Below are 288,358 nucleotides of genomic sequence, written 5' to 3'. Positions count from 1 at the left end.
AATGTAGAGAAAACCTTCTCGCATATCATCTATATCATATTTAATTTTTTTTATTTTTTGTGGACTGGCTACTTTCTGCATAATTATGTCCAATTGAGTTTTGAATAATTTTAATGTTTTATTTTTTCAGACGATAATCTATACTAAGTACTTACATACTTAACTTAACTGTATAATATTTTGTCTAACCCAGTTCCTTCCAAATATATATAAAAATAAGATGTTAATGGTCAAGAAAGGCTATGTTTTTGAGCTAGTAATATTAAATTACTTTTACTTAGCAACATGGCCCCCACATCCTGAAGCGGGCCCCCAGGCTAGGATCTTTGGCGGCCCCTTATCTGTCTATCTATCTAGGGTAAAGTCAGTGTGACGCTTTAGAGTAGTGTTTTCTAAATGGTGTCCTCAGTAAAATTAATGTGTATTTTTAATACAACCACAGACACACAATTAAAAATTGTACAACAAACCAAATATTTTAAAATAATAACACTATTGAAGTAAAATAGCACCGCAGGAGACTTTTTTACCATTGGAGCGAATTCGTGCTATGTGTTTATCTCAATTATCTGGTCGACTCGCCACGACGGGCCCCTTTTGAGCCCGGGCTCCCCCCCTTGTGGGAGCCATGCTTAGCAATATCACTACAGCGCCACAAAAGATGCATATTGCTAGAGTTGTCGCAGTATATATTCTTATTCGAATGCCTTCTACTGCAATCATAATTATTGGTTCTTCAATGTTGTTGCTGGTTTCTTTCCTCAACATAGTTTCATTGCCGTAATGCCGAGTCCACAATGGCAACAAGTTGCTGGCAACTTCATTAAATTTTACGATAATTATCATAATTATCGTAAACTCTAACGAGGTTGCCAGCAACTTTTTGCCAGTGTGGACCCGGCATAACGTTGTTATAATATCATGAATTATCGATTTTCACTAAACCGGTTTACCGGTAAATATATCTAAAACCCAAAACCGAATAACCGAAAAAATACTTACAATAACTAACAAAAAAATACTTAAAATAAGAAAAATAAAAAAGTTATATTTTTTAATTGCATACTAGATGTGTTTAGAAAATATTTGAAATCGTTACGATTTGCTTCGTACATTGGCACAGACAGGGATGCGCCAAGGGTCTACTTAAAACTGCCACCCCAAAAGTCAAAGAAAAATTGGTAAAAATAATTTTATTTTCATAAAGATGTTAATATTTTACATATCAAATACTATAACATTCTGAATTATAATGCATGGTGATTTGAAACGATCCAACGACAAATTTATAGAATAATCTTTAACGGCACGGGAAAAAAATTGCACTGCAGGTGACTTTATTACTATCCATGAAACAATCTCATGAGACATGTAATTTTTTCTTCAAATGTTGTATCATTATGACACATTTTCTGGTTACTGGTTATTGGGACCTTTTCAACGTATTAAATATTGCCATCCGAGTGTTTTGCGACCTTAACAGCCCTATTTGGCGCATCTCTATAAATTATTGCTCATTGGAATGGATAAAAGAAAATGTATTGGTAAATGAAGAACATTATATATATTATGTATATTGTTTTCTGTGCAGAGAGAGTTAAAGGGTTTCCTTAAAATTATCTAACTAAAAATTCCATCCAGAATACAAGTCGAGATTTTTATGTAACTGTCCAAAAATTTACTTTCTGACTAAGGAGGTTTTTCTGACGAAAATAATTTCCGTTTAAAATTCAATTCGGCCCCTTTTTATCCCTCCAAATTCTAGCTTGTTTTAGCTTTTAAACAAATATTTTTTTTCTGTTCGAACGGTTGTCTTCTCATTTTTTTCCTATCCAAAATCAAGAACAGCAAACTACAGTCGGTTACGGAATTAAGGAATCATACGTCATTTCTGGCGAAGCAAAGTCGATACATTGTATTCTAATGTCGCAATTTACTTTTCAATGTCATGTGGGTTGTCATTAACAGCGAACCAATTGAACGTGTGACCAATTATAAATATTCAGGAACATGGGTCAATGAGAAATGGGCACAGTTTCTGGAAATAAAAACTAGAATTGAGATCACAAGGAGTGCCTTTCTCAAAATGAGACGCCTCCATAGCAATTGAGACCCAAGTAACCTAGATCTGAAACTGTGTATCCGTATGGTACGTTGTTATGTTCTCTCAATTCTTTTATATGTTTGGAAGTATGGACGCTTAGCCAAAAGATGTCACGGAGAGTTGAAGCTTTCGAGTTATGGCTGTATAGACGCATCCTCAAAATTCATTGGACTGATCGAGTGTCAAATGTTGAAGTTATCAGTCGAATTTCTGCGTAGTATGAAAACCGGAAAACTACAGTACCTATGCTTCATTATGAGAGGACAAAACTACAGTATTCTCCAACATGTCATTCAAGGAAATATCAACGGTAAGCTAAGTAGAGGACGACGCCACATTCCGTGTTGGGTACGAGTGTAAACTCTACTGAACTGTTCCGGGTAGCAGATGACAAGTCTACGATCACCCTGATGGTAGCGGACCTTCGCTAGGGGATGGAACAATAAGAAGACGATTATTTGTGAATAATATGTAGGTACGTGCGGTCAATTTAATTAAGGCATGAATAACAAGTTGTGAAACACAATAAACTTTTTTTGAGCTGTACAAATTATTTTATTCACAGATACGCTAAGTTCAGTATTGACAAAAAATAGATCGGATTCTGCAGTACATTACATTTGCTATACCTATTTAAATGTCGGCGACTATACTGTTTATTGCATTACACGTCGCATTCTAGAGCAGACGAATCAGATTTTTTAAAACCTGAAACTCATTTAATATTATCAAGTTAACAAAACGGTTAAATGGCCCTTTTAAATAATCTAGTTATCTGGTAACGGACTTCTTAATGACTACAATATATTTAACGTAAGACATAAGAACTGACAACGTATAAACGAAAATGATTTGAATTCGATGATTGGATTGTAACAAAAAAATACATTTTTTCTTCAAAACCGTGTATCGTAATTGGTTACAGGTAAATTGTACGTATTACATTTTACCGTATCACAGTAACGAACTGTTCGCCGTAAGCTTTCTTATCGGATAGCACCGAGATGAAAAAATTACGCGTTGTTCTGTATTTCTAATTTAATTACATACCTATTTTCTACTATCTTTCCATTGTATTTCGGTAGTTTTTATTACGTATTTTTAAGTGTTTTAGGTACAAATCGGTTTACAAGAAGCCACGCGGGAACCGCACCAATTTTCATGGCCGATTTTGGCAAAATTCATGAATTCAAGAATGAAAACCTAACCTAACCTAACTTAATCTAACATAACCTAACAATTAATCCAGTATATCGGCTATTTTCAAAATTTGTTTGCCGCTGGCTTCCTGTAAACCGACAAGAACCGTGTTTTATTTAGACATGAATTTTATCTCAATGACCCAAAGAGATTGGACGGTCTTTAATATACGACCATATATTTGAAATACAACATTTCACGGTGAAGTGTGATGCGGCGAACTATATATTACGTACAAAGTTCCCGACACGATCGCAATTTTGTCCGCTCCCATTGCCAGTGATATATACCAGTGCTCCGTAACCAGTGTGTCGCGAGACGATGCTAGGTGTGCCGCGGAGCATTGCTTAAAAAAACACAAATAATTTTGTATATTATAATATAATACTTACTTAATAGCCAAATTTGCGTACATGGCTCGTAATACATTTGAGCAGCTGCATGAACTTAATAAAACAATGCAAGGTAAGAATGAAAATATATTGACGTGATCTGATACATTAGGAGTTAAGACAAGGATCTCTTCAAAATGTACCAAAGGACCTACCAGGAGGTCGATTCCCGACTGAAGCATTATGAAGCACAAGTGACCAGTTGCGCAAACATTTACACAACATACTTCAACTGTAGCATATTAAAAGTCAACCGCTGGGTGTCACTAGGCCAGGCTTTGGTAGTACACATACTTTGACGGTAGGGGCGCTCGCAACTCTCCGTTTGACATAATAAACGTCAGATTTCGTATCGTACGTAATATTGGAGAAACCTGTTGATCTATTGTTTTACATTTACCATTTATTACCACATATTACCGCTAAAATTATTATTTCGTGTTTCAATTCTCATTTAAGGATGTATTTATTGTGATTTTGTAATACAGAAACACACATGTTTGTTTGCAAAATATAACGGAAATTCCGTGTTGTAATCTTGTTGTAATATTGTTATATTGGAGACGTAACTAGCGTGCTTAAAGATTAATTGGTTACGTACTTCAACAATGAATGATTTAATCATGCAACGTTAACGGTAAGTACTGATTAAATATGAAGTCATTACCAAAATGGATAAAAATGTTATTTAATTTCATGACATTGACAATAATGCCGTCTTGACATGTTTACTTTCTATCTTACTCTAACGCATGGACATGAGGTATAAGCATGTTGAATGCTTTCTCACTCGCACTTATATGCCGTTTACCCGTTTCACTCGAAGCTCTGTACACATAATATCTCCTGTAAAACTAAAAATTTTACGAGCTTCAGTTGAAGCAGTTCGGTGACGTTTTTTGCACTGCTTCATTCAGGAATCGCCGTCCCGGAGGTCAATTCTCGACTGAAGCATTTTGAAGCACAAGTGACCAGTTGCGCAAACTTTACACAACTTGCTTCAACTGTAGCATATTAAAAGTCAACCGCTGGGTGTCACTAGGCTTTGGTAGTACACATGCTTTGATGGTAGGGGCGCTCGCAACTCTCCGTTTGACATAATTAAAACGTCAGATTTCGTATCGTACGTAATATTGGAGAAAGCTGTTGATCTATTGTTTTACATTTACCACTTATTACCACTATTACCGCTAAAATTATTATTATATATTTCAATTCTCATTTAAGGATGTATTTATTGTGATTTTGTAATACAGAAACACACATGTTTGTTTGCAAAATACAACGGAAATTCCGTGTTGTAATCTTGTTGTAATATTGTTATATTGGAGACGTAACTAGCGTGTTTAAAGATTAATTGGTTGCGTACTTCAACAATGAATGATTTAATCATGCAACGTTAACGGTAAGTACTGATTAAATATGAAATCATTACCAAAATGGATAAAAATGTTATTTAATTTCCATGACATTGACAATAGTTCCGTCTTGACATGTTTACTTTCTATCTTACTCTAACGCATGGACATGAGGTATAAGCATGTTGAATGCTTTCTCACTCGCACTTATATGCCGTTTATCCGTTTCACTCGAAGCTCTGTACACACAATATCTCCTGTAACCGTAAACGTCCAAGCCAATTAATTTTGGATTCGCCTCAAAAACATTTAACTCTGCTGCAAAAGAAATTTCATCTTTCATCATTACTTTCATACAATCAATACGACTGGATTCGAAACCCTTTTGCAACCAATGCCGAAAATGCTATAGAAGCGCTTTCCCTATAAATTCGAAAGTAATTTTTTGAATTGAGAAACAACGGAACGCTAAAACTGAACTTCGCCGATGTTCCATTGGCTATTTTCTGGATTTCGGTTAATAAAGAATATCCTCGTATTTCTGACAAGGCTATCGCAGTTCAGATCCCATTTTCTACGACATAATATCTAGGTTAGCAAAGTTTTTTAACTCAAGTTATAATTAAAAATAATAAGCAGTCTTGCTTGAAGGATCTTGACCGAGAATTTCGTATTGCTGTTTCACGTATCAAGTCAAAATATATAAAACTTTTACGTTCATTGAAACAAGCTCAGGTACCACATTAATTAGTTATTTTATTGATAATACAAAAATACATGGAAATATGTACATATTTGTTTCTTCGTCGTGTGCTATGTATATTTATTTATTTATCAAATAAAAAAATATAAAGCATGTAATGTAATTTTGGTGCATGTCCCCCACAAGGTGGGGGGCTCTAGCCTGAGTGCCCAGGCTCAGGTGGCAGGTCAAGCAGATAAGTGAGATAAACACAAATTACAAATTTGCTCCAATAGAAAAAAAGGCGCCTTAATTCGCTGACGTTAAATATTTTAAAACATACGATTGTGGGATACAATTTATTATTATTATATACTCGACAAATAATTATTCTTAACCCGACAACTAATCATAATTCAAGTAGATGTATTAATAAATACAAAAAATTGCTAAACATACAACCAGTACCATTAATTTTACCTCGAACACCATTTAAAAACGCTATTTTAAAGAATCACGCTGTCTTTAACCATAGCGATAGGTATGGGGGGGCCAAGATTCTGGCCTGAGGTCCATGTTTTGGTATATAAATTGTTTTACGTGTGGTGTTCCACGGAATTCTGGGAAGACCTTTAGTGTGCCGCGGGTGAGAGAAGGTTGCGGAGCACTGTCATATACGAGTACATTGACATTATATCTACAAGGGAATATTGAATAGCGATATTCGTTAAAGAGATAGCTATATCTTACTATGCTTTTCTGTCTTTGCACTGTTCTCAATTGACAATTGTATAGTCCAAGTTAATATAGCAGTGGTTATACAACGATAATATAAGGTTTCCTATACTATAATTGGTTTGCAATACACATCCGAAGAGGTAATGCAGTCGCTGTTTTGGGTACTCTTGGGTACCAGAGGAGATGTTTCATAGAGTTGGGCCCAGGTATATAAAATATCGCAATCACAGATATTATATAAATGCATTTTATGCAGCGTGGTTCCTAGGTATATTTATGGAATGAATAGTTTATTGCATATTTATGCAGATAACTGTACATGCTGAGAGCAATTAATATAAAAATATTATCTCACCCAGAAATTTCATAGTCTTTAATATTTTTATAAGAAAACAGATATGTATTTAAGATATGGGAAAGAAGAAATGATAAATGTCTTCCGTTTAAGTTGATGATGATTAATACATCTCTCGAAACGAATTTGTATGCTTAATTATGATTTTTAGATAAATAAATAACAAATATGGCATTGCGGCATCTATTAATTTACATACTCGTTTCCATTACCAACACAGCGCATGCAGATGGGTTCAATTTTATTGAACTTCCCAATAAATTATTATTTTATTTATTATATTACAACTTACACTAAAATATAATACGTAACGCCCACGATTGGCTAGCGGCTACCGCTGCGGCTTATAGTATCGTGAGTAACGGGTTAAAATCATGAGTCTAACCCAGAGTATGGGCCTAATATGTTCACTAAAGCTAACATCCATTTCTTGTAAAAAAAACTAAAATCTGTTACTACATCACCCACTCTCTAGACTCTAGAGCAGTGTTTCGCAACCTTATTTGTGCCATGCCCCACTTCAATGTTTCAAAAATCTCCATGTCCCCGTATCAAAATTATATAGTTGAGTAAGTACCTAATAAATTCTGAAAAGAAATGAATTGCTTCAAATAAAAAATGCACATAGGCAATACTATTTTAATTTAACTTTCGTAAATAAATATGTGTATTATGACGTACAACACTTAATTATCAAAATTAGTGCGATCCTTGTGCTTGATGTGACTGCAAAGAGTTTTTTGTGAGGTACTAATTTGGTCTACTATAACCTCAATATTTTAAAGTTGACATTTGCGCTAGTGTTGCCATCTTTTACTAAAAATAACACGGAACAGTACAAATATAACAGTGCTGCAATATTTTTCTCAGAAAGTCAGGGCTTCAATATAAAAAAAATATTTTCGAAAATGCCTAACTAATACTAATAATTCGTCCATTGCCCCCCAAAACACTCAAATTGCCCCCCGACTACTGACTTGGACTACAGCATGGATGACTATGCCACCAGGTATTTTGCGAATGCCCTGAATGGTGGGAAGAGAAGCTGGACGACCGAGACTTTGATAGTCTGGTGATCGGGTTCACTGATTCCAGTAGGTATGATAACAATAACAGTTGTGTTTACTGGCATTTCTCAACAGTGGTACTGAACAATTTGACAAGCTCGTGTCACCTTGTCGGACTCCCTTACTAATAGAGACCTGCGAGTTAGAGTTGCCACACTATTATATTTTTATATATATACGTAATATACTTATATAAGTATATGTATATTGAACATACATAATTTTGAAAACACTTCTGAGAAAATATGTTATAACCAATAGAAAAAATCTTTTTGAAAAAAGTAAGACACCACGCAGGAATCGAACCTGCATCTCGTAGTTGTTTGTTATTATGGTACTAGTATTTTGGGTTGTCATCGCGTGGTTCTCCTCCTTCTTTCTTCGACGTTTTGCACTCGTTGCAAACTCTATTCACAACAGATAATGTATTGAAGTGTACACAATAAAGCAGTGGCGAGAGGTGGAGGTAGGCTGTTAAGATTTACATACATGGTACACACTACACTTGGTCAGTCATACTTATTTGTTTTCGTTGAACTAAGAATACAATTTGCAGATGGTGCTAGTTGGTTTTTAAAATTCAATAAATATTATTTATTTAAGAATACAAAACATTGTGGACATAACAAATCTAAATTCAAGACGTACACAACATGAGCTTTACATTATAATAAAAATGTTACAATATATAATATTATAATAATAATAATAATAACAGAAAAACGAATTAAATCAAAACATACTTAAGTACAATTTAACAGAAAAATAAAATTTTGAAAACAAAAAACATACAATTTTACACAGAAAAATAAAGTTTCAAAAACAAAATGCAAAGTACATCACTGAACATGTCTATGTCTTTAGGGAGCGCATTTACTAATCTTGCACCCCTCGCCAATGAATTAAGCCCTGCCTAAACCAAGCCATAGTAGTTTAGGTATGCTATGGACGGTCCGACAAAAATAGTGCACACTTTTTCAGTCATACATATTTGTTTTCGTATAATTAAAATACATAATTACAGTGGTTAGTTTTTTTATAATTCATTGAACCCTGTCTACACAAAATCATAATTGTTATTTTTTCTTCTATCTATAAAATGTCCAAAATTATGTATGTTGTAATGCTGTAATGGGATAATATTATAGATAAAGGAATATTTTTTGACTATTATCTACTATGTCTTGGATTAGGCAGGGTTTAATTAAACACTATCTACACATTATTTGTAGTCTCAGTTCAATGAAAGCAAACACGTTTGACTCACAGAGTTTAATGTGCACTATTCATGGCGGATCTTAACAGTCTACCTAAACCCTTCGCCACTACTGTAAACTAGAGATGAGTTGGAAATACTGTCACCAGTTTGTGTACTCAAGTTTCGGACGAAACTACCCATGCTAAGTATTTGTGGCCCAATAAACTTATTCCAAAAAACTTGTGATGATATCATCGCGAGTCGCTGTTCTGTGCACTCGCCAGTTGGTAGACATTCAACATTATTGACATTAAATGCGCACGAACGAAATAGCACCTGAATATAGGTATATTTTAATTTATTAGTCTATTGCGTTCGAATGTATGAATAATAATAGGTCATAAATTTTGTGTCGCAGCACAGTGGTGAGATGACGCACAGGCTTGATACCGCTAAAAACATATTTAAAATTAAAAAAAAAATACTGTTATTCATTTCTATTAACAATAATATTGTAGCCTAACAGAAAAACAACTTATAAATTTAAAATTTTATAATAAATGGGACTTTTCGACAAGCGGATCTCAACGTATTTTTAGCAATTATATTGAAGCCGATACACAGTCTGAGTTACCTGAGCCGATACGTATTTTAAAATACTAATAATACGGAGTTGGTTTTAGTTTCAGTTGAGTATAAAACTTTTGTCGCATACGCACGCCAAACGATATATATAGTATTCCAAATACTAGTAAGTATTTTGGAACAAGTTTATATACTAAGTATTTTTTTATACTGGTAGTAAGTATACTTATAGGCCTTCCATGGACTGAAACCGTATGCGGTTTAGATCCGTGTGCCATACTAAACTTGTGATTTTCGTTCATGAAAATATATTTTCACTACATTTGTAAGTGTAAGTGTATGGTATAAACGGATACGATCAGATGCTTATAATATACTTTGTGGAAATATATTTCTATGACCAGAAAAGATAAACTTAGTATTGCACACGGTTCGAAACCGCATACGGTTTCAGTCCATGGATGGCCTATAAGTCTTCAAAATCGACCAGTTTTCCCATCTCTACTGTAAACAGTATAGTAAATAAATGCGAACAGCGCTCTACGTATGTCAAAGGACAAAAGAAGTACATAATAAATAACACGCAGTGACAATCCAAAATTGTAATTCCTTATTGTTTGTTGATTATTATTATAAAATACTGACAATCTTGATTGATAAAGTACGTATTTAATATAAATAATTAACAGCTGCCACATTGGATTGCAGTTAAATATAGGCATGTTTAAATATATATGGCAACAATAACTCAGATTGAAATAATCACATTGTTGTGCGATCCTAGCATTCGTACCACCATTTTAATAATATTAATGAATTATTTACTTTCAACTTTTTCCATCGTAACCTAGACCTCCCAAATTATTGAACGTAAGCTACAAAGCGGTCGTTTGACCTTTACTGATATTATTTTTTTTCGTTTCATTAATGACTGGTTGTTTATTTACATTATAATACTATGATCCCATCAATAGAGACACATTGGATTCGTATAGTGGTTATATAGAAAGTTAATTTCACCGCAGTGAATAAGGTGACCATCAATTAATACGTGTAAGGAAATCCTCTCTACAAGACGGAGCCTAAAAAATGAAACTGCGTCGTTGTAAAATTGTAAAAATTAATAAAATAAACTCATGTACTAACCTACTTAAATTTGCTGCAATTTCTGCATTGCGGATTCATTTGTATCATACTTTTATCCGCTTCTGACAAAAACCACAAGCATTTCAACCAAGGCCAGCGCATCTATTCTATACAAACGACTGCTTTCGGCCGCTACAGCAGCTATCTAGGGTAGGTTTTTATCGAAGTATTAGCACTTATTGTTACAATTACAATAAATTAGTTGTAATTGTTACAATAACTTCTATGTTTTAACAGCACCTCTTTTGGATGTGGTAAATTTTAGAGCGAGATAGACAGTTTTATTTTATTATCTTATTGTAATTGTTACAATAAGTGCTAATACATCGATACAAACCTACTCTAGATAGCTGCCGTAGCGGCCTGAAGCAGTCTTTTGTATAGAATAGCTGATGAGCTGAACAAAAACGAACCATAAGTATGAAAAGAAACCATTCGGCATGCTTATCTCCGCAATATGCATTAGAGTTAGATAGAACGTCTACGGCTGAATTAAATATTTTTTAGAAACGTCGCCGGTAAATATTGATTTGAATTAATAAATTCGTTTAAAAACTGCGAGAACGTGTTGCTGAAATGTATTGTTTTGTGTTAAATATAAAGTTAGTGGTAAGTATTTTTAGTTAATTTGGTATGTAGAAAATATATTTAACTAGATTGTGTTTAAATTTGGTAGCCGTACTAAGAAGTAACAAGACGGTATAACGTTTCATAGTTAAGTTAATAATAATAAAATTGAGTTTCTACTGTGACACACGGTTTCATTTTAGCGAACAATAGCCACTCTCTTTATATTATTACTTAACGCAATTTTTTATTTACTAAAACAATAAATTACATAATATACATTGTGCACCTATTGCCAAGATAAGCATTTTAACTTTAATTTGCTACGAACATATGTACTGTTTTATTAGTAATTGCTTCATATGTACACCGTCGTTTACCGTAAAAAGACTAATCAAATAGAATTCTTCGTCTCATGTCGCTACATCGAGAATTTTAGTGTTAAAAAATCGGACTTATTTTTTTCAGCCAAACTGTTTGAGAAGTTTATTACGATATGTTTTAATTCCAGGATATATTGTTTAATGTGTCTAATTACTTTATCATTGCTGCATTATTTATGATAAAAAATCTGGAGCTATTTTTATTAACTAAAAATATATGATTAGGTAATACCGACTATATTTTTATTCATAATAATAAAAATATCACAGAACAGATAATAAATATAATTCCGATAGGCCATATACCAATACAGTAAAATTTGACGCAGGGTTTTGAATGTGTGAGTGTCCTACAAAAATGAACCACGCATTATTGACGTGCAATAGTGTGTGTAATACACCAATATTAAATGAGCGTCAATGCATAAACAGAGAGCAGTTGCCAGTATTCGACGTATGACGCATTATTGACACATGTTAAAATTAATCCCGCATTCTTCCTTACTCGAAATCGTTTGCTTGCGTCTCCTTAACCGTTAGGTATTTCAGTTTCCATTATTTCTGAGTTCCCTGACAAATATATTATGTAAATAATGAATAACTAACTCAGAATATTTTTCGTTTTAAATAAATACAACTGACTTTTAAACCAATTATTAATAACAAAAAGATAAGACCACCACCGGCAGATAATTATGTTCATACATTTCGTTAAATTTACAAACATACAATTTCTTGTGTTTTATAGATATTTTTTTCGCTAGACCTTTAGTTTTCCAAAAGAACTGGATTTTTCATCGTTGAATTCCAAGCATATTTAGAATGTCATACTCACAATATATGCTTGAAATTAACCAAATTACAGTGAAATCATAAATAGATTTCACTGTGTGTACCTAATTTAAATATGCCTATCAATAACTTATGACTTGCATTAATTATTGCAGTAAACATTTTTTTACAAGTCAATTTTAACATTAAGAAATAACCGTTTGTTATCGAGTATTTACCTCTGATTGTAACCGTACAGTGCTAAGTTTTATTTTCCTTGTAAAAATAATGGTCACCCTAGTAAATACATCGAGATGCCTTTGGGAGAAAACAAAACATGAGTAGGTACGAAAAAAAACGTAACCGCTGTCTGATTGAAATGTCATCCATTTGATGAATGGTTAACACGAGTGGCAATAAAATAAAACCAAAATAAAATAATTGGCAACACTGCCATATTAAAAACTTCTAAAAGAAAGTTCGCGGTCTATGGAACTAGATTTATTGATAATTTAAATTATACCTAGTCTTCTTTGAACGATGAGAAATTAAGATACCAAAAGCAGACAATACAGACAAGTAGATAATAATATGTTCGGTTCCAGTAGAAAATTCAAATAGTGTTCGATTCAGGGGGTTCAGTTCTATCAAATTCAAAATCGGAACTCTGGTATTGGGGCTTGGCTCTGGTTTATAAAAAAAGTAATGCACTTACATACTAGTGCCTAGTTATAGGTACGAGCTATATTATGGACATTTTATTTTTTTACCACGTTTTTCTTAGCTCGTATTCTTGTTTGTCCGGTGGTTGTTTATCCAGTACAAAAATCTTGCAATCGATGTTTAACTAACTTCCCGACTAGCTAGACATTTGAAACTTTTAGAATATATCAGAACACGATGCCAATGCATTCTTTTAATACTTTTGGCCATCTTTAAGTAGAATTGAATTCATTTTCACTATTTTCAGTTAATTCTGTTTTGTATGAAAAGTTATTTCGGAAGAAATCCGTAATGCAATCCACTATCCACCTAGCAACTAAATTATTAATATATACGTACGTTACTATGAAAATCAAAATGACATTTCAGTACCTATTCAAAATTTGTTTGTTTGTTTCAAAATAGCAAAAGAATGTTTAGTTGACAATTGCCTTATTTGTCCTAAATTATTAATACATAGAATTGTCAAGTTTATAATATGATTCAACAGAAAATTTAAAAACATGGTATATAAAAAGTTCTTTTTATCTTGTAATTATTATGTATTAAGTACTCAAAAATTAGGTGTCGGTAATATTTTTCAAGATATCTTTACTTCTCTTTCTAGTTCGTGTATCCAGGGAAAACTAATTTCAACTAAGATCTACTTTGGAGAAAAAAATCCTCCGCGATCTAGTTTTCCTGAAATTGAGGACATATAATAAATATATATATATATTATATAAGTATAGTTTTTAATAGATTTAAACCTAAATAGAATCTTACTAAGAAAGTTAAATAAAGCGTTATATAAACATAGAATTTTTGAAGTTATACTTCTTTTGGCGCGTTTGGGAAATCAGATCAGAATGTATTTTTGGCGTGTGACATGTAACACATAATTTATTTTTTCACACGAAAAAAAACGCACTCAATTGGATTCGAACCACCGATTGTTCGGTTATTAGCCGAACGCACTACCTTTACGCCACAGTATGATACTGCAATCGTGACGATTATACAGTATAATATTATAGTTTAGAATTGTTCCGTTGCCTAGGCAGCGGATTTATTATTGTCGGCCATTTCTGACAAACGTCAGAGTAACAGTTGGTACTTTAAAAATAAATACAACGAGAAACCATTATATAATTTAGTAATATAAGTGTATAGAAATAAACCAACGGCGTTCCAATAAGCGGTCCTATTTCTTGAGTGTCTAATTTAACAAGATAATAATTAAGAGCTAGTCAAAGAATCTAGTTTATCACAAGTTTTGTTTTTGTTTTGTTACACCAAAGAAGTATAACTTCTAAGGCGCGTACATAAGTACACACACCGTTTTTTTTTAAATTTATATAACTGGAGTTATATTTTGAATACATCAATTTTCTTTGAGCTTCCGGATGCTATAGATCTTGAATTACTTATCCTACATTGTAAGGTGTCTACAATTTTTGATTAGTCTTATTGAAGCTTTTAAAACTGGTTAATAAATCTTCACCTCGTATTTTTTCCATTTATCGAAATGAGTGTTGATAGAAATAGATATTTAAAAATTTGAGCACGATATAAAAATCGAAGATTCTTATATTATTATGTAGGGCAAGTGATTTAGAATTAGACACACACATGGAAAACTTAAGGTGACGCATCAGTGAAACGCCAAATAATTTTCAACTGTACGCGCGACGAAATTTTGGACTCGCTGCCATTCAGTGAGAGAATGTTGACCCAGGAACACGTCACTTTGCTGCGTGATGGCGACGGGTCAATTAATTCTAAAATCGTGTAAAGATGACTAAAAACGTTACCCATTTACTTTAAAAAGAAAACATGTCAATGAATATATTATTATTGTTACTAATAGAACAATAAACAGAACATAAAATGGACGTATGTTGGATTTATATGACAAATAATATTTCGTTTGACAGGTGTCATTTTCACCCGCCACCCGCAATCCGCGCATCGCCTAGCAACGATCTTTTTAGACCGTGCCTCAACTAATGCATGGCCTTAATAATAAACATTGGTGCGGAGTTGGAAGACAGCGATGATTATTATTTTCAGAACAGAACAGAACAGATGAGATGTCATGAGAGTAATGAGCGATTTATATTGTAAGTAATTTAATAATTCATATTGAAAGTAATTACTACGTGTAATACGGGCTGACGTTTTCGTTATCATCATCAGCCTGAATCTATCCACTGCTGGATGAAGGCCTCTTCAAGCTGCTTCCGCTTCTCTCGGTCCTGTGCGTTGCGTTGCCACGTACTTCCCCAGAACTTTATCGTTTCATCGATCCAGCGGCCTCTAGGTATACCTTGCGGACGTTTTGTACCTCTTGGATACCACTGGATGACTAAATTTGTCCAACGATTGTCTCTTTTATATTTGATGAAATTGTTCGCAAAGTAAAGCTAGGCTGGAGTGCTTTTGGCCGCCTGAATAATGTCTTCCGAAAAAAAACCTTCCACTGAAAATTGACCTTCCACTGTGCCTAAAGCGCAAAGTGTTCAACCAGTATGTGCTTCCCGTAATCACATATGCGTGTGAAACATGGAACCTAAATAAAAGAGAGATCCAGAAACTTAGAGTAGCACAACGCGGTATGGAGAGGTGCATGCTGGGCATAACGCGAAAAGACAAAAAGAGGAATTATTGGATAAGGAAGCAGACAAGGGTTTGCGATGTGATAGAGTTCATTAAAAGCCTCAAATGGATATGGGCTGGACACATTGCTAGAAGTCGTTTTCGTAATTGACCCAAAACTTGCGAACCCACCCAAAACTTGCGAACCCACCCAAACTTCAAAAATGCCATGCTTATGTTGTGTAGTTATAAATCAAGGATCAATCTTATCATCAGGTAAATCAAGGTTCCAAAATCTTCAGAGATCAGAGAAGAGAGAAAGATCTAAGAGTTCCATTGTTCGGTTGAGGTTTTATTCCCATCTCGTGTAATATGTATGATTTAAAAGTTGATTGGGGTAAGTAAATCGAATTGTTAGAAATATATATTTGTCTTGCAATGCTTTAAAAGTTTAAAAGTAATATTATAATTGTGTCATATATAATATTAACAAATGTAAAAGTAGCATATTATACTTTATAATAATTATTGCAAAAAATGTGTTAGTTCATAACATTTTGTAAGCTGTAGAGTTTAACGACAACATGACATTAAAGTTGTCACTTTTTGATTCTTGATCTGTCAGTCACGATTTGATGTGTCAGATAAAAAATATGAATTAAGTAATCCTTTCAATAAAAAAAATCGCTTACAAAATGGTAACCTGTCTACGTTGCATTTTGAAACGAAAGAGAAAATATAAACTAATCTAGATTATAGATAGGTACAATAAAATATTTCACAATATTATAAAATGCATTATAGCAGTTGTACCTAATTGTAAATAATATGTTGTATTATTTCAATCAAATCGGTTTGGCTTCATTGTTTATTAAATAAAATTAAACACAATAATATGTGGTACTTATTCCTGGCCGACCCGACCCTCCCTCAATCTGCAGCGATGCTACAAAATCGATCTATGCTTCAATGGGACATTCTCAACTGATTTTTCATTTTTCAAAATGTCATACGACCTACATGCTGTAGTATTGTGTTTTATTTTATTTAATACAATTACACCATGAATTGACACTGAAGATAACAAAAACAATAATACAAGTTTATTTAAAATAAAAAAATATTATATTGACAATATACCTATAATAAAATTCACAAACATTCCGAGATTCTATCAATTGCTACTATAAATGTGTTTGTATTAAATTCAATGAGGAAATTAAAACATACATTCGTAAAATTCGGCGTAGAAACAAGTGCGGGCCTCCACGTTCATAGCACTGGCAGTTAGACGCCGTTCGCGTGCTAGCACGTCAGTGGCATCTATCTGGTTTTAAATAAACGAATTTATTATTTTTGTGATGTTATAACGATTGCGTATGGCAGCAAAAAATGATTATTTAATATCCGTGAGCATCCGGCGATTCCCCCTGTGAAGTATGCAGGTACATCGTCACTAACATAATGATTTTGTTCACATACTAATTAATTGTAATTGATAAAAAAAATCTATTATGTTTACTAATCCCGGGATTCATAGGTATCGAAAATTGTCCGGGATCCCGGGATTGGATTCCCTAGTCCGGTGGCTTATATCGATATAAATTTTATCTCAATGCTATATTATGGTCATCGGTTTCCGATACAATATCTCACGGTAAACTGTGATACGGCTAATTGTCAAAGCAGCGGCGCGTTTCATTGACACAGGTCGCAGATATTATTACAATTTCCCTGGCGTTTGAATTATAAACGAAAAGGGTCGTGATTCGCGATTTCGAGAGGTGAAGGGACATTATAATAATGCAATGAAAAGTTCGAGGATTTATTTTACTTATTCACAAATCCGCCATGTCGAAATTGTTAAGTCGTGATGTTAATTTATTTGTTGGCTGCACAATTTTGTTTCAAAGTCGCAACTCACGACGGTAAAGCATTACTTCACAATGGGGTTGCACCAGCTAAGCTAATAAAGAGGTGCGGATATGTTTAAAATAAGATATTATTAATATTATACTTTACTTACTTACTTCAGAATGTTAAACCCCGTTCACACGTGCATGGATTGACTGTTGACAGTACAGTGACGTCCCTAGATAAAATGCCACCCCTAGGCAGCGCCAAAATGCCACCCCATTTTTTAATAATCCTTTCATGACTCCAATATCTCACTTTTAACAGTGACGTCTCTAGATAAAATGCCGCCCCTAGGCAGCACCAAAAAGCCGCCTCATTTTTTATACAGTATTTTTATCATCCTTTCATGAGTCCATGAATATCTAAGAAATGAGTTGTATGGACACATTACTAATAAAATATCAGACCAATTATTCTCAAATCTGCACGTGTCATTTCTGGTCACCAATTACGTTGAAGGGCAACGGAAGTAAACTAGATATCGCGAACCCGATAAAACCAGTGAGCTGATTTTTTTAATGGAAAGATATTTTCGTTATTACTAAGTTTAGGTAGCTATTTCTATATATTCCAAATAATTCTCCTCGATTCGCCGCCCTTCAAGTAACTGCCGCCCCCAAGCGACGCTCAATCTGCCTACCCCCACGGGACGTCACTGACTTTTAATCATAAATACACTATTTTAATAGTCTCAACACTCAACCATTAAAATAAAAAAAAAAACTTTCCTGGCCCTTTTTGTTGCACAGTCAGTAAATATGTCATCCACATCTAATTTAAATGCCATCTTTGCTTCAATAGACAATATTGCGATTTCACGGTTTCAGATATAAAATACACTTGATAACTTCTAAAACTCACGAGTGACTGCCAAAAATATTTGGATAAATTTTATATTAGGTAAGTACGTTCCTAGGTACCTACAATTCAAATATAATTCTCAAATTTGCACGTGTCATTTCTGGTCACCAAGGACTTGACGTTCAAGGCAAACGGAAGTAAACTAGACATCGTGAACCCAACAAAAAATATAGTCCTGTTAAACCTTTTATGTTAATTCATACATTTTGTTTCCAACCAGTGAGCTGTTTTTTTAATGGAAAGATATTTCCGTTATTACTAAGTTTAGGTAGCCATTTCTATATATACCTAATGATTCTCCTCGATTTGCCGTCCTTCGAGTAACTGCCGCCCCTAAGCCTACCCCCACGGGACGTCACTGTGACAGTAAGTTTTATGCATGCATGCATGCATGAATCAAAAAAGTTTGGAGGCTTCTGAATCTTCATGCGACAGTAGGGATTTATTCAATCTGCGCCTACGCAGTAGAACGATAGTGGCGAACCTGCCGGCAAAAAAACGAACTATACTCGTTTTTAGGTTAACCGATTTTCACTACCTGTCAAATAGTACCATAAAATGACAACATCGCGTCTCGCTTACTCTTGAAGAACGTGAAATGTTGTATCGGAAATAAATGGTCGTATATTAAAGACCGTCCAACCTCTTTGGGTCGTATAAGTACTGAAATACAATTCATGTCTAAATAAAACACGGTTCTTGTCGGTTTACACTGTTTATAGGTAGCTAGCGGCAAACAAATTTTGGAAATAGCCGATATACTGGATTATTTGTTAGGTTAGGTTAGGTTAGGCCAGATTAGGATAATGCTCACTGGTCATGGATGCTTCTCCAACTACCTTCACAGGATAGGGAAAGAAGTGACCCGCGAATGCCATCACTGTGTAGGCCATGACGATAACCCTGCGCACACGCTGTTTGACTGCCCAGCTTGGGAGGAAGCCAGAAACACCCTGAAAGGGATTGTCAGCGAGGAAGCAATGTCGCTGACGAACATGGTTTCCTCAATGCTGGAAAGCACAGCTGCATGGTCAGCATGGGCAGAATTCGCATCGTGCGTCCTCAAGACCAAAGAAGAAGACGAAAGATCTCGGCGAGGAGAACAGGTAGAAGTGGCCTAACAAAAGGCAAGGACATAGCTGCCTCCCTGAAGTAATGCATAAAAGCGGATTCCGGGGGGGCAGCTGAGAAGAGGAGGGGGGTTTTAGTGGGTAAGAATCCCACACTACCATCAGTCAGTCGCCGCTGACTGCTGGTGGTGTCTTAAGAAGATTTCCCCCCGCCGAAAAAAAAAAAAAAAAAAGGATAGTATAGGTTAGGTTTTCAATCTTAAATTCTTGAGTTTCGCAAAAATCGGCATGAAAATTGAATTAATGTTCATATTGAATCTAATAAAATAGGAGACCATATAGTAAACATACGGTCATCTCTTTGCGATAGGAAGCTAACGGCGAACTGTGCTGCTACGTTGAAATGTTTTACGTACAATTTACATGTAACCGTTTGGCGGCCCCCCAACCTATCGCTAAGGTTAAGGGTAGTGTAGCTAATGCTAAACAGAAGTGTTCCCCAAACGATATTCCGCGGAACTCTAGGATGCCGTGTAAAATAAAGGATATTCCGCGTATTTTTAGCGATTTTTGGTATTTCATATAAGTACCATGATCGCCATATTGATTAATTGTCATTTTTCAAATATTCTATTTAATTATTCAAAACACCGATTGGGTACTAAGACACTTAACTAGTGTCATAAACGTAATCTGATCCCGGCGGCATCCTGCCCGGTCGGATTTTATTGTTTAGGGTCGAAAATGTTGTTTCTAAACGATCGACACATTAACAGTTTTAAGAAAATTTTTGACGATATTTTTTCTCGGTATACCCGATAAGTAGCTCGTTATAAAAGTGAATAAATGGATGGAGAAAATCATAAACTAAAATTTCAACGAATGTTTCCTCATTACAGTCATTACATTCGAGATCTCGCTATATCCGTGATCGTAATAACCGAGTTCGACTGTACTTATTTTATTTTGACTGTGCCCCCTTTCACACGTTCTGTGCCCCGGTTGAAAAACATCAGATAGAACGAATAGATTAATAGAACCTACTGTATATTCATTGCTATCAATGAATTTCACTTTATTTCGTGTATATTGATACAGGTATAGTAAACAATGCCATAATCTTATGGAAATATGTATTATTATATTGTATTCCACATATGTACCTACTTTTATCTTGGTATCTACTTAGCTACCTATTAATAATAAATACTATAGCTTGTGCGTTTAAATACCTACCAGTTCAGCCAGGTGTGACAGTGCGAGAGAGACGGGAATGCAACAGCAGTCGCAAATGCATTTTTAAACGGGCGAGAGAGTGACGGCTGCGGGAACAGCTGCGCACGCGCCCTTATGAAAAAAGCCCGCGTGTGTTCATTGTCCAAGTTGGTAGTCGTTAAAATTATTTATATTTTTATAATCCAGTGCGGCTCGTGGCTATTTAATTAAAATATTTATTTATCAACCACCGTTAGTAGTTAAGTAGGTACCTTTTACCAAAGGCTTCTTTTAATTCCCTCAGTATTACTGCATACCCACAGAACAGATTAATAAAACATAAATGAGAAGTCAAATCGCTATGGAGCAAGGCTTTGAAGCTTAGACAATATATCTTTGAAGTTAATATCAGTTCCAGAGCTCGAAATGGACCGGATCACACCGGAGCGCCGTACCGGTTCGTAAAATCTCCAAAATTATCGCTCCGTCTCGTGGACATATTAATTTGACCGTCTAAGCTAGATTTGCCATATAGTGTAACACATTTATTTTTATAATATACACAATATGCAATTAGATAACTAAGTATTCGAGCGCTATTCAGTTCACGACTTCTTAATGATAGTCAACACAGAATGAATACAAACCCAGCCTGAATGTTCTCATATAGGTATTACAAAAATGTTGAATGCGCGTTTCGGTGACAAGTTTGAATGCTTATTATGATACAGCCGCAACTATTCAAAATAACATAGGTACTCTTTAACATGTGTTTAAAGTTATGATTAAATCTTCTTACAGCCTCACCCAGAAGGCAACTCACTTTTTGGATGTTCCCTCTGCATACCATACTCTTTTACGTTCAAATCGAAATAGTAAACTGAACACATTAGCAGAATACGCTAAAGGCATGAACGGAAATCAGCAATAATCACCATTATTGCAATGTAGGTAGAATTCGTTTGTTAACTGCATATATCCCAATACAATATGCGGACAGCTGAATATGCTTTAGCCGAATAGGACAACAATTTTGTAAATACATGAATACAGATTTGCTACAATGACCCTGATTGCCACATTCATAATGCACCTACTTACAACAAAACACATTACGTCTTAGGGGTCGCCAAGCTGCTGACATTGCAATGGGCTGGACATGTAACTCGGTGAGTGAACGACTACTGGACAAATACGGTTATCCAATGTATGTCATCAACGGACATGAAACGGCCAAAATGCGCGGGATCGACGAACCTACCAAGTTTAGCAAATGCTAGTGGCAGTAAAAAACTACGGAATTGGATGGAGCTATAGAGGTCTTCATCCAGCAGTGGATAGACTCGATGATTCTGTCGAGTAGTAAAGACTCCTATAGGCAATAATTCATAGGGATATCTTAAGAAAGTGCAGACATGGTTTAAAAAATCCGCTGAAATCTCCAGTTATCTTGCACAGTAAGGAGGTTTTATGACGGGTATAGTCAAGAATCAAGATGAACACCATCCTACGAATTAGAAAAATGTATCAGTAGGCGGTGACGGTTTATATTGAAGTGCAGGAGATGTTCACTCCTCAGATAGTTTTGTTTACAATATATTTGTTTTAATACATATAAGAAAAGCTTTGTAACACAAATTTGTATATTCTTGACACTAAAGCGACAGTCTATTGTAGTCTATATTTCTCGATAAATGTCATAAAATATGACAAAAGTACATGAAACAGCTAATATTATGTAGATGAATCAGTTTATGAAAATAAATTTGATAATAATAATTAAGTAAGTACAATATTATATGTCTATTGGTTTAATCTATATGGTAGGAGAACTCAAAATCAGTCAGTAACTGGGGTTACATTTAGTTATATTAAAATTAAGAAGAAAAATAATTAAATTTAGAAATTATGGTTCTTGTCGGTTTGGCTTATTTGTTAGGTTGGGTTAGGTTTTTATTCGTGAATTTTGCCAAAATTGGCTATGAAAATTATTGCGGTTCCCGCCTAGCTTCCCATAAGCCGACTTGTACCGAAATTATTAGTTATTATTAATTGCCAGACATTATAAACATCTTGCACGCCGCCCTTGTACTTCCGATTCCCCTATTTTTACATTTTGCCGCCAGTATAGCATTCGTATCCCTTCTTCATTTCAAATATTGGCCGTTACGAAACCGGCAACATACACACACGTTTACGCAACACGTCTAAAAACTCAAAAAACAAAGAATTTAAACCAAAAATAACTAATTAAGAATACCAAAAAATAAACCAAGTGAACAACAGTGATCGTAGATTTAAAACAAAAGTAGAAATCTTAGTGAAAACAGTGATGAAAAACGGTTACAAAAACAAAGAAAAACCAGTTAAACTAATAATCAATTAATAGTATAATCAAAACAAACCTAATGTGACTATACAATGCTTATTTTAAATCAGGCAATTCAATTATGATTATTTTTAATTTAAACTGTTGTCTAACTCCTGTAATTATTAATTATTAGGTAACTAGTTATAATAAAAAGTGTCAGTGGTAAAAAGTAACCTATCAATTTGTACTTAGAAATAAAGGTTTATTTTGCTATTTTACAATATAATATATCTACAATAAATTGCGAATAATGTGTCACGTACATAGTGACTGGTGATTCCGATATACTGTGTTTATATTGAACTTGAAACTGTCATAAAATTAGAGAAATTAGTGAGTTTCTATCTTAGAAAGTGTAAGTGGTTTAAAAATGTTGACAAAAAAACGACTAACAAATAAGTTTATGTTAATCAAGAATATTTGAAAACGCTTCTGAGTTGTTTTTAACTTGAAAAAACTCCTAGGATTGGTGATTACCTAAGAACATTATAAAATTCGTGAGTATACAACAATATATTTATTTAATAAAACTATTATTATAATATTTTTCGTTTCAATGCAAATGGAAAACTTTCTGTTGTAAGTATATTGAAATACCTTTTAACGACAAAATAATGATTGTTAGCAATGTAAATAACTAATAATTATTGTAATATAGTACAAATCAAACTTAATCCACACAATTAATAACGCTTTCGGTTTTCGGAAAAATATGAACATTGTATTCTATGACTTGTAATGATCTATCTATAACTTTTAAAACATTAAATTTGGCGGGTTTTATTTTTATATAAACAATGACTGAGGTGGCACAATAGGTAACAATAGTGGCTTATTTTTTATATACTTACAAGTTTAGTATCTACATAATATTTATATTTGAGTATTTATGTTATGGACCCCATTTTATATTATTTGCACGAATTTTGTTTTGCTTTGTGTATTAGTTTATAGGTACTCAATATATTGTGAGAAATACGCATATAATTTATAATTTAATAATTGTATGACTGCATGCACTGTTTTGAGGCCCCCTTTTAAATCTACTGACGAATCTATCGCGTCATCTGCGACAAAGAAACTAGCGGCAATGTAACTAAGCATAGATCTAACCAACCATAAGTCAACACATTTCTGTCAAACTAAAATAAACGCGATTGTTTTTTTACTATTTCCATTATTAAAACAGAGTGTATTTTACATACGTTTTCACGTTAATTTCTAAATTTTTTCCAATTGTTGATTTTTTTTATACAATTATACTTACCATCAAAGTGTTGGTAGGGATATATACAGTAATGCTAAAATATGCTAATTCAAACAGATTACGTAAAAATCAAATTAAATCAGTTTTAATTAGGTACTTACTAAATAATTTATTTATAACAGTTAAAACAACGCTTTTACGGTGTGTGAATTTAATGGAATCATTTTCTTTTTGGCGATTAAGTAACAAGTCAATAAACCGACATTTTAGATTCTAAGATGGATCACACATCTAAACTCGTCTCGGCTGCAACACGAGTACACGACGAATTCGTTAAATTTTACATGCAATTTAATGAACCTCCTCTGCACAAAAAAACAGCTGAAAGCAACAACCTTCACCCTATACCAAAATGTCGCATCACCACATGCACAGAAGCTGCTTTTCATTCGTTTTGGCTAGCCGCGTCACGTCATTGTCTTGGCTTGTCCTTGCTTGTGCGAGTTAGTACCTAGTTGCAATATTGCACACAATTTTGATTTATGACCATGTCTAGTCGAGACGATTTTCAATGTGCGATCAGGCTAAGACGAAGCTGTATCATCATTTACCAGATCATAACTTCATCTGCTATTTCACTTTCAGTCATGATGTCAGTGGCGCACCCGGGGGGGGGGGGGGCAAGGGACCCTGGCACCCCCCAAAAATGAAAATTATCAGAATGATTTTAAACATTGAAATTGAAAGCCAATAAACTATACATTAGGGCTTAGACAAATAAAGACACGGCAAAAAAATGATTTGTAATAATTCTCCAGTACCCTTTTTAGAAAAATTTCTTAGACTTTTATTTCTAACACAAAAATTTCGAAACACTAATGCCAGGTTTTTTTAGAAACACAATCCCTAATGGAAATGTCAAAAAATTCTCGGTGTCCACCCGAATTCCGGAGTGGTGTAGGTCATGGCTGGGGAGGGCTGACAGAGCTCTAGCCTGGGGGCCTGGGCTGTGGGGGGCCCGGCGTGTCGGGTTGACTAGATAAGTGAGATAAACACACATCATAAATTAGCTTTAATAGTAAAAAAAGTCGCCTGCGGTGCTATTATACTTCATGGCCATGAAAATTTTCAATTACTTATATAATTGTATAATATATTTTTTGATTATTATGTGTCGATACTCGACAGCTACATTATTAAAGTAGATGTATTAAAAATCGCCAATAATTCACTGTATAAGTACCCTTAATTTGAACTGAAACACAATTTGAAGAACGTTAATGTAGTGTTTCACACTGCCTTCTTAGCGGTAGGTAGGGGGCCCGTTTCAGGATGTGGGGACCATGGTGTAGGTACACCGAGTGCAATAGACAAAAGACCGATAAACGAGAAATTAGGCTGTGAAGAAGAAAAAGATCCTATGGGACTAATTTACATTCTCCGCCTTGGGCCCCCCCCCCAATATTAAATCCTGGGTGCGCCACTGCATGATGTGATACCCAGGGCCACCTTCATCTACTTATAACACTCAAACACTTATTTAAAAAACAAAACATAATACGTAAAATTTTCCAGGCATGGGATTCAAACAGGTCTCAAACTAATTATTGAATTTAAGTCTTCTTACTTGTTAATACAATTATTCAGGTTGCTACGAAATGTTGACTGGTAAAAAACACGGATACCAAATCTGGTATAAAAATATAGTGTTTACGTTTACGATTACGGTTTGAAAACTTAACACGGCGCCGTATGCTCCATCTGAAATTGGACTGGAGTAAATCAAAAAGTAGATATTAAAATATTAGGTCTCGTCTTTCTTTGACTGTCTTCTTGCTATCTTCGGGCTTCTTTGTAAGACAAACATTATAATGTCTGTTCTGTTCCGGTCTAAGTAACACCCCAAGTAAAATAATAAAATTGTTACCAATTTGACGGAAACAAAACTTGTTCCACCGGATGTTGACAGGAGAAATGTATATTATACCTAAGGACTTGTTCGCAGTATTTGAGTATTTATCACAAATCTAAAATACCGGTATTTTTTGGTATTAAGAAAGCATACACGTATATGAATTTATTGTTATTTTTTCATTACTTACTACCAACGTTCCAGCGCTCGGAATGGAGCGGAACGCCCCGGAGCGCCGTTCCTGTTCGTGGGATTCTTAAGGATGGCGTTCCTGTTCGTTAAAACCTCGAAAATGGCGTACCGGTTCGTTAAATATCCGACGGACAGCGAGTCGTCTAGTAAAATCCTCAAGCGTCATACTTAATATTATTACGTTCCGGGTTAGATTTAAAATTTACGAAAATGAATTGATATGTACAAAGGTACAAAAACATAAATATTTTTTTTATTAAAAAATAATTTTACTGGTTTAGAACCACTGGATTTTCTATGACCCGTACATAATTTACTTAAGTTTTTTTGAAATAGTGATAGAGTAAGTGTAAGACAGCGTATTTGAGAAATAACCTTTTTTCAAGACAATACTTTTTTCAACGAATTTGGCCTTGAATGCACCAATAGACATATTACTCTTTTGCGTCAATGGTGATAAAACAATAAAATTGTATACAAAGAAATGCACTGGGGTAAGTAAGATTTATTGCATTGTCGTATGGGACAATAATGTATTTTGAAAAAAAAGGTTTTTATGATTGTAAGGAAATGTTGGAAGCTATTTTACATTGGAATGTAGATTTTCTGTATTATTAATTTATAAAACGAGACACTTACTTTTTTGCAATTTCAAACATATTATTTTAATACAGTTAAGGTTAAGTAACATGCCTAAATATCAGTGGCGAAGGGTGACTTTTAGAAAGAGGTAGGCTGTGGCAGTGTTGCCATATTTTTAAAGTGGAATTATAGTACAGTGCCTTCAAAATTATAGTATTTCGGCAAAAAATATAGTACGCATTGGGTGACCAATAATTTTCAGCATTTAAAAAAAATTAAACATGGGGTAATTAACGTCTTGTTTTTTTAGACAAAATATCCATGAAGGGTAATTAACGTCTCGTTTTTTAGACAAAATTCAAATGTTAAGTCAGTGGTTTCCAAACTTTATGTTACTACGCCCACTTAAAAAAAATCTAATTTAGCCGCCTCCCCCCCGTATTTCATTAAATAATATAGACACCTTTTTAAATAGTCAACAATGTACCTACTTATGAATACAAAAATGAAAAAAAATATACAAGATTTTACTACGTATATAACATTAATCTTTGACGAATGTGCTTGTTTATTAGCACAATCAATTTCAATAGTAGTCAATCCAAATTCATCTTCGTTCATTGACAAATGTATTCTATCAAGGACCCCACATCCTGAAGCAGACCCTCCGGGTCAGAATTTTTCAACCATATATTAAAAAAAAAATAGCTCCGATACAAAGCAGCCCCGCAGGTAACTTTTTTTTGCTATTAATAAAATAATGTGAAAAATATATTAGCAAACTAACCAAGAACTCAGTAAATAGATTTTTGTTTGCTTCAGTATATCTGGCGTAAAAATCATTTAAAAGTGGAGATAAGGCGAACTTTTTTTTTGTCATTTTGATTTTCTAAGCTCCAATATTTTTATGAATTGAACTGACTTAAAACGACAAAGTGAAGCGAAATCAATTCAACGACCACTAATATTAGTGGTCCTTGAATTGATTTATCCACTTAATTTTTTTTAAATTTCAACCAATATTGCCTCAAATTTCAACATTATGATTAATTTGACCCTTTTATTCCATTTTTTTTACGAGATAGCCATTGCTCTTCACAATAGTATAGAAGTGAGGGATTATAAAATTAGTCTCCATATTTTCAGAAAGGTTTGCAAACAACCTTTTATAGGACTGTTTTTTTTGTAGTTTATAACTAGCGGCCGTTTTATAAACTATGCATTTGCAAACTGCAAACCTGTGGCTACATTAATTGTCTCCCTTTGCAACACTCCCCGCCTCCTAGTTTGGAAATCGCCGTCACCTCTTTTTAGACAGAGGGTTTTTTTTGCTTCTAACGGATTATTTTGGCGTTGTTTTTCTTTGTTTAACTTTTTTTCCTATTTCTCAAAATTATAGTATTTTGGGCGTACTATACCTGTTTTATATCGTACATAGTACGCAGACGAAAATTATAGTACAAATACTATAATTATAGTACGGTTGGCAACACTGGGCTGTGGAGATATGATAAAAAGAGCACACTTGTCAGGTATACTTACGAGAATAGTACGATATTTACTACTAATGAATAGGCACACACTAATAAATGATAACGACACACTAATTCAATGAAACTTCAAAAACTCATTGACGACATAAAAATGAGCGATGTGTTTAAATTACGTATTTTTCAAAACATGTATACCCATCAAAAATCATTAGATAAAATTTATTTTTATTTTTAAAAACAATCTATACCTACTTACTTATTTATTAATATTCGATTAAACGCCGTTGAAATTATTATTTTAATTATCTAATTATTAATGATTTTGGACAAAGTGCGCAGTCGTGACAACAATATTATGCGCGAATGTTTTAGGCTCTGCGAAAGGAGCTTGCCTCATTTCGTACAAATCAGCAGACTTGCTGAGGTTACGAGACGTAAAGTCCATACGAAAAAAACTCAGAATTATTCCAAACATAATCGGAAATTTATTTACGTCGAGAAGTCGCGGCGCTGCGTTTATTATTTAATTTACGGCGCGGCGCGCTGTGGTTTTTTTAATACCTTTGCAGTTGTTTTGTAAACTGTGTAATACTGTAATACATTCCTACATATGCGATCTCGTTGGCAAAATAAATTATTTTTATATAACATAAAATAATGAAGTGATTAAGTATATAAATATGTCAATATGCAATTAAAAAATATTTTTCTTAAGAAGGTAGGCTTTAAATAATCGCCTAGTATGGAGTCTTCGCCACTGCTAAATATAGTGAGTTAATAACGTAATAGTTATAATGCACACTGGAACTTTTAAATTTTTAAATGAAACACATTCAATACATATATTATCTTTACTGCAGTGGTAGGCAATTGTTTTTTGTAATGAAACTTTAAATTTTGTATCGAGACAACCATAATTGGCCGAATTGTCCATTTATCATATTATTATGTTAGCGAAATTTACATGAGTTTGACGCGTTCATAGTTTTTGTATTTCATAATGCAATCGAGGTCGTTCATTGGTCGTTTATCAATATTAAGTTGTATGCAGCCAATGATAAGCGTTTTCATCAGAGGAAGCGACAAAATTAGACTCCTTATTTTTCCAAATTTAATAATTTTAAGTTGTGTTTTTTATCTTCTATCATATATTTTTATTGTTTTAATTTTATATGGATATTTTTCGGGTTGAATGAACTGTGTTTTTGATGGATAAACTAATATTATAATAGATTTAATAACTTAAATCAAATAATTCCATAATTAATATAGATACATATTCGTGAACATCGTATGCATGTTAAAAAAAATGTATTGTTTAAGGTACAATACGAAATAAAAATATTAAAATAAATCAATCAGAATCCAATAGGATAAATATATGAAAAATTTCCCTGTATATAACAATTTCTATAACATTGGAAACCTATTAGAATAAATTATCCTACATGTCCACATGATGTAAATATTTTTTTTCTAATAATATGTACCTACACTTCTGAGGTTGTTTAAAATGATTCATATTTAATAAATAATGCTACATTTGTAAATCTTGCGTATTACATACTTTTTTAATTAATTTATTAAAAACCATGCCCTTGCTTTTTCGTATACGATGGATTTTGATTTGATTAAAAAATAGTTTACCATAATCAAAATATTTCGAATTTACGAAAAATCAGAGCTTTGAAACAAGCGGCATGTATTTTGTTTAAACCGAAGTATCTTCACTCATATTTCTATCCACTCTTAGTTGCATATTTTTATTCAAACTACTAACGAAACCAATGGGAAATTGTAATTAGTTTGTCTATTGTTTCGTGTATTTTAATAATGTTTCCCACTCCAATTAGATTCATATACGTTTAGTTATTTATATTTGTATAATTATTAATGTATTTTTTAGAAAACGATTTCGTAAACTAAAATGACTCTATATTTGTATGTTACCGCTAATTGTTATAGCCGATAGCGTATTGGGCGAAGATGATGATAAAAAAAGTACATCATGTAAAAGTAAAAGATATTTTTATATTACAGATATTATTATATCTAATATCACACATTTTTGGAAAATTGTCGAGCGTTCCTGTTCGTGAAATTTTCCATTTCGAGCACTGCAACGTTCCCTCTAATTTTTGTATTATGTGTGCGGATCATCGACACTTCTGAGCAGTGGCGTAACTAGGGTTAGTTTCAGCCGGGGCAGTAAATTTACACCCCCCCCCCCCCCCACAAACACACACATATAATTTTTCATTCGAGAAATGAGTCGAAAAATTTTGCATGAGATGGTTTCGTGCAATCGAGCAAAATTGAAATTTGGCAAAGGAAACTTTCTTTTACAATATTTTTGTGTGAAAACTGTGCGGGGGATGAAAACAAGTGTGCAGACACATTCTGGTAGGTGTGCGCGTGTGCAGAACATTGCTTACTACCTACTATATACGATACCTATTGTAATATTTATTGTATACGTTTTATGCTGCCAAAACGCAAATATATTGACTGAAACAAACAAAAGGTAAATAATATTAAAACAAAATCCTTCAAAATATACTTATAGAATTGTCGCGGTAAATTAACATACAGATTCCGAAAAAGAGAATATTCGTGGCAAATATTTCCAATTATTCTATAACTAGGCATTGATCCAACATTGATCATCCAACAAACGTTGAATTTGAGAGAGATTTTCCTGTACCCAGACTTATATTATTATTTGTAAAAACTAGCAGTTCTAAAATATTATGATATATAAATATTTATAAAGGTCAACATAATAAATGTAGGTAGGTACTTTAGGTTGCCAAAAAATAGTATTTTAAATATACTATACTAGTTATATTTATTGATAGGTACCTACTTATTTTTTTCTATAAGTAATATGTTTTGATTGTTTGTTTGCATTGACATATTATTCATTCGGTATTGCAATCCCTACTAAAAACTATGTCATTACGTGATAAAATCCCGAAGTATAGGAAAATCATTCTTGAGTGGCATCATTGACGATTCGCAGATGTATTTGTATTATTTTCTATAATGCCTATTTCAATACTAGCAAGCAATACAAATATATCTGTGAATCGCTTTGCCATACCTATGGTACCACTGTTGAATCATTTACCGGGAATGGGACAACTGGGCGCTAAGACAATTGGGCGCCGTACTCTCGAATGGAATAAATATACGTTCGTTACAATGTTATACAAAAAGTAGACGAGGAATTTTAAACAGTTTCTATCTACTACATAGTTTAAATTCATTTAACTCTTAACATAATGTTTTTTTTATTGTGGATTGAGAATTGTCATGTCTGAGGATTTATATAAAAATAAAAGAATTCTCGTCTTGTTGAAACTTAAACATATGCACAATTAAATCAATATTTACGAGTGCCTATTTAAATTCTCACCACGCACTTATTAATAATATATTAATTTTAATGTAAATAATACTCGTAACATTAAATATATAATTTAAAAGTACCTATAATTCACAAACGTCTATTTATTTTCGAATTCTATTCGATTGTGTGGCGCCCAGTTAACGACGCCTAATCGTCCTAGACCCGATTTACCTATATCAGCCGACGCGGAACTTCCACCAAGCCATCAGCTTGTTTGTTGGATGGTCGATCTCATATTTTGTGAAATATATGAAAATAATATTCATCAAGATAGTCAGGGGTAGTCAACCTTTTTATACCTACCGCCCACTTTTGTATCTGTTAGTAATAAAAAATATTAACCGCCCACCGGTTCCACAGTAATGGTGATTAATAAAGTAGAGAAGTAACTTTACTTTATGAAATTTATAAAGCAGAGTTACAAAAAGTTAAAGCATATAATAATAATGACCTACTTACCAAATATTTTATGTCAGACTTTCGCTAAGTTTGGCAGAATAAATCTTTATAAAACAACTTACTGTAGTTAAATCTATCATATTATTTATACTTTGCATACATAGAAGCATGACATTATTTTCCACATATTTGGATATAAGACAGGCATTTTTTTATTTTGCCATAGGTTTTAATATCCACCACTATCAAATTAATGTTTTCTTTCTTCATCATATCATAATTTCTAACAGTTTTTCTTGGTTAACAAACTCTTCTTAGTTAACAAACCCCTACCGCCCACCATGGAAGCTGGAGCGCCCACTAGTGGGCGGTAGAGACCAGGTTGACTACCCCTGAGATAGATTCTCACTACAGCGCGATCACTCATTCTACCTAGTGGTCACACAATACCATCGTTTATCATATTCTGTCATCAAAATATCAAATTTAAAATATGGCTACTGAATTATTAACAATATGTATGTTTAGAAAGTGTAGAGATAAAATAAAACTCACCGGTCACTTTGCTTTTAATAAAACAATACATAAACATTATGTAACATGTGAAGTGTGATTTACGGTCGAGTTTGTAGCTTCGTCATTACAGTAGCGTTCTAATTTGATACATAATTGCATGGTGAGTTTCTATATTTTTTTTTTCTTCCTGATTTCGATCGATGACGCAGTTTATATTAAGGGGGGACATGCTCAGCGTAGGTCAAAATGGAGCTTTTATTCTATTTTCAAAGCATGATCCTGGACATTCCTTAAACGTTGTAGATAATCTATTTATATAATGTACCGTTTAAAAAAAAGATTTTTTATTCGGTTAGGTACATGTTCAAACACGCGCGTTAACATGTTCTTACTCACAACTTCAGTTTTAGTTTGTCAATTTATGGCTACGGCCGTATGTTGTAGCTTAACCACTGGGAAATGCCAAAAGAAATGGCGTATTTCAAAAAAACACTACCTTATTCTTAGGTCAATAATTATTATAAAGCAATCATTATTCGTATGATTTTTATCACACTTGAATGATCAAAGACATAGCTTATAATTAGTATCTTTAGAATTATCTTCATTATTGTTAATCTTGCCCATTATTTGAATAATAAAATGCCTAATTCTTGTCAAATTTGGGATCACAGAGATTATCAATATATTTTTTTATCGTAAATATTTCACTATAATAATGTCGACATAAATTATACTGATGGTTTTATAAATGCGTTTAAAAATTAATAAATGTAAAAAATCTTAACACCACTGCACATTTATGTACTGAAATATGACTATATTCTAAAACATTAGAGCGAGAGGTTTAAAATAATACTATTTTATGTAATAAAAATACTTTATGCAGTCATCAAATGTTTAAAATAAATATAAAGGATAATTAGGCTTCAAAATTATATAAATAGATTATCTACAACGTTTAAGGAAAATTCGATATGTCAATATAATGACAAAAGAATTATAATAAATAAACTTATTAACACAGATATTCATTACGAAAAATGCAAAAAAAAACATTTTAAATTTAATTTTATTAAAAAAGAATCAATACAATTATTAAATTAATATGAATTCTACGTCGACATAGAGGTGCATACAAGATTAATTACAGGTAACAGAAAGATTATCAGTGTGACCTTCTATTATCCAGGTATTTCCGTGTCTGGGATCCTCTTCCTTTGGATAATTACGATAGAAAGAGTCAGTGAGCGACTGTAAGTGCTGTCGAACAAGATTTATTACCTGTCGGTTGACATCTTCCTGTTTCACATAATCATCAAAATTAGGGAAAATTTGCAGATCTTCTTCAGCCAACCGCGTTTGCCTCAGCAATATCTTCCTTTGAAAAGCATCATTTTTGTGAAATACATCAATCAAACACGCCCGTGTGCAGTCCTTGCGAAAAATGTCTGCCAGGTATGCAAGCTTCGCCAAACCAATTAATTGTCGTCAGACAAGAGATCTTGGAACTTCAAATATATTCAAATTACTCTGCGGACCACCAAAATTCTCTCACGGACCACCGATTGGAAACCGTTGCATTAGACGGCCGGTGGCTGAGTAGGTATAACCACACGTAGTCCATGTAGATTGGTGTCCCTCTGACACCGCCATCGAGAGTGGAGGGCGTGAGCTACAGAAAGACTGTATCTGAGCTGGTCTACAAAACCGCATATGCGGCATGGCAGGCGAGATGGGTGGCCTCCTCTAAGGGCCGCCAGACTTTTCTATACTTTCCAGATGTCTCGGTGAGACACATGACGAGGAGACTGGTGCCGACCCACTGGACAAGTCAATTCATGACTGGCCATGGAAACTTTGCGGCCAAACTGCGGGGGTTTGGTTTGGCAGGACATGGGTCGGGTTGCTCATGTGGACACGACCAGCAGGACGCAGAGCACGTCCTGTGGGACTGTCCACTTATGGGCCCCGAACGAGCGGAGTTGTTTGCCCGGGTCCGACCCCATTCGGGCCCAATAGGACACGCGGACATGGTGGCAACCGAGGCCAATTTTTGCGGCCTTTACTAAATTCGCCAGAGCGTACGGGGAGCGGGACACTCTCGACTCCCCTTGCGACTCTTCAAATTAAAGTCACTCTGATAGTTGCCATATAAATTAACATCATGCATTCGCACTTCGGTGCAAGGTTGCATCACCAGTCCCGTGCGGCTCTGCTCGGGACAAAATGAGGGCTTAAATTCTTTGATCTGGCACACGTAAGGGTTATGTTAGCCGGTCGCGTATGACGTGGCTGCATATACATAACGGGAGCGGAGGTGGGAGTTTTACACACCAGTCCATGTAGATTGTGCACCTACTGTCTAGGTATGGAGAGAGATAAAGTGCAGTAAAGCGGAAATACCACGGCGGGAGTAATAAGGCAAGGTAAGGTATGTATGAGGCTAAGAGGAGATCACTGTGCGTCGACAACGTCTGGTGGTTATCCCACCGACATTGATAGGCGATGCATTGCTCGGTTATATCAGGTGCGACAATTAGCTACAACTTTATTAGATATTCACAGTAGTTTCGTAGGGATGGGTCGATTTGCCTTCGTCGTTAATTAAATAAAACAGATTGCCGATCTCCTCCCCTCCTCGAGAGCCTACGGCCCGAAGTGGAAACAAAATGACCAAATATTATTGCACGTAAATATATAATATAGGTATATAATATATATATATATATCATATAATATGGTATAGATACAATAAACCAACCTAATGAATACATTTCTTCTTCTTGAATTATTATATAATATTATGCTCTCGCGTTTCCAATTTTTTCGTTTTGACTGACTGATTAGGCACTAAATCAGACCGCTCGTAACACCTGATTTGGTCAGGCTGAATGTCGGTCTGACCTAATCAGAGCGTCTGTAGGAGGCTTTATGTACTTGTAGGAACACACGCAGATTCGTGCTATGCGGACGCAGGATTCACTGGAGATGTATAGTTAGGATATTTTTAAACGATTATAAACACTAAGCAATAATAAAACACTAGATGTATTTAGACCAGTGGTTCTCATGTGCGGCCACCAGCATCATTTTCAGTATTTAATTTAATTAACTGGGCTAACGTTAAATAAGCGTTATTGGAAATGAGTCATGACCAAGTACTTAAAAACCATTTTAATAGTAGGTACCACGGTTAAAAAAATTTGGTCGAAGTTATACGTTGACCAAAAATCAAGTGAATTCAAAGAATTGGCAACAATTGCTTTATTAATATTGTCGATTTTTCCTACTACTATATACTGTGAAAGATCATTCAGTGTAATGCACTTCATAAAAAAAACAAATATCGAAGCCAGTTGACAGAATTCGTCGCTACAGGATTGGTTTGTCGAATATCCGTTTTTGTCGAAATCGACCTTTTAATACAGAATGTTTTTTTTTAATCTAAATGGACCAGAACCATCCTTTTCTTTAAATTGCTTTGTAATGGTAATGAATACATCATTCGTATGCTGTAAAAATAACAATTTAAATATCTCCATGTATTTAAATATAAGATTATGAAATTTGTTTTTCGTCTCCTGAACATTTGGTCTATTCGGGAAACCAATCTACAGCGACGAGATGTAAACTTAGAAGCAGCCGTGCAGCTCGCATTGGAAAAAAGGAGTATTGAAGAATTTCTATTTGCATTATTTTTAAATAAATAGCTATGTACTAAAATGTTCAAATGTCTTTTATTAAGGGGGGACATGCTCGTCGAAGGTCAAAATTGAGTTTTTATTGTATTTTCAATCCATGATCCTGGACACTCCTTAAACGTTGTAGATAATCTATTTATATAATTTTGAAGCCTTATTATTCTTTATAGTTGTTTTACACATTTGATGACTGCATGAAGTATTTTTGTTACATAAAATAGTATTCTTTTAAACCTCTCGCTCTAATGTTTTAGAATATAGTCATATTTCGGTACAGAACTGTGCAGTGGTGTTAAGATTTTTTACATTTATTAATTTTTAAACGCATTTATAAAACCATTAGTATAATTTATTACGAGATAATTTTTGTAAAATATTCACGATAAAAAATTATTTTGATAATCTCTGTGATCCCAAATTTGACAAGAATTAGGCATTTTATTATTCAAAAAATCGGCAAGATTAACACATTTGAAGATGATTCTAAAGATACTTATTATAAGCTATGTCTTTGACCATTTAAGTGTGATAAAAATCTTATGAATAATGATTGCTTTATAATAATTATTGACCTAAGAATAAGGTAGTGTTTTTTTAAAATACGCCATTTCTTTTGTCATTCCCTAGTGGTTAAGCTACAACATACGGCCGTAGCCATAAAATGACAAACTATAATTAAAGTAGGGAGTAAAATTATGTTAACGCGCGTGTTTGAACATGTACCTAACCGAATTTTTTTTTATTTTTTTTTAAACGGTACATGTTCAAATACGCGTGTTAATATCATTTTACTCCCTACTTCAATTATAGTTTGTCAATTTATGGCTACGGCCAACAAACACGCGCGTTAACATGTTCTTACTCACAACTTCAGTTTTAGTTTGTCAATTTATGGCTACGGCCGTATGTTGTAGCTTAACCACTGGGGAATGACAAAAGAAATGGCGTATTTCAAAAAAACACTACCTTATTCTTAGGTCAATAATTATTATAAAGCAATCATTATTCATAAGACGTTTATCACACTTGAATGGTCAAAGACATAGCTTATAATAAATATCTTTAGAATCATCTTGAAATGTGTTAATCTTGCCGATTTTTTGAATAATAAAATGCCTAATTCTCGTCAAATTTGGGATCACAGAGATTATCAATATAATTTTTTATCGTGAATATTTTACAAAAATTATCTCGTAATAAATTATGCTAATGGTTTTATAAATGCGTTTAAAAATTAATAAATGTAAAAAATCTTAACACCACTGCACAGTTATGTACCGAAATATGACTATATTCTAAAACATTAGAGCGAGAGGTTTAAAAGAATACTATTTTAAGTAACAAAAATACTTTATGCAGTCATCAAATGTTTAAAATAACTATAAAGGATAATAAGGCTTCAAAATTGTATAAATAGATTATCTACAACGTTTAAGGAGTGTCCAGGATCATGGTTTGAAAATACAATAAAAACTCAATTTTGACCTTCGACGAGCATGTCCCCCCTTAAATGGACATGTCTATAAATAAATTGATCCATTTTGTTAGTAAATAAAATTTAGCTTTAATTTTTTCTAGCACTACATAAGTGAAATTTGGCGCAGCCACCAGACGTTTCCATAGAACTATCAATGTCGATAATAATTGTGCAGCCATAGTTAATTTTCACATGAGGACCACTGATTTAAACTTTTGAACGCCACTGATCACCATATTATACATTGAATAATTTATCATCAGCATTAACGCTTTTTCGTGAGTGTTTTAATGTCTTTTCACTTTCATTAGATCATAATAAATTATATAATGTTGATATTATTATGAATTTATTACTAATCAATACAAATACATTTTGATTGATTGTACCTATCTATAGAAGTACCAATACAATTTAACAGTACAGGCAGATTCTTTTCTTTTCAGTTTGGCCAATCAGTAATCAGGTAATTAGGAAGATAAAAATAATTTGCAATTTCAGATTAATTTGTTACATATTCGTATTTAGGTGGGTGTTCCTGCGTGTGGTTCGCTGAAATGTTCTCCCAATCCTTTTCTATTTTAAGGGCCCACGTGCGCCGCGTAGGTCAAAATGGAGCTTTTATTGTATTTTCAGAGCATGATCCTGGACATTCCTTAAACGTTGTAGATAATCTATTTATACAATTTTGTAGCCTTATTATCCTTTAAACATTTGACGACTGCATAAAGTATTTTTATTATGTAAAATAGTATTCTTTTAAACCTCTCGATCTAATGTTTTAGAATATAGTCATATTTCAGTACATCCATGTGCAGTGGTGTTAAGATTTTTTACATTTATTAATTTTTAAACGCATTTATAAAACCATTCGTATAATTTATGTCTACATTATTATAGTGAAATATTTACGATAAAAAAATATATTGATAATCTCTGTGATCCCAAATTTGACAAGAATTAGGCATTTTATTATTCAAAAAATGGGCACGGTTAACAAATTTGAAGATAATTCTAAAGATACTGATTATAAGCTATGACTCTGACCATTAAAAAAAACGAACACACTTATTTTTATAGAATACACATTTAATTAAGTAAATTAAATTTATCAGGCGCTCCGGTTTGAAAAGGTATCCATTTCCAGCGGTGAATATAGGTATAGGCGATCTAGGCTGTTATAGCCCGTCACATGCTACGCAGCTGGTGCAAATTAGTATTATAATATTATTACTATTAAGTGGAACCCCCCCCACATGTAAATATCCTGTGTACGTCTGTCGATTATTGTCGAATATCTCACTTCAAAAGTCTAGAAGTGTCAATATTGAATTTACTCTAAATACCTGTGTTTTTCTTTTTGTTTCAGAAATTTGACACCTGTATCCGAACCACCAATCGAGATAATTTTCTCACCGTTGAAGAAATAATCAAATGACTGAGATATACCTAACTGTCAAGAAATAATAAGTGTACCATTGACTGAAATTGATGTACCACGGAAATATGGATTCCCCAAAAATAACATACAAGTATTACTCGAATCCAGCATTTTGCGCTCAGAGTGAAGTGGTCTACACACAGCAGGCTCCATGCGTATCACCAAGAATCACCACATCACCAAAATCTAAATTCATTTCATCAGGAGTTCAGCGTATTCCACCATTAGGTGCAAAGTCACCCAAGAAATTGCTACCACAATTCGAAATAAGCAACCAAAGAGTTAGGACTGATATTTCTGATAATCATTTGAGGAACGTTAAAGGAGAGGGACCTTTAAGATATGTATCTTCAGGACCAAATTCTATTGAATTACCCCCCAAGCCGGGACCTAAACCGAGTAGATATGCTGTCATTTCACCGGAAGAACCAGAATTTAGGAAAACAGTTCTAAGAAACTCCAAAAGGACAAATCAAGGAATGGTTAGAGATCCTTTTATAAGAAGAGGTTCAAAAGGTAATAATGTTAATGCGAAAAAAGGAAAGGAAGAAGAAGTTGAAATGTTTCAAGTTGTCAATATTAATGGAACAGAATTTGAAGACGTCGAAGCAGAAGAAGAAACAGAACTGATAACACACAATTTAAGTCCTAGAGTTTTAAAGCATAGGTATGCAGAAATTCCTGATGATTTCGAATATTCTCCAACGAAAAAAAGAATAGTAGAAACAGAACCAGAAGAATACAATGTAGATGGGCCGAGTGAAGATGAATACAAGGAAGTACCCGCTGAGATTGTCAGATCAGTCAATGGCAAAGTACACCGATATGCAAGAATACCGACATCAGATGACGATGATGACATTACAGTTTATCAGGCACAACCGGAAAACTTGAGTCCTCCCACATTTTATTTAAAATCACCAGGAATGACAAGAAAGAATTTAGAAGCAACACAAAAACTGCATGTTTTATTGGCATCACCGATTAAGCATGTACGAAAAACTGTAATTGAAAGTCCAATGAAAAGTTGCACTAGCTCACCGTCAATTAGAAATCAAGTTAATAGCTTTCCTAACAGAGCCATATCTCCTGACAGAAGAGGCGGATTTCCTATATCGCCATCGAAGAGAATTATTTCCAGTACCCCTAAACAAATAATGACTCCTTCCAAGAGTTGTGTAAACCTGACATCACCTCCTCTACCTAGAAGAAACTCAAATTTAACATCCCCAATTAGTCCTCGAGCTCAGAAAAAATTGAATTACGGCTATCCAAATTCTGATGGTATGAATTTAAGCCCTGGCAAACGGGATGGAAACATTCCTGATTTTTGTGTGAAGGAATCCACTCACGACAGAAGCAGAGATCATGATAGAAGTTTTGATTTGGATAGAAGTAGGGACTTTGATAGAAGTCGGGATTTTGAGAGAAGTAGAGACTTTGAAAGGAGTAGGGAGTATGACAGAGAAATAAGAAGAGACGATGGAAAACAAATAGTTTTCAACAATAGAAGTACAGCAATCATTTCTCCAAGGTAACAAATAAATAATATATCATTCTCTAATAATATTTTAATATTTGTATAAATTGTTTCAAAAAAAGATAGATCAATCATTATCTATGATCAATCAGAGTTAGTTAGTGGGTTCAGGAATTACCTTTAATCCTTTCAATAACTTGAAACCATAATTTAACGCTCAATGCATTATAATCGGTATATCATATTATTAGAAACATGAAGCATTCTGGGAGCATTATGCATTAGTCTACGAGGACTGCGTCATTTTTATTTCTCTAGACATTTTCTCTGAGATATGTATTATTATCTTTGATATACTGTTACGACTAGGGAGCGGATTTATATGCAACAATAAATATGAGTATATACATGCACGTATGCACTTAAAATCAATAAAATATGCACTAAAACGAAAGAAATATGCAGTTAAAAGTTGACATTTTTTGTGGGAAAAAAATTTAAATACCCACTTTACCCAATATTATCTACTGACAAAAATTGCATAACTAGTTAATAATTTTTCAACCCATAAATGTATTTCATGTTAATTAAAAAACATATTAAAATGAGTTATTCAAAAAAATAGCCTGCACTTCACTTCACGTCACACTAAAAACTGAATTTCCAATAACAATAAGTTTATTGTTAGTTAATAGGTAGTCAATGGATTCCTTTTAATTTTAGATTGGTAACTCGTGGGGGAGGTGTCATCTACGCCGAAGAATCAACACTTCCCGAGAAAGGATGGCGAGCAACTCCTGGTTGCGCCACACTGGCACTGGCTGCCATCATGATGGCGCTCTGTGGCACCCTCACTGCAGCTCTTTCTTTCTACATCATGTATATTGTGAGTATCATGTACATTATTTTTTTACTTTGTAACAATCAAATTTTACATGAACTTTCCTTCAAAAATGCATGGTACCTTTGTATTAATTTGTAAGAATTTAGCATGTTGTCAATGCCAGACCACAGTCGATTTTAATCGAGAGATTGTTTAATATGCCCGTTTATGTAGTCGCTTGGTCAGTTGGTCACTTATGTTACTCAGCTAGTAAGTCAATATAATAAAAATTCAGCGATAGAAGACGACACCAAAAGATGAAGTTATTGTTAAATTTATGTAAAAATAAAGTAATAATAATTCCAAATACAACAGACTAGTGCCATCTATTAATCATACGATCAATTAACTTTGGCTACAGCAATGATGTTATTTCCAGATTTCAGTCATAGAGGCCTACTCGTATTTAATTTTTTTAATTTACCTCCACTGGAATATTTGATTCAATAATATTTCTGTGTCCATCTGTTATTGGGACCGTCAATTTTATTTTGTATCTTATATTCATCAATATTGTATATTTCTGTGATTGATCCTCTTGATTGACCAAAAATGATAACAATTAATTAATGAGGCATTCAATAAAAAAACCCATTAATTAATTTAAAGTGATATAGGTAAATAGATGTTTACAAATAGATGTTGTAGACATTCATGGATTTATTGCAAATAGGGGTTAAGGCTATACCTCAGTTGAGGCATGGTCTAAAAATATCGTGGCTAGGCGATGCGCGGATTGCGGGTCGCGGGTGCAAATGACGCATGCCGAACGAAATATAATTTGTCATATAAATCCAACATGTCTGTTTATTGTTCTATTAGTAACAATAATAATATATTCATTGACATGTTTTCTTTTTCAAGTAAATGGGTAACGTTTTTAGTCATCTTTACACGATTTAAGAATTAATACCCCTGTCGCCATCACGAAACAAATTGACGTATTCACACCTCAACGTTCGCTCTCCGACTGCCAGCGAGTCCAAAATTTCGTCGCGCCTATAGTTGAAAATTATTTGCCGTTTCACTGAAGTATCGTCTTAATCAGCTAATTCAAACATGCATATTGTTCTAGTTTGAAAATAAAATATGATGAAAACCAATTATTATTTACGCCTGACACTCAAAAACATAATTTCCCACTAGTAATATTTAATTGTGGACAATCCGGTCTTGTTATTAGACGCCTCAAATAAAATATGCATAGTAAATTAATGTAATAAAATATTTTTTCTTTGTTTTGCAGTTTGGGAGAAAATACTATTTGGACATTGGAGTATTATCAGGTTTCACCTGCCTCATCCTGGGGTTACTAGGGTTCCGAACCCGTACAAACCGTCTGTTACCCAATAGAAATTACGTTTCAGGTAGGTACACCAACCTCTTAAAACAGTTTAAACTTCTCATAAAAAAAGTTGGAATATTAGAACATTACACCCAACTTATATCTTATCGAGATCTTACCAATAAAGTAAATGTTACATACAATATTTTCCTAATGACCAAATTTCATAGATGTATTCATTTTCAATTATGACTTATAAATATCTTGTGAAGCAATGTATTCGTCTTAAATCTATGTTCTTCTGAATACAATTGTTGTTACTAGACATTTTTTATTACGGGCGATGCTCATACCAGCAGAGGCACTCAGCGGAAAAATACAAAGCTTGCAATTTGAGACATTTTTTTGATAATTTACAATTTCAACTGTATTAATTAATAAATATGTATCTGAAACAATGACATTAATATGGACGAATCATCTGGAAAAGAAAATGACACTCACTTTATTGTCGGGTCTGCCGAATGGCATAATCTGTTCTAACGCCATTACAATAAAGGTGATATTGCTATAAATTCCTGATGCTTTTTGTTGGGTCTGCCGAATGGTTCGGTTCGAACGGGTTCGCTCAAATGAACATTGACATTAGAAACACTGCTCTAACGCCATTACAATAAAGGTCATATTGCTATAAATTCCCCATGCGTGATATCGCATAATGGAAATTGCGTGATGTCTACCTATACATGCGAATTTACTTGCTAGCTACTGTATTGAGTGCGTCATCCATTAATAATGTCATTGATCTGAAAACATTAAAAAGATTTTTTTTGTCAAATTCAATATTGGGACCATACCTAAAATAAAATTTGATATAAACTAAAAGCATTTCAAGTTATACACATTTATATTTTTATAAAAATCGATGTTTTTTAAAGTAAATATAAAAAATATTAAAACAATGAATTAGTCAAAAATCTAAACGTCAAAAAATTTAAAACTTGATAACTAAATTTTAATAATAAATCTGACCATAAAATATAATGTAATAATAACGTAACTGTTGACATAAATATGTAACAAATTCACATTTTTTTTACATTTGTATAGTATATCTTTGACTTTTTCAGAAACATATTAATTAATACAGTTGAAATTATAAATTATCAAAAAAATGTTTCAAATTGCAAGCTTCGCATTTTTCCGCTAGGTGCCTCTGCTGGTATAAGGATCCCCCTTAAATCTAGCATTTGTTTTCTGCCATCTAGCTTATTTTGTTTCCCATCTGTCATATTTTTGTGAATGAATAATATTGATTTATTTAGAAATAAATGATTCATTATATAGCATTTCACTTTACAATCAAATTTTCATGAACGTATTATGGCCGCAAAGTGTATTGAATCAAAAATAGTTATATAAAAGAAATATCCCCTAAACAATGCTTTTCATTTCAGGCTACATACTCCTCTCGGTATTCTCTCTTCTTTCGTGTACCGCACTGCTGACCCTCATAATTGGAAGCGGTGGAAGAGTGGGTCAACAAGGCCCCTTGGGAGACGTCGTAGGCGGCGCCGTCAGCTGCCTTGGTGCTATTTGTCTCTTCCTCGCTGCGACTGGCACCATGGCATCCTGTTGCTGTAAAAAAGCACCTCCAGATAACAGAGTTGCTGATGTATAGTCATTTAATAATAATATTGAAAAGCAAAACTAAGATGGCATCGTATTAAAAACATTCAACTGTCAAAATAAATTTTTGGCTTTAGATTTTGCATTATCTATTAAATTAAAAATATAGATAATATATAAGAAATCATGTTTTTGCTTTTACAATGTTTTGCTTTTATTCTCATTTGTCAAGCAGTGTTAATGTTATAATATTTTACGAATAACTTCGATGATAAATGATGCAAAATCGCCATCTTTGACTTCACTCTTGTCGTTGTGCGCTGTTTGCTTAATTATGTTAAAGGTAGTTCTTCCGTTCACTGTCATATTGAAAAGTAACACGACAGATTGGTGATTGAAGTTTCGTAAATCGAGCTACTCTTTAGTGATTGAAATCATAAACTATCAAACTGGAACATCGGCTGTTTTACAGAGCTGCCTATACAGGTCGATTCCGGGGGATATGTTTTGAAAATAGTGAAATTTCGCAATCAATGGGGAATTTGAAATACAAAACTATTGTTTAACTAAGTGTTGCAAAAACGAATCTATATAGTATACCCTGCTTGGCCCGTCTGCACTTATTATGTCAAATTTGTCGATAACACTGTCAAATATTCTGACCGCACACGCGTGTGCCCACTCCTTATGACGATTCCTGGCATGTGGGATAAAAAATATTAAAAACCGATCGAAATAATAATATAATGAATTCGCAATCACCGGGGTCGCGATGGACGATTGTTTTGTCCCGTTTTCTTTAAGTCACTCTATCACCGGCCTTCTGCACGCTCTGAAGCGGAGATAGCAGGCCGTATTAACGTTAAGGCCAAAGCGGGGGTGGGAGACAGAAACGCACGGTGTATGGTGTTGAGGCTGGTATATTTTATATTGTCGCAGATACAGGGTATTGTCGTTGGCGGTCGGTTGGTAATTGGCGCTTTGGCGGGCTGCAAACGTGGTGTGCTGGCTGGGCTGCTGATGCTTGGCATCCGAGGCGAGAGTCAGTGCTTGCTGGTCGACGTCCGATACGAGAGAGAGCTTTTGCGGTCGATGCTGTTGGTTCGGCGTCAGATGTAAGAGAGCTGCTGGCTGGTCGACGTCTGATGTAAGAGACAGATTTTTCGCGTGCTTTCACTGTCAGGCGGCGTCATGTTCGTCCGTCGGTCGGGAACCTCCCTGTTATACCGACGGATTGACTAGTGGCGGCGCGAGCGGCTGTTTTCGACAGACCGCGTCTGTTTTGGCGGGAGCGCTGACGAATTTGAATTTCGGATTTTTGAGGCGGGCTCTAATCGGCCGAGGGTTGCGAGAACCGCGAAGAGTGGACGTAGGCTGTGGTGTAAGGGAAAGTTGATGGTTCGGTCCGTCCTTTGAGGTGGTCTCCTGTGGTGTTGTGTGTCAACTCCGTGGACGGAAGGAATGCCTTACTCATCATGTTTTGAATTTTTAAACAAAACTAAATGTGCTGTGGATTTCTTTTATACAAATTCACAGTGATATAATATTGTTTTAATGTATTGCTGTTGTATTTATTTATTAGTAAATTTACCTACCTATTTAAGAAAAGTTAAAATATTAATATTATCATAAATTATGTGTACAATCGTATGTTAGATTTTGACCATAATCATGTGGATTTTTCAGAAACAAATATGTATTAGGTTTGAGAAAATTCATTTTCTGCATTTTTACATAATAAATATAAAAACCAAATCAATGATTATTGATATTATCCTGCTTATGTACTTACACAATATATAGTAAAATTAAATGTTAACATACATTGCAATTGTTGTGAATAGTATTTATGATATTTAAATAAGTTATTCAAGTTTTTATTAACTAGCTCACAAAGGGAAATACTTTAAATATATTTAAATATACAACCGTTTGTCATAAAGATCTGATACTATAGCCTCTACTCTGTGGAGACCCATACCCTCTGCAAGAATGGTAATTTACTTCCGTAATAATAATATGGCAAGTAATTAATTATCTCATTATCGGGGATCTAGCAACTGAACATATAAGATGCAATTTGTAACCATATCAAAGTTCGATTTGATATAAATGAGAAAGAATTCAAGACAGTTATCCACATTTTTATTTTACAGAAAAATTTATGTTTTTTTTTTTATTTAAGTTATTACCTAACTAAAAAAATACATTATAACTATCAATTATTATTGAAAAATCTCACTATCAAAAATTTATTTTATAATGTTTGAATGTGGTTGAGACCCAAATCAATTTATTTACATAATAATCATCTTCACAAATTTCAAATAAATAAATATAAAAATAATAAGATGTAAGAGTGTTCATCGATCGCTCATTTTTTAACGTAAGCTTATCTTTGAATTTTAAAAAAAATACCTTTCATATGCCATTGCTAGATGCCTAAAATTATTATGGTCTTACTTACCAGTATATCATGGCTGCGGACATCTTAGCAGTGGAACTACAGACTACCCCGCATTTTCCGGTATATTTATATGCTTACGAGCCCCGTTCAAGTCTTTACCGCTGCATACAGCGCTGAAGATTGCAGCTAAGATATAGTGGTTCTAGAATAATCAAGAGTAGTACTGAACTTTGATTTCAAAACTATACTAATGATTTTTTACAGTTCCTTGAGATAATAATATTATGGTTTATTCACATCCCGACTAACCAAAAAATATGTTACAAACTAGGAATATTTTATTTTTAGAAATGATTAATATATTACCTATTATAGTTCTAATATTAATTACCCATAATGAAATAAATAATAAATTTACTGAAAAAATTCATTCAACAGTGATTCTTTTATTTGTTTGTCCAAATCGGTTGGTAGGTAATACAGATACCTTGAGTCTATCTTCTATAAGCTGGCGTGCGGTTTCCCCCTGCTTCAGCATCTTAACACTGCTTTCCCTCTCGTTCCCTCCCATTGAAAACTGGTAACAGTCAAACGTGATGGCACAATGCTATCCGTCGTAAAACAACCTGCTCTACATAATTATATTATTGACATTATTTCTATAGAATAAAGTATAATAATTAAATATATTAATTTAATTATAATATTAATTTATGATGTGGGAGGGCTGGTAATGACATCTAATGTACAAAATAAAAAGTTTGAACGTTCAAATTATTTAAAAATAGAAAACTGCAATAATTGTTCGTATTTATTTAAAAAATATATATAATATTTACATAACTATGTAGGTACCTAATTTATTTAAAAAAATAATGGTATGTTTGTGCTTTACCCGGACATAAAATAAATAATTATAGTACCGTTCCTTAAATTTTAATAATAGAGTCTGTACTGTTGAATAGTGTATATGTACTTTAAAATATTATGTATTTACTGTGAATGTTCAAGGAAAACCAGACGAAAATATAATAATTATATAGCCAATTGTTTTAGCTATGTTGTCAATATAAATTGTTATCCACGGTTTCTAAAGCAACAAGAATTTGGGCGTGTTGCTATGTTGGTGTTTCAATGAAGTAGATAGATTTCCGGATATTTTTTTAAAACTAATATTATTATATTTCATGTTCATGGCAATACCCAAATCATCTGCTCGGGTGCTGGGTCCTCTGATCTTTCGATTTCAAAGAGACCTTTTTCGTATTCCATCTCTCTCTGCTGGCGCATGCAGCTTGTAAATCAAGTCAATATTTCCAGAGGTGGTTAATGGTCACTTCGGAATATAGTTATTTCCGCATCAAATATTATATTACATGGTTTTTTTTTTCTGGATGCCTTTATGGATACTTCGCATTTACTATCGAGGTTTCTTAAGGACTTTGGCACGCAAACTACTCTACTTGATGCTAGTCAAATGAAAATTGTGCCGGCTGAGAGAATATGCCTTATTGAAAACTATTCTTCTACCCGCATCGGGTATTGCTAATTTGAATTCGGCAAGGGCCTATGAAACCGCCTTGCAAAAACCCTGGAAAATTCTTAGTAGCGCAAGGCGGAGGTGATTCTGATGAATATTTTGTCGTATTCATTGGGAACTGAGGACTGCGATTTGTAGTCGAGTTTTTTCCCGTGGTAAAAGAAATGTCGCTTAGGACTGATATTCTGAGCATATACTTATCCTATCTTATATGATTGCAGTCACTGGATCTGAAAGGCATGAATCATCATTGCATGTCACCATTTATTAATAAATGTTAATAAAGAATATTGAAATCTATCGGTTAATTATGAAACAGGACAAGTCTATCAAGAGTATCATGATATGATCGGTCTTTCAATAATTTTGACAGATTGACTTTTCTGGCGTCCATAATTACTTTTCCCAATAAAAGTAGTACATAATCAATTCATTTACTTGGAGTTGCATGTATGGGATAATTTAAACTAATAATCAACATTGTTTTGCGTAACGAAAAGATATAAGAATAATATAATCTTAATACGAGAGTTATGGAGCACCAAATTTAAAAGCGAGTCAACAACTCGTTGCTGCGACCGGTGGCATCCACTCTCTGTGGACTGCATTTACACACTGTTTACATTTGAACATTAGCACACACTGCGTCGGACATGTGCGATCTACTACAGCAATTCTTGGGCCCACATGTTGTTATTGTAAACGCCAATCAGTATGCTCTCGATCACATATTATCTAAAAGCTCGTCGGTGTGATGTGAAGGTGAATACCTGGGCTACAGCTGCAAGTACTTATATAGACATGCCACTTATGTCAGCAACTGATGGGTACTTCTACCACTGGCTGATTCTACTGATATTACCGAGGAATCTCTACGTTCACATGTATAGGTAATATTATTATGTACAACATTTATTATTTGCGTTTACTCGTAGAGTGTGGTAAGATGTTTGCTTTGTAATAATGCGATTAGATTAGAAAATACATGTGGATATTGTAACATACGATGATATGATTAAATAAAGAAGTAGAGATAGCCAGACAATACTTTTATCATCGATAGAGTAATACTTTGGTGCGACCCTTATAATCCAAAAGTACATAGGTAAGTAGGTACGAGAAATAAAAAAAATCACGGGTCGTTTTGGAGAGTAAAGTACGTACGTACAGTAAAAACGAAACAATGATGCGGTTCGTCGATTGTATATGTACGTATACATACGAATACGCGGTCATAGGCTGCCAGGCATTTATCACAGCTTCCCATACGCACGCACACTATCGACCGACCGCATTATTGTTTCGTTTTTACTGTACGTATCAACGATCGAGAAGAATGACTGAAGGTGGAGAATCCTGCATCTAGCAGTGCATTAAAACAGAGGAAGGAGAAAGCGTAATGTACCAATAAATAAATTTGCATTTTTTTACCATGTCCGATCCTAATATGATCATATGGGCTATATATAGTGGTAGCCTGTCTGCTTCTGAAGCAATTGGGGGTTCGAATCCACGTCTAGTAAATTCACATATTGTTTTGTTCAATGTGTGTTTGGATTCAAAGCATAGGTTGAACAAATGGTTAAGAACCAATTATATTAGGTATATTTTTTAAATCTGTCGCCTTGATCTACACCGGATTGTAGTTGATCTAAGAAATTAAATTAAATATGTGCAAGAAACAATACTATTAAAAGTTAAATTAAATTAATGCTTTCATTTGGGCCGCGACCCTTACGTTTATTTCCGACATTCTAATGCTCTGGTCATTTACTCAACCTGGAACAACCAAAAAAACAAGAAAAAATCTTCTCATCCCAAACAATGAAAAGTAATACAAATCTAACATTACAATAGCGACTGAATTTCATTACCTTATGTCGATACTTACAACTCTTTGGTATACTAAATCTAAAACTTTATTGCAGATAAAAAAATGATTTGGGGTAATGTTTATACCGCATGATTTTCTATATGAAATTGAAGCGACTTGTAGCATTCTGTTTCTGAGCGTCTACATATACATACTCGGAGGCAGGTAGCCTTCTCGTAGGTTTTGAACTGTCTTGAAACTTGAAAGGAGTTCGATTTCATTCGAAGCCGACTTCACGTTGTTCAATGTTGATACAGTTTTAAATGTTTCTCGTGTAAAAGTGTTTCCTTTCAAATTACTAATAAAAACCTGAAATTCGGTAACATTCTACTACAACTGGCAGTTTTTAATTGTTGGTATGCTAATAATAATTAGTCAGTAAGAACTTTCTTTAAACGCAACGTCGGCAAAATAAGTTACGAGAATAAAGACAGTGTAGTTTTGAAACTTTTCAATACTTCAAGCAAGCCGGATACAGTGTTATTATCTTATTGTGTTTCTCGATAATATAATATTTTGCTGACATTATATTATTTTGATTCATTATTCGACACGTTAATTGATTCCCGAGGTATCAAGATAGTTATCTTATTTTATCTATCAGTGATTTACCGTTGTAATTTACCGAGAATTTGCCGTAAAAACAATTTTACAACAGAACCTTGTGTGCCTTCCGTCAATCGATGAACTTTCAACTTATTGATATTTTGTAATATTGAAAAGTTATCTATCTGCCGAATTAAGAAGTGTTCAGTGCAGTGAATATAATATTATAATACACATAGTGAGTGTTTTATTTTCTGACTGGATTACAAGGAAATACAAAAAAAACTATATCAATATAACAGGTTCGTTTACACACTTACGGTTTTTCATGTTTCTATCTCCAAGTTTTTAGTATTTTAGAAATAACTAAAATAACTACCTACTGCTTAATTTCTATTCATGGTACCTATTTTGTATTTAAAATCACAATATCTCCGTAAATAGGTACCCTAATTTAAATTTGAGTTATTGTCTTGCGATAATTGATTTTTTACATAACAATAATACCTATCTTGATTTTTATGGCTATATAATATTATTTAGGTACCAATGTGACGTGTAATCGAATAATAATATTGTTTGTGGATAATTGAAGATTCGTTTTGGACGAAACCGGTCCGAGTAAAATAAATAAAATAATGTAGACGAAAAACACATTGTACCTACTTATGTGTTTAAGTTTAAAATTATTTTTACGTTTTTTTAAATTTCACAATGGAAAATGTTTATAAAGGTTTACCCTGCCGCCATACGGGTGAATGAATGAATTAATTAATTAATTAGTAAATAAAAACACATCTTTTTACCTACGTAAATGTGAAATATGCATACATTTTTTGATTAAGTAGGTAGGTACCTAGTTAGGTACCTATCTTATCTTTTGAACCTATACAGGTAGATATAATTAAATTTCAATTGTAGTTTTTTGGCAACAGGTAAGTAGGTAACTTGCAAGGTGGAATTTGCCCTTAATGGGACCATGGGCTAATCCGCTAATACATTCATCCCTCTAAAGATATTAAAACGTATTTTTGTAAATGGCACATTTATTTTTTATTATTACGAAAAATTACTAAAACCTAGGCCAGACCAAGAAGTATCTAAAATATATTCTATAATCTATCTATACTATTCTATATGAACAATGTTTTCCATCTAAGTCGGAAAACAAAAATAAATCGACTGTCAGTGTTTATTTGCCTTCTGGTGAGTGTACGTACACAGTGCTTGAAGATGCCGAAAGGCGAAACCCGGGTCGCAAAAAACGACTTAAAATTTTATAGTACAATACTTAAATCCATTAGGATTTATTGGTTTTCATTGATCAACTAACAATATAAACTGCAGATGGTAACGGTTCGTTTTCAATTAAACCCTACCTAAAGCAAACCAAAATAGATAGGTTAGATTAAAAAAAAGTTCTTGTACCCAGTGGCGCACCCAGGGGGGGAGCCAAGGGGCCTTGGCCCCCCCCAAAAACATTGGAATTGAAAGCCAATAGTTTAGACAAATAAAAACACGGCAAAAAATGATTTGAAATTCTCCAGCACCCTCTTTAAAAAAAATTCTTAGATTTTAATTTCTAACACAAAAATTTCGAAACACTAATGTCGGGTTTTTTTAGAAACTCAACCTCTAATGGAAATGTCAAAAAATTCTCGGTGTCCACCCGAATTCCGGAGTGGTGTAGGTCATGGCTGGGGAGGGCTGACAGGGCTCTATCCTGGGGGCCCGGGCTGTGGGGGGCCCGGCGTGTCGGGTTGACCAGATAAGTGAGATAAACACACATAAATTAGCTTTAATAGTAAATTACTATTAATAGCGCTATTACACTACATGGCCATGAACATTTTCAATTACTTATATAATTATGCAATATATTTTTTAATTATTATGTGTCGATACTCGACAGCTCTATTATTAAAGTAGATGTATTAAAAATCGCCAATAATTCACTGTATAAGTACCCTTAATTTGAACTTAAACACAATTTGAAAAACGTTAATGTAGTGTTTTACACTGCATTTAATCTCCTAATATCCTAGCCTAAGGGCCCGTTTCAGGATGTGGGGACCATGGTATAGGTACACCGAGTGCAATAGACAAAAGACCGATAAACGAGAAATTAAGCTGTGAAGAAGAAAAAGAGTCTATGGGACTAATTGACATTCTCCTCCTTGGGCCCCCCCAATATTAAATCCTGGGTGCGCCACTGCTTGTACCTATCTATAAAATATCTAAAATTATGCCATCAAATCATAGATAATGTTAGACGTTTTATAGATAGAAGAATGTTTGTTTCTTCTCGGTAAGGGAAGCCAGCGGCAAATAAATTTTGAAAATAGCGGATATACCTACTTACTGGATTATTTTTTAGGTTAGATTAGGTTTTCGTTCTTGAATTCACGAATTTTGCCAAAATCGGCTATGAAAATTGGCGCGGTTCCCGCCTGGTAAACTGTCTTGTACCTACCTACGGAATATTTTTTATCTATAATAGGTAAGTAGGTACCTAGTTTGGTTTCATGGTTTGAACGATTTAAAAAAATATCTGCAATTTGTATTCTTAGTATTCGTAGTAGTAACGCATATAGAAAGGAAAAAGGGCGTAATCCACACGAATCAAATTTTACAGGAGGCACAAAAACGTTTCTGTTATGTATGGTTTTCGGTCAAAGTTAAAATACAATATATAGTGCGAAAACATCTTCTTGGCTACGTGTTAGAACTGTGAACTAACATGCTCCGCCCATTTTTAACCGCACTTATTATAAACTAACAAGCTCCTCCCATTTAGTAAACAACAGCGCCTAGAAGCGTAGCCAAGAAGATGTTTTCGCACAGTAGACACAACCTTGAAGTGCGTGATAATTAATAATTTAGTTTTTACATCCCTAATCTGATATTAATTATTGAGTTAATTAAAGAAAACCCAACAAAAATGATGGTTAAGTCGTTTTCCACAATTCACTTCCTTCTTTTTATTTGTTAAATTGTCAGCTAAATTTAGACAGTAAATCGGCATTTGCAGCTTACATTATTCGGAGACAACGTGTATTTAATAAAACCTATTTAAAAAAAAAAAATGAGGGTTACGTCCTTTTTCTTTTCTACATTTGAATGCGAATCGTCCATGGTGCCACAGTGTAACGATTTACTTACAACTCTTATTGGTTCTAAATGCCTTTTTGCATTGTTGTGAATCGTACTGATTCTTTCGGTAAATTTGTGAAAATTGTATCTCAGAAGTCACCGGAGGCAGGTCTTGTCTACTATATTATACCTATCACTAGATACTTACTTAATTTTGTTTTTGTCAACGTAATTTATCGCACGTATGTCTCAATATTCAGTAAGTATCTACTATGCCACTATGGTATCTTTAATAAGTCTGGAATGCAAACCTGGTAGGTACAACCAATTAAAACAAATTGGAGAGATGGGAAGAAATGTAGACACATTATTTAATCCATTAATGTTTTTTTAATGTCTGTCCCGAATAGTCTAAAATACATTAATACGTTAGTAGGTATATTGCACTTATTCTTATGGTTATGACCATGGCCCCCACAAGGGGGGGGGTGACAGGGCTCTAGCCTAGGGGCCCGGGCAGAGGGGGCCTGGCGTGGCGGTCGACCAGATAAACGAGATAAACACACATCTTAAATTTGCTCTAATACGTAGTAAAAAAGTCGCCTGCGGGAATATTTTATTATTTTATAAAATATATGGTTGTGCGACACAATTTTTGGTTTTTGTGTGTTAAAAAATTTGACCTCGAAAACCATTTGGAAAACGCCACTGTAGAGCATCAGGCTGCCGTTAACATTAGCAATAGGTAGGGCCAATGATCCTGGCTTGGGGGCCCGCTTCAGGATGTGGGGCCCATGGTTATGACAGTTTATAGTTTTTGTTTAGTAGGTCTAAAAGCATTGTCTATTATATTGGTATCTCCTACTGTCATGTTTGCCAAATCACTGGATTCAGATCGAATCACGTGGAAGCCGTTCCTCATCTCTTTAGGAAGTGAAGAAGTTTCCAAGATGGTCTGACTCTTAATTGGCCCGTTTCCGGGATCCCACTCGATTACATGACCGAAAATTATTTAACAATATAATGGTTTTTGACTAATAAAGTTAAGTACATAATATGTGATTGTTGCCACATGTAAGAGGGGATGAACACTTGGAAAACTCGTCGTAGGTTTTTGGCCAGTTGGAAGGTTGAAGAGAACAACACAAACGTATAACCCTCCAAACCAACCCCATATGACACCCGGTCTTAATCGGCATATCGCGTAGCCCTATTGATGTGAAGCATTGCCAGTTGTTTACGTCTGAAAATATCTCAGGAGCAGTTACCCAAGACTGAGGCCGCTAACGCATTCAAGTGTGCTTTGACTGAGTTTACGTGGCTTTAATAAGTTAACACGGAGAACAGAATATTAAAATATAAATCAAAAGCAAATAATAAAACTGCCAAATGATTTGAGTGAAGATATCACAGAATAGATAATTAAATATAAATGTAAAAGCCATCGCCATGGGGCAATATTTTGAAGCAGGATACTTTATGGCGGTTAGGTTGTAAAACCCATCTACCTGTAACAAAGCGTGCTGACGACTGCCCTCAATATTGCATGCACGTTACATTTACGTGACAAACTTTAATGCATAGTATTATCATACAGACGTAACTATTGCAAATAACATTTTTTTAACATGTGTTTAAGTTTATCCCATATTTTTCCACACTCGACATCGACATCGGTAGCCTGTTTTACTACACCAGCTAGGGAAATCAGTTCCCTAGAAGAGATATAATCGTTTTTAGTATCACTGGCGCTTCAATTTTTGAATTTACACGTCAGTTTAACTGAAACGGAGACTGAACGGACAACTAAACTGATCGTTTAAAACCACCTTAAGTGATTCAATTCATCGCCGAATCAATCTCGCCAACAGATATTATTTTGGTCTCCAAAAGCTTCTGAAAAACAATGCCATCTCAAAGAAAGCAGTATATCCATGCACATGTAAACAAGGTATAATTGTTTACTTATCCACAGGTATTATTTAAGCCGAGTTCTCATTAGCGATTCGTAACTGTAACCGTTCCAGTGGGTCTATTCTATACTTATCGAACACTAAATTGATAAATAGTATCAAACTTAGGGTAGGTTTGTATCAAAATATTAGCACTTATTGTAACAATTACACGAAGCCGGTTTTTATTGTTGCAATAAGTGCGATATTTTAACAGCAGCAAGATAGGTGCTGTTAAAATATAGCACTTATTGCAACAATAAAAACCGGCTTCGTGTAATTGTTACAATAAGTGCTAATATTTTGATACAAACCTACCCTAAGTTTGATAATATTTTTCACTTTATCACTTTAGCGGTCGATAAGCATAGAATAGACCCACAGATACTGTAACCAACTCTAGATGCGAACTAATTATTTGGCGTCCATACTAGGTAGTTACTAGAGATGGGAAAACTGGTCGATTTTGAAGACTAAGTATACTTACTACCAGTATAAAAAAATACTTCGTATAGAAACTTGTTCCAAAAGACTTACTAGTATTTGGAATACTATATAGAGCAGCGATAGTCAACCTGCGGCCCTTTAAGCTTTTATGTGCGCCCCGAAACACATTTATTATCAGGAATTTCGTATATCTTGAGATTCGTTTCGACTTTGACGCACAGATAGTGACACCCGAAGAGGATTGTCATTATGGTCCACATCTGATCTGGTGTAAGAGTGTTGCTATTGCACACGATTAATTTAAAAAAACAGGCATAATTTTTAAAATCTCAAAAATGTTTTGTAAAAAAGGGGGGTTTCATGATTTTTTTCGTCACACCAGTAAGTAGTGATGGGACTGGGAACTCAGACTGTGTATCGGCTTCAATAGAATCGCTAAAAATACGCTGAGCTCCGCTTGTCGAATAGTCCCATTTATTATAAAATTTTAAACACATTTTAAATTTACAAGTTGTTTTTCTGTTATGTTACAATATTCTTGTTACAAAAATGAATAACAGTGATTTTTTAAAATTTTAAACATGTTTTGAGCGGTCATATAACAAGCCTAAGCCTGTGCGTCATCTCACCACTGTGCTGCAACAAAATTGTATGACCTATTACATATACATTCGAACGCAATAGACTAATAAATTAAAATATACCTTGTTGTTTTTATTTCATAAAACGCAATTTTTTATAGTACTTATTCCACTTTTAATTAATATATTAGGACCGGTTTCGTCCGCTTCAGTGGGACATGTTCGACTGTCCCACTTTCAGTCGAAAATGTCCCACTGAAGCGGACGAAACCGGTCCTAATATATTAATTAAAAGTGGAATAAGTACTATAAAAAATTGCGTTTTATTAAATAAAAACAACAATACAATGCAGTTCCACCATGAATTGACAGTTTACAAAATAAAGGAAATTAAAATATACTTATATTCAAGTGCTATCTCGTTCGCGCTTTTTAATGTCAATAGTGTTGAAAGTCTACCAACTGGCGACTGCACGGAACAGCGACTCGCGATGATATCATCACAAGTTTTTTGGAATAATTTTATTGGGCTACACATACTGAGTATGGGTAGTTTCATCCGAAACTTGAGTACACAAACTCAGTACAGTATTTCCAACTCACCTCTAGTAGTTACTGTATCCGCAACGGTCACAGTTACAACTCGCTAATGACTACCCGACTTTATATTTACAAATTTTGTTGTTATAATTTTATCCATCTTTTTTTTCTATCGTAGTTTCAAATAGGAATGTAGGTATCGCAAAAGGTGTATGAATTTTATACCTGCCCTTTGTTGTTCCGCCAAACACTTGCGCGTTACCTACATTCAGTAATTTATTTGCCATTCCTGAGTTACACCTAGGCAAAAAAAAAAATGGGTAGACCTCGGCGAATTAATGTATGCGTGTGAAATTCAATGGCGCTTGCTTTTGTGTGTTCGAATTATTGCATAATATTTTTTATCGTTTTTACTCGAATACCTTACTAATTTGATGATACGGCCATATTTATATACTTTAGTAAGTATGTAACACCGAAAGCTTACCTAAATAATGATGCTTATTATAGTAACACAGTCGCGAAGCGTAGATGTAGGCTGTTAAGATCCCCCATAAATAGTGCACACTAAACTTTGTCAGTCATACGTATTTGTTTTCATTGATCTAAGTCAACAATTTGATAGTTTTTTAAAATTCAATTTAAATACTGCGAAAATTAAGCCTATCAGAAATATAATAGTCATAAAATAATCGTCTATCTATAAAATATCTAAAATACATCATTTTGCATATTGTATAGATAGAAGAATATTTTTTATTTACTATGGTTTGGTTTAGGCAGGGCTTAATGAATTTAAAAAACTAACCAACGACATGTGTAATAATTATGTATTCTTAATTCAATGAAAACAAATACGTATGAATAAAAAAGTGTGCACTATTTTGCCGAATCGCCCATAAAACTATTATGGTTTGCTTGAGGCAAGGTTTAATTGATTTTTAAAAACTAACCAATACCATCTGTAAATTATTGTAGTCTTAGTTGAATATAAACAAATACGAATGGCTGACAAAGTTTAATCTGCACTATTTATGTCGGATCTTAACAGCCTACCTCCATCCTTCGACACTGTAACCTTTTAACTCAATAAGGCATGCTAGAAAAAGTATTTTTTATTATTATTGTTTTTACACAATTTGTAAAAATGGTTTGTGTCAAGGACAGAAAAAACTGATGACCCCAGGGACTGTGATATTTTTTCGTATAAGACTTTACGTCACGTAACCTCGGTCAGTCTATCAAATTCTATGAAATATGGTAGGCTCCTATCGCAAAGCCTAAAATCTTCGCGCATAATATTGTTGTTATGATTGCACCTTGTCAAAAATTATTGAGAATTAGATAATTTAAAAAAAATATTGGGCGTTTAATCGCATACCTACTAATAATTAATAAAGTTTGTTTTGAAAAATACGTAATTTAAACTCATCGCTCAATTTTATGCCGTCAGTGAGTTTTTGAAGTTTCATTGAATTAGTGTGTCATTGTCATTAGTGTGTACCTATTCATTAGTAGTAATATCTTATTATTTCTCGTAAGTACATATATCTGATAAGTGTGCTCTTTTTCTCAGATCTCCACAGCCTACCTCTTTCCAAAAGTCATCCTTTGCCACTGGCATGCACTAACACTGTTACGTTACTTGGTTTTTGCACACTGATACTATTCTATTACGTTTCGTGGAGTGTTGATTTGTCATAACAGAATAATATATCTACTATCTCTAACACTATTGAGAGAAATTAAAAACTTTCTCTGTTTCTCCTCCTCACAATATGTCCACATTCGCATTGATGCTCTTTGTCTGCTTCCGCAAAAATTTAGGCATTTTAATAAAACTCCGTTAATGCGTTACAAGGCAGCTCTCGTGGTGCAGTGCGTAAGGCGTTTGCCCTCCACCCGAGAGTTCCTGGGATCGATTTCCGGTCAGGACAACACAATATTTATGTGTTTTTCTCAAAGCCTGGGTGTTTGTGATTGTTCAAAATTACTAACAACCACCTTGTACAAAAAGCAAGGACATGGTTATTAATAATTCTAAAAAAAAATGCGTTAGAATAAAGAGTTTAATTGAATTTTAAAACCTAACCAGCACCATCTGCAAATTGTATTCTCAGTTCAATGAAAACAAATACGTTTGACTGATAAAGTTTAGTGTGCACTATTTATGTCGAATCTTAACAGCCCCCCTCCACCCTTCGCCACTGGTGGTTTATCTCAGTTATCCCACTGTTGCTTTGAAGTTACAGGACATTTTTAATAAATGCAACATTGACAAGTTACACGTTTCTTGTATATGGGGTATTATAGTTTAAAAAAGAACTCAATGATTCATTATGTACTTAGTTATAGCTTTCAGCGCATCTATTCTATATACAACGCTGCTATCGGCGGCTATCGAGAGTAGTTTATCATATTTATGTAATGAGGTATTATAATTGTTACAATACGCCGTCTAAACTGTCAAAACTGTCTGTCTCGCTCTAAAAGTTAATACAGCCAAGAGAGGTGCTGTTAAAACATAGCACTTTTTGACAGTTCAGACGGTTAACGTATTGTAACAGTTAACCACCTCAATTCATAAATATGTTAAACAACCCCAGTATCAGTGGCGAAGGGTGGAGGTAGGCTGTTAATATCCGAGATAAATAGTGCATACTAAACTTTGTCAGTAAAACGTATTTGTTTTCATTGAACTAAGACTGCAATGTGTAGATAGAGTTTGTTGGTTTTTAACATTCAATTAAACCTTACCTGATCCAAGCCATAGTGGATAATAGTAAAAAAAGATTCTCTTATCTATAAAATATCTAAGATTAAGCCATCAAACCATACATAATTTAAGTTATTTTATGGACGGAGGAATGTTTTTTTACCGATTATAGTTTGGTGTAGGTAGAGCTTAATGAATTTTAAAAAACTAATCAACATCATCAATAATATGTATTCTTAATTCAACGAAAACGAATAAGTGTGACTGAAAAACTGTGCACTATTTTTGTCGGATCGCCCATACCTTCTATTATGATTTGGTTAGGCGGGGCTTAATTTAATTTTAAAAACTAAAATCTGCAAATTATATTATAAATTCAATGAAAACAAATAAGTATGGTTGACAAAGTTTAGTGTGCACTATTTGTGTCGAATCTTAACAGCCTACCTCCACCCCTCTCCACTGCCCGATAGCTGCTGATAGCAGCCTTGTGTATAGAATAGATGGGCAGAAATCGATTGGCATAATTATCTAAAAATCGACTTTTCTTTCTTTTTATCTCACTGTTAGTTTCAGGTACTTAAGTAGGGATATATTGTATACAAAGTTTATTATTCTGTTCGTAATCGCCAAGTCCAATAGTTGCAGGAACTTTATATTATTCTATTGACTATTTTTTAATGAAACTATTTTTTACTGAATAAACATGATTTACTTTTTAATAATAATAATTCATAGTTGCATATTTTAAAATCATAAATTATTTCGGTGCTTAGATTGCAACAAAATAAATAACAATCCTGTGTCAAGACAAAAATCCTGAGTCATATGAAAAATGTTACTTATAATCTAAATTCTCAACAGAGATGCCAGTTATCGTAATCCACTAAAAATGTCCCGTATTCACATTCTCCGAATCTAGCTACCATACCTATAACAGGTAACTACTCGTTTTAATTTTAAAGGTAGATATATTGGTAACCTTTCTTGGTTTCTATGAAGTTATTCTCTCATTCGAAGTATTGAGGATAATACACACTGTTTATTACAGCACCTACCTTGACTAACCTGCCCTCTCTCACCTGTTCACAAAAATACTTTCGACTACGGAATACAGTGCTTTTGACGGTCTCATTGTTTATTATTTACTCTGAAATCTGTACAGGTAGTATTGTATTATATACGCCAGGTGATTTGCCAAAGTTCTATAATAAAACTGGTCCTTTACCTATTACCTACCCACTTATGGTTCCCATGAACTAGAATAGATCGGCAAACTTTTGGCATAGAAGAGCTAAAATATGAGTGCCATAGATAAGTATATTTAAAAATGTTTCATTAACAGCGTAAAATTGGAAGAATATAAATAAATAAGTTATGTCTGCATTCTCTAGTTCTTTTATAGCAGGCAACTTCTACTGTAACATCTGATTACTTTTTGCTTTCTCCAGATTTTTATATATTTTAGTACTACGTATAAAACGTAGGTATACTTATATTATGAGCTCTTTCCTCGTTAAGTAGAGACAATTGCATCTCCATAGTGCAATTGTCAATATCAAATGAAGAAGAAAATAATTACAACTTTTTATATACCACGTTTTAAAATTTTCTGTTGAATCATATAAACTTGACAATTCTATGTATTAATAATTTTGGACAAATAAGACAATTGTTAACAAATCATTTTTTTGCTATTTTGCAACAAACAAATATAGAATACTGAAATGCCATTTTGATTTCCATAGTAATGCACGTATATATTAATAATTTAGTTGCTAGGACCACCCCCTTAGCAACCAATAATAGTGGATTGGATTACGGATTTCTTCCGAAATAACTTTTCATACAAAACAGAATGAACTGAAAATGAATTCAATTCTACTTAAAGATGGCTAAAAGTATTAAAAAATGCATTGGCATCGTATTCTGATATATTTTAAAAGTTTAAAATGTATAGCTAGTCGGGAAGTTAGTTAAAAATCGATTGCAAGATTTGTACTGGATAAACAACCACTGGATTAATAAGAATACGAGCTAAGAAAAACGTGGTAAAAAATGGTTGTCATTTGCATTGGGAGAATTTATAACATTTACTAGAATCGCTTTACTATTCATGATTTCTTGAAACCTTCACAGAAAAGATTCCCTCAGTCTTAAATCAACTATCCTGAAATAATGTTCATCGAGGCATTATTTTCTCGGAAAATTTTGGAAATACTTGATACTCGTAAGTAGATAATATTATGTTAGTTTTATTTTGACATTTTTGAAGAATAAAAAGTAAAAAAATGTCGATATCCCATTAAAAAAAAAAAAAAAAAAAAAATATATATATTTCGACAAAAATAAGTATATTGAGATTTTCAATAATAACGCCATTGAAGAGAGCCTTCGGAAGACCGAGCCTCTACCATAATGTAAGAAAGTGAATCTGAACAAAGACTAGTACCAGTGACGAAGGGTGGGGGTAGGCTGTTAAGATCCGCCATAAATAGTGCACACTCTTTGTCAGTCATACGTATTTGTTTTCATTGATATAACACTACAATTTACAGACGGTGTTGGTTAGTTTTTAAAATTCAATTAAACCATGCGAAACCAAGCCATAATAAATAATAGTCAAAAATACTCGTCTATCTATAAAACATCTAAAATTATGCAATTAATTGAAACATAACTTTGGATATTTTATAGATAGAATAATATTTTTCATCTATTTAGGCAGGGCTTAATGAATAAAAATGAACCAACAATATGTGTAATATTATGTATTCTTAATCAAACGAAAACAAATAAGTATTAATTAAAAAGTGTACACAATTTTGTTATATTGCCCAAAGTATACCAAAACTATTAAGGCTTGATTTTCTTCTTCTTCGATGGCGCTACAGCTCAAGTAGAGCCCTGGCCTCTTCCACCGCTGTCCTCCAGCCGGAACGGTCCTCCGCACGTATTTTCCAGTTCCTGATTTTTAGTATCTGGTTGGCATCTTTTGTAACATTATCACCCCATCGTGTGCGTGGCTTTCCCACTGGCCTTTTCCCTCCTGGGTTTCCTTCGAGGATCTTCTTCGGTATCCGTGACTCAGGCATGCGCTGGACATGGCCTGCCCAGTTTAGCCTCTGGAGTTTTATGAAGTTGGAGAGTTTTGAATCTTGGTATAAGCGGTATAGTTCCATGTTGTACCTAATTCTCCACTCCCCACCATCATTCATGGGTCCGTATATCCGCCTAAGGATCTTTCTCTCAGAGCAATCCACCATTTCAGCTGCTTTCACATTTAGCGTCCATGACTCGCACCCGTATGCAACGACTGTGCGTATGACGGTTTTATAGAGCCGCGTCTTAGTTTTTCTGTGGACATTTCTGGATTTGAATATGGGCAGCAATGAGAAGTACGATTTATTTGCAGCGGTTATTCGGGCTTTTATTTCTTCCAGTTCCTCGTTCTCTTTTGTAATATTGGAACCCAGGTATGTGAACCGGTTGACAACCTCAAATTGATGGTTTCCAAAACTGGAACTTTGGCCCAGCCTACTCTGATTTTGTCGGCTTTGTACCACGACTTTAGTTTTGTTTTCATTTACTCTTAAGCCAATCTCTAGTGCGGCCCTTTGGAGGCGGTCAAATTCTTTCTTCACAATCTGTATGGCTCTACCCATCATGTCGAGGTCGTCTGCGTAGCCAACCAATTGGCTAGGTCTGCTTAATATAGTGCCGCTCCTGTTCACTTGAGACTTTCTGATAGCGGATTCGAGGGCTAAGTTGAACAGCATGGGATCCAATCCGTCTCCTTGCTTAAGACCCCGAGATACTTCAAAGCCCTCCGTCCGTTGGCCATTCACCTTCACCTGGGAGAGTGTATTCTGCAGTGTGATTCTAACAAGCCTGACTAGTTTTGGTGGGATTTCAAAGTCCAGAAGGACAGTGAATAGTTTTTCCCGGTCGATGCTGTCATATGCCTGCTTAAATTCAATAAAGAGCTGATAAATGTCTACATCGAATTCCCAGCATTTTTCCAGTATTTGGCGAACTGTGAAGAGGTGATCCGTTGTAGACCTTCCTGCCCTGAAGCCAGCTTGATATTCACTTACTATGTTTTCCGCGTAACCTTCCAGTTTTGTCTTCAGGATCATTGTGAATACCTTATAACTTGTGCTAAGGCTTGATTTAGGCAAGGTTTAATTATTTTTTAAAAACTAACCTACACCACCTGTAAATTGTAGTTTTAGTTTAATAAAAACAAATACGTATGACTAAGGCAAGGTTTAATTATTTTTTAAAAACTAACCTACACCACCTGTAAATTGTAGTTTTAGTTTAATAAAAACAAATACGTATGACTAACAAAGTTTAATGTGCAGTATTTATGGCGGATTTTAACAGCCTACCTCCACCCTTCGCTACTGGGTCGGACAGACTTAGTAGTTATTCCTTTTCACTCGACTTATTGGTAAACTTTCGGATATCCTGCGATTAGCCACATAAGCATATTATTATTGTGTGGGTGTCCAAACACATTAAAGCGAACAACCGTTAGTGAACGATCCATAATAATAATTCTAATATATCTTCTTTTCTTTCAGACAAACGAATCGAATGTCGCGCCGAACATGACGACAAATGCACTCTTCAAAACGGCGCAGACCAGCTCGCTCAGATGCCGGTGACGTAGCCTCGTCCGTCACGCTGTTATCGCCGGCCGCGGGAGACTCTTCGTCTTCCTATTCAGGGGGCATGGCTTCGAGGAACGCCTCATGCGCGGACTGCGACCCATCCACCACCGCTTCGACGGCCTCCGTCTCCAGCGATCTGCACAAGGTATGATCATGTAACACACATAATAATATCGCTTTTCAATTACATAATATAGACGGGACTAGGGAATCCAATCCTGAGACAAAATTTTGATCTCGGGATTTCGGGATTACAATTCGACGATCCCGGGATTGGCGTCTTTTTCGATAGTTAATATTTTTTTTATTTCTACAAATAGCATTGATAAAATCGGTCAAAACTGTCTAGTATAATTTATACTATTTAAGACATTTAATGTTAATATTGTGTACATTCAATCATGGAAATACATGGGTTTAATGGAGTAAATAATATTGTAATATAGATATAAATGTGAAAGTAAAACAGTTTTTTTTAAATTTATTTATAAGAAAAGATAACATTCATAAAATTCGGCGTGGAAACAAGTGCCTGCATGCACGTTCGTGGCACTGGCATGGCGGTTAGACGCCGTTCGCGTGCCAGAACATCAGTGACGTCTAGCTGGTTAAATGAACGAATTTATCATTTTTCTTATGTTTTTACGATTGCGTATGTCGTATGACAACAAAAAAATGGTTATTTATTATCAGTGAGCATCCGGCGATTCCCCCTGTGACGTGTGTAGGTACATACACTTCACTAACATAAATTTATACAAAAAAGCGATCCCGAAGTTTTCTGTATTATGTTTACTAATCCCGGGATTCAGAGGTATCGAAAATTGTCCGGGATCCCGGGATTGGATTCCCTAGACTCCCATGGAGAAAATAATTGATATATTTTTTAATATGATATTATTGTTTACTTTTGTCATCCAGTATCACGTGGCATGCTCCTGCGGGGGATCCCAGTATGCTGAGTGCACAGGGGGTGGCGGTGGGTCGGTCGGTGACAGAGTCAAGAGCGAGAGACCACCTGCCCTGCCCCCGAGGCCTCCGCCTAGAAACGCCACTGGTAAGTCACCACATCATTATTTTATCTATTATAATACGCACTTTTATGATATGTATCATCGAGTTAACAACTTACAGGAAACCGCATTTAGGCTCTAATGATAATGCAATACCTAATAAGTCTAGACCAACTGTCGTATGCATGAGATTCCCAAAAACCTTATAGGCTATATACTGCACGTTTGTATGCATGAGTAAAAACGTAATTAGCTGTTAAGTGACGTCACGAATGTGACATATCATGTGTCATGGTGTTCGTATTATAAAATTTCATTCCCCGATAAATAATTCAAAATTTTGAAATTGTAAATGTGTCTGAAAGTGTGCGAACGGTACCATATGAATTTAATAATTATACATGAATAATTATTATGAACTTTAAATAATTTATCAGCTATTTTATCACATGTATTTTATAATTATTCTACTGTACGAAAGGTTGTATTGCCAGTAAACTTTTCCATTTGGTGGCAACACTGAATACATTTGGTGGCAACACTGAATATTATTATGACTAACTTCACTTCAATTATTGAGATGTCAAAAGAGAATAAGAATAAATGACAGAAAATGCAAATGATTTAAGACAATAATATGTAATGATCTCTGTATAATATTATCATTTATACCAATCACCGTATGATACTATTGATGTTTCCAGTGTATTTGAGAGTTGTGCCTTGTTTATTACAGTTATCTTACAATAATTAACTAGGTAGGTAGGTGGTACCGTAATATTTTGAAGAACGCAGAATGCTTACAATTGTATATTTTAATGCCAGATACAGCAGTAGATACATATTTTTGCGGTGGTTTAGCGGAGATATTTTATCGTAATCTTACGAAAGTCCATCTTATGTCTCCATGAGAAATATTGCAAGCGAAATAAGCGAGGCATTTTATCAGTTACCTACTATCTAGATTATAGACTAGGGATCAAAATTATACGTATTTTGTAAACAGCACGACTAGGAACTGTTTTTAAAGTTCGCAAATGTTTTACAGAATCTACAAAACGAATAAGGGCCTCAACCAAATGTTTGTTGCAATGAATGCAAAATTAAAATGACATTTGAAAGTGACAGCTGAGGCAGCCATTTTTAATGGCGCGTGACGTCAGATCGCTTACGTCACAAAGAGTGTAATAAGCTATTCGATGGAAAATCGGTTAAATAGCTTATAAAGAATTTGGGAATCTCATACATACGGCCCCAAGATACATCTGTCCATAAAAGAATAAACATTGTATATAAACTGTCTTAAAAACGTTGTACCTATACCTATACATTGAAATCTTTTTCGGTTCTTTACGGTTTATACAAATAAAAGAATTAATTACCTAATCAAAATATTTTACCTGTGACATGACCAATACTGGTGATTCTAAACATCCTTAAATGGTTCTATATTCCTGTTTTAAATTTGTTAAAAATGTTCTAAATTTCTTTTTTATCGTCATTTGAATTCATTATGGTATCTATAAATAAAGTATAAATGATTATCTATTCTGGATAATAGATATTTGTTTAAGGGGGGACAAAGCTTATAATGAGTATCTTTAGAATTATCTTCAAATGTGTTAATATTGCCCATTTTTTGAATAATAAAACGCCTAATTCTTGTCAAATTTGGGATCACAGAGATTATCAATATAATTTTTTTATCGTAAACATTTCACTACAATAATGTCGATATAAATAAAATTATACTGATGGTTTTATAAATGCGTTTAAAAATTAATAAATGTAAAAAATCTTAACACCACTGCACATTTATGTACTGAAATATGACTAAGTATATTCTAAAGCGAGAGGTTTCAAAGAATACTATTTTATGTAATAAAAATACTTTATGCTGTCACCAAATGTTTAAAATAAATATAAAGGATAATAAGGCTTCAAAATTATATTAACGGTACATATTTAAACACGCGCGTTACCATGATCTTACTCCCTACTTCATTTATCGTTTGTCAATTTATGGCTACGGCCGTATGTTGTAGCTTAGCCACTGGGAAATGCCAATAGAAATGGCGTATTTCAAAAAAATACTACCTTATTCTTAGGTCAATAATTATTATAAAGCAAACATTATTCGTAGAATGTTTATCACAATTGAATGGTCAAAGACATAGATTATAATCAGTATCTTTAAAAGTATCTTTAAATGTGTAAATCTTGCCCATTTTTTGAATAATAAAATGCCTAATTCTTGTCAAATTTGGGATCACAGAGCAATATAATTTTTGATTGTAAATATTTCACTATAATAATGTCGACATTAATTTTACTAATGGTTTTATAAATGCTTTTAAAAATTAATAAATATAAAAAATCTTAACACCACTTCACATGGACGTACTGAAATATGACTATATTCTAAAACAATTAGTGCGAGAGGTTTAAAAGAATACTATTTTATGTAATAAAAATACTTTATGCGGTCATCAAATGCTTTTTTTTTTAATATTTATTAAGGAAACATATTGATTACAAAAATTTTAAATATAATAATGATAAGTTATTGCAACCAGCAAAGTTTCCATTAAAATAAATATAAAGGATAATAAGGCTACAAAATTATGTAAATAGATTATCTACAACGTTTAAGGAATGTCCAGGATCTTGCTTTGAAAATAGCATAAAAGCTCCATTTTGACGTACGCTGAGCATGTGGGCCGTTAAATATTTTATCATCGTACATCACATTTCCCATGTATCCAATGGCGGGTTTAAGGACGTGGATGCCCGATGCATTGACTGATTTTGTGGCCACCTGTAATTTTAGTTGCAGGAATGTGTTATGTTTTGTGTAAAATGTTATAGGTACTCAATTTGTGAGAAATGCGCACCTTTTTAAGATTCTGATTTATCTATTTTCTTATTCATATGAGTCTTGAACTGTTTCGAAGCCCCCTTTTACATCTTTTGACGAGTGTATCATCCGCGTCCAAGAAAATCGCCAATGCAAGTATGAGAAAATAAGCACAATTGTTTATTTTTTGTCTTATGCACTGATAAATAATTTTGCATATTACAATATAAGCTTAAAGAAAATCCGTCTCAGATGACTACAGTAAGTAATATAAATTTGCATTGCAGTATGCAAATAAGAGAGTGTCTACACTATGCTAATATATATTTTTCTCCCTTTTCGCGGGTGCATTTTACTATATGCGAGAGAGGAATGCAAGTTGTAAGCTAGCTCACGGAACATCATTTTGAAGACTTTAAAATTTTCCCCTATCCCCTTTTCCTATTTTCTTAAATATTGGCTTCTAGAAAGGGATGGGTATACGGGAGGTGCAGAATCAAAAGCGGCATTCGTAGTATGAGATGTATACATTGATTTGTAGAGTTGCGATGCAATATTGATGTTTTTGCCTGACTGAAAAGGAAATTTTTCAGTTCAGTTCGTTCGTGTACAAGTAGAGTCGTACAGTGCTGTATTTTTTGTATTTTTTTTTCCTCGATCTAAAATGGTCATAGTCTAATGAAATTTTTGGTTGTTACAAAAATCTTATACCAAATAAAAACAGATCCAAGAAAATCACGTACATACTTATATTATTAGACTTTCCAAGCCAGGATAAAAGAATCTATTGAATAAAAAAATACGAATTGGAAATTGGAAACAATTATGAATGGTCTTAAACGGGCCCAGTAAGAAAACAAATATGTTTATTTTACACAACAACATACCTTTGACTGGTGAACTTTGGTGCAGCCATTCTACCTCTATTTGCAAACCAAACATCATTCATGATTTTAAACACATTATCGGCCGTAGCAGAAGTGCCTGGTAGACAAAAGATAATATTATGTACTCCAATAATGCGTAAATTTGGAATGAAATACTTTTTATGCTCAAAATTCTTGAAGAGTTGAATCCATTTTCTTCACAGTGGTTCTCCATAGTATGTCATTGTTGGAAGACCAGAATTCCTCCACATACACGACCTTATAACAACATTTTCAAAAGCATTTTTATATTATTCTGCACCTTTCTATCCCTCATTCTTCATCCACATGTATAACAATATAAAAAGGGACAAAACGACAAACCGCCTGGACTTCGGGACCCAATCCCTGTCAAATCGGGATGTATGGCAAATTACCCATGTATACAAAAAATAATGAGCTTTTGCGTTATTTTCCTGTTTTAGTCCCTTATAGGTATGCGTATTAAGCCTCAATTACATTGAGCTTCTTTACGAGCTGTTTATTGGCGAATTTAAAAGCGGGCGATTCAGCTACTGCGATTTGATGATTACACACAAAACTTTTCATTCGCTGAGAAGCCACAAACCAGCGACTATTTTGACGGAACGTAGTTCATTTTTTTACCGGAAGGTTGGTACTGCGCTCTACTGCGCAGACGCAGTAGGCCCACACGCCGGCGTATAGCGTGTAAAGTTGACCGGCTTTCAACTTTTCTCGGTAGAATGTTTACAACCTGCTTATTAGCTTATTCGATGATTACACTGGGCGACTTTACAGACAGATTGTAAATTCGCCGGCTCGTAGCTTGAACTTAGCAAGCAATAAACAGCTCGTAAAGAAGCTCAATGTAATTGAGGCTTTAGCAATGTTTATGGGTAGCAGATAAGGGGAAACAAGAGAATAATTACAACGTTTCTCAAACAATCCAGTCAACTCGACAGTAGGTACTGTGTATATTTTATAGAACTGAGATTTTTAAGGCGCTGAAAAGTTTTGCCTGGTCAAATCTTGAGTAGATATGGGTATTAGAAGTTTAAATTGTATTATTGCATTTGTGCTTCTTAGGTAGGTATATAACAAAAAAATCGAGCATTCTTGCGGTAAAATATCGAACTCCGGTTCGTAAAATTTTCTACCTTGCGTGCTAGTCATTGTTGTTTATAATGCTAATGAGTAATTTACAAAAACCTGAATTCTGAAAACTAAATTTGATAATTAATTTGCATGTACCACGTACGATGTATTTAAGTGTGTCAAACGATTAAAGCCCGCCGGCGTTTTAAATGTCAGAGTTCGCCTCTGGCGTCCACTGAACTGAGAAGGGTCGGTAGTCGGTAGAGGTTGTCGCCCTCTTTCCCTTATTATTTACGTTTTGAGGTTATGTTGTCATAAATATTATGTTTGCAAATTTCACACTATTAGACAGTTCTAATCAATCGAAATCACGTGTTTCAAAATTGCGTGACAGTGTTCAGTGTTAAAGAGTCGTGCTTTACTCATTTTCGCAAGTTAATTATTATTGTTTGTGTGTGAAAATAACAATGTTTTTTTTAGCTGATTGGTTAATTATTTTGCACTAAGGTATCATAATTGATAGGCCGGAATAGGTGTTTTTAAATTTCCATGTTTGAAGGTCCTGAATGATCGTTTATTATACATACTAGCTAAAAGCTTGTTACTACTTATTTTTTTGTTGTTTTAAATACACAAACACAGGTAACCTGTAACCATTTCGTATATTATTTTCTGTCAATCAATATGTCACTCGTGGATGGTTTAAAATAATTTACAGGTAACTTAACTTTGCTTTAAATTAAAATATTATTAGGTACCTACGTATTTTTAAAACTCTTTATTACGCAATAATAATATAACCAAATAATAAGTTTAATTCATCTTTTTATATTTAATTAAATAAATACTTACGTACGCATTTGCAATCTTATATTATATTAGGTCACCTAGTATTAAAAAAAGTTTGCAATGATGCCAAAAAACTTTTTTTCAAAGTTTAATCCAAGATAATATCATGATGAATATATTTTCCATTATTTTCAAAGATTCTGTCCATATATTTTCAATTCCCTTTGCAATAGAATTCTCTTAGTTTTGAGCTGAAGACTGAATCAAATTTGGACATCATCGTTTGTACTAAACCGTTTCCAATTCATAATATTTTTTAATAGTTTTGTAGACTGCGATAAATATGATAAAAGGTGGATGCAGTTTGCACCATGATTTTCCAATTAAACTGCCACCGTTTTTGGAGGTTCTTTTGTACCTTATGAGATCTGGCGTTATTGTGATGGCAAATGATACCTCTTCTATTGCACAGGGTTAGCTTTTTCTCAATTTGTATTTTACGATGAAGAAATTATGGTAGATTACTAGCCATTCGTCCATTCAGCTCAATTCTACCCATTTTTTTGACCATACCCGATCTTAAGAAAATCAGTGTGGAGGTTTGTATTAATTAACTTCACTTGCTCAATCTATTAGGTCCAGCTCTGATTCCAAACACACATTGAAAAACAATATGTATGTTTGCCAGACCCAGGATTCGAAGTATAAATTTACACAGTAATAATTCTCGTTTTTTTCAATATAAATTAATTCAAGACGTTCACAGCAAGCTGTTAGGCAGGTACAGAAAATAGTCAGATATAAAAATTACCTTCATGAATATACAAACATGGTGACCCGTGGGGACAGTAAAATTATTGAGGTTCGCGTGGTTAACTTGGAGAAAAACTATCGAATTGAGTGGAATAGTGTTATGAATTAGACATTGACGACCGAAGTAATGCTGGGAGGATGCAGTTTCATCCAATTGATGAACCACCGACGACTTGACATCGTAAGCCCTTTGGGTGTATGTCCCCCACCACCGTACTCGCCACCTGCATATTCAGATGTCTTTGGTGAGCTTAACTTTACTACTACACTGTCATATTATTCACCGCACAAGGGGAGGGGGGGGGGCAAAGCTCTAGTCTGGGGCCCGGCGTGGCGGGTCAACCAGTTAAGTTAAAAAACAACAAACACAAATTTGCTCTTATATAAAAAAAACACATGCGGCGCTATTTTCCTTAATAATAATTATTAAAATTAAAATATATGTGGTTGTCCGATGTAATTTCAGGTGACGTCATGATTGGCAATTTAATTTTATAATTATTTTAACTGTGTTTCCTAACTTATAAAATGGCTTTTTATCTAATATGCAGAAGGTTTACAATGGTTACATGTTACTTGGCTACCACAAAAGGAAGTCGCGATCAATGCTTCATAATATATAAGTGCTGACAACTCAATAAATCAACTGGATTTATTTAAAAATCGCTAAAAATACACGGAATACCCTTAACCCTGGGGTTACGTGGAAACCACTTGGGGAACACTACTTATAAATATCACACTGTCATTAACCTTAGCGATAGGTAGGGAGCCCGCTATAGATCCAGGCCTGTGTGCCCACTTCAGTATATGGGGGCCATGCTTCTTATGAACACTATGAACTGATGTCGCTTGATTTAAATTTAATTAAAATTCTAATTGAAAGAGTTTTGTACTGTCCTGAGCTGCTCAAGTCAGTCCGACCCTCAGTTGTACCAGTTGGTTACATGTAAATTGTACGTAAAAAATTTCACCGTGGCGCAGTTCGCCGTGAGCTTTCTATCGGAAAGCGATGACCGTAGGTATTCTATACTGTCTCCAATTGTAGATATTGGTTTCAATATGAACATTAATTCAATTTTTACAGCTGATTTTGGCAAAATTTATGAATTCAAGACTGAAAACCTAACCTAACAAATAATCTAATATATTGGCTATTTTCAAAATTTGTTTGCCGCTGGCTTCTTGTAAAGTAAAGGGTAAACCGACAAGAAATGTGTTTTATTTAGACATGAATTTTATGTCAGTACTATACGACCCAAAGAGGTTGGACTGTCTTTAATATACGGCCATATATTTCTGATACAACATTTCACGGTGAAGTGTAATACGGCGAACTGCATACGTACAAGTTATCCATTGCGACTAGTTATCCGCGAGGGAAAATTTCTCATTTTTTTTAAATTTCTCAGCACCACCGTATAAGCACGCAGACGTGTGTTGGGACGTGTCGGGTGTTGGAGAGAAAAAAGCAACTGGTGTAGATACTATTTATAGTATTGGGCTTTTAGCGGCTAGGGTTTCGCCGTTCGGTAACACGCGATATACCTACCTACAGGTAATTTAACTCGACACGACATGAAACATAATATAAAGAGAAATACGTAAAACAATGAATAAGACGCTAAAATAAATTTTAAAAATGTACACCTAGGTAAATAGGTACACCGAATATGTTGAGAAACAGTTGGTATTTAGACAAATTATTACAAAACAATGTCCACCTAAATTCATCTCACGCGAGTGGTTTTTTTCGATGTCCGAACCGATTTTGCTGAACACAGTTATTGCACTCCCAATTGGAATCACCAATGGCAGGTTAAATCTGCATATTGGGAGAACAAACACCTGATACTCCCGATTTCTTACATCCGTCTACACGTCATATCAATGCCAGCAATAATATCAGAGTTCACGTTTACACAACGTAAAAGTAGTAAACAATACATGGCCGAATAAAGATAAGTATCATATCTTAGTACTAGTTATACTTTGGCCTGTTAAGACATTTCAAGTCCCGCATACTATCTCGCTGAACTAAAAGCACTCTTTACAAGACACTTGTAAACTCACCTACGGATCGGAAACCTGGAAATTAACTCTGCGAAATGAACGAGCCCTGAACATCTTTGAAAGAAAAATTCTTCGTCGTATATATGGACCGATCAGGGACGGCACCAATTGGAGGAGAAGATATAATGCTGAGCTCTACGGGCTGTACGAAGATTGCAGCGCAGTTCAATAGATTGAGATTGGGAGATTGCGATGGCTAGGTCATGTGCATCGTATGAATGACAATGAACCGGCAAAGAGAGTGATGTCCAGCAATCCAATAGGGCGTAGAAGAAGAGGCAGGTCAAAGATTCGCTAGTTGGATGGAGCTGCCAGTGATTGCCGTATTCTGGGGGTCGCAATCGGGGGCCGAATTGGAAAGCGGTCACACTGGATAGGGACAGGTGGAGGGAGCTGTTGGAGGAGGCCAGGACCCACACCGGGTTGTCGCGCCTCTGATGATGATCATATCTTTTAAACTACAATATGTCTGTAAGCAGAAAGTCAGTTGGACATGTGTCGGGTATATTTACGTGCTTTGTTGTATCTGAAATAGATAGTCGTATAGTATTGACATCAAATGAATGTCACAATAAAACACTTAAAAATACATAAAAACCACCGTAATACAAGGGAAGAAGAAGAAGACAATCATTTCATATATATTTATATAAACTTCTGGTATTTGCTCGTTAGTCGTTGGTATCAAATCGTACCAATCAATATCAAATTAATGTTCTTATTGAATTGGAAAATACTCCATATTAGAAAATACTAATAACCTCTCATTTTTCTCTTTCCGGTAAAACAGCTCATTGTGAACTGTCATAATTAGGGACCGGATTTATATGCTAGTGCATGTTTTGTTAGGGTGTATGAACAGCTATGAGAGTTGCACAGAAATCCGTTTTGAAAGACGCGGAATCCAAAAGTAAATTTTATTATGCATATAAATGCATTATATGAGTCGTTAGTGCATATTTCATAACTAAATGCATATTTTAGGGCTTTTGCATTTATAATTTCATGGAAACTTCATCGAAATATAACTAAATTAGTTAGGTAAGTAGATAGTTTAGAATTTAGATGCACTTGCATTTTTAATGGAATAACCGAGCTGTAGATTTATCAGAAAAGGTGACGTCATCTCTGGCACCTTTATTTAAATTTTGCGCAATTGCCTCTATACACGTTGAAAGGTCATTTTCCACAGAAAACAAAAATAAGTAGGTACTGAGAGATATGCGGAAAAATTTAATGCCAGAGCTCGATATTGAAAAAAAATATTGTAAATAATTTTTCTGACAAAGAAAAAGCAAATAGTATTTAGGAATAGTTATGTGTGTCGTTTTTGTTTTTTAAAGTTGTGTTTAGTTTACATTGCATTTCTTGTTCAATTATTAGTACTTGTAAACAAACTATTTTAAAAATTGTAATTGATTAACTTTACGAGTATCTGTATTGATTATTTGTATGTTTTTTGTAATTGTATTATATTGATTGAGATTATTAATTTGTTATTCGATTTTTTATCAGTTGTTTTGGATGAAGTGGGAATTTACATTTTTTTCATTAAAAAAATGACGATTTTTAACTGCATATTTCTTTGGTTTTCTGCATATTTTAATGATTTTAAGTGCATATTATGTGCATGCATGTAATCATGTTTTTTGTTGAATATACATCCGCTCCCTAGTCATAATATGACAGCCATATTATGGCAAAATGTAATACGTACAAATTAGATGTAATCAGTGTTAAATATTGTAATATTTACCTACGATGTATTGAAAATTAATTTCACCCTGTCAAAATTATTACCAATCAAAGGATATTTAAAAGCTTCTCTTATGTAAACTTTTGTTAATTATTACATTTGGTCGACTTTAACTCTGAGCACTGCATTTTACTGTGTAAATATAGAAAGCAGTGCTTTGATCTTTTCATATAAGTAAAAAGAAAATTATCGGTGTGAAATAATGTGGACACGACAGACTTAATTGTATCTTACGTCTCATAGTTATTATGTATGAGAAAATAAATGCTTATTCAAATTAACAAGCATGTTTTAGAAGTTTATTATTTTGCATTAAATCAACCTGAAGCTTTCGTTGCTTACCTACAATTTATACATAATATGTTATTAATGAAATCATTGATTTATGAAATATATGTAGGTATAGATTTTTTTCGTGGTAGTACTCTATTGTCATGGGCATTGTTTCTGTGAAAATTCTCACCATATTAAATTGCTTTCTAAATTATTCAAGGTGTTTTTGGGTCGATGCTCTACCTTATGTAAAGTGAAACATGTCTGACAAGCACTATTATAGATTGGCTATTAAAAAAAATGTACATTTTTTTGTATTTGTAAAATTTGTGGTATAGTGACCTACCACCATTGTGACTACAATCCAATGTGGGTCTTAACCGCCTCCAGGATACGTCTCCGGTAGCGTGTCTTTATAATCTATACAGTCCAACAATAAAATTAGGCTAGGTTAGATATTTTGCTTACCGGATGGTGGTTCGTATCCGGAAATTTGTACGTATGCAGTTCGCCGTATCACACATGACCGTGAAATGTTGTATCGGAAATATAAATGGTCGTAATATATTAAATACCGACCTCTTTGGGTCGCATCCACAGAAGAGTTCCCTGGTCGAATCGTACTGAGATAAAATTCATGTAAAAAAACACGGTTCTTGTCGGTTTACTTTAGTCTTTACACTTTACAGAAAGCCTGGAAGATATACTGGATTATTTGTTAGGTTAGGTTAGGTTTTCATTCTTAAATTCATGAATTTTGCCAAAATCAGCTATAAAAATTGAATTAATGTTCATATTGAAACTAATACAATTGGAGATAGTATAGTATACGGTCATCTCTTTCCGATAGAAAGCTCACGGCGAACTGCGCCACGGTGAAATGTTTTACGTACAATTTACATGTAACCATCTGGTACAACTGAGGGTCGGACTGACTTGAGCAGCTCAGGACAGAACAAAACTCTTTCAATTAGAATTTGAATTAAATTTAAATCAAGTGACATCAGTTGATAGTTTTCATAAGATGCATGGCTCCCACATCCTTGCCAAAATCAGCTATGACAATTGGCGCGGCTCCCGCCTGGCTTCCTGTAAACCAACTTGTACCTAACACACTTTCAAAATACGTAATAAAAACTACCTAAATTCAAGGGCAAGACAGTAGAAAGTATGTAATTAAATTAGAAATACAGAACAACGCGTATTTTTTTCATCTCGGTGCTGTATAATACGGCCATCTCTTTCCGATAAGAAAGCTCATGGCGAACTGTGCTACGGTGAAATGTAATACGTACACTTTACAATCTTTACATGTAACAAACAATCCATGGTGGCTTAGTAGATTGTCAGAAAGGGCGTGTACTGTATCACTGTGCGCCAATGCTTTTCTTAAAAAATATTGTCATTCATGTCGAAGCTTCTTGAAGCTTTCAATTCGGAATGAGTTTTAACTTCGTAATTCATTCGTTGGGAGCAAAGTAGAGTTAAATTATAGTGATGTAATATCTACTTTATTTTTTATTACAAACGTTAATAATATTATAACTTATTCCTGATTATACGTTGGGAAGCTATTACCCCCATGCTATTCTTGTTTGATTTGAAGGCATTTCCTTTCCAAGCTATTTTTTATTCCAGTAAGCAAGGAGCCTTATTTTCTTAATATGCGCCGAATTTCAAACTGTGGTTCGTTGTTTCGTTGTGTTTTATTTTTGTTTAACCTTTTAAAATTATACTGTGATTACTCTATCCCCTATGTACAATCTGCAGATAGATAAAATATTATGGGAAAGGCGAAAAAGTCTATTACTTCCCTAGAAAGGAAAACAATACAATATAATAGGTATGTAGTAAAATTTTAATTCAATTATCGACTGTGTGTAAGCTTAATATAATATTTTTTTCAAATTACGAGTCAATTAAACTCAAATGAAAAGTTTACCAAAATATAAACTTTAAATTCTTCATTTCCGAACTTGCAGTCATGTAACTACAGTTAAAACTGTACAATAAACATTTACAGTTTTTTTTCACCATTCTAATGAGTTATACAGATAATGAGCAAATTGGTCAGGTAAAAATTTGGAATGAACTGCCTAAATATGTTTATTTAACTATTCTGTTACAAGTTACAAGGAAGACTGTTGCATGTAGATCATGGGTGGCCAATCTTTTCAGCAGCCGGGCCAGATTCTAAAAAAATGAGATTTCCTACCGGGCCGCACAACCATTTTTTTATTATACAAAACAAAAAAGAAATATGTATTAATAAAATAAAACAAAAATGAGAATCAATCATATTTATTAGATTAGACTTTTTTTAAATAATAAAAAAAAAACAAAATAATACAAAAATAATAAATTTTAGTGAGAAGTTTGATTTTGTGTGGCAGAACTAAGTGCATTAACATCGATATCGAGTGAGGTTCTTCCTACACGCAGTTTTCCAAATGCACATCAGTGATTCGTGTTCTCACTCGGAATTTGATATGCTTCATCCGACTAAAAAGCTGTTCACACGTGTGTTTCCAAATAGCGAAGTCATCATTAGAGCATGTTTGTAAAATGCAAGATATTTCTCCTTGTTTTGTAAAACTCTTCCAAACCAACCTGATGGAATTTCTCCTTTAACTGTTCATCGCAACATATTTCACAATGTTCCATTATTTGTAAATTTTCCGGTAATAAATTCACGTCTACGGAGAATGGCGTTGCAAATGCAGCAAAAAGCACACGGTGCTTTTTAAAATCTTGAGCCAAAATCGAATCTCAATTTGCGAAATTATCACATCTAGCGGCAGCATTTGATATTATTTTTATGTTGTCACTGCTCCACGGGCCACAAGTTGATACCCAGCGGGCCTCGGGTTGGCCACCCATGATGTAGATAAACTAACTTCTGTATCAAGTCTTCCACGTCACTGTTACGTCACGTGATTTTTACGTGTTTGACTTGTCATAACAGATCCTCTATCTCTGGCACTATTGAGGGTTTTAAAAGCTTTCTTTTCTGTTTCTCTTCCTCACAATACTTCTACATTCGCAATAATAATGCTCTTCGTCTGATTCCGAAAAAGTTTATGCATTTTAATGTTAATAAAACTCCACAGATAGTTTTAGTTCCAGAAACGACCGTGATGACTTGATATGCACTATAGTTTTACCGAACTTATATCATTCGTGATGAAGGCGACATAGATGATTATTCTAAAAAATGTTTGAGAACGTCTGACCAAAGCTCGTTGCGTGTTGACTGGTCTGCAAGTGGATGGTTGTTTTTATATTATTCTTTATGGATGTTCCGAATAATTTTACGGCCTGTTGACTTTTAATGCAAAAGAAAATATTATTACCACAGCGTATGTAGTTACTTACATCTCTATTGATTATTATCATTTATTTACCCCTATTAGATACACACTCTGGATAAATATAATGTTTATTATGCAGGTATTTCGCAACCATTTTAAACAGTCGTTGCAGGTGTTTCATTGCATTGGAACATTGCCAATCTCTAGTACCTACCTATAAGCCAGTGGCGCACCCAGGATTTAATATTGGGGGGGCCCAAGGAGGAGAATGTAAATTAGTCCCATAGGCTCTTTTTCTTCTTCACAGCCTAATTTATCGTTGTTTATTCCACTCGGTGTACCTACACCATGGTCCCCACATCCTGAAACGGGCCCTCAGGCTAGGATATTTGGCGGCCCCCCTACCTACCGCTAATATTAAAGGCAGTGTGAAACACTACATTAACGTTTTTCAAATTGTGTTTTAGTTCAAATTAAGGGTACTTATACAGTGAATTATTGGCGATTTTCAATACATTCACTTTAATAATGGAGCTGTCGAGTATCGACATATAATAATCAAAAAATATATTGCACAATTATATAAGTAATTGAAAAAGTTCATGGCCATGAAGTATAATAGCGGCGCAGGCGACTTTTTTTTACTAGTAAAGTTAATTTATGATGTGTGTTTATCTCACTTATCTGGTCAACCCGACACGCCGGGCCCCCAGGCTAGAGCCCTGTCAGCCCTCCCCAGTCATGACCTACACCACTCCGGAATTCGAGTGGACACCGAGAATTTTTTGACAGTTCCATTAGGGATTGGGTTTCTAAAAAAACGTGAGATTAGTGTTTCGAAATTTTTGTGTTAGAAATTAAAATCTAAGAATTTTTTCTAGAGGGTGCTGGAGAGTTTCAAATCATTTTTTTGCCGTGTTTTTATTTGTCTAATCTATTGGCTTTCAATTTCAATGTTTTTGGGGAGGGCCAAGGCCCCTTGCCCCCCCCCTGGGTGCGCCACTGCTATAAGCCATGCACAAAGTTTGGCGCGAAAACTCATCACACAAAATGGTAACTAGATTTTTTTTATATTGATGAGAGTTTTGTAATATTTCATAGGAATCGGTTTTAGCGATCTGTTTCGTAAAGCGGTGTCCACATTGGCAACAAGTTGCTGGCAACCTCATTAAATTTCGATTAAAATAATTTATGGTCATATAAAATATGATAATTATCGTGAAATTTAATGAGGTTGCCAGCAACTTGTTGCCAATGTGGACACGGCATAAGGGACAAAATATTGTTGACTGATTCTGTCTCAGTTTTCGCTGATTACGAATCTGCCGGCCACTAATTTAGAATCGTTAGGAAATTGCCGCCATCTTGGAAAATGGCGGAATATTACGACTTTTACGACAATGTGAGAAATTACTGTCTTCTCATTTTTTCGACTTATGTGACATAAGTCGATATAAAGCATACTAATGTAAGCAGGGAACACATAATTACTGGGAACTGAAATACCTAACGGATGTGTAGTAACAGGCAACCGATCTCGAGTGTGGAAGAATATAGAATAAACTTGAACACGTGTCAAGAATACGTCATTCTAAGCTTGTTCTTCGTTCTGACAACTACTCTCGGTGTATTATGTACTGACATTCATTCAATATTGGTGTATTTGAAGGTTGCAACACACTATTACATGTCTATAATGTGTGTTTTATTTTCGTAGAACACACACATTCAAAACCCTGCTTCAAAATGTAGTGTAACCATCTGAATTCTATTTATTAATCTATTCTGTGAATGTAAGTTAAAATAATCTTGTTTTTTCTCTATATAACCTCTTCTAAAATATCATTTGTAATAATATATCCTGGTAAATATAATACTGATGAAGATTATGGTTTCTTTGCCCTCTGTGGGGCTGTCCGGAGGCCGAATGCCTACTGGAGTTCCTTCATAAACCATAATAATATGAAGAGAAGAGCTCTAGGTAGTTTCTGTCTCTAAAAACCCTTTACTAAACTCATTATTAGCTTCACTTATCTATGTAAAAGCTTCATCTACCTAGAAGGTGTCGTTTCAATAACTTTAAGGTGTCATGGATAATGTATATTAAATTATGATCAAAATTAGAAAATTGAATTGAATTTATTTTCAGGTTCTCCATCAACCCGCAACAACAGTGACACTGTCCAATCGCAGCGAGCTCAACCTAATGCATCAGCGACCAACACCGGGGCGCCTGGCACCGCCAACAGCAATAACCTAAACAATGGGGGACCGCGGAAGTATGTATGGTGGTGCACCGGCATGGGCGCTGCGTCTTGCCTGCTCGGCGCTCTGCTGCTGGCCGCTGCCTTACTCCTGAGGACGCGCACCGCTAGTCTACACCACTTGGAGACTATACCAACACCAGTGCCTGCTACCATGGTTAGATTTTTTTTTTAATCATCTTTACTGCTTGAAGATGGAGCATAGTATATGAATCTTTAGTGTCGATATAATATATTAATAGACTTTTTACTAGGATTCGTTGTGAGCTCATGATTCAACACATTGGATCCGTATCCTATTTTCAAACAAACAATATTTAAGAGCAGTATGTAGATTTTACCCAATCGACACATTCATTATTAACCCAATGTTTACGGGCCTAATTACTTTTCAAATGCAAATTAACACGTTAATTACAAAATTAATAAAAGGGCCCGTAAGCATTGGGTTAATTTTTAATCCATAGCTTTCCAACTTCTGCTCCACCACCAAACATGGGGTTTTTTCATTTTTCCATTTAATCGGCTCTGAATAAGTTTCCCAAACTTTTGACTTGACTTTGGGTAATAGACTTTTTGGACTACCACCCTCTTTTAAAGCATAAAATATATATATTACCAGAGTCCTAAGAACATAAATGCATTCAAAACTGATAATTAGGTGTATTGAACGTTAAATTTGAATGAAATGCAGTTCTTATAACGTAACACTACTTTAAAATACATAAAATGACACGCACTGGTGAAAAAAACTGTTTTTTAATTGATTTATAGTATCTAATGTGAATCTTAGTGGAAAAGGTTTTTTAACTGATTTTTATATAAGAATTTGCTACTTTCTCAACTTATCAGGTTCACATTTTGAGTCCAAACATATTGAAAAACAAATTGAATGTCAGTTCCGGGACTCGAACCCAAGAGTGCAGTGTTTCCCAAACTTTCGACATCTGTGTACCCCTTCTACAATAAATTTTCGTAACACTGAGTACCCCTCGTCAAAAAAAATGCATATTATACTTTAATAACAATCAAAATATTTTTTTTTCCTTTCTTAGTAGGTACATTAACAAAATAATAATAAACAAAAACTAAAATTTGTTCATAATAAAATATTATACTTACGTAAATAAAAGTTATATTATAAATAACATTCATTTTATCAATGAGAAGAATGAAATTGTTTATGTTGAGACAGATCATCATAATTTGGTTCCCAGGTTGGTAATTTTAATCTGAGATGCGGTTCCACATCCAAAAGCTTGTTCCTTTTTTTGACTTAATGTCTACAAATGCTGAAAAAGCAACTTCACATAGATATGAAGTTGGAAAAGGCAAAATGTATTTCAGGACTTTTTTTGTTAAAACTGGATACACATGTTGCATTTGCAACCAGAATGATGTTAAAGTACACTTCTTATATTTATTTTTCAAGAATCCGTCTGAAGCTAATTCCAACAATTATTGCTCTTCTTCCGCATGCGATAAACCTTCTAGCATGGGCGCAGCCAAAGCCCGGTGCAACGTGTACCCCCACCAAACTCTTCCTGTACCCCAAGAGGTACGCGTACCACACTTTGGGAAACACTGCATTAGTGGAATCACTCGTCCATTGCACATACCTGAAAAACACCTAAAAACGCATAACATGATACATATAGAGAAAACCATTTTAATGCAATGTTTGTTCTTTTCATACACAAGACTAGAACCTATTAATTTATATTTCTACAATTTATTAATTGATGTCTTTGTTTTCTTGTCTTTCAGTTGGTGTTGACTGGAATCTGTGTTATGAGCTTAGCGAGAAGGAGAAATCGTTACAGCTATTTGGTAAGCATCCCGTTTGATTTTCCTGTTTAAGAATTGGGTATTTCCAAAGCCATTATTAATTGTTATTAAATAATCAGTGTTATTTTGTGAATATGTATATTTATTCATACATTCATACATTTGTGTTGGTACAGAAACCTATACCGACCAGAGACCGGTACGAAAGAATACTATATAGATCGTTTGGCGACAAAAGTTTCATACTCAACTGAAACTAAAACCAACTCCATATTATTAGTATTTTAAAATACATATCGGCTCAGGGAACTCAGACTGTCTATCGGCTTCAATATAATCGCTAAAAATACGCTGAGCTCTGCTTGTCGAAAAGTCCCATTAATTATAAAATTTTAAACACATTTTAAATTTATGAGTTGTTTTTCTGTTAGGTTACAATATTATTGTTAACAAAAATGAATAACAGTGATTTTTTTAAATGTTAAACATGTTTTGAGTGGTATATAAAAAGCCTAAGCCTGTGCGTCATCTTACTACTGTGCTGTGACACAAAATTTATGACCTATTATTCATACATTCGAACGCAATAGACTAATAAATTAATATATACCTATATGCAAGTGCTATTTCGTTTGTGCGCATTTAATGTCAATAGTGTTGAAAGTCTACCAACTGGCGACTGCACAGAACAGCGACTCGCGATGATATCATCACAAGTTTTTTGGAATAAGTTTATTGGGCCACAAATACTTAGTATGGGTAGTATCACTTAGCTCCATTTTGTGTGTGAATTTCTCAACTGTCACTTTTATTTTTAGTTTCTGGTTTATCGTCTGCGTTTTAGGATTTGGAGGTAGATAATTGACACACCGGAATTATGATGGAAAACGGCGAGTTTATTTACGTTAATATTATAATCGTTACATTTTTATAATTTAATTTTGCGGAGGACGCAATCGACGTGTCCGCGATTTGCCCAGCAGGAAGCTTCTCCCGCTCAAACAAAAACGGTTACCTTTCTGAGCCGTGCCAAATGCGACGCTGCCATTCGTATTTTTTTTTTGGACAATGTTGCCGGTCAGATATTTATTAGTGGTATTAAACATTGTTCAATTATTTTCGCAATCAGCCGTTATTATTTGTTGGCTTCGATACCGATTCGGGCCTCTCAAGATACACAAAGACATCCCCAAATGGGGACCATACGGGGTTGTCACAGTAGTTTGATCCGAAACTTGAGTACACAAACTGGTGACAGTATTTCCAACTCACCTCTACTACAGACCCTTTGATTTGGTTGGACTTACAGTCAGCCTGATATCACTTCTAATCTGACCGAATCAGACTCTCTTTTGGCCATTAGTAATGATTGTATTTATTCCAGATAAAGGTGGCAGGTGGGTGCTGCCTTATTTGTGCATTTACCTGCGTCTTAGTGACAATAACAACTACCGTCATTCACATGAACAGGTTAGTAAATTTGCTACATTTATAAATAGACTTTTGGCAACATTTTAAATTAGATGCTTTATTATATACATTTTGACAGCTTGCATTGATAGTGGTGCCCTGCCCTCACTATCTGTCAATTTGTATTGTGTAACAAGTAGCTTTGTATGTATTTGCTTTGTAGTTTTGTTGTATTTTTTTGTGCAGAATTCTTATTGATCAAAAACATCTTTACAGGTTACAAACTTTACGGGAGTGTGTCTACACTAAACAAACAATGACCTGCACGTGTTTTTCAGTCTTGTTGGACAGCCAGAATACATCTGAGGATGAAGGTATGAGACTGAAATATATAATTTCATTATAGCTCTGTATGAAAGTAAAAAAAGCAGATCGTTTTTGTTGTCAATGGACAGACCTAACTTGCATTGACATTGGCAAAGTCTGTTTTACATACTTTCATATTATTGTTAAAAATGTCATTAGGGTCATTACATAAAAAAACATGATTTGTGGAATGAAATTAAAAATTCAAGATATTTACAATGTGACATGAAACATATAAATATACATTTGAAGAAGTACACTATTTTAAGAATTTATATATCAATGACCTAAACTCACCTCACGCAGGTGGAATATATCTATATTTGAAGCGATTTGATTGATCACAGTTATTACCCTCCCAATTACTCTGCACCTTCCTACATCTCTAATGCCCAAGTGATGATTAAATTTGATTAATCGTTTGTTTAAATAAATAAAACACAATTTTATACATAGTACTCATTCCACTTTGTTAATTATATTTTGTACCGGTTTCGTCCTCTTCAAAGGGAATGTCCCTTCAAGGGAACTGTTGAGTTGAGCAGTCAAATCAATCAAATGCAGTTCCACCATGAATTGACAGCTAACACTATAAAATAGATTAAATTTGAGTTACTGGTACAAGACAATTTTTTTTGGATAATTGCAGGTGTGAAGTGTGTATTTGAGGCAGTCGCGGATTGTGCAGCAGTCCATGGAGACCTCTACCGATGTCTTCGTGCGGTCTTTGGACTCTCCGTTGCAGGGGTCTTAGTCTGTATTTGCTCTGCCATGCTGGCTTATCAACTGCTCAGGTAAATATACATCTTTCATTTATCAATTTCGATGGCTTTGACTGAGGTAGGTAAGATAAGTAACAGCACTATCATCGTAATTCGCAACTCAGTGCCTCGGCTTGAATATGAATATAATTAGCACTGAAAGAAACCTATTGAAAGATCTTTTTTGTAAATTATCTTTTTGCTCAGGATAAGGATTGTAATTTGGTTGTAGACCTTTGAAAAGACAGAAGTTTCCCCAATCTATATGAGATGTAGACCACCTTCATAAGTGTTGTTATAATTTCAGTCATGAGCGAAAGAAGATGTACTGGGAACAGTTGGAGCTGAGATGCAGATCTCTCTACCGACCCGCCGGCGCTGGGCAAACCACTGCTAGACCACATCCTCAGCAGCCACAGGTTATTTCATTATTCAATCTATTCATTCATCCATATGGCAGTAGAGAAAGATAAAGATTACGTCACCAATGAGGGGATTTTAAGATTTTCAGATTTAAGACCTGTGTTCCTAATCCCCCAATTTGGTCATGATTTTTCGATAGAAGACAGCATTAATTTTCTGAGTGAAAATGTGTATTTCAGGCTTGCGGAGAATGTTGTTCACAGTGCAGAGCTGCTGCTGCAGTGTCATGGGATCTTCAGCATCGCTTCTGGGCTTCAGGTGATAAAATTTTCTATTTTAAAACGTTTTTATTAGCTCGTATTCTTATTTGTCCGGTGGTTGTTTATCCAGTACAAATCTTGCAATCGATTTTTAACTAACTTCCCGACTAGCTAGATATTTGAAACTTTTAGAATATATCAGAACACGATGCCAATGCATTCTTTTAATACGTTTAGCCATCTTTAAGTAGAATTGAATTCATTTTCAGTTAATTCTGTTTTCTATGAAAAGTTATTTCGGAAGAAATCCGTAATCCAATCCATTATTATTGGTTACTAAGTGGGTGGTCCTAGCAACTAAATTATCAATATATACGAGGTGCGTTACTATGGAAATCAAAATGACATTTCAGTGTTCTGTATTTGTTTGTTTGTTTTTTATTTACTTCATCTCAAGTACAAGTTTGAGCATATTGAACATAATAATTCGTGTCATAATAACGTGGTACATAAAAAGTTCTTTTTATCTTGTAATTATTATTTGTTAATATGCCTTTAAAATACATCCCAATTTCAAAGAATGCATGTCTCGGAAGGTTATAGGTTTGTCCTCGCTTCTCCATACATTATATTTTGTTTTTTTTGTCGTTTGATCCAGAGCATGGACCCAGTGGAAGCCCATATTTATGAACGAAAATGGTAATTTATTCAGACAACATGACACATAGAAGGTTAACTATAATTAAGTAGGTAATTAATGTATGTAATTTTTGTATGTTTATTTCTGAAGGTCGAGTGGGTAATTTGTATTCACCGAATCCTGGTACCGGTAGAAGGGTCTCTCCTTGGAGCTGGTTTCCATGGCCTAGAAACTCCAACCAAAGGTAAGCAAAAAACATGAAAATTATTTTATTTTAAACTGAATGCATACTTGAAAAGTGTGGTCTCTCAAATAATCTAGCAACTGTTGGACAATGCAGAAAGCATTCTTTTGAAAGATGTTGTCTCAAATCTATTATTTCTATAGAGGGGTCTACAAATCGTCAGTGTTTTGTAAAAAGGGCGAATTTACCAAAATGCTACTTTACAGGAGGATTTTTAACTTTTGACATTTATTTGTTTTTCACAAGTAGATGATTATAAATATCTAACAAGTTTATAATAAAGCTTAGAAAGAATACTGTCATTATTAGGGAATGGGACGACTGGCCTCCGGACAATTGGACGCCGCACTGTCATAGACACGTGTAGACGAGGTATTTTAATCAGTTTCTATCTACTTCTTAGTAGTTTCCAGTTGTCCGGTGCCAAATCGTCCTAGACCCCATTATAATAGGTATTATTGTATAATATTTTAAAAGGCCTAATATGTCACATTTGCTTTTTATTTCGTAATTTTAATTAATTTAATTTTAGTCGATTATCGTTTTAAGTACTTTCCTGTGCTAGTGGGGTACTTTTCGCCAAAATGGTTGATTCACCCTTTTTACAAAACACCGACGATATATGAAACCAAAGCAAAAAAAGTCCCCATGTATAATTCTTTTTGCATAGAAAAATAGTATTTATGATAAACTGGAACAGGGTGTGAAGTATCTCAGATTAAACATAGTTATTGGAAAAAAATCTTAAGAATTATAGTCGATCAAAAGGCTATTAGAGCACTCATCCGAAAAGTGATAGATGTGAGTTTGAGTCTGTTCTCGGTCAAGCCTTTTTTCTGAAGTTTTTTAAAATTACATATTTTCGGTAACAAACATTTTGATTTACTTTAAATGTGAGAAGGCACTGCTTGAAACCGAAGAATACTGGATTCTCACCAACTCAAGCAAAGGCATGTATGATTCATGTCTGAAATTGTCTTTAAATATTCGTACCAATGTCACTTTAACATTTTTTCTGCCGTACCCCATCTGGTATATTTTTGTAAACAAAACAATCCTGTCTGTGCAGATTTACTAGTCTGATAAGTATTTATAGTGATACACAATAAAGGACAAATGTTATGGTTCATGATGCTGTGTATCGTGCGATTAACTTATTTAATGGCACAATAAAGGTTGATTTATTTTTTATTAACTATATAATGTTTGTGGACGTGTTAAATAGGTCCAATTTATAATTGTATATATCGTCGCCCTCAAGGAAGAACTCACCAAATACAGTTTTTGCTCAAAATGAGTTATTTATACAGAAAATCTTGCAATTTTTAACTCTATCTTAGAAAAAATCACCAAAATTCTATCTATACGTTTTATGTTAAAAATTACAAAAACAAAAAATTCACCAACTACATAGAAAAGATATTTGTGTTATGGAAAAAGTCAGGAAAAGGGTTACATGTTTTAAATGTAATGTACATAAACATAAAAATAACCAATCAAACAAAAAAAACCGTTTCCTTCTATGTATTTTCGTTTTCTAATGAGAGCAATTTAAAATTTTCAAAAAGTTTAAAAGTCGATTATCTCAGGATTTTACTTTTGTTGGTTGGTGAGTTCTTTGTTCGTTGAGGGCGACGATATTATCATGTTTCTTTAATATTTACATAAACACATGCTGTCTTTTCTACTTTCTTGTTATATTAGTTGTTATTTGTAATTCAGATATTTTTATAATTTTGTATTTATTATGTATTATGGCGCATTGGCCAATCGCTGTAATGCCGTAATACTCTTTTTCTAAATAAGTAAATAAATAGATAAAGGCGAGAAGAATTAATTCCTAATGAATGTAAATTAACTAAACCAATTGACAAAATTTTGATGTTACGTTACTCTCATTTCAGGGTTGGAGGAAGTTCATCTGGAGACAGTGCTTATGGTTTTGGTGCCAATTCTCCCGGAGGTTATTGGCAATTAGGACCTCCACCTCCATACACACCTCATCACAGGTAATATGTTGTTCAGTATCAGTATTAATTAGTTTTGGACATTTGTAATTGATTTTGAAATTTCGAATATAGGAATTGGGGCCATCAATTGGTATTAGATGACGATGGACAGCCAATGAGATTGTGGAGATAAAGTCGTAGTCGCTTGGAAGTTTCGAGGAGAGGGTTTATTTATCGATACAAGAATAAATATATACAATGATAAAGATGACAGTAATGTTGTAATTGCGGGTACGGATGTACTGATGAGATTGATGTTATCGAGAGATTGATTGTACTGTGAGACTGGACTCGAGTGAATGACGGTCGACTGTGTCGAGTAACCGGACTCGTGATGAGTGACGAGTTATGGATCGTCCTTGCTATTTATACAAATGCAGTCCATACCTTACAAGAGACATTGTCGCAATTAATTAAATCATAATAGACACCATTGATCTAGGTTATGATTGAGGAAATGCTGACATTCCCTTCCACCACTATGGTTTGTTTTGACAAGTTTGTCACACTTGTAATGCTAAGTGGTATGATTGGTATCAGATTGAATGACTAAGCTCTCAGTGGTATATGTAAGCAATGTAGCAATAACAAAATAGAAGACATAATAATTATAAAAGGGCAACAAAACCTGAAAATAATTAAAATTTTAAAGAATATTTTTAGTTTTAGTCCAAAGACTACATCTTCTTGGTCTTATTACTAATGACAGAGAACCATTGATCTTTCAGGACGTTCTGTTGTGATGATTAATTGTGAAATATGTATAACGACAATATTATCATTAAAAATTTACCATACAGACACCTTCATCAAAGAAATGGCGCTGGTGCTCCGAATGAAGCGGGCCGCAGTCCGCCGCATCGCCACACTCTTCTACAGTCACACCTAGCCCACCAGCTGTCGCCACACATGGAAGGTTGTGTCTCCACCCTGCCTGACACTCATCACAGAAGGGTTATCCAACATCACGCTTTGCACTGTGATGCTGTCAGGTATAATTCTATATGTTATCATCTTTGATTGCATTTTCTTAACGGAGGTAGGCAATCTACACACCTTTGTAGGTATTGATCAGTGGCGAGGGGTGGAGGTAGGCTGTTAAGACTCGATATAAATAGTGCACACTATTTCAGTCAGTCATACTTATTTGGTTTCATTGAACTAAGAATACAATTTGCAGATGGTGATGGTTAGTTTTTAAAATTCAATTAGACCCTTCCTAACCAAACCACAATAGCTTAGGTATGCTATGGGCGATCTGCAATAGTGCAGACTTTTTCAGTCATACTTATTAATTGTTTTCGTTGAATTAAGAATACATGTTACAGGTGGTGTTGGTTAGTTTTTTTTTTTAAATTCATTAAGCCCTGCCTGAACTAAACCATCATCGATAATAAATATTCTTTTGCCTATAAAATATTTTTTGACTATTATCTACTTTGGCTTGGATTAGGCAGGGTTTCATTGAATATTAAAAACTAACAAACATTATCTGCATATTCTAGGCTTAATTCAATGAAAACAATGTACATTTCATTGATAAAGTTTAGTGTGCATTATTTATGTTGGATCATACCAGCCTACCCCCTCCACTGGTATTCATTGATCAAATGACAGTAGTTAGTAGTCTAATTTCAATATCTTCATGTCCCCCACTTTTGAAAATCCTCACTCTGTTTAAATGTCCTAGTTATGTATCTCCAGTGATCCTTGCATTCTGCCATCCGTATATTTGCAGGTATTGAGGGCCCCAATGTACCCATGTGGTTTATAAAATTCAATAATTTTTGTGATATATCAGAAATTTAAATATGAAACCAAAATCAAGAAGTATGTATCTCTTCGTTGCAGATGTGAACACGCCACTCGAACGTCATCTTCAAGCCCTTCAAACAGTAATGTAATGATGATGATGATGAACGGATCGCCTTCCCAAATGATGACCCTCATGATGGAAGGAAACACTGGTCACAGCGGCAACAGCCTCGGCCACACTGGCAACATGAACACTGCGGCCCTCGGAGTGGCCGGATTAACCGGAGTCGACGGAAGAAGAGATTCCGAAGCTTCTACTGTGCACCGGGTGGAATGCCATCATCAGAATAATTTGGAGAGTAATAGAGGTAAGATTTTGTCTATTTCTTATTATGTCAAGAATTTATCATATGTGACTCTATAAGGCACATAGTCGTTACTTACTTTGTTCCAACTACATCCGTTATTCGTTTGATATCATATAGGTTGCTCGTGTGTGGGACATGCGTTTGGGCAGAGTTGAATAATACACGAGTTGGTGTTTTATATTGTTTATATTATGGCAAATAATATGGTGTTAAATTATCGCTAAGGTGTAACATGAATCATTTAACTTGATTATTCATTGAAGGACTGGAGCATCCTTATAATCTCTACACAGGAACTAGGTCTCTAGACCAATGTTTCTTAACCTTTTTACATCCGCGGACCACAAAAAAATCAAAAAATGTTTTGCGGACCATCAACATTGGAATAAAATAATAAATATTTATATTTACACTATTTTTGAAACAATTGTCGAAATATAATACAACCCCACTTCAAATGTTGGGTTTCCTCGTAACTATTTTTGAACTGCAGAAAATTTTTGCGGACCACTGGTTAAGAAACTATGCTCTAGACAACTGTCAGGTTCTTATTTCCTCTTCGCCACTGTCTATATCCCAAACATGAGCATAGACATAGACAATGGCGTTGCAGTTATACAGTTGGGTAAAACCTCTACAACTCAACACATTGGCCAATGGGATGGGGTTGGTGGCCAACAACGAATCCTCACAAAAAAAATTAAATACATCTGCACTGTGTCCTTCTATTGCGCTGTATTGGTGTGGAAATCATTATCTAATTTTTATTTATAATGCAAGAGGTGTTATGTACTAATTTTGTATTTTATTTTGAATTTTATAGATAGCTTTGCTGAGGAATTAGAAGACATCCATCAGCATTCTTGCCAAAAACATGGACAGAGATCAGGTAAAAACATGATTAACCACACCATTATTAATGACTGTGCATATAGTAATACCTTGTTTTATGGGTGAGGTACACTTCTAGAAAGTTTAGTACAACGAATCATCTAAATACCTGGATCGAATTACCATAGGGTTGATTCCAATTTAAAAAAAAAAATGAGTTCTCAGTTGAAATTGTATTTATTTTTAATTTCAAATCGTATTTCTATTACAAGAATAAATAATTTCTTCATAGGATCAATTTGAAGTAGATTGTTGATTTATTATTCAAAACGAGACGTGCATATGACAAATCTTACGTACTTGACTATCAACCAAATTCATGGTTGTTGTCACACGTCGTTTATCAAATTTTGTTTGTGTTCACAATTTGTTTATTTGATTCACCATCCCCTAGCTTTAACCCTTGAAAGTGCAAGGTACCATTACAGAATATATTCTAATTTCTGACAAATTATTATTTATATTTTTCCATAGATGCTGAAATCGAGGCCGCCATTATGCAGGGTGAAGAGAATCTCGGATTCCAATGCGAGAAACAAGCACAGCAAAGGTATATAATATATATTATACTTACCATTAAAATCAGATCATTATTGACATTTAACTGTAAAGTGTCCTCTTTTCTTAGTTAATGTTCGCGTCTTACTTAGAGCATATGGACATCACGCAGTGCCTCCGAAAATCCCTATCACTTGCCAGTCGTTTTGTGTCTTCCACTCTGTGGATGGGATTTAGTGGCCTTCCAGAACGCCGGAATTGGGTTGGCTTCAAGAATGGGTGGGTGTCATCCAATATCGCTTCTTCTCTTTGACATGAAAGGCTACATGGTCCATCCTCTTATCTACTGCACATCCAATATCCGCCACAAGCATTTGTTTTATAAACTCAGCATACGGTTGTTTTGAGCCTTCGTAAGCTGATATGACTCTGTACCTGTAATGTTTCTCCTGCCATTCCCATTCGGATAGTGAGCTTGTACCATCTTTTATGATGTGCACCCCTCGGTGACGAAGGGTGGAGGTAGGCTGTTAAGATTCAACATAAATAGTGAACACTAAACTTTGTCAGTCATACTTATTTGTTTTAGTTGAACGAAGACTGCAATTTATAGATGGTGTTGGTTAGTTTTTAAAAATCAATTAAACCCTGCCTAAACCAAACCATAATAGTTTTGGTAACCTGTGGGCGATCTGACAAAAATATTGCACACTTTTTCAGTCATAATTATTTGTTTTCGTTGAATTAAGAATACATAATATTACAGATGGTATTGGTTAGTTTTTTTAAATTCATTAAGCCCTGCCTGACCAAACCATAATCGATATACCTAAATATACCTACTATAATATAAATACGTAAAGTTATGTATGGTTTAATGTAGTAATTATGGAAAAATGAATATTTTTTTAACTATTATCTACTATCGTTTGGATTAGGCAGTGTGTAATTGGATTTTAAAAACTAACCAACACTCTCTACACACTGTAGTCTTAATTCAATGAAAATAGGTACGTTTAACGGACAAAGCTTAGTGTGTATAGTTATGACGGATCTTAACAGCCTACCTCCACTCTTCGCCACTGGCACCCCCAGGTATTTAAAGCTGACAACACACGATGTTCTACCCATCACAAATCATGGAAAATTGTTATCGTGACAGGTGCTATTGCACAAAATGTTGGTTTTCTACATGTTGATTTTCAAACCAACACAATATGAATTATTGTTATAGTACAGCCTGTTAATTGTCTCTTGAATGGCCCCAATACAGTTGAATAATGATTTTTATTTATTTTGTTACAGACAAGCGAGAGGTGGTGAGTCCGAGTTGTATTTTGCAGATGTATCCAGCTGTTGCAACGTCTCTCTGAAGGTAAGCAAAAACTTTTTGTAGGGAGAGGCGGGGCTTGTTGTTACAAAAAAAATTGTAAGATTGTAATCTGGAAGAATAAAAATAGATGGTATAAGTACCTACCTATTGCAAATAAAGAAGATAACAAAGAATTTGTAGTAAAGTGGTAGTGAGTGGAGTTAATTCTTACAGTAACAACCTGCCCACACCTCACTGTAACAACTAGCCCCTTTGACCCAAATAAAATTGAAATTGTTATAATAATAACACGGGAATTGTATTTACTTCGATAAATAATCAAAATATGAGCATAAATATGTAGATCTTTAATAGCATACTTTAAAAAAACTTACCTCTTATAGTTTGGTAACAATCAAACTTCAAATTCGGCCAACAAAAGTTGCTGTGAGACACGAAATTCACTCAAAATGGTTTTATTTCAACTGCATACAATCAATGCAGGCGACCTTTCGTCAGCGACTGCGGACAGGACGTTTACGTCTCCTATGTGACACGTACGCCACAGGACCTTATAGCGGGAGAGTTATCTAGGATGTAACAACATGCCCCCGTAACAACTAGCCCCGCCTCCCCCTATACCAGAATGATTTTACACAACACGATTTTATTCTTATCCTCACAATAAAGATTTTATTTTCTTATTTAATGTTTTTTCAGGCTGTGGATTACTGCGGTGGTGGCTTGGTCGGTACAATAGAAACTCAACCGGATACGTGGTCGGGTTGCGACTCTGACAACAATCAAAACACAAAACCTTTAAAGAACACCTCCAGAAAAAACCACAAGTTTCATCATTCTTCAAACAACGCTGACAGCAAACAAAAGAACTCCATTCCGTCATGCTCCAATGACAAAGCGGATGAGATTAATCTACCGCCTAGAAATCACCGTCGGATAATTTCATCATCGCCTAATGATACTCCAAATAGACTTCAAAATCATTGCGAAGAAGTCTTAAATCAATCACATAGAAATCAAGACGTGGGGATGCTAAGTCCTGGAAATAATCGACATAGGAGTCCAGAATTGCAGTGTAATGGATCTAGAGAATCAAGTTTAGTGATGTGTCACGATGATTCGTCACTGAACGATTCGATGCCTTGCGTTATGTCGCAGGGTTTCATGTGCCGTTCGAATCACGCGCGGTCCAGTCTTCACTTTAGAGACGACGGCCGCGAAGACGGATGTCGTTTCGTCAGCAGATGTCAACATCACTGCATCGACGAAGCCGAAGAAGCTACCAACGGATGTCAGGAGTACTTGAACACTTGTCACCGATTAAATCGTGACGATGACAATAATCGAGAACATCTACAATGTATTAATAATGCTAACAATCAAATTAATACAGTCTGCCAAGGTAATAACCCGAATATGCACGGTTTAGTGCATTGCCAGGATAGAAATAGTATGAGAATTAAATCAAGTCCGAATCGATTAAGTATGCATCGTAAAAACACTGATACTTTTAATTCTGTCGGGTTGCCAGTTGTTAATTCGCAAAACTCACGTAGAAACGATGAGTATATAAATGAGTCTATATTGAATAACAGTATTCCGCAATTCAGGAGGACGAATAATGATATTTTAGAAGACGAAGTACAATTACGACGTATGGCTATTGAAGAGTGTGTTTTAGGAGATGATATATCGAGTTTAGCTCAATATAAACGAGCGAATATCGAAGAGGCTTTAACTTCAGACGGTAATAACATTGTAAATAATTTATTACAATACCGAATGAATAATATGGACGAATCTATATTGACCGATGCTCATTTAATGGGTAGGGACGATGAGATAGATTTTGTCGTTTCACAACTGCGTAGAAAGGCTATTGAAGAATCACTGAACGCTGATCCGAATAATATGTTTGTAAATTCGCCGCAGCGTAATTTTGTGCGGAAAAGTATTATGGACGAAGCCGGAGCGTTGTGTAATGATAAACATTCGCCCAGGCGTAAATTTGACGATGGGAATTCACCGTTAAATCAAAGTAACATGCGTAATTCAAATAACAACAGTGACGTTTCAGGTGATGCGAATAATCTTAGTTTAACACAGTTACGCAGGATTAATATAGAAGATGCCATTTTAAACAGTGATCAGAGTATAACATTAACGTCGCCATTGCGTAGAAAAGCTTTGAATGATTCTAATAATATTAATAATAATGATTTGAATAAGTCAGCTTCGCCGATGTCGCGTAAAGGTATAATAATGAACGATTCGATATTAAGTAATAATGATGAACAAAATTTGTCTATTTCAAGTTTGCAACGTAAATGTTTCGAAGATTCGGCGCTCGGAAATCAAATCGAAACAGGATTGCAACATACAAAAGCTAATATAAACGCGGCGTTAAATGACTTAAATCATTTGGTTCTATCTAATAATACAGATTTATCGAATTTATCTCATTTTAATTCCGAATTCGACGCCGATTTAGGAGTCAATACAGAGGCTGGTAACAGGCGAGGAATTGTCAACCAACCTGAACCCAATATGCAACATTCAAAAAGTCATTTTGATGCGAATACTGTCGGTGTCAGTTCGGAAGGTGGAAATCGACGAGGTATAGTGGATGGTGTCTGCCTGGCGCCTGATCTACGGTACGAGCCGGTGCGGGGGTTCGAAAAGGGCACTGATGAAGTCGACTCATGCGACGTGGTAATGATGGAAGGCGATGGGAACCGGCAAGGCGGCGGGATGCATCTCAGGTGCTGTAGCGATAGCAATACCATGGATTCTGGATGGCAGTCGGGTTCAGAGAAACATGTCACTGATTAGGAATTTGTTAATCGATAATTTTGTGTAATTAATTTTTTTATCACAGGGTTTTATCATGATTCAACTTACGATAATTTAACCATATTAAAATTGCTAAGCAAGAAGGGTGTGAGTGACATTTTTTTGTAAATTAGTTACATCAAAAAAAGTTAGTTCCCGATGAAGTTACAATTATTTTTTGGTAACATTTGGTAATTGAAAAATATTTAGGATTTAAACATTATTTTGTTAATTATTTTACAATAATTGAGTTATTTCTGTTATAGATAACCATATAGAGATTATCTTAGTGTTGTTCTGAAGATGGGTTAATAGTCCGAAATACCTGCCAACATAAATAAATCAATTATCGTAGAATTAAAAAAAAAACCATTATAATGGAGTTCTACTACTGATTCAATAAATAAAAAATATAAGACGAAACCAATAAAATTATCATTTCAAAATGTTTTGTCAAATTGCTAACTGTCACTTATGCTTTTTTGGCTTAGCCCGCCCTGTTTCTTAGATATTGCCCATGATATGTATAACTACGTTTGCGAAAGTAAATACTATGTTATTATGAATGAGATTCGACGGTTCGGGTGGGTAACAAGAAGTAGCGGGAGGGGGGTCAAACGGAACGACCCTATACAACAGGATCATAAATACTATCAGCGATAGCTACCATAATCAATTATACAAATTAGCCTTGACCCGCTTAATTCCTGCACGTGGGTAGAAATGGTATTTGCGCACCTGACTTGGTGACATTGGTGTTTTTACGGTATGTTTTTTTTAATATGACAAGTCATATCTTATTGGAAAACTAATACCTACAAAAGGCTTAGTAGCCTTATTCAAATTAGGTAGGTAGGAAATATATGTAATATTATTTTTGGTTATCGTGCTATAAAATAGTGAACACTTGTTTTTGACAATTGCACAACTAAATTATTCATAAAATTATTTTCAACAATGTTACTATAATCAAATTGACTAAAAGAATAATATTTCAATTGAGGCGTCTAATTCCAAAAAGCGATCAAGTCCACATTTGGTCGAAATCGAGAAAAAAATATGCACGTATTCTTTGTATAATTTTACACAATATGTATTGATCTATAAATTCCAAAACGCGACATAACCCTACGAAAAAAAATATTTTAAGTCTCAATTTATTACAAATAGCACCAAGTCCGTGTTTCATATTATTTAAAGCATGGTTGATTTCGCGCGTGTTTAAGTCAACCAATAAGGGAACGTTCAATATTGAAAAGGGCGTCTCCCATGCTGTAGCATCTGGTAAACTTATGACAGTGCCACGGAAATATGTGCCTTATGCGGGATAAATTAAAAAGTGAAGTACAAGTAGTTCTAAGTCCAATTTTATTTTGCCTATATTTATTACATTTAAGAGTTTATTCGCTGAAACAAATTGCCAATTGGTTCTAATATCGACATAGAATACAACGCGGAAAAAATCTCACGTTAAAACAAATAATTGTAGCTAGAAACATAAAAACGTTGTTTCCCGATAATATTGAATTGTGGACTTATCGCTTTTTGTAATTAGACGCCTCAATTCATATTCTTCTATTTTTTCCATGTCCTGCTTAAAATATTACATTTATGTATGAATATAAGGGACTGGCCATACTGTGCACAATTTCGGAAACGTAAAAATATATAGTTAAACAATCTTGTGGCCAGACCTTTGATGTTTAATATTATATTTATTTATTTTATAAAATATAATAACATACATACTAGATTGCAGTGGTGAAGAATGCAATTCGCAGATGGTGCTGGTTAGTTTTTTAAATTCAACTAAACCCTGCCTAAACTAAACGATAATAGTTCAGTTATGCTATGGGTGGACTTTTTCAGTCATACATAATTGTTTTCGTTGAATTACGAATATATATTACAGATGGTGTCGGTTAGTTTTTATAAATTCATCAAGGCCTGTCTTACCAAACCATAATAGATAAGAAATATTCTTTTATCTATAAAATATCTAAAATTATGTAAGGTAAATGGCTAACAAATACTATCTGCACATTGAAGTCTTATTTCAATGAAAATAAATACGTTTGCCTGACAAAGTTTAGTATGCTCTATTTATGTTGGATCTAGCCTACCTCCACCCCTCGCCACTGCTTGATTATATGTATACAAATATATTTCTTGCCGTTATTAAAAAATATATCAAACCCCCTTGCCAATTTTTTTTGAATATCTGTTACCAGCCATATAATTTATAATAATTATTTGATGTACTTATTTATTTATAACTTTCAAAGAAATCATTTCGATATTCTTCGAAATTTTCTTTTATTTCGCCAAGCTAGCTGCGAGTCTTTATATAATTCAAACGGCTATGACTAATTAAGAGCATACTTCAGTGAAACGGCGAATAATTTTCAACTATAGGTGCGACGAAATTTCGGACTGACTGGCAATCGGAGACTGATAGTCGAGCTGTGAATATGTCAATTTGTTTTGTGATGGCGTCGATGGAATTAATTCTTAAATCGTGTAAAAATGATTAAAAAACGTTACCCATTTACTTGAAAAAGAAAACATGTCAATGAATATATTATTATTATTATTATTACTAAGAACAATAACATAACAATAACATAACATTAAATGGACGCATGTTGAATTTTTATGACAAATTATGTTTTGTTCTGCACGCGTCGTTTTTAGACCATGCCCCAGCTGAAGTATAGCCTTAAAGATTACTTGCCTTTAGTCGGATAAGCGACTCGAATTGTCGTCCCTTGCCTAGTGTTGCTATTATTTGATGTTTACCAATCAAACTCTCTTAAAATACTGTCGAGACCGAGGCTAACGATTTCGTTATTTCACAGTCAAGACAAACGCAAAATAATGCTTTAATAGATATCTAAATGATAATTTTATTATAAAAGCAATGAACAATCACTTATGAGTATTACATAATATTATATTGAGATAATGTAAACATTTCATTGTTGATAGTTACTAGGTGTTATAGAAAATGTATATTTGAGTATTTTTTAAAACAAAGACTTATAGTTATAAATCCATGACAATAGGTATAGGTATAGTGTAGGTTTACAACGTTTTCTATAAGTAGTATTATATACATGTGTATATTTTATTGTTGATACAATGTATAACTCTTAATGAACGATATTCCGGTTCTAGAAAATTTAATTTTAAATTTATTATTCGTTTACAATGTCAATAATTTGAATTATTTTTAAATAATATTTATACAAAATACACTTTGTAACCATTTTAATATGATAATTTATCGTAAATTATATGAAAAATGTTGTCCATTTGCAACACTGTCTTGTGTTTTAACGTGGATCCTCCCCTTTTATATAATTTTTTGTTCAGAATAAACTGTACAACTACCTATTGATGGATTAGCATATGAAGTGGGACATCCTAAACAACATGAGTGACATAAGTTAAGTGAAGGTATAAGTTGCTAAGTCAGTTCTTTCCATTTTTTATTTTTATTTTATTTATTAAGAATGTTGTTTTTGCACTTTAAATTAAAAGTAACTGAACCTGTCAGTAACCTCCATATTATTCTATCATTTTGATATAATTGCAAAAAATCATCAAACGCATTTAGGACTGTAAATAGAATATTTTCTTTTTGCAAACATATTTACAGTTGTAAAAAATTAACAGCAAAATAAAATGTCGTTAACTTAATACAAAATTTAAAAAAATATGTTCAAATTTGAAATGACATTGTGATCATCCTACGGTTTAATTCTTTTTCACTTACAAACTGAGCCGTACTTGGTATTGTATGAATATACATATGATAAAAAAGTATTTAAAGAATCAAAATTAAGAAAAATGTCTAAAAAAGTAAAAATGGAGGTTACCGACTTTGAACACTCGTATCAAAATTCTTTCACTGGTGAAATTTCATTAAAATCAAAAATTACAGAGTGGACAACATTCATCAGTCGATTGATTAACTAAATATTGTAGCTAAAGATGGTTTACAATAATTTATTAGTATATTTCTGATTATATAAGTATTCTTGTATCAAATAATATAATTTATTGTAATCTCTGAATAAAAGTTTATGGATGTATCTGGCTTAGCAACTTGTATCCTCATCAGCTGACTGGGACAGGATAAAACATCTAATATATTTAGAGATGTCTCATCTTTAGATTGTTATAAATATTAATTGTATTACTTCACAATTACAATTATTATTGTATTTTTTAGTAAAGTTGTTTACTGTGAATTGGTGAGTAAGTACCTGTTCAATTTGTATTTTATTAATTTCCCTTGAACCACACTTCATGTTAGTTTCATCTTTTTACTGTAGAACTTTTCAATAAAATTCTGTGTATTTGAGGTAATTTTGATATGAAAAAGTATTAAATAAAATGCTTGTTTATATTATGATATTGTGGTATGATTGTTCTGGAATGACAGGTTAGTAGTTTTAGTTTATACAATTATTATGAAATATCGAAACAAACTTTTTGTAAATGAATTTTAGCAATAAAAACTATGAAACATTTTTATTTCGTTTTATTTCAAGAAAGATTTTCTACAGCTAAGTGCCTAGAATCATGTTGAAATTGACACAAATTCTAGATTTTCCACATTCAATCTCTACAAACATTTGCACGAAGATATTTTGTTAATTGAAATTACCATGAATAATAATTCAATATAGTAATAAATTAGAGCCGGCACTTTCCATAATTGAATTGAAATTGAGATAGTGATCATTCAAAATATTCTGCGGAATGACGAAACCATAGACTAAATTTGTCATTGTGACATGACCATAATCTAATCACAGCTTAAATCACAGAATACGATAACCACTTGTGGATGCGACGACTTCCAGTAACTCGTAGGTGAACACCCTTAGTTATACCTGCAGGCTAGGTGTTTATCGCTAGATTCTCTAGGTATAGGGAATGTACCTGGAAGAGTACTGAATTCAGCGGGTGGGGTTAAAGTAGAAGTCGGTTGCACCTGATAAATTTTGTAACCCGACCCTTTCCTGCCGCCTTAAAAATCAATAAAAAACGGACCCCTTTTCTGTGTAACCAATTTAATCTTAGTGGGCAGCCTATGAAGTTGTATAATTTGAGTTGTTGTATCACAGTAGCTATCGTTAGTTGTTATCTATACAGATACTATGTTAGTAGTTATCTATACAGTAGTTGTTGTATAACTATCACGGTAAATATTCTAAAAATATTTACCTATTAATAATAAGAACCTTTAGAACAGGTAATATTAAGTAAAATATACTATATGTATTTTGCAATTATTTCTGTGGACGCTCCGCATCTATGGTCCGCAAGCCACTGGTAAAGTATGTGTAATTGTTTTATCCCACGAAAGTCCGTTGCCAAAAGCACACGTCAGTGGCGAAGGGTGACTTTTGGAAAGAGGTAAGCTGTGGAGATCTGATAAAAAGAACACGCTTGTCAGGTAGGTAAACTTACGAGAAATAAGAAGATAATACGATATTACTACTAATGAATAGGTACACACTAATGACAACGACACACAAATTTAATGAAACTTCAAAAACTTACTGATGACATAAAATTAAGCGATCAGTTTAAATTAAGTATTTTTTCAAAACATTTATACACCAAAAATCATTAGATAAAAGTTCTTTTTATTTTTAAAAACAGTCTATATATCGTCGCCCTCAAGGAAGAACTCACCAAATACAGTTTTTGCTCAAAATGAGTTATTTATACAGAAAATCTTGCAATTTTTAACTCTATCTTAGAAAAAATCACCAAAATTCTAACTATACGTTTTATGTTAAAAATTACAAAAACAAAAAATTCACCAACTACAAAGAAAAGATATTTGTGTTATGGGAAAAGTCACCAAAGTACTTTAGTGACTTCTTCTTTGCGTATTTTTCCGTATTAGCAACACTTGGTGACACATCTGTCTTGTCAGTTCAGTGTTGTGTATTTTGGCGGTTATTTTCTCTTCTCGGTCGTACTCCCATGGCTGAGGATGGTGATCACCTTTGAATTCCGTCATCCTTAGGCCTACCAAGGCTCTCAGAGCAAAATGAATAGTGCCCCCAGTCAGCTCCTTTATTTGGTCGCTCCAGATCTTCTCTGGAGGCCACCCAAATCCACCATTCTCTCCAGGTTGTCTAGTCTGCGCCGGACAATATGTCCAAAAAACTGCAGAAAGCGTCTCAGAAATATTTTCAAGAGTTGTTCCTTTTGCTGAGGTCAGTAATTCTTATGGTTTAAAAATGAACCTCAAGAAAACAAAACTATTACTAGTATCAAAAATAGTGACACCAGACACAAATACAAATTTTGTCATTAACAACGAACCAATCGAACGTGTGACCCATTATAAATATTTAGGTACATGGGTCAATGAGAAATGGGACCAGTCTCAGGAAATAAAAACTAGAATTGAGATCGCAAGGAGCGCCTTCCTCAAAATGAGACGCCTCCTTAGCAATCGAGATCTTAACTTAGGTCTGAGACTGCGTATGGTACGTTGTTATGTTCTCTCAATTCTTTTCTATGGTCTGGAAGTATGGACGCTAAACCAAGAGATGTCACGGAGACTTGAAGCTTTCGAGATGTGGCTGTATAGGCGCGTCCTCAAAATTCTTGGACTGACCGAGTGACAAATGTTGAAGTTCTCAATCGAATGGGGAAGGACCGAGAAGTTCTACGTAGTATCAAAACCAGGAAACTATAGTACCTCGGCCACATTATGAGAGGACAAAAATACAGCATTCCCCAACTTGTCATTCAAGGAAAGATCAATGGGAAGCGTAGCAGAGGACGGCGCCGCATTTCGTGGCTTAAGAACCTCCGTGATTGGTACGAGTGCAGCTCCACTGAACTGTTCTGGGTAGCAGACGACAAAGATAAGATCGCCTTGATGGTGGCCGACCTCCGCTAGGGGATGGCACATTAAGAAGGAGTTCCTTTTGCAGTCCTGACTGGTTCGTCCTGTGTTCTGTCCAAGAAATACGAAGCATTCGGTGCAAACATCTCGAAGGCATCAACTGCCTTTCGCTCCCTTGCCTTCAGGGTCCATGATTCACCACCGTATAACAATGTGGTGAACACTAATATTTGCACAAGCATAATTTTTGTGGGAATTGAAATTCCCCGATCCTTTCATATTATAGTGGTAAGACGTGTCATCGCATTTTTCACAATCTGTATGCGTCTTCTTATTTCCGCTTCACATCCGCCTTTTCCACGAATGGTCGATCCCAGATATACAAACTCGTCCACTGTTTCTAAGTTTTGGAATAAACTTGCTGTTGGTAGAAGGTTAGCCCGATCGTCAACCATTGACTTTGTCTTATTCCTATTAATAAGGAGGCCGTATTTATGACTCTCTTCCGTAGCAGCTCTGAGAGTTCTCTTTCATCAGCATTTGAGTTGTATTATCTGCAAATCATAAGTTGTTTATTTTCTGGCCACCAATTGTTATTCGGCCTTGCCATTGGATCTAGGGATTTCTGCATTATATGCTCTCCATATTATTGAATAAATGGGGAGATAAAACACATCTTAATTTGACTGTGTATTATTATATTAATACTATCGACCGAAGGTAGGTACTTGATGGAATTTGAATTTAAATTCTAATGGATTTAAGTTTTCTACTACTCAATTTGAGCGGTTTTTTGCGACCCGGGTTTCGCCTTTCGGCAGTATTTATTATTGATAAGGTATAGGGTTTTTTACAAACAATTGAACTGTTCATAATTTATTTGTTATATTTTTTTTATTGTGGTCCTTGACTTAATAGGTAGGTGATAAAAGTTTTTACCTACTTTATTGCATTGATTTGTATATAAGTTAGAGTTAATAGTATTCATTGTCAGTATATTTGCCATTTGGTGAGTGTACACAGTGCCTGAAGATGCCGAAAGGCATAACCCGGGTCGCAAAAAAAGACTCAAATGAAATAGTACAAAACTTAAATCCATTAGAATTAGACAATCTATTTGAGCTAAATGTAAGGCTAGTTGCTATTATTGGAATGAAATGCATGGAAAAGGGGGCAACTCTGAAATTGGTACTGCTTTGATAAAATGGATGGAAAATCTTCCAGCTGAAGTCTAAAAGTCTCACTGTTTTCTGATACACGTGGTGGCGAGAACCGCAACAAAAATATTGCTGCTATATTTTTGTTCAAAGTAATCAAACATCCTAAGATCCATTCATACCATTGAAAACATTTTTTTAGAATCTAGCCATTACTTTATGGAGTGTGATAGCATGCATTCTGCGATATAGCGGGAACAAGTCCGTCTATGGTCTATGGAATGAGTGGTTGGCTGGAAATATTTAGAAATGCGAAAGAAAGAATCAGAGCCATATCGTGTTGAAGAAATGAAGTTCGACGACATGATTGATTTTGAATGGTTGTCAAATCAGATAATAAAAAATCGATTTAAGGATGAAAATGGTCAGACTATAAGAAGATTAAGGGTGTGCGATTCAACCACAAACTACCGGGTATCCAGTTTAGATAATATGGCCAACGGAATAAATATAAGAATTTACAAATATGTGGACATGGCAACTTTTAAGTACCATCAGCCATAAAAAAAGGCATATAATAAAATATTGACCATAAGTGTGGAAAAAAAATAGCCACTGGAAACTTTGCACTTCAAACAATATTCCAGAGGAATACCACGGCTGGTATGCACAACTACCAGTGTCTAGAAATGTTCCTCAGAATGATATTCTGATGAATGAAAACAAATCAGAAGAAGAATAATTGTTAATGTGAATGAGGTCTATGTATAAGACGTATAATATGTAAATGGACAAGATTATTTCAGTTAAATAGAGTATATTATTCTTTTTTGATGTGTTTAATTGATGTGATCATTCAAGATAAAAACTCACCATTTGAATAATGTCATACATTGAATGTGTATGGAAAAACTAGCCACGCTAACTAACTAACTAACCAGCACGAAAAACAGTTTTTCTAGATTTTTTTCTAAGGAAGATTACATGTTTTAAATGTTATGTACATAAACATAAAAATAATCAATCAAACGAAAAAACCGTTTCCTTCTATGTATTTTCGTTTTCTAATGAGAGCAATTTAAAATTTTCAAAAAGTTTAAAAGTCGATTATCTCAGGATTTTACTTTTGTTGGTTGGTGAGTTCTTCCTTGAGGGCGACGATATATTAATATTCGATTAAACACCAGAATTTTTTTTTTCCGGTTTTAGGCTCTGCGATCGGAGCTTACCTTAGTTCAAACAATTCGATAGACTGGGCGTGGCTACGTGACGGAAAGTCCATATGAAAAAAATTGAGAATTATTTGAAACATAATCCGACCTTTATTTACGTCAAGACAGATGGGCGCACTGTGGTATATTTTTAAAACCTTTGCAGATTGTCTGTGTAATACCTACATTCCTACATATACGGCATCTCTCGTTAGCAAAATAAATAATTTTATAGAATATAGTATAATCAAGTGATTAAAAAATATTTTTCTTAAGAAGCTAGGCTTCAAATAATCGCCTAGTATGGAGTCTTCACCACTGGCACACGCAGACCAAGCGGAAATTTATTTTGCAGTACCGGGCTCGGTTTCTCCATTTAAAAGACAGTAGGAGCGATTGGGAATAGTTATATACCCGAAGTTGCGAGGGGATCCGTATTTCAGCCGTCTTAGTAAGTTTATAGTTATAAATGTTTTGACGATTGGCAATAGTGGATGGGTTTAAGAAAAGACAAAATTAAATTAATAAACAATGTTTATTTTCATGTTACTTTGTTCAGTTACATTCTTGCCGTCGGTCAAATCAAAATAATTATAATATTCCTATTCAAAATATTTTCAAAAAATCATGTACATACATCAATAAATTTATTTGTACACACATTATTTTTATTACGCAGCATAATATTCTTAGATATATTTACAACCAAATCACATATTTGCTATTAGAGGAACAAAATAAAATCAATAATAATAATTAGAATTATGTACAAAACAACTGGCTTAGTTTTTTTCATTAATAGTAAACATACAATTAAAAAATTCCCTCCACCACCCGTCTATGCCGTGCAGCCATGTTATTTTTGGCATAAAATACATACAATAATTAACTTAGAGCAGTTGAACTACAAACATTTTGTATTCCAACATTTGATAATGATTCAAGAATGTTTTTAGTACCGTTTGAATTGGTAACTATAGAAAAAATAATATCTTCTGTACTGGCAGCATTGTTTTTAAATAAAATAATAGTGGCGGCCTGCTATTGATTTTGTCACATAGTTATGTACAGCTATTTAATTAATTATAAATGTGTAACGTCATCCGATTTACACAGTAAAATATTAATGAAATTTTTTAATCGAAAAAATTATTTTCAGGTTATAATTTCATTAATTTAATTTAGCTAAATACTGAAATATTGTGAAGTTGGCACTTTGACAGTATTGCAAGACGATCAATGTAGTGAATGCTCATATATCTTTTAAAAAAATAATACTGTTGACAGAAGGTGCTTGATGGAATTAGAATTTAAATTCAAATTAATGTAAGTCTTGTCCAAATCATTTGAATCGTTTTTAGTGTGCCACGTTTTGCCTTTCGGTATCTTCAGGCACAATACAATGCACATTCATATATCATAAAAATACAACTGACACAGAATGTGAATTTAATACTCGCTGCTTATAAACTAAATTTATATTATTATTCATAAGTAAAGAACTTTCCAGTCCCAACACTTATGAACAATATTATATTTTTATGACATTTTTCATGTTTATTTAAACAGTAGGCATTATAATATACTTACAAAACTTTCAACACTTTTTCAATGCCTCATTAATAATGCGCAATACGGTTGGTGGGATTTGATAAGTACAATATTTTCATATTTTTCTATGCATATAATTCTAAAAGCATTTTGTAATAAATAAAGGGTTATCAAAAAAGAGATATATATTTTTAATTTGAAATAAAATAACATGATTGTGTAATGAGCTGTACGGCATATCGCCCAGATCAAGATCATCTAATTCATACCATAAATAATCAGTTATCATGTTTCTGTAGCGTTCTCTATTGACAGTAACTGCATTGCCGTTTTCGTTTAAAAAAAATACGGTCCAATTACACCTCTAGATTATAAACCCACACCAAAATGTTAATTTTTGTGGATGTAAATGTGTTTTAAGATTATTTACGAAGCCATTTAACCAAAAATGAGCATCATCGCTGAAGATGATTTTTTCATGAAATAATAGGTCTATTTCAAGTTGCTCTAAAGTCCAATCAGAAAAATTTCAACGCACCATGTGGTCGTTCGGATTAAGTTCTTTTGTTAACTGTATTTTATACGCTTTCAAATGCAAATCTTTATGAAGAATAAATATTCCATGTAGTGTCATAAGAAAGTCCAAGTTCTCGAGAACGACATGTAATTGATTGGTTGGATTCATAACATCGCAAACATTATCATTTGACTCGAATTTTTCAAGTAAATTACAAATAGTAAGCTCTGTAGGTCGATAACTTTGACCATAAATTTCACCGTATCCAGAAATTTGTACGTAAACAGTTCACCGCAGGACACTTATTCGTGCGCCGCAGTACGGAAACATGAGTTTGTGTAACATTTAATCAAATGATGAGTTCTTCGTTGAACATTTCACCGTGGAGTATATTTGTACGTATGCTACATGTGGCGAATTTTATGAGATGTCTTTACTAGGTTAGGTTAGGGTTAATCTAATTGGAACAGTACTATCGCCACATTTTGTAAGATACGTACAAATGTATTCCACGGTGAAATGTTCAACGAAGAACTCGTCATTTGATAAAATGTTATACGAACTCATGTTTCACGTACTGCGGCGCACGGATAAGTGTCCCACGATGAACTGCATACGTACAACTTACATGTAACCAAATTTCACGTAATAAGTACCCGAAACGTAGCTCAAATAGATTCATTATTGTTGTAATAAATTTTAACAATTTGTATACGCTGTACAACTGTGTATCCTTTTGTCAAACAATACTGAACACAAATTTGATGTCAATTTTGGTACGAATCAGAAAAAAACGGTTACTATGACGTTTTAAAAACCTATTTTACTAATTTGATAACCCTTTATCAACAAAATGATTATATTCTACAATCGCATGCGTAATCGTTAATACCAAAGGTACACGATGAATATTTTTTACATTCAATGGTTAAATACTAACCCAAAGTATTCATTTTTAAAACTAACCATTTTTTTTCGACCATGTCCGATCCTAATAGGATCATATGGGCCTCCACAGAGTAGAGGTTTGTATTAACAGATTTTGTTTTTTTTACGAGAAATGGATGTCAGCCACTTGCTCAACCTATTAATATTTTAATTGATTAATAATGTCAATAAATAACCATCGAACACTGTAATTTTGATAAATTTTGAAAATTTCGATATCCAATTTAAAAAACCCACTTAGGGTTTTCAAAGTATTAATAATATTACAATTAATAATAATGTAAAAAAATTCATAATATTGCTGGAACGAATAAGAAAATGTATTCTGTCTCTATCTATACACGTATAGTATTTAAGCAAAGGCAAACGGCCTATCTGAATAGTCTTGATAATGGTGTTACAACCGAAATAGCTATCGAAAAACCTTTTATAAAAAAAAACCTGTAGAATTTAATATTAATTATATTTTCATTTCTTGTAAAATGGAATTCTACCAAGTAAATGCTAACTCAATTAATAACCTATTAGGTCCATACCCTGACTCACACATAAATTGAAAAACAATATGTGTACTTGCCAGACCCAGGATTCGAACCTGAGACCCACGGCGTGAGTCCAACGCTTAAGCCGCGCGGCCACCGTGGGTGTCTCCATAGAAACATATAAATTCTTCTGTTTTGATTTGTATACTTTTTGATACTTAAGTATTCACATGGTTAACATACCACAACGAATTAGATTTAATCATAAAATGAATTTAACAATAAATTGTCAGTTTTAAAATGGAATAATAAAACTACGCATTATGTATGTATGGTAATTGTCATGAGATTTACTACACATCCCTTGATATAATTGTCAAAAATTCAATACTGTATAAAAAAGTCTTTTATAAAAATTTACAATAAAGGTGGTAATGTAATCATAGTATTAAAATGTATGCACAACACATACACAAATGTAAACCATTTCAATATAACTTATTATTTGTGATAAAATTATGCATAAAATCAGTAGGAAAAAACAACTATAGGTAAATTAGGTATAAGACAATGATTCCTTATTGCCTGAGATATTTAATATTTTTTTTTTTTAGAATTATTAAGACGGTACTTCAGTGAAACGGCAAATAATTTTCAACTATAGGTGCGACGAAATTTCAGACTGACTAGCAATCGGAGACCGATAGTCGAGCTGTGAACACGTCAATTTGTTTTATGATGGCGATGGGGGAATTAATTCTTAAATCGTGTAAAGATGACTAAAAAACGTTACCCATTTACTTGAAAAAGAAAACATGTCAATGAATATATTATTATTATTATTAGTAATAGTAACAATAAACATAACATTAAATGGACGCATGTTGACTTTTTATGACAAATTATGTTTTGTTCTGCACGCGTCATTTGCACAATCTTCGTGTCGCGTAGTCACGATCGTTTTAGACCGTGCTCCAGCTGAAGTACAGCCTTAATAACCATGTCCTTGCTTTTTCGTACAAGGTGGTTGTTAGTAATTATGAACAATCACAAACATCCAGGCTTTGAGAAAAACACATAAAAATTGTGTCCTCACCGGGAATCGAACCCTGAACTCTCGGTTGGAAGGCTAGCGCCTTACGCACTGCACCACGATAGCCGCCCGAGATATTTAATATTTCTTGTGTGAATCATTACTAAATAAATATAAAACCATTCTTACTGGATGAATAATATGTATAAAAAATACTTACATAAATAAAAAGAATGACAAACTTATTGGTACCTTTGACGATTCAAATACAGTAGACTCCCGATTATTATGGTGGGGAGAGGCGACACAGATAATCCGAACTATGCTTAACATATTATACATTTCTATAGCAGACAATTATTTTAACATGTTTAAAACTCATTTTTTATTAAAGAAAGCCTGTGATTTTGGTTTGTTTGCAGGAATCTTTTGATCAGTTTGAATTTTTCTAAGAGCTATTATATCGTTATATTTAAATTCCCATCGGTAGATATCTTTTAAAAATTAAATTCATGCACGGATAATCTGCAATCCGGATAATCGGGAGTTTACTGTATGTAGCTTATATTATAAAGGAGTGTACATTCGGCATGAATTAAAAATTGCATCAGCAAAATACCAATGTATTTTAAAGTTCTTTAAATTATAAATAACCTAATGGAAATGCTTTAAAGAAATACTGTTGAAGTTCATCAAAGGAGTGCATAAAGATGTGGAATTGAACACGATCGGACCACGTTATCATTTAGGTATAGCAAGATATCCAGGTGAAGCTTCAGTCAAAAATATCCAAGCCATTCGTAACACTGAATGGTCTTAGGCAAGGTGACGCCCTCACATCTCTGTTGTATAATATTACATTAGGAAAGGTGAAATGGGATGAAAACAGGCATGTCTGGAAACTTGTATGTATGCAGTTCGCCGTATCACACTTCACCGTGAAATGTTGTATCGGAAATATATGGCTGTATATTAAAAATCGTCCAACCTCTTTCGGTCGTATAGTACTGACATAAAATGTCTAAATAAAACACGGTTATTGTCGGTTTACACTTTACAGTAGGCCAGCAGCAAACAAATTTTGAAAATAGCCAATATATTTGATTATTTGTTAAGTTAGGTTAGGTTTACATTCTTGAATTTTTCCAAAATCAGCTATGAAAATTGAATTAATGTTCGTATTGAATCTAATAAAATTGGAGACTGTATAGTATACGGTTATCTCTTTCCGATAAGAAAACTCACAGTGAACTATGCCACGGTGAAATGTTTTACGTACAATTTACATGTAACCGATTAAAACAAATAGAAAATAACTATGAACATTTCAAATTCCAATTATTTACTGTGATTATTTTAACAATAAAGAAAATTAACTAATTACCTTATGATTGTTTTCTTGAATTATTGCCAAGTTTTTGTTTACGGATCAGATCAGATATATCGAACAATATATTATTATTATATTTATATTTTATTACAAAATTACAACACAGTAAAAATATTTACAAAAGATTTGATGATATCGACTCAAAAACCGTCTTGTCCTAAAGATTAATTTCTTTACAATATTTATTACAAATGAAAAAAATATATACGTATACAAATATTTTTTTAAATCTACTCACTTTTTACAACTTGATATTTTTAATTGTAGCATAATTGTTATTATTAAATTCATGTCATTAGTATTTATTCTAAAAAATGCAATATTATCCTTTATTGGACCAAATTTCAAAAACATTTTCGACAAAGTGGACATCTTGTAACAGAATTGAATGACGAAATATGCAATTGAATATTATATGTCATGTTGATTAACCCATTGGAGACGAGGTAGATCTTGCTGGATCACTTAAAAGTCTCACTGATTACTAAAATTGATATAACTCATTTATTATTCATTTAATTCAAATAAATTCTTATTATTATTCTTATTATTGATTCTCACCATGTCCTGCATCCCGTGACAGCGGCACCAAATTGACTCCAATAACTTAATTAAAACACTCAGGGGGTCATTTATTTCATCACATTTCTGAGAATAAAATATTCCGCAATGACACTAGGTATACTGAAATCGATAATTTTCAACAAAATTTATGTTTTAACGAATGGGGAAATATAACCAAAAAAATTGTATCGGTATATGACTTAAAATCATTAAATTCCATGCTTCGTAATTCTGTCACAAGATGTCCCAAGCGGCACTTAACTTTGTCTTAAATGAAATATTTGCCCACGGTTATATATTATAATGTAATAATTTAGTATAAAACACACCCAATTTTTATTAAAAGATTTCAAATTATCATTATATATATTTATAACTACATATAATAATAATCATTTTTAATGTTAATTTTTTTTTCAAAATTTGCCAAAAATTCCTTTTTTTGGCCGAAGAAAAACCCCTTTACAATTCAATAATAATTGGCTAGTTATCAACCCCTGAATATACCAAAACAAGACATACCTATTCACACACAATAAGATTTTATTACAGTCAAAGAATGAACGTTGGAATTTTATGAATTCAATTGATACCAGCAGGTCTATTCTTAACGGTTATCACTTTAGCATGTTTCCGTTATTTTCATTAGTCAAAATTAGCACGGAAGGCATTCTGTAAACAAAACAGTTATTGGCCGCTATCTCTAATTTATAATACGGCAAAAATTTAACTTGGTAGACATGTCGGTCAAATTCGGATATGTTCGTAATCGCCAGACCTAAGCGGATAAAGCTGAACGAGCGCCATCTAGTTGGCGATGAGCCGAACACAAGAATTTTGTATTGACACGTCAGACATGTCATGATTGCGATTGCAGCAAAACAGTCGGATCTTGCGTCTCAATTCTCAATAAGTATGTAAAATTGATATAGTCTATCTCGTTCTCAAAGTTAGCACGGCTAAGCGAGGGGCTGTTAAAAGATATCACCTTTTGACAATTTAGACGGTTTTTTACATAATTAACCGCCAGAATACGTAAAGTGATAAATGTGATATATTTGTGACAATTAGCTCTTTTTGATGTTAAGTGATATGTTAGAATAGGCCTGCAGAGAAGATATGTCAGTTAACGATTATAATATTATAATGTTTACCGTGACTTTACTAATCAGTAATTACTGCTACAAATAATGCAAACCGATTAATTGTGCATATTTAAATTAGGCACTGCATGAGTAAAAAGTAACATCTACGTAATATCAATGGAATCGTGGATTATTACGATCATAATTCATGTATTTAAATCAGTAGCGAAGGGTGGAGGTAGGCTGTTAAGATCCGCCATAAATAGTGCACATTAAACTTTATCAGTCATATGTATTTGTTTTTATTGAACTAAGACTACAATTTACAGATGGTGTTGGTTAGTTTTTAAAAATCCACTGACACCATCTTTAAAATTGTAGTCTTAGTTCAATAAAAACAAAAGCGAATGACTGACAAAGTTTAGTGTGCAGTATTTATGTTGGATCTTAACAGCCTCCCTCCACCCTTCGCCACTGCTGGACAGCGTGTCGCGGACGACACAAACACTGGTCCTAGTAATTAGGACATTTAGGCCACAGGCATACGATAACCACTTGTGGTTGCAATAGGTAACATTGACACAGGTGCATACTACTGGCGATTACGGCTAGAATCAAAGCGCAAGTGTCTGTACCCGGGAACATAACATTATTTTATTAATAAAAATCATTATCATTAAAATGTTAATATTAAATCTGGATATTTTTCGAATAGGACTCCGCCCATGCATTTACCTGTGTGTACCTGACGATATTAATACATTATTGCAGTTTTAGCATTCATAATATCCTTATTGGTAAACTATTTAACATCTTTTGAGCTAAATGTACTATTGTGAAGGATGTCAAACGTAATGTCCGGAAATATCATAATTATATGTGGCGTCGTATCAGGGTTGCCAGGTGAAGTAACTACGGATGATGTAATCGTATTAGCTCCACGTGGGGTCATATTTGGTCTGCGGGGTCTCGGGAGCAATGAAGACTCTTCGACCGCTGTAGAAGCAGCTCACCACGCCAAGGTACGCCGTTCTGCCTACTCCGCTCTGCAACAACAATAGAAAAACTAATATTAACTTCGTATACGAGAAACTTTCTTAGAATGCGGTGAGCTTTGTCATGCTAAATTAGATTGATACCCCAACTGTTGGGTTTCCCAAACTTACAACATCCTCGTACCTCTTTATGAGCATAGATTTTACTAGCACACTGAAAGATGTTGAAAAAAAACCTTCTTTAGAGACGGAGCCAAAAATGTATGAGAGTGAAGTTATATCGTCGGTATAGTGGCAAAAGGCGTTAAGTCAAAAAACCTTGTTTTGAGATAATCGTCTTTTTCTAAATTCAAGAAATTGAAACATCTCTATTTAATTAGTTTAAACATTTTTACCTAAACTTGCTACTTTATGATATTCGGTAATCATTTATGAATTCGATTTAAGTATTGCCAAGTCTTTTTTATAGTAATAATAATTAGTTTTTTGAGTTTATTTACAAAAAGGTGAATTAACGTTTTTTGCCACAACGATTTTTGAGTTAATAGAATAGTCAAACATAAAATGTTGTAGTTGAGTAGTAATACATTGGACTCTAATAATAATAGAAACTGGCCAATTTAAAATAAAATTAAAACAGAAATAATATTAGGTAGGTGGATACTATTAGGTAATAATATTAGGTAGGTATAGAAGTAATTTGATATTTTTGTATCTAAGATTAGTAATAATCTTGTTTTAAATTATGATACTTTTCATCTTTATTAAATTATTGTGTAGTTGAGTACTAGGTAAAAATAATAAAAATAATACATTTTTATTTAATTTATTTATCAGAACGTTAGGTTAGGTTAGGTGGATAAACGGTATGGGGATGATGATTACACAAAAATAATGTATGAAAACAATTAAAATTAACAATTATCCTATAAAATTAATTAAGAAAACTTAAAATATAATTAAGAGATCATTTCCGCTTCATCATAGCCAACCTCGAAGGGTTCGAGAACAGTATTTAATTTATTTATTAGAAACATCGGATAACAGGTGGATAAACGATATGGAGATTTAAGAAAGAAATTTGGCAAATACTTTCTTTTAATTCATTTTGATAAAAGTGGTATGATTTTGAGTCCTTGTGCAGTTTGCCGTCAGCAATTTGTACCCTTTGGGTTTTTGGAGCAGCACTGTCTGCATTCCTTAAAATAAAATCCCCTTTGCGCTCGAAGCTCTTTCTTCGTCTTCTTTGGCCATAACCGCCCCTTAATTGGAGCATATGGACACCACGCGGCGCCTCCAAGAATCCCTGTCGCTCGCCAGTCTTTTTGCTCCATTCTAGGTCAAACCAGCATCCCGTAGCTTCGCCGTAAATACTCTATAGATAGTATTTAGCGGCCTACCAGGACGCCGGAGTCCGGTCGGCTTGAAGAACAGGAAAGCCAAGTTGAGGTTCTCTTCTGGCATCTGCAGCATGTGGCCGAGCCAGGTCCAACGTCGCCTTTTCACTCTCAGCGTGATGAGAAGCTGTTTGGTGCATTCTCTTATCTCCTCGATCCTAAAGTCATATCACCGCACACCCAGTATTCATCGCAAACATCTGTTTTCGAAGCTCAGTATATGGTTGCTCTGAGCCTTCGTAAGGTGCCACGATTCGCTACCGTAAAGCAGCACCGTCAGAATGCAAGCGTCAGATAGGCGGCATTTGGTTTTGACCGAGTACAATCGTGAGTCCCAGACATTTCGCATCGAGTTGAATGTTGCTCCAGCCATTCCCATTCGGATAACGAGCTCTTTCTGTAAAATGCTATCTCCCGTGATGTGTACCCCCAGGTACTTGAAGCTGTCGACGCTCTCGATGTTTTGTCATTATTAATTATTTATAATTATTAAGACTGGGTGGATGGTAAAACCAGATTAACAATCGCACGTGGGGAGACCATGACCAGATGAAGTAGAAAATACTGACATTCTATCCGACTGGCGATTCAAGACAAACAAGAGGAGATGAGCCCACCCCGGGTTTAGTGATTAAACTATCAAGTTTTCAGTTTCCAATTTCATTCCCATTTGACACATTATTTTGCTGCCGTTGTCACCGCAAGTATTTTATGTTCGTCAGCGCATGATTATCGGTATATTCTCCAAGTCAACTTCATCATTTATCGATCCGTCTTCTGTAATCAAATGCATAATGTTAGCATTGTAAAGATGAAAGTAAATCAAGGGTAAAGTACCTAAACACTTTTTCATCTACAATTTATATTATACTACCTACTAAAACCTTCCTGAGGCTATAATATAATTTGTAAGTACCAAATGAACGAGCTAAAAAACTTAACTATTGTCCTACAAACCTGTTGTCATGAAAGTAGTAGGATTATTATTAATATTGTCTCCATCCACAACATCACTTTGGTGTGCATCATCTAAAATATAAATAAAACATATGCGTTAGTAAGGATGTCTTTCCGATTACATTAAAATAGGCCATAGAAATGTGATATCAGTACACAAATAATCAATAATTGTAGAGCAAACTTCATTTTGAGGTTATATTGAATTAAGTTGCTTACCTTTTACATGCTCCCTTATTTTATTCTGTTGCCCATACAGAAACATAATATTTTCCAATCTTAAATTATACACGTCGTAAAAACGATTATACAATAGATTACAAGCACAATTGTAGAAAATATGAGATATATAAATACGCGCGAAATGTCAACATTCAGAACCAACTGTCAAATGGTTGCAAGCTGTATGTGGCATAGACAATAAGTCAATATAAATGACGGACAAGTGACTAGAAGCTTGAAGCCAAATAACGTTAAGTCATCTTATTGTTATTTGCCACTATGAAGTATGAAAGAAAGTGACTTAATACGTATTGAATTCTTTAAATTATGTCACAACTACATGGACTTTGGTGGAACTTGTTTTTTCAGACGATAGAGCATGTTAAACTTTATCATTCTGCATTCATAACTCAAATCAGCCAATTTTTGACTTATCGTCTTCTGCCACTACACCGACGATATATACATTGCAATATTATAATATGTAATGTAAATATATTATATTCTTTTTTTAACACTATAACATGCCATGAGGCCCAATGACAGTAGTGCAGTACCTAGTAGAAATGAAACAATCATATCATCGGTGTTTTGTAAAAAGGGCGAATCAACCGTTTTGGCGAAATTGAGAATTTAATGAAAAAACAATATGTACCTCACTAGCTTTGTTGTGTAAAAACGGCGAATTTGTATCTCCACAGGAAAGTACTTAAAAACGATAATCGTAAGGGCGAATATCTACTTAGTGTTACAGATAAAAAGCGAATGTGACATATTACGCCTTTTAAAATATTATATTATAATGCCTATTACAAATAAGGACAGTATTCTTTCTAAGCTTTATTATAATTTTTTTAGACATTTATTACCTATAATTTCAAATTAATTAAACACAAATTTGAGAACAGAAAACATTAAACCTATACGCTGAGGCATGGTCTAAGAAGATCGTGACTACGCGACGCGCAGATTGTGCCGCAGACGCGTGCCGAACAAAACATAATTTGTCATAAAAATTCAACCATCCACAGGTAATTAATAAATAAATGTCAAAAGTTATAAATCCTCCTCCTGTAAAATAGCATTTTGGTAAATTCGCCCTTTTTACGGGCTTTGAGAAAACCATACAAATATTTTGTGACTTCACCGGGAATCGAACTAGTAGTCAAGTGTAAGAGCCCAGTGTATTATGCATTGGACCACGAGGGCCGAAAAGTTGAGAAAAAGACCCCAGCATATTTATACTAATGTACCCACTGCGAGTAGAATATATCACACTGAGATTATCGAGTTGGTCACTCTAGGAAACTTGCCCAGAGTAACCAAGGTGATAACTAGGGCCCATATTTATATGCTAGTGCATGTTTTGTTAGGGTGTATGCACAGCTATGGGAGTCGCACAGAAATCCGTTTCGAAAGACGCAGAATCCAAAAATAAAATTTTATTGTGCTATAAATGCATATTTGAGACGTTAGAGCATATTTGAGATATTAGTGCATATTTCATTAATAAATGCATATTTTAGGGCTTTTGTATTTATAATTTTATCGAAACATAACTAAATCAGGTAGATGCACTTGCATTTTTAATGGCATCCCCGAGCATTTCATTAATTTATCAGAAAAAGTGAAGTCAACTCGGGCACCTTTATTTAAATTTTGCGCTATCACATCTTTGGACGTTGAGAGATCATTTTCCGCATATAAACAAAATACTGACAGATATGAGGAAAATTTAATGCCAGAGAATATTGAAAAAAATATTGTAACTTATTTTTTCGGACAAAAAAACAGCAAATAGTATTAAGATTTAGGAATAGTTAAGTGTGTCGTTTTTGTTTTTTTAATTTGTGTTTAGTTTCCATAGTTTACATTTTGCATTTCTTGTTCAATTATTTGTACCTACCCACTTGCAAACAAACTATTTTGAGAATTGTAATTGATTAAAGCCTCAATTACATTGGGCTTCTTTACGAGCTGTTTATTGACGAATTTAAAAGCGGGCGATTCAGCTACTGCGATTTGATGATTACACACAAAACTTTCCATTCGCTGAGATGCGACAAGCCAGTTACTATTTTGACAGAACGTAGTTCGTTTTTTTACCGGGAGGTTGGTACTGCGCTCTACTGCGCAGAGGCAGTAGGCCCACACGCCGGCGTGTAGCGTGTAAAGTTGACCGGCTTTCAACTTTTCTCGGTAGAGTGTTTACAACCTGCTTATTAGCTTATTCGATGATTACACTGGGCGACTTTACAGGCAGATTGTAAATTCGCCAATAAACAGCTCGTAAAGAAGCTCAATGTAATTGAGGCTTAACTTTATATTGATTAAATGTGTTTTTATGTTATTGTATTATATTGCTTAAGATTATTAATTTATTATTCGATTCTTTATCGGTAATAATGGGTGAAGTAGGTATTTACAATACTTTTCTATAAAAATGACAATTTTTAACTGCATATTTCTTTGGTTTTAGGGCATATTTCAATGATTTTAAGTGCATATGTGCATGCATATAATCATGTTTTTGTTGCATATAAATCCGCTCCCTAGTGATAACAAATCGATAATCTCAGTGTGGTCGGTATATTAGAATGACTACTGTCTACTAATTCAAAACTTCTGCAAAGTCAGTAAGGCATTCATTGTTTGTTGAATAGAAAAATGGCACTTATGCATATTCAAATTATAAATTCAACATACTTGCACTTACTAAAATATTTTTATTAATTGGAAAATAAGATAAATATCTTGGACGTATAAGTATTGATTGATTTAGTCGAAATTAGGTATTCTGCAGGTGATTAAATTAGTCAAGTACATTTGCTGGAATCTGATGAATGTGGGTCCGAGTCCCAACTCGCACTTCTAATGACTAATTTTTACATTTGTCACGATATTAAAAGACAAAACTTGTCAATACTGCTGTCCAGTAAGTAATGAACTGACCCTAAAATCGTCCATGAGACCCATCTGCTTTGCCGTCCTCTTGTACTGGTCTTTGTTGGCGTAGGGGATCCTGACGGCAGCCGGTGCCTTAGACGCGATGCTTCCTCCTCCGCTGCGGAGTTCAGCTAAACTCACCACCGGAGCCGAGTAGACCGACTCTGTAAACGCCTTATCGTACTGCTCCTGTAATTGACATTAAATATCCATTTAACCAATCTGTGTTTGAGCTTAGTCATACTTGTTCAAGTAATTGGCCTTATGGGTTACGTAGCTAACTTTATGGTGTATAACTGACATAAGTGACTCACAGTTAGAAGTAGTTGCTATTACCGCACAAAAAAGCAACGTTGCAATGATATTTATTGTTCCGGTAAATTGTCAGTTAAGCATAATATGGTTCATAATTTATTGATATAGTAGTTTTACATAATGTCAACACCTTTGCATTTAAAAAATCGTTGTGTCATATAGAGAGCGAGTGATTGTTACTTTTTCATTATTTTGGTATTTTTTAATGTACTGTACACATGCATGGATTTACACGCAGCAATAGTATGTATTAACCCAACGCTTACGGCCCTTTTAATTAATTTTGTAATTAACGTGTTAATTTGCATTTGAAAAGCAATTAGCAAAAACACAATTTTGTGTGGCCCGTAAGCATTGGGTTAATTGTTTACACGTAAAAGTGCCAATTGTCTCGTAAATCTCATTCTTCAAGCGTAAGCAAGACGCGTTGTCGTCATTGCATGATGCTATTTGATAGGTTGTGAAAATTGGTTAACCTCAAAATGAGTCGGCGCGGTGTACTTCGTTTTTTTACAGGCAGGCACTATCGTTCTACTGTGCAGGCGCAGATATCGACCAAGTCCCGACTGTCGCGTGAAAATTCAGAAGCTTCCGAAATCTTTTGATTCATGCATGCAATGTTGCAACTTGCATGATTATACATATTTACACGTGCATTTCCTTGTTATGGCCGCGATAATACATACTGTCAGCAGTAAATCCATGCACGTGTGTATGTATTAAGTATTATGAAGTACATTGAGAAAATAAGTCTTGGGCAATAAATGATTTATTGTTACCTAAGACTTATTCAGACCATGTGTCTGGCGAAAATTCAGTTGTTATTTTTTCAATGCGTGTTTGATATTGTGAAAGATATAAGTGTGGTTATACAACGTGAAATGATGTAGCACACTTATTGCCCGTGGAGCATGGTTACAGTGATCACGTGTGACATGATGAGTCTATTTCTGCCATTAACATCTGGTTTTAAACCAGAGAGATGAGAAATGTGTCAAGAGATCACAGCTCCGATGGTTAGACGGAGTTGAAAAGGATCTCTAGACTTTCAGTATGTCCAACTGACAGAAGCGGGAGAGGAGACGGTGAAGAACAGTATTAGAGGCAGCCAGAGTCTGTACCAGGCTGTCGTATCATTAATAATAATAATGAACAATCAACACTTAAGATTTTACATGAACTATGGAATAGTGGCTTGCTTAAAAAATGCTTTGAAAATTTTCGCATTCTCCTTACCGTAATGGTAATATTAACGATTCAATGTGAATTGACATAACCTCGAATAACTCATCAACATGTCACCGACTTTCGAGGGTCAGATATATAATAATAAATAAATCGATGAATACTGACCTTCATGAGATATGTCAAATTAAGCTTTGTAAACGAAACCGATTGTTGACTCAGTTGGATCAACTTCAGGTGTTTCTCGAAGAACAGTCCATTGCTGACGCCAACCTACAAGATAAAATTAGTCAATTGAATAAAAATATCAGGATCCAAAGATAATGTGGGTTAATTTAAAAACATATTTTCATCTGCCTTTTAATTACAATACAAAATTATATTATACATTTGAATTAAGATCACATGTTGTTATAAATGTATGTTAATTATTACAAAGGCATTTTTTGGAACTATGATATGATTCATAGTGGCCTAGTTGTCAGAGCGCGCGTCTCATAAAAAACACATTGTTTTTTCAAAATGTGTTGGATCCAGTGCAAGACAGGTCGTGCGAATGAGTAATAACCATTCCTTGCAAAAAGTCTGTTTATATAACCTCAACTCAGACGTCTCGTATTCTAGTATGCTCCGCTAAGGAGTGAACATGGTAATTTATTTTTACTATTTTATAAGATCATTGGCATGACTTCGGTAAAGGCATGGATTTTTGAACATGAACGGTAGTGATAGTGTTCCACTTCGTTGACACGTCAAAAGAATAAGAAAAAAGTCAATAAGAAAAGCGCAATTACCTTTCCGAAGGTTCTAGTCCTGGAGAGCTCTGGTCGGATACAAGCGCGGTCCAATCGCTGCTCTGGTTTCCGGATCCAATCATCCCAGTACCTGAATAGATATTTTTGATTATAAATAATATGTTTGGATTAAAAAATTTGTATTACAGCTAGGAGTCGTTTAAACATTTTATATTCGTAGCGGCTCTTATAATCCACTAGTCCGGTTCATAATGCTCTGGATTCTCACCCCGAGTCTCTTGGTTTGATTCCCAGTGCGGTCTTCTATGTAATTGTTTTTGTGATTTTTTCACTGCTACCAACACATAACTGTCATCGAGCATGTTGCAATATGAAAAGCAAAAAAAAACACTTGATAGTGATTCCTCATTGTACAGTTGAATCGGTAGGCATAGAAAACTTCATATTGTGTACATTGGCGCATTGAATGGTGGCTGCTATAAATTATTGTTTACAGCCACCATCTTCTGCATCCTGTTTGACACTTCATTAGTATGTACTCATGATCAGTGGCGGCCGGTGGTCTTCAGAATAGCATTTTTTGGTAGTGCGCAATGGTTTTTCCTTCTATAAAGAGAAGATATTTTTCTTTCACCCTGTCACGACACAGCATTGGGGCATAGGGCAAGCACAAGTTCGCGCCACTTCCCTCGGTCCATCGCCAACTCTTGCGCCTCCCGCCATGTCAGACCTGCAGCATGTAGGTCGCTTTTGTGGCACCGCTGCAGGGTGAGGGAGGGCCGGCCATGGTGACGGAACCCTTGAGGCTGTGCCATAAGGGTACGAAGTGTCACACTCTTTGGCGGCATCCGGATACGTGTCCTAGCCACGTAAGGTCGTAAAGCGTCTTTTCATGATTACCTCAATCACCGAAGGCTGCCGTGTTCTCTTACCGACTTCTCAGAAGGTAAATTAAATATGTCTTTGTTTATTTATACTATTTCTCAAAAAAGTGTTTGAACAGCTAGAATGATTTAATATCAATAAAGAAATATAAATGTCACAGTTTATGGCTTTACGTTCCAAGCGAACAATGCTTCAGCCAAATAAATAACCGCTGATGCGTTTTTTTTTATAATTTTGAATGTATGTTTGAACTAGAATAAATTTGAGTGGTTTAGAAATAAACGCGGCAGTTTGTATGTTCGTAAAATTTTGGCGATTCATTAAATATGTTAACTGTAAAATTGTTAAAAATTAACTCGCCAACATTGTTATAAAACAGAAACTGGCGTTTTAGTTTCTAGAGACCTTCGTTTCGTGCGCCGATCTAAAAGTGTGTAAAAAATTCTACACAAAACACCATTACAGAAACATTCGACCACGGTTTAAGTAGTATACAATGACCTCATTGTAATCCTGTGCAAACTGAAAATCTATTTGGATGCAATCGCTTTGCACTCATGAACGGAGTATTGTTCATAATACTCCTACATGTTCTACTTCGCGAAGTGAGTGATATACGTATGAATAACAATGAAAAGTTGAGCTATGTCTTCAAAGATGCAGGCAGTGTGTAGCACTTGCATGGTATTAGAGGAGCCGCCGCTGCTCATATCGCACCCGGGGAATAATAGTGGCACAAGTCGAAAAACCTGTTTTTTCAGGAGAGCAGTTTGAATATTTTATGTTTGTGTGTTAAATCAGTTTATTATAAATTTCAAAATATTTTTTCATCAAAATGTGGGAACTAGGTATTAGATTAGGTTACAAATCTGATTTTTTTTAAATTTTTTATATTTTAAGGGTATATAAGACAAAATTCGAGTTTGTGCCATTGTTATTGCCAAAATATTTTCAAAATTTTAACTTGTGCATCTGAACAATATAATTATGAAACATGATATTGTTAAAATATAATATAAATAAAAGCCGATTTGTAAACATTTTTATTTAAACCAAATAACTATAAACAAAATAAAAATAAACCTTTTTTCTTATTACAAAGTTGCTTACGACACGCTTATAAATTAAAAATTGTCAATGAAAATTATTATTGAATCAAGTAGGTAAGTCATCAGCATAATTTCAAAATAGCTGGAGAAACATTTTAATTATAAGAAACAATAGTTTTTACTAATAAACCACAACATTGAAAAAAATATAGAATAAAGTCAATAATACATAAACAAAATAACGAGGAAATCAATTATCATGAAGAATATTATCAACCCTATCAGCGTCGGTAGTAGAGGAAGCCTTCAAATGTTTGTAAAACTGATGATGGTGACTTGGAATGAGTTGTGCTTCGAATAAAGACCATAGATTTTAAAAGACATTCGCAAGAATAGAGGCACAACTTTGTATAAGCGTGAAGTTGGCACACTTGCGTCATCTGGTTTTGAATTTTATCCGCAATAACAATGGCACAATGATCATTGTGCCATTATTTCTGCTTGAATTTAAGTAAAATTTTATAATATAATAATGATAAAATTGCTTTTAAGGTCACCATTATATTTTTAAGAATTATGCCGCTGTTTGTGCGGATAGAAATGATATCTAGGAACATTTCTGCATACTTAACTCAAAAATGACAAATTTGGACTTGCGCCACTATTATTCCCCGGGTGCGATATGTACGATTTTTTGTGATGGTTTATCAAAATATTTCAAATAATATTTCAGTGTAATTCGCATTGAACAATAATTGATGCATATTTGTTATAATTGTTCATTTATATTCTAAATAACAATGGCTCTGTGAATTTAATTGCTTACCTATGTACAATAATTGACAATGACTGTCTACCCTTTTATAAACCGTTATAGCTACATTTTTGTATTATAATATGAATGCTTTGATTCCGGTACAAGTCAAACATGTTTTGTGTTCGAAATAGTCAATGTATGTAGTAATTAATAAAATAATACCATCCATTCATACTTTTGCAGTTTTTGACAGATGCGGGCGATAACGGTGTGAAATTTAGTCATTAGCCTAAGTAACCATTTTCTTTATCTAGGGAAAGTTTTGTTCAACAGCTATGGTTTGGATTGATTACTCTCTTTATTTTTTCTATTATAGCACTACAAGCCATGAGATCTAATTAGAGTATATAATACAGTAGTAGCAGTGAGACAATCACAAAAACACGCACACTTTGAGAACATTATATAAAATATGTATTAAGACCTCATTGGCAATCGAACAAAGATCTCGGATGAGAAGCCAGTTCCTCACGCATCGAAACTATAACGGTCAAAACATGTGAGATTCTGGTTTGTAGCACCATAGAATAAGAAGAGAAATTGGCAAATACTAACGCTTTAGGCCACTTTGGCTGCAGTTCGTCCCACAGTTCTTTTCTGAGCATCCAGCCAAGTCCCGGAAAGAAGTCTGATCGGTGCAAAAGCTCCGGAGCATTGGGGTCCACCAGGCCTGGTTTGCCATTATCATTCCACGCCGACACACACCTGATGAAAATTAATTAACAGAATAAAATATCAGACCTTACTTTCAGATTGATTTGTGGATTATCAACATTTACTGTTTGGGTATTTTTGATCATTGAGAATGTGTTTATGGCCCAAAACACCAGCTGTCGACACAGATAACTTAAACTCCGTTTCATATCACTTTATTCCTGATATGCAAACAATACCATGTTAGTCCAATGTTACATGAAAAAAAATTGTATTTGTATTTCGTTACCTTACTTTGAATGGGTTCCAACTGACATTTTGGTATGAAAAGGTTCCATTAGCCATATTCTATCATATACATTCATTTCAGAGTCATCTATTGTCAAATATGGGAGTTAGCAGTATGCCGGAGTTCTATCTACATGTCTTTTTATATTGAAAATATGACCATTCCAAATTTCAAACGCTCATAGCTCAAAAAACATGGTCAAGTGCAATTAAAACCTTTTCAAAGTAAGGTAATGATTAGTCAAACTTTCTAATGTCACATTATTAAGATTTTCTATGAAATTGTAAACATCTGTACAAATGCAGGGTAATTGAACAATATTATATAAATATTATTGTTAACATATCGATACGTAATGTAAAATAGTGAATTATTATCTTCGCTTTTAAATGGAGCACATGAGCCACCGCAGAGTGGTGTTATATTAACATATATCTATATGATTGCATATAAACATCATGATTATTCAAGCCTACTTGACGCCCTTAAAATGTAAACAAATATTAAAAATCTGTGGGTAAATGCGGGAGTTTGGGGATTAGATATGGCTTACCAGAAAAATAAAACTGTATGTAAAATGTTAATTAAATATATGGGAATGAAAGTCTGGTGGTAGTATTATCTTTCGGGTGATCCTACTTTTGGTTTGAGACTTCGGTGTGTGATCATGAAATAAGTTTGTGTTATAAAACATTAAACTATGATTAAACAATTAAATTTCACTAAATTAGGTATGATAATTTTTATCATTAGAATGCTCTCTCCACTCAGAACCCCTAACTTCTCTTCACTGCACATGCAAAACGATGATACATACTAATGCAATGGCCACGTTCCATTATCATGAAAAGTAGATCCACGATGCCGATGCTTTTTTAAATAGTTATACATGGAAACCACCCATGAGGAATCTATTAGTGAAGAACGTTATATGATGACCCCATGTTTCGTTTAATGAACCACCATCAAATTTTAATAAAATGTATTGTCACAGCATTAGCGTTCGTGTACCGAATTACAAGTCTCAGGGTATACCTACAGCATTTAATGCTAAAGATGAAACAGTATTCCCGTAAGTTTGTTTGTTCAAGAGTGGACTTTTGTCGATTATCAACCCATCGTGTACTTCTCTCCAACAGACACTTTTCACCGCCGATATTAAGAGACTTTTCAACAAATCGGCACACTATCAACTACTTATGCCACTGTGATGACATAATTTTTTATTCTAAAAAGAGTGAAAAGCAAGTTGTGCCATTACCATAAGGTTGGGTCCTTTCGCAGCAGTGGATATGTACCGAGGAAGTATTCGTAGAAGTCTGATGCTATGTCCAGGTCATCTGCAAGACAACAATATTATTTTAGCAAGTCAACATTAGTTGCCTAATTTCCAAAGATAACCTACAAACACTTTTAATATTTATTACAAGATTGTGGAATCTTTTTAGGATATAATTTTTAGGCGGCTCAAGGGTCGGTCTATATGTAGCGTCGTGTGTCCTAGGTTCGAATCCTGGATCTGGCAAGTGCACATATTGTTTTTTAATTTTTTTTAATGTTGAGCAAGTGGCTGACACCCATTTCTTGTAAAAACAAAATTTGTTCATACAAAACCTCCATTCTGTGGAGGCCCATATGATCTTATTAGGATCGGACATGGTCGGGAAAATCAGTTAACCCTAAAATGAGCCTCTGTGAGGTGTAGTTTGTTTATTTTCCAGCAGGTTCGCCGCTATTGTTCTACTGCGCAGGCGCAAATATCGAACAAATCCCAACTGTCATGTGAAAATTCAGAAGCTTCCGAATTTTTTTGATTCATGCATGCAATCTTGCAACTTGCAGGATAATACATGTTTACACATGCATTTATAGAGCCTGTACACGTGCATGGATTTACTGGCACCAAGAGAGTGTAAATTAAACTATCACGATATAAAACTGTTTGTTAACATGCAAAAGTGCCGACTGTCTCACTAATCTCACTCTGCAAGCGTAAGCAAGACGCGTTGTCATCATCGTATGGTGCTATTTGATAGGTCGTGAAAATTGATAAATGTCAAAATGCTCAATTTTTTCCGACAGATTCGCCACTATCATTCTAGTGCGCAGGTGCAGATATCGCACAAGTGAAAATTCAGAAGCCGCTGAACTTTTTTGATCGATCTTACAATTTGCTGTTTTCTTACAGTAAATCCATGCACGTGTAAACAGGGTATTATCTATGTGCAAGAATTGACAACTGTTTCTTCTTTCATGACCAATCATAGGTATATTTATATTATAACATGAATGCTTTGGTTCCGGTACAAGTCGGTAGAACTTGTTTATGTTAAAAATGTACATGGTTATTAACAAAATAACAATTCAGTGCTTATCTCGGTCTTAGTAGTCCAATGCATAAGGCATTGGCTTCTCATACGGAGCATCCGGGTTCAATTCCTGGTGAGGTTACAACAATATTATACAGGTTGATCGCGGAAGATATGCTTACGGACACAGTCGCGATAAGTGAAATTTTGCGATCAAAGTTTTGAAAAACAAAACAATTTAAAACACTTTTTAAACGATCGATAAATTATAAAAATTATTTACAGATTTATTTTATCTTTTTATGAAATTCATATAAAATTATTATTAAATTTATAAATTCAGATTGTTGGCTTTGCATCGCATCCAACTTGAACTTTGAAATCTATACTCCACATTTGTAATCAAAATTTTATCTGAAATTTAATTATCACATAGGTAGTTAAAATAATCTCTCATTCTAAATGATATATGAATTATCTAGTAATTTGGAAAAAATAGAGAACAATCTAAAACAAATGAAATACTATTTATGATGTTTTGAACATTGTTGGATTTACTTTTAACAATTTATAGAATCGACTGAGTGAATTTAAAAATTGTTATAATCCTTGCCGGTTTTGACAGACGCAAGTGATAGCATTGTGAAGTTTGCTACAAATAATCTACAACGCAGTCAATTTAATGGTTAGTCTCAGTAGCCTATTAATACTAAGCTTCATTTTAAATATTTAGCCTCCGTTTCTAGAATTTGGATTAAATAGAACGAGTTTTCTATACTACCCGTTTACACGTGCACGGATTACTGTCGTGACCGTAATAATAAAATGCAAATGGAAACACATATTATCGGGCACGTTGCAAGACTGCATGAATGGATAAAAAAATAGTTTTGCGGCTTCTGAATGTTTACGCGATAGTTGCAACTTGCATGACGTATGCGCGTACGCAGTAGAATGATAGTGGCAAATCTGCCTGAAAAGATATGAACCCGTGCAGAGCATTTTAACGTTTAATTTTCACAACCTGTCAAATAGCATTACAAAATGATAACTATGCATCTCACTTACGCTTGAAGAATGAGATTGGCGAGACAGTTCAGCACTTTGCGATAGTTTAATTTACATAATATTGGTGTCAGTAAATCCATGCACATATACATGTATAATATGCCACTAATGTATAAAATAATGTTAGAATTTAGGCCTGTTCTTTTTCATCACTTTTAAGGAGCGTCCATTGATTGTAATGATTTCTATTTTAGTGCAAACATGTAGTTTTTAAGTAATGAAGTAAAAAATTTAGGACTCAAGGGTGTGTTGCCTCTTCAACTGTGTAATTAAGCATTCATTTGGCGAAGAAGATATTATTGCTGTTATATTATTTAAAATAATAATAGTTAAAAATGAATAATAAAAAAAAAAACAAAATGGCCAGTTAAATATTATTACGATCAAGCAATGACATTAATATGGACGAATCATCTGGGAAAAAAAATGACACTCACTTTATTGTCGGGTCTGCCGAATGGCATAATCTGTTCTAACGCCATTACAATAAAGGTGATATTGCTATAAATTCCTGATGCTTTTTGTTGGGTCTGCCGGATGGTTCGGTTCGAACGGGTTCGCTCAAATGAACATTCACATTAGAAACACTGCTCTAACGCCATTACAATAAAGGTCATATTGCTATAAATTCCTGATGCGTGATATCGCATAATGGAATTGCGTGACGTCTACCTATACATGCGAATGCGCGAATTTACTTGCTAGCTACTGTATTGAGTGCGTCGTCCATTAATAATGTCATTGCGATCAAGTGACAATTGCTTTTATTCCTTCAATAGTTTGATGCAAACTTCCGATATTACACTTAATATGGGTTTTAAAAAACCTTCAAACTTTTGCTGACAATTAGACGAAATTAACTTTTTACGTTTCAGTGAAGTTCCCATTTAGTGTGTATGTTTGAAGATAAAGGAGATACAGTAAATAATATATACATAAAATTGACAATCACCTTCCACAATGATGACGGCATCATAGCCCAGCACATGGAAGGTGTGATTGAGGGCGAACTGGTAATGGCGTGCGATGTGAAAGTATCCTCGGAACTTCTTCTCCCGCGGTGGCACGGACACCTCCGCTAGATCGGGCTGCAACACCAGGGATACCCCGTTCTCCACCGGGGAGGCATACGTCTCCAGCACCGATCGGGTGGCAGCGTGATTGCAATCCTGAAATGGTATAACATATTTAATAACATTTACGTAATTGTGAAGGTACTTGATTTAGGCACTTGTTGAAACGTATGTGTGGCTGGAGTCATGACTTGTAATAATCATATAGTGGTAAATTTAATGTAGGCTACTGGTTTCAAATGTGGCAACATTCATATTCAACCGTTTTGAGATAATCGTAAAAACCGTCAAGCATTTTTAGGACTGCAAATAGAATATTTTCTTTTTGTGAACATATTAGTAAAGAACAGTGGAAGAACACTGATGAGTAGGTATTAAAATTGACCAATAGTTAAAAATTGTCGTTATTAGTATGTCACCTCGTAGCATAATGGTAATGCAGCGGATCAGGGCGTAAACCTGGGAGATACGGAGTTCGATTCCCCGTCGGGTTGGCTTACTTTTTTTCAAAAAAGATTTTTTCTATTGGTTATAATATATGCTCTCAGAAAGTGTTTTTCTAAATTATATATGTTCAATATTAGTAAACAATTTTAATAAGCGAATAGTGAAATAAAATGTCCTTGACGTCATTAAAATTGATAAATAAATCATGCTTGAAGTTAATTGTGAAATATAAAAAATGGTGACTGGTGAATATAAACAACTGCAATTAACCTCCGGTTTAATTCTATTTAACGAACAAACAGAGCTGGATTTGATATTTGATGAATAAGCATACGATGTTAAATTCCATGAGGGAGAATCCATTTGCTAACAAAATAACATAAAAATTACTGGTTTATTTATAACTAAAATATGATACGTAAGTCATCCATTGCAATTATGTAGTGAATACTACTGGATCTGAACCACAGCAAACGATAATTGAACGTAGTTATGCAGAATGTAGCCAGTCCCCAATAATGTCGAGCTGAGATAATTGCACTTTAGCAACAACACGATATTAAAAATGTATGTAAAATGTAAATAGTATTTTATTTCAAGATTTTTTGGCTTGGCTATTTTTGGCAAGGCTTGGCTATTTTCAGCAGAATGTAGAGAAAACCTTCTCGTATCTGATCTATATCATATCACATTTTTTAATTTTTTGTGGACTGGCTACTTTCTACATAATTATGTCCAATTGTAGGTCATTGGTCCACAAAATGCAATGTAGACGTTAGCCACTCCCTTGATTGACTGACACTGCGAGCGTAGTAGCGCCTGTACACGTGCATGGATTTATTTGCAGCAATAGTGAGTATTTTAAACTATTGTGACAATAACTGTTTACGCGTAAAAGTGTTGACTGTCTCTCCAATCTCATTCTTCAAGAGTAAGTTTTCTTATCGGAAAGAGATGACCTTATACTATACGGTCTCCAATTTTATTAGATTCAATATGAACATTAGTTCAATTTTCATAGCTGATTTTGGCAAAATTCATGAATTCAAGAATGAAAACCTAACTTAACAAATAATCCAATATATCGGCTAATTTAAATTTTTTTTTGCTGCTGGCTTCCTGTAAAGTGTAAACTGAAAAGAACCGTGTTTTATTTAAGCATGAATTTTATGTCGGTACTATACGACCCAAAGAGGTTGGACAGTCTTTAATATACAGCCATATATTGCCGATATAACATTTCATGGTGAAGTGTGGTACGGCGAACTGCATACGTACAAGTTTCTGGACATGCACTTGTATAGGTTTTGTTAATTACCTGACTTATTATGATGGGGAACTGTTCCTTGTCAGGTCGGTACTTGATGAGCTGATCCAGGCAACGACTCACGGTGATTCGGTTGCAAGCCATCACCAGTACGGGAATCACAATTCCGTGTCTTTTCGAAGTGGGAGTGTCTGTAAAGTAACAAAGACCAATTCATTAACACAATATATCGACAGGATTTTACATACCTCTAATGTATTATAATTGTCGGGAAATTTCAGTATGGGCAGCAATTTTATCAGTAGCTTATTGATAAAGATACGTGTTCCATTGGGTAAAATTTTTGTTCAAGGATTTTTAAGAGAAAAATAATATAGAATTGGCATGTCCGATTCCACAAAACCATTCTTCCATTGTAATTTTTCTACTTGAATAAACATATTATATTTTAACCTCTTTACGGTCACAAAGAAAAACTCAATTTCACATTAGACGTGAAAATGAAAAGTTTTGATCTTCTTTTGAGCACTCATTGCATCCACCTTCAAACTATTCTTCTACAGAGCAAAGAGTCTACTGCACGACGGTAAGGAAAACTACGCCTCATTTTAAAGCGTGAGGATTCACATTTTCTCTTTCTCTCACTCCTGTGGCAAGCTGTCACTGATGCAATACGAATCAAGTAATATGACGACGTCATACGGGTTCCTCATGGTTAATTTGATAAAGAATTTAATGCAAGCTGGTTTAAGAAATGAAAGTAGGAATATTTAATGCTTACCCTACAAAAACTCAATGAAATCATTTTACTTATATTACAACTAAATGCAAAAATGGGCATATAGTGTGATCGATCAAAATTCATGTTGCGATCAACGCGATGCCTGATGTAGAGGATACATCTAGCAGTCATAATCAGAGATGAAAACGGAACCGGAAGCTCTAATTCTGACTCATAAAAACCTCGGACCAGAACTCTAGAAAAATGTTAGGGTTCCTGAGACTCTATTGTTTTTTAATTTATAATTATTTTTAGTCACCGTTTGCTTATGCCGATTTAAAGAAAAGTGAAAATGAATATAACAATATGATAGATTCAAGAATAATGTGTCCATATGCTCCAACTGATACCTACTTTTTAAGTTTTGAAAATAAAATAACCAGAATATAACTATTAAAAATATATAAAAGTAGGTTTATTATTTGTTTTAAAGGACCATAACCAGGGTTCTAGTTGTTACTGTGATGGAAGTGGACCCCGGAACCATAACCCATTTGATTTCTCCACTGGAACCCGATTTTTAAAAATAGGGGTTCTAACAGCTCTCGTCATGATTCAAGCGACACAGATGATAATCTAAGTGTTTGAATGAGAAATTGTTTTCTCCGATTTTTAAAGTACATTGCGTATATTTTCTTTCAATCGTCACCCAAAATATATGGTTGCGTTATATTCAAGAACATGTTATATTTGAGATAATACCATTCGACAAACTAACAGCAAAATATAGCAAGATGGTACAAAAAAACTGTATAAGTACAGTGTAATGTGACAAAGTAAATAGTTTCTTCTAAGTTATGAGTAAATATTTATCATTGATTATAATATATTTCAACACAAAATATTCAAAATACTTACTTATTGTCATTTGAATCAAATCAATAAAAATCACAATTAACCTAAATTTAAAGTATATCAAACATTGCAGAGTGTCAATCAATATGGTATTTATTTTATTGTTAGAAATGTTTTAAAATCAGTCTTCCAATTAACCATTTACTCAGTTATACAGAGGATGACAGGATAAAACACTTATCTGTCATTTATTGTGTTACAGATTCAATGCCGGAGGATAGGTTAAATTCAGGTGTTATTTTTTTTCGATAAAATATTAGTGTGTGAATACATTTCATGGACCTAATGGTTAGAATGAGAAGAATCTTTGGGGCTGTTCAAGAAAGGCCAAGGTATAATGAGGAACTGTACACACTTTATGGGGGTGAAAAGATCATGTGGCATATAAAAATGCAGAACCTACGCTGGGTCGGCCACGTGCATAGAATGCCGGAAGATATACCGGAGAGGCGGGCAAGGTGTACAACCCCCGATTGCAAGAGAAGACGGCCGAAATTGAGATGGCTGGACTGCACCACGGGAGATTTAAAAATGCTGAATCAATAAATTAATAAAATAACTAAATAGTATTAGTACGAAGGAAAGATGTATTTATTCATCATAAAAAATGTTTTAAGATCTGTCCTCCCTATTCTAGGTCCATAAATATTTTTTTAATCTTCCATAAAGTTTTTTAGAAGTCACATATTAGGGGAGCAAGGGGGAATTGGAGCCTACTAAGGAAATTGTTGAAAAAAAGTAACAAAATGTTCTAATCGTTTATTATTAAGACTTGAAATGAGTCCTTTGGTTACATAGTAATAATATTACTGCAATTTCTACTTAAAAATTCTATAACTAAGGTACAAAAAAAACGTTTTCCCAAAAAACACATTTGGCTCCAATAATGTAGGGTAATGAGAGCCAAAAATTTACCAAATATGTAATGGGATCTTCATATTTTAATATGCTTACAATCACTTATACACATTATAACAGACATATGTACAATAAAATGTTAAGTATTTACTAATGTAATTCAACAAAAATATGCTCTAGTACTTAAAATATCAAAAAATGTTATGGAACTAAGCAAAAAACACAAATATAATCTTTCTGGTTTCAGAGGGCATTTTCCAACAAAGTCACCGTCCAACCAGCCTTGAAAGTCGTCAGCTTTCTATTTCTGGGCATCTGGAACAATTAAAATCTTGTCTACTAGTAAAAGAGGTGTGAAATTTATATAGGGGTAATGGGAGTCATCTAGGCTCCAATTACCCGAATGTCAACCACTTTGAAGGTTGATAAATAACGTAACCAAACCATTTTAAGCCTTGATTCTGAAACTACTAAACAAAAATACATGTATCTGGCTATACAATGGACACAAAATATGATGAAATAAGTAAAATTTTAAGTACTTACGTTGATGTTTATGTATTGTAAATTGATATAAGCACCTAGCCCAAAACACACTTCCACTCGCCACGCACGTGCACGTGCCATTAAGCAGGCGACAGCGATCGACGGGCTTAGCCGACGATTGACGAAGATGTTTTGGTTATTTCCGAGTCATTTTAGTGTTAGATGGTACCTGTTTTGCAGTCGCTCCCATTACCCCTTGCTCTCCTATATCTAACAGTATCAGACATGGCCCCCACAAGAGGGGGGGCTGACAGGGCTCTAGCCTGGGGGCCCGGGCTCATGAATGGCCCGGCGTGACGAGTTGACCAGATAAGTGAGATAAACACAGATCACAATTTGCTCCAATAGTAAAAAAAGTCGCCTGCGGCGCTATTTGACTTCAATGATATCAATAATTAAAAATTTTGGTTGTACGATGCAATTTTTAACTGTGTGCTAAAAACGTGTGCGGAAAACGCTACTGCAGTGCGACACACTGCCTTTACCCTTAGCGATAGGTAGGGGGGGCCGCCAAACACCCTAGCCTGGGGGCCCGCTTCAGGATGTGGGGGCCATGGTATCAGAGTAAGCAGAAAAAATATCATTGAAGTAAGTATCTACTTAAATAACTTTCCTATTTTATTGTTTAATCATTCAATAATGCCTATAACCAGGTAAGGCATATTGTGTTTGAAGTTTCTAATCTTTTGTTAAAATCAACATTGAGCTCTATTGTCAAAATTAATTGTTTTTGTTACATCCTTTGTGACAAGCTACTATTGTTGAATCAATGTGATTGGCCAAGCCACAAAAGATAGCGCTACAGTCGCTACACATTTAATGTGGAAACAATCAAGTACCTCTCAACGTGACGGATTAACAAACTTTTTTGAAATCGTCACCTTATTGCAGCGGTTCTGTATCTTTTTGCATTAAAGAGCACATTCAAAAGGTTAGGTACAAGATATCCATGTTTACTCTTTCGAAGCATACACATTATATGATGCAATAGAAAAAATGAAAACATATTTTTTATTGAATTTCGCAAACGTAGAAATAATAAAAAGATAGGTTTTTAATAATTTATTATGTCCAAAAGTCTATACATCAAATTTTATATTTTATTGCTGCAATTTTTTGTTGTATAGCATATGAATATCCCTTCAATGAATAAAGCTCGTTGAATTTTGACAACTTTGAGATAAAAACAACGGATCTTTTTCGATGTGACCCCTTTCCCTACCAATTATATGACTCATTCCATAGGATTAAGCGGTTTTAAAACTTTTGGTGATAAGTAAATTCATTCTCATTTACTTAGGTATCTCATTGAGTCATTCACTTTGTGAAAATATTAATATATCCCATGATATGTCAGGTCCTCGAGTAGAAGTACATATTTAAATAAGTTCGGCTATGTACTAGTCAACTGATTTCAAATAAATAAGAACTAATAACTAATGTATATAAATGGATATAAATATAATGTATATAAACGGTGGCACCACAGGTGCCGAAACATTGAAACTTAAATGATAGCCTGAAAAAGAAATAAGTAACGAATAAAGTTTCGACAAAGCAATATTGTATTGGTACCGATTATCTAGGGAAACACAAACCAAAATGAAATGAATGACTTGTAAGAATTTAATCGATTAATGAATGGAAAATTTCATGAATAATATTGTTAATGCTCACGGGGAGCATGTTAATATTTCGATAATAAATAAAAATAATGTCAGGAATACCAGTTATCAGCTGAATGCTGAACTATTCTAACTCGCCTTATCTGTGGTGTGTGCATTTATAATTAAAATACTGATAAAGAAACAATTAAATTATTTAAAATTTACAGTACTTACTCAACTGTTCAATTATCATATTATTTATATTGTGCAGTTTTCACATTTCCGAAAAATGAATTTCAAATAATGCGTAAGAATTTTGACTTTGGAGTCAACATTCTATTGCGCGTGACTTTTTTTGGCCATGTCTGATCCTAATAAGATCATGTGGGCCTCCACAGAATAGAGGTTTGTATAACGAGAAGGATGTTAGCCACTTGCTCAACCTATTAAGTCCATACTCCGACTCAAAACACAAATTGAAAAACAATATCTACTACTTAATCTGCAAACTGACTAACTCCATTTGGGAAAATTGTTCAAGGAGAAAAAATTCCAAATTCCAGAAAAAATACACTTTTTTTTTACAAATAAGCTGCACTATGAATTAATACACTATTTTAGCTTCCTTTTTTATATATTAAGAAAATTTATATAAATAGCGGACTTGTCCCATTTACGATATTGGAAATTTGGCACCTGCAGTTGGCTGTTTTGTGTGAAAAACGATAACACATTTATTCATAGGTTTAGAAGTATGAAATTTTGTGTGAGCATAGAAAACATGCCTTACAACAAAATGCCATCAAAATCTCATTTTTGGTCGGTTGGTTAGGTGGTTAACAGATTAAGCAGTCGATATGTATATTTGCCAGACCCAGGATCCGAACCTGGGACCCACAACATTATATGTCAACGCGTAAGTCACTCGGCGATGGTAGTCGTTTGTGGGGTAGCTGTCATTATATTTATATTTATGAAAGTTATTGTGACGTTATTTGCATTAAATGCATGCAGGATATCTCTAAAGGTGCTCGAGTATGTTGTAAATTTGGGAAACACTGATACCATATATTTTTATATCATTCAATCAGTCACGCATATAGTTTATTTTTCTGTAAAGGTATTTCCTTGTTATTGTGGTAAGCTCTGGCTGATAGAGATTTTTAATGTACATAGTAAATACAATAATATTGTATATTGTATGAATTTTCATGGTGCACAGTTGGAATAAGCAAATATCACTCCGTATGAATATACACATTGAATAAAACTACGTGGAATGCATCAATGAAATTAATTAACATGTTTTTACCTTTCTTAACCTCTTCGATCTCCTTCTGTTTAGCAATCGCCTTCTTATCGTTGATCATCTTTTTAATATTGAGCAGCATCTCCTTGTTTTCATCCAGCTGGGATCCAAGCGCATTCTCCAGCTTTTCCACTCGCTCATACAGATTCTTTTCCCGCCAATCCACGGGACGGCCATCTTGCTTGGAGCCCAGGGGGCTGTTGGCGAACGACACGTACGTGAAAGCCATCCACAGGAGCAGGCAGACTACGCCCACCCCTATAGCCTTTTTCACGTTTAGACGCATGTTCGATTATGCAATGATATCCCATAGAGATATATTACAACATAATTGGTCACTGTTCATTTTGTAAAAATATATCGGATTTTTTTTCACATCTTATAATATAATGTTCACTTGTTTCACGGGCATATCCTTAAAAATAAAGTAAGTTTTAAAAACTTGAAAAACAGGTCTAAATAACAAAGACGTTGAATTTTATGAAAATGAACTAACAAAGTACCTCTGGTCTACTAATTAGGTTAGCTACAAGTTACTTCGCATCGTGTCCGGAAATTTGTACCTACATATGCAGTCATAAGTATATTAAAGACCGTCCAACTTCTTTAGGTCGTATAGTACCAAGATAAAATCAATGTCTAAATAAAACACGATTCTTGTCGGTTTACAGGAAGCCAGCAGCAAATGAAAATAGCCGATATACTGGATTATCTGTTAGGTTAGGTTTAAATTGGAACATTATTGTTTGCAATGCTCCACGAACAACACGTAAGTTTTTCATCTCTTTCCAATAAAAAAGCTCATGGCGAACTGTGCTACGGTAAATGTAATACGTACAATTTACATGTAATCACTTCGCATTGCAAGTTAATTTGAAGAGAATTTCAAATTTTTACTCTTATTAGATTTAAGTACAGTGGAACCTTGAACTAATGTGGGTGAAGGGGTGTCCGTTAAAACCGAAAGTCTGTTATACAAAAACACAAACAAAATCCTGTTTATTCGTCTTCGGGTGCGCGCCTTGCGCGGGGACAGTTAAATTCACGATTATTCAACAAATACAAATAAGACGTTTAGGTTAAGACAAATGAATGTGATGGATGCATGATGCACACGTGCACCGTGTTGGTATTATATTTGGCGCTGAAACCTTCTATTGATGTGATTACAAAAAATTTCAAAGACTCAGCTGCACAGAAATGGCATCAGTTATTCGCGAAATAAGAGACTAAAATTAATTTCAAGCTAATTTCATTTATTTTAAGCATACTAACATCTAATTGCTATAAGTACCAAACGGGTATTTTCTCAGATGAATTTAAAATTGGATGTAGTTAAGCAGAAAACGTCCAACCCACAAATTGATAATTTTCATTTTATTACGTATAATGCTTCAAAAACATCAATATTTTAATATGGCGAAAACGTCCAACCAGAAATACACTTAATAACTTTTAAAATAGTATGTTTTTCAAAAATCTAATAATCAATTAATATGCACTATAATTCCATGTAAGTATTTAAATTACAAATTCAATCTAAAAAAGATAAGTCATACTAAATGTTAATTTGTTGCTTCAAAATTTCAAATGCGTTTTTCTCAGTTTGTAAAATTGTGGCTTGGATGTTTTCTGCTTAACTACATTCAACAAAATGTTCTATTGAGTTGATAAAATCGGAATTATTTGTTCAATTCAACATGATATACCTACTCATGTGCTAGCCAAGTGCAAATAGGTGAGTGTCGTGAAAAAACATTGTTTAATACATAAGAAGCTAAAGATGCGCCCGGCGCATAACGATTAGGTGGCCATTCGACATAATTAGCATGCTATGGCGCGTTTTGAGTCATTGGCCATTAGATATATTTAACGTGTTATTTAAATGTGGTAATTAAAGGTTAGCAGTGATTGTGGTAACACAAACACTGCTAACCTTTTAATATTATTATTTTGATAGTTAGAGTTTTGTAGTTTGTGTTGTGTCATTTATGATTGATATTATAGAAATATTGCGTTTTTAGGCTGTTTTGTGCTCCGAAATCCTGATTATTTTTATTTCACATGGTAAAAATCCCAATTTGGTAAAATAATTATCTGGCAACGAAGATCTGTATGTAAGTTAGGTATTATTGAATGTGGTAGATTCCATTAAAATTTTGAGTTGATGTGCATTAATTCTCTGTGTGTGAACTGCCTTAGCTTTGTGATACGCTCCACTGTTATTGAAGTGAATTGATATGTACATCATATCTATATTGAGACCTAATTACACCTACTTTTCAATTAAAATGCCATTGGGCACCATCAGCAAATATCACTAACTAGATACCTACATAGGTAGGGATAAATAGCCATAATTTAGTATTATGGACATTCTAGTTGTGTTGACATACTAAAATACAAACAATTAAAATATAGTTGACATCAACTTGGTTAACAGGCTAACCTTGTCCAGTAATGATATTCATAGTATTATCTCTATTAACATAATATTATATATTATGCATAGCGGTAGGTAATAATTATACGAAAAAACAGATATATGTAACTATTTATCTACATATACTAAAATTTCGGAAAATGTCGATGTGTCATAACATAACATAGAAGATAACTCAATCATTACAAATTGATCATTTTTAAAATTAGAATGCGCGAATAAAAGGCGGGCGATTACTAAAAACTACACCATAGAGATAAGAGCGAATTCTTTTAGCACCTACATATTACTTATAATATGTGTGTAAAACAAATTAAAAATGGTTTTAGTAGGCACTGAAGATAATAAATAATTAGCATAAATTAGCAGTGTATCGGAATCTAAATTGAATTCAATTAACACAGTATATTTACACTGCACCAAATTTAAATCAAAACCTGTTTAAACTGCAACAGTTTACGGTAATTAAGTGTCTTAGAGCTAAAATTTGACACGACTCGAACGGTTTATAACCTAAAACACGACAATTAATAACCGCAATCACATCACAAATGACTAAAATTTAGAAATGGGAAAGTAAATAAAGCGCCACCGATGTTTATTTAATTGACGTGTGCCGTTTTAACGAGTGTCTGACGCGGCCATATGGATTTTCACACTTCACTGACAACTCGTAGACGTCACGTCAAAATAAAAACATCCACGGCCATTTTTGATTATAAAGTATTGCCATATTATAAAATAACGTAAAACTACAGTGTTGGCATCTATATAAATTTTAGTACATTGTATGAAAAGTGGGCAAAATTAATAGCTTTATCAAAAGAGATTGGACTCATAGATACCTAGGTACCCAAGTATATTTTTCTGCAAAAACTGCTAATTGAATAATTTGTCATCAGACCAATTATTCGGGGGTCTAGGATCATAAGGGCGAAACTACAAAAACACTGTACTGAGATAAATGGTAAAATAGTTTTTATTGTTAAAAAAACAATTTCACACTGTAAAAATACCAAAATAATAAATTAAAGCTGTTGTAACATATTCATAAGAGTAATGTAGAGCATCAATATCGTCATTTTAGACATTAGTTAGATTGGAAAAAAATAAAATATAATTAATGGGAGACATTCGCCCTTTTGTCTCTCAAAATATTTTCAAATAAGGTTACTGCTAAATATTAATTGTTCTTAATACAATATAGATAATACAAAACATAGGTGAAATATCTTTGATCAAATTCTATTCCTAAATCTAACTATATAGGTACATAATTTTGTTATGCAACTTCTTCATCAATGTTTTCTTAATTATTTTCAAGATTTGACAACATTAAAGAATTGTAAAAATAATGATATTGTTCCTGAATAATGCCCATTGATATCTTTTTCGCAGAGAGGGAAAGTGTTGCGTTACATTTAGGCTGGAGTCGAGAAGATGAATGGTTAATATTATTATTCTGGTTTCTTTTCGTATGACTTGGAGCATTTTGAATGGCTCGTAAAATCCATATTTTCTCCATCCGTATCAATTCATATGAATCATATAACACTATAATATTATCTATATCTACACATATTATCTCCATCCGCACCAATCTTTTTATTCTTTAATATGCATTTTTGTAATTCAGAAAAATCAAGAAAATCTTGTTGATCATCTTAGTTACATTGTATTTTTGTGTGTCATCTGAACAGCAGAGTACCATGCAGATGGATAGTATTTATATCCAAATGCTTTGGTTTTCGATTCTTGCATGAACGGAATCTCATTTCATTTGCGAGTGCCCGGATTCAAAGAACATTATTGTTTAACTATCGGAATTTTTGGAAATGACTATGTTTTACAATGAGCATCTTGTGGCACCATCCGGTCTTTGTTTTTCAATATCGCCTAAAGACCAAATTTAATAATGAATTCAACATTGTCTGCCGTACTGTTTCGGTAAAATTCTCATTGCACTTTCTGGGACATTTAGAACAGTCTTTGGGCTTTAAATAACTCGATTTGCTTACCTGTAACTGAAACATATTATGACTTTCCGTTTTGTCTATTAGTTACATGTTTATTTCTTTTCCATTCCTAGGGCTTAGCAATACGTTTTCGTTTACTATTCAACCCATCAAGAAAACAATCTTATTTCTGAATTGAACATTATCGGACATCACCGACATTATTTCTTATTGTAATTTATTTTGGGCATCCTTTAAATTCTTCAAAAAAACCGGTTGAGCTATTCAAACACGTAGTAATTCCTGAGATGCTGATATACCATGGTTAAATTCAGCATATAATGGTGGTTCATGCGTAGGTTCTGATATATTTTCCACTGACAATAATAATGGTTCCGAATGTCCTTGTAATGGCTCAGGTACAATCTCTTCAAAAAATCCTGTTTAACTATTCAACCACGAAGTAAATTCTGGGATGTTGTGGACAAAAGGCAGATATTTTGAGTCCAGTTTTCTAAAAAAAATATAAAATATTAATTACTTACATAATACCTAATAGAGTTCAATTCTGTCTTTTATGATGAGTGAATATTCTGAATTATTTTCCATTAGTCATTTTGCTGGCCATCCTGTTAGTGTATCAGGAAGAAACTCTCGAAAATATTATCTTGAGCTCTGCAACCACGAAGTAGCTCCTGAGATGATAATATGCATGTCTGAGAAAAAAAAATCGTATTTTTAATACAATAAACTAGTGGATAGCTAGCTATGGAAAGCCATATCTGAACAAATGAGCAAGCTACGAGTATTATGATATTTCATTAAGCTTAACTGTGTATCAAAGTTATTCTTCTTGAAAATATAATCATTAGTCGGTGCATTATCTGGTGCATGATTTGAGTTGAAAACATTCAGTTCTTCGTCTTTCAATTCTGTATTTCGATCTGCGAAAACATGATTTATAATGATGCTGTAAGTATATAAATATTTAATCAAATTAAGTACATTTAAAAATAATTTGACCGGTTAGGAGTCGAAATAACATAACTTAAATATAAGTACATACATAATTAAGTACTTACTTCGCATGCTTGTACGTTGATTCTGTTTAAACATCTCCACAATCATTAGGTACTCTCCAAAACATTGTTGATATGCAAAATATATAAACCGATAACAAGTGTTTACTTAATATGTCAAAATGACAACTTACGCCAAGCTAAAAATTACGAAATTTCCATAAATTAAACTTTATGTCAGTGACATAAAGGCGAAACGCCGCTTACGCCGAAGTGTCCTTGATTAATCGGCATTAATGTCAGAGTCACACAGGTGTAAGAGGATATTCACCCATATGACATTAAAATTCCATGTGGATTTGTAGATACGTCGAGTAATATCTGGCAAACCGCTATACGTACGAGTTTCATCTTTGTACATATGATAGAACTGCGTTCTAGCAAGACAATGTAATATTTAACTCAAAACAGCCATTTTTGTAGTTTCGCTCTTATGATCCTAGACCCCCGAATTGTGAATTTGTTTTAGATTTGTGATTTATAAAAAAAATTCAAACACTCTTCAATACTTTATTGTAATTATTGTAGGTAAAATAATAAAATGAAATACCTACTTATGACAGTTTAAAAAAATATATTTATCGAGAGGTAGGTATCTTTGATCTAAAAAAAATTGAATGAGATAGATTGTGATTAATTAAAACAGTTTCAAAAATGTGAATTAGGTACATTACATTATATTATAATTAATATGTTTTGCAATTTATTTTGTCACTAAAAATATTCATAGTAGCACTACTTACAGTATCACTTGACTAATCTATTTTATTTTATTTACTAGGTATACAATATAGTATAATATTATACTGTAATAAGGATTTGTTAATAACTAGGTGAAATCCTAAAACAAATCTAATTTGTGTTCTTATTAAATGCCATTCCCTAACAGAGGTCAGCCACCATCCGGCCAGTCCAAGGAATTTTGAGGATGAGGATTTGAGCCACAAGCCGGATGGCCTGGTGTATTATCAACTAACAAGAAAATCTTAAATGGTAGACTAATTTCTTTGCAATATTCTTCTACCTAATATGACTTTTTCAAACTTTTTTTGAGTCATCCATGCTTTTCGATTGGATTTTCAAATCAGACGTACTTAGTGAAGATTAGGAAATATTCTTAAATGCCCTTGGGTTTTCGCTGTGGCAAATTAAAAGTGACTTGACTTTGCAATCCCCAGCAGCATTTCCACCAAGTAAAAGTGTTAGCCTATCTTTAGACACCTTAAAACCCGGCATAGATTTTTATAGTTGGGATATATATGACCGATCTGGCATTTTTTTCATAGTCCAGTCTCATCTACATTAAAAATTTGTTGAGGCAGGTAATCCTATTTTCCGGTTGGTTTCCGGTCCGGTGGTTGTTTATCCGGTAGAAATCTTGCAATCGATTTTTGACTAACTTCCCGACTAGCTAGACATTTGAAACTTTTAGAATATATCAGAACACGATGCCAATGCATTCTTTTAATACTTTCAGCCATCTTTAAGTAGAATTGAATTCATTTTCAGTTAATTCTGTTTTGTATTAGTATAAGTTATTTCGGAACAAATCCGTAATCCAATCCACTATTATTGGTTGCTAAGTGCGTGATCTAGCAACTAAATTATTAATATATACGTGTATTGCTATGGAAATCAAAATGACATTTCAGTATTCAGTATTTCTATATTTGTTTGTTTTTTATTTACTTCCTATCAAGTACAAGTTTGAGCATATTGAGCATTCAACAGAAAATTTAAAAACGTTGTATTTAAAAAGTTCTTTTTATCTTGTAATTATTTTTATAATTTCTGCTAGACTCTTGATAAAATTCATAGCTCCTGTGCTCTATGGCTGCTGTGTCTGCATTGTTGCTGCCAAACGCCAAACAGAAATGCCATCAGATGTCAGAACAGTGAGTTTTATGTATTGAGCGCAGAAATCTTCTCTGAAGTGATCTCTCCTTGCATACCTAATCATATTATGCACCTATAATTATGATTTCAATCTCTTGGACAAAATATTTGTAAGAAATATGGTGACCTGTGTCGATTAAAATGGCTGACTCGTAGCGGTTTGTGCAGGTGCAATTGCAACACTGACGGTGGTTGACGGCGAGCGACTTGCAGCCCGAGTCGCGTGCAATTTATTGCTAGCGACACCAGATGCCTTTTTCAAACTAAAATGTCGCATTCCACCAATGTGCAGAGCTCCATTTGGTAACGTGTGTTTTGTGAATAATGATTACGTCACATCGACGTATTCGACATGTCGCAGACGAGACGAGTGTAAATGTGCGAGCCAGCTAAGGTTCACTGTCACACAGTATTAGGTGCCCATATTTTGAAAACTCCTGGATAGCTTCCTGGTTCGTAATAAATACTCACATCATTATTTTATGTATCCACATTCTGGGACAAGTGCCTATTGATGGATGTTTGATGTAATTATACATACATCAGAGCTGGGCTGTAGCCTTTTTCCATGCAGTGGTATCCAAGAGGTAGAAAACATCCGGAAGGTAGACCTAATTATGTTCTGTGGAAATATGTGGTAATGCAACATACACATCTGAGAGGAGTGGAATCAGCTTAGAGTTGTCTTCATCTAGTACCGGGTTAACCCAGATTGATGATAAAATTGTGAAAATGTATAGAGCACCCATTTCCTATATACATACCATTTTATTAAGGCTATACTTCAGCTGAGGCATGGTCTAAAACGATTGTGACTACGCGACGCGCAGATTGTGCAAACGAAGTGTGACGAACAAAACATAATTTTCATAAAAATTCAACATGCGTCCATTTAATGTTATGTTTATTATTATTTAAGTAATAATAATAATATATTCATTGACATGTTTTGTTTTTCGAGTAAATACGTAACGTTTTTTAGTCATCTTTACACAATTTAAAAATTAATTCCTCCGACTCCATAACAAAACAAATAGACGTGCTCACAGGTCGACTATCGCTCTCCGACTGGCAATGCAAGCGAAATTACGTCCCACGTATTGCTGAAAATTATTTGCCGCTTCACTGAAGTATAAAATAATACACCTATAATATATTGTGTCTGTCAATTTTATTCCATTCAAAACCTTTTATAATTTTTTGTATCATCTCTGTAAGTAATACATACAATATTGAACATTTTCTTTATTTACAGATAACATTGATTAGTCACCAAAGTTGTATTTACAAAGTGATTACAGAATGTTTCTCGTTGGTTCTTGTGCAATGCTGTCAATTCCTAAAGAAATGATATTTATTATTATTTAAGATAACAAAACATTGTGGGCATAACAAACCAAATATAGGTACATATACTTAGGATATCTATCATTTAACGGAATAAATCAAATCATTATTTTTACTAGGTATCTAGTATTAGTCATTAAAATTAAAAACAAAGAGTTCAAATTATATCCATTGAAATTTTGATAATCGTGACCCTAATACTCCAAGGTTCTAAGTGTTCGTCCTTGAAAAAACAAACCCAACAAAGAAGTAGTATTCTAAGCTACCTCATTGTTACTTTTGTTTCTCCAAGGACAAACACTTAGAACCTTGTAGTTCTCCACTCGCGAAATGGTGTTGCCATTGTTAAGTAGATAGATATAATATTATTATTTATTCTAGAGTCTAACAATAAAAAGAAAAATTCACTTTTTATGAAACAATCCGTTAATTAACATATAATGCTTTGTTTTAAACATATAATACGTCTTTCAGATCGTTCCCATATGGGGTGCCATCTTGGAGTTAGAATATCCTCCACGTAACTTTGCAATTGTACACAGTGACAAGATTTGTGTGTATACGCACTCATTATCAATTTATTAGTAAATACCAGGCGCCTGATTGGCTGATTTCATCAAATAATTCAAAAAAACCTATTCCAAATTGCAAGGTCACGATTACGGTAGTATAGAATAACTATTAAGCAAGCTATAATACAGTAATTAATCAGCGGACAGTGACAAATGATATCCCGTTAGAAAGCCAAAGGTCCAAATTTATTAGCAGGATACAACGCGCATGTGCATGAAGTGTGAGGCGTAACATAACCATGAATTCCGTCAAAACATATTCCATGATCAAACATACGCCTGCGTCCGCGATGCACGCTAATATTTTTTTATTAATGCAAGGTAAAGTTAGTATGTCAAAGTTATGTAAGGAATGATAATTGAATAGCCATCTTAATACATTAATTTGTCAGAATAAAAATGAAAATGAAACTCCTAAATGACAATTTATTTTTAAAGGTATCTCTCTCATTGTAAGTAAAACGGTTGCCATTTTTATTTTTCACTGTTTGACATAATATTGACTAAACCTGCACCTTTATTCCAGTGTACTCACTGAGAGTACAATATATCAAGACAAGATTATTGAGTTGTTTCTACCGTGGTTACGATAGGCAACAACAAGGTAATAATGACAACACAATAATCCCGGCACAACACATTCCACTCGCGGTGGGTATAATGGAATAAAGACTCTTGCATTCTGGGTTTGTAAGCATACATAGAAAGTTAATACTAAATACAACCGTCAGTGACATTAATAGGTACTTAGTTACATTTATAAAACTTCATACATACATAATATCTTTTTAGCAACGTGAAAACAACAATAGTTATTATTAAATATCTTCTACATTTTGTTATGAAACATTAATTTAAAACTATACATTAACAAATCAACTTAACGCTAAGTTAATTCTAATTATTTAAAGAAAAAGTACAAAAATCACTTTCCATCGAGTCAGATCAATTAAAATAAATAATAAGATATCTTGTAAAATAATATTATTATGGTTTTAGAATTTAAAATAAATATATTTGAGTCTTATAGAAGTTTTGTATGGAAATTAAAAACATGGTACTGTAATAATTAATTATAATATTATATAAAAACTAATTTCAAAAAGCTCATCACTAAGGCACCTTTTTTAACTTCCGAAGACAGTAAAAATTATATAAATATTTGACAATAATATGTACTTACTCTTTTTTATTTATATAATACAAAAAACATTATTTTGATCTTAAAAAGAATCTACGTCATATAAATTTAATTTATCATTAGTTTTTATAAAATAATGAAATCTGTAAATTTTATTGTTCAGTTATCGGCTACATTACAATAATTATTCTTATCTGCTGACATCTGTGAATAAAATTTGTAATTTTACGGATGTAGAATTTTAACAAAAGACAACTGTCAAATTTAATACTATTTTCATTGTCAAAATTAAATGTCATTATAATGAAAGGTGGTAATGTTTGTATAGATATAGGTATCAATAATTATATAAAATATATAATTAATGACGATTCAGATATTCTCTACTAATACAAGTTGTCAACTAATTGTGAACAATTAATAATGGTAATGTAAATACATACATACAATCTTATTTACATGCACTCATACCAACCTATAATAATTAAGATATCTATTTCGATGAAAATTCAGGTCAGAAAGGTCAGCTTGCATAATGACTTTTGACATATCGTTAAATATTACGATTACCAGATCTTTAGAAATAATATCATTTTCTTACATTATCGTGATGATGTCATAAAATATAATTAATTCTTAGCACTTATAACACTATGAAGTGAGTGGTGAGAGGATAGTTTGGAAGATGAAGGCTTTAACAGAGATATTTAAATAATAATGATAATACTATGTTTAATTTATGCTATTTAATAGCACCGATAAACCGAGCCCAAACGAACAAAATCTGATGTAAGCTTGTGACTAAAATGTGCAAAACATCCAGTAATACGTGCTCTGTCCTTTCGATTTTGATGGATATCCTAATATGGACTTTACAAATGCGTAGATTCATTGTCAGCAATACTATTGTTACGTGTAAAAAATGTATTTATTGTCGTGACAAAGTTTAGTATGCATATAAAATTGTCTATGATTCATATTCGCTACAATTAATCTGAACATGTGTAAAACCTCTATAATACTTACAAATTAATAACATTCAATATAATAAGATGAATAATAAGCGGAATATGGTACCTATCTAATTAAAAGAATTTTACGACACAATGACTGTTGTTATTGTCACATATTATGTTAATAAATTGTGGTGTTTTTCGTCATGACACCCATCTCTTTTCAGTAAAAACTCACCAAGCCTAAGTAAAATTGCTTTACAATAAATAAAAACATTTTAATAATTTTAGAGGCTGTGTGTGGTCTTTGTATAAAATTTTCCTTTTGTATATCGTAATTTACTAGGTATATTTAGATTTTACAATATTTTTCTGTTTATATAACATCGTAAAGGATCCATTTTTATAAGGAAATAAATTTTAATCAAAAATGCATTTTGACCACCAACCGTCACATACCATGTAACATAAAATTTTTAATCAATCGCTATTTTAAAAATTAATAAAAAATGGTATTGAAAATATTTATTAATCACAAAATGAATTTATCATCATACCGTAAAATTTACTTTTATAGAGTTAGTTGATGTTAGCAGTTCAATGTCGATTTGGTAAGATTTTATAATTAAAATCTTTCAATATCATTAAGTAAATTACATATTATGAAATCATTTTGTGGAAACTAACTTTATACAATATGTACCGCATTATTGTAAAGTTCAAAATGATTTGTTCGGACTCGGTTTCAAGATTATATTAGTCTTAGTTCTTGTCGTTGCTTCCCATGGCCCCCGAGATGGCTTTGGAGACGTCGTCGTAGGTCTTCTCGATAGGGGCCAAGCAGATGATGCACACCAACGCGATCACAAAGAGGATGATCACAGTCAGGGTGATTCCCAACAGAAGTTTTCTGAATCCGGAGTGCTGAAATCGAATGCAGATAAGATGAATTTTTAATAATAACTTAGGTTGGCCACATATTTAAAAAAAATACAGTTTTAACTGACATGTTCTCTGGGAAAGTTCTCTCAAAAGACTGACAATTATTACTGAAAATGGAAGTGTACTCTAGCCGCCTCTTAAGGTGATGTCTCTAGGTAAATTTGTTATCGAAAAATAGCTAGAAAAGTTTATTAATCGATAAATACATGAGGCGTCTAATTACAAAAAGCGACAAGTCCACAATTCAATATTTTCGGGAAACAACGTTTTTATGTTTCAGCTGTTCAAGCTTCAATTATTTGTTTTAACGTGAGATTATTTTTTCGGTTGTATTCTATGTTGAAATTAGAACCAAATGGCAATTTGTTTCAGCCGATAAACTCTTAAATGTAATAAATACAGGCAAAATAAAATTGGATGTAGCGCTACTTGTACCTCACTTTTTAATTTATTCCGCATAAGGCATATATTTCCGTGGCACTGTCATGAGTTTACCAGATGCTACAGCATGATAGACGCCCTTTTCAATATTGAACGTTCCCTTATTGGTTGACTTAAACATGCGCAAAATCAACCAAGCTTTAAATATTATGAAACACGGACTTGGCGCTTTTTGTAATAAATCGAAACTTAAAATATTTTTTTTTGTAGGGTTATGGCACATTTTGGAATTTATAGATCAATACATATTGTGTAAAATTATACAAAGAATACGTGCGTATTTTTTCCTCGATTTTGACCAAATGTGGACTTATCGCTTTTTGGAATTAGACGCCTCACATATTCAAAAGTACAACTTCAATTAATATTAAAAATATCTAACCATCGGTTGTACAGAGTATTGTAAAGCCATACTGTACAGAAGATGATATGGTGGATGGGCACAAAGATGTTGAAGAAAACCTTTGACGTATAAAGATTGAGTCTAATTTATAGTATGAAGTGAAGCTGAGAAGTGGACGTTACCCACTTGCTCAACCTATTAGGTCAATACTCGAACACCAAATACACGATGAAAAACCACACGTGAATTTTGTCAGAACCGTGATTCGAATCCAGGACCCAAGATACTATCGTGGGAATTAACTAGTTTGCCTAGCCCTAGCTTTACTGTTTGTATTTTTATACAAAGAATCAGCATTATTGAGATGAACAATCACATACAATTTTAAATAGTAGTAGGTATGTAGGCAACCAAATATAAATATTAAAACAGGCCGTCGTTTGTCTTTATCTTTTAATGCGGAGAATACGTATTTTTGTATAATCACTAATTTTCAACCATCCATACTAAAATAAGTCACGAATCGCTACTTTGTGAACCTGAAATCTTTGACAGGGTTTACTATACTGAATGGCATTGAATATTAATTGAACTGCTCAAGTGTGAAATTACAAGTCAAATTATCAATTTTCACTGTGTCAATATTCATGATCGTGGCAGTAATACGTATATAATAATATACGAGGTAAGATATAATAAATGTCTTTACCGGCGCGTCAGTTTTTCTGTCGTGGTTCAACGCCTGTCTATTGTTGGTCATCATGTCTTTCATTGGGAACGAATTGACGCGTCCGTTGCTGATTCGTCCGTCACTTACGCACATGGAAATCTAGAAAAGAAAACATCATTGGTAAAATTTATGGGTACGTATGTAAGCTCAGTTTATAGTAGTCAAAAAATGAATTTGTGTAACAACTTCGATTTGAAAACATTACTTGTTGTTTCACATTAATTCTAGTTTTTTATAATCATAATGAATTTAATATTTTGCATGTTATCAAAAATTATTACTTTTGCAATTAAAATAGTAATTTCAGGATAAGTAGTTTTATTGTTGAACATTATCAGTGTTCAAAAAATATGACTCCACTGTAGCACTGTATCAGTTAGTCGTGGTGCGTATACAAACTCGTCTCGACTGCAACATGTCGAATTTGTCAATATTATGATTTTGTTGTCATTCACAAAATGTAAAAAGCAATCCCTGCCAAAATCACACCATAATAGTTTAGGTATGCTATGTGCGATCCGACAAAAGTAGTGCACACTTTTTCAGTTATACTTATTTATTTTCATTGAACCACAGATGGTGTTAGTTAGTTTTTTTAAATTCATTAAGTCCTGTCTAAGCCAAACCATAGTCCATTAAAAATATTCTTCTATCTATAAAATATCTTAAATTATGCATAGTTTAATGGTATAATTTTAGATATTTTATAGATAAGCGAATATTTTTTTACTATTTACTATGGATTGGATAAAGCAGGGTTTAATTGAATTTTAAAAACTAACAAACACAATCTACTTATTGTATACTTAGTAGAATGTAAACAAATACGTTTGATTGGCAATGTTTGTGTGCACAATTTATGTCGAATCTTAACAGCCTACCTCCACCCTTCGCCACTGGTGGACATCCATATGCGGTAATTTTTAATTTTTACAATTGTTTTAAAATATACAAGACTCACCGATAGAATGAGATGCATAATAACATCGAATGCAACAAAAGCGACCAGAATATATGCCATCCATGAAGGAAGCTCAGCCTTGGCCAAATAAACGGCAAAGAAGATTGTAACAACTGAAAGAAATAAACAATTTTTTTTTTTAAATTTGTTAAGTCGACAAGGCGATAATGCCTGTTAGTTAAATGAATCAGATTATTATGTTGGGATGAAACGAATCAACTCACTTCCAAGAATGTGTGCAACATTTCCGAAGAACCAGTGAACCCAGTTGAAGATTGGCCTCTTTGATGTGTTGGGGTGCGGTCTGAAGTAGGCACCTGTAAACAAGCAATGCATGATTAATTCATAGACAAAATACATGTTATCAAACAAAGATATTTTAGAAAACAGCTTTCTTTAAAGATGAATTCTAAAGCTGACAAAAATTTACTAAGGCTGCTGATTAAAACAACTTTGGAAATTAGTAATAATTCGCCTGAACAAAAATGAACTATAAGTGCGAGTGAGAAAGTGAGAAAGTGAGAAAGCATTCGGCATGCTTATATCTCCGCAATATATGTTAGAGTTACATAGAATTTCTACGGCTAAATCAAATATTTTTTGTACACGTCGCCGGTAAATATTGATTTGAATGGAATGACTACAGTCATTTAAAAACTACGAACATATTGTGTTGCTGAAATTTATTGTTTTTGTATTAAAAATATAAAGTTAGTGGTAATTATGTTTAGTTAATTTAGTAGAAAATATGGTTAACTATGTTGTGTTCAAAAATGGTAGCCGTACAGAGAAGCAACATGATGGTATAACGTTTCAAAGTTAATAATAATAATAAAATTGAGGTTCTACTGTGCATTATACGCAAGAAATACGGTTTCATTTTGATGAACAATACCCACTCTCTTTATATTATTACTCTGAGGTAATAACCCCTTTTGTAAAAAAAGAATGTAGGTAATTTGCACTCACCGATTGGTTGCAGGAAGCAGAGAACAATGGTGACGATGCCGATGATTGCGTGAGGATTGTCACCAGTTCCGCCCCATCCTCCTACTTGCACCAGAATGATGATGAAGCCGGCCATGGTGAGCACCCATGTGGAAACCATGAGAATTCTGTGCCACTGTTGATTTCATTAAAATTCTTATCAATAATGGTAATCGATAAATTTCTGGGATATCTGGGTATAGCTAATAGTGTGGATAAATAATGGCTATTGGTGCCAAGTTATCATAGATAGAATCACATGGGTAGATTTCATCGATAGATTGCTTATATGCTGATATAATGCCAGTATCAGCTCATATGCAGTATGCGGTATGGCATTGTGACCACACTGATGCTTGATTAGATATAAATTAAAAGGATTTCAAGTCAAAAATTTTTTATGGAATATTTTTTAAATTATTATAAAATAACTCTAATAAATAAGAATAATGATAATATAATAATAATATGTAATAATAGGTGAAGACCCTTCAACGGACGAACAATGGATTTTTAAAAATTGTAAATTAATTTTTTGGAATTTAATTAATATACCTATACTTTTCTTTTTAACATTTTAGATCAGTGATCCACAAACCACGTGCGGCCCGAAATGGCATTTGTTGCGGCCAAAAATAACAACTACTTCATCACCAATATGTAACCATTAAATTAAAAATAATAAAATGTATGTCTCGTCTAGTAGGTAGATAATATAATATATAATTATTTTTCAACACTTTTACCTACTGTGGCTCGTGAAAAATTAGAAAATGGATAAATTGGCCCATCTTCCAAATAGGTTGTGCACCACTGTTTTAGATAGAAGGGTGTCAGATTCTTGTGGCAGTGCAGGCGACTCATTTAGGTGTTGGTATCGTCACTTTCAAATGACACTAACACCATTCCAAAGTGATTTCATCTTGGCCGCAATGCCAGAAGAATCTAATTAATAAAATTTATCAATAAATTGTATTTGTATTCTGCGGTTAAATGTGATCAGCAACACTAAACTACCCCTTAAATGTTTTTATGTTTAAATTTGACTATTTTATTTGTTGTAGCTCATGTTCCCAAAGTACTCATATCAACATCGTTATTATCTTCCCTTAATGATTGGGATCTTCATTGATTATATTATTTTTAAACATTAACGAAAGGAAAACTTACAGCAAACCAGATGTCCTTTCCTCCTAGCTGTTTACCAACCCATGTCTGTCGGTAATATCTATAAAATAAAAATAGTGTTAGTTTATCTATATAAGAATTCAATAATTAAATTCTTAGCCCGAGACGCATCGAATCTCACTAATCACTAAACACTGAACAGCTGTTAGTTGGGCAATAGTATTTAGTGTTTAATGCACTACGAGTGTGTGTGACAGGTAACATAAAGGGTACCAATTATATACGCCAACATGAAAGATTAACAGTATTAAATATATCTTATTTTATTATTCACACTATTGATTGACATTTTGACATTATTGATATTGACACTATATTGATATTATGCAAACAGACACCATCTTAATAATATATGAATTTAATTATATATATTTTATTAGGGGGCGTCGAAATATGACGTCACGTTCTAGGGGGGTGGTCTGATATAATGTGATGATTTGTGATGAAGGGGGGATGGTCAGAGAAAATGTGACGTCACAAAGTAAATAAAAAATATAAAAGGAAATCTGAAAACACAATGTTGTCGGTTGATCGGCGATTTAAGGATAAATATTCAACACTGACAGGGGGTAAAAGGTTATGTGACGATATGTGACAATAGGGGAGGAAGGGGGGTTTAAAAATAGCAAAAATCGTGTGACGTCATATATAGACAGAACCTTTTTAAAAAATAAATCTTTGATGAAGTCACTGTAGGTGTATTGAATCCAGATGTATCCATTTATTCAATTAACCACTGATACATATCGAGTGCTTAAAGTCAGTCAACGTTATCTACAAAATAAATTATAAAATATTAACATTAGGTTTTAAATAAACATTTCCCTTGTTGAGTTACAAGAATCTAAAATAACGATTTTTGGCTCTCCTGTAAAGTTGCACTTTTGTAGATAGTGTTGTTTGACACTAAGCCCTCAATATAGCAAACATTAAATTATTTAAATTTTATTGTGACTATTAATTTATATTAACCATTACATTAACATTCTATGCATGTCATACTTAGCCACAATAATATACCGTTGTTATAAAATTATAAATGAAATTTTTATCAACTTCCAATACTTATATTTTATTTTTTACAACTTATGGTTCCTCTACTTTTCTCATAGGTTGGACATCATCAACATCAATTTGCAAGCCATAGACGTGAACATAGGAGTGAGAATGGAAAAGATTTGTGGAAGCATTCAACTATGAGCATTACCTGGCCAAAATGATTCCACATGATGCAGTACCGATCCAAGCAATTAACATGAATGCACCGTGAAGTCGGAGCAATACCTTGGAAGCTCCGGCAAGAGTACCAACCTCTGACAAGGATACTTTCTGATCTGTGCTGATATACACGATGTCATGGTAACCAACAGAGTTTTCTGGAAAAATATTCATACATAGTGATTACATACCTAACTAAATTCGACATTAAAAAACAGTGTTTACAAAATAATGAGTGAAACTATTTGTTTTACTCTTCATCTCTGTAATCATCAACGCTGTCGTCGTCAATGCATGGCAATATTATGCACGGAATCGTCATCACTGTGAACCTTCCCATCTTCACTTCCATTAAGATTATCCGCATTCTCACAATATTACTTCTTAGGTAGATAGTCTTTATAATTGTATCCATAGAAAACAAAATGGCTAAAATAAGTAATATTGACTACTTAAATTCTTAAATTCACTACACTAGCCACGGTCGGTTGTTTTAAATAAAATAATACATTGTACACAATATACTGCCATCTCTTGTAATCATGATGACATTCTTTACTGATATACAAGTCTTTATGGTATCCTTTTAATATATTTCTAAATAATGATGTTTCTAAGGTTTTATCTTTTTATAGAAATTCATGGTTCACCGGGCACCACCATTCAAATACCTATCGACATTTAAAAGGTTAAATAGGTTTTGCTAATACTGTTACTAATTACTTTGTTTATTTTCATGTTATTAAGATCTGGTAGTGTAGAAGATCCATGTTTGGGTATTTGTATTGTATAAGCTGGTCTATTGGTGTATTTTGAATGATACGTCTGCATTTTGCTGGCATCCTTGAAAATGTTAACCACATTTAGGCAACATTAATTGTAGTAATATTGAATATAATATCTACCTTTTAGAGAATTTCCAGCCACGATCAGAAGGTTATATCTGTCGGTTGCGAGGTTGAAGACGGTTCCTTGAACATTGGATACCATATCTCTTGTAAATTTGCATTGGATGACTCCGTCTCTAAACGACGAACTGACTAGTTGGACGATACTTTGAGGCTATAAAGAAATAGAAACATACGATAAAAAGAACATAATTTTGAAAACATCAGAAACATAAACAATTAATGGGTCTCTATCTATCTCTCTCTCTCTCTTAACTCTTGAATTTTACACAAAGTCATCATGCTTTACCATAACAAAAATGAACACCTGTCCAGCGGTATCCATCGATTTGTACTAATTGCTAATTCAACTACATTTTGTACGGATAAAAAGTTTCATATTGGTATCGTAAGTCCTAAAGCACTCGAAAAAAGGTGTTCTGTCATACAAGAACGGTACAAATTATTATTTCAAGTAATAATAAATAATCATTTCTTCCTAAATGGATTCGTCCAGTTACCAAGAGACATTCTGAAACAACTTCTTTGGCATTTGCTGTAAACAAGTAAATAAATAAATTATATACTTACAACATTTTCTCTTGAGACGTAAGGGTCCGATTTAGGGTAGGTCCAAGAAGTGTGCGCTGTGACTTGTCCGTTTTTCTGCTGGCACTCCATAGCACTGTCGCTTCCCTAGACAAGATTTAATCAAAAATTATATTATATCGACATTCACATACATTCTTATGTAATATCGGGTTTGTGTTCTCTGGGATACTTTCCCAAAGCGAGATACCTCAAGTGCAGTTCTCTTCTTGCATTATGGATGTCATAAAAGTGAGTGCTTGAGATTGACAACTATAATTTGAGGTGAACTAATAGGTTGCAAAATACCGCCCTATTATATTGTTGTTGGTATCTATATTGCTTTCGCGCTCTTTAAAAATAAAACGCTATTTAAGCGAACATCACTTAGGCAGGGAGAGTTATGGTCCCCATATCCTGAAGTGGGTCCACAGGCCAAGATCTTTGGTGGACTCCCTTACCTATTGCAGGGTTGACGACAGTGTGACGCTCTTCAGAAGCGTTTTCCAAATGTATTATAATTATATAATGTATAATTAAGGGAATTCAGTGTATTTTTAGCGATATTTTGTATTTTTTAATATATCCTCTTGAATTATGGAGTTGTCGAATATCAACACACAATAATCAAAAATTGCATCACAATATCACACATTTTAAACACTTTTTGTGTAAAATAGCGGCAGGCAACTTTTCTTTCCATTAGAACAAATTTGTGATGTGTGTTTATCTCACTTATAAGGTAGACGAACCACGCCGGTCTCCCCAGAGCCCGGGTCCTATGGCAAGAGCCCTGTCAGCCCGCCACTTGTGGGGGCCATGGGGTGAGGGTGGGTGGGGAACATCGGAGGTTCCTCGATACTTTATTGAAGATATCGTTACTAATCGACAACTTATAACTTGATGTGCGACCATTTGAAAAAATAATACTGTTTGAATAATAAAATAACATCATGCTTATTCATTTGCCCATGTCTTCTAATAAAATTGTATTCTTTCCGAACATGTCTGCAGCTATAACATGGTCGTTTATTGTAAAACCACATATTATATGTATGGGCACAAAAATCTGCCATAGGAGCGTATTCAGTTTCCCTCGGGTGATCTCGGTTGGTTTCAGCGAGATTGTGGAGCAGGAGTAATAACAATTTTTTAATCTTGACAGTTAGACATAATATTCTACTGTAGTTAGTAACTATAATTACAAATTTATATGAAAACTTACCATATTCTTATCAGCTGATAGACCAACCGCAACATAAGCAGAAGTTTTGCCTTTTAACTCGAAGGTATACGTTTCTCCTAAAAAATATCAAGTTTTGAATAAGATAAATTTTATAAATGACTGTGTAGCTACGGGTGTTATTAATAAGCTACATCAAACTAATTCCAATGTAACACTTCATTCCAAAATTGTTAATAATAGTGTTAATAGTGCTATGATGCATTCCAAGAGTTCTATAAGCCCATGAGCTGTCAAGTTGTCTTTAATTAAGCAAAATATTTAAAAAATAGTTAATTCCATTGGTAATATAGGTATAGTACCCTCCACATAACTTGCAATTGCACACAGTGACAAGATTTGTGTGCAATACGCACTCCATATGATTGTATTAGTAAGTTCCAGGCACCTGATTGGTTTAACTAACGTTTTAATATTCAAAATAATTAAAAAAAATCTATTCCAAATTGCAAGGCTACGTGACGGGTACTCTACCTCTCTTATGGACAAAGCAAACAAGATAATATAAATTGTACAGTGGCATCACAGAAATCTCTTCTTGTCCACCCTTAACTTTTATACTATTTTAAAGGTTAATTTTCGCATGATTTCAAATAGACAGCTGCATTCCTGTGACTTCATACCAGTTATTTTAGATAATATTTTTTTTTTTTTTTTTTATGACCATGTCCGATCCTGATAGGATCATATGGGCCTCCACAGAGTGGAGGTTTGTATTGACAGATTTTGTTTTTTACGAGAAATGGATGTCAGCCACTTGCTTAACCTATTAGGTCCATACCCTGACACACACAAATTGAAAAACAATATGTGTACTTGCCAGACCCAGGATTCGAACCTGGGACCCACGGCTTTATAGTCCAACGCTTATGCCGCGCGGCCACCGTGGGCGTGGGGTTACAAACGGAATATATCTGTAGCAGATTGGAGTTATATCCGATCCAGACATATAACGAAAATGTGTTATGGTGTTTATAGTTGGAATAGAGCTATCTATAGCAGTTAATGCAAGTTACATTTTTCATCAATAGTACCTACATCAATATCAAATAGAGAAAAAAATATTGTTTGACGTTGGCATTGAAAGAACTTAATAAAATATTGAACTCTATCAATATTCATAAATTTTAGAAATCTTCTCATACATTGTTTTCTCAGTTTTACATAATTTGATATATGTTTATATGTTTATTATATGTTTTGGAAATATGCTAATTTCATTTTCACATTCAATATTTCTGAAGAGCGGCGCTTGATGTTTGCTGACTCTGATCTAGGGTAGTTGGGTTGATAATAAATAGAAACAAAATATATCTATTACCTTCAACTAATACTGTGACAGCCGCTGTGCAGTCATTGTTCCCCAAGCACTCCGATGTTGAACCGAAGCACAACTTGGATGAGCCGCAACCATCATAGAATGGATCCACGATTACCTGGAATCATGAATATTAAAATTATCATTTATTGCTATCAAGAAAGCACTTATAATTATAATTAAATTGACAATAAAGATGTTGTAGGAAGTATTGTCTGTATAGATAAGTCGTTTTGTATTACAGATTCATTCGTAGCAAACTTCACAAAAACAACAAACACAAATTTACCTCCTACAACGCTGACGGCATTAGATGGCCATTATATATAATTAGCATGTTATTTAAATGTGGTAATTAAATAATAATTAACTGGTCTGCAGTGAATGAGTTAAATTCACACAATCAGTCAACTCCATGGATTATTAAATGTCAGTGGCGAAGGGTGGAGGTAGGCTGTTAAGATCCGCCATAAATAGTGCATATTAAACTTTTTCAGACATACATATTTGTTATCATTGAAATAAGACTACAATTAACAGATAGTGTAGGTTAGATTTTAAAATTCAATTAAACCCTGAGAAACCAAGCCATAATAGATAATAGTCAAAAAATACATGTCTATCTATAAAATATCTAAAATTATGCAATTAAATCATACATAACTTTGAGTATTTTATAGATAGAATAATATTTTTTATTTATTATAGTTTGGTTTACGCAGGGCTTAATGAATCAAAAAAATGAAGCAAAAATATGTGTAATATGTAGTTTTAATCCAACGAAAACAAATAACTATGAATGAAAAATTGTACACAATTTTGTCGCATTGCCCAAATTAGACCAAATCTATTATGGTTTCGTTTAGGCAGGGTTTAATTGATTTTTAAAAACTAACTAATACCATCTGTAAATTGTAGTCTTAGTTCAATAAAAACAAATACATATGACTAACAAAGTTTAGTGTGCACTATTTATAGCGAATCTTAACAGCTTACCTCCACCCTTCGCCACTGTTAAATGTGAACCTTGGAACATATATTTATTATGAAAGATAGTTTGATTAATTACTGCATTCTTTGACCATTTTAAACATGAAATACGCTTGACTTGCACCAAAACAAAAACATTCACATTATTATATAAATGTAGCTATAAAAACCTGTGATAAGACCATGCCTATTATTGGATATAGATAGGCAGCTAAATGTAGTCATCATTATTTAGAATTTAGATGAATAATTACAAAATTTTTTTGAAAAAGTCAATATCTACACAGATTGTGAGATCCACCATGTCTGGGGTGAATGTAGTGATTTTGATATAGAAAATACTTATTGTGGTTAAGGTAAAAGTAAAATGAACATAATAATAGTATAATATTCTAACATATTTAGTGGAACAGTACATGTGCGAGCACTGATTCAGTACCTACCAGTTAAAAACTATAATATAGTACAGTTATTATTAACAGGTGGAAACACTATTTGGGTATCTACCTACCTACTGGTTACAAATGTAACTGGATACTTGTGCAATTTTTTTGTTTAAATATACATAACATGTGTATGCTAATATTGTACAAGCGATATGACAGTGTTTGCATTTCTTTACTGTATATTTATTTGCACATGCATGTTTGCGTAGGTATAACAACTTGTGAAGCAGAGACTCACACAAGAGAACGGAAATGAGTGTGTCATCATCATCCGTTGACAACATGATTCAAGCGCAAACTGAAATTGTTCAAGTATACTTGTGGGGGTTTTGTGACCGTCATGTATGCAATTACATTTGTAGCTAGCTTAATATTTATTTCTAAGGTGCCATAAGGAATTAGATAAATAAATAATATACAACAAAACCTAGTACATGTGTAATTCGAATTTTGCTTTAATTCGAAGTAATATAACTCTAGTTAAACTATGTCTAGGCTTAGATTGGTAACTGTAATGTCATGTCAGTGTATATTGTAATTAATTATGATGAATTTTGGGGAGAATAATGCTACTAGCGACATCTAGTGACTGGATTACGAAGCATCTTATTTAATACAATTAGGTATTGAAAATCTATATTTAGTGTTTTAATTAATTACTTAATACATATCTACGTAAAATGATTCTAAAGATAATTCCAAAAATGTTGAAGCAAACCTTCTTCTATAGAGATGGAACCTAAACAATTATGAAAGTGATGCAAAAAAATACTTCTGCATTATTGATTACGTTAGCTACAGGTGACAGTGCATTGCAGGTTCATTCGAAGAGATATTCACACTTCTACTATGAAATTTCTTTGTATAAAAAGATAATCCATAATGATGAGTTGATAAGCAGCCAATAATACAAGCTTTGGCACTATTATTTCATTGAAAAATGCTCTAAAATAGTTTGTTAAAAAAGTGACAGCCATTGTTTGAGTTACTCTTAGGAAATACCAACATTGCAATATTAATATCTATGCAGTGTACCAATTTAAACATGCTTTATTCATTCGAGCGTATAAGACTTCTTCTATATTTGAAGTCCAAATATTCTTTGCAAAAATCAGATTTTTTAGTTTTTCTTTTTTTTTTATCGCTGAAAGTGTTTTACTGTGTTTTTGATCTAAGTAAGTATATATGTACATTAAGACAGGGATTAATTGTGTATAATACATGACTGCATAATGAAAATAATTCTAATGTTTACCGAAGAGAGCCAATGGGTGGGGAGAACCATCTGTGAAACATGTTTGGAAATAAAAAGTATTATTAAATATGAAGTTCGTGCATTATTTTGTACTTATAATCAATTGAACTTTCCAGAGAGTTCGATTTTTTATAATCCTAATTATTATCATCTATTGTCAATGAATTAAAAATTAATCAATACAATAATGAATTTAGTATTTGATTTAAAACTACTTTCAGTCGTAACTAAATTAGTAGTCAATTAACATGAGCAAGAACTAAGACCACAGAACAGGTTAATAAATAGCAATGTAAAAGCCATCGCTATGGAATAAGATTTTGAAGTAGGGTACTTTATGACGGTAAGGCCATAAAAGCGTAACAAAGTGTGTCGATTGGTCTCAATATTGAATGCATGTTACATTTACATGACAAACTTTAATGCATATTATTATCATACAGATTATAATCTTTAAGATATGCGTAAGTTTATCCCATATTTTTCCACACTCCACATCCGTAGCCTGTTATATCAGACACTGTAGGTTAAGCTGGTTCCCATTCATTTCATGTTCCCTGGCAGCCAGGACATTTATATATTTTTATTGACTCTCCAACATTGTATGAAAATGGAAACTGCTGATTTTGTTTCCAGAGCCCCTATATTATATCATGGATTAAAAAAATAATATATATGTTTATAACATTAATTACATTTACCTTATTAACACCTCAGAAATATAATTATTTAAAGTAAGAAACAAGACATTTTTATTGACTTGCTGAGATCTTATGAAGATGGAAACTGCAGTTTTTGTTTCCAAAGCCCTCACATTTATGTAATAAAATTGACTCTTTTATTTCTCAAATATGTATAATATGGCAAATGTGTGCCTATAAAATGTGTTCAAATTGATATTAGTGCCATACTTTGTATACCTACTAATTTTTGGTAATCCAAAGCATACTCCCTATTTTTTTATAGAAAAAACTGTGGTAATTTGCAGGTATAATCATCCCGAACTTCATTGTTTACTCACCGGTGCCTTTGTGGTTGTGGGAACAAACTGTGTGGTAGGCCTGTTTGGCGAACTGTTTGGTATGAAAGTCCCTGCAGCGACCACTTCCACCAGCGTGGATGTCACGTTGGCCCAGAAGATGTCGTACTGCTCAGCGGAAGTCGCCCTGAAGATAACAAAGAACCATAAATATCACATTAAGGGGGGACATGCTCAGCGTATGTCAAAATGGAGCTTTTATGCTATTTTCAAAGCATGATCCTGGACATTCCTTAAACGTTGTAGATAATCTATTTACATGATTTTGAAGCCTTATCATCCTTTATATTTATTTTAAACATTTGATGACCGCATAAAGAATTTTTATTACATAAAATAGTATTCTTTTAAACCTCTCGCTCTAATGTTTTAGAATATAGTCATATTACAGTATGTCCATGTGAAGTGGTGTTAAGATTTTTTATATTTATAATTTTTAAAAGAATTTATAAAACCATTAGTAAAATTTATGTCGACATTATTCTAGTGAAATATTGACAATAAAAAATAATATTGATAATCTCTGTGATTCCAAATTTGACAAGAATTAGGCATTTTATTATTCAAAAAATGGGCAAGATTTACACATTTAAAGATAATTTTAAAGATACTGATTATAAGCTATGTCTTTGACCGTTCAAATGTGATAAACATTCTACGAATAATGTTTGCTTTATAATAATTATTGACCTAAGAATAAGGTAGTATTTTTTTGAAATATGCCATTTCTATTGGCATTTCCCAGTGGCTAAGCTACAACTTACGGCCGTAGCCATAAATTGACAAACGATAAATGAAGTAGGGAGTAAGATACACATACAGCAAAATAATGAATGTGTGGTTTTTGAATGTATTATAATATTGTATTATTCTACATTGTATAAAAGTAGCCTTTCAGTTTATTGAAAATATTTCACAGAATCAATGAGATTTGACAGAGTGTAAGATGACAACATCACAGCATGAAACTATGTGAGTATTAATTTTTATAAACTACTGCAACTCAAGTTGTAATTGTTCATTGGTCATCTTTTACGCTTTGTCTAGAGTGTGGCTGCCAGACGTTACCTTTACAGTACATACATCGAGATAGATAACTCTTGGAATGCGTCATAGCATTTATATCACTAATTTTATTGATTTTGAATGATTATTGTTATGTTGAAATAGAGCTGCAACTGGCAATTGTACAATTTATGGTTAACTTATTGTAACAATTAACCGCCACAATACATGAATATGATAAACTACCGTAGCCGATAGCCTCTGATAGCCGCTTTTTGTATAGAATAGCTTCGCAACAGAACTCTTGACAGAATGAGGATTGATTTTTAGATTAGATTTGCCTAAGTTATTAGGTCCATGTACACAGTGGCCTAGCAAGGATTGTACTGACGAGATAGTCACCCAGAAGTGAAGAAGTTTTGTTGAAAGTCCAACAATAAAAAGTGAATGAAAAATTTCATCCTAAAATGACTTAAGTTATGGGTAAATGAATCCACTAATGATTATGAATGTCCAATGGTAAAAACCTGTTTGGTGTCGATTATTGTTTTTCCATTGTTTTCTATCGCCTGGTTATTTTATTTGTTATGTTGAAAATGCATTGTTTTTCCTTCATAATCAATTAATTACTTACATAAAGAGTTCTATGATTTTTATACTTACTAAAGAAATCAGTTGAACTTTTATCAAATCTTTTATAAAATACTTTTATTAGTTATTTAATTTTGTTATGTTAATGGTAACTGGACACGTAGTTGGTAGTAAGCATGTATAGGTACATAAAGGTTTTTAATTACGTAAGGGGCAGCTTTTTTGGTACTACCCTGACGTTAAAATACTTTGTTACACCCCTGCATGTAAGGGGATGCATACATATAAGTTTTATTATTTTTTTAAGACATCCAGTTGTTTCTTGCTTTCTGGCATTCAGTAGATAACTGAATATTGCCATTATGAATTAATGATAGAAGAACTAATTTTATCCAGTCGCATACACTGTACTAAGTTGTCCCAATAATGTCAAATATATTATTATCTAGTTGTTATTCTGAAGTGACAGTATATATTGTGTATTTGGATTTAATAGCACCTGCACACATGCATAGATTCACTTGCACCCTCGCACCAATAGTGTGTATTTTAAACTATTGCCATAATAACTGTTTACACGTAAAAGTATTGACTGTCTCTCCAATCTCATTCTTCAAGCGTAAGTAAGACGCGGTGTTGTCATCGTATGGTGCTATTTGACAGATTCAGAGAGGTTCGGACAAGTTCGTAGAAAATCGATAGGCGTCAAAATATTTAGTGCGGTGTAGTTTGTACCAATTAATACGTGAAAATTCAAAAGCTTCTGAACTTTTTTGATAAATGCACGCAATCTTGCAACTTATAAGATAATACGTGTTTACACGTGCATTTTCTTGTTATGGCCGCAATAATACGTATTGTCAGCAGTAAATCCATGCACGTGTAAACGGGGTATAAGACTAAATTATGATGTTCTGCCCTACATCCACCTCTTTTCACCATGTAGGCATGTGTGTAATAAAATAGAATGGGATCGGCTTCCACTCGGTGCAAGATTTTATCAATAAAATTACTAATAACTATGTTTCTGAGGTGTTTCAAGCTATTTACTGTCACTGAATAATAAATTATTAAACCTTGTGTACTATTCGGTCTTGAATAAAAAATATTTTAATCAAAATTATTAGCAACAGTGAGGAAGTCAAAATAACAAAAAAAATGTGAAAACTGGACGTAATCTATGGTTAAAAGTGTTCAGAAGAAAACTTCAATAAATAAAGATAAGTCCACAATTCAAAATTTTGTGGTAAATGAGCTTTTGTGTTTCTCACGTATATGTGGTTCCATTTTTCCATGGTATTGTATTTACAAAACATTACAAGACCAATATGTTCATTTTTATTAGCCAATAAACTCTTTATTGCAATAAATATAAGCAAAATAAAAATGGATATACCTATTGTCATTAATTTGTACCATTGTAATTAATCGATTTATGTTAAGAATTCATTGATATTTTCACAAGCTTTTGGCAGGATAACACATACATATAATAATATTATGTACACATTATTAATTGTTAAATTTTGACAATAATTACGTAGACTTTTCTTCTTTCTTTTATTTATTTGACCATATCGGTTTGTTATATTATTATAATTTTAAATTCAGAGCAACTGACATATAATATGTCAAATGTTATACTGAGAAATAGGGTAGGTAATACATATATATTTTTATATTAGGGGTAAAGTACTCTCAACGGAGCACTCGATATCCCAGTCCAGAATTTTGAATATTCTTCAGCCACCGTTGCTCTGTAAAATATAAGATTTCTTTTATTTCACTATCCTCTAATACGTCATCAAATATTCTAAATGAAACAGAGAAAGAAGAGGTAATCTGTCAAATGAGACACAATATTATGTAGATATATGTTACATATCGTCGTTGAAACTAGAAAATTGTGTAACTCCGTTTTAATCGAAAATTGACTTTGAATGCCATCTAGTGGCCGTTGATAATATGTATCCGTCTTGCAAATTTTGTAATTCCAGAAAAATTGTATCATTGTTAAATCATGGATGATTTCACTCCAAAACCATACATTTGTATAGGAAACCATAATGTTTTTTGTCTCTCCTGTAAAGTAGTGTTTTTGGAGTTACACAATTTTCTAGTTTCAACGACGATATGTAGGAGGGGTTGAATATTCATTCTACTTACGTTCATTATTATTAAGTTTATTTGAATACCCGAATGAATAAATTTACAATTCTTCAAAGTGTGCATGTTAGCAATACCAATACTGTCTCTAGAGTGAGTTGAATAAGTATTGCCATAGTACCCCCCTCGTAGTGAAATGCTTTAACGATTAATAAACCTATACTTGGGATAAAGGTTATGTATAAGGCTTGCATTAGACTAATGATACTGGAGACAATTTCAAAAAATAGCCAAAGCATACAGTGAAATGTAGTGACAGTGATTGATTTAAAAATAATATAATTGAAGGGTCTGAGATGTGTCAAACTACATTTTTGTAAAAATTGACTATAATATAATGCCATCTATGAGAGATACCAGTAAGATATTTTTAAAAGAAACTGTTTGTGGACTAGGTATAATATTTTTATCTGAAGATATTTTGATAAGTGTCTGAAAGTAAAATAGTGTCAACCACAGATTCATTGCAGGTGAAATGCCAGATAGTGTACACATGACCTGGTGTTTTCAAGTTAATAAAATTTGATGTGTTTTGATTGTAGATTTGAACTTAATTTTTCTCTAAGCAAAGAATATTAGGAATGATCACCCGTTGTTTTATCCTGGGTTCTTTAATTCTACATTAAATAATTATATTTTTACCTGAAAATGACTGCTCCTAGGAAGTCAGTCGGAGCTGTCCATGTGAAAACCAGATTGGCCTTGTCGTTGGTGTTTGTATGAGTAACGGAATCCTTTGATCCTGAGCACTCGGCTATCCTTGTCAGCTCCGGGAGGGTGGTCCATGACCCGAGAATTGCTGATCCATTCTGATAACACGAAAAAAATTATAATATGTTAGATAATCCTAATGTTAGTTCTCTTTACACTTATAAATAAGTTTGGATTACTCCATGAGACAATCCGTAGAATGAAGCCGCATGTGGTTTAGTACCGTGCACCATACTAAACTTTTTATGTCTGTTCATTGAATATATCGTCTCTGTTCTGGCAGAACACACTAACTGGAGAATACTAGTTTTGAGTAATTTGACTTTGAAGTTGTTAAAATGTTTGAAATGGTCTATCATGTGAGTTTATTAAGTAATAGTAAAAAGGATGACTTTAAAATAAAGACTGTTTATTTATTAAAAAGGTTTCCAGACGGTAAAGTTTGAAATAAGGAACATTTTGGTATAACTAACTCAATATGTCATTTTGTCGAATAAGTGTCTTCTGCCAGAACAGTGACGATATGTTTATTGTATATACATAATGAATATATTATATTTGCATGAACAGAAATCATATCGAGGGTAAAGAAACAACACCTCGTAAGTGACAAAATAACAATTTTACAGGAGAGGGTAAAAACTCGCCTGCACACTATGTGTTTAATATTAATTCATATTACAAATCAATGTTTTTGTCATCTATAGTTAATGTATGTATGCAGTATGAAGATTGCTTACATGCATTTGACAGGTGGCTGGCGGTAAACAAAATTATGCATTTACGAGTTATCATCAGTTTTATAGTAGATATGAGATATTGTTTTAAACATTTTTAAGAACTAAATATCTTTTTAAGAATATTCAGCTTTCGGTAGATGCCGATACTACCAATATATTCAATAATATAAAAAAACTTATTTTGAACAAAATGTTACTTACAAGGTGTAGTTTCTTAACCCTCGATATGTTAAGTATGGTTTACGGTACAAAACCACATACGGTTTTAGTCTATGGATGACCTGCAATTCGTTCAATTTTGTATTCTTTTCCCTTTTTAATACTACAACAAGAAATGAGGCCCAATGACAGTCGTGCGATAATTATTGTCAAACAGTAGTAGTAGCAGTGATAAAATTAAATAAATATTTTGTGACTTCACTGGGAATCGAACCCTGAGTCCCCTGATGGAATCCAGTATCTTACACATTAGACCTCGTAATTTTGCAGGTATGGTTATCATCATATTCATCAGCTTGTATAAATTCACTGCAGGATAAAGGTGTCTGCATCCTTATTCCATTTTAGTATTACTTAGCCACATACTTCTACAGAAATGAACTATTTCTTCATTCCAGGGAACCCTACGTGGTTTTCTGTTTCATGGATACCACCGGACGGGTAGATTAATCCTGTCTTCCTTATCAATTTGGTTTGATTCGCATCGGTAGTAAACTTTGGAAGATCTAAGTAGACATAAGATATTTTATTAGTATCTAATATGAAAGTATACCTGATTACTCCTGGCTTGAAGGAGAAAACCTCTTATTGGTCTGCCAAGAGGGCTCGACAGGACAATGTTGATCTCGGAACCTTGGGCAACTTGAGAGCTGGCTGCTCTTAGCGTATAAGGAGGTTCTGATATTTGAGGTTTGATGTCATTGTGTCGGGGTAACATATTTTGACAAGCCTGAAACAAAATTAATAAATGTTTAACTATAAGGTCGACTATTATATTCAGGTTGTGGCACTGAATTGTGAATTACGATGGTAGTGCTACTTATTGATTAATTTTAGATGCAATATTATTCATTCTTGAATGAGACGTTAGACTGGTCAAAAGTGGTATGACTCCTGGCGCAAGTACCTGCTGTTAAAGCTTGGGGGAGGGGGTGGTGAATCCAATAACTTGGGCGTAGAACGGTTTAGATTTTACAGGTCAAAAAAGACAAGGTATAGTTTACAATATTTTTCCACAAAGCGACTCACCCTGTTAAGGGACGAAGTACGAGTGTTAAACATTTATCTTCCAGGTGCAGGCTATTATAGCACGGTTTCATATATCTGCGACCTGCTTATTCGGAATTGTGAGGCCATGTAAAATGTTTGTTACACACCTCATGCCTAGTTTTTGACATTTTTAACAAAATAACAGACCGTCGAAAAGCAGTTCCGGCTTAATCCCTATAGATGAGTCAAATTAAAAGCGCTTAAATACAGGTAGGTATTATGTTTCTTACCTTAGCTGGCGCGCCAGTTCCATATTGCTCAGTATCTTGAGTGAGGAAGGTGAGAGCCACCACTACTCCTACCAGCAAACTCCTTAAGGCATACATCTTTAGGATTTCTTACACCACGGCTGGAGATCTGCAAAAGAAAAAAAAAACACATTAGTTATTTTTGAGAAAGATAGCATTTAAATTAAAATTTGACTTCTCCATGGAACCATGTCCAATTTTATGGCGATTACGGGCATTCGAGCCTTGATGCTGATGACAAAAAGAAGAACGCAGTTTGACTATCCAGAATCAGAAGTCGAATCAAATACAATAAAAAATAGTGGATAGGTATATGATAGAAGTAAAAAAAAATAAACAATTATTGTATTGTCATCAAAACAGATAACAACGATTATACACCTTTTACTTATTAAATAATATGACACTGTCAATTGTAATGTAAAGCGTTGTAAACCGATAAATATGTATTGATGGAGCACGGAAGGACAATTTATTTATAAAATAATATTTAATTAGGTATGTACATGGAAGAAAATTGCACCGCAGGCGATTTTTTCATTGAATAACACATATTTTTAAATAATATTATAAAAATGTTTTTTCGGACTTATGCCGCCCCTGAATCCTGCCGCCCGCGTGTTTCGCATCCTTAACACCCCCTCTTGGCGTGCCCCATGTCTGCGATTAACGCTTTGATATTCTTGCAAGGAAACAAAAAATAACTTCAAATTTATTGACTGAAGAATTTTTGATTTCTGCAATATCTTGCAAATTATTATTTATTAATAATCAAATGATTTTGCAAAATGCATTCAGAGAGTGGGGATTATTGGGTATTCACATTGGGTATTTTCCCGGATAAATACTGAAACTAATTATTATTTTATTTAGTGGTGTTAGTTACCTGGTAGGCACAATTTTATTATTAATTGCTGTAATCGTTTAGCTACTATTTCATTGAGAATTTATTATCAGTAGGATAAATAGTCAAATTTAGTATACGTACATAACCATATGGGATTTAGGTTGACTAGTTAAAACTGTAGGTTGTTGTCAGTATTCACCGATATATATACGAATTTCAAACAATTAATTAATTAATTTATTTCATTGAAAATAATATTATTAAGTAATTAACTATTGTCTATTTAATAAAAACTCGTTGGTTTTATTGTAGACAGGGTAAGTTTTCTGTCATTAGAGATATTAATTATCGGTTACTTAGTACGAATTTGCTAATTTATATATGATTGTTGTAGGTAAGTATTGCATAAACTTAATTTATTTATTAGTCATGAGACTTAGTTATTTTATGATGACTTACGGATAATGTTGATGTCAAACCAGTTTAAAGTGTCATATCGCATATTACTATTATTTGCAGCGTTCGAAATGGAAAATTTTTTAAACCGGAGAGCTCGATATTTTTACGAAAATATAAATATATTTATGTAATTTCATATTACAAAAATTGGTTTGTTAGATTTTTTGTAATATACCTACCTACCTAGCTGAGATGGAATAATTGCTCAGAGTAATACTATAAAGAGAGTGGCTATTGTTCGGCAAAATGTAGCCGTATTTCCATATCCCAGAGAACATCACAACCAGGAAAAATTGTGATACTGTGTCAGGTCAAAGCACGGAGAACGCGATTAATAGCTCCTTCCATATGGAGTATGGAAAGACCATATCAAGAGCGCCACAGGTTTCATATTGAAAAAGGCCCTGCGTACCGTTTAATGCCGAGAGGGATTGAGCAAAGCCGTCATAATGTCCCGACGAAGAAGTATCGGTTTATCGAAAGGTTTACAATAATGATACAGCATGATGTAGCCTGCTAGGTCTAGCAGAACAGCTGGCAATTGCCGGTTATTCTAGCTATTTCATCATCATCAGCCGGGGTCAATCCACTGCTGGATGAAGGCCTCCCCAAGCCTCTTCCAACTATCTCGGTCCTGTGTCGTTCGCTGCCACGTATTTCCGCCGAACTTTACCAGTTCGTCAATCCAGCGGCTTTTAGGGCGACCCTGTGGCCGTTTCGTACCACTGGATGACGGCATTTGTCCAGCGGCCGTCCTTTCGGCGAGCAATGTGCCCCGCCCATCTCCATTTCAGCTGTTTGGCAACGTTTATTACATCGCGTACTCCTGTCTGCTTCCTAACCCATTAGTTTCTCTTACGGTCCTTTTGCATGATGCCCAACATACACCTCTCCATGCCTCGCTGTGCGACTCTTAGCCTTTGGACCAGGGAACTCAGAAATAATGGGAACTGAAATACCCAACGGGTAAGGCGATAGCAGGTAACCGTCTCGAGTAAGGAAGAATCCGTGTTAAACTTACACACGTGTCAAGAATACGTTGCGCTCCTAATACTGAAAACTGCTCTCGGTTTATGCATTTACGCTCATTTAATATTGGTGTATTACACACACTATTGCATGTGCGTAATGCGTGCTTCATTTTCGTAGGACACTCACACATTCAACAACCCTGCTTCAGCGAGCGGCGTATTGAATATAGCCTATCGGTATTCTATTTATTATCTGTTCTGTGCTTTGGACATCTCTCGTGTTGAGGGTCCACGTCTCGCAGCCATACGTGAGAACGGGTAGCACACATTGGTCGAACATCCTACGCTTAAGACACAATGGTAGGTCACTCTAGCTATTTATTGATAACACAATATACATATTCATAGAATTTCTACACTTATAAAGTGAGTGCTCGTTTTCAACCAAGGTTAAATTAGCAATAGACATTTAATTTGAATGCCTTGTTATCGTAATGTAAAAATAGTGTACACTTATAATATTGCTGTCTATTCACGTCTGTTCTAGAGTTTTTTTTTTGTATTTTTTATTAGAAATGTCAATACGCACGCTATATTACAATTACCAAACAAACATAATATCGGTTTCATAATAAAAGTTCGGCGACGAACATAATAAGTTTCATGAAAAATAAATTGCTCACTTATTTTAAAAGTACACCACTTGTTTCAATGAATTTTTTATTCATATTAGAGGGAGTTACATTTGTCATATACCCACGTTATTTAATTTATCATTAACATTTTATCGCCATATAGATAATAGAGGGTGTAAATACGAAATTTTCGACAACTCAATCGAGTGATTCAAAAGACAATCGACAGGTTGCAAAAATATAATTATTTGAATTTAATTAAAAAATCAACGCGAAGGAAACAAACGGTTTGTGCAATAGCACCTGTCCTGATGCAGGTATTCCCCAGGTGTTGATAGTTTTAAATATGTAGAGATGCACATCATGTGAGATGGCTCTGCAAAGAGACGTCGCTGTCCTTACGAGAGCAACATTGAACTCGGTGGGGAGTATCTGGGACTCATGATTGTGCGCGGTTAAAACAAATTTGCCGCCTATTCGATACTTGCATTCTGACGGTAGTCGAAGTAGTCAAAAATTCTTTATTTAAAAGCAGACTTGAGACTAGGTCTCTTGTCTAGGCCCAGCATCAGTTGAAGTACGGCCTTATAGTAGAGTCCAGAAGAAAATTTTGAGACTCCTTTACTTTCGGCTGTATGGATATTATCCGTGGTTCTATCCGACTGACTTTCTCTTAGGTATGCTTACATACAGCTTAAGGTTTAGAAGGGATCGTGGCGTAAATGGGAACTCTGCCATTCTTGGTACTATTGGCTTGTGCGTCTCTGATAATTATCGTAGAAATAGGGAGCATCCGTTGTTTATTATCCCAAGGTGTGGAACTAACCTGTCATTAGTAATGCCGATTGAGAGGGCAATAATTATGTTTAATCAAATTGCTTCGGCGGTTGATATATTCCACTTACGTTAGAGTGAATTTAGGTGGACATTATTTTATAAGTTTTTAAGATAGGGTCTATCAACCTAGTCCACTATGTGTACTTCCATGTACCTACTTTTATAATTTATTATTTACTTACTTATCTATATTTTTATTTGAAAATTATTAACACTTACTTTATGTCATGTCGTGAACACTTTGAATTTATAATTTGTCATGTTCATTATACGTAAAATAATTTTTAATGGGACCGTATGAAGGCTTATACTTAGAGGAACCGTATACTGAGCTTGCGAAACGGATTAATCCAAACAATGGTTATTATACTGGGTGTGCGGTAGTATAAATTTAGTAGAAACGAGGAGATAGTCTACCAAGCATCACTCTATTGAGTGAAGAAGCAACGTTGGATCTGATTCGGCCACGTGCTACGGTTGCCTCCAGACAATTTCAACTTGGCTTGTCTATTCTTCAAGCTAGATTCCGGCATCGTGGAAGGCCGTTAAATACCATCCAGAGTATATACGAGCTATTATAAGGTGGAGCTGCAGAATATTAGCGTAACCGGCGAGTAACAGGGATTTTTGGTGGTTCATAATATGCTGCAATTAAGAGGTAGACACGGCCGAAGAGAAGACTAATATAGCTAATGCTTTGAGGGTATGAATACAGCTGATGACAGTCACGTTGTTAGATGAGATGGACCTGGAGCTTTCCAGGTCTAGAAAGAAACCACGGTAGGCACCCCGGAGGAGGTGCACAGAGGCTGAGTATGACCGACTGAAGAGAACAGCGACGTCCCTAGACAAAATGCCGTCCCATTTTTTATACAGTATTTTTTATCATCATTGCATGACTCCAATATCTAATAAATGTGTTGTATAGATTGGTACATTACTAACAAAATATGTAACATTAAGCGAGTTCACGGTTTCAGATACATTTAAAAATACTCCTGACAACTTTCGAAACTCGCAAGTGACTGGTAAAAATATTTGTATAAATTAATTAGGTACGTTAGTATGCACTATCATTTCCCTCCATTTTGGTAAGTGAGAAACAAACTGTCACTTTTATTTTTAGTATGGTTTTTCGTCTGGATTTTAGGATTTGGAGGTGAACAAATAACACACCGGAATTGTTTTGGAAACGGCAAGGTATATTTAAGTTAATATTATATAATAGTTACATTTTTAATAATTTATTTTACGGAGGACGAAATGTATGCGTTTGCGATTTGGCTGCTGGCAGCGTTCTGCCCGCCATCTTGTGTTTTGCTTTCAACGAAAGCCGTTGTCGAAAAAAAAGGCGACGTTGCAATATCTCCAACGGTCATAATTTACGGCATTACCGGCTCGGCTCTATTATTATTATTATTTATTTTCGTAATCAGCGCTTTATTATTTGTTGGATTTAATACCGATTCGGGCCTCTCCAGATACACAGAGACATCCCCAAATAGGATCCATACGGGGGTGCCACAGCACCTACCTATAATTCAAATATAATTCGCAAATCTTCACGCGTCATTGCTGGTCATCAAAGACGTGACGTCCAAGTACAACGGAAGTAAACTAGACATCGCAACCCCGATAAAAAAATACAGTCCTGTTATGTTAAACCTTTTATGTTAATTAATACATTTTGTTTCCAACCAGTGAGCTGAACTTTTTAATTGAAAGTTATAAGTTTAGGTACCTATTTCTATATACTTATAGCTAATGATTCTTCTCGATTTGCCGCCCTTCGAGTAAGTGCCTCCCCCAAGCGACGCTCAATATGCCTACCCCTACGGTACGTCACTGGAAGAGAAAGAGAGAGAGAGGTGTGATTGAAAATATCGGAGAAACGAGGCTTGGGGTAGAGTTACAACATGAAGTTGTAGAAATAATAAAATGACTACCTACTTAATTAACAATGGTGTTAAGTTATTTTTTTTAGTACAAACTCTTCTAATGAAAAAAAATGAGATTTACACGACATTCTTACGAGTTTCCATCTTCATCAGAACCTACGTTATATTATTATATACTTACATATCAACGATAATAAAAAAAAGATGTTTCTCATAGACAAGGCACGCATCGGAATGCTGCTTTCTCCGTATGTTTATGAATAATGATGTAATTACCATGAGAATTGGCATTAATTTTCAATATGTAGCACAAACATCATCATTTCGAATGATCATCATGATTAAACAAACAATCGCACGTGAGATAAAATGAAACACACGGGTTATGTAATAGTTTTTTTTAAGATTTGAAATTCCAGTAGCTTGGAATAACATAGCTATTCTATGTTATGTAAATTATTGTACATGATAAATACTGATTTGATTAGGTTATGTTTGATTTGGTCAGGTTAGGTTTGAATTTGACAGGTAAGGTTTTATTTCATTTGATTTTGTTAGGTTAGGTTTGATTTCATTAAATAGAGGTTGCATCAAATAATTTTAATGTTATTAAGATTCTATAATCTGGCTTTATTCAATTCATTTATTTTACATATTGTGGAGATTACAAATTACAAGTTTAAGACGTTCACAACATGACATTTAGAAACAACGAAATATTATTAAAACAATATTAGGTACATAATAAAACAGATAGATCAGTATTAAGTTATTCTACAGTATAAATGTGTGAATACAAAAAATTATATAGGTACAAGGAAGTACACCGGATGAGTTAAGCAGACGCTATTTTAGGAATTTATAAAATAACGTCCACCTATACTCATCCTCACGTAGATGGAATATATCAACATCCGAAGCGATTTGGTTGAACAGAGTTATTGCCCTCCCAATTGGCATCACCAATGGCAGGTTAGTTCTGCTCCTCGGATCACCAGGGCTATACTCTATAGTCTATACCAGGGGTAGTCAACCTTTTTATACCTACCACCCACTTTTGTATCTCTGTTAGTAGTAAAAAATTTTAACCGCCCACTGGTTCCACAGTAATGGTGATTTATAAAGTAGGAGAGTAACTTTACTTTATAAAATTTATAAAGCTGAGTTATAAAGCATAATATACGAATAATTATTTACCAAATAATAATACTTTATGTCAGACTTTCGCTAAGTTTGGCAGAATAAATCTTTATAAAACAACTTACTATAGTTAAATCTACCTATCTTTTTATTTATAATATGTACACATAGAAGCATGAAGTCTAATGAAATTTCATTTAATCATTTAAAATATTAATGAGATCCTTGAAGCTGGTGCTGCAAAGCTAAATACTGGATATCTGAATCAAAGTTTGTGAGGAACAAACTAAGGTCTCCTCTTCAGGAAATATTCAGGCGGTTTCTTTCTTTGGTCATAATATGATTAACTGCACTAAAGCCTGATTCCACAAGATATAGAGTAGAGAAAGGTATCAATAAACTGAATATCGTTTTCCATATATTTTGTTAAAAACAGGAATTTTTTATTTTCCCATAGGTTTTCATATCCACCACTATTGAATTTATATTTACTTTCTTTATCATACCTAATTTCAAACAGTTCTTCTTGGCAAGTTGTATCAACCTCTTCAATATACCTTCAATTTCAAAAACCGCCACAGCCCACCATGAAATGAAAGCTGGAATGCCCCCTAGTGGGCGATAGGGACCAGGTTGACTACCCCTGGTCTATACGCAGGACTGAATTTACTACATATTTTAGTTTTATTAAAAAATATATCTAATAAGTCTAATAAAATAAATTTTACAAACATTTTAACCAGCGAATAATGGGAACTGAAATACCTAACGGGTGTGGAGAAACAGGCAACCGATCTCGAGTGTGGAAGAATATGGGATAACCTTAAACACGTGTCAAGAATACGCGTTCGCATTCGTTCTGACAACTCTCGTTTTATGTACTGACACTCATGCAATATTGGTGTATAACACACACTATTGCACGTCTATAATGGGTGGTTCATTTTCTTAGGACACTCACACATTCAAAACCCTGCGTCAACGTGTAATGTATTGGGATATAGACTATCGGAATTATATTTATTAATCTGTTGATTTTAACAGATTGTTTTTAAAGTTTCATCTAATAAATACTTTTTCTTTTGGCTATTAATTTATTTTAGAACTATAGTTATATGGTAAATTATTGTTGGAATCCGCACTAGGCTCTTATTAAAATTCAATTTTCATTTTACAAATATACAGTTTTGTTTTTCTGGTAAGCAGTAAGCTCTTCACCGGTATTTTAGCCTGAGTGATAAATCTACTTATTACATATTATCATTGTAGTTGTTGTGAAAAAAATACAACAGAATTGATTGAAAAATACAGTGTGGTTTTCCTTAATATGCCAATGCTCTAAAATGGTTCGGTAAATTTTAACTGTTGCAATAATATTTCTTACGTACTTCCGCCAACCAAATATTTCAAGGCAAGTCGAAACTAGCTATTTGGAAATTTATCAACATTCTATACAGAGTAACATTATCTCTGTAAAAATCCAATTAGACAAAACAAAATTTATATTATTTTGGTCAAATCCGTGACAGGCCCCTCCCACCGCTAATAGTCAGTGTTTAGTATATTCTTTCACCCACATACATATATAATGAGGGAAATAATTTGATTGTTGTTTATATTTTAGAACAGGATCTAATAACTTGACATCAAGATTATTTACAAAACTCTTGAACTAGCAGCCGACGATAATTGGGTGGCTCACAATAATTATTATGGATCAAGTCAAATTTTCATAAAAATCGATTCAGTGGCTAGATAAAACAGATTTCTATATTGTGTGTTAATATCACAATCGTAGCTCTACAATATCTTCCGCATAAAATGACAATTGATAAGACATCAAATTGAATGTGAATCATGTCCATTTTGACAGTTCCTTCAGCAGTATAAAGACGTATTTGCAAACATTAATTTGCTAATATTAATAAAGCCAGAATATACTTTATGTTTCGACTATTTATTTAAATAAATTGATCCATGTACTATCAAAATATGGTAAGCATGGCCCCCACAAACCCACGCCACCGGCGTGGCGAGTCAACCAGATATGTGAGATTAACATATATCACAAATTTCTTTAATAGCAAAAAAAAGTCTCCTGCGGCGCTATATTCTTTCAATAATGTTATTATGTAAGTATTTAAAAATATATGGTTGTACGATACAATTTTTAATTGTGTATCGATTCTCGACAACTCCATAATTCAATTCGATACGTATATGTATTAAAATATACAAAAAAACATTAAATATACACATTTATTATTACATACATATATTTTTACCGCGTACATCATAAATTATGGTCATCATCATTTTGGCTGTACTGTGGACTGTAGAGCGTTACACTGCCTTTATCCTTAGCAATAGGTAGAGGGGGGCGCCAAAGATCCTAGCCTGGGGGCCCGCTTCAAGATGTGGGGCCCATGATGGTAAGTATATACAGTGGAAACATTCCTGAATTTTACAAATGGAGTTTTAACTTTAGGTCCAAATATCTCAGGTCCATTTCGATGGACTTGATCCATAATTATTGTGAACCACCCAATTATTAACTCGCATTGTCAAATAAATAATATAATAAACGAATTATTCGTAATATTTTTCGTTCCTAATATGATTGACTATTTTTGCGCAGTTTGATCACTTATTAATGAGTGGAAAATCGAAGAATGATACTAGGGATTGCAATACTGAATGAAAATACCAGAACTGTTATTTCGATATTTCCTATTGAATAGAGGTATTCGTAAAATATATGTAAAAAAGAAATACTTACTTAGGTACCAATAAATATAGATATAAAAATCTCTAGAAAATATTAAAATTTTGTAGCAAAATTATCTAAATAGGTAACATTTTACACATATACACTGTATATTTAGAAATGAGAACTCTGCCATTTTGGGCAGTGTTGACCTGTGTCCCTGATAACTATCTTAGAAATAGAGACCATCTGTTGTTTATTCTCCCAAGGTGCAGAACCAACCTGCCACTGGTAATGCCAATTTAGAGTGTGATAACTATGTTCAACGAAATTGCTTCGGGTGTTGATATATTCCACCTACGTGAGAATGAGTTTAGGTTGGACGTTGTTTTATAAATTCTTAAAATAGGGTGTGCTTAACTCATCCGGTGTACTTTCTTGTATCTATCTAATTTATCTACTGATCTATCTCTTTTTTTGATGTAATACTGTTTTATATTATTTTATTTGTTTCTAAATGTCATGTTGTGAACGTCTTAAACTTAAAATTTGTAATGTCCACAATATGTTAAAAAAGAAATAAATTGAAATTTAAAATTGAAATTATGACAAAAAAATCCAACAATTTTACATAATATAAGAAATGGTATTATAAAATTTGGGTTCTCATTTCACTAAAATCATCAATCACAGTACCCTAGTCAAGGTTACTTACTACATATTTCAATGATACTTATTCTTATTACTAATTAATTATAACTATATTATCTAAGTAAATAAAACATATTATTTACTAAACATGTATCAACCATTGAATAATTTGCAAAACTAGCTTGCATCCAGGGCTCGAAATGGACCGGAACGCACCGGAGCACCGTTCCGGTTCATAAAATCCACAAAATTATCGCTCCGTCTCGTGGAAATATTAATTTGACCGTCTGAGCTAGATATTTCATATAATAAAAAAATAACACTAATTTTTATAAATCACATTTACAATTAATGTAGTATAGTATAATATAGTTGATATTTTCGTAAAATTATCGAGCGCTCCGGTTCGTAAAATTTTCCATTTCGAGCGCTGCTTGCATCAGTAGAATATAACTGACATCAGGGTTAACTGGTGTAATTATTATGACACAATAATTAATTCTGAATCTTGATCAGGCAAAAGGAGTTGTTGTCGCTTGTAAGATGTTCATTGCAATCGTTAAACTGTGTTTATTTAATGAGGCATGTAATAATATGACTTTAACGTAACAAGTGTCTATTACTTTATCTGTTTAGCAGATGGCATTAGTTTACATGTCGAATGTTTATGTTAAATCTTTGAAACTGATCCTTTTAGCAAATTCCTGGCAGCAAGACATATAATAAAACTAAATCAAATTTTTGGGGAGACTTTAATTCTCCAGATGAGTATGAAATATCGTGCTTGGAATAGATATATATGTATGGAAAGACAGAGGAATTTCAACGTGGACTAAAATCCACCTAGTATGGCGAGGTGTGTTTTCTATGCAGTGGAAACTTAGACCTTAAAAGCAGTGGATGCAGAAAGGAATATCTCATTTGAGATATGGTATTGAAGCCCCATGATCAGGGTCTTATGGAATCCCAGGTGTTCCTAGGGCCATGTCAAGATTAATGTGCACCCACAAGTTATAAGAGTGTAATCAGATGTCGTTCCATTGCAGAGTGGCACTCGAACGGGATACATCGCGTTTTATTTAAGTATATTCTTCTTCTTAACCTAACCTAACCTAACTTAACGGAGGTCGGCCAGTATTACGGCGATATTTTCTCTATCATCTGCTACCCAGGACCCACGATATGCGATGTCGTCCATTGCTCCGTTTAACATTGATCTTTCCTAGGAAATGCTGCACTTTTGCCCTCTCAAATGTGGCCAAGATACTTTCTGGTTTTGATACTACGTAATTTTTTTTTTGTGTTTTCAAATTCATTTGAGAATTTCAACATTTTCTCACCCGGTTAGTCCAAGGAATTTTGAGGATGCGTCTATAGATCCACATATAGAAAGCCGCAAATAATCTCTTGGTCCATATAGTAGAAAAGGATTGAGAGAACATAACAACGAATGACCAATCAAATTATATCAGTAATGTTACATACGGCACTTTTAGATTTTATTAAAACATAGTGTAGTATACAACTTTGCCCATAGCCCAGTCGCATATTGAAAATCAACTCCACTGGGATATACGTAGTTATAAATCAAAACTGGGCGCAATTTTGCATCTTTAATATATATATTAATTATAGGCGATGCCATGACGGGACAGTGACATCACGTGGCTATCCAAAATTAATGACGAAGTGTTGGTATTATACTTGCGCCGCATGACGGGTGAAATTTGTTGCTTGCGACACCGGCTGTTTTCTTCAAACTAAAATGTCGGATTTGAGCTGTAAATTAAGTACTTACATGTGTTTTGTGAATATTAACAAAATCTTATCGATATATTCGACGTGTTGTAGTCGAGATGAGTTTAGATGTGCGACATGATTTATAGACAGCGTGGCTTTGGCGTAGTAACAAAAACACTTTTTAATGGGCTATTTATAAATAAAAGGCTGTCAATTCTGCCGTCCTAAGCGAAAGAGCGGTATCTCATTTTTTTTCGTTTTCTGGTTTTTGTTGCCTTATGCACATTCAGGGGGTGCCACATCTATTTTCCTAAGCGATGTAGCCGCATCTCATTTTTAAATAGGTAAAATAAGCTAATTAAATATGGCGTATCTCAAAATCACAATGAAATCCTAAGCGCAATAGCAGTATCTCAATTTCCTAAGCGGTTTAGTGGAATCTCTGAGATACGCCCTTTTCGCTTACCATTATGACCGAAAAAGCTCACAATATTTCGCTAGCGACAATGCCATAATTGTCGGCTTGACGTTTCGGCGTGTATTATTGTAGGTTTGACAAGCGTGTTTTCATCAAAAATATATCAAGAGTGTATTCAAGAGCGATGAAAATGATGATAATGTGTCAATAAAATATAAAGGAATTAGGTAAGACATTAATATTATTCAAATACAATGCATTTAAATTTCTCGAAAAAATGCATGTGAGGTTATGTCAATCAAATTCGATCAAATCGACTTTTATATTCTTTTATACTACAATATTATCAGCGATTGTTGCGAAATTTGGTTGTTTTCAAAGTAAGTATTCTGAAATCTATATCTAAAACTGAGAAAGAATTAATAAAGAATAATTTAGCTGTTGCTGAAACGATTTTTTTTCGGTTCGATATATCTTCAAACACGCGTGTTAACATGATCTTACTCCCTACTTCATTTATCTTCAAATGTGTTAATCGTGTTGAATAATAAAATGCCTAATTCTTGTCAAATTTGGGATCACAGAGATTATAAGTAAATATTTCACTGTATAATATTAATATTAATTTCACTAATGATTTTATAAATACCTTTAAAAATTAATATATCTAGAAAATCTTAACTATATTCTAAAGATCGAGAGGTTTAAAAGAATACTATTGTATGTATTAAAAATACTTTATGTAGTCATCAATTGTTAAAAATAAATATAAAGGATAATCAGGCTTCAAAATAAAATAAATAGATTATCTACAACGTTTAGGAAATGTCCAGGCTTATGCTTTAAAAATACCATAAAACCTCAATTTTGACCTACGCGACGCGGCGCACGTGGGCCGTTAAGTGCGGACTTACGTCATTTCAGAAACTGTTAAATGTTCGGAACCTGATGTTGGTGAGGCAATGCAGAACAATTTGGGTGGGTATGGTTTCAGAAATGCTTCAGGATGAAAACATATTGTGTTTTGAAGGTAACTTTGATTTGTTTTAATCGATATAATTCAATATTATGTCCGTATTTATAGTGTATCAGATAAAGGCCAAAAAATACAATATTACTTATAATACGTGATTTTTTTTTTTTTTGTGATTTTACCGAGGCTTTGACTGCGACTCGCTGTCATATCGCCTCTTCTCTTCTAGAAGGGGATCCTTCGATCAGGTCCTCACTCCTATTCTGTTAAATGGCTTTATAATTATTTTGTCTAGCTCTTCCGTCTTTCTTTCTTTCTTCTTTAGACGCCAGTGTTTTATGCACCAGAATCGCTCTCCTCCGTATCCATCCCTTCTGTATTTTCGATACATCGTGTAATCATTGAATTTCAGATAGTCTAATTCAGACCTCAGCCAAGTCTCTGAGATTAATGCTATTGAAATTTTTTGTCTTATTAAGTAGAGTTCTATATCATCCTTTTTTTGCTTCATACTTCTGGCATTCCATTGTTAAATCCTAATTTGTTTTTTATTATCCATTTTGCTCCAGAACCTCCCCTAGAATTTCCTTTAAGTGTCCTTCTTTGAATTGTTTGCATACCCAGTCCACTGCTTTAATTATTAGTTGTTTAATGATCTGCTGCCAGTCTCCCCCTTTCAGCAAGACTTTCATAATTTCTCCCATCGCGTTAACCTCTGTCTTCCCCTTTGAATTTTTCTTATTTTTTGTAGGTTTTACGCTACTACCTGTAGATATTATTGTTGAGCCTGAAGCTTCTACCACCGCTTCTTCTTTCTTTTTGTTTTCCTTAGTTTTTTGAATTGTTTCGCTTTCATCTCTTCCTACGATTTTTTTTTGTTTTAATATGTCAGCATAGCTATTATTTAACATATTTTTTTTTGCTTCCTTGAAAGGTATGTTCATTTTTTTCATTGCTTCTTTGCAATTCTTTTCCTCTTGCCACTTTGGGCATTTTTGGCTGTTTGCCGCGTGGTTACCTTTGCAATTGATGCACGTAATTTCCTCATTTTTTTCGCAGGTTTTGTGGTTTTCACCACACTTAGGGCACGTTTCTACTGTACGTTCGCAATTGTTCGCGATATGCCCATATCGCCAGCATTTGTAGCATTGCATAACCCTGAATACATACGGTTCTACAGCAAAAGAGACTCCATATATGTAAATTGTTCTCGGCAATATTTTCTCCCCAAATTTAATACTGACTGACGAGGTCTTTGTCAGCTCTCCTGTATCACCTTTTCTTGTCAACCTCTTAAGGTTGATTACTTTTGCATCACTTTTGATTTCCATTTGCAGTTCTTGGAGGTCCATATCAATATCGACTTTTCTTATTACTCCATAAGAGTAGGAGTCATTCTCTTTGGTCACAAAACCGAGATCTTTGAGTTCTCCAGCTTGTTTCACTTTATCTGCTTCTTTTTCGTCTTCTACTTGGATGTACGTCTTTAAATTTTTATTGTAAATTTTCTGTACTTTTACTCCTGCCTTATGCAGCATCTGCGCTATTTTCAATTTTAATGGAATTTTACTTCCCGTCGCTATCATGACGATGTTTTGGTTTCCCTTTGGAGTGACCCCAGAGTCTCTTCTGGGTTTTTTTCCAGAGGTCACCGTCTGCCATTCTTCTTCTTTTTCTCCAACCACTTCCTCTTCATCATCGTTTCTTTTCTTCTTCGTTTTTTTGGTTTCATTCACTTCCATCGTGGTGTTTTCCATTTTATTGCTTTTGCCGTTCACGCGGTCTTGGAATTCGCGCAACAGTGTGAACAAAAAACAGTGTGGACAACCCCTCGCTTCACAGCGTTTGACGCACTCCCCGCACAAAGTGCACTATCCGTGCAACAATAAATATTTTTCACTTTTTCTCAAGCACTGGCACTGATTGTCAAAATCACATGGGACCACACATGTTGAGTTTATTGTCAAATTCATTTACAAACAATATTATTTTTGTTGTATCCCGTATTTATAACCATTCGCGAGTAACCAGGCGAATAGCGTCCCGAATACGCAAGCGAAGTTGTACAACCTCACTCCACCGCTGTTGGCTTCCGACTGAATACGTGATTTATTATTTCAGACCAACGTAGATGTAATGTGATATTATTTTTGGCCGCCAGTTAGTCCTGCTACTGCTACTGCGACTATGTATGATGTTACTTCTTTGAATCAAACAGAATCTCCAATAAATGATATTATAGTTGAAGATTCTTCATTATTATTAGAACTTGAGGCAGTTAATCCTGTCAGTTCTAATAACACTGTCACTGAAGATATTCGGCAAATATTGAATGAGGGTGAGATTAATGAGAATAATGGCACAGGTGAAATTTTTAGTGAACGTAAACGCAACAGTGATGTCCTTTACACAAAAAAGGGATTAATTAGAAAGAGAAAAAAGTTTGATTTGTGTTTAAAAGAACTAAAAAAACAAAAGTTGCAAAAAATAGCAGAAATGCATGCAGTAAAAAATGGTTGTGATACTGAAAAAATATGCTCATAAGTGCGCTGAAATGATATCTGAAGAAAGGACGCAGTTTCTTAACAAAGAATTTTGGAAATATACAGTTCTATGGCAAGAAAGTCTTTCATATTACATCATGTTTCAAACGTTCCTGTCAAGCAAAATGACAGTTAGTCGTGTGTGCTGAGAACGATTTTAGAAGTAATAACACTTCGCACATCATTTAGTGCTGACAACGCGACTGGCGCGTTTGCATTAGTTGGCCATTAGATATAATTAACATGATATTTAAAACTTGATTTGTACGAAAGTATAAAAGAATGCAAGTTTTTGAAAATAAATGTAAGTTTTCCTACAACATCATAAAGGCCGAGGTCGTATCTATTATTTCGAAACCAAATTTACTAAGCAAAATGGACGTATCTCATTTATTAGCTTAAGTTTTTAATTTTTAATTAAAATTAACCCATAAGCAGTTAGGTAAGTATGAGAATAGGTATTATATCGCATATAAACATCAAATAATAATTTACAAAGTGGTGCGGTTTGTATCTTTACAAAATTGCTCATAGCCAAAAGTTAACATTTTTGAGATACTGCTCTTTCGCTTAGGACGGCAGAATTGCTTGGTTTAGTTTTCTTCGTAATTTTTTTCTCTACATTATGGGCAAAACGACATTTGTGAAGCAAAACCCATGAATTCACAATTGAGCAAAGAAAATAAAGGTTACTTGTGTATTTGTAAACTGATCTTCATTTATTGTATAGGAAAATTAAACTATGTGCAATGTTTACAAAAATAATATAGGAAAAAGGTAACAAGTGTAATTATTTAAAAGTGAGTAAGGGCTTTTGTACAAAAAAAATAATTTCGTTGCAGAAAAAGTGAACTTGTGAAATTTGTGAAAAATTTAAAAACATGTTGGCAGCGGACAAAGAGGCCCAAATGAATATTTTGGAAGATCGCAATAAGCGTAAAGTGGACGCTCGCAAATCAAAAGATGAAGATAGAGCTATTCATAAATGCATATAGGAAAAAGGTAACATGTGACTTAAAACCTCTTAAAAATCAAAAATTGACAAATTATAAAAAAAATAAAAATTGCATTTCAATCTTGAGTAATTAGGTCACATGTGTTCCAAATTTCATTTCAAAATATTAAGTAATAACATCTCCACGATTTTTTTTCATTCAAAAAACACTTAGCGATAGTGCCCATAGAACGCGTCGAGCGGACGAAGTCGGCGAATGAAGCGTTTATTCATAACCATAATCACACGTCTCTTGCCACGTATTACCCTTCACCTATGTAATAAGCGGCCCAAGCAGCACAAAATAATTATTATTACAGCGTCTCTCATAACAAAGCAATAAAAATATTATATTATTTCGGGGCTTGTAATTAATATTTACGACGACATTATTCAACCAGCGAAATATAGGACATGCAATAAAATTAAACAATCAGTTTTCTGTTATTAAATAATGACTTCTCGCCCGTCGATCGACGACGCCGTCCGAGCGTGATTTTGCTCGCTGTGTTCAATGAATGGAGTCCATTGTATTTTCTTTCATTCGTATCGCCGAGAAGCGGTGATTCGCGAAAAAACGATGATTCATGCGGCGGGCGCGTATAATGCGTCGTCAAATCCAGTGGGCGCTGGCGTATTTGATTACGTTGTATTTTCGTTGATTTACGCGCCACTTGTGAAATTTTGCGCGAGAGCCACACTTGCTGCGTTAAGTGGGTTTTACGCCTTAAAATGCGTTTTTCTCAAAACTCAATTTATGCACAAGTGCCATTTTGCTTTTGAGGCGACGATATTGAGCATAAAGCGGTCTTATCGTGAATACCATACTCATGATAAATGATGCAATGACTGGAAAGAAGATGATACGACGTATTTTCCATCATTGATTAAATCATTAAGGGGGTAGGTAGGCTAACAAAAGTAATTGAGGACATTTCCATTCAGGAAACGCAATTAATAACTTTACTCACAACGAAGTTTTGTATTAGTATGTGCTGAGTTTTCACATTTGGGTCAGTTACAATCACTTCTTAGAATAATATAATGGTGAAAATATTTGGTTTTGTAAACCTTATTCTCAATAAGTAAAATTAATGTTTTACCGCATTGATCGAAAAATAAAAAATGAATCAAATAGTAGTAGGGCAGTGTCAAAAGGTTGGGGTAGGCTGCTAAGATCCGACATAAATAGTGCACATTAAACTCGTATTAGTTTTTATTGAACTAAGATTACAATTTACAGATGGTGTTGGTTAGTTTTAAAATAATAATTAAGCCTTGCCTAAACCAGACCATAGTAGTTTTGGTATGCAATGGGTGATTCGACAAAATATTGTACAATTTTTCATCCATACTTATTTGTTTTCTTCGAATTAAGAATACATATTATTACACAATACGTTGTTGGTTAGTTTTTTTAAAATTCATTGAGCCCTGTCTAACCAAACCACACCAAGTAAATAAAACATAACAATTTATCTATAAAATGTCCAAAATTACGTATGATTTAATGGCACAATTTTAGATATTTTATAGATAGACGATTATTTTACCACGTTTTTTATCAGCTCGTATTCCAGTTAGTCCGGTAAGAGACGAAGGACGGGAGAGGAAGGACGACGCTTAATTTACTTTCTTTAAATTTAATTTTTTATTAAGTATATTATGTACCTACATCTAAATTAGATATAATTATAGTTTCTTTACAGATTGTGAGTCACTGCCAATTACTATGAAAAAGTTAAGTGGGCTATTGCGGAATGCATATATATCGGAATAACCCCAAAGGGGTATTTCCGAAAAAAAATTAAAAACACAGCTAGGACGTTGTGTTCTCTCACAAATTCGTAAAAAACGATAATCTATCGTAAAAGCAATCACTTATTCAAATAACATACCAGAATTCCGAGATATGTAAGTTGGGGTAATTACGAATCAGCAAAAATGGCGCGAAAAACACTTCTCCGAAAAACTTGATGGTATGCACGCATTGTTGACACTAGCGACTAGCGACGACTGACCGACTGAAGAGGCGAGCACAATTAACATGGCGTCTAGACTAAATGTTGTCAATTGGAAAATATCGCTTCGATTGGTAGAATTTTTGAACTTTCGGAATATACCCATATTCGGAATTACCCCAATGCACCTTACAGATTTTTTCTTGTTTGTCAAAGATTTTTAACTTCCCGACTAGCTAAACATTTGAAACTTTTAGAATATATCATAACACGACGACAATGCATTCTTTTAATACTTTTGGCCACCTTTAAGCAGAATTGAATTCATTTTCAGTTAAATCTGTTTTCTATGTTTCGGAAAAAAATCATTAAAAGTAATATTTACTACTCACTATTATTGGTTGCTAAGTGGGTCTTAGCAACTAAATTATTAATATATACATGCGTTATCATGGAAATCAATATGAAATGCCAAAATAACATTTCTGTATTCTATAATATTTATTCAGTATTTCTATCAAGTACAATAAAAAGTTTATATTAATACATAGAATTGTCAAGTTTATATGATTCAACAGAAAATTTAAAAACGTGGTATATAAAAAGTTCTTTTTATCTTATAATTATTTAATATATAACTGGCACTACCATAGTAATTCTCAGTTCAGTGCCACGACCTGAATATAGTCGGCCTTAGTATTTGCAGATAAGTATTTTAAATTCTTATTACAATATAAAATCGAAATAATTGTTCATCTAAAATAAACTTAGTAAACATGTAGGTCAGTTTATAGTATACGTATATAGGGATGTTAGCTAAGGGTAAACAGACCCTCAATTATTACTCTAATCCATAAAATGTTTTCAATACTAACAATATATAACTACCTGTTTGCTATGTAGGTATGCAAACACAATTTTCTTTCGATATCGGTCACTACAAGAGTGGGCATTCCCATTGCCTACTACAGATACAAGCCGATACTTATGGAAGCGATTGGTCCTACCCATCCTTTCCCTCCCGCTGTTGTCTATGGTTGTCCTATAGTTTTATATAGTGGTTATAGTGACGTTTTCACTTGTCGGAGAATTTTTTTTATTATTTTCGTTAAAATGGATTATTTAACGTACCTATCTTGAAGACCTCGGAGTTCATCTGATTTGGTGGTTCTGTGTTGTTAATAATTGGATGTGTCGATTAAAGTAAGAAAAGTTCTTCGGTGTATAATATCATAATACAGAAGGACGCTTGCTAAAATGACGGTCAATCCAAAACGACAATAAGTAATAACTTAATTTATAATTAACTATTTCTTTCATTCAACGAATACTTCACAAGATTTAAGAATGTACCATTCTGATTATTGAACATACATAATTTTGAAAAACACCAATAGAAATTACCAATAGAAAAAATCTTTTAAGCCACCCCGGCAGGGAATCGAACCCTGCATCTCCTGGGTTTACGCCCCGTCCGTCCCATTTACCTCTATGCTACAAGGCGACGTACTAATTGCGACAAATTTTAACTATTGGCCTTTTTAATACCTACTCATCAGCGTTCTTCTAAATCAAGCTACTTTGGCAATCGGTTTTTGTTTTATTAAATCAAAGTAGATACCTATTACTTCAATTACTAACCGACGTCGTGGATTTCTCCAATATTTTTTATGATGTAACTTACTTGAACTTGCTAATAATTTATAATTAACTATTTCTTTTATTCAACGAATAATTGACAAGATTTAAGAATGTACCATACTGATTATTGAACAATCTTTTTCAAAAAGATTTTGTCTATTGGTTATAATATATTTTCTCAGAAAGTGTTTTTCAAAATGATGTATGCTCAATAACTTAATTATATGTACTCTACAATCTACGTTTGTATTGTAGAATAGGTACCAATATTAACACATCTTTCACAAACATAACGTATAGCTCAACGCTACATAAGACAACTATTATTGGAAACTGATATTACCACCGGTTTTTGTATGACGGAATAGTCTGACGTTGACATCTGATGAATAACAAGAATGTATATTTATACATAACGCTAATAATAAATTAGATTATTTGATTTGCAGATTTTTTTTATAATTCAATGTATTCAATGATACGAAGCGAGGAAAGCTATATATACTTAAATGATTTTGCAAATAAATATGTCAATGTGATCTGATTTTGACAACTGAACAGTGGGACCACTCGTTTGAGAAATATGCTTGTGCAAAAAGATAGGTTCAGGCTTTGCATCATGAAGGCAGTGGAATACCGCATGCGTATACAGAATAAAATATATGGGCCCCATGAATAGTTAATAACCCCAAATAAGTCCAAAGAAAAACAAACAACAAAAAAACAAACATAATATTTTAATTTAAGCGATGCTAGAATAAGTTATTAATTTTATTGGTAGGCTTTAGTAAAATTAAATGAGTGGTTTTAACGTAAGTACTTGTATTAATGTCTTCATAATAACTGAGCAGCGAACTTCAAACTGGCAGTCGTAACAAAAGATTTTGAATCTTTTTCCAGATGCGAGGATTATTTGATTTCCTAATGAAAATCTCTGATAGGAATTTTTAGCTTGACGTTAGTGCTACTTATGTATTCAAATAATAGTATTTGATGTAGTATTTTATCAGGATTTATATGAAAATTGGTTGTCCGTTTAGTCCGGCCAATTGCACGAAATACAGTTTATTCGAATACGTTATGGCCGAAAACATCTGTATATATTGCATATAATAATTATGACAGACAAACATTGTGACCGAATGATTTTTTCTTCTTCTAACTCTAAGCCGGTTCTCATATTTAAACTCGCCTCGTCTTCCGCACAGCCATAAATCAAACCTTCTAAGAACGTCGATCCGATGTTGCACATGAAGACCGCGCATATATACCTAGCGACAGTCGCACGTAACCGTCGAAACGTATATAGCCGGTATAGGAATAGCCAATTCGTAGGTCTTCGTATGCATTATGGCGTTTTCGACTGGCAGCCCGAGAAGCATGCAACTTGTCGATTGCAACAGTAGATGTTTTTTTAAAACTGAAAATTCGCATTCGACCAATTTTCGGAGCTCTATTTGGCAACGTGTGTTTTGTGAGTAACTATGACGTCACGATGTATTTGACACGTTGCAGACGAGACGAGTATGTTAGAGCCGGCTAACATTTCGTCGAGTCGTAAATTGTACGACATTTTAAAACGCATGTCATTTATTTGGAATACGAGGTTTATTTGAAGATAGTGAGTGATGTTCCAATACAATTTAAATATATAATACATAGTTCGTAGCAAATATTTGCGGTAGATAATAACCAGTAACTACTTATTTTTAGAACACTCATAATTCTTCCGGTAGGTAGGTACCTACTTACAATTTAATTTAATTATAAATATGTAATATTGTACTACTGGCAACATTACGGGCGGTTATGTTGTTATGACTTCTTATGAGTTATGATATATGACCATGTTGAAATCTTGCCGAATTTCAGTGTGCATTGCGCCTTATGTATTAGTATGTATATTTATAAAATTCATACTTCGTTGAGGTTATTAGAATAGGTAAGGTGTCAAATATTTTCATCGTTTAGCAAGTTGTGGAATTTCACAGTACGCGCGGTTTTTATTAAAAATCATAACAAGAAATACTTATCATTTATAAGTGTATAACACACGTAAATGTAGCCATGTAGGTAATATTTCATTTTATGTATATTTTAGTATGTTTACGATTTCCATTAAGCATATTATTATAAGTAGTCGAAACGTACAAGGCTAAGGTGTGGGACACCACACAGGTGGGCTAACTACTAAACAATAAAAAAAACGTGTATTTTTCGAGATAACATCGACTACCATCGACATTATTAATGAATCAAACAACTAAAAAAATTAACTACAGAAGTTAAGCCTTTTTATTCGAATATTTTTTGGTATCTAGCACTCTATTAAATTGTATTGTTAAATGGTATTATAAAATTGGTGAAGATATCTAATGTTTGAAATTTTGATAAGAATTTTTCTTTAGACAGTATGTATAATAATGAAATAATCATTCATATTATAGTGTCAATTAATGACAACTTGAAATTGAGAGATATTTATTTTAAAATGACAATTACAGCATAGTACATTATTTAATTAAACAGCGTTTCCCAAAGTGGATGAGATAACCCTTTAGGGGACGCTGGAGTGATCCAGTAGGCCGGCAGTAGCCTTGGAAACGGAAGTAATATCGTTGAATATAAATACGAGGGCGATAGAAGCACAATGAAGTATCCTCTGTTGTTACACTAAACATGTACACCACCATCAACAAGTAGTATCAACAGGAACGAAGAACCGAGGATTGTCCAAGGTGATATGGAATCATCACCACACATACATCATCAAACCAGCCGCTGGATGCCGCGAATCGTGGCGAGGCCGTAGTAAATTTGCCAAAATACCCTACACACTAACACTTCTTGAGATGACGGGCATAAGGGTTAAGTCCCCAGGTACCACAATTCCGATAATACCCAAAGTGGTAAGTAGCAAAATGAAAACATTTCGCCTGTAACTTACAATATTAAATTAGCAATTCCATATCTTTCAATCTATTAACAAAAAAAAAAAACAACTTTTGCAGTGATTTAAGAATGCTACTGCCAAAAACATTTAATTTAATTTAATAACTTTGTGACTGGTTCTAACTCTTCGGAGCTCCCCCCTTTCCCTGACGAATCGGTTGCGTCATTTGCATCAGAGAAAACGCCGCTGATAAGTGTGTATTTGAATGAAAGCTTTTCCCGCGTGTGGATGTATTCATTATTCGCATAGCGTTGTATAATAGAGTGTAAAACTGTTGAATAATCCAAGTAAATTGCAACTGATCCATCGTCGTTGTAAATTAATAACTAATTGGTCTCTATTCACGATTTTTACACAGGTGTAGCAATGTCACGCATTTTCAAGTCTACTACGATCCAGTTCATAGTAAAACCAGTTTTTTTTTCTATATTCCCGATAAGCATTGCTCTACATACCATAGCAACTGGTTGTGGTTTGAGAAAACCACTTTTGCCGTACCTGGCAATGACCACGAGTTGACCACCGATGAAAACTGGCAACGTTGCTCATCCGCCAAGGTATAATAAATATATGTATACCTAAAAACTATATATACACTTCAGATTTTACAACAAGCACCTTACTATTGAATTGGCGAGGGAATGGGATAGGCTGCTTAGATCCGACATAAATAGTGCACACTAAATGTTATCAGTCATACTTATTTGTTTACCTCAGAGTACACACTGTAGATGGTGTTGATAAGTTTTTAAAAATCAATGCTATGAGCGTTTCTATAATAATAGTACATTTTTTTTCAGTCATACTTATTTGTTTTTGTTGAATTAAGGTGATACATCAGTGAAACGACAAATAATTTTCAACTCTCGCTCTCGCTCGTCACTTTGTTTCGTGATGGCGATGGGCGTATTAATTCTTAAATCGTGTAAAGATGACTAAAAAAGTTACCCATTTACTTTAAAAAGAAAACATGTCAATGAATAAATTATTATTGTTACTAATAGAACAATACACAGAACATAAAATGGACGTATGTTGGATTTATATGACAAATTATATGTCGTATGGCATGCGTCATTTGCACCGCGACCCGCAATCTGGGCATCGTCTAGCCACGATATTTTTAGACCGTGCCTCAACTGAGGTATAGCCTTAAGAATGTCATATTACAGATGGTTTTCGTTAGTTGTTTTTAAATTCATTAGGACTTGTCTAAAGAGTTAAAAAAAGAGTTAGGTCTTCTATCTAAAAAATAAGAAAACTGTATGATTTAATGGCATAATTTTAGATTTACTAATATTATTTGACTATTATCTATCATGACTTGGTTATTACAGGGTTTAATTGAATTTTTAAAAAAATAACTGAAAATATATGCAATTTATAGTTTTAGTTCAATGAATACAAATACGTAAGCATGACCAAGTTAAGTGTGTACTATTTATGTCGGATCTTAACAGCATACCTCCACCCTTCGCCAATGAATTATAATAATGCGGGTATTATTTCATGTACCAATTCCGAACGGTATTTTACCCTCATCATCGGACTCGCGATTGTATACCTATTGACGAAGAGGTCATGCCCCTTGGTCGTGAGTCTAGAAGGGTAGTAGATTTTCAATTTTATATAATAATTACGGTATTATAATATCAATACAGACAAATTACCAGTGCTTGAAATGTGCGTGTCGCTAAAAAAATACCTTTCACATCTCCCGGAAACTAGACCCAAATTTTCTGATAAAAAGGGGGACAAAACAGTAATAAAGAACTTAGGCATTAAATCGTAGGTATCCAAAGTTATATTTCATGTTATACGAAAAGATTCTCGATTCGATAAGAAAGTACCAGGGAAACTACTTTTTTATAAATTATAATGTATTAGTTCTCTAGTATCAATCAAATTGTAATTTTCTCATTTTCTTTGTTCGTTGTATACAATGGTGACAGTATGATTGACGAGAAAATATTTAAGCTGCCCGCGACGTAAATGCACAAATTGCAATCATTACGTATCGAACAATCATTGTTATGTATAACTAAATATAAACTAAACGTCCCCTGTTATCATGAATTATCACTTTCTTGTTGGTACAACTAGGTGTTAATTGAAATGATTTCTTTTTCGAGTGCAAGCATAGAGTTTTTAAGTAAGATTTTGAAATTTTACAATAAAGCCTTATATCAAACGAACGAACAAAATGACATAGTTACGTCGTTATTTTGAAAGCTTCAGATCCTTTAGAAAATATTTCAACTAATAATGTCTCAGTGGATTAATTTGTAAAGTAATCGAAAATAAAATAGCTAAGTATATAAATTAATAATAAAATATTATTGCGTTAAAGTGAGTATAACAATGATACGATTGTAGTTATTATTTCTCCAATATGCCGACGCAAGCTTTTGATATTTCGTTTGTCATCAAGAAATCTCTGAAAGATTAATAAAAAAAGAAAATATGAAAAAAATATTTAGATTCTATTCAATTCATACTCGAATTTATCTTTCTTTAAAAATATTTATATTATACTCCAAATCGCACCCTGATATTTTGGTTGCATTTTCTTAATTTTTTTTTTTTAATTCAACCTTATTAAACATATTATTGAAATCCGTAGCGCGTCGCACGCGTCCTACATAGGCCACGCAGCATGTGAACGTACCATACAAATAGTATGAGAAATACAGTCCGCAGCGTGTAGAGGCCGTGGATAGTTGTTGTATCATTATTGTATGTAATAATCATACTTTCATACAATAAAAATAGTGAAACAATTTATTCGTAGATTTTTATTATTCTCTCGCTTACTAGAATGACAGGTAAGTGCAAACAATCACAGCACATACAATATTCATAACATTGACACGCTCCAAGTGCGATAAGTTGGTAATTTACCTTTCGGTCGATGTTTGGAGTGTGAACTCCGCCGTTGCTGTGGTTACCCGAAGGAATCGATCGGGTTCGGCGACCGCGTCTTGTACTGGAAATAAAAATAAAATAAGGTTAGATTAAAAATAACTTTTAAAGAAATAAATAAACCCCAGAATAGGAATAAATCGGCCTCAAACGAAATAAAAATATTTGAAAATCGAATTGGGTAATTAAATTTTTTAATTTATTTGTCAATACGTTTTTGAAGTTTTAATAACTTCGAAGGTATGTATCCAAAAATATACCAAGGGGTTGACTAAAATAATATTAATTCGATATTAAAAAAAACATTGTAATAATTGAAGTGTTGATTGAAATAATATATACTTAGAAGGTAATAAACGTAACAAAAACCTGCGCTATTTTTTGAATTAAATTTCTGAAAAATATATTACAGAAACAAAATAAGTAATTTAGAAAAAAATATTAAAAAAACGTTGGTAACATAACATAGAATAAATATAATGAAAAAGATACGTTATGTAGTTGGACATAATATTTATAATTTAAAAATCCCTTTGTGTTGAGTTTATTTTTAATAACTTTTATTTACATTATGTACATAAGGGGACATCCACATATGACGACACAATGGCAAAATTTTGGCTATTTTTAACCCCTTCCTAAACGTTGAAAATAGTTTTTTTTCTTTTTTAAATATTTATCCTAAAATCCTTTTAAATTTTTGTTTACTTGTGACGCCACATTTCCTCTGACGCCCCTCCCCCTTCGTCACAAGTCATCACAATATATTAGCAGACCCTCCCCTTGAGCATGACGTCATATATGGACGGCCCCTAATATTAGTATTGTGTTTCCAGTGGCCAGTTTCTTAATAAGCAGTTGGTACATATGTAAGAGGCGCTCGCTTCGTCAAAAAGTTAAGGAAAAAGATACGTATTTTAACAATAAGTTATCTGATAAAAGGTGACCTGTAAACCTGTCACAAAACACTAATATCTAAGGTCGATTTGATTACGAAATTTAATTAAACATAAAAAATTAATTACAAATTAATTAAAAATATATTACACGTTGATTGCGTTAATTTTAGGTTAATTTTTGCGTTTGGGGAGAGGATTGGACGAGATAAGTCAGCACGCATTATCTCGATGTACAATAATATACCACCACTGTATGGTTCTTCTATATAACAGAACAATGTAACGTACGTTATACGTTATTAAATTTAGCGCTAAGTACCTAACAGCGGATATTAAAAGCTTACTTACACCTAAGGAGAGAAACTTATATGAAAGTATGAGAAACAAAATAAGTATTATCCCTGAAGTCAATAAGTAATGTGTGTCAATATTCATTATGTCAGTACGGCTACTTGCACCGTTTATATGACATGTATTGAAATTAAAAATGGAAAATTTTCGAAAAACACACTTTATTGCGAGTAACTTAAATCAATCTCTGATCATTATATAAGGAATCGAGGGCATCCTAACTAACCTGCCATTAGTAATGCCAATTGGGAGGACATTAACTATGTTTAAGGCTATACCTCAGCTGAGGCATGGTCTAAAAAGATAGTGACTAGGCGATGCGCGGATTGTGAAAATGACGCGAGCCGAACGAAATATTATTGTCATAAAAATTCAACATGCGTCCTTTTAATGTTATGTTTATTATTATATTCGTAATAATAATAGTATGTTCATTGACATGTTTTCTTTTTCAAGTACATACGGAACGTTTTTTAGTCTCCTTTAGACGATTTAAGAATATATTCCTCCGACGCCATCACAAAACAAATTGACGTGCTCACAATTCGACTATCGCTCTCCGACTGGCAACGCGGCCGAAATTACGTCCCACATACTGTTGAAAATTATTTGCCGTTTCACTTATGTATGCTCTTAATCAAATCGCTTCGGATATTGATATATTCCACTTACGTGATGGTGAATCTAGGTGGACGTTGTTTTATATATTTTTAAGATAGGGCCTATCAACATGTGCTGTGTGTGCTTCCAAGTAGTTTTATTTTTCTTATTTTATGGTTGTATTATTTACGCACATTGTCCTGTAATTTTATTTGAAATTTTGTTAAGACTTATTTTATGTCATATCGTGAACGCTTTGAATTTATAATTTGTCATGTTTATTATATGTAAAATAAATAAATTTGAATTTGAAGATTATAATAGATTGAAAGATAGATGGTGGCGTTTTTTCCCCCTTTTCATCAGTGTCGACTAAAGATAATATAATGTTGTGGTATTGATATTTAGTATTAACGTTATCAAAAACACAACGTATGTTATGAACCGACCACATCAAGCGTCGAAACGATCGAATTGATAACTGATTTGTAGCGTGTAATTGGTATTTAAGGCTGACGATTGCTCACAACGATCGGCGTGTCGTTGAGTCTGTTCGTGTATTTGAAGCATTACAAGATATTAAGATAAACATTAAAATGGGCTCTGGAAATAAAAATGGCAGTTGTCATTTTCGTCAAATGTTGGCAAGTCAATAAAAATGTCTCATTTCTTTCTTATGAAAAAAGTATTTTACGTTTGCAGCGGTCAAACACAGCGATTCAATGTTAAGCCCATATTCCATTGGCAGATTGCGTCTGGCCCGATCGTCTGCCACGACTGTCAAACTCTATTCTCTATGGTTTTCAAGGATCGTGAGCGATCGGGGCGAAAGTGGAAAATTTTCTATTATCCGTCGTGCGATCCATTCATTATCAAGCGAAGATTGGCGAAAGCGTACGAAAATATAGCCGAATATGCGCCTGTTCGCGAGTCATGCAAACGGTCGTTCATTTCATTCTACTGGTCGATTTCAACTGAACAACTACAAGATGGCGAAAACTCAAAAAATATATATGGAGTATCACCGAGGACACAGTCCTCGTCGAATTAATACACGCCAAAGATATAGTGTGGAACGTAAAAAAACCCGCCATATTCAATGGCGATCACGCTGTTCTTCAGTTAGCCAACTTCTGACCCAGTGATTTCGTTTACTCCTGTTTAGTCCTGACCGCCTGAGCCAGTTGAAATATACCTACCCATACTCGCTACAATAAATTAGTCTTTGGATTATTCGAATTACTCAATTGGTTTGGAGATTCAAGCTCGCCCAGTTATTCATGATGTAAATTAACAATAAGTATACAAACTTTCTATAAATGTCAAACGGCCGCGTAAATTTTAACAGATCTGATGCTCGCTAGGTTTGACAGCTGACAGCTCAGTTTTTTTGACGTAAAATTGCGCGGGAATGCGTTCAGTGTAGCCACCAATCTAAGAAATATCTAGTTTTCACTGAACCTATATTTTTAATAATAGCAACACTATTATTATTTTAAACCAATCAAATCAAGGACCAACGAGATTGAATCGTTGCGTGTAATTGCAAATAGCTGGCGACGACGGTCGGCGTCGATCGTTGGATCGGGTTGGGTCTGTGCGTCTGCCAATGTAATTAAGCCTTTAGAGGTTTAGCCGGTTGAAGTCGATAGACGACTTAAACGTAACAAGTGAAGTTATGATAAAGTAAAAAGTATGGGTAGACCATAGACTATAGATACATCGGGTAGACGCAATTAGCGAGTGAATATTTGGCATGAATTTTTAAACGTAGGTATCAAACTGTCACCGTTTCATATAATCTACCAGAACCGAATCGTATAATTTTGTCAATGGCTTGTTCAGTAACATTGATACTATCTGGAAACCTTGAATTTGTATCACCTTATTATTATGGAAACGTTTTTGGTGTAAAATAACTGACAATAAGTAATTTGGTAAAAAAAGTAAATAAGGCCACTGACAGAACAAATGGTATTTTGACTATTACGAAACCATTTTTTATAGATTATAAATACCTACATCAAAAAATATAAGTGATAATCGATGCCATCATCGTCAATTTTCGGCAAATTTATTTATTTTACATATAAGCCTGGCGTAAAACGTAAATTTTATACTATTTGCCGATCTGCTTAAAAAATATTCCGGTCGGTGGCACCTCATATCTCATACAACAATTTCGAGTATTAAAATGCAAATTCACATTTATTTTACAAATTATAATAATGTTACAAAGAGCGCAGACACTGCAGACGGCACTGCAGTTGGCATGCGTTGACGCAAGGTTTACTTGATTCTAATCGAATGCATTTGGAATTAAGTAAAACCTACCCCGACATACGCCAACTGCAGTCTTATAAAATATTATGTCTACGCCCTAAAGCGTTATAATATTACATAAAAAACGAAGAAAATAAATAAAAGACAGGGTAATTAATATGAGTAAAAAGTACATGGAAAACAACGTCCATCTAAACCCACCTCACATAAGTGGAATATATTAATATCCGCAGCGATTTAATTCAGCACAGTTATTGTCCTCCCAATTGGTATTTTACACCGTGTATAAATCGCAAAAAATACTTAGCCGTTTAATATAAATCTCTTCTTAACTTTAAACTACAGTTTCTTCTAAGAGAAATTCAGTCGGATAGAGCCACGGATAGTATTCATACAGTTTAAAGTACACAGTCATAAAAAATCTTCTGAATCCTCCCTATTCTAAAGCTGTACTTCAACTGATGTGGGACCCAAAAAAATGGACCAACTCTCAAGCCTGCTTTGAACTAAAAAGATGTAAAGAACACCATTTCCCTCATCATAACACTCATCACAAAATATTTTACTCCGTGCCTAAATGATGTCACATTTTAAAATACCTCCCCTTATTCGTTAAAAACAATTTCGAGGAAAATTATCGATTTCGGTATAACAATGGATTATTTATTTTTATTCTCAGAAAATAATGAGTTTATAGTTTGTTGATTTTATGACGTCACATGTTCTACAACTGTCATAGACCTTTCGCAATAAATCGACCTTATAATATCATGACGCAGTGGCGAGGGTGGAGGTAGGCTGTTAAGATTCGATATAAATAATACACACTAAACTTTGTCAGTTATTCTTATTTATTTTCATTATGAATAAAAGTTGCAGATGGTGCTGGTCAGTTTTTAAAATTCAATTAAACCATAATACTTTGGTATGCTATGGGCGATCCGACAAAAATAGTGCACACTTTTTCAGTCATAATTATTTTGTTTTCCTTGAATTAAGAATAGATATTTCAGATGGCGTTGATTAGTTTTTTTTAATCCATTAAGCCTTACGTAAACTAAACCATAATAGATAAATTATGTATGATTTAATGGCATAATTTTAGATATTTTATCGAGAGCCTGATATTTTTTATACTATAGTTTACCATGGCTTCGATTAGGTAGGGTTTAATTGAATTTTAAATACTAACAAACACTATCTACACTATTGAGTTGTTAGTTTGCACTATTTATGTCGGATCTTAACAGCCTACCTCAACCCTTCGCCACTACATGATGTCATATATGAACAGCTCCATTGGGTCTATACTATACACAAGGCGGCTATCGACTGCTAATGTGAAACATATTACCACTTTATCATATTTTAACAGTTTAAACTGACAAAACTGTCTATCTCGCTCTAAAAGTTAACACCGCCAAGAGAGGTGCTAAACATAGCACTTTTTGACAGTTCACACTATTAACTTATTGTAACAATTAACCGCCTCAATACATAACTATGATAAGCTACCGTCGATATTCGCCTTGTGTATAGAATAGATCCACAGATCAATTAATACGCGCATTCCTTTTAAGTTCGAAACAACAAATTTCTTATTATAATGTCATATTATGGTAAATATGGGCAGTAAGGAAATAATTTGAAATTCTACTTTGAATTATACATTATTGCAAGCGATGTTATTAAATTTATAATAATTACTGATTCAAAACATTGTATATATTCATTCCGATGACGAATCTATGTAGAACGTCTTCGTAATTATAATTATAAATGCACCTGAAGGTCTCCAATGCATTTAATATTTAACCAACATCGTCATTTTTATGTTGTGCCGCAAACAACTTTCCATTGTATCATTGGGAATACGATAATTATTAATTTTACATACACTGCCAGAATAAGAATGAATAAATACAATAAGGGAATTACGCCAGCAAACGAATGCTAAATCATATAATACAACTAAAAAATAATTCAGATACGAAATTGCGTGAACACTGATGTATATAACATCATTTATTTTATTTATAAGATCACAGTAAGGCACAAGAACAAAAGGCTTCCAGTTTTTTATGGGTGGTTTTAAGGGGTCTAGGACGATTTGGCGCTGGGACAACTGGGTGCCACACAATCGAATGAAATTCGAAAATAAATAGACGTTCGTGAATTATAGGTACTTATAAATATATATGAGTGGTTCACAAGCATAGTGAACCAAGTCCATTCTGGTTTTTTTAGTGAGCTAGGTTCAAACATAATATTTGAGTATTTATAATTATGTAAGGGTATGATTACAACTATAAAGTGTTATTTTGAGTACATTTAAGTTATTATGTAATGGAAATCATACCCTTACAGAATAAGAAATACTCAAATATTATGTTTGAACATAGCTTACTCAAAAATAACCAGAATGGACTTGGTTTACTATGCCTGTGAACCACTCGTATGTAATATTATTATTTATATTTAAATTATTATATTATTATTTAATACTTGGTGAGAATTTAAATATGCACACGTAAATAATGATTTATTTGTGCATGCGTTTAAGTTCCAACGAGAAGAGAGTTATTTTATTTTTATATAAAGCCTCAGGCATAATTATTTTCAATCCGCAATAAAAAAACATTATCTTAAGAGGAAAATGAATTAAAAATACTAAGTAGTAGATAGAAACTGATTAAAATTCCTCGTATACCTACATTCTGTTTAAAATAGTAACAAAACGTAAACCTACAGTGGGGCGCCCAATTATCCTAGCGTCCAGTTGTCCCATTCCCGTTTTAAGTTATTTGCGGTGTCAAAAAATGCCAGATGCAAATTTTGATAGCTAGGATGATTTGAAAATGCTAGAACTGATAAACGCTAAGTTGCAGCCAGCCAGAAGGTAACGGTATTTCCTAATATTTTTTGTGTTCCCTGTTTTTTTTCTCCTTTCAACCACGTCCGATTCAAAGAAGATCATACGAGCTTACACAGAGTGGAGGATATATTAACATGATTTTGTTTTTACGAGAAATGTATGTTAGCCACTAAACTTGCTTAACCTATTCTATCCATACTCTGGGTTCAAAAACACATTGAGAAACAACATGTGAATATATTCAGATCTGGAATTCGAAGCCGAGACCCACGATATTATAAGCCGACGCCAGTAGTGAAGGGTGAAGGTGAATAATGCTCACTAAACTATGTCAGTCATACTTATTTGTTTTTATTGAACTAAGAATACAAATTACAGATGGTTTTTAAAATTTGATTAAACCCTGCATATCAAACCACAATAAATGATTTTTTTTTTGCTATATATAAAATATCTAAAATGATGTATGATTTAATGGCTAATATCTATTGTGGTTTGTCTCAATTTGTTTTAGGCAGGGTATAATTGAAATTTAAAAACTAACAAATACCATCTGCAATTATTTGTATTACTCCACCCGAAGAAGATCGACTGTTAGATTGACGAACCTAGCCTCTGAGGGTCTGGAAGATTGGATAAAGCCAGCGGAGCACCTCCCACCTGGAACCAGTCTCGCGTACTGTACATGGAAAGCCCTAAACAAACTGAGAACCATGTTAGGGCGCACCAAAGAGTGAGGCGATAAAGCATAGAGCACCTATTTTTATGCAAGGATTACCCAGTAAGCTGAAATTTTCATGAAAACCTACAAGCCGAGGAAAATGGTGTTGCCTTCGCCAACTTCTGGAGCGACATATTCTAGCTATTGAAGACCCGACACGACGAAGAAAAATTCGTATTACTAGTTTAATGACAACAAATTAGTTTGCCTGATAAAGTTTAGTTTGCACTATTTATGTCAGATCTCCACAGCCGTAAAATTCGCTGGTGTATATCACGAGCATAACAAATTATAGTGTGCTATTGAAAATGTATAAATGTGCATAAATATATGCAGATTCTGTTTATCTCAGCTATTGTATTTGGATGAATAACAAACAATGCGTATGTCATACTTGGATGAGTATAAAACTCCCACGCGGTAATAAAAAAAACATTACCGTACAAATAGAATTACCTTCTATATGCGGATAGATGTTACTATATTATTAATATGAGTATAAAAAAACATTTAAAAAAGTGTTTAACAATTGTTATCAAAGTAGGATTCATAGATTTTAATATAAGCATCACCACGCGAACAGTTTTTTAGTTGTTCGTTTAGGTCCGGGTTCTGTTCTGTTTTAAAAACCTAAGTGTTAATTAATTGTAATCTATATTAAAATAACAAAAAACTCCCTAATCGTTTTGTTTGATTTCAAATATTGTATCCAATTCGAATGGCTTGCCTATTACTTATTGGATACATTTGAAAAGAAGTAAGACATGCATTGCGCGTACCTCAATGGTCATATGATTGCAGACATCTTGGCACAATGATTCAGGGCCAAGAAACACGGCAACGCATGTTTTACAAATGTATCTAATTGGAACGTTCTTATTTGGTTCCTATTGGATACATTTGGAATCAAGTAAGGCTTGCATTGCAAGGGCGTGAAAAGTATTCAATTGAGTTTTCCCAAAAGTGTTTTTTTTTAGAAATAAGGGTGAAGTTAGGCTGTTAAGATCCGACATAAATAGTGCACACTAAAATTCGTCAGTCCTACGTATTTGTTTTCATTGAACTAAGACTACACATTTTATTGCAGATAATGTTGGTTAGTTTTTAACCTTCTGTTAGAGTCCATGGGTGGCCAACCTTTTCAGCAGCCGGGCCAGATTCAAAAAATGAGATTTCCTACCGGGCCGCAAAACCAATTTTTTTTATAATACAAAAAGTGAGATTCGTGTTCTCACTCAGGATTTGATATGCTTCATCCGACTAAAAAGCTGTTCACACGTGTAAGTGTTTCCAAATAGCGAAGTCATCATTAGAGCATGTTTGTAAAATGCAGGATATTTCTCTTTGTCCATATATGTTTTGTAAAACTCTTCCAAACCAACCTGATGGAATTTCTTCTTTAACTGTTCATCGCAACATAGTTCACAATATTCCATTTGTAAATTTCCTGGTAATAAATTCACGTCTACAGAGAATGGCGTACCAAATGCAGCAAAAGCACACGGTGCTTTTTAAAATCTTGAGCCAATATCGAATCTCAATTTGCAAAATTAGCCCATCTAGCGGAAGAATTTGATATTATTTTTATTTTCTCACTCCTCCACGGGCCACATGCGGCCTGCGGGCCGCGGGTTGGCCACCCATGAATTAGACCCTGCTTAAACCAAACCATTATAGTTTAGGTATGCTATGGGCGATACAACAAAAACAGTGCATAGTTTTTCATTCATACTTTATTTGTTTTCGTTGAATTAAGAATACATATTAGGTATACATAGCTGATGGTGTTGGTTAGTTTTATTTTTAATTCATAGTCCTGCGTAATCAAACCATAAGAGATAAAAATATCCAAAGATAAATATGATTTAATGGCATATTCTATTGATAAACAAATATTTTTTGACTGTAATAATAAATTACGACTTGAAATATGATATATAATATGATATATAGTATATAATATCTATATAAAATTGAATAGGTAGGTCTAAATGGCCGGCCATGAATACCATGGACCCACCTATGGCTATCGTGAGTACAATAGTAATACATATCTTATACTGTGTAGGTAAATAATATAATATACAGACAAGGTGAAGTATAATATTAATAATATATGGAGTTCAGATTATTTTATGTCTAAAGTCGGCTTATATAATCATTAATTTGAAGGCTTTTACAATGAAATAAATTGTAAGACATGGCATTAGTTTATATTGTAAGAATATACAAGACAAGTGTAACCTTGCTCTAATGATTTAAATCCTGCTGACTAATACTTCCGTAATTTCAGCTAAAGAGAACGGCATTTGTTGTAAAGTATTATTGGCGAACGGCAATACCCCTCGTGTGACCATAAAGTACCTAATAAGGAGTGGAAATAACTTATTTCGTAATCAAAACTTTCTTATAATAAATCTATGCGTAAGATTTTCAATGACGACAGCATTGTATCGCTTTAAAAGTTGATAAAAACCACCACGTTTCTCGTCATGTAAAATCTGTTTGGAATCGAATTTTAGTTTTAGAAAACATACTTAAGTGACTTTCTCGTACTTTGCATTTTGCCATATAGGTTTGATCCTATATTTCATTACTTTGCGTCATGTACGACTTACCGGGGTTACAGAGAATGATTACAGACATTGCATTGCCAACAGATTTTTTACATATTTAAACTTAAACCAATACTATATTTTTGAAGGGAAAAGTTGCAATTGACACATCAAAAATTCTAAATAAATACACCCCAATTAAGACCTGAACAAAAACTAACAGGGAACTCAGAAATAATGGGAACTGAAATATATAACGGGTAAGGCGATAGCAGGTAACCGACTCGAGTAAGGAAGAATCCGGGTTAAACTTACACACGTATCAAGAATACGTTTTACGTCGAATACTGAAAACTGCTCTCGGTTTATGCATTTACGCTTGTATTACACACACTATTAGGTACACGTGTATAATGCGTACTTCATTTTCGTAGGACACTCACACATTCAATACCCTGCATCAAGATGCGGCGTATTGAGTATAACCAATCGGTATTCTATTTATTATCTGTTCTGTGAGTGCAAGTGAGAAAGCATTCGGCATGCAATATTATTTCCAATATGCGTTAGAGTAAGATAAAAGATATTTAAATAAACGACTTAGTAAAGCTAGAAGTGAAGCCGGTAAATATTAGTTTGATTGATGTGGTTAGGTCGAAACCAGGAGTAGGTAAATGTTGCTGAAATATATAGTGCGAAATAAGTTACTGGACAATATTTTTGTGTTTAAGTATGGTAGACGTATTGAAAAACAAGATCATTGTATAACGTTTCATATGTAAGTTAATAATAAGAGCATCGAGATTTTATTGTACGTCATATGCAAAGAAAACGGCTTCATACAGCCGTACAATACGAGTACCATCTCTCTTTAGTATGATTGCTTTGATACCCTGATGAGATTGTTTTTATTTAACATTATTACACATGGTAACACTATGTATTATGTATAAATTAGTGCAAGTAAAGTTAATAATATAAGATCTGTAATTTAAAAAAAATAATAAATATTGGAAAAAAGGAGATAAATTTTATTATGAACGTTCGTATTGCAATTATAACGTTAAAGATTTGATAATGTCAGGTTACAGTATAACTCGGACATAGTATTATAATGTAGCAAGGTTGATAAAAGTTTTATTTTAATGAAGGCCACATATTTTTAAATTCCACACAATGCGAGTAATAAAATGACAACACTCTCCTTAAATGGACGTTGGTTTTAAATGATTGAGTGTTGCCTGATGTTTTACTTAGGCATAAAGTCCACTAAAGATTTTTTATGTGAATCATCGAAAATACAACGTAATCAAACACGCCAGCGCACACTGGATTTGACGGCGCATTGTGCCCGCCTGCCCCATGAGTCACCGTTTTTTGGCTTCTCAGCGATACGAATTAACAAAAATACAACGTAGTCCATTCATTGAACACGGCAAGCAAAATCACGCTCCTCGAAGCGTCGTCGATAGACGGGCGAGAAGCCATTATTTAAGAAGAGTGAACTCTTTGTTTAGTTATTGCGTGTCCGATATTAATTACAGGCCCCAAGAAATTTAATGATATCTTTATTGCTTTGTTATGAAAGACGCTGTTAATAATAATTATTTTGTGCTCTTTGAGCCCCTTATTACATAGGTAAAGGGTAATGCGCGGATGGGAGGGGGCCTACTCAGTAGTGAGCGCACCGAACGCTTTTTTGGTGGGCTTTATGCCTTACAGTAATCAAGTTAATTAGAAACTAAGATTCAACACATCGTGTTGCACAAAAAACCCCGCTGGCTGTCGTCTACCCGGCAAACCTTCTAAAAAATTAAAAATGGTTGGGATTCAAATTCGTAACAATTATAATAAAACACACCTGACTGTTTACGACAAAACAGGTATAAAGAAAATATAACTAAGCAATTTAATATTATTTTATTATGCTTTGAACAATAATTTGTAATGGATACTAGGTAAACGTGACAAAGAGTGTCTGTAAAATAAGTAACAGTAAAATCGTGCTATAGTAGTAAGTTATAAATGGTTATTAAATAAGAGATATTATATCTTGAATTTAACTCTCAATAAGTTGATTGTGTCACGAGCTGTATGGCATGTTGCACCATCTTCTGTACCGTTCTCCATTGACTGCAATGTTGCATTGCAATTTTCGTTTTCAAAAAAATAGTCTGATTACACGTTTTAGGGACATTTCGCACGATTGGTAAAGGAGGCCATCGAAATCCATAGAAACCCTGAAAATATTGATAGGAATGATGTATTACTGTTAAAAACGTCATGGCTTCCGGCACTATATCCGGCCGGTATCTCTGGTCGTAACGATTGACACATTACTCTGAGCAACGTTTGATCTTAGCTAATCTGATTCCTTTTGAGATTCTTAGAGCAACGTTTACATTCATATACCTACACTATATTGATAATGATCTCTTGATCATTCTCAATGGAGTGTAGGTATATGAATCTCACCTGCAACGAGTCCGAAACGTCGAGGAAAGAAGGAAGAAGGACACACGATGTAAACCCATCTACGGGAAATATACTCGTACTATGATAAAAAAACAACCGTGAAAGCATCAAACATTACCAATAGTAAGCTCGTAGCTCGAATAGATTCATTAATGTTGTAATAAATTTTAACATTTTGTATACGCTGTACAACTGCTTATCTTTCCATGATTATTTGCCAAACGATATTGAATACAGAAGTTAATTTTGGCGGGAATCAACAAAAAAACATGTCTGTTATGACGTTTTAAAAATCTTTAGTACTTACTAATTTCCATTTACAAACGGGACAGTAGTTTACTTACAATACAATTATTTAAAGAACATAAACATACTTAAGTATATATTTTAAATTTTTTTTTGTAAAAAATGCATGCGTGAAGATGCTGTGATTATCGAAGGTTCACCGCCTAATTTCACGTAAATATTATTTCATTTACCGCTCATTGCATTTTAATTATTAATAGATTCTTGTAAGTCAAGGTAGACATTCAATGTTAGATCAACGTTTGCTATCGATTTGTCATTATACTCTAATAATCAAGATTGTTTTGATTAAGATAGGCTCTATGTAACTGCCTACAGATCAACTTATATTACTATGTCTCTACGCCACAGCGCTGCATGCGCTGAAGTTGTGATCATATTGAGATGCACGTCACGTAGTGTCACGGCGACATATTTAGTATATGGTTTCATCATTATGCATAATATTTTGAACGAACACCGTCTATGTAAATTCAATGTTAGAGATTGCCATTTCTAATGTATTAGTATTTCGAATTATTATATAACAGTTTATATGCGTGCGTACGTTAAAATTACTTTCGATATTACATCCATAGATAATATTTTGAACAGAACCCAACCTGCAGAACATAGATAATAGACAACATTTTTATAGAAAATACATAGTGCCAACCGCTAAAAACAAAAAACACGTAATTTTGACATGAGTCGATAATATTGTGCAGGCATGTAAAAATGATAAAAAACGTCCATTGAGTCATGCGGGTGTCGATGCAATGCGGTACGCGTGAGGTGACCTCATTGTTGTTCTGGTGGTTTTTTTAGGTAGATTTTGCTAACTGACAATGTTTAAAGGTTCAAAGTGTGCTACGGGATGGGAGCATCAGTCTGATAGTAGGTATTTTAAGCACCAAGAAAAACGACATTACACACTTTTTCTCCATAGCGGCAGCTTACTGTGACTGCATGTGATAGTGCAGGACGTACATCATAGCATTATCACAGCTTGACACACGCTCTTATCGCACTCACTTACCATAGCAAATAATCTATCTCTGACACCATTGAGAGGAATTAAAAGCTTTCTTTTATGTTTCTACTCATCACAATACTTATAAATTCTAATTAATTATCTTCGTTTGCTTCCGCAAAGGTTTATGCATTTTAATGTTAATAAAACTTCACGCGATACCAAGCATATACTGATTTACGGGCGCGGGGAATGTAATAATGGTAAAAGTAAATGCGGGGAAGGGTTTTAGTTCCAGAAACGACCGTGGTGACGTAGAAGACTCACTGAAATGAAAGTCACACTGTAGTAAGGAGTGTTCACCACTTTATAATATTAAATTAGCCATGTTAGCAAAATACCGAAATTTGTATTATGTCCTTATATGTCAGTAGAATTCAGTTCTTGAGTTAATTGAATTTTGTAAGCATGAAGATGCAAATCTTTCGTGAGAATACGCTGTGGAGAGCTTCTCGTGTGTTTTCTATCAAAATTAACAAAAACAAAAGACAGCGTTTATTAAAAATGTCCGCACACTACTAAGAAATATTTTTATATTATTTTAAATGTTGACAATTTGACAAATTCCGGTTAGGTTACATGAAGCGCCTAGTTTCAAAAGCCCCTAAAACGGTTTTTGAAAATTTTTGACTTAGATATGTAGTTAGATGGATATTTTTGTGACCTATATGATGGCCAAAGATTAAACTTTAAAAAACGCCAAAATTTGCCAATACGTATCAATCAAAAATTAGGGTAAATTTCAAAAGCCGCTAAAAAGGTTGGGTTTGCTTTTCAAATACCGCTATAATGGAAAGCCAAAATACTCTTTAGAATGTAACGAATTAAAAAATAAATACATAAAATTCACAGATTTAATAGATATGATTTTTTCTCATTTTTCTCAAAACTACCTAAAATCGTTTTTCTCATTTTTATTAAAACCTCACTAAAATCGTTTTAGGGGCTTTTGAAACTAGGCGCTTCACATGTCAATATCAAAATCGTCCAAACTCTAGTAACATTTCTTGTACAAATATTAAGTACCTATAACAAAACCTGTTTTGATACTGATAATATCCATAAGTACTACTCACACGAAAGTCATTGCCAATGTCAAGTTCTGGGAAGGTAATTGAAGAGATAAAAAATACATGCACACATAACTTCACAATGCATTTAGAGATTAGAAAAAACGTATTTTATGCTGAATCGATGCAGTGGAAATCCATCACTTAAATGTGAACCCACTTGATGCATTTATTTACGAGTATTATCACATTTAACGTCACAAACTGAAAAAAAAGTTAAACAATTTGGACAATCATACGTTATATAAAATTTATCACACATACAAATATTTGTTTTTGTTTCTGATATAAATAACCATGCCATTGCTTTTTCGTACAATGTGGTTGAGAGGGTTAGCTGCGTTGGTGTATAAATAATTATGTCAGAATTAAATATTTTGTGTAGTGTTCTAGTGTTGTTTTGTTGTTTAGTATTTCGTAAGGTTTTTGGAGGTCAATTTAATGGTTATGTTGTCTACAGAGTTCTCAGAGTCCTTCGCTCCTTTTATAGTACATGGCAGTCGTTGATGACATGTCACACCATTTGAGATGACGTGTAGTCGTCACATAGACAATAGTCATCGTCCCTCAATTTAAATGTTTTTAGATAGGCTCTCACTGCTCAAATATTTGAAATCGAAAATTCTCGAGAAATTACGAGAAAAATTGAACGAGAACTTGGGTGGTAGAATGGTGTCAAATTCTTCTGACAGTGCAGGCGATTCATTTAGGGGTTGGTATTGTTACTTTCAAATGACACTAATACCATTCCGTATGCCGTCGTCTACGTATGATGTGAATTTCTTATAAATCGTTCGTACTGTTATTTTTCTTATTATTGTCCAGAAGTTTGGAGCCCGATTTCCTAATTTCCATCCGTATGATATAGAACATATATGAGATATTTACCGAAATACTAAAAAGAGAGAATTTTTAAATTTATGGATTCGTGGTGGCGGTTGAGGGGGCGGGGTTAAGATGGATGGCTAGAGTCACGTTCTTAAAAATTTAGATTTTAATCCCACTATGTGTAAAGAATTGTGCTCTTTCTCGTGTATCACAGATTTTGCCACATATTAGTAAACACAAGATATTTTAACTTAGAAATAGCGCTGAGAAAATCATTTTTTACTCAAATAAAATGATATATTCAAAACTTTGAATATCTAACAATATCAAGAATTTAATTATACACAAATAATTTAAAATAAACAAGAAAGTAACATCAATAATTATTATCTTCGAAGCCAGAGTATTTTGAAAACTGGGATTTATTTAAAATGCGATTATCTCAGTTGCAATGAAACTGATATAGGCATTTTTACCCCGAAATGAGCTGGGCATAACGCGAAAGGACAAAAAGCGGAATGCTTGGATAAGTAAACATTTGCGATGAAATACAGTTCGCTAAAAACCTGGGCTGGACACAGTTCGAGGAATGGACAATCGCTGGACGAATCTAGTGATCCAGTGGTACTCAATAGGAACAAAACGTCCGCAAGGTAAACCTAGAGGCCGCTGGATCGAGTAAACGGTTAAAACTTCAGCGGAAGTATAGGTAAATCGTTTTACAGTGGCACCATGGGTACGGCAAATGCGGCTTGCAGTTGTAGTGGTATTGTTTGCTAGCATTGAAACAGGCATTGTCGCAAGCAATTCAATACACGCGCGAATCGCCTATGGTGCCACTGTAGAATGATTTACCTATACGTGGCAACGCAACGCACAGGGCCGAGAGAAGTGAAATCAGATTGGAGAGGCCTTCACCCAACAGTGGATAGATTCAGGCTGATGATGACCCCAAAATGACGAAAGATGAATTTATGTAATTTCGTTGAATATAAAAGGGCAATATTTTCGTCGAATGACAATTTAATATTTATATCAGAAGACAATAACAAATTACTTTTGAGCGTTTCGAGAATTATATATTTAAGAAAAAAGTTTAGAAATCACAACAAATTTGACACAAGGATTGTCTTTATTTTCTAGATAACAGATTAATAGCATCGTCAGTAGGTGAGTCACGAATTAAATATTTTTATTACGATATAATACAATCAATCATTGTGTTAAGTGTACAAACCTAAAAAATGTAAAATTATGTAGTCATCAATTGTTTATATCGATTTTGAATGAGTACGTTCAAAAACCAATTAAATCATCATATTACGTTTCATACGGGCACTTGGTAAGTGTGCCAAACTCACACCTAGTTGTTAACAAAAGTGTCTATCGATTTTCGGTTATTTTGACTTCTAATATATGAAAATAATGTTTTGTTAACAAAACACAGTACATATTTACGTATCCGGTAAATAAAATTGAATATTCATAAAACATAACAGGCGTTGAAATATGAATAGACTGATTTATTGTTAAATTATTGTCAATTTTTTAACATATTTACATGGGTTAGGATTAAATGAAAATATTACAGTATTAGATTGTTATATTAAAACGGTATTTAGATCAAAATATTATAATATTATAGATATATTATTGCATGGTATTTTTACGTAGATATATTTGTTTTTGAACTACTGCCTTCTCTCCTATCTTTGATGTTTCCATCTCTTGAGAATAGCCTTTGTCACATTAAGCCCGCGTAGTGATGAGACGGAGAGAATACAAAATGTATTTGTTGAAGAAAATTTGATAATGATAAAATTATAGTGAAATCTATCAACATAAACTAGAACTAACGATTTCAGACGATAATTAAAAGTACTCTTCACTAGAATTTGTTATATTACATTAGTCGATAGCAAACCTTTCAATCAAGTTGTTCACAAATAATCTCTCAATTGAATAATCGTTCCTCGCATACTGTGTTTGTTCGAGAATGACGTAAAACTATTTAAATACCTAAATCATGGACCCCACATTCTGAAGCGGGCCCCCAGGCTAGGATGTTTGGCGGACCTCCCTTCCTATCGCTAAGGGTAAAGAGAGTGTGACGTACTGTAGTAGCGTTTTCCAAATGGCGTACGCGGTAAAATTAAAGTGTATTTTTAGCGATTTTTTATAGTTTTAATATGTAGGTACACCCATTTGAATTATGGAGTTGTCGAGTATTGGCACACAGTTAAAAATAGCATCGTAAAACTAAATTATTTAAATTATTAACATTATTGAAGCTAAATAGCGGCGCAGGCGACTTTTTTTACTATTAGAGCAAATTTGTGATCTGTGTTTATTTCACTTATCTGGTCGACTCCCAGGCTAGAGCCCTGTCAGCTCCCCTTTTGTAGGGGCCATGACCTATATACACCCTCAAAATGTACAAATACAATAAAACAAACGTAAAAACAGGTATGTGCTTATCAATCAAATAAAATTAAAATTAAACTCAGTAGTTGGTCATTATACCAAATTAAAATACCAAAGAACTAAAAAAATGGTGATCTCGACGGTAATTGATGAACAACATAACATATTGCGAAATGTTTAGTATCATATTATCACCAACTTTATCAATAACTCATTTTTGAAAAGTCATGTACCACTACCAAGTCGCTGAATAATATTTTGAAAAAAAAAATGTAGTTACGTTTAATTATCTATTGAAAATACATTTATAAGTTATACGAACATTCCAAATGAATGATTAAATCTAATTACTTTTTACCATGATCTGAGAATTCCAATTGTAATAGGTAATTAATGTTAATGTAATTAATTTTAATTACACAGGTAACTTTTTTAGTTATTATAAGCAGAAGCAGAAATACCTACAATCCACTATAATGTTTAGTTTGAAGAATAAAAAACCATTAGAGTTTAAACCAATTGGTACAGGTCAGCTGCCAAAGTCGTTTTTTCCCATCTTATGAATATTTCGAATATCCGAATTATTGATAATAATGTTCACTGATAATGAATCGTCTCATAAGCTTATTATTGCCCCCTATAAGTAGCCACACATTCAGAAATATATTACCCACACACCCTGATAGCATTGAATATACGTAATAACCTTGGTGGAATAATATATATTTTTTTGTGTTCAGACATTTGCTTTTGATAATGAATCCAGAACGGTCACAGTATTATTGAATTATTGGTCTTTTCTCTACCTAATGGCAATCTGCGGTTGAGGTCTTGATTTGGTTATTTTTTTAAAACCATTATTTGTGATATTACATGACTGTTAACGATGGCTAACTGAATAATATAATTTTTGTTTCAGCTTGTAAAACTAATGCAATGAATTTTTATCAAACGAAAATAAATGAAAACAATAGTGTCAAGTGTGAATCTTGTTGTTTTTATTTAATAAAACGCATTTTTTTGTAGTACTTATTCTACTTTTAATCAATAGATTAGGACCGGTTTCGTCCGCCTCAGTGGGAAATTTTCAACTGAATACATTTTTTTAAAACAATATTTCTCAAACAAAATCCAAAGCGATAGAAATAATATAACAATAGGTACATAAATAATTATCCGTCCAATAATACCTTCCCAATAACAGATTAATTTAAAACTAATGAGGTTGAAAATTTCCCACTGAGGCGGACGAAACCGGTCCTAATCTATTGATTAAAAGTGGAAAAGGTACTACAAAAAAATTGCGTTTTATTAAATAAAAACAACAATACAATGCAGTCATCCACCATGAATTGACAGTTAACAAAAAAAAAAGAAAAAAAAACTGTGAATCTTGCTACAAATGCATCTATAATTGAAAATCAGTTACTGTTAATTTAATTATTAGCATTGATAACTATAAAATTCATAAATAAACGTTACACTAGCAAAGAAGATTTTCCTTCTTCACCATCTTTGATTGTAAAGTAGTGGTCTTATCAGTTGACAGCATCACTTAATCAGCAACAAGGTTCGATTTGACATTATTTAAAATCATAGGCAACAAAAATGAAGCTATTTATTCCAATTTATTTAACTATTTGGCTGGAGGTTAGAAACAGAAAAAGTCAATGACATGTTTTTATTACTTATGTCAATTTTTCGCGGTGTGTACAAGCCCTAATAATAATATTGAATTAAATTTAGGTGGCGTTTGGGCATAACCTGATAACTGTTTTTTTGGTCATTTTATGTAAATAGTAAAAATTGGGTCACTATAATAATTATTATCTTCCGTTTGGTAATATAATAGCCATATATCTATATTTCATTTGACATGCTCAAAAAGCTATGGTAATAATATGACGACATGTGAACAAACACATTTTCCCAGTTTGATTACTGATAAGTGACATTACTTTCCTAATTACTGGAATAATTGACAATCTAATTATTTTATTAAATATTTTGTTTTATTCAACGAATAAGACACAAGATTTGAAAATGTAACATTCTATATAATATTGAATATACATAGGTACTTACTTTGAAAAACATCTCATGCTTATAGGTACACACTAGAAAAAAATCGACGGTACTTGAACCTGTATGTGTTAGATTCGCGCCAGTATGATTTTCCAATTAAGCTACGCGCATATTAGTTAATTACAACGATTTTAACCAGTAGTTGTTACATGAAATACCTACTTATCGAGTTGCGTTATAATGTTGGCTATTGGTTTTAGTATATTAAATTATGATATGTATCAATTATTTCTTTAATTACTAACCGACGTCGCGGAATACTCCATTATTTAGTTTTTTTTTAATTCAATTTATTTTCTAATACGTTATTGTCATTTTCTTCATGTTCATGAGTTATTTATTTGAAAATGTTTTCTCAATGTTAGATAAAAAATAAACTGAGATTTATGCGGGCAATTCAAAGGTTAAAATTGCTCTCCTGTAAATTCAACATTTTGCTGTTAATAGGTGATTCCCAAACAACACCGATGAATTTGACTAGTGATTATTTGAATGATTCAAATTCAATTGAACACTGAATAAAATTAAAAATATATTGACTCTGGAAAGGAAAAAGGGCGTAATCCACACACGCGAATTTTACAGGAGGCATAAAAATGTTTTTATTACGGCTTTCAGTCAAAGTTAAAATACAAAATAGACATAACCTTCAAGTGCATGATAATTAATAATTTGGTTTTTATATACTCTAACTTATATTAATTGAGTTAATTAAAAAAAAAACAACAAAAATGATGGTTAAGTCGTTTTCTCCACGTCACTTCCTTCTTTTTTTATTTAATTACTAGCTAAATTTAGATAATAAATCGGCATTTGTATCTTACAGCATTAAAGGACACAACGTGTATTTAGTCGTGTGCTATATGTTATTATGCGATAAATTGAAAAAAAAACTGAGGGTTACGCCTTTTCTCATATCTAAGTCGATATTTATTATTATCATCTAGCTACATGGCGGATTCTATTTTAGTAAAACACTATAAATTAACAGTATTTATGTGAGTATGTCAAAACCTATCTGTAAAAGTCGTCAATCATCCATAATAATACCTACAGACGTCTACGCTTAGACTAGACTAGACTATTTTAAATTGTAGGTAGATAATGGTGACATATTGTGATTAATTAAACTTGTATGACTGTTGAGTCGTATTAAAAGTAATATTTATAATCATTTTTTATTCCCGCGTACAAACGTAGCAAATATAATGGAAATTCCTAAATCACAGACAACGAAAATTTAATACTAATGAGCAATAATAGTAATTAAAATCTGATAAGATGATGTAAGAGATAACTTAATAATGGCTGAAAAGGGGTTTTACATATCGCGAATATTGACAAGTCATTTTGTCGCGTAGATAAGAAATTAATATGATTCGGATATGTAAATGAATAGTTATTTATAAACAAGTATTTCGATATTTTTTCCTGTTAAATTTAGGTAGGTATAATAATATGTTTGTTTGTCATTTATGTAAATCTAACTATACATATTATTAGCAATTACTATTTAAATTTAACTCTTTCAGGGCTTATAAACTTCTTAACAGTAGCGATTTACTATACTTATAATATAATAAAAGTACTAATGATAATAATTATATACTAAGAGTCCGATGCACAGTCGTCTATCATAACTAAAATTTATATACAACAAAACACTATGCATAAAGCCTTTCATAGTTATGATCGAGTTGTCTATGGTCCACAAGATCTGCAATAGCTTTGTTCTGTTTTTCTATTGAAAATAATACCATATATAAAAATTCTCTTTTTCAAATTTAGGTAAATTATTTTGTAATTATTAAACGATGACAACAATATGATAACTATACAAAATAAATTCAATAACTATAAATACACAATTAATATTTAATTAAAATCATTTAATGTCTCCGCAATTAGTGAATAATATAAGTTATTTTTTGACCCGTGTTTTTCCCGATTCGGTAACACTTGCCGTATAAATAAATGTCAGATGATGTCCTTTACAATTATTAAAAATTTGCCATGATGGGAATGATTATATAAAATGATTAAAACTAATATTACCATGTTGGTGTGTAGGTAACTAAGTACTTATATATTTCAACTACCTATCTATTGGTTTAATATTACATAAGTATCTAAATTTGAATAAGAAAAGTTAATTCATAATTCATTGACACTGACTTTTCAATTCGATAATCGGTTTTACTAAATTAAGACATATGGAATCAACGAAAGTAAAGGAAAGTATATTGTATTAAATGTCACGGATATTTAATAGTTGTTCAACAGTTTCAATTTGCAATAGGTAATTAAAATATCGTATACCTACCAACGTACCTAGGCACCTAATCTTTTTCAATGGCTTTTTTGTCGACATGTTATGAAATTGTACCTACTCATAACATTATAGTAATAAAATAAGTAATAAAATATACTACCTACCTAATAATGAGTAATGAATGAGTTAAGGACTATTGACAATTATTCACATTATAATAAATTATCGTAAGTATTGTGTTTCAATCGAAAACAAAAGATCTCTATTTTCGAGATTGTCCATTATCGGCATTTCGCGCGAATTCTACCATGCGTACACCATTGTCACAATAACTGCAAACTGTGTACATGCATATTCTGCATGTAGGTACATGCCAAACGAATTAACACTATCAATATCCATATTGAGATCAATTGTTAAATGAATTTGAGTGTATAGACTGTTTTATAGACATGCGAATTTATTTTGACAGCAGCTGTCAGTAGTAAATAGTAATAAAGAAGGGGGCGTGTTCATAACAAACGTATAATCTATAGTTACCAGATGGATTTCGGTTACTTACCAATTTTACTGTAAGTACGAATTGAGCATCGGGCTCTAATAATAAATTAAAAGTGTTTGTCTGTGATTTCGAAATATTGACTACTTATTTCCACGACACCTTGTTATATTTAGCACGATTTTACCAGGTCGCTATAATAATTAGTCAAAACATTAATAACTAACGATTTTATCTTATTTAAATACTTTTATTGGATTCATTTATTAGTCAATTATTGTATAATCAGGTATTTAACATACATAACTTATCAGTATGGGTTCTGATACAACAGTCAAACAATATACCTACATAGTGTATAGGTTGAACAATGCACAGGCATCAATTATTATCCTCTCACGAGTTAGCGTCCTCGTGGGAATATCTAGAGGTATAATTATATGTATAGGGGATAAAGTAGATGTTCCATAAAACATCATAAACTATCGATCTTATGGTAACAATAATTACAACGCTCTACAATATTGTAGGAATATAGCTAGTTCTTAAAATAATTACACAACAAATCTAGTCTCTCAGTACTTAATCTTAAAGGTATCCTTTATTTATTTATATCAGAATATCCTTTTCTATAATATTTTACAATATACCATAATACTGTGGGAATTCGGTTAGTCATAAATTTATTTATTGATTATTGTATTATATCTAATAATATTTTATAACAACCTACATATAATATATTATAATATATTATATATACACATTTTCTTTTTTCTGTCTTTTTCTATTTGTTATATATTATAAAGAATAAAACTACTCGACTCATTTGATGAAAATTGCACACCTTATGAGTAGTGGCGTAGCTAGAAATATTAGGCTTCTACCCAAAAATAAGGGTCCACTGTGACCTACTAAAAAAACGGTTACATGTAAGTTGTACGTATGCAGATCATCGTAGGACACTTATTCGTGCGCCGCAGTACGTGAAACATGAGTTCGTATAACATTTTATCAAATGACGAGTTCTTCGTTGAACATTTCACCGTGGAATACATTTGTACGTATCTTACAAATTGCGGCGATAGTTTGCAAATAGTACTGTTCAAATTAGATTAACCCTAACCTAACCTAACCTAGTAAAGACATCTCATGAAATTCGCCACATGATGTAGCATACGTACAAATATACTCATCATTTCATTCACTTTTTACTCGTCATTTGATTAAATGTTACACGAACTCATGTTTCACGTACTGCGGCGCACGAATAAGTGTCCTGCGGTGAAATGTTTACGTACAAATTTCCGAATACGTAAAAAAATAATGTTCGTCCAAAATCAAAGTAGAGTTTTTTGGTTTCTTTCAAAAATTTTCTGTGTTCCAAATTTCCACCCAAATAATTTTTCTGTCGAAAATGTTGATTTTTCAAAAGGTTCCGAGTGATTTATTTTTAATCTTAATTAAAAAATGCATACCTATTTAATAGCTACTACAAATTATAATGAATAATGACTTACATTTTACTTTAATCTTGATAACGGGTTGATTTACACAGGTAAGGTAACGCAGTCACGAATGTATATCACGGTTCAGGGCAGTGCGTTTTAAACAGCCTTGTCGAAAGTAAAATTGCTACAAAATGAAATTTGCAACCTTGTCACTGTACTCGATAGAGTAAAACTGACAATTAAGAAGAAATTAACTGTACAAATTAACATAAGGCCTACTGAGATAATCATTGTGATTGGGTTTTTAATATTATTGAGGGAATTCTATTTTCCTTATCTTGTATTTAGTCATAAACGTAAAAATCGTTATATTACATAAAATGCAAAGATTAAAAATTACATCAATCAATAATATTTGTGATGACCACAGACCAGATAAGTTTCTAAGATAAGAGATATAAGAGATATTTCTGAGTTCCCTGGTGATGACTTGCCATATTTTGGACTAGTAAGTTCCCACCACTTCGCCCGCTTGAAATACGGAAAGAAAAAGTACATAGACAACTAAATTTATACATAATATATTGTTGTCTACAGTGGCGGCTCGACGACTTTCTAGGTGGTGGGGTTTAGCCATTAATTATTATCAAATATACATACCTACCTACATTTTCATATTATTATACATTAACTTATAATGATATGATTATATTATTGAGGAAATGAGTAATTTTTCAGAATAAATAATATGATTATGTGAGTCGTTACTTAAGCACATCTAAAAATCGTGCTTAAAAATAATAACTTAATTAATAATAATAATTATTATAGATTTACCATTATCAGTTTTGAACAACAGCATACAACGAGCGTTATTATTAACCTATGGGGTTATTTGATTCGGTCTCTAGTATGCGTATAGTGACGCTAATGCATTCACATACTTTGTAGAAAGAGATTTGGTACTGTTCGGTTAAAGCGGATACAGCGGAAAACGCATTTTGAAAATAGCCGATAAACTGGATTATTTGTTAGTTTGGGTTAGTTAAGGTTAGGTTAGGTTTGGTTAGGTTAACCTAACAAATAATCCAGTTTATCGGCTATTTTCAAAATGCGTTTTCCGCTGTATCCGCTTTAACCGAACAGTACCAGAGATTTGTACTATAGCGACGGGATGGGACTGAGTGACCCCGATCAGCGAAAAATAGACGCCATAGCTTTCTTAATTTGTACCATAGGTGTCACCGTGAAATAGGGTGTATTTAATTTAATAAGTTATTTTAATACCGCGTAATCACATAATTTACAAGTATTGCTTTATTTATTTGTATAAAAATAATAAATATCTCTCTAAAATTGCGATAGGTTTGGATAAATGAAATAAATAAAATACTTCATTTAATTAAGTAGGTATATTATGCCAATGATAAAAATATCGGGCGTTTTTTACGCATTTTCGACATGATAAACGATGTGGGGATGGTCCCTATGAACCCTTAAGGTAGAGCCGCCCCTGGTTGTCTATAAGCGGTGCAAGTTAAATTAATGTTATAATTACTGTAGTTTTTGAGTTATAAACGAACACATGATCATTGAACAAACAGAGAGACATTTAAATTTTATTATTACTATTTATACCTAGTCAATTTTTTACATCATGTCACTTGTGGAAACTAATGTTCTATCTCTCTTTCACGATGAGACCATCTTAAATAATAATAGTAAATAAATAATCAAATACTGTCTGACATCATCTGTAAATTGTAGTCTTAGTTCAATGAAAACAAATACGTATGACTGACAAAGTTTATTGTGCACTATTTATGTTGGATCTCAACAGCCTACTTCGACCCTTCGTCAATGCCTACTGTAGTTAGTTGTCACATAGATTGGTATTTCCCAAACTTTGTTACGTGGACCCATGGATATAAGCAGGAAATTGGTATACTCTACCGGACGTGGTCTAACAGGGCATGGATCTGGAGTGAAGAAAAATATGGAATAAACTTATACACGTATTTCAATAGTTTCGACCAATTAAAATAAATGAACAAATCTCTCCAATTTTTTAAATTTAGAATATGCGTGTCTGTTTAATATATATTCTCCCTTTCTCGCTCTCTCATGCATATTTTACCACGTTTTTATTATCTCGTATTTTTTTTATCCATTTTTTTCTTGTTTGTCTAATATAAATCTCGCAATCGATTTTTAACTAATTTCCCCACTAGCTAGACATTTGAAACTTTTAGAATATATCAAAACACGACGACAATGCATTCTTTTAATACTTTTAGCCATCTTTAAGCAGAATTGAATTCATTTTCAGCAGCGCTCGAAATGGAATATTTTACGAACCGGAGCACTCAATATTTTATGAAAATGTTAACATAGTTATCTAATTGCTTGTGTATTTTTTAAAAATAAGTGTGTTATGCCGTGTCCACATTGGCAACAAGTTGATGGCAACCTCATTAAATTTCGATTTTTGGTCGAACAAATTTTGATAATTATCGTGAAATTTAATGAGGTTACCAGTGTGGACAAAACTTTTAGATTTTTACGTTAAATGGCAAATCTAGCTCACTGTCAAATTAATATGTCCACGAGACGGAGCTATAATTTTGGTGATTTTACGAACCGGAACGGCGCTCCGGCGCGTTCCGATCCATTTCGAGCCCTGATTTTCAGTTAATTCTGTTTTGTATGGAAAGTTATTTTGGAAAAAATCCGTAAAAAGTAAAACCCTATTATTGGTTGCTAAGGTGGTGGTCCTAGCAACTAAATTATTAATATATACGTGCGTTTCTATGGAAATCAATACGAAATGTCAAAATGACATTTTAACAGGCTCTGGTATTAATCTTTGCAAAAATCTCATATAATATGTTATTCAATTAATACATTTTTGAAAATTTCTTGTAGTTGCTCTATTTACTTATTACGCATTTGATCATTTTCTTTCAAGTTGATGGGATAATTCATCAAAAAAATTAAAAAAAAGTATTTATTAATACATAGAATTGTCAAGTTTATATGAAAATTTAAAAAAGTGGTATATAAAAAGTTCTTTTTATCTTGTAATTATTAATATGTTTTCTCTCATGCGTTCGTTACAGATAATTTAAAATAAATTTCTAAAAGTTGATTAATTCTTCAATGAAGTAGTTGTAAAAAGTTGTTCTGGTTAGTTGTAAAAACTGTAATTTCACTTTTTTATATGATAAAGAGAACTTATCGAAAGAGTGTAGACACTCGTGTTGGAAATTGCACTGCATTTCTAAATGCCCCATTTTAAAATTACGCACCATAACAATAAAATTGATATCTAACTTACAAACAAAATCGTGAATCACGACTAATCAGTCACCTTCTTTGAATCGTTCTATTTAGCAAGGTTTTCCCGTTCGTCATCACTCATCACTCAGCTATTCTGTGTTCCCTTGAACCCACATGTGGCAGTTTTGGCGAAGGCTGTGCTGGTATTTCTTAACAGTTCGTCCACTATTGTCATTGTCTTTTGTGAGTCATTCGTTTGGTTTACAGTTTACATGCTGCACTGGTATACAGTGCCGTTTTTGACTTCTATTTAACATACAAAAGATAATAATATATACGCATCATAATCACAACATAGCCTTAATATCAATCTACCAATTTATTCTGGTAACAATATACGTGTCCGGAAACTTATACGTATGCAGTTCACCGTATCATACTTTACCTTGAAATGATCTATCGGATATATCGAGTGCTTAAAGTCAGAGAACGTTATCTACAAAAAAGTGTTTTTTTTTTTTTTTTGAGATAACGTTATTTTACATTTATGGCTACATGATAGTCAAACAACGTTATGTCAATTTTTTCTAATTTCTTATTAAATCGTCAGTAAAGTTTAACGCTAACTACATAAGTAACCCTTGTTTTCATATTTTTTTTAAACTATCCCTATAAATTTTAACATCGTCATAAGCAAGATAAATGTACAATACACAATAAATTATAAAATAATAACATTAGGTTTTAAATAAACATTTCCCTTGTTAAGTAACAAGAATCTACAATAACGATTTTTGGCTCTCCTGTAAAGTTGCACTTTTGTAGATAGTGTTGTTTGACACTAAGCCCTCGATATATGGCCGTATATAAGACCGTCCAACCTCTTTGGGTCGTTTAGTACAGACATAAAATTCATGTCTAAATAAAACACGGTTCTTGTCGGCTTACACTTTACAGGAAGCCAGCAGCAAACACATTTTGAAAATAACCGATATATTTACTGGATTTTTTGTTAGATTTTAATTTTAGTTAGGTTTTAATTCTTGAATTCATGAATTTTGCCAAAATCAGTTATGAAAATTGAATTAATGTTCGTATTGAATCTAATAAAATTGAAGACCGTATAGTATACGGTCATCTCTTTATAGAAAGCTCACGGCGAACTGTGCGACGGTAAAATGTTTTACGTACAACTTACATGTAACCATAATAATCGCCACCCAGATTACAAAAAAGATTTTTATCTTAGACTATAGATACATCTAGACGCCACCCATTGCATTGCTAAATGAAGCGTGCCGTGCGTTTGGTTTGTGGGCGAGCAAACGCATTCATACACAAATGCTTGAGACCATAGACCATTTCGTTAGTGCTCGCACTAGACGCTCAGAATAAAAAATATAATTTTCTATTGTTTTTACGTCATATAGTATTTTTAAGCGGTCAAAATGCAACCATTAAGTAAAGATATCCATAATTGAAGTTATTTTAAAGAAACACTAGGTCACTGATATTAAAATATATAATAATATACAAATAAATTATCACGAACATGTATTAACTTACCTATGAAACGTAATACCATCTTCTTGCTTATCAGTACGGTTACCACATTTTAATGCAACACACAGAACCATCTTTTCTACTTAATTAACTAAAAATATTTACCACTGACTTTGTGTTTAACACAAAAATATCAATTTTAGCAACACACGCTCGCAGGTTATCGACGCTTGGCTATGCAACAAACTAAGATTTGGCAGCGACACCACAGCAAATCATCTCACACATCTGTAAACCTTTTATCTTACTCTAGCGCGTGTCGCAGAGATTATAAGGGTGCCGAATACTTTCTCACTCGCACTTATGCATCGTTTTTGTTCAGGCCTTGTCTTTTATAGTCTAATACTAATTGTCTTAATAATGAAGCAGTTTTATATCTAAAACTTTAAAACCATACCAGTAACCACGTAATATAAGATTATCAATTATTACAAGATTACATTAATATACAAATGGTTTACTTTGATCATTGAAAAAATGGCACCTTCGTATTTTATTACTTGGTAGGTAGTATTTAAATTATTAAAGATGAAAAATGGCTCGATTAGTATTACGAATGGCTTTATAATTATCATTGCTTCTCACTTATAAATTTCGTGCCATTGTTTCTTTCTAGCACGGCCCGCAACATTATTATCGTAAGTGGAGCAGTAGAGAGTAAATTGTTAATAACGAGCTATTCAAATAATTTATTCAAATCGGTAAGAGAATGTGTTGAGTTGAATCTAAGATACCAATAATATACAAACTTTAAAGCAATACTTTTTGTAGGTAGCGTGTCCATACAAATTTTAGTTGCATCCTCATGGCTTGTACATAGCGTTGTCAATTTCAACGTTTTTATTGCCAGATCTAGAATTTCTCGATAGCTTGCTTTACTAACATTTTTTGATGCCTCCAACAGCTTTAAATGTGTTGTAAATACACCTATAGAAAACTCGCAGAAGGCATATAACCGGTTAAAAATCTCCGCGATTACTAATTGTGCAGCTCCACCAAACTGTTCCGGGTGGCTAATAATACAGCAAAGATCGCCTTGATGTTGGGTGACTTCCAATAGGGGATGGCACGAGAAGAATAATGCTTCAAATACACTCTATGACGATCGGTCATATATATGTCGAAAAACCCGTTTCTTATGTTGGCGTCGACGATGTCATAGTTGTCATACAATATGTATGTATAAATGTCGGAATGGCATAGATTTGATCATAGACACTAAAACGCTCTTAGCATATATGTGCCCGATCGTCATATAGTCTATTTGAACCTTAAGACGATTATGTGTGTATTTTAAATTATTAAATTGAATTTTTAATTATTCATATAAACTCAAGGTCCAACCTTCATTATTCATTTTAGATATATTCTAAAATATATAAATAATTACAAGATAAAAAGAACTTTTTATATACAACGTTTTTAAATTTTCTGTTGAATCATATAAACTTGACTTGACTAGCTTAAACAATCGAAAAAAATTGTACTTGATAGAAATAATACTGAAATGTCATTTTGACACGCACGCACGTATATAATAATAATTTAGTTGCTAGGATCCCAGACCCCTAGCAACCAATAATGGTGTCAAAATAACTTTTCATACAAAACAGAATTAACTGAAAATGAATTCATTCTACTTAAAGATGGCTAAAAGTATTAAAAAATGCATTGGCATCGTGTTCTGATATATTCTAAAAGATTAAAATATCTAGCTAGTCGGGAAGTTAGTTAAAAATCGATTGCAAGATTTGTACCGGACAAAGAACCACCGGACAAATAAGAATACGAGCTAAGAAAAACATTGTAATAATGTATATCAAGTTCAACTAAATGACTCTTTGATTTTTAGTTTTTTTTATATTGTCACGTGACGAGGAAATAAGACGATTTTATTTACAATCAAAACATCAGTATTTTACGTTGAGTTAATTCATTCATTCTATCAGTATTGTAATATAGTTAAAACAAGGAAGACTTAGTGTGGAAAATTTGGAAAAGGATGTCACAAGTTATTCATTTATTGTTTTAAATTTTCTTGAGTTTTTTTTATTTATTTTTTAACCTTGAAAAAACTTGAACAATACAAATTTTTCACACGGGTTGCACGACTGGTAAACAATTTGCATAAACATCGTAATTAAATTAATCGAAGGACAATTTGTTTACATAAACAGAATTTGAAATACACAAACACATCCCAAAACATTGTATTAATATCTGTCCGTAAGTATTAGGTTTTGAGACAAGTCAATAAGGGGTCGTAAATAAATGACATCATATTATGACATTCAGTATTTTGACCTCACTTGGTTATCAAATCTTTCATGACAAATTTATTGATTATTCATCGAAAACAAATTAGTTGAAATTGATTGAATTTCTGTATATCGATTCCACGAACTATCTTAAAATTTTAATGTTTTTGTCACGTCATATTTTCTAGAACTAGTAGTGAATAACGTTTTTAATAATTAATTTTCTTAGTAGAACTCCATTAAATATAATATATGAACGATATTATCGAATTATATAATAACAATCAAAAAATAAGTTAAGTTTGAACTGTTTTGACAACGGGTTTATTGCGCGAAACCGTTCTTAACATAATTAATAACTCAACAATATTATAATTAACTATTTCTTTTATTCAACGAATAATTCACAAGATTTAAGAATGTACCATTTTGATTATTGAACATACTTACATAATTTTGAAAAACACTTTTTAAGAAAATATATTATAACCAATAGAAAAAATCTTTTTGAAAAAAGTAAGCCACCCCGGCACGGAATCGAACCCTGCATCTCCTGGGTTTACGCCCCGTCCGTCGCATTTTACCTCTATGCTACGCAGTATTTAGACGAACGCTGATGTGTAGGTATTAAAAAGGCCAATAGTTAAAATTTGTCGCAATTAGTATGTTATAATATATTTTCTCAGAAAGTGTTTTTCAAAATTATGTATGTTCATCAATATTATTTGTTTCAAAACCACGTTTTTAATTTTGTTGAACTATCCGACTTTCATAAATGAGAATAGTTTAAAATCCATGTTCATTACACATTATTAACGGGATTTAAAAAAAAAATCACTACAGTTACCGCGATGGCATGATAACAATAATTGTTAGAATTCAGCTGCATAGGTACCTAAAGAGGAATAATGGGAACTGAAATACCTTACAGGTAAGGAGTAGCAGGTAACCGATCTCAAGTAAGGAAGACTTCGGGATAAACTTAAGCAAGTGTCAAGAAAGAATACGCATACGTCACTACACACATCTGCTCTGGGTTTATTTATGCATTGACGTTTATTTAATATTGGTGTTTTACACACACTAATGCACGTGCATAATGCGAGTTTTATTTTCGTAGGACATTCACACATTCAAAACCCCGGATCAATATTTATTATCTGTTCTACATACATAAAAAATCATTTCGACTCTTTAATCTACAAACCAGCTAACTGCACTTTTGACCCAATATTTCAAACTCCTAAATCTATAAATAAATGCGTTATCGTTCTTCACACAAAACAGCCAACTGCAGGTGCCAAATTTCCAATATCGTAAATGGAAAACTCTGCTTTTCATATAAATTTTCTTTATATATAAAAGGGAAGCTAAAATAGTGTATTCATAATTTATAGTGCAGCTTATTTGTAAAGAAAGAATTTCCAAATGTATTTTTGGAATTGTTAAATTCCGTTCGATAGTTAAATTATTAAGTTTTTTCTCCTTCCTGAATAATTTGCCCAAATGGAGTTAGTCGCTTTGTAGATTATGCAGTCGATTTATGATATAATAGAATTAAGTTCCCTGAATAGCACAGTGCAGTGGTCTTCAAACTGTGTTCTGCGGTAACTTTATGGGGGCTCCGCGAGTCAAAAAAATTTGACAAATAGACCTAGTCTTCGACAAATTGTGTAAAAAAATGTAATTATTTTAAGATATAATTTTCTAATGATGGGGAGGGGTTCCCGGAAAAAAAATATATTTCTAAGGGTTCCGTGAGTCGACAAAGTTTGAATACCACTGGTATAGTGGTTTAAAATTCTAAGTGGTAAGGTCGTAAGGGACATTTTGGTGAAAATTAGTTCCAATTTAGCACCTACCTAAATTATTTTTATATAATATACCCGTAAGGCCCATTTCACATTTTGGGTCAGCCAAAAATTCACATGTTATTATTTCAAGATGTGTTTGGTCCCAGAACAGGAACCTAATAGGTTGAGCAAGTGCTTAACATCATTTTATCATAAAAACAAAAATCTGTTAATATAATCTTGCAATATTATCTTCAGTACCTATCCCAAAAATGCGTCAGCAAAAATTACTATATGACTCTCCTGCGTGTAGCAAATTGTTAATTACGTCCTTTTGACTTGGAAATCTTGATTCTTAGAATATTACTGACAATCACCACAATATGTATAATTATTATGTTGATATCAGCATTTTTTTATAAAAAAGAACGGAAGTTAAATGTGATAAAACGCTCGCATTTTGTGGTTGTCAGTTAGGAATTAGGTTCGAATTATATCATTGAAATTTGGTTGGTTTTTCTTTTACGCAATGCCTGACTGTGTTATTTTATTATTTGTACTTATATTATGTTTTTTCCAGGGCTACAAAGCGAATATATTATTTTGTATCATACATTATTCTAAAATAATATTAACATGCTTTTTATTAGCGGAAAAAACATCAAAATTGTGTCACTTACAGACAAGAGTTGGTAATACTGCTCCAAGGAATGGGTGGTCTTTTTTTCATTCTTTAAAACTCACCATATTTTTTAATATTGTAAAACGCAAATATTGCAAGATAGCAGTATCACCTGTCAACATTATCATACGTTTACGTGTATGTTCTGTCTTACTGCCTTTGTCATATTGTTTCAGACTCAATTATTCCACAGCGTGAGCTGCTTGTCAGCCTGCTCTTTATTTTAATTATTAATAATTTATATTTAATTTTGAAAATATAATCCAAATAAACATTTTTTTTATTTTTAATCAACCGCAGCACCGCCAGATATCGTATCCACGAGTCGCCACTGTATGTAAGTATCAATGGCGAAGGGTCGAGGTAGGCTATTAAGATCCGCCATAAATAGTGGACATTAAACTTTTTTAGTCATTTATAACGTATTTGTTTTAATTGAAATAAGACTACAATTTACAGATGGTGTTGGTTACTTTTTAAATTACAATTAAACCCTGTCAAACCAAGCCATAATTTAGATAATAGTCAAAAAATCTCGTCTATCTATAAAATATCTAAAATTATACAATTAAATCACACATAACTTCGGTTGTTTTATAGATAGAATAATATTTTTATCTACTTATTATAGTTTGGTTTAGGCAGGGGTTAATTAAAAAAAATAGCCCACAATTTAATATGTGTAATATGTATTCTTAATCCAACAAAAACAAATAAGTTTGAATGAAAAAGTATGCACAATTTTTGTCGTATTGCCCAAAATATACTAAAACTATTATGGTTTGGTTGAGGCAGGGTTTAATTGAGGAGGGTTTAATTGATTTTTAAAAACTACTGTAAATTGTAGTGTTATTTCAATAAAAACAAATTTGTATGACTGACAAAGTTTAATGTGTAACAGCCTACCTCCATCCTACTACAGCTACTGGTAGGTATACATAAAAACAATCCATTGATTGCTTTTAAGAGTTCGTATTCGCAAACACACTCTTGTTATGCCCATAAATTTAAACGGGTTTATTTGTCTATTTATATGGCAATACAGATGTGGGCATAAACACAAACATAATTCCGGTATTTTCCAAATTTGAAATTTTATTTCCCGAAGATTACCGAACCCACACGATTAGCCCGCGGCAAACTTGTTTGACACGTGAATATTGTTTTGATTTCAAATCAGGCGCATTAGAATACAAGTTTTTCAAACTAAAAATTATTACAAGAATGCCTGATGTGTCAGAGTTTGAATTTAGAACATTATTAGCTCAATAATAATTATTGGAATTGCCAGTATTGCGAAATTGAAAAACCAATACGATATAATAAGGAAAATGATAAAAGGTGGGAAGATTTTGATGATAATTATTGTGTTTATATTGATTTTTTCCCTCATTGAATATATTTATTACAACTACTACCACATTTATTGCGTGTCATATCAATGTGTCATGTAACACCATATCGAGAAAAAAAAAATATAGTAAATATTTAATGTTTTTATTTTGTTAGAATTTTATAATATTCTTGACAAATCGAAATATAATATAATACTTATAATAATAATTAAGTCTCAAGTATGAGGTTATGCAAGTTATTATATCTGCTATGTTATTATTAATATAAATTAAGCTGCAATGCGAAATTACTTGAAAACCCACATTCAGATTATCTTTCGTCTCATACAAAAAAAATATCTCCATCTGCGCAGAAGAAAGTATTTTTCCATAATATATTATATGTATTTTGTAATTATGTAAAATATGGGTCAAAGATATCCAAATCAATAACCATCATAATATTATACTATTAAAATTGGTATCTATTATCATTATTTTATAGGAGAGAATTTATCTGTTGCTGTAAATATGTAATCATTATATTATTGTCTATTGAAATCATAATGGGTTTTTTCCGATATATGTTTATATGTAACCATTCCAAATTCAAAATGCATTATCCTGATAACCAGCCATTTTATACAAGATTAAAAAAAACAAAAGAACATCCCATCTAATGTCACTTGAAAATTTATACTACAATATTGTCAGAAAGTATCATTTTTAAACGTATTTTTATTTATTGATTGCTGCTTATTTTAAGACCCATCGGAAAAACTTTGTTCGGCTTAAAATATATTTTCTCTGTTCTACTTAGGTATCATAATTTTTCATTCAGTTTATTTCCGACGATAGATCAAAGAATTATTGCTTATCTAACAAAATTGCACGTGAAGTGGGCAAGCTAAACAAATTGCTTCAAACAAATTCAAATCAGTATAGTATAGGTATGCAGTTATTATATGGAAGTGTTTGGACTTACCTCCAGGCATGCTATGGTATTATTGATTCAGTAGAATAACTTGGGCGCCCTCAAAATGTAAAAATATATATTTCTTTGTCGACTTATAGCCAAGAATAGCTATTTAACGAAATAATTTCGGTGGGCAAGCTAAACGCTATTTTTTATTTACAAGTTAGATATTTATTAACATATTACCTATATTTCTACTGTCCTGATTTTATTTTTCAGTACCTAATAGCAAATCTCATACCACACCAAAATTGCTCTCATAATATGGTATAGTTTCGGACAGCTAGAATACTATTTTAGATTTAAGTCAGCCCGTCTTTAGCATACATAGACGCTACAAGAGATATCTACGCGGCAAGACACACACATACGGCGTTTGGATCAAAAGCCATGCCCTTCTTATGAAACTTGAGTAGTGAGAAGTAGGGTGAAGTAGTGAGCTATCCTAACAAGGTGTTCGCATTTACTTTAAATCTAACTACGTGTGGTTCTCAAATGACAACTCTGCCAGTGGGTAAAATATTCTACTGACTACACACCCACTACCAATCAATTAGTTACTGGAAATTTCCGTAAACCGGTTATTAAAAAATGGCCGGTGTTGTAACACTTAAAAAATTTAGTGAATATATTTTTTCTTACCTTTCGAGCTGCTCTTCAGTGGGTCAACCCACCACTAATGCGACTCACTCACACACTCACAGCAGTTATTGAATGTGCATACACAAAACACTTTGTATGACGTCACTTTCACTTGAGTTTGTAAAATTCCAATAACAGGTGATAGAAGCTAATTATACAGTCACGGAAATGTCGATTTTGTGGCAATTATCTACAAATAGAGAAGAACATTTAAATGTAACTGCATTTGGTAAACGATTATAGGAGAGTTTCTCTCTATGAACGTTTCCATAAGTAATTAATAAGGTATAGTATGTTCATTTATTGCTAGTAAAACTATACTTGATTTTGATAATTATTAAATTTGAATGCCTAAATAGTCTAGCTAGACCTACAACAAATATTGTAAGCGAATATACGGAGAGTGTATGAAGTGAATAAACCGTGTTTTTTTTTCTCCATTTAACAGTTACATATTATTTTAAATATAATATGAAATAAGAACATGGGATGTGCAGTCTACCGATAAGATAAAGGAGATCATATTATGAGGAATGGAGGTTGTATAACAGATTTATGTTTTTTTGTTGTGTGAGAAATGGATGTTAGCCACTTGCTCAACCTGCGAAGTCCATATTCTGGTCCAAACACATTGATAAGCAACATGCTAATTTTACATACCCGGGATTAGAACCCGGCATCCACGACATTATAAGCCGACGCGGTAACGGCTCAGTCATCGTGGGCGTTATTATTTCTTTATGAGTACTAAAATGAGTTTTTATTTTATTAATAATTAGCAAAGACGTGCAGTGCAATACAGATAGGTTAAATTATATCCAAAATGTAATATATTTGAATAAAGATACACAATACTAAGTTAAAACAAAATAAACTAACCAATATCTAATTAATGAATCAGGACCTGTTTCGTCTGCTCGGAGGGACGTTATCAACTGATACAAAAATACAATTTGTACAGCTATTTAAATGAACAAATATTATATTATCAATTTTCTAATAAAATCATTACACAAGATATGACGTCTAATCAAATACAATATTCTAATAATGACTAATTCTAATAATAATTTAATTTACCTTATAAAAATAATATACTTAGTAATGTTATCATTAAGGTTAAATTCATATAAAACAAATGTCATTAAGTAAATATAAATCAAAACTAATCATAGCAAGTAAAAATGGATACAAAATAATATATTATGTGCCCCACTGTGGCCTAGATGGTAGAGCGCGCGTCTCTGAAGCCGTTTGTGCAGGTTCAATACCGTGTTGGTTTCCAATGCGTATTTGACCCAGAGCATGCACCCAATGAGCTACGTGGCTAATAACCATTTCTCGTATAAGAAGTATGTTATTATTATATGATTAAACCTCCACTTTTTAGAGCTGAATTGTAAATTAGGCATAAAATGCTTCAAAGAATTTGGACTCGAGATAGTAGAATCATTCCGTATTAGGAATTTTGAAAGCAGATTTTCGAATCGAATGATTATACCTGTAGTTGTATAATTGGTAACAACATCATTATTTTATTCTTCTGTTGGCAGTGACAAAAACAAAATGACGGCTTTCTTTCCGATTTCAATTCTGTGGCTTCTCGGTTTCTTACGTGATTTTCAATCCTAATCTAACTGGTTAATGTTATGTTATGTTTTAATCACCAATATTATTGATTTAGGTATTTAATAATTAATTTACCAATATTTCCATATATTATGATCATGTGTACTAATTGAGTGAATTAAAAACATTGTAGTGGAATGCCATAGTAAAAGTATGAAGTTCTCTTAAAATAAACCTGTAATGCAAAGTCACGTGTAGTTAACTTAACCAGTAAATAAGGCATCCCCTTTTTGTTCTGATTTCATAAACTCTCTATAGAAGAAGGTTTTTGTCAGTTACTTATTATGTATTTGAAAATATATAATAAAGAAACAACTGAATGTTTAATTTTATGTAGTATAAGAATCATTAGAATTGACTATTTATTATATTTTAATTGATCTACGATTGCTTTTCTATCAAGAAATTACAGTTAGGTGTATTATAATTATACGATTAATATTAACGGTGCCAAGGTAATGTAATGAATAAGGACATAATCGTCCCGGTTTGACTGACTCATAATGTGGTTTTACAATATCCTGTCGGGATCCTGAGTAGTAAGTAACCAAGTCATGTATTATTTAATCAGTATATAATACAAAAATCAATTGTGTTATAAATTATGTATAAATTTGCAAATACTTTTTATTAGTATTCGCAGTTTCTATCTTGTGTTTAACCAATGTCAAATTACAATACTGTTCCAAATACGAAATCAAGGCCATGTTTAACAGCGTTGAAAATGACAGGTTTCTTTTTGCATTCAGCATTGGCCGTAGAATTAATTAATAAAATATAATGCATTAAGTTACATTGACTTGCAATAATTATTTTATTTTGATTAAACTATGTGCAATGGCGAATTTACTCGTAATTGCGTCCTGTTTGTTTACTTTGATAGCGTTGTGAAGCGTACAATGTCGACCAAGGATACTCAATACTTGCTTTTAATGATAGGTTATTTGTCAATACGGGACTAATGAGTGTATGTTAAGTAAATGAGTAATCGGTTATCACCAGATAGTTGGTAATAATAACTAATTAGAAATCACTCACCAAATATCACAAAATTAATTAAGAAATTATGAAATCAAGGACTGTTAGTTCTTGTGATAACATTAAATGTTATATTAAATTTTCTACTTAATTGTAAGCGATCGTAGGTAATTACATATTAATAATATCACATGTTTTTGAAAGAATATTCTTAGGTACAATAAATATTAAATGTTATATGTATCTATTTAAAGAGCTCATTTATCACATAGCCAGAAGAAAAGCGATAAGTAAGGCTAAATAAATGACACTATTTGTCTCACAATGCCCACAGTTATGCGGTGATTAGGCACTGATTAGAAATTGGACATATTAAAAGGTTTCACCATCATGATCGTCAATAGTGAGAAACACGAAAACTAAAAAGATACAGTTTATGGGAAATAATCGAAGTTTTAAATGCTTCATACTATTTAAAAACAACGAATATTACTTTGTTTGTGATTTTTTTTATAAAACACTTAAGAGCGGAATGCAGAAAAATTTGTCATAACTAAAATTTCCTTAGCAGAAAACACTATGCAGAAACATTGTCCTTAGTTAAGATCATTTCTATTGAAAATAATACCATATTTAAAAATTCTCTTTCCTATAGTTTAGGTAAATTATTTTATAATTGTTAAACGATGACAAAAATATGACAACTGCATTTTATAAATGCAATAACTATAAATTCATATTAATATTTAATTATAATACTCTTATGTTTCCGTTATAAGTCATTATACGTGATTCCACAGGCAAGCAACGCAAGATATTTTTTTTAACATGGTAACACTAGCGTCATTCTATCATCTGGCATCTTGTATTTCTGCGGGCTGGCGTATAAAAGTAAAATAATATTCTGCAAGTACATGCCAAACGAATCAACACTATCAATATCCATATTGAAATACATTGTTAAATGAATTTGAGTGTATGGACTGTTTTATAGACATGCGAATTTATTTTGACAGCAGCTGTCAGTGGCTAATGGTAATACAGAAGTGGGCGTGTTCATAACAAAAGCAGTCTATGGTTAAGGATTCCTTAACTCTATATTCAGCATTGTCTATAGTTAAGTCATGCTTTTCGGCGACTTATCCTTAGGATCGAAATCTTAGATTGTGCATGCCGCTCTAAGTGTTTTTTTAATTAATTATGAATAGCCGCTGGAAAATGCATTCATAAAGTGGTATGCTGGAATGATTTTACTGTGGTACTACGAGTATGGCAAAAACGATTAATAGTCGTGTTAGTATTGAATTATTATTGTAACAGTATTGTATAGTATACGCTTCATAACTTTGCACGCCGGCTCTAGGATGAAAATGATGTAATATATTCTAAAAATATATTATTTATTTATTACTACATATATTAATACAAGTGAATATCATTTTATATACTTTTATGCGAGGTAATCAGGAAAATAGGCGTATCAGTGTAGTAAAAAGTGTACAAAAAGTGCAAATTTATAAAACATATTCATACAAACATACATGCAAATCGCCCATGATGCCACTGTATTATCATTTCAGTATAACCAAAAATCACTAAATATATCGTCACCCCAATACTACAACTAGATAACTCTGATTTGGACATTGTTGGTCAAATGAAATTTAAACTTTACTTGATTAAAACAAATCTAGACTATAATTATTATTTAAAAGAAAAAATGGAAAATTGTGCTTGTCTAATTGAGAACAATTAAATAATGTTCAATTGTGTGAAAAAATATTGTAGATATATTATTTTATTTATTTAATGCATTTGTGGTTTTAAAGTTTTTTAATATTTTCAAACCAAAAATTAACACAGTTTCCATTAACTTCTGACTTAGGTATCTAGTTTTATCATTTTGTAGAGAAGGAAATGCATAATCATATTCAATAGCCATCTCAAAAACAGTGAAAATCATGTTATTTACTTGTAGTATTGAGGTGACGATAATATGTTTGTTGTGACGATTTTCTCTCACGATTTGTCAGAATATTTAAAAGGAGGCATCAAAACAGTTCAAATCAGTCATACAAATATTAAATTATACCAACATCTTAGAACGATGCATATTATGTCTCACAAATTGAGTAAGTATGTATACATTAATATTAATATTACCCAACGCACTTGTAATAATTATTGTATTAATTAACTTGTATTAATATTACAGTAAGTGATTTTAGGATAGAGATACTTAGAGATTTACTGATATTTTTACTAGGTTCGTTGGTATTTGGGGTTTATAGTTATTATAAATTTATCTTTTAAGGAATCGAAATCAGTTAGCGTGCCGAGTTTCCAACTACCCAAAACCGCGACCGATTGAAACAGTGCAGCTACGATTCGTCATTTTTGAAGTTATACTTCTGTTGGCGCGTTTGGGAAATCAGATCAGAGTGTATTTTTGGCGTGTGACATGTAACATATAATTTATTTTTTCACACGTAAAAAAACGCACTCGATTGGATTCGAACCACCGATTGTTCGGTTATCAGCCGAACGCACTACCTTTACGCCGCAGTATGATACTGAGATCGTGACGATTATACAGTATAATATTATAGTTTAGAATTATTGTTCCGTTGCCTAGGCAGCGAATTTATTATTGTCAGCCATTTGAAATTACTTACGTAAACAAACGATTAAACGTGACAGTTGATACTATAAAAATAAAAACAACGAGAAAACATTAAAATATAATTTAGTAATATAAGTTAAAATGTATAGAAATAAACTAACTGCGTTCCAATAAGCGGTCCTTTTTCTTGAGTGTGTAATTGAACAAGGTGATTAAGAGCTAGTCAAAGAATCTAGTTTATCACTCTAGTTTTGTTACGCCAAAGAAGTGTAACTCCTAATGCACGTACATCAGTACATACATGATTTTTTTTATTTTACGTATATTAATATCGAGCGAAAAGAAGATTATGTTGTGCATTATTCATGCAGATGTCGATAATATAGTAGGTAACCAAATTGGCGAGCTGAATATACTGGAATTCAGGTCATACAGTAAGAAGGCAGGCAGTTAAAATGACACTGTGTAGTGTAGTAGGTACCTACTATTTAAAATCGGTGTTGCATGAAGTAATACGCAAACGTACGACCCAGTGCGTTGAAGCTGAACATAATAAAATCATTTTGGAAAATATTTGCCAATGGCAACACCTGTCTCCAATACTAATGGAGTAATGGCCGTGCTACGGCAGGTTAATTCTTATGCAACATAGAATCGGACGTGTACAATATTATTTTTTAACTAGATAGAAAACGTTTAAAAATAATGACAAACGAGTGTATATTATTGCAAGTATACAAAAAGAAACATATAACATGATATTATTGAGTGTGATTTCGTCACTGTTCTGGCAGAAGACACTAATTCGAAAAAAAGACATATAACATAGGTTAATTATACCAAAATGTTGTTTATTTCAAACTTTACCGTCTGGAAACCTTTTTAATAAATAAACAGTCTTTATTTTAAAGTCATCCTTTTTACAAGTACTTAATAAACTCACATGATAGACCATTTCAAACATTTTAACAACTTCAAAGTCAAATTACTCAAAACTAGTATTCTCCAGTTAGTGTGTTCTGCCAGAACAGAGACGATTTGTTTATGTGGTATTTTTTTGAAAAATAAGGAAAATATAAATAAAATGCGTTGGAAATATTGACAATTTTTACGTGGGCAGATGAACTCGCTGTAGCTGTAGCTGGAAATATTGGACCCCTATGCAAAAATCATTTTAAAGCATTTAAGTTGAAAGGTTTTTTTTATCTCTACCCTTCAAAATTGGTTCCCTGTGATTTAACCAGTTTTGTTGCCCAACCCAAAATTAATATAAACCATTTTTTAACTTCCCTCATATTATAAAAGAGAAAATGGTACAAGTCTGTTTACTGTAAGCCAGGCGGGCGGGAACAGTTGCAATTTTCATTTTCGATTTCGTAAAAAAATCATGAATATAAGAATGATAACCTAACCTAACAAATAATCCAGTAGGTATATCGGCTATTAAAAAAATGTTTGCCACTGGCTTCCACTAAACAGAAACGCGAAAATTAATTTACAACTATCGGTCTGAAATTTGTGACCATTCTTCGTTTTTCTGGCCCCCCTGTTTTGCATAACGTTTTCTCTATTATAATGGTAATGACCCATCCTATTAAAGAGTTTTTTTCGTTATTTTTGTATACAACTATGTAACACCCATGTAATATTTGTACCTTTAATTCGCTCTGACTTCTCGATTTGCCGGCCTTAAAAAGTAAGCAACATGCGTAGGTAACTAATTAATATATTTCATTAAATAGTAAATTGAATATCAAATATTTTTTTATTAACACCATTAAAAAAATCGTACTTTTGCCAACCCCTCAATCCTACCGCCCGGGTCTTTCACACCCTCAACACTCGGTTTGGCGCGTCCCCGTCCAAGTTGACAACATCATAAGAATGGCAACTCGACTCTACTCGCCGAGTAGGTAAATCTTAGAAAGAATGGATACTAATCAGTGACGTCCCGTGGGGGTAAGCAGATTGAGCGTCGCTTGGGGGCGGCAGTTACCCAAAGGGCGGCAAATCGAGGAGAATCATTAGGCATATAATATAGAAATCGGTACCTAAACTTAGTAACAATGAAAATATCTTTCCATTAAAAAATTCAGCTCACTGGTTGGAAACAAACTGTACCTATTAATTAGGTACTATAAATGTTTTAACTGGAATTTTTTGTTGTCGGGTTCGCGATGTTTAGTTTACTTCCGTTGTCTTTGGATGTCACGTGCATACCTAATTTAAAATTGATCCAAATATATTTACCAATCACTCGTGAGTTTCAGAAGTTGTCAAGTGTATTTTTAAATGTACCTATCTGAAACTGTAGACTCACAATATAGTCTATTGAATCAGAGATGGCATTTAAATTGGATTTAGTGGTATATATCTTGTTAGTAATGTATCCATACAACACATTTCTTAGATATTGGAGTCATGAAAGGATGATAAATAGTACTGTATAAAAAATGTGGCGGCATTTTGGCACTGCCTATGGGCGGCATTTTGTCTAGGGACGTCACTGATACTAATAATATTAAAATAAATATATTTTATTATGCTGTCAACTTTTTCTCTATACGTAGATATGACTCGTTGACTAGGTACATTATTAATTTATTAGTGATATTTGTATTACAACTGTTTGCATTTTACTTAAAGTGCAATTTGATATCGTAAAAACTTGTGCAAGCATTTCTAAACTTAGGTGTATTTAACTTAATCTAAGCTTAGGTAGTGAAATAATCCAACGATGAAGAGTAATGTAATGACAATGACAATATTTACTGCAGGTTATTCACATTTCTGACTCATCAAAATATGTAGGTACTCAACGATTTTTTTTATCAACAAATTGAATCACGCCAAATCTTTCAAGCAGTAGTTCTAAAACGTTCTAAAAGTCTAATGCACTATTTCTTTCATTCAACGAATAAGACACACAGTGACGTCCCGTGGGGGTAGGCAGATTGAGCGTCGCTTGGGGGCGGCAGTTAGAGTAAGGGCGACAAATTGAGGAGAATCATTTGGTATATATAGAAATAACTACCTAAACTGGGTACTTAATAACGCAAATATCTTTCCTTTAAAAAATTCAGCTCACTGGTTGGAAACAAAATGTATTAATTAACATAAAAGGTTAAACAAGACAGTATTTTTTTGTCGGGTTCGCGATGTCTAGTTTACTTCCGTTGACATTGACGTCCTTGGTGACCAGAAACGACACGAGCACGGACGATAAAAATATTATATAAAATAATGGGGCAGCATTATGGCGCTGCCCAGGGGCGGCATTTTGTCTAGGGACGTCACTGAAGACACAAGATTTCTGAATGTAACATTCTATATACTGTATATACATAATTTGAAAACATATCATGCATATTCACACTAGAAAAAATCATTTTGTAGAAAAAAATACGACACCCAACGGGACCTTGAACACGTATCAGCTGGATGTGCGTTTAAATTTCGTAGGACACTCATAGATTCAAAATCCTGCTTCAAAATGTAGTGATTAAAAATTGGATATAGCCTATCAGCATTATATTTATTAATCTGTTCTGTGGTTTCAAGGAGTGAGTGAGTTTCAAGAAGTCTCTGAGTTATTTTGGTTTCCTGGACATCATAATATCTTTTAGCTTTTTAGCTTAGCGAATATGTACTGTTTATTTTGTATTAAAAAATTTAAAAAAGATAAAAAAATTAAATATGTATTGATTTCTTTCATATAAATTATGATTTTTAAAGCGTGGTCCAAGAAAAACTGCAGCATGCTAAGTGCAAACTATACGTCTGTTCATTGGAAGCTAGGCGCGAACGGCGGCAATTTTCATTGCAGATTTCTGCAAAATTCATCAATTCAAAAATTATAACCTAATCTAACCTAACAAAATAAATAATCCATATATCTGTAGCAATCATACCACTCAGCATTAAATGAGTGACACTCTGTAATATGTATGTTTTGTTGTCAAAACAAAACGATAGAGCGATAATGATCGTCAGCATTTCTTCAAGCATAACTAGATCAGTAGGGTCTGTTATGATTTTGTTAATTGCAGCAACACCTCTTGTACTATATGTACTGTATTTGTATAAATTTGAAGGACAATGCATGAATCCTCACTCACTCATCGAGTCCATCACAAGACGAACTACTATTATCACGAGTCCTTCACTCGACATAGTCAACCGTCATTCCATTCGAATCAAGTCTCTCAGTTCATTAATATAATCAATCCCGTAATCACTTCGATCTCACCAGTACATCATTACCCGCGATTATAATCTCACGCTGTCATATTTATTAGTATTATTGTATTTATCGATTCCTTGTATTGATCAGTAAACTCCCTTGAAACATCCACGCAACAATCTCCTACACTTCATCATACATACCAAATTTCGGCTATTTTAAAAATTTGTTTGCAGCTTGCTTCCACTAAACATACAACAACCTTTTTAATAATATCAATTGATTGAATATTTATTTTGTATACACAGTCGAGTTTTTTTTTACAGTAATCCAACTACCTATTATCTATTTTTGTTATTCGTTGGCCACGCCTATTTGGAATGCAGCGCGTAAACGACGTAAATTATTATTACGGCATCCAAATTATCTGATGACTCTACAGCAAAAATGCTTACAAAACTCTTACAGAAATTGGAAACCATTAGAATTTAATTTATCTATTAAATGTAACTTAGGAGCTGACGATTAATAATAAACCTAAGTGAATATAATATAAGAAAGTTGAGTAAGTATATCGACTAACTATGCGAAATATAAACATTACATATTGATAAATAATATGTCAATTTACGTGTATATAATAATAGTATGCATTAAAGTACGAGTTCCCAACCGGACGACCATGAAGCAAAATTTGATCGATCCCAATTTTGAAAATAATAATGATTTCCATATTTTTAATAGTATGCTAGATGTGGTGTTGGCGACGAATGTTTCGTATTTCTTGGACGGAGCACAGGACGAACCAGTCAATCATTCAGAGACTGAAAATAAAGGAACGGCTCTCGACAGTATATCTGAGAAGAATTCTGCAGTTTTTTTGACATATTGTTAGGCGCCGGACAACCTGGAGAGACTGGTAGTTTTGGGTAGCCTCCAAGGAAGGCGAAGCAGAGGAAGAGCGTCTGCGCGCTGGAGCGACCAAGTGAAAGAGCTGACCACCATCCATTCTGCCCTGAGAGAAGCGGAAGATCGAGAAGGATGGAAAGTCTTGGTCGCTCAAAGGACGGCGAAATTCAAATGTGGTCACGATCCTCAGCCATGAGTGCACGACCAAGAAGAAGAAGAATAGTATGCTAATCCACAACACGTATTACAGTGATAAACCATATTTTAACAATTGATTTTAGAAATACATAGTAATATTCTGTTTTACGGTCTTGTTCTGTACATGAAACACTATAATTACAAATATTATTTAACTAAGTATATATATATATATATTTTTGAATTATTAATAACCATGTCCTTACTTTTTTGTACAGTAGTACTTTTGAACAATCACAAACACCCAGGCTTTGAGAAAAACATATACTATTGTGTCCTGACCGGGAATCGAACCAAAAACTCTCGGGTGGAAGGCAAGCGCCTTACGCACTACGAGAGCCGCCTTCGTATAAAGTATAATAGAAGAAATTTTGGATTATTATTATAATTTTCATAGCAGATTTTAGCAAAATTAATGAATCCAAGAATGATAACCTAACATAACTTAACCTAATTTAACCTATCAATGAATCCAGTTTATCGGCTATTTTAAAAAAAAAAATAGACTTAAAATACACGAAAACCAAATAGTGCAATAATGCTGCATGCATATTATCGGAATTTGTGGTCAATTTTAGATATAATGCTAAATTTTATTGTACTCTCTCTTTCTCTTTTAAATTTGGATGAAACCACAGATGTTTTGATATATTTGAATAGGTATTGTAGATAAACCATTGGTTAAAACTGATTCAAAAATTAGCCAACACATTAGTTGCAGGCACGATAAAATAATCTAGCTACTTGATTTTTAAGAAATTATATCTGTGGTGTTTGAGAAATTATTAATTGTAATTAAAACCCATTCGCTGCGAACCTTTTAATTATTATTTAAATAACATGCTAATAATTATATCTAATGGCTACCTGATGGGCAACGCACCAGTTGCGGTGTACGCAGCAAATAAACTGATATTTTTATTAGACTAGTTTATCAGCGACGAAGGGTGGAGATAGGCTGTGCAGATCCGACATAAATAGTGCAAACAAAACTTTGTCAGTCACACTTTTTCATTTAACTAGTAATAAGAATTGTACATGGAATTTAGTTTTCAAAATTCAATTAAATCCTTCCTAAAGTAAACAATAATAGATTATACCACTAAACCATACATAACTTTGGATATTTTACAGGTAGAAGAATATTTTTATCTATCGTGGTTTGGTTAGGCATGGTTAAATCGTATTTTAAAAATCATCTGCAATTTGTAATCTTAGTTCAATGAAAACAAATAAGTATGACTGACAAAGTGTGTATGTATTATTTTGTCGGATCTCCACATCCTACCTCTACTATTAATTGTCGTTTGGTATAAGAAAGGTGTAACTGAATTTAAAAAAAAATTATCAATTTAATCGTGCGATTTGTTTTCTTAGTTCAATGAAAACAAATAGGGGTAAATGTGCTGCAGATGCCGTCATGAGATTTTATAACTTTCTTTTTAGACCTAACCTAACCTAATCTCACCTACCCCAACCTAATATAATCTAAGTTTGTGATAATGATGCATCAAAATGTATGAAAATTTCAAATTTTAAATTAAAAAAATTTGGATCGAAAAGCCTAAGCGCCGACAGAAAATGTTTTTTATTATAATTATTTTCTACATGGAATAAACTGTTTTCGTAAAAAAAAATCAATTACCCAAATAAGTATGGTTGACACTATTTATGTCACATCTCCACAGCCTACCTACACCCTTCACCAGTGCTCTCTATAAACCGATAAAATAAACTGCAATGGTTAATTTTATAATTAATATAACCATGTAATCAATAATTGTTCAATGATTTTGATTGACCAAACCAAAGAGCCCACAAAACATTGCAAAACTGTACCAGTTTTCGACTTTTTATAAATTGACAAAAGCTCACACATAATACTATAATTCCGAAATAGCCGAATGTAACAAATTTAATTTTCGTAGGCACAATAAACAAAAGAGTGTTGCGGCATACACAGCATTTTAAAACGAAGGTCAATTTTCTAATTTTAGAACATTTAAAGTGCCATTTAAAATGAATTAATAAACTATTATTAAATAAAAAAAAAACTAGTTACGCATTGTTTATAATACTTATATAAAACTGGGTATATCAACTTCTGTATATTGTTTTATTTTTATTGTTACAATGAGATTAATGCAGCTTAATTTATTAACTTTCTACAGATGCATTTAATAAAACTGTTTTTATTTGTCGTAAAATAATGCTAACGTCTGTTGTTTTGATTTAAAAATGGATTGGATTTTTAATTAAGTTGACATGTTCAAAATAAATACAAAGTATTTACGTATTAATATCGAAACTTAGTAAAATAAAGTTTGAAACTTTTAGAGTAGGTAATAAGTTAGTACCTACTAAGAAATATTATTACTGATTGTAGATAAAATTATGATGTATTTAAATGAAAACTATCCAGTACAAAATACGTTTATGACTTATACGTAATTTTCAAAACTTTCTATGTAAGAATGTATTGAAACCACATATTCTTATTGGATTTATTACTTTATAAATAATAACTATCAAAAATATTCGCGGGTAGAGAAACGCCGCAAGTCCCACACAGAACAACACTGTAATATTGTTATGTACAAATTAATTCACATTCCACGATAGTTTTGTTACTATAAGCACACACTTTGTATAAGTTTTTAATACTATACCACGTACGTATAAGATGGTTCCGACGGACGAAACACAACACGATGACGACCGCACAACAGAAACGCCGCCCAAAGACTGGCTGAGTCAAATACGGTAAGGATGCTTCAGATAAGTCGATACTTCAATGCTAATGCATCGTTACTCTGCATACTAATCAGTGTTGCAAGTGTTATATACAAAAATATGTCAGGTAGGGGATTTCCTCATAATTCAAAAAGTGTCAAGGTAGAATTCATAATTTTTTTTTAATATGTCTAAATTAAAAACTGTATACAAGAACAAAGATCAAATAAGAATTTCTTGTTTTACAACTTATGCTTCAAATACACTTTATGACGATCGGTCACATATATGTCGAAAAACCCGTTTGTTATGTTGGCGTCCTAGTGTGTCACAGAGTGTAAATACGATGTCATAGACTGTCACATAACCATATGTCAAACGATCTATAACAGCCTTCTATGTCATAGATTTTCGGCTCAGAGTAAATACCTCGGTAATTTTGTGTGACACTAGTTCCATGTCTGTGACATCTATGCCAAACATGTTGTCATATATTATTGTTTATGTGTCATAGATCGCGCGGGAAGTGTTTTTTCTGTCTGATTTCAAACGCCATCTTGACAATCTTGAGTCTTGACTATAACAACGAAACAGAATACATAGTAAAAAAATGGAGAAAAGAAGTCGCAAAATCATGTTGGAGTGGACGAATGAAGCCTGACCTGAAACTTAAGTTAAAACCGCAACCGTTGGCATCATTCTGTTAAATACTGTCAGCATTCTGTACGTTCAAAACAATTTTAGATTCACTTTATAAAATTATTAAATGTTATTTCCCAAAATAAACACTGAAACTCTAATTTATTATGAATGGATGGTGAATCATTACGGTTGTTAAGCTGAACTAACAGTCACGTAAAATTACAAAAACTGTACATAAGCAGATATACAATGCAATAAAAACATCTTGAGTTAGTTTTATAAACATACTATATTTTTTGTGCAACAATTCTTTAGAATATTTAGATTAGCAATCACAACAAATCCCAAACACCAGCATACCGTATAAACATTATAAGAAAACTATGAATACGTGTATTAAATAAGGCTCTAAGTACCAAAAAGTAGTATTGCCTGTAGTTACAAAATACCGAGTCATTGCAGTAAAATTGCATGAAGCAGACCTTTTGAAAAATGTGGTTTCACAGTGTGAAGCAAGCACGGCAGCTTCTATAATTTTAGGTATTAAGAACTCGCAAGTGTCAACGCACCATCGTCAGCCATTTTATATTGAATGACGTTGACCACTGCAGTGCTACTTACACCATTATAAATAAAACACACCAACGGACTTACAACGTCGACAGGTTAAAATATTTTGCTGTATTTTTTTGACTTGCTTGAGGTACTTAGACCATAGTTGAAGTTATTGGCGTTGGTATGTAGAACATTTTTCTACAAAAATGTCAGTTTTTATTTTTTTGGTACTTAGCGCCTTAATTAATAAACGTATTCACTTGTCAAAACTATTTTAATGTTTACCTAGTTATTTAGTTTAGCTACCGTGATTGTAATTTATTGTCCATCGAAATATTCTAATTCACGATGATTCATTGTATTCAACGCTGATTTGAATCATGGTGTTTTATTCCAATGTAATCATGTCAAATGACTTTCAGAGTGCAACATAAATCTGCAATTCGAATAGCATTTAATCTAATCATTGAAGTTTTCATCTTGATTTTCATATATTTAGGGTATGCCAATATAGAAATTGGCTCCCTTCAATGTTTTTATGTCCTATTTTTACAATTATTATTTTCATTGTCGTGACTTCGAAGACTAACAAGCCTATTGATTTATTTCGTTTTATATTATTATCTGTTTGACGTTTACGAAGGCGTACCAACCATAAAGTTTGTCAAACGTTATGTTGGTAGTATTTATCAGTGGCAAATATGTGACACAATAGATTTTACGGCATCGTGTGTAAAGCCTCAATTACATTGAGCTTCTTTACGAGCTGTTTATTGGCGAATTTAAAAGCGGGCGATTCAGCTACTGCGATTTGGTGATTACACACAAAACTTTCCATTCGCTGAGAAGCCACAAGCCAGCGACTATTTTGACAGAACTTAGTTCGTTTTTTTACCGGGAGGTTGGTACTGCGCTCTACTGCGCAGACGCAGTAGGCCCACACGCCGGCGTGTAGCGTGTAAAGTTGACCGGCTTTCAACTTTTATCGGTAGAGTGTTTACAACCTGCTTATTAGCTTATTCGATGATTACACTGGGCGACTTTACAGGCAGATTGTAAATTCGCCAATAAACAGCTCGTAAAGAATTTCAATGTAAAGGTTCAAATAGACTATAATTATGACGATCGGACACATATATGCTAAGAGCGTTTTAGTGATCTTATGATTTAGTGAGGTAATGATCAAATCTATGCCATTCCAACATTTATACATACATATTGTATGACAGCTATGACATCGTATTTACACTCTGTGACACCCTATGACACAGGACGCCAGCATAAGAAACGGGTTTTTCGATATATATATGACCAATCGTCATAGAGTGTATTTGAAGCATTATTGAGGCTCAAACGGATTGGCACATACGGGTGTCATAGAATCTATGCCCACGCCTCTGTCATAGATTATATTGGCTTATGTGTAAACGGAATGGCATAGATATGATCATAGACACTAAAACGCTCTTGTCACATATATGCTCAATCGTCATATAGTCTTTGATTTGAACCTTTATAAAATAAGTCACAAAGTCAATGCAGTTTAGTCATAATTTGTATGTAGCATTAACTTTATTTTTAAGATAAATTAAGATTAAGAATTTCGTGCAAAGTTAGTATAATATTCTAGCTTAATTATGAGAAATTTTAAGCTGTTTGCGATGTCGGAAAGCATCAGATTTAAAGCCATATGCCAGTTGCCATTTTTACAAGCTAAGTAGATGCCTATACAAAAATGCTAGATCTAGCAAGAAAAACGTGTTGGCAAAGTTGATACCAATTATTATTATTTGGGGGTATATATTTTGCACATTTCAAACATTGTGAATGCTATTCGGAACATTCTTCTCAGATTTCAATTAATTGTTTTAATATAATTTATGTTATAAACCAAGGGTTGACAACCTTTTCAAACTGATAGGGTGCAATACACTTTTCGTTGTAATAAAAGAGGCATAAGTGGATATAAATAAATTAAAATATAGGGAATGAAAAAACAAATCTTCTTCAGCCATATCCGCCTCTTGGTTGGAGCATATAGACACCATGCGGCGCCTCTAAAAATCTCTGTCGCTCTCCAATCTTCTTGCTTTAATCCAGGATCCCATAGTTCCAATGTATAAACTATATATATATATAGTATTTAGCGGCCTTCCAAGACACCGGAATCCGGTCGGCTTGAAGAACAGGCAAGCCAGGTTGAGGTTCTATTCTGGCATCTTCAGCACGTGATCGAGCCAGGTCCAACGTCACCTCTTCACACTCCCTTCTTTTATCTCTTTGTTGCTCCTAAAGTCATGCCACCGTACACCCAGTATCCGTCGCAAACATCTGTTTTTGAAGCTCAGTATATGGTTACTCTGAACCTTCATAAGGTACCATAATTCGCTAACGCAAAGCAGCACCGTCAGAATGAAAGTGTCGAATAGGCGGCATTTTGTCAATCATAAAAATACAGAAATATATAAAGAACGAAGTCGAATAAAAATATTATTGAGTAAAAACTAAATGCGGCTTATACACAGGTTTCTTTCACCTTGCAAAACTTGACAGTTTTGTGGCCAAGCACGGCGACGTAGGTCTTACTACTTACTTGATTCCAAATGTATTCAATTGGAATCTACGCAGGCAGGGTTTCATTAAATTAAAAAAATCCAACCAATAGGTACTATCTGCAACAGAGACGTTCCATGGGGGTAGGCAGATTGAGCGTCGCTTGGGGGCGGCAGTTACTCGAAGGGCGGCAAATCGAGGAGAATCATTTGGTATATAATATATAGAAATAGCTACCTAAACGAAAATATCTATCCATTAAAAAAATCAGCTCACTGGTTGGAAACAAAATGCATTAATTAACATAAAAGGTTTAACAGGACTGTAATTTTTTTACCTAGTTCGCGATGTCTAGTTCACTGCCGTTGTCCTTCGACGTCCATGGTGATCAGAAACGACACGTGCACGGATGATACAAAATACTGTATACAAAATTGGGACGACATTTTGGTGCTGCCCAGAGGCGGCATTTTGTCTATGGACGCCACTGATCTGCAATAATTTATATTATTAATTCAATAAAAAAAAGTATAACTTGGACTATGAAGTTTGGTTGTGGTTTGGTGACGCTTATAAAATTTTCAATATCATTTTAATAATTATGAATGGCATACCAAATAAGATACATTCTTAACAATAGAAAATTCACAAGTAAATATTAACCTTTTATATTTTTAAGTAAGTATCAATACATTCCAAAGATACAAGATATTAGTAAGTATTATTACGTTTTTACAATACTATTTCTACTATCAATGCTTTCTCGTAATACCTATATCTAATACCAGTAACTATATTTCACTTTCGTTAGCCCATCCCTAGTGTTGAGCCATGGAGCCGGCATCAACATCGACAAAAACTTAAAACTAGAGGGAACGAAATTTTATCGCAGGCACGATTGCTTTGATAGAAGCAAGCCTTCATTGAGAATGTTACCGGCAGTATATTGAAAATAGAAAATAAATGACTTATTATCGGGTTTAGGTGAATATTATAAAATTTTAGTACCTACTTAACATATTTTGTTAAAGCCATCTCCAGAATAACTTTAAAAAAAGTAAGTTGTGCTAAATGTGATGAAGTGATGATTATATTATCTTAACCGGATTTCCGGTTTTTTTAAATTAATTTTTTTAAATCGGTTTTCTTATTTAATTATTATGAACCAAAAACCATGAACCAATAATAACAGTGATAACTATCATTGTACAAAATAAATTGAACATTCTAAATTATTAATTTTATACGGCCTAATCAGTGAAGCTCGCAACTTGCAAGGCTATTCTACCGTATATTCAAACTTAACTCCAAAATCAATAAAAAAAAGTGATAAATATGATAGTCATATCCAAGTAGTTAATTATCCCGGGAAGTTAATTGTCAGGCTTGATATTTTTTTTTGTAAGGCCGCCCATGACAGCGGTAATCGCGAGTTGTCAAATTTCGTTGAGTAGCACAGTTAACACGTCTTACTTGATTAGAATCTCCAACTGGACTATTATTTTATCCAATTATAGTAGATAACTAACTGCCTTGTTTATGGAGTTGCTCTGAGTGATATCCGTGTTATTTTGGAGCAATAACAATAACTGAAACGTTTTTATACCGTGTTAACTATTTAGAATAGCCCCTACTGGATTGCAGTGGCTGTGTGTTAATGTTATATTCGGTACATTGTTTTTCAAGGTGTTTTTTTCTGTAAGTTGATTCCATTTGAGTTAATATATACCTTTTCTATCGGCATTATCATAAAGTATCTATGGTTATCATCATCAACTTTTCTCCAAGCTAATTCTATTTTTCTGGTAATATAGTAATTAGTTTATAGTATATATAATATAGTATTTAAAGTTTTCTTGACTTTCAAATTATATTTCCTAAGAATAATAAGTTATACTGCTCATGTTTTCCAACTATCTTTGATAATACCGATCAGTGTTACAGATTCAGATACTGTGTCAGACTGTTTGAAACTGGACCCAACGAGACAATTTTTTATTATAATAATATATTGAGGTCAATACTCTTTCCCCAATTGAGAAATGAGGTGATACAAATAACTAGGTAAGTACTTTCATTTCCTTGCCTACTTAAGATATACTTTAATTCAGAGATTGTTCCAAATTATGTATGTCAAATAAAGAATGTTGCATTCATAAATCTTATAAGTATCCTATTTATTGAATTAAGAAAAGCATGATAATGTCGGGAGTATCGATGTCAGCGGGTTTATTCTATACAAAGGCGACTATCGACCGCTAACGTGCTAACGTGATAATGTGTTAGTATTTATTACATACATTTTATATTGAAATATTATAATTGTAATTGTATTGTGATTAATTTAAGATGATTTTAGATTAAGTTAATCAGTCGAAACTGTCTCTCTCTCGCTCTCTCTCTATTGCTCATGCTCTAAATTTTAGCACAGGCAGGGGGCATGCCGTTAAAATATAGCATTTATTGCAACAATTAATACCAGCTAATTGTAATTGTTACAATACGTGTTAATAATTTGATATAAACATACCCTAGTTAGCGGTTTTAGCGGACGAAAGCAGCCTTTGTATAGAATAGACCCGCTGGATGGGTAATTTATGGTGCGTCTAGTTTACGGCGTTTGACAGCAACAGTGTTAAATTCTACAACATACCACAGCACCACCTCCAATTCTTTTAAATTCATTCGCAGCGTAGATTGTTGGCGAGTTAGGTATTTTACCTATTTCACAGGCCAACAGGTAGGCAAAGAGTCTGATGGACAGACACACACAGACAAAAAATTACCAACATCGTCATAAAAGCGCGGAGTTGACCACAAAACTATTATATTGATGGAACCTTCCTATTTGGTTCATAGGAACATTATAACATATCAGTGGCGGAGGGTGGAGGTAGGCTGTTAAGTTCAGCCATAAATAGTGCACATTGAACGTTGTCACGCTATGTTACATTGGGAAATCCTATTTTATGGGGCACCTGAGCATTCACTCTTATCCCCTTCGTCTGTAGGTGATTGATTATCTGTGGTGTTTGCTTAGTCAGTATTTGTTTTCATTGAAATAAGGCTACAATTTACACAGACGGTAATGGTTAGTTTTTTTTAAATTTAAATAAACCCTGCGAAACCAAGCCATAATAAACGCGCGTTAACATCATTTTACTCTCTACTTCAATTATAGTTTGTCAATTTATGGCTACGGCCGTATGTTGTAGCTTAACCACTGGGGAATGCCAAAAGAAATGGAGTATTTCAAAAAAACACTACCTTATTCTTAGGTCAATAATTAATATAAAACTATTATTATTCGTAGGATGTTTATCACACTCGAATGGTCAAAAACATAGCTTATAATATGTATCTTTAGAATTATCTTCAAATGTGTTAATCTTGCCCATTTTTTGAATAATAAAATGCCAAATTCTTGTCAAATTTGGGATCACAGAGATTATCAATATAATTTTTTTATCGTAAATATTTTACCATAATAATGTCGATATAAATTATACTGATGGTTTTATAAATGCGTTTAAAAATTAATAAATGTAAAAAATCTTAACACCACTGCACATTTATGTTCTAAAACATTAGAGCGAAAGGTTTAAAAGAATAGGTACTATTTTATGTAATAAAAATACTTTATGCAGTCATTAAATGTTTAAAATAAATATAAAGGATAATAAGGCTTCAAAATTATATAGATAGATTATCTACAACGTTTAAGATATGTCCAGGATCATGCTTTGAAAATAGAAAAAAAGCTCAATTTTGACCCACGCTGAGCACGTCCGCCCTTAATTCAATGAAAACAAATAAGTATGAATGAAAAAGTTTGTACAATTTTGTCGTATCGCCCAAAGTATACCAAAACTATTATGGTTTGGTTAGGTTATGCAGTGTTTAATTGATTATTAAAAACTAACCAACACCATCTGCGAATAATAATTGTAGTCTTAGTTCAATAAAAACAAATAGGTATATATCCATAGTATATGGCACATCATGAAGCAGGTCCCCAGGCCAGAACGTTCGGCGACCCTCCGAACCTATCGATAATGTTAAGGACAGTGTGATATTCTACATTGTAGTGTTACCTAGGTAAGTGGTATCCACAATGGAACCCCAGAGTTCTGCAAAGTAACATTAAAAACGTTCTGCGTATTTTTAGCGATACTTTGTATTTTTATATAAATCCACTTGAAGTACTGATCGTGACCCCTTTTTGTTGTAGTCAAGTAACACGCACCCTTCAAATAATTGAAATAAATTTATACATGTGAATTATCATTTAATTATTAATCATCATATCACACCGAATTGCATCACATAGCCACATATTTGTAAATGTTAATTTAGTTTAATTGTAATTTGAAAGTGCGACTTTCTTTTACTATCAGAGCAAATTTGTGGAGTGTGTTTATCTCACTTAACTGATCGACCTGTTACGCCGAGCCTCCCCTTAGCTTGGGCCCCCAGGCTAGAGCCCTGTCAACCCCTCTTGTGGGGGCCATGATTACAACTAACTTATTGTAATTGTTACAATAAGTGATAATACTTCGAAACAAAACTACCCTCGATAGCTCCGATAGCAGTCTTGTGTATAGAATAGATGCGCTGGTCCCTCAGACGTTGGCGAATGCGTCTCTGGCCAGTCAGTCTTAATAAATATATATAAAAAAATTCAATCGTTTCAGTCAATAATAAAATAATTATCAACGACCTTACAGTTTGGGAGACATTGTCCCTGCTAAGTCGACTGACAAACAAACTTTTCGATGCGGACTCCGATGTCGTAACATAACGTCAGGCTGGCGTGACCGACATGCAAACGACCACAACTGCATACTGCCAACTCACTTTGTCGAAAGACCTTCGTTTCAGAGACGCTTTCGCGGACAACTCTTGGATGTTTTGCCGTGGCAGGTGACTGCGCCTACTTCGCGGCGATGACAATCGCACAGTGTGTTCTCAATGTGCGTCTGTTGTCATATCCACTCGTTTCGAAATTTTTGACTTGAGAGGAAGCCCATTGATTATAGTCAAGATTTGTACGGAATTTGTATTTTCAAAATGGATATAGATGTTTATCAATGAATGAAAAAAAAATGCATGTTCCACCAATAAAAATGCTAAATTATTCTATAGAGAAGGAGCTCAAACATAATAATGAAAATGAATTCTAATCAATGACATTAATAAGGACAAAAATGACACTCACTTTTTTGTCGGGTCTGCCGAATGGCATAATCTATTCTAACGCCATTACAATAAAAGTGATATTGCTATAAATTCCCGATGCTTTTTGTCGGGTCTGCCGAATGGCATAATTCATATTTTAATATCAATATCGTTCGCTCAAATGAACATTGATACTAGATACTGTCATATAATGGTTTGACATGGGGATATAGGAATAGGTATGGATGGGAATGTAGGATAGGGATAGGATAGGGATATGTTGGGGATAAGCATGAGACTCGGGGAAATAGGATGCAGGGTCGTGGATGGTTTGACTTATTACCTCTAAGACCTCAGTTACCTGTCCGGTTACTACACTCATTCGTTGGATGTTCCTGTATAATAATAAATTACATAATGATGGAATAAATATAAATATCTCGGATTTGAGCGCCACTCTATGATGATGCATAGAGACAATAGTGAAGGATAATTAAATGAAAAGCAAGTAGAGAAATTGCAACAATTGTATATTAATAAATAAGATAACTTGCGGGCTACAGTGTATAAAAATGTATAATTACTTAAGTGAATCACGAGCACCTAAAGCGATACAATATTTAGATAAATTAGAACAAAAACCCAAAAGCTAATTCGGTCGGTGGACCGTAACATAAAATGACAATAAATACCGATTACACAAAGGGCTCCTCAGCCTTTTCGCTGCCCTCGATTCCTTCCAGGACGGAATCGAGGAGTGCGTCTTCGAACGTGTGGGGACCGTGGAGTTCCTCCGATCTCCTGGCGTGGGGGGGACGTCCTTCAGATGATCATCGTCCACGTCTCCAAAACGTCAGGAAATCGAAAGCCCTGTGCCCAGGGCCCGAGGCTCGGAACTGGCCAAGACGTCTGCTTCCTTCGAACGATCAGGACTGAGAGAGCGACTCTCGCTTCGCCTACGTGTCAAAAGCCCGCTAGCTCCGATAGCGCCGGAAATAGTGTCACGAACTCCGTACAAACTATCCCGTGCGCAGGCGCGATCCGGTCGTACTTTTGCGTAGTGTTGCCCTCGTAAAGACTTCCTTGACTTAGTGTGTTATGTTATAAAATAACATGACATTACCTCCAACCTCGGTAAGAGAAGGACAAGCCATAGCGAGGACTTCGACTGTCAACTTCTCGGGGGGGGTCTTCTGATAGCATCAATCCTCCCAGGGGTTGGGCATCATGGACGGCATGCTTAGAGATAGCGCGGCTACAGGCGAAGCGAAGGAGACATATAGATGAAATTTCCACTCTGTTATTTGGTGACAGAGGGACAGGCTTATGAAGAATCCAGAAAACGAAGAAGATTATTTGCTGAAGAGTGAAGAGCTGGGAGAGGTCTCGTAGATTTACCCTACCTAACCGGTCCACCAATAATTTATAAATTTTGAAAAAGATCTAATAAATATAAAAACACCTAAGCTCGTGTATATAGAAATATATAAAATATTATAATTTATCACAGATAATTCACATCATAACTAATAGTGGGGATTCAACCCAGCAGTGTAAAACTGCAATATTTAGAATGTATAAAAATTGATTTAGATAAAGCTTCCAAAAAGATAGGAAGAGTTGTATAATAATTATTAGTTTGAAAAGATTTGATATCAGTATAAGAAATTGAAATAATAGCCAAAAAATTTACATAAATGCACCTCAGATAATAATAATATATGAAATGGTATAATAAAAATATATTGTATATAAAGGAATTAATATTTTAGTTCAAGAAATTTAATTCAATTCATTAATTGATAAAATTGCAGAGATAGTATAATATAATAAAGTAATTAATAGAATTATATTCAAGAAATTAAAATTGCTTCTATAATTTGAGTAATAATATAAGCATTGAGTAATTAAGTTGAAAATAATAATAGATCAGTGAATGATTTAATAGATTGATTTCGAATAATATTAAGTTATTGAAAAAAAGATGAACCTTTAATAGTTGGCAAAAGTTATAAAGTGCACAAAGCAAAAAATATAAATTCTCAATCGTATATGCCGTGGTTTTTGGCAAGTATACATAATAAAAAATAATAAATACAATAAATTCACCAACCTGGTTCGAACAAATAACATAATAATAATTAATAATCAATGAGTGCCAGTTTGGTTTTGCGTGAGGGCTAGTCTATCGGAAAGTAATAAATACTGTGCGTCAAGCACCGTCCGAACATTTAAAAAGAACATTACTAAAATATACTACTTTCAGATGTCTAATCTGAATAAAAATAACAGTGTGGCTAACAACCAACAGCTGTGATGTGGATTCTCTGTTAAGCCTGTAAAAAAACAAATGACGTGTGATGGTATTCCAAGCCATGGTCCGGATCCCAAGCAGCGCTCCCACAAATAAAATAACGCGAACAAGGAGGAAACTAAGCTAGAAAGTAATTCCTAGTACAAGATGTAAAATTAAAATTAAGTGACGACTTTAGTATACTAATTTAAGATCTACGATTGCGTTGCGAGACGTCGCAAACCCCAACAAACAAGGTTCGTTCTTCGAGACTACTCTAAAGGAACTTAGGCTAAGGGACTTAATCTACCACACCCCGAATACTAGAATCCGCTAAACCCCGCAAAGCAAGAGACCTCCGGTGACGTACGTTCCTTTCCGGTTGCAAATGTTCCAGCCCCAGGCTTGCGAACTCTGAGTCCGGAACCCATCAGAAACGGACCTCCCAGATACAGAAAAAAAACAATTCTACGGAGCACCACAAGAAAGCGAACAAAGGCAAAGAACCCATGATCACATCGGAAGCTAAATGTAATTAAAAGAACCACCTGGTTCGCAACTGATTTGACATTCAAGTCAAGGTTGCAAAAAAAATAAAAAATTGATTAAAAGGCTAACGAGCACGTATTATAACGACCACTTTCCTGTAATAGGAAATAAAAAAAACAAAAGGAATGGCTTCTCTCACTTCGGTTCAGGCACCTTCTCCAACAAAACTGCATAAAAAAACCAACCCAGTAAGACCGGGTTTCGAGGTAGGAAACAACGTCCGCATTCGGTAGAGCATCGCGTTGAATCCATACCTCCCACCATACAACCAAAAAGAAGCAACGGAATCTCAGGCAGCTGGATTCCGTTACCAGTGGAGGCTTAGCCGGAAACACCTTCCGTTCCGACCAGCGCTACCAAATAATCATTAATCAATATACTGCTAGAGAGAAAAATAAGGGGTACCCTACCAGATCACCTTCAGTTCTGGTAGCGGTACAGATCCCTAGCAGATGGACAAAACAAAACATTGATCACCATCCATCTAGCCTGAACCGAATTGAGTTGAGATAAAAAAAAATAAGAAAACAATGCCAAACTCTAATGTATATGATAAAATAAAAAAACCAAATAGCAAACAAAACCGTCACGCAAAAAAAAAGTACAAAGGCAGCTGGTATAAATAAAGATCACACGATCACCAGCGCGATGTACTTAATTAGACAATTGTAGGTAATTTTAAATATAGATATTGTATCACTAGGTAGCTAAACTGACAGGCCCTTCCAAACGCTAAGACAGCGGTTGCGTCTTCCGGGAACACCATAACTCTCATCCTGGCACTATGGTAGTATTTAGAACTGTGCTTGTTTACCAAAAGTTGGTCCAGATGCTGTTTGTGTGGTATGAATTGAGTAGGCCTCCTTCCCGAAAGGTCTGCAACCACCACCTTTGCGATGGACGTTCACCGGAACAAGGGTGTATTGCCATGTGCAGGAAAGAAGTCAGTAACTGAAATAGTTTACCATAGGTGAGTAAAAATTCACAAAGAAATTGAAATAAAGAAATATAGAATTTTATAATAGAAAATATTACTCAATGACATAATATATGTATAAAATTTGCGATAATTAATTCGATAAAAAGAAAATCAATCCAAAAAAGAAGCTTGTAAAAGAGCAAAAATAATAATTATAATTTATAAATATCTGAGGTGTGTAATAGACAAAAGACCAAACAGTACAAAATTCCTTCACAAAAAAAATTGAATATTAATAAATAGGCATTATTAAAATGCGGCCCTGACAAAATTCAATATAATTGGTTGAGTGTCATAAGCACGGAAACACACCTTTCCATAATAATAAAAGAAAAAATCTTTGACATTGCGTGTCATAATGAATGTAGGTTTGATAACTCCTAAAAGTTTCAAACATAGTTGATAATAAATAAAATATCAGCATTTTTAAAAAAATTTGCCCAGTGCACGCTGAACAAGCAAAAAATAATCAATTATTAAATTCAAGTTAAATTGAAAGAAAAAATAATTTAGTTAGTTCAAATGTAAATGTAGTTAAATATCAAATTCCAGATTGTATTTGAAAGAAAAATATTTTAATACTCAAAGAATTTTTTTTTAAATATCAATGAAAGAGAATATTCAAAATTAAAATGTACTCTAAATGCATATATGAAATAATAATTATTTATTTATATAAAAAAATTGCAAAATCAAAAAGAATGTAATTAATAATTTAAGTGAAAGTAAATTGAATGTTTATGAATAATAAATAGCGGATGCTAGGATTTGAAAAGAGAAAAAAAGAATTTAAAAATATTAATTAATGTTAGCTTATATGCTTTTTAAAAAATTAGGAGAGGACGGAAAGTTGCATATAGTTGAGTGAAAGCATCTAGAATGAAATCAAAAAGCTTTAAAAAAAAAATATGTCTTTAAATTAGAAAGGATTGACAGGAGAGAAAAAATTAAATTGATTCAAAAAAATATGTAGACGGAAGTTTTATATAGGAATTAAGAAGGAAAATTTTATTAAAAATATTCACCTGTAAAAATAATTAATTATGTATAATAACTAATCATTCCCACGAAAGAACAGAATCTTGAAATTAAATATTTCAAATAAATTCTATGAAGGTGTCATCTAGCGACCGCAAATGTAAGCGCGCTTGACGTTTTAACGTAAACAGAAATCAATTTGAAATATGAATATTGAATAGGAATTAAAAATGACTAAATCTATTTTAATGAACGAAAGATTACTTCAATTTTATCGATAATGAACGCGAAATTAATAATTTCAAAAAAAAAAAAAAAAAAAAGAAAAAAAAAAATGTCATATAATGGTTTGACATGGGGATATAGGAATAGGTATGGATGGGAATGTAAGTGGTAAGTATCCCCGCCTGTCACGCGGGAGACCGGGGTTCGATTCCCCGCCGGGGAGCCAGATCATGGGTTCTTTGCCTTTGTTCGCTTTCTTGTGGTGCTCCGTAGAATTGTTTTTTTTCTGTATCTGGGAGGTCCGTTTCTGATGGGTTCCGGACTCAGAGTTCGCAAGCCTGGGGCTGGAACATTTGCAACCGGAAAGGAACGTACGTCACCGGAGGTCTCTTGCTTTGCGGGGTTTAGCGGATTCTAGTATTCGGGGTGTGGTAGATTAAGTCCCTTAGCCTAAGTTCCTTTAGAGTAGTCTCGAAGAACGAACCTTGTTTGTTGGGGTTTGCGACGTCTCGCAACGCAATCGTAGATCTTAAATTAGTATACTAAAGTCGTCACTTAATTTTAATTTTACATCTTGTACTAGGAATTACTTTCTAGCTTAGTTTCCTCCTTGTTCGCGTTATTTTATTTGTGGGAGCGCTGCTTGGGATCCGGACCATGGCTTGGAATACCATCACACGTCATTTGTTTTTTTACAGGCTTAACAGAGAATCCACATCACAGCTGTTGGTTGTTAGCCACACTGTTATTTTTATTCAGATTAGACATCTGAAAGTAGTATATTTTAGTAATGTTCTTTTTAAATGTTCGGACGGTGCTTGACGCACAGTATTTATTACTTTCCGATAGACTAGCCCTCACGCAAAACCAAACTGGCACTCATTGATTATTAATTATTATTATGTTATTTGTTCGAACCAGGTTGGTGAATTTATTGTATTTATTATTTTTTATTATGTATACTTGCCAAAAACCACGGCATATACGATTGAGAATTTATATTTTTTGCTTTGTGCACTTTATAACTTTTGCCAACTATTAAAGGTTCATCTTTTTTTCAATAACTTAATATTATTCGAAATCAATCTATTAAATCATTCACTGATCTATTATTATTTTCAACTTAATTACTCAATGCTTATATTATTACTCAAATTATAGAAGCAATTTTAATTTCTTGAATATAATTCTATTAATTACTTTATTATATTATACTATCTCTGCAATTTTATCAATTAATGAATTGAATTAAATTTCTTGAACTAAAATATTAATTCCTTTATATACAATATATTTTTATTATACCATTTCATATATTATTATTATCTGAGGTGCATTTATGTAAATTTTTTGGCTATTATTTCAATTTCTTATACTGATATCAAATCTTTTCAAACTAATAATTATTATACAACTCTTCCTATCTTTTTGGAAGCTTTATCTAAATCAATTTTTATACATTCTAAATATTGCAGTTTTACACTGCTGGGTTGAATCCCCACTATTAGTTATGATGTGAATTATCTGTGATAAATTATAATATTTTATATATTTCTATATACACGAGCTTAGGTGTTTTTATATTTATTAGATCTTTTTCAAAATTTATAAATTATTGGTGGACCGGTTAGGTAGGGTAAATCTACGAGACCTCTCCCAGCTCTTCACTCTTCAGCAAATAATCTTCTTCGTTTTCTGGATTCTTCATAAGCCTGTCCCTCTGTCACCAAATAACAGAGTGGAAATTTCATCTATATGTCTCCTTCGCTTCGCCTGTAGCCGCGCTATCTCTAAGCATGCCGTCCATGATGCCCAACCCCTGGGAGGATTGATGCTATCAGAAGACCCCCCCCGAGAAGTTGACAGTCGAAGTCCTCGCTATGGCTTGTCCTTCTCTTACCGAGGTTGGAGGTAATGTCATGTTATTTTATAACATAACACACTAAGTCAAGGAAGTCTTTACGAGGGCAACACTACGCAAAAGTACGACCGGATCGCGCCTGCGCACGGGATAGTTTGTACGGAGTTCGTGACACTATTTCCGGCGCTATCGGAGCTAGCGGGCTTTTGACACGTAGGCGAAGCGAGAGTCGCTCTCTCAGTCCTGATCGTTCGAAGGAAGCAGACGTCTTGGCCAGTTCCGAGCCTCGGGCCCTGGGCACAGGGCTTTCGATTTCCTGACGTTTTGGAGACGTGGACGATGATCATCTGAAGGACGTCCCCCCCACGCCAGGAGATCGGAGGAACTCCACGGTCCCCACACGTTCGAAGACGCACTCCTCGATTCCGTCCTGGAAGGAATCGAGGGCAGCGAAAAGGCTGAGGAGCCCTTTGTGTAATCGGTATTTATTGTCATTTTATGTTACGGTCCACCGACCGAATTAGCTTTTGGGTTTTTGTTCTAATTTATCTAAATATTGTATCGCTTTAGGTGCTCGTGATTCACTTAAGTAATTATACATTTTTATACACTGTAGCCCGCAAGTTATCTTATTTATTAATATACAATTGTTGCAATTTCTCTACTTGCTTTTCATTTAATTATCCTTCACTATTGTCTCTATGCATCATCATAGAGTGGCGCTCAAATCCGAGATATTTATATTTATTCCATATTCATTATGCCTTTTATTAATCTAGGAACCTACACGAATGAGTATAGTAACCGGACAGGTAACTGAGGTCTTAGAGGTAATAAGTCAAACCATCCACGACCCTGCATCCAATTTCCCCGAGTCTCATGCTTATCCCTATCCCCATCCCATATCCCTATCCTCCATCCCTATCCCATACCTATTCCTTACCCCCAATAAATAAATACGTGACGTGACATTATGTCATTGAGTAATATTTTCTATTATAAAATTCTATATTTCTTTATTTCAATTTCTTTGTGAATTTTTACTCACCTATGGTAAACTATTTCAGTTACTGACTTCTTTCCTGCACATGGCAATACACCCTTGTTCCGGTGAACGTCCATCGCAAAGGTGGTGGTTGCAGACCTTTCGGGAAGGAGGCCTACTCAATTCATACCACACAAACAGCATCTGGACCAACTTTTGGTAAACAAGCATAGTTCTAAAATCCACCATAGTGCCAGGATGAGAGTTATGGTGTTCCCGGAAGACGCAACCGCTGTCTTAGCGTTTGGAAGGGCCTGTCAGTTTAGCTACCTAGTGATAAAATATCTATATTTAAAATTACCTACAATTGTCTAATTAAGTACATCGCGCTGGTGATCGTGTGATCTTTATTTATACCAGTTGCCTTCGTACTTGTTTTTGCGTGACGGTTTTTTTTGCTATTTTTATTTTTTTTTTTTTTATTGATTGTAGTGATTGGTTATACTTGTTCTGTCAATGTATCTTTGTCGGTACAGGTTGCGGGGAGATTTTATTATTATTTGTTGGCTGCTAGCTCCTTGGAAGTCGTGGGAACTGAAGGTGTCTCACTACTGTCCGGTTTGTTTTAGTGATCCGGGGTGCCGAAGATGTTCCTCGGACGCGTCTGATTTTTTTTCTCTAGCAGTCAACCCTCTTGGTATTTGGGTTGAACTATCGGTGCTGAAGACGGTCCCGTTAGTCCCCTCTCTTTTTGGCGTTGGAATCTGCCGCTGATTGTGTGGATTCCACCGCACTCTGATGTTTATGGTGGTGAGTTGGCAGGCGTGATGCAAATAATAGAAGCGATCGTCTGTCAACACTGATGATGTTGTGCAGCGGCCTGGACTGTATGAAGGAAATCAACCTACTTATCAAAATTCCTTGAGGGAAGAAAGTGGACGTTATAATACGATCTCTTTAGCCTTTCATTTTTTATTTTTTGCAGCCCCAACTTGAATGTCGGACCAGTTGCGAACCATGTTGTTCTTTTAATTACGTTTAGTCTCCGATGTGTTCATGGTTTCCTCGTCGTTGCCTGGCTTTCATGTGGTGCTCCGTGGTATTTTCTTTCTGTATCTGGGAGGTCCGTTTCTGATGGGTTCCGGACTCAGAGTTCGCAAGCCTGGGGCTGGAACATTTGCAACCGGAAAGGAACGTACGTCACCGGAGGTCTCTTGCTTTGCGGGGTTTAGCGGATTCTAGTATTCGGGGTGTGGTAGATTAAGTCCCTTAGCCTAAGTTCCTTTAGAGTAGTCTCGAAGAACGAACCTTGTTTGTTGGGGTTTGCGACGTCTCGCAACGCAATCGTAGATCTTAAATTAGTATACTAAAGTCGTCACTTAATTTTAATTTTACATCTTGTACTAGGAATTACTTTCTAGCTTAGTTTTTTTTCTTGTTCGCGTCATGTTATTTGTTGGAGCGCTGCTTGGAATCCGGATCGTGGCTTGGAATTCCATCACACGTCATTTGTTTCCTACAGGCTTAACAGAGAATCCACATCACAGCTGTTGGTTGTTAGCCACACTGTTATTTTTATTCAGATTAGACATCTGAGAGTAGTATATTTTAGTAATGTTCTTTTTAAATGTTCGGACGGTGCTTGACGCACAGTATTTATTACTTTCCGACAGACTCGCCCTCACGCAAAAGCAAACTGGCACTCATTGTTTATTAATTATTATGTTATTTGTTCGAACCAAGTTGGTGAATTTATTGTATTTATTATTTTGTATTATGTATACTTGCCAAAAACCACGGCATATACGATTGAGGATTTATATTTTTTTTGCTTTGTGCACTTTATAACTTTTGCCAACTATTAAAGGTTCATCTTTTTTTCAATAACTTAATATTATTCGAAATCAATCTATTAAATCATTCATTGATCTATTATTATTTTCAACTTAATTACTCAATGCTTATATTATTACTCAAATTATGGAAGCAATTTTAATTTCTATTAATTACTTTATTATATTATACTATCTCTGCAAATTTATCAATTAATGAATTGAATTAAATTTCTTGAACTAAAATATTAATTCCTTTATATACAATATATTTTTATTATACCATTTCATATATTATTATTATCTGAGGTGCATTTATGTAAATTTTTTGGCTATTATTTCAATTTTTTATACTGATATCAAATCTTTTCAAACTAATAATTATTATACAACTCTTCCTATCTTTTTGGAAGCCTTATCTAAATCAATTCTTATATATTCTAAATATTGCAGTTTTACACTGCTGGGTTGAATCCCCACTATTTGTTATGATGTGAATTATCTGTGATAAATTATTATATTTTATTTATTTATTTCCATGTACACGAGCTTAGGTGTTTTTATATTTATTAGATCTTTTTTAAAATTTATAAATTATTGGTGGACCGGTTAGGTAGGGTAAATCTACGAGACCTCTCCCAGCTCTTCACTCTTCAGCAAATAATCTTCTTCGTTTTTTTGGATTCTTCATAAGCCTCTCCCTCTGTCACCAAATAACAGAGTGGAAATATCATCTATATGTCTCCTTCGCTTCGCCTGTAGCCGCGCTATCTCTAAGCATGCCGTCCATGATGCCCAACCCCTGGGAGGATTGATGCTATCAGAAGACCCCCCCGAGAAGTTGACAGTCGAAGTCCTCGCTATGGCTTGTCCTTCTCTTACCAAGGTTGGAGGTAATGTCATGTTATTTTATAACATAACACACTAAGTCAAGGAAGTCTTTACGAAGGCAACACTACGCAAAAGTACGACCGGACCACGCCTGCGCACGGGATAGTTTGTACGGAGTTCGTGACACTATTTCCGGCGCTATGGGAGATAGCGGGCTTTTTACACAAAGGTGAAGCGGGAGTCGATCTCTCAGTCCTGATCGTTCGAAGGAAGCAGACGTCTTGGCCAGTTCCGAGCCTCGGGCCCTGGGCACAGGGCTTTCGATTTCCTGACGTTTTGGAGACGTGGACGATGATCATCTGAAGGACGTCCCCCCCACGCCAGGAGATCGGAGGAACTCCACGGTCCCCACACGTTCGAAGACGCACTCCTCGATTCCGTCCTGGAAGGAATCGAGGGCAGCGAAAAGGCTGAGGAGCCCTTTGTGTAATCGGTATTTATTGTCATTTTATGTTACGGTCCACCGACCGAATTAGCTTTTGGGTTTTTGTTCTAATTTATCTAAATATTGTATCGCTTTAGGTGCTCGTGATTCACTTAAGTAATTATACATTTTTATACACTGTAGCCCGCAAGTTATCTTATTTATTAATATACAATTGTTGCAATTTCTCTACTTGTTTTTCATTTAATTATCCTTCACTATTGTCTCTATGCATCATCATAGAGTGGCGCTCAAATCCGAGATATTTATATTTATCCCATTTATTATGCCTTTTTATTAATCTAGGAACCTACACGAATGAGTATAGTAACCGGACAGGTAACTGAGGTCATAGAGGTAATAAGTCAAACCATCCACGACCCTGCATCCTATTTCACCGAGTCTCATGCTTATCCCCAACATATCCCTATCCTATATCCCTACATCCCCTATCCCGTTCCTGATCCCATCCTTCCTAAACCCCGACATAAAATCCTTTAATATGACATTGGCGCCCAACGTCACTATTGTCTCTATGCATCATCATAGAGTGGCGCTCAAATCCGAGATATTTATATTTATTCCATCATTATGTAATTTATTATTATACAGGAACATCCAACGAATGAGTGTAGTAACCGGACAGGTAACTGAGGTCTTAGAGGTAATAAGTCAAACCATCCACGACCCTGCATCCTATTTCCCCGAGTCTCATGCTTATCCCCAACATATCCCTATCCTATCCCTATCCTACATTCCCATCCATACCTATTCCTATATCCCCATGTCAAACCATTAGCCTTTCATTTTTTATTTTTTGCAGCCCCACGTTGGGCGCCAATGTCATATAATGGTTTGACATGGGGATATAGGAATAGGTATGGATGGGAATGTAGGATAGGGATAGGATAGGGATATGTTGGGGATAAGCATGAGACTCGGGGAAATAGGATGCAGGGTCGTGGATGGTTTGACTTATTACCTCTAAGACCTCAGTTACCTGTCCGGTTACTACACTCATTCGTTGGATGTTCCTGTATAATAATAAATTACATAATGATGGAATAAATATAAATATCTCGGATTTGAGCGCCACTCTATGATGATGCATAGAGACAATAGTGAAGGATAATTAAATGAAAAGCAAGTAGAGAAATTGCAACAATTGTATATTAATAAATAAGATAACTTGCGGGCTACAGTGTATAAAAATGTATAATTACTTAAGTGAATCACGAGCACCTAAAGCGATACAATATTTAGATAAATTAGAACAAAAACCCAAAAGCTAATTCGGTCGGTGGACCGTAACATAAAATGACAATAAATACCGATTACACAAAGGGCTCCTCAGCCTTTTCGCTGCCCTCGATTCCTTCCAGGACGGAATCGAGGAGTGCGTCTTCGAACGTGTGGGGACCGTGGAGTTCCTCCGATCTCCTGGCGTGGGGGGGACGTCCTTCAGATGATCATCGTCCACGTCTCCAAAACGTCAGGAAATCGAAAGCCCTGTGCCCAGGGCCCGAGGCTCGGAACTGGCCAAGACGTCTGCTTCCTTCGAACGATCAGGACTGAGAGAGCGACTCTCGCTTCGCCTACGTGTCAAAAGCCCGCTAGCTCCGATAGCGCCGGAAATAGTGTCACGAACTCCGTACAAACTATCCCGTGCGCAGGCGCGATCCGGTCGTACTTTTGCGTAGTGTTGCCCTCGTAAAGACTTCCTTGACTTAGTGTGTTATGTTATAAAATAACATGACAATACACTGTTTTAACGCCATTACAATAAAGGTGATATTGCTATAAATTCCCGATGCGTGATATCGCATAATGAAAATTGTGAAATTTTGCCACGTGACGTCTACCTATACACGTGCGAATGTCGCTATGCTCGAATTTACTTGCTAGCTGCTGTACTGAGTGCGTTGTCCATTAATTAATAATGTCATTGATTCTAATTGATTTAAGTTTTGTACTATTCCATTTCGGTACATTTTTGCAACCCGGGTTTCACATTTTGCCATCTTTAGGCACTGTACACATTCACCAATTTACGAATACAGGTAAACTTGTCAGTGTCTGCCATCACTCTTGCCAGGAACATAAAAATATCACACGAACTCACACAGATATTAACAGGCCACGGAGCGGTGCGAGCTTATCTAAAAAGATTTAAATTGAGGGATGATGACTGTTGTCCATGTGACGGCAACACATCTCAAACTGTGTGGCATGTCATCAACGACTGCCCTATACAAGAAAGGGAGCGATGGACTCTCAGGACTCGGTGTAGGCAGCATAATCATGAAATTGACCTCCAAAAGCCTCACGAAGTACTAAGCAATAGAACAACACAAGAACACTACACAAAATATTTAATTCTGGCCATAAAGAAAATTAAAGATATAAATGGAGGAACCAATTAGCCCCACATCAATGCAACTAACCCACCCAACCACCTTGTACGAAAAAGCAAGGGCATGGTTATTAATAAATTTAAAAAAATCTTGTCAGTGTGTTTCGTCGGTTCGCAAAAAAATGACTGAAATGTAATAAATAGTACAAAGCTTAAATCAATAATTATAATTTAAATTCTAATTCCATCAAGTAAACTCGTTTTATAGTATTAATTTTCTTAATATGAAAATGAAGAAAAAAAAGAGCTCCTGGTCTACAGTATTCCCTATTTCCATACAAATTAAGTGAGATATTTGAGGAGTTTGTATAATTATATCTTCTTCTTATTCGGCCATATCCGCCTCTTAGTTGGAGCATATGGACACCACGAGGCGCCTCAAAGAATCCCTGTCGCTCGCCAGTCTTCTTGTATCGTTTCAGGTCAAACCAGCATCCGGTAGCTCCACCGTATACACTATAAATAGTATTCAGCGACCTTCCAGGACGCCGGAATCCGGTTGCCTTGAAGAGCAGGGTAGCCAGGTTGAAATTCTCTTCTGGCATCCGCAGCACGTTGCCCTTATGACAAACTGGACACCTGCTTTAGTGATTTAGATAGGAAACCACAGAATGCCTCTTCTTCTGGATACATACAACATTTTTGATTTTAATACTTTGGCGAAAATCTATCTATACCAATGATAAGATTAGAGGGTCTACCTAACTCCCAATTTGATTGGTTATAACTCAAAAATTAGCAGACCAATATTGGTCAAACTTGCACAGCTTATAGATATACATTGTTGTTAAGACCTTTAATATACTTCCATCTTGATTCTGGATATGAAAAGAAACTTTTCAAAAATAGCGCACCTTCAACAATATGATGCGAGGCTAGGGATGATAAATACGCGACAAGAAATCGAAAAGATTATATGTGTCGCTAGGTTTCAAAATCAGCCATGTTCATAATAGGTGAATAGGAGAAAAACAGCTTTTTGTTTTCTCAAATACACAGACACAAGGGTGAAAGTTTATATTATTTCGAGTATAGAATATTTTAAATTAATAAATTCTACATTTTGATAATGCAGAAATGTTAGAAAGCAGTAGTTCTTCAGCAATTCACAAAAAAGTCAAAAACACCTAAAGGTGGACTTGGCTGATTTTGAAATGTAGCGACACATATGTCAATAATTTCCAAACGTGGGTAAAGAAGCGCGAGCCAAGAAATCGAGCAATAAATAATACGAATCAGCATATTTCTTCATTGTATATTTGTCTACTTTTTCTTTCCGTATTTTACACGGATGAAATCGCGGGCGATTGCTAATGAAGAAAGCCGTTTGAATTATAATATTTATATTATGTACATCTAAATTGTTTGAATGACATTATATCATATCTAACTACATTATTAAGGTTGTAATACAATATTTTTAAGAAAATATTAAATTTTCTACGAAAACAAAAAAATTAGAAGTCACTACAAATTTAGAAGATTACAAACATTTTAGAGATTCGCTTATTATGTAAAAAAATATGTGTAAAAAATGGAGTGGGATTAAGCCAATTTTTATATTACATCGATAGTAATATTATGAAGTATCTTACATTTTGAAAGCTCTTGACCGCTTCAAATTTAAATTTATTGTCTAATGGAATTTAATTAATTTAAATAAGTAATTTTTAGTATCACATCTAGCGTATATTATGAAAAACTCTTTGTCTTATTTTGTTTATTTATTAATTTATCAACAAGTTGATTTTCCCACTACGGTAAAGACGGAATCTACTTCACCTAAATTAGCCGTGAATCGTATACAATATTTTTCACAGATGGCAGTGTTCTTTAAATGAATAATAAAAACATTTTCCAAGCAAGATATTGACGTTGACACAACAAACAAAATAATGATAGCACTTAGGTACTAATCAAATGCAATAATTTATTTTATTATAAGTACAGATATTTTAGTGGTTTTCTACTGAAATATACCGAAGTAGAGCCGAGACGTGGATAAGGCTTCTGCTCTATGGCCAAATCATTCACGATCACGATCCCCAGGTTTGAGGTCCCGGCGAAGAAGAGTCAAAACAATGGTAACATATAATAATAAATGGATGCCTAATATCATGACCTCCACAAGCTGAGGCGGGTCCAGCAAGGTTAAGTTAAGGATATTCCGTATATTTTTCTTTAGCGATTTTTGTATTCTTAAATAAATCCACTTGAATTTATTGAGTTCCACTTGGCATAATTTATTATGAAGCACTGATCGCTACCCCTTTTGTGGTAGCCAATTAGAAACATTTGACCCTCTGCCATACTGAATAAAAAGTAATTTTTATTATTCAGGAAATACGCTAAAAATAATTATAAAATAAAAGTCTACACATTAATTATTTTTTAATTACATCATTCATTAAATCATATTAATTTGCATTGCACAGCCTCGTATTTTAAAATGTTTAAATTATTTTAGAGCAAATTTGTGGTGTGCTAAACTGATCGATCAACCACACACCCCCCCCCCCCCCTTGTGGGGGCCATGCCTAACACACATCAGAAGTCAACGTATGTAATATTATGCATACAAAATTGAGGCGAGTACGTGGTGCCCGTTAAATACCAAGCTAGACGGCGAGGAGTGGGATCCTCGCCGAGTTCCATGACTAGCATCATGACTTTTTGTGTACTGCTGTCTCAGAGGAAATGGGACAACTGGACGCCGGGACAATTGCACGCCGAACTGTCGCCACAGTAGGAGAAAAGCCCAAAATCATGGCCAAAACCTGAAATGACCTCTGATTTGAATAAAAATTGGCATACAGAGGCTATGAAGGTCGCTGATTATGAATCCGAAGGCCAAATTATCGTAAACAAAATGGCCGATCCAATATGGCGGACATGGATGTTAAAAAGGTGCCAGATCTTGACAAAAATTGTTATATACGGGTTTTCAAGGTTGCTGATTACGAATCCGAAATCTAAACGATCGTAAACAAAATGGCCGATCCAATATGGCGGACATGGATGTTAAAAAGGTACCAGATCTTGACAAAAATTGGTATATACGGGTTTTTAACATCGCTGATTACGAATTTGAAATCAAAATTATTGTAAACAAAATGGCCGATCCAAAATGGCGGACATGGATGTTAAAAAAATGTCAGATCATGACAAAAATTGGTATATGCGGGATTTGAAGGTCACTGATTACGCATTCAAAAGCTAAATTATTGTAAACAAAATGGCCTCATAACGGACAAGACGCTCGTATTCCGCGGGTAACTTTTATAAATGTCGCAAGGTTATACAATAAACCAAAGGCCTAGACTATGAGTGCTTTGCAAAATGTGACAAAATATATAATTTTTCGAATAGTTGAAAATATAAGTTTTTAAAATTATTCAATTTTATTTATGCAGAAATTTATACTACATTTCAATAATTTATACATTAAGTTTGGACTCAACCAATGTAAAAATATTTTATACATACCTCCAGAAGTCGTATTCATGTCGCAGAATTGAAATTGAACACTTCACTTGAAATTTATGGGTTTTCGAAGTCACAGTTATTTTCGTCTGTTTAGCGCGCGACGCTTACACTCTCCACGAAGACTAACTTCCAACTGACGCAGCAACGAAGGTATACGGTCAAAACGCTTCCTCTTTCACAATGAAATACAATTATTAGTCCTCTACCTGACTGACTACTCAAGTATCCCCATTTCGAAAATTCATTTACTGGGGTTTTGGCCACGTTTTTGGGCTTTTCTCTTACTGTGATATCGTGGACACGTAAACATAACGTAGACGATGAATTTTGATCAATTTCTATCTACTACTTAGTAGTTTTAATTCATTTTACTTTTGACATAATGTTTTTTTTTATTGCGGATTGAAAATTACCATGCCTAAGGCTTTATATAAAAATAAAAAACTCTTTTTTCGTTGGAACTTAAACATATGCATGATTAAATCATTATTTACGTGTGTATATTTAAATTCTCACCAACTATATAATTATATAACGTCTATTTATTTTCGAATAGCTTGGCGTCCAGTCTTCCCGGCGCCAAATCGTCCTAGACCCGTCTCAGATAGACAAATCACTAAATAAACTGCGTCTATCATATTATGTATCCGAAAGGTCTCTCAGCACCCGGTATATTATATTATTGTAGACGTTTTCTGAAACTGTTGATTTCTTTTATTAAAATTTATTTTGTAAAGCTGTAAAATCATGTTGTCGCACTTAGGGGTAACACAACATCCCTGTTTTTGCTAATATGTATCTACAATGTATCCAACTATTTGCTTTTGTAACACACCATAACTAAGGTAGGTATATACAGTCTTTCGTGGTGGGACATTTTCGTCTAACGAAAAACTATATAAGAAGGAGCCTAACCGGACAAGGAACCTAGTTTTGGTTCTGATAGTTGTTGAAGATGTTTCTATTTTGTAGTATTGTAACATTTTCCAAACCAAATATCTGATTTTTATGGTATTTTGTTATAAAGCTTGTTTTCTATACTCACACAAAACTCTTTCTTACAGACAATCTTAAACCTATAAATAAATGCGTTATCGTTCTTCACAGAAAACAGCCAACTGCAGGTGTCAAATTTCCAATATCGTAAATGGAACAACTCCGCTCTTTATATAAATTTTCTTTATACATAAAATGGAAACTATAATAGTGTATTAATTCATAGTGCAGTTTCTTTGTAAAAACGAAATTCCAAGCGTATTTTTAGAATTTTTATATTTCGCTCACTAGTTAAATTATTCTGATTTTTCTCCTTCCTGAACAATTTGCCCAAATTGAGTTAGCCGGTTTGTAGATTAAGCAGTCGATTTGGAAAGTTCAAGATACAACGTCATGTTGGCAAATTGAATGTTATCGATTTTTTTGCGGATTGTAAAATCATTTAACTGATTGAGTGTCGGAGAAGAGAAAGAATGAAAGACAGAAGTATATTTATTTTTAGTCAGCATTTTGGGGTTTTCTCATTTAGTGCTGACACCGCGACTGGCGCGTTTGCATTAGTTGACCATTATATTATATAATTAACATGATATTTAAATGTGGTAATTAAATATTAATTAAGAGGTCAGCAGTGATTGTTTTAATATATTTTGATGCTTTTTTGAAAGTATAGACATATTCTCTACATTTCAAACAATGTATCTTTCACTGATGTAATAAAAGTGAACGTAGAGTACAGAACACAACAAAAGTAAGTATGTACATAACTAACGCTAAAGTCTGATACTGTGGGCGTCGAAATGTAAGACGTATTACGTCAAAAAAGCTTTCAATTTTAATTTTGAGCGATTTTTTAAATAAAAATACTAGGGTCACTGCGCCACTTCAAAGGTAAAAAATGTTTAAGTACTCGTACAATGACTTTGCGTTTTTATTGTGTTTAATTAAATAAAAATGTCCACGCAAACTAGAATTCGCCCAAATCACGTGTTTTGCAATTTAAAAAGTTATTTCTACCCTTTCATCAAAGAGATTACCAGTGGAGAAAGGGTGGAGGTAGGCTGTTAAGATCCGACATAAATAGTGCCCACTAAACTTTGTCAGTCATACGTTTTTATTTTTATTGAATTAAGACTACAATAAAATTTACAGATGGTGTTGGTTGGTTTTTAAAAATCAATGAATAAGTCTATAATACCTAGTTTTGGTATGCTATGCGCGATTCGACAAAATAGTGCAAACTTTTACATTCATACTTATTTATTTTCGTAGAATTAAAAATAGGTATATATTACACGCCATGATGTTGGTTTCTTTAAATAAAATAATCCCTGCCCAAGCCGAACCATAATAATAAACTATATTATTCTATCTATAAAATACCCAAAATCATGTATGATTTAATATTTTATAGATTGAGGAGTATTTTTTGACTATTATCTATTATGGTTTAATTGAATTTTAAAAATTAACTAACACCATAATATGTCAATTGTAGTTTTGGTTCAATGAAAACAAATACGTATGACTGATAAAGTATAGTGTGTACTATTTATGTAGGATCTTAACAGCCTACCTCACCCTCTCACCTCTGGTTTACTTATCGGAAAGAGAAGACCGTATACTATACGGTCTCCAATTTTATTAGATTCAATATGAACATTAATTCAATTTTTATAGCTGATTTCAGCAAAATTCACGAATTCAAGAAAGAAAACCCAACCTAACCTAACGAATAATCCAGTGTATCGACTATTTTCAAAATTTGTTTGCCGCTAGCTTCCTGTAAAGTGTAAACCGACAAGAACCGTGTTTTATTTAGACATGAATTTTATGTCAGTACTATACGACCCAAAGAGGTTGCACGGTCCATAATATACGGCCACATATTTCCGATACAACATTTCATGGTGAAGTGTGATACAGCGTCCTACCAGCTGTTGGTCCGTATGATTAGCTTCGTTTTCTTTGTTACATATAATTCATTTTTTTTTTTGTAATTTCCATGTGCTTTTCTCTCCCTGGTACCTTCCATTAGAGTAAATTCTTTAAACTCAGTCAGAGCTCACTTTTAGCGTAGCAACCTCAGTCTTGGGTATTTTCTCCCAGGGCCCAGTCGATTAAGACCGAGTATGGTGCGGGGCTGGTTTGGTTTGGAGGGATTGACTTCAATGGTCTTTAATATATGGCAATATATTTCCGATACAACATTTCACGGTGAAGTGTGATAAGGCGAACTACATACGTACAAGTTTCCGGATACGCGTCAGCCTATCTCTCATTCTAGGAGTGCCTGGAAGGAGTTGGCAGTACCATACTACGTATTATATTGTACCCTATTGTATGTGCGTGGGCGCGATACCGGAGAGATTTTTCTATTGGTTATAATGTATATTTTCTCAGAAGTGTTTTTAAAATTATGTATGTTCAATAATTAGAATGTTACATTCTTAAATCTTGCGAATTATTCGTTGAATAAAAAAAAAATAATTAAAAACTTATATGATTGGTTTTTTTAACGAGAATAGGAAGTGAATTATTATAATAATTAATTTAGTTTAGTTTATATTTATGTACGATCGCGCCAAGGGATGCTGCCCCCGGATACCATCCGAAAATTGCCGCCCCCTTTTGAGACTTTGAAAGAATGCTTTTCGGTATTATTATATATAATTGTAAAACATTAGTCATAGATCGGAAATTTTAGTACTAAATAAGAATATACGTAATATTTGTACAATTCGCTCTTATTTTTCAATTTTACATTATGTCCACCACCACCAACACCCTTTGACAGTAGGAAAAATACGATTAAATTTACATAAGAAAATAACATATAGGTAGTTTTTAAATAAAATCAGAAAGAATATTTTATCGATTTCTTGCCGCCATCTGAATCCTGTCGCTGGGGTATTTAGCACCCCCATCACATGATTATATTCTGATACGTATTGCGTAGCATCCGACACGATGGTCAAATGCGGCTTCCAAGTTCAGAAACTCCACATTTACTGGCGTATGCATATAACAGCAAACTGCATTCAAGCTATTTACTGCACATTTGCATGCATAAACCTAATTTGAATCTGTCGAATAGTGACGTCACGTCGCTGACGTAATACGCGTCATGCCGTGGCTAATGTTACCAACTTTTAAATTTAAATTTCCCGATAATTAATTTAAAATTTTGAAATTGTGAACAGGTGTAAAAATGTGCAAACGGTATCATATAAATGTAAAATTATAAATGAATAATTATCATGAACTTTAAATAATTTATTTGTTATAAAATCATATTTATTTTATACTTCTTAATGCACAAAAATGATAAAGTATACCCAGTAAATATTTCCATAATATGGCAATACAGCTTCGCGGACTCCAATTACATACATCTCCATCGATCCACGATCTGTATACATTTTGACAAGCACTTAGCATCATTTAGCATCATCATGAATCCGATTATAACACAACGGCACGTTTCAAGTCTCCTACTAAACGCTTGTTGTGATGAACTCATTTTAGACGTATATTAAAGTGACACTGACAGCTCGCGCAGATCGCCGCCATTTTAAGTTTGGTGCGCATTCCTGTACGCATCTTCGTGACGTATGCATTTTTTATAGTTTTCTTATTTGGCCGATAAACCGCTTAGGTACTGCGTTGAATGCGGTTCAAAAGTGTATGAATACGGCTGTTAGCCGGTACCACTGACTTCCGCTCTTACCCCTCCTACTATAATTCCGTGGTCAAAAGGAGAAGTGGTATATGTAGGTATGTCACAAAAGTGTTATTTTGCAAGAGAATTATTTTAAACTTGTTGAATATCAAATCAGATATTTATATTTTTAATGGATTTTTTGTTTTATACATGTTATAAAAAAATAATGTTTATGTAATCTGCATATTTTTTGCATTTTTATTAGTAATTTGTCTAAAAATTGACATATACCTATTTTCCTGAATGAAATTCGAGCACTTAGCTAACATAATACTATTATTATCAAGTTTTTTTTTCATAATTTGGTATGGACTAGGACTTAAATAAATGTGGAATAGATAGTTTATAAGAAAATGATTATGTGTCATTAAAGTTTTAATTTATTCGTGAAGTAACAATGCAATATCTTAAGTAAAACAAACAAATACGATTATTACATCATAAAGTTACAGTTGTTATATGACTAAAAATAATGAAACTTGAAATGATATTTTATATTTTATGTTTTACACATTTGAAATATTCAGAAGAAATATAAAATTGAGCACTATAAAGTACCTACATATCCACTACACGGTATTCCTGTTTTGTCCCTCGTAAGTGTCAGAAAAAATATCAGTAAATACAAATTTAATGTAGAGGTATAATAATGTTTAAAAAATGAAACAAAGAGGTGCAATTTACCCACCATGTAACTTTATGAATGCTATCATCACAATCGTAGATGGTTAATTTGAATGTACAAAGTAGGCATTTATAGAAGGCAACATTAAATGCTAATATCAGGGTTGGTAGGCACAGCCGGAGATCTAATGTAAAATCCCTTTTGGTTGGATCCAAGTTGGCTTCCTCTTTATCTAACTTTTTTGTATCATAAGCAACTTGAGCGGATTCTTGATATTTTTTAATTCTGCTAAAAAATGAAAATCTATCTCTATCTATCTAAAATCATAATTCATGATTTTACCGAAAAAAAAACATTGACGTCACAAAGAAAGAGAATAGGTCCAAGTGTTTATAATTTCATTGTAATAGAGTTTTGTTTGACAAAAGTGTATCAGACTGGCATTTTTATGCTTTCTCTATAGGCACTGTCCAACCTATTTGGGTATATGTCGCTGATTCAAAGAGCACTGCAGTATTAATTTACGCCACAGCGAATTGGGAGTAGAGGTATAAGTCACATAACACTGTTTTCTTAACAGCTTTCTGTATATTTCTGTACATATACCATATTCAAATATCGAAAACGGGTATAAGCAAATTTTTTTCATCACTTGCGATTGTTCTCCTGCATAGAATGATTGAAATTTTAGACATCTGCATACTTAACTCATTTTTGGATTTTTGATGACATATACCACTTCTGCTTGCCACGGAATTGTACTTAATCACCCATAATCACCATACCCTGACACTCGATTTGACCACTAACTCAATATGTTTTTATTCAGTGTTGCATTTAGTGTTGCACGTGCCAGATTGCTGTATGAAAGGGCCTCGAAGGAAACGTATGAACCAATGAAGCATATTTGGGTACCTGAGTATCTTTAAAAGTGACCTCCCATTTCACATAAAACGTAAAGCGTTCAACCAGTGTGCGTTACCAGTCCTCACGTATGCATGTAAAACATAAGTAGCGCAACGTGGCAAGGAAAGATGCATGTTAGACATAACGCGATAATATTATAAATATACCAATAGAGGCAGACAAGCGTATGTGATGTGATTAGGTTCACCAAGCTGATGAAATGGTAGTGATTCGGATTTGCCACTCGGGGAGTGAACAGCCGCTGGAAAAATGTAGTCATTTAGTGGTACTCAAGAGGCACTAAGTAACTACAGGGACGTCCAAGGCCGTGGCATTAAATGTTGAGTTGCGATTGTAGTGCTTAGTTATTGCGTAAATTCGAATGCAATATGGTAACATGTTCGAATTTAATAAAGATTTTCGTTTGCATATTTAGTACATATTTATTAACGTATTAACATTTTTTTTCAATATGAAAGAAGAATCATCATTTTATACAAATATATTCGAAGCAGTAACTGTAACTACGATCGAAATTCACAGTTTCATGCCGCGGCCTCAATATAGACCTTCCAAAACCCGACTAACTGATTAGTTTCGGAGAATTTATGTAGTAGCGAAAAACTATGGACCGATATGAGTTGAATTAGTTAGTGAAGACCTGGCAGTAGCAGCAGATTGACCCCGGCTGATGATGATGATAACATTAAAAAAATCATACATTGTTTAATTGATTAAACATACCAAATGTAAAAAATGTTTTATTAAACGACTACAGGGCGATCTACGATCTCATCAAGTTTGATGGATCTATGTGGTAGTGAATAACTAATAATCGGGCTGATCGGAGGGAACCAGAGGAGGCCTTCATTCAATAGAGATCACATCCATAAATTTATTCACTAGTCATAGTAAACCTTTTGTGGTTTCATTTTATATTATACAAAAGCTCCCTCTGTGTGGAAAAAGTTTATATTCTTAAGGGGGGACATGCTCGTCGAAGGTCAAAATTGAGTTTTTATTGTATTTTCAAACCATGATCCTGGACACTCCTTAAACGTTGTAGATAATCTATTTATATAATTTTGAAGCCTTATTATCCTTTATAGTTATTTTAAACATTTGATGACTGCATGAAGTATTTTTGTTACATAAAATAGTATTCTTTTAAACCTCTCGCTCTAATGTTTTAGAATATAGTCATATTTCGGTACAGAACTGTGCAGTGGTGTTAAGATTTTTTACATTTATTAATTTTTAAACGCATTTATAAAACCATTAGTATAATTTATTACGAGATAATTTTTGTAAAATATTCACGATAAAAAAATATTTTGATAATCTCTGTGATCCCAAATTTGACAAGAATTAGGCATTTTATTATTCAAAAAATCGGCAAGATTAACACATTTGAAGATGATTCTAAAGATATTTATTATAAGCTATGTCTTTGACCATTCAAGTGTGATAAGAATCTTATGAATAATGATTGCTTTATAATAATTATTGACCTAAGAATAAGGTAGTGTTTTTTTGAAATACGCCATTTCTTTTGTCATTCCCTAGTGGTTAAGCTACAACATACGGCCGTAGCCATAAAATGACAAACTATAATTAAAGTAGGTAGTAAAATTATGTTAACGCGCGTGTTTGAACATGTACCTAACCGAATTTTTTTTTATTTTTTTTTAAACGGTACATGTTCAAACACGCGCGTTAATATCATTTTACTCTTTACTTCAATTATAGTTTGTCAATTTATGGCTACGGCCGTATGTTGTAGCTTAACCACTGGGGAATGACAAAAGAAATGGCGTATTTCAAAAAAACACTACCTTATTCTTAGGTCAATAATTATTATAAAGCAATCATTATTCATAAGATGTTTATCACACTTGAATGGTCAAAAACATAGCTTATAATAAATATCTTTAGAATTATCTTGAAATGTGTTAATCTTGCCGATTTTTTGAATAATAAAATGCCTAATTCTTGTCAAATTTGGGATCACAGAGATTATCAATATAATTTTTTATCGTGAATATTTTACAAAAATTATCTCGTAATAAATTATGCTAATGGTTTTATAAATGCGTTTAAAAATTAAAAAATGTAAAAAATCTTAACACCACTGCACAGTTATGTACCGAAATATGACTATATTCTAAAACATTAGAGCGAGAGGTTTAAAAGAATACTATTTTATGTAACAAAAATACTTCATGCAGTCATCAAATGTTTAAAATAACTATAAAGAATAATAAGGCTTCAAAAGTATATAAATAGATCATCTACAACGTTTAAGGAGTGTCCAGGATCATGGTTTGAATATACAATAAAAACTCAATTTTGACCTTCGACGAGCATGTCCCCCCTTAAGTTGATCAGTTTGCTTTCAAATATGCCCATATATTATTTTTTATTATGGCAACCCTATCAATGGAATTGTCCACAAAACCACAAAAATAAGGCACAGGTTTATCAGTGGAACCCTTTCCCATGGCTTTATTCTACGGTATGAATTAGTGGAATGACACTGTGCGCATGTGCGAACATGGAATTGGAAGAAAAGAGAAGGCCGAGTGGAATTTTCAGTTCGCGTATCGACTTGCTCCGTGTCGGTCGATTTTCTTAACCTCCGCGAAAACTACGCTCCATCCCCATAGATAATATCACATTTAATAATGTCGGCCATCAGAAACCGAGTATAATAATGTAAATATATCATTAAAACCATAACAGAGAATAGTGTTTTTTAGTCGGTCTAGTTAGGTTTTTGATCGCTGGCCGGCGATTGGCGCTGCACTGTGGAATAGTATACGTAAATAAATTATTATTATTTTGTATTATTGGAAATAATAATAGCCAGGACACACACCTATATTAAGTTATACCTACGTCGGATTTCGGAAAATGTAGTGAGTGCTTGTGTATATATTTGGATTTTCCGACTACTAATAATATAACATCACAGGTAATGTATTTTCATAATATTATACAGATCTAAATATATATTAAATATGTATTATGTTTATGTAAACACATTGTACAAATGGTTCATGTTATTATTTTAATTGAATCATAAATTATCAGGCTATCTAATGAAACCGTTGTAGCTACATTTGCAATTGCTTTTTTTATGTCGATTTAAAATATTATTTTTGTTTTTTTTCCATCGTAGTATGATACATATTTGTTTGTGTTTCGATACTATTACAGGTTTTCTTATATATTATGAATTTACAGTGTAATCCATTATTCGATAGCATAAGCGATTCATTAAGTTAATTGTGTTCCGGTAAATTATCGGTGTTATATTATATTATGTATATAAGCACATAAACAAAACTATACATCCCAAAACAAAATCACACGCACAAAATAGTTAAATTTGGTTGATGACAAACAGTATATCAGAATATTGCACAGCTCTAAATGATATACTCAGTGCTTTGCGTTTCTACGGGTTCCAAGAAGAAAGACAGGTTTAATACATTTGATTACAAACACATAATGATAATGTACACATACGCTAAACACGTCCTCTGGGACTGTCCGCCGATGGGATCCGATCGAGCGGAGCTGTTTGCCAGGGTCCATCCACACACGGGCCCGATTGGCCACGCCGACTTGATATCAACCAAGGCCAACTTTGAGAAATTTGAAAAATTTGCTGCGTCATATGGATGACGGAATAATTCCGATCCCACGATCCTTATGCCGGGTCCACACTGGCAACATGTCGCCGGCAACCTCGTTAAATTTTACGATAATTATCACAATTGCTTAAGAAATTTTCTCCTCTGTTTCGGCAGACTTTCCAGTACACGGGTACAGAGTACTTATCTTCATGTTATTAAAGATAAATGTCGGCAGAGCAAATCAAGATTCTTTTTTATTTTCTACAACGCTTTCTTTAAGCTCCTAGGTCCACGGTTGCTACATCAGTCTCGTGCAGCTTCGTTTCGGGACAAAAAAGTTTGGCACTAAAATCTTTTTATTCTGATACGTTTATAGCATCATGGAAGATGGCCATGCATAAATAAATGGTGCATATAGATGGCGGGTGGAGATGGGGTAACTCAAACCATTGTACATTGAAAGGAAAATACTATATATATATGTAATAATAAGGGAAATACTTCCTGGCTGAACAACCTAATAGAAAATATTTTTAAGTTGGATAGATCAGGGGTCCCCTTCCCAAATCCGACCCTCTGCATCCTTTTATATGGTAGATATCATGGTAAGCTGCTTTGTGTAATTACCATGCTGTCAAAAATTAGAAATAATTGTACATTTCTATTCTAACACTATTCGCCGAGGATTTGTCTTTGAGCTCAAATAAAATTTCCGGAAGCATTTTTTTTGTATCTAGATACAAGTGCAGAAGACAATTCCAAATTTAAATATTCATTCGACTATTATACTAATGGAGAGCTTTCACCTAACCTTAAACTTAATATAATTAATCTGCAAGTTGACGATATATCTAAAAGGCAAATAGTTCTGAATTTTATAAAATTAATGTCTTCCGCTCGATGATCGATCGATGACTATATAATACGGTTAATTAAAATGATATTATGATCGGCGTTTTATATCTGTCTTTAGCAGCACTTTTCTATGTAAAATAATTTAATTATTATTATTATTAATACTTAGTATTAATAGATTAATTTTGCCAGGTTCAAATCCTGGGTATTGCAAATACACATAGCGTTTTTCAAATGTATTCGGAGTCTGGAATTAATAGGTTGAGCAAGTGGATAACATTCATTTCTCGTAAAAACAAAATCTGTACAAACCTCCACTCTGTAGACGCCCATATATTAATATTATTAGAATCGGACATGGTCAAAAGGAAACGAATATTTCGTCCAAAATTGGTAAAGTTCTCTAGGTAGGATTACATACGTACAGTACTATACGACCCAAAGAGGTAGATGGTCTTTAATATACGGCCCAATGACATTATTAATGAACAAAGCACTCAATACAGTAGCTAGCAAGTAAATTCACGCACAACGACATTCGCACATGCATAGGTAGACGTCACGCAATTTCCATTATGCGATATAACGCATCGGGAATTTATAGCAATATCACCTTTATTGTAATGGCGTTAGAACAGTGTTTCTAGCAGGGCTCGAAATGGAACGGAACGCACCGGAGCGCCATTCCGGCTCTGAGCTAGATAGGCCATAGAATACAAAATCTGACACACTTATTTTTATAAAATACACATACGATTTGATGACTATGTAAATATGTTCGGAAAATTTGTCGAGCGCTCCGGTTCGTAAACTTTTCAATTTTGACCGCTGGTTTCTAGTGTCAATGTTCATTTGAGCGAACCCGTTCGAACCGAACCGTTCGGCAGACCTGACAAAAAGCATCGGGGATTTATAGCAATATCACCTTTATTGTAATGGCGTTAGAACAGATTATGCCATTCGGCAGACCCGACAAAAAAGCGAGTGTCATTTTTATTCCCAGATGCTTCGTCCATATTAATGTCATTGATACGGCCATATATTTCCGACAAAACATTTTACGGTAAAGTGTGATACTGCGAACTGCGTACGTACAAATTTCCGGATACGACCCCGATTATCTGGACAAATTGGGAATGAAATTATTCGGAATAATAAATGATAAATGCTGATAATCTAAAAAAAAAATTTTTTTTTCGGAATTAACTTTTATAATAGCAATTTTTGAAAATCTATTTTTTATTACGATATTTTTATAAAAATGTACATACTGATGTTATACCTATGTATAAAAAAATCTGGATGATTTATTTAACTTTATAAAATACAGAAATAATCTAATAAAAGTCTGGTAGCTTTGGCGTAAGCCATCGCTAAAATATGATACTTCATATTTTTCTCTATGAAAAAGCTTTTCATATAATATATTATACAATTCATGAAGTATATGAGAGATATTTCACTGTCTTATTTGTAATGTTGGTGGTGGTCCAAGGCTATGTAAGTTGACAAAGCTTGATTTAGTTTTGATAATGATGTTACGGTTTGAAATGACATAATACTGTAATTCCGGGAATCCAGGACTAGCTTTCAATACGTTTGCTAACCTGGATTTGTACCTTTTTAAAAAACATAGTATGTATTTCAAAAGAATTACACTGAAACTATACAAAGATTTCATTATCTATAAAATATTACTCATTTGTCTACGTCATACTAGTAGGTTATTTTAATAAAGAATATTATGTATAAAAAAAGAAATAAAAATATAATTAATATTAAATTCTTCAGGTTTTTTAGAAGGTTTGTCGATAGCTATTTCGGTTGTAACACCATTATCAAGACTATTCAGATAGGCCGTTTGCCTTTGCTTTAATACTATACGCATAGATAGAGACAATACATTTTCTTATTCGTTCAAACAATATTATGACTTTGTATACTTATTATTAATTATTGTAATTATTAATACTTTGAAAACCCTAAGTGCGTTTTTAATGGATATCAAAATTTACAAAATGTATCGAAAGTACAGTGTTCGAGGGCTTTGGTTATTTCTTGACTAAATCTTGAGTAAATGCTAACTCAATTAATAATATTATGTATGTTTAAAATATTGGAGACATTATAATTGGGACGATAGTTTAAAGTTTTTGTTGTGCAATTGTAATATGTAAACGCTCGTGTCCAGAAACTTATACGTATGCAGTTCGCCATATCACACTTCACCGTGAAATTTTGTATCGGATATATATGGCCGTATATTAAAAACCGTTCAACCTCTTTGGGTCGTGTAGTATTGACATAAAATTCATGTCTAAATAAAACACGGTTCTTGTCGGTTTACACTTTACAGGAAGCAAGCAGCAAACAAATTTTGAAAATAGCCGATATACTGGATTATTTGTTAGGTTAGGTTAGGTTTTCGTTCTTGAATTCATGAATTTTGCCAAAATCAGCTATGAAAAATGAATTAATGTTCATTTTGAATCTAATAAAGTTTGAGACCGTATAGTATACTGTCATCTCTTTCCGGAATAAAAGCTCACGGCGAACTATACCACGGTGAAATGTTTTAAGTGCAATTTACATGTAACCGTAAATTTCAGTTCATTTAATAAAGATTTTCTTACAGAAAGCTCATTGGTAGTCAATCTTGGCATTCGTGAAAATCTTTCGGGATTATGGTATTGAAAAATATATTTAAAATTAATAAAACTATTGTAAGTACCTGTTAAAAGTATGTAAATCATAATAAAAAGGTGTCACAAAATTAGTCAAAAATCATATTGATCAATCAAAATTCAGGAATCATAATGTTATGTTGAAACGGAATTACGAGATTGCGATCAGAATAGAAAAAACTAACCAAAGATTGAATGTCCGGAATTGCATCCCTTAGCGAGACCTGATTTCCAAATATATTTTTATATTGTACCCAACGTAATTAATATAACTGTGTTTTAACTCTCAT

General features: G+C 33.6%; 5 protein-coding genes and 1 long non-coding RNA gene across 13 annotated transcripts; 4 read left to right on the top strand and 2 right to left on the bottom strand.

Annotated features, from left to right (window-relative positions):
• The first annotated feature begins 39,589 nt into the window (after positions 1 to 39,589).
• spdo (sanpodo) lies at positions 39,590 to 44,944 on the top strand. Its single transcript, XM_085943265.1, has 6 exons — positions 39,590 to 40,122; positions 40,165 to 41,046; positions 41,113 to 41,149; positions 41,819 to 41,981; positions 43,225 to 43,345; positions 44,721 to 44,944. The coding sequence occupies exons 1-6, from the start codon at positions 39,666 to 39,668 to the stop codon at positions 44,942 to 44,944; spliced, it is 1,884 nt and encodes a 627-aa protein (XP_085799391.1). The 5' UTR covers positions 39,590 to 39,665.
• Positions 44,945 to 50,956: 6,012 nt separating this feature from the next.
• On the top strand, positions 50,957 to 86,001 carry LOC147074898 (uncharacterized). Its single transcript, XM_085943263.1, has 7 exons — positions 50,957 to 51,560; positions 65,177 to 65,411; positions 66,188 to 66,323; positions 82,283 to 82,554; positions 84,165 to 84,227; positions 85,570 to 85,655; positions 85,872 to 86,001. The coding sequence occupies exons 2-7, from the start codon at positions 65,214 to 65,216 to the stop codon at positions 85,999 to 86,001; spliced, it is 885 nt and encodes a 294-aa protein (XP_085799389.1). The 5' UTR covers positions 50,957 to 51,560; positions 65,177 to 65,213.
• Positions 59,977 to 142,498, bottom strand: Mgat1 (alpha-1,3-mannosyl-glycoprotein 2-beta-N-acetylglucosaminyltransferase). Of its 6 annotated transcripts, none has more exons than XR_015070071.1 (11): positions 142,361 to 142,488; positions 139,329 to 139,740; positions 133,421 to 133,560; positions 131,535 to 131,751; positions 128,467 to 128,545; positions 126,818 to 126,967; positions 123,551 to 123,641; positions 122,925 to 123,029; positions 121,263 to 121,445; positions 115,215 to 115,785; positions 59,977 to 60,078 (listed from the first exon to the last, which is right to left on the bottom strand). XR_015070071.1 is itself a non-coding variant. In XM_085943150.1 (10 exons), exons 2-10 carry the CDS (start codon positions 139,609 to 139,611, stop codon positions 115,672 to 115,674), a joined length of 1,362 nt encoding a protein of 453 aa, XP_085799276.1. In that variant the 5' UTR covers positions 139,612 to 139,740; positions 142,361 to 142,498; the 3' UTR covers positions 114,072 to 115,671. The 6 variants fall into 6 exon arrangements, 3 of the variants coding, with proteins under 3 accessions (XP_085799276.1, XP_085799277.1, XP_085799278.1); XR_015070072.1 differs by having other exon boundaries at positions 59,986 to 60,078; positions 142,206 to 142,486; XR_015070073.1 differs by having other exon boundaries at positions 59,986 to 60,078; positions 139,329 to 139,780; positions 142,361 to 142,484.
• Positions 86,617 to 99,042, top strand: LOC147074897 (uncharacterized). Its single transcript, XM_085943146.1, has 11 exons — positions 86,617 to 86,755; positions 87,030 to 87,141; positions 87,325 to 87,403; positions 88,136 to 88,229; positions 90,134 to 90,238; positions 91,039 to 91,230; positions 92,090 to 92,361; positions 93,185 to 93,250; positions 93,727 to 93,802; positions 95,056 to 95,125; positions 95,783 to 99,042. The coding sequence occupies exons 1-11, from the start codon at positions 86,733 to 86,735 to the stop codon at positions 97,913 to 97,915; spliced, it is 3,222 nt and encodes a 1,073-aa protein (XP_085799272.1). The 5' UTR covers positions 86,617 to 86,732; the 3' UTR covers positions 97,916 to 99,042.
• Positions 142,499 to 150,308: 7,810 nt separating the features above from the next.
• Positions 150,309 to 248,807, bottom strand: LOC147074894 (ferric reductase 1). Of its 3 annotated transcripts, none has more exons than XM_085943149.1 (18): positions 248,572 to 248,807; positions 235,541 to 235,730; positions 198,287 to 198,371; positions 172,000 to 172,126; positions 171,273 to 171,449; positions 169,692 to 169,858; positions 165,270 to 165,414; positions 161,561 to 161,675; positions 160,222 to 160,298; positions 159,000 to 159,104; positions 158,427 to 158,583; positions 157,511 to 157,679; positions 156,286 to 156,343; positions 155,098 to 155,251; positions 154,353 to 154,445; positions 154,129 to 154,241; positions 153,147 to 153,266; positions 150,309 to 151,635 (listed from the first exon to the last, which is right to left on the bottom strand). In XM_085943149.1, the coding sequence occupies exons 4-18, from the start codon at positions 172,093 to 172,095 to the stop codon at positions 151,474 to 151,476; spliced, it is 1,908 nt and encodes a 635-aa protein (XP_085799275.1). In that variant the 5' UTR covers positions 172,096 to 172,126; positions 198,287 to 198,371; positions 235,541 to 235,730; positions 248,572 to 248,807; the 3' UTR covers positions 150,309 to 151,473. The 3 variants fall into 3 exon arrangements, with proteins under 3 accessions (XP_085799275.1, XP_085799274.1, XP_085799273.1); XM_085943148.1 differs by having other exon boundaries at positions 248,730 to 248,807; XM_085943147.1 differs by having other exon boundaries at positions 248,737 to 248,807.
• On the top strand, positions 235,706 to 245,822 carry LOC147074895 (uncharacterized). The gene is made up of 3 exons (XR_015070074.1): positions 235,706 to 235,825; positions 235,989 to 236,079; positions 245,698 to 245,822. It is a non-coding gene; the product is annotated as an uncharacterized LOC147074895 (long non-coding RNA).
• Positions 248,808 to 288,358: the final 39,551 nt, after the last annotated feature.

Source organism: Rhyacophila brunnea, unplaced genomic scaffold, assembly GCF_057557595.1.
Source record: "Rhyacophila brunnea isolate RB1 unplaced genomic scaffold, BYU_Rbru_1.0 scaffold_15, whole genome shotgun sequence".
NCBI classification, from domain to species: Eukaryota; Metazoa; Arthropoda; class Insecta; order Trichoptera; family Rhyacophilidae; genus Rhyacophila; species Rhyacophila brunnea.
The sequence above is the reverse complement of the archived record's forward strand: the minus strand, read 5'-3'. Positions and strand labels throughout refer to the sequence as shown.

What these genes read in the sequence shown, in the direction of transcription:
- Mgat1 (XM_085943150.1), bottom strand. Translation starts at nt 139,611, where the DNA reads ATGCGTCTAAACGTGAAAAAGGCTATAGGGGTGGGCGTAGTCTGCCTG. An exon ending in TGCCGTCATCATTGTGGAAG is followed by an intron (nt 128,546 to 131,534) that starts GTGATTGTCAAT and finishes GTTGTCTTGCAG; the next exon opens with ATGACCTGGACATAGCATCA. An exon ending in GGACTAGAACCTTCGGAAAG is followed by an intron (nt 123,030 to 123,550) that starts GTAATTGCGCTT and finishes TTTATCTTGTAG; the next exon opens with GTTGGCGTCAGCAATGGACT.
- LOC147074894 (XM_085943149.1), bottom strand. Translation starts at nt 172,095, where the DNA reads ATGTATGCCTTAAGGAGTTTGCTGGTAGGAGTAGTGGTGGCTCTCACC. An exon ending in TATCAGCTGATAAGAATATG is followed by an intron (nt 159,105 to 160,221) that starts GTAAGTTTTCAT and finishes AATCTTGTCTAG; the next exon opens with GGAAGCGACAGTGCTATGGA. An exon ending in TGTTGCACACATTCTTGGAA is followed by an intron (nt 154,242 to 154,352) that starts GTGAGTTGATTC and finishes TATTTCTTTCAG; the next exon opens with TTGTTACAATCTTCTTTGCC.
- LOC147074897 (XM_085943146.1), top strand. Translation starts at nt 86,733, where the DNA reads ATGCTGGCTTATCAACTGCTCAG. An exon ending in CCATACACACCTCATCACAG is followed by an intron (nt 90,239 to 91,038) that starts GTAATATGTTGT and finishes TTTACCATACAG; the next exon opens with ACACCTTCATCAAAGAAATG. An exon ending in GAGAAACAAGCACAGCAAAG is followed by an intron (nt 93,803 to 95,055) that starts GTATATAATATA and finishes ATTTTGTTACAG; the next exon opens with ACAAGCGAGAGGTGGTGAGT.
- spdo (XM_085943265.1), top strand. Translation starts at nt 39,666, where the DNA reads ATGTACCACGGAAATATGGATTCCCCAAAAATAACATACAAGTATTAC. An exon ending in ACAGCAATCATTTCTCCAAG is followed by an intron (nt 41,150 to 41,818) that starts GTAACAAATAAA and finishes TTTTAATTTTAG; the next exon opens with ATTGGTAACTCGTGGGGGAG. An exon ending in CAATAGAAATTACGTTTCAG is followed by an intron (nt 43,346 to 44,720) that starts GTAGGTACACCA and finishes TTTTCATTTCAG; the next exon opens with GCTACATACTCCTCTCGGTA.
- LOC147074898 (XM_085943263.1), top strand. Translation starts at nt 65,214, where the DNA reads ATGCACTCTTCAAAACGGCGCAGACCAGCTCGCTCAGATGCCGGTGAC. An exon ending in CACCAGTGCCTGCTACCATG is followed by an intron (nt 82,555 to 84,164) that starts GTTAGATTTTTT and finishes CTTGTCTTTCAG; the next exon opens with TTGGTGTTGACTGGAATCTG. An exon ending in ACCGTCATTCACATGAACAG is followed by an intron (nt 85,656 to 85,871) that starts GTTAGTAAATTT and finishes ACATCTTTACAG; the next exon opens with GTTACAAACTTTACGGGAGT.